Here is a 288,358-nt window from a genome sequence, read left to right as displayed (position 1 = left end):
CAGCGTGTGTATGTCAGTGTATAAATAGGTGTCAGTGTGTGTATGCCGGTGTATGTATAGGTGTCAGTGTGCGTATGCTGGTGTATGTGTAGGTGTCAGTGTGTGTATGTCGGTGTATAAATAGGTGTCAGTGTGTGTATGTCGGTGTGTCAGTGTGTGTATGTGGTGTTGTATATGTGTGTGTATGAGCTATACGGTAAAGTAACACAGGTGTGTTATATACAATAACAGATCCCACAGTACATTATTACATATGACATGAGTAGCCCTCTCACAGAGAGCCTTAGAGATCCCTACAGTGAACAGTACATGACACACACACAAACATGATACATACATCACACACACAGTACATGAATCATATACATCACACATACAGTACATGATACATACAACATACATGACACACACATTACATACAACATACATGATACAAACATTACATACATGAGGCACACTCATGTGACAGACCTGGCTGGTGATACGGCCACTGGTTTCCAGGCAGTGCCTCAGGGGCCCTCTCCAGATGTTGGCGCTGAGGTCGGCAGCAACCATCCCCAGCTTGGCCACCCTGAATCAGACATTTCCCAGCAGCAGGGCCACCATGTCCTCACTGTGGTGAGGGGAGCCTACCCCCTTAATTGACTAATTGCAGAGTTTAGCAGCGGAAGGGTTGCAGCGATTTCTCACCCCAAGCTGCGGCGCTTCTGCCACCTCCGACACTCCACGTCTTCGGCGCAACCCGGGATGCAGAGCACTGCACCAGGGATGCACCCTTTTCAGTGTGGTCTGCTGCGCCCCGAAGGGGATCTTCTCACCTGCTGCAGGATCTCAATCTGCGCCGTCCTCCCCGCTGTTCTGCGCCGTCTTCTTTAAGCCAGCCGGGGTCTTCTGCTGGTGCTCCCGTCACTGGTCAGTCTCCTCCCTTGCTGCAGGATCCCGGTCCACTGAAGGTTGGATGTCCTTCCCCAATCCTGTGGCTGGCTGGACTCCTCTTCTGCGGCGTCTTCTCCACTCAGCGCGGATGGCTCTGGTCGCTCCGGTGACAGGTGCAGGCGTGAGTCCTCCAGGGCCTCCTTCCTACGTGCTGATGCTGTCTGCTAATTAAAAAAAAAATAAGATTTTACTTACCGGTAAATCTATTTCTCGTAGTCCGTAGTGGATGCTGGGGACTCCGTAAAGACCATGGGGAATAGACGGGCTCCGCAGGAGACATGGGCACTTTAAGAAAGAATTTAGATTTTGGTGTGCTCTGGCTCCTCCCTCTATGTCCCTCCTCCAGACCTCAGTTAGAGAAACTGTGCCCGGAAGAGCTGACAGTACAAGGAAAGGATTTTGGTAATCCAGGGCAAGATTCATACCAGCCACACCAATCACACCGTATAACTTGAGATAAACATACCCAGTCAACAGTATGAACAACAACAGAGCAACAGGTCAACCCTGATGCAACCATAACATAACCCTTATTTAAGCAATAACTATATACAAGCATTGCAGAAGAAGTCCGCACTTGGGACGGGCGCCCAGCATCCACTTCGGACTACGAGAAATAGATTTACCGGTAAGTAAAATCTTATTTTCTCTAACGTCCTAGTGGATGCTGGGGACTCCGTAAGGACCATGGGGATTATACCAAAAGTTATATAGCAAAGTTGTAATGCCGAGACCCCTCGGGCAGCCGCCCACGAAGAGCCCACCTTCCTAGTGGAATGGGCCTTAACTTATCTTGGCAGCGGCAATCCAGCCGCCGAATGAGCCTGCTGAATCGTGTTACAGATCCAGCGAGCAATAGTCTGCTTTGTCTGCTTTGAAGCAGGAGCACCAAGCTTGTTGGAAGCATACAGGATAAACAAAGACTCTGTTTTCCTGACCCTAGCCGTTCTGGCTACATAAACCTTTAAGCCCTGACTACATCAAGCAACTCGGAATCCTCCAAGTCCGTAGTAGCCACAGGCACCACAATAGGTTGGTTTATATGAAAGGATGAAACCACTTTCGGCAGAAATTGGGGACGGGTCCGCAATTCTGCTCTATCCGCATGGAAAACCAGATAGGGGCTTTTATGTGACAAAGCCGCCAACTCTGACACACGCCTAACCGAAGCCAAGGCTAATAGCATGACCACCTTCCACGTGAGATATTTCAACTCCACTGTTTTGAGTGGTTCAAACCAGTGGGATTTCAGGAAACTCAACACCGCGTTAAGATCCCAAGGTGCCACTGGAGACACAAAAGGGGGCTGAATATGCAGCACTCCCTTTACAAACGTCTGAACTTCAGGTAGAGAAGTCAACTCCTTTTGAAAGAAAATGGATAGGGACGAAATCTGGACCTTAATGGACCCCAATTTTAGGCCCAAATTCACTCCTGACCGTAGGAAGTGAAGGAAACGGCCCAGCTGGAATTCCTCCGTAGGGGCATTCCTGGCCTCACACCAAGCAACATATTTTCGCCATATACGGTGATAATGTTGAGCTGTCACGTCCTTCCTAGCATTTATCAGCGTAGGAATGACCTCATCCGGAATGCCTTTCTCTGCTAGGATCCGGCGTTCAACCGCCATGCCGTCAAACGCATCCGCGGTAAGTCTTGGAACAGACAGGGCCCCTGTTGCAACCAGTCCTGTCTTAGAGGAAGAGGCCACGGCCCTCGTGACCAATCTGGAACAATGAGTATCGTTCTCATTCCTCTTTTTCTTATTATTCTCAGCACCTTGGGTATGAGAGGAAGAGGAGGAAATACATAGACCGACTGGAACACCCACTGTGTCACCAGGGCGTCTACAGCTATCGCCTGAGGGTCTCTTGACCTGACGCAATACCTCTGTAGTGTTTGTTGAGGCGTGATGCCCTCATCTGTGCGAAGACTTCCTGATGAAGTCCCCACTCTCCCGGATGGAGGTCGTGTCTGCTGAGGAAGTCTGCTTCCCAGTTGTCCACTCCCGGGATGAACACTGCTGACAGTGCGCTTACGTGATTTTCCGCCCTGCGAAGAATTCTGGTGGCTTCCGCCATCGCTACCCTGCTCCTTGTGCCGCCTTGTCGGTTTACATGAGCCACTGCGGTGATGGTGTCTGACTGAATCAGAACCGGTTGGTCGCGAAGCAGGGTCTCCGCTTGACGTAGGGCGTTGTATACGGCCCTTAGTTCCAGGATGTTGATGTGAAGGCAAGTCTCCTGACTTGACCACAGACCTTGGAAATTTCTTCCCTGTGTGACTGCTCCCCACCCTCGGAGGCTTGCATCCGTGGTCACCAGGACCCAGTCCTGAATGCCGAATCTGCGGCCCTCGAGAAGGTGAGCATTCTGCAGCCACCACAGGAGAGACACCCTGGCACTGGGGGATAGGGTGATTAACCGATGCATCTGAAGATGTGATCCGGACCACTTATCCAGTAAGTCCCATTGAAAGGTCCTCGCATGGAACCTGCCGAAGGGAATGGCCTCGTATGATGCCACCATCCTTCCCAGGACTCGAGTGCAGTGATGCACTGACACCTATTTTGGTTTTAATAGGTTCCTGACCAGTGTCATGAGCTCCTGAGCTCTCTCTATCAGGAGATAAACCCTTTTCTGGTCTGTGTCTAGAATCATGCCTAGGAAAGGCAGACGAGCCGTAGGAACCAACTGCGACTTTGGAATATTTAGAATCCAGCCGTGTTGCCGTTACACTTCCAGAGAAAGTGCTACGCTGATCAGCAACTGCTCTCTTGATCCCGTTTTTATGAGGAGATCGTCCAATTATGGGAAAATTGCGACCCCTTGCTTCCGCAGGAGTACCATCATTTTCGCCATTACCTTGGTAAATATTCTCGGTGCCGTGGAGAGACCAAACTGCAACGTCTGAAATTGGTAATTACAATCCTGTACCACAAATCTGAGGTACGCCTGATGAGGTGGATAAATGGGGACATGAAGGTATGCATCCTTTATGTCCAGAGACACCATAAAATCCCCCCCTTCCAGGGTTGCGACGACCGCTCTCAGCGATTCCATCCTGAACTTGAACCTTTTCAAGTATATGTTCAGGGATTTTAAATTCAATATGGGTCTAACCGAACCGTCCGGTTTCGGGACTACAACATGGTCGAATAATAACCCCCTCTTGTTGAAGGAGGGGAACCTTGACCACCACCTGTGGAAGATACAATTTGTGAATTGCAGTTAACACTATTTCCCTCTCGTGGGGGGAAGCCGGCAGGGCCGTCGGTGAGGGGGCATCTCCTCGAAGTCCAGCTTGTATCCCTGAGGCACAATTTCTATTGCCCAGGGATCCAACTGGGAGTGAACCCACTTGTGGCTGAAATTTCGAAGACGTGCCCCCACCGGGCCTAGCTCCGCCTGTGGAGCCCCAGCGACATGCGGTGGATTTTGTAGAGGCCGGGGAGGACTTCTGTTCCTGGGAACTAGCTGTGTTGTGCAGCTTCTTTCCTCTGCCCCTGCCTCTGGCAAGAAAGGACGCACCTCGGACTTTCTTGTTTCTTTGTGATCGAAAGGACTGCATTTGATAATGTCATGCTTTCCTAGGCTGTGCTGGAATATAAGGCAAAATATCAGAATTACCAGCTATAGCTGTGGAGACCAGGTCCGAGATCCCTTCTCCACACAATCCTCAGCCTTGTAAGGTAAACCTTCCATATGCCTCTTAAGTCGGCATCACCTGTCCATTGCATGTTCCACAGGACACGTCAAGCAGAAATCGACATAGCGTTGACTCTAGAACCCAGTAGACTAATGTCTCTTTGGGCATGTTTTATATATATATATCTAAGACAGCATCTTTTATATATATATATATATATATATATATATATCTATATATATTCAATTTATACATATATATATATACATACTAGGGTCTCAATCTCTGCTGATAAGGTATCTGTCCACACTGCTACAGCGCTATAAAGCCATGCCGACACAATCGCCGGTCTGAGTAGTGTACCAGAAAGTGTGTAAATGGACTACAAAGTACTTTTACTGCATGCTATCTGCAGGATCCCTGAGGATAGCTGTTAAGTCAGCGCTACCTTTTGGGCAAACGTGACACTCTAGGGGAAGATTCCCATCGTATCCTGGCCCTAATAGGGAAAGGATACTCCCTGAGAATTCTTTGTGGGAAACTGCAGTCTCTTGTCTGGAGATTCCCGCTCTCTTTCTTCATGAGAGGAGGGAAATTTACCTCAGCTTTCTTCCCCTTAAACATGTGTACCCTTGTGTCAGGGACAGATGAGTCATCAGTGATATGCAAAACATTTTTTTATTACAATATCATATATTGAATACTTTCCTGCCATTTTGGCTGTAACTTTGCATTATCGTAGTCGACACTGGAGTCAGACTCCGTGTCGATATCAGTGTCTATTATTTTGAATAGTGAGCATTGAGAGACTCTGAAGGTCTCTGCGACATAGGGACAGACATGGGTAGATTCCCTGTCTGTTCTCTAATCTTTTGTGCAATAAATTTTCCTTAGCACTTAATTTCACATATCCAAACAGGTGTCGGCGTTGTTGACAGAGACACCACTCACACACACATTTGCTCCATTACCTCCTTAGGGGAGCCTTTTACCTCAGACATGTCGACACACACGTACCGACACACCACACACTCAGGGAATGCTCATCTGAAGACAATTCCCCCACAAGGCCCTTTGGAGAGACAGAGAGAGTATGCCAGCACACACCCCAGCGCTATAAACCCAGGAATAACACAGTAACTTAATGTTAACCCAGTAGCTGCTGTTTATATTGATTTTTGCGCCTAATTATGTGCCCCCCTCTCTTTTTACCCTTTTCTACCGTGTATCTGCAGGGGAGAGCCTGGGGAGCTTCCTCTCAGCGGAGCTGTGGAGAAAAAATGGCGCAGGTGAGTGCTGAGGAAGAAGCCCCGCCCCCTCAACGGCGGGCTTCTGTCCCGCTTAAATATACATTTTCTTGGCGGGGGCTCATACATATATACAGTGCCCAACTGTATATATGTGTACTTTTGCCAAAAGAGGTCCATATGCTGCCCAGGGCGCCCCCCCCTGCGCCCTGCACCCTTACAGTGACCGGAGTATGTGAGGTGTGTGGGAGCAATGGCGCACAGCTACAGTGCTGTGCGTTACCTCAGTGAAGAACGGAGTCTTCTGCCGCCGATTTCGAAGTCTTCTTGCTTCTCATACTCACCCGGCTTCTGTCTTCCGGCTCTGCGAGGGGGACGGCGGCGCGGCTCTGGGATCGGACGACGAGGGTGAGATCCTGTGTACGATCCCTCTGGAGCTAATGGTGTCCAGTAGCCTAAGAAGCAGGACCTAGCTTCAGAGAGTAGGGCTGCTTCTCTCCCCTCAGTCCCACGATGCAGGGAGTCTGTTGCCAGCAGAGCTCCTTGAAAATAAAAAACCTAACAAAATACTTTCTCACAGCAAGCTCAGGAGAGCTCACTGAACAGCACCCAGCTCGTCCGGGCACAGATTCAAACTGAGGTCTGGAGGAGGGACATAGAGGGAGGAGCCAGAGCACACCAGAATCTAAATTCTTTCTTAAAGTGCCCATGTCTCCTGCGGAGCCCGTCTATTCCCCATGGTCCTTACGGAGTCCCCAGCATCCACTAGGACGTTAGAGAAATATATATACTTTCGGGTCTGTGGAGAAGTGCCGCCACTTTGAACAATATGTTGGTCGAAGTAGTGGCACTTCTCCACACACACACACACACACACACACACACACACACACACTTACTTATACGCACACATAGAACACATACATGGAACACATACACACACGTACAGGAAATACACAATTATACACAAACACAGTGTGTGTATGTGGTGTTGTGTTACGTGTGTGTATGAGCTATACGGTAAAGTAACACAGGTGTGTTATATACAATAACAGATCCCACAGTACATTATTACATATGACATGAGTTGCCCCCTCACAGGGAGCCTTAGAGATCCCTACAGTGAACAGTACATGACACACACACAAACATGATACAATCATACATCACACACACAGTACATGAATCATATACATCACACATACAGTACATGATACATGACACATACATTACATACAACATACATGATACAAACATTACATACATGAGGCACACTCATGTGACAAACCTGGCTGGTGATACGGCCACTGGTCTCCAGGCAGTGCCTCAGGGGCCCTCTCCAGACGTCGGTGCTGAGGTCGGCAGCAACCATCCCCAGCTTGGCCACCCTGAATCATACATTTCCCAGCAGCAGGGCCACCATGTCCCCGGGGCAGATGCTGGCTGTGGAGAGCACCGCCGCAGCCCGGGAGCTCATCACCTCCAGCATCCTGAAAGTGCAGGAGGCTGCGGAGCTGCAGCTGTGTAAGCTGTATCCCCGGGGCAGAGGCCGGCTGGGGAGAGCACCGCCGCAGCCAACTCACCGCGTCCGGCATCCTGAAAGTCCGTGAGGCTGCGGAGATGCAGCTGTAAGTGAGCTGGGAGGGAGCACGCACCATGCCCTATCCAGCGCTGGCACTGCACACTCCATTCAGCGGGGACTCGGCCGGCCCGCACATCATCCAGCAGCAGCCACAGGGGCGCCCGCGGCCTCAGCAGTAAAATGAGGGATCCCAGCAATGCAGATCAATGGCTCCACAACATCATCTCTGTGCCGGCAAGTATGTTTGGTGAAGGAATCCTCCAGCGGCGAGGATAAAATAAAAAAAACACTTCAGTGGATATGCTGTTAGGGCGCCCCCCTCTGCAGGGTCTGTGATGGCGCCCAGGGCACGTGCCCTGCTCGCTCCCCCCTAGTTATGCCTCTGTAAATCTGGTAACTGATATAACAGTAATACTGCTCTTGGGGGGTAATTCCAAGTTGATCGCAGCAGGAATATTTTTAGCAGTTGGGCAAAACCATGTGCACTGCAGGGGAGGCAGATATAACATGTGCAGAGAGAGTTAGATTTGGGTGTGGTGAGTTCAATTTGCAATCTAAATTGCAGTGTAAAAATAAAGCAGCCAGTATTTACCCTGCACAGAAACAAAATAACCCACCCAAATCTAACTCTCTCTGCAAATGTTATATCTGCACCCCCTGCAGTGCACATGGTTTTGCCCAACTGCTAAAAAAATTCCTGCTGCGATCAACTTGGAATTACCCCCTTAGTGTTTTACTATTATATTTTGTTGTCAGGATACATATGTAATTGACAGTGATACAAACCTACTACTCTGGGCTATCTCACCTCACCTTAGGGCACTCTACAGTTTATATTAACCAGCTATGGACCCATTCTGCAACTTTAGTCCTTTTTATATCATGTATCTATGACTGAAAATGCCATTTTGCAGTTTTAGCCTTTCTAGCACCTGACTGTCCTTGAGCTCTATGTATTTCTTTTGCTGCAGCGTTATGCTGTATTGAAATGTAGCTCTTTTGATCTTTGATATATCGATTGCAAATCGGCGTATTAGATAACAATATATTTTATTGTTAATTTTTGATTATTGGATAATCGTTGCTCTGGTATTCAATTATGTTTAGTTAATTCCATTTTTTGATTTTTTATTGTCATTATCTCTTTGGTAATGGGCTCACACAGGAAGCCATGCCCACTGGAAACTGTTGTAATGCCAGCGCTGTGGTGCATTCCGTGACATCACTGAGGCTCCATCCGGACTTACTGGCTGGGGGAGCTCTGGGTGAAGCCATATGGGTATGTTTTGTATGTATTATCTTTTATGACTTGGTTAAAGGTTTAGATGTCTATTCATGAAGCAGTGAAAAGAGTGGAGAAGTGAGCCAGTAGAGAAGTTGCCCATGTCAACCAATCAGCTGCTCTGTATAATTTTATGGTATGCAAATTATAAATGTTATTTCAATGCTGATTGGTTGCCATGGACAACTTCTCCACTGGCTCACTTCTCCACCCTTTTCACGGCTTCATGAATAGACCCTTTAGGCTCTAAAATGTTGGCAGTAGACCATAGTGTCTGTGTATTTTTGTAGAAGTAGACTTGGTGGGGAATGTAATGAAATAGGGTCTGAGCACTGGCGTCAGAGGGGGTCGGGACGGCTAGCCACGCCCTGTCCCGTGAAGCCACACCCCCAACCTGGGAAGCCACACCTCTTTTTAACGGGTGTAAAGAGGCAGAGCGACGCCTCTGGTTCTGAGAGAAAGTGAGAGATTTTGGATGATTTTTCCTATCTTTTTAAAGTCTCAATCATTTACATGGCAAAACCAGGTTGATTTTGCCATGTAAATAATTGCCCAAAATCTCTCACTTTCTGATTCTCACACCCTATTACATTCCCCCCTAGGAGTGCTGTCCGTTTAGCTGTCTATGTGGTTTGTTATAGGAAGCACCCAAGCATGCTGTGCATACTATTAGTAGAGTGCCAGAAATTTGGTGTGTGTGTGTGTGTGTGTGTGTGTGTGTGTGTGTGTGTGTGTGTGTGTGTGTGTGTGTGTGTGTGAAACCACTGACTGGTGAAGTGAATAACACTGATTATCTTGTTACAATGGCACCTCTGAAGGAGTGGCATAAGTGAACACTCAGTTTTTAAAGTTGAGATCCTGGAGTAGTAAAAAATGGGCAAGTGTAAAGATTTCAGCAACTTTGACAAGGACCAAATTGTGTTGCCTACATGACTGGGTTTCCAAAAGTGCAGGTCTTGTGTGGTGTTCTCCCTATGCAGCGGTAAGTACCTACCAAAAGTGGTCCAAGGAAGGACAAGTGGTGACAGGGTCATAGGCACCCAAGGCTCATTGGTGTGTGTGGTGAGTGAAGGCTAGCCCATCTGGTCCAATCCCACAGAATAGCTAGTGTAGCACAGGTCAAAATATAGACAGTGAAAATCTAAAGGTTGACACTAAAATGTCACCTGACATAACTTGAAATGTTCAAAATCTAGACAACTAAAAGATACAGTACTGTAGACATGGACAGGACGTCAACACGGTCATATGTTAAACAGTTAAAATGTAGAACAATCAAAATGTTGACAATAAAAAAATATTTGTCGACAGTCAGAAAGTCAACAAGCAAATTGTAGCCAGTCATAATAGGGGTCATTCCGAGTTGTTCGCACGCAAGCTGCTTTTAGCAGCTTTGCACACGCTAAGCCGCAGCCTACTGGGAGTGAATCTTAGCTTATCAAAATTGCGAACGAAAGATTAGCAGAATTGCGAATAGACACTTCTTAGCAGTTTCTGAGTAGCTCCAGACTTATTTGGCAACTGCGATCAGTTCAGTCAGTGTCGTTCCTGGTTTGACGTCACAAACACACCCAGCGTTCGCCCAGACACTCCTCCGTTTCTCCAGCCACTCCCGCGTTTTCCCCAGAAACGGTAGCGTTTTTTCACACACTCCCATAAAACTGCCTGTTTCCGCCCAGAAACACCCACTTCCTGTCAATCACACTCCGATCACCAGAACGAAGAAAAAACCTCGTAATGCCGTGAGTAAAATACCTAACTGCATAGCAAATTTACTTGGCGCAGTAGCACTGCGGACATTGCGCATGCGCATTAGCGACTAATCGCTCCGTTGCGAGAAAAAAAATAAGAATTTACTCACCGGTAATTCTATTTCTCATAGTCCGTAGTGGATGCTGGGACTCCGTAAGGACCATGGGGAATAGCGGCTCCGCAGGAGACTGGGCACAACTATAAAGAAAGCTTTAGACTACTGGTGTGCACTGGCTCCTCCCACCATGACCCTCCTCCAGACTTCAGTTAGGATACTGTGCCCGGAAGAGCTGACACAAGAAGGAAGGATTTTGAATCCCGGGTAAGACTCATACCAGCCACACCAATCACACCGTATAACTCGTGATACAATACCCAGTTAACAGTATGATAACAACTGAGCCTCTCAACAGATGGCTCAACAATAACCCTTTAGTTAGGCAATAACTATATACAAGTATTGCAGACAATCCGCACTTGGGATGGGCGCCCAGCATCCACTATGGACTATGAGAAATAGAATTACCGGTGAGTAAATTCTTATTTTCTCTAACGTCCTAAGTGGATGCTGGGACTCCGTAAGGACCATGGGGATTATACCAAAGCTCCCAAACGGGCGGGAGAGCGCGGATGACTCTGCAGCACCAAATGGGCAAACTCTAGGTCCTCCTCAGCCAGGGTGTCAAACTTGTAGAATTTAGCAAACGTGTTTGACCCCGACCAAGTAGCTGCTTGGCAAAGTTGTAGAGCCGAGACCCCTCGGGCAGCCGCCCAAGAAGAGCCCACCTTCCTCGTGGAATGGGCTTTCACTGATTTAGGATGCGGCAGTCCAGCCGCAGAATGTGCAAGCTGAATCGTACTACAGATCCAGCGAGCAATAGTCTGCTTTGAAGCAGGTGCACCCAACTTGTTGGGCGCATACAGGATAAACAGCGAGTCAGTCTTTCTGACTCCCGCCGTCCTGGAAACATAAATTTTCAGGGCCCTGACTACGTCCAACAACTTGGAAGCCTCCAAGTCATTTGTAGCCGCAGGCACCACGATAGGTTGGTTCAGATGAAAGGCTGATACCACCTTAGGGAGAAATTGGGGACGAGTCCTCAATTCTGCCCTATCCATATGGAAAATCAGATAAGGGCTTTTACATGACAAAGCCGCCAACTCTGATACACGCCTGGCCGAAGCCAAGGCCAACAACATGACCACTTTCCACGTGAGATATTTCAATTCCACAGTTTTCAGTGGCTCAAACTAATGTGATTTTAGGAAATCCAACACCACGTTGAGATCCCAAGGTGCCACTGGAGGCACAAAAGGGGGCTGAATATGCAGCACTCCCTTAACAAAAGTTTGAACTTCAGGTAGAGAAGCCAGTTCTCTCTGGAAGAAAATCGATAGAGCCAAAATCTGGACCTTAATGGAACCCAATTTTAGGCCCATAGTCACCCCTGACTGTAGGAAGTGCAGGAAACGGCCCAGCTGAAATTCCTCCGTTGGGGCCTTCCTGGCCTCACACCACGCAACATATTTTCGCCATATGCGGTGATAATGGTTTGCGGTTACTTCTTTCCTAGCTTTAATCAGCGTAGGAATGGCTTCCTCCGGAATGCCCTTTTCCTTCAGGATCCGGTGTTCAACCGCCATGCCGTCAAACGCAGCCGCGGTAAGTCTTGGAACAGACAGGGCCCCTGCTGCAGCAGGTCCTGTCTGAGCGGCAGAGGCCATGGGTCCTCTGAGATCATTTCTTGAAGTTCCGGGTACCAAGCTCTTCTTGGCCAATCCGGAACAATGAGTATAGTCCTTACTCCTCTTCTCCTTATTATCCTCAGTACCTTTGGTATGAGAGGAAGAGGAGGGAACACATAAACCGACTGGTACACCCACGGTGTCACTAGAGCGTCCACAGCTATCGCCTGCGGGTCTCTTGACCTGGCGCAATACCTTTCTAGCTTTGTGTTTAGGCGGGACGCCATCATGTCCACCTGTGGCCTTTCCCAACGGTTTACAATCAGTTGGAAGACTTCTGGATGAAGTCCCCACTTTCCCGGGTGGAGGTCGTGCCTGCTGAGGAAGTCTGCTTCCCAGTTGTCCACTCCCGGAATGAACACTGCTGACAGTGCTAACACGTGATTTTCCGCCCATCGGAGAATCCTTGTGGCTTCTGCCATCGCCGTCCTGCTTCTCGTGCCGCCCTGTCGGTTTACATGGGCGACCGCCGTGATGTTGTCTGACTGGATCAGTACCGGCTGGTTTTGAAGCAGGGGTTTTGCCTTACTTAGGGCATTGTAAATGGCCCTCAGCTCCAGAATATTTATGTGCAGGGAAGTCTCCTGACTTGACCATAGTCCTTGGAAGTTTCTTCCCTGTGTGACTGCCCCCCAGCCTCGAAGGCTGGCATCCGTTGTCACCAGGACCCAGTCCTGTATGCCGAATCTGCGGCCCTCTTGAAGATGAGCACTCTGCAGCCACCACAGCAGAGACACCCTGGTCCTTGGAGACAGGGTTATCAGCCGATGCATCTGAAGATGCGATCCGGACCACTTGTCCAACAGGTCCCACTGAAAGGTTCTTGCATGGAACCTGCCGAATGGAATTGCTTCGTAGGAAGCTACCATCTTTCCCAGGATCCGCGTGCAGTGATGCACCGACACCTGTTTTGGTTTTAGGAGGCCTCTGACTAGAGATGACAACTCCTTGGCCTTCTCCTCCGGGAGAAACACTTTTTTCTGTTCTGTGTCCAGAACCATCCCCAGGAACAGTAGACGTGTCGTAGGGACCAGCTGTGACTTTGGAATATTTAGAATCCAGCCGTGCTGTTGTAGCACCTCCCGAGATAGTGCTACCCCGACCAACAACTGCTCCCTGGACCTCGCCTTTATCAGGAGATCGTCCAAGTACGGGATAATTAAAACTCCCTTCTTTCGAAGGAGTATCATCATTTCGGCCATTACCTTGGTAAAGACCCTCGGAGCCGTGGATAGACCGAACGGCAACGTCTGGAATTGGTAATGACAATCCTGTACCACAAATCTGAGGTACCATGTAATCCCCCTCGTCCAGGCTTGCAATAACCGCCCTGAGCGATTCCATCTTGAACTTGAATTTTTTTATATATGTGTTCAAGGATTTCAAATTTAAAATGGGTCTCACCGAACCGTCCGGTTTCGGTACCACAAACATTGCGGAATAGTAACCCCGTCCTTGTTGAAGTAGGGGCACCTTTACTATCACCTGTTGTGAATACAGCTTGTGAATTGCCTGTAACACTGCCTCCCTGCCTGAGGGAGTGGTTGGTAAGGCAGATTTGAGGAAACGGCGGGGGGTACGCGTCTCGAATTCCAGCTTGTATCCCTGAGATACCACTTGAAGGATCCAGGGATCCACCCGTGAGCAAGCCCACTGATTGCTGAAATATTTGAGACGGGCCCCCACCGTACCTGGCTCCGCCTGTGGAGCCCCAGCGTCATGCTGTGGACTTAGAGGAAGCGGGGGAGGACTTTTGCTCCTGGGAACTGGCGGTATGCTGCAGCTTTTTCCCTCTACCTCTGCCTCTGGGCAGAAAGGACGCGCCCCTAACCCGCTTGCCCCTATTGGGCCGAAAGGACTGTACCTGATAATACGGTGCTTTCTTTGGCTGTGAGGGAACATGGGGTAAAAATGTAGACTTCCCAGCTGTTGCTGTGGAAACGAGGTCCGAGAGACCATCCCCGAACAACTCCTCACCCTTATAATGCAGGTAAGCATCCTTGATGTCCAGTGATACCATGTAATCCCCCTCGTCCAGGCTTGCAATACACATGATATGCCCCGCAGCAGTGCCAGATACACAAGATATGCCCCGCAACAGTGCCAGATACACATGATATGCCCCCTAGCAGTGCCAGATACATATTATATGCCCCCCAGCAGTGCCAGATACACGATATGCCCCCCTGCAGTGCCAGATACAAATGATATGCCCCCTAGCAGTTCCAGATACACGATATGCCCCCAGATACATATGTCCCCACAGTGCCAGATACATGTATGCCCCACAGTGCCAGATACATGTATGCCCCCAGTGCCAGATACACGTCCCCACAGTGCCAGATATGCCCCCAATGCCAGATACACATGTCCCCACACAGTGCCAGATATGCCCCCAGTGTCAGATACATATGTCCCCACAGTGCCAGATATGCCTCCAATGCCAGATACACATGTCCCCACAGTGCCAGATATGCATGTCCCCACACAGTGCCAGATATGCCTCCAATGCCAGATACACATGAAATCCCCCCCCCCCCCCCCTTCCCCAATTGCTGCCCACCGCCCTGCTCTTGTTCTTAAGGGTCCGGCTTCTGTCTGTCTTCCCTCCAGCCAGACTGCGGCGATCAGGATCCACCACTGAGAAGGAGGAGGGACTGTAGTGGAGAGCTGCGCTTCCCAGCTCACGCTGCCAGCACCGGTGCCTCTCAGAGTTTAACAGGTGCATCGGCGGCCGTAACACTGCATGTCATGGCAGAGTCGCAGACGGCAGCAGAGCACGGAGAGCGCCTCTTCAGGCCGGTGCTTCCCTGCTATGCATACCCTTGCTGAGCGGATAGCGCAGGGCCCAGGGGCAAATGCAGGTTATTCGTGGGGGGGGGGGGGGGGGGGGGTTCCATGCATGTGTGTGATATGTAGCAGCTAATGAAAATGGCGGCACTCCGGGCTATTCAAACCAACTCATAACACAATGGCACGTGGAGGCCACACACACTACTGAGCCTCATTTTGACTTGTTTTAAGGACATTACATCAAAGTTGGATCAGCCTGTAGTGTGTTTTTCCACTTTAATTTTGAGGGTGACTCCAAATCCAGACCTCCATGGGTTAATAAATTTGATTTCCATTGATAATTTTTGTGTGATTTTGTTGTCAGCACAGTCAACTATGTAAAGAACAAAGTATTTAATAAGAATATTTCATTCATTCAGATCTAGGATGTGTTATTTTAGTGTTCCCTTTATTTTTGTTGAGCAGTGTGTGTATATATATATATATATATATATATATATATATATATATATACACACACACATCTGTACATATACATACATACAAACACCATGTATATCCACCCATCCCCATTACACACTTTGTATACCCACCTTATCACCCCCTCATGCCCCCCCGCATTCTACACTGTACTTTATTAGTGGTTACTTACTTTTTCACTGTGCAGACTATAGACTCCCTGTCTGAGTTGCAACAATACAGGCTGCCAAGGCAAACTGGCTGGCCACAGACAGGAACAGCTGAGGAGATCAGTGCCTCGGTAATCACTGGAGCTGCGCTGTTGACAAGACCATGAAGATGGTCTGCGGTGCAGTGATATCATCAGCAGTGGTGGTGGTGCAGGGTTGCTCCTCCCTTCACTCGTGGCCGGACCCTCGTGATCGGGTCCCCCTTCCCCACTCACAGGTGCTCCCGCCTCATACATGCCACGCTCTCAGCTGGAACGCCCACCCCTGCTCGCGGGTGTCTCCTTCCCCAGCTCTCACTACTGGCCTCTGGGTATTTTCTGCACCGGCCCACCCTGCTCTCTGTGCCGGACAGTTCATCCGATATTGCTGAAAATGGTCTGTGGGGTACTAGAGGATAACTCATTTCTGGTCTAGGCAGCAGTGGGCCCCTTAGTCCTCAGGGTTCCCGGTGCAATGCATCTGCTGCACCAATGGTAGTGCAAAGAGATTTAAATTTGAATGGGTTATATTGTTTTTGTACAGGGTAAATACTGACTGCTTTATTTTTATACTGCAATTTAGATTTCAGTTTGAACACATCCCACCCCAATCTAACTCTCTCTGCACATGTTATATCAGCCCCCCTGCAGTGCACATGGTTTTGCCCAATTGCTAACTTCCTTGGTTTGCTAACAAACCTGAATAAGGCCCAGTATCCGTTCATGCAACTTGGTGATACTTTAAGCATAAACAGTTCCCACTGCTCTCTATTAGTTAGTTAGGGCCTAATTCAGACCTGATCGCTAGCAGGCAATTTTTGCACTGCTGCGATCAGATAGTCGCTGCCTACAGGCGGAGGGTATTTTAGCTGTGCAAGTGTGCAAACGCATATGTTGTAGAGCTGTACAAAAAGATTTTGTGCAGTCTTTGCGCAGCCCAGGACTTACTCAGCCGCTGCGATCACATCAGCCTGTCCAGGACCGGAATTGACGTCAGGAACCCTCCCTGCTAACGCATGGACACGCCTGCGTTTTTCGAGACACTCCCTGAAAACGGTCAGTTGATACCCACAAACGCCTTCTTTCTGTCAGTCTCCTTGCGATCGCCCATGCGAACGGATCCGTCGCACAAACCCATCACTGAGCAGCGATCCGCTTTGTACCAGTGTGATGTGCCTGCGCATTGCGGTGCATACACATGCGCATTTTGTGCATGATCGCCCGCTGTGCGAAAACGCACAGCAGCGATCAGGTCTGAATTACCCCCTTAGTCTCCATTCATGCAGTTTTAGGATACTTTAAGCATGCATAGTTCTCACAATAGATTAATGGTAGAGCACTTTTCTACACAAAGCCTTAGGTGTGTTAGCAACAGAAATTAATCAACATCCTAGTACACAGTTTAAAAAGATATATCCAGAAAATTCTGTTATAAGCCATCTCCGAGGGCTTTTTTATATATTGTGAGCCCAGTTTAGGTTGACATATTGATTACGGCACTGTAGCTATCCGATTTGCAGGCGATGGTAAGTTTGCTTGATCAACCCGCGTTGTGTGTTTACTGTTTACCCGCGTTGCTGTTTTCTTCCAGGCTTGTGCCATGCTCTGCCATCTCTATTATCCTTCAGAGCTGTGATGGAATTGCGGCAGCTTAGCGGTCCCGATGGTGTAGGGACCGTGTGTGTCAACGCTTGTCCACATCTTTCATACTACATCAACTGGGGACGTGGACTGACGCATTTCTCAGCCAATCACAGTAAAACGGCTGTTTCCTCAGAAGTTTTTGTTCAAGGAATGATTACTACAGTGAAAGCTCCTGAGATACTTTCGCTAATGACATCCTTTTTGCCATATTAAAGAACAGTTACATTTTTGCTAAATAAAACCCAGGATTAATATTGCGTCACAAGTGCCATTACCGCCCCCCTTCCCTCATTGCAATACTGTGACACTGTAGGATCTCCATCCCTTGTCCAACAATAACAGTTAAACCACAGCCCCATTGCAACACTGTGGCGCTGTTGGATCAAAGAGCTCCAACATAACATTGCTTGTGAAGAGTAAGACATTCATATCAGGGATAGTTCGAAAAGTAGTAATTGCTATTGAAAAAGTATTAATCATTTTCTTCATTGTCTTCTTTCTCTTGGAATATGCATTTATCTGTGATTAGATTGAACCATTTAATTACTGAATGTTCCAGTGTATTGTGAGCTGTAGTCAAATGTGATTTTCTTGTCTTCATTAATTCACCATTATTGTTGTGCTTGTCCAATTTTGCCCAATAACCACCATCTTTAATCCAGAGTTCTTTGGGGCTTAATAAAAAACAACAACATCCTGTTGGAATTGCTGTCAGTATATTAATGTTGCATATCAATCTATCCTACCTCTCTGAGCAAGGTACAATGAACAAGGTACAGGGGAAAACATCTTAGGAAAAGGGTCTGTCACATAGTCACCAAACATCTGTGATACCTTTTCCAACCACTTAAACACACCTGCCAACCCCAGGGTTTTATAATTGCACAACCTACATTTGGTGGTATCACCTTTACATAGGAAGATTTACCAGTAGCAATTTAATGAATACTATTTCATTTTAAAATAATCACTTTGCTAAGCATTGAGTTGTGCACAGAAGACAGGATGTGTATGTGTATCACCTGTGTGATACTGTATATATGTTATCAGTGGCATAACTATAAATTTTGCACCCCCCCTGCCAAAATGGTTTCTGGTCCCCACCCCCATATATTTTTTATAACTTTTACCTACATGCTCATTGCCAGGGTTTTCATGCTCACTGTCAGGTGTTTCATGCTCCTTGCCAGTTGGTTTCATACTCATTGTCAGGGGTTTCATGCTCATTGCCAGGGGTGTCCAGCTCGCCATTGGCACCAGCTTTCCCAGAATCCCAGCACTTCCGGGTAATGCTACATGTACTGTGCTTCCCTGACAGATACTAGAGGTCAAATAGAACTTCTAGCATCTGTCTCCTCCTATGTGTTGGTAATTTTTGGAAGGACATTTTGGGGGTCATTCCGAGTTGTTCGCTCGTTGCCGATTTTTGCAACGGAGCAATTAAGGTAAAAATGCGCATGCGCATGGTACGCAGTGCGCATGCGCTAAGCATTTTAGCACAAAACTTAGTAGATTTACTCACGTCCGAACTAAGAATTTCCATCGTTGAAATGATCGGAGTGTGATTGACAGGAAGTGGGTGTTTCTGGGCGGAAACTGACTGTTTTCTGGGAGTGTGCGGAAAAACGCAGGCGTGCCAGGCTAAAACGCGGGAGTGTCTGGAGAAACGGGGGAGTGGCTGGCCGAACGCAGGGCGTGTTTGTGACGTCAAACCAGGAACGAAACGGGCTGAGCTGATCGCAGTGTAGGAGTAAGTCTCGAGCTACTCCGAAAATGCTAAGAATTTTCTATTCGCAATTCTGCTAATCTTTCGTTCGCAATTCTGCTAAGCTAAGATACACTCCCAGAGGGCGGCGGCCTAGCGTGTGCAATGCTGCTAAAATCTGCTAGCGAGCGAACAACTTGGAATGACCCCTTTTATGCAGATTTCCATGCGGATGGCCAGATTGCATGGAATCTGCATAATACAGGCAAAGGCGCCCCCATGCCACCTCGTGGTCTGTGGGGGGTGTTGCTACGCCACTGTAAGTAATTAATATACTGTAGTGGTGGCTATAAATAAGATTTTACTTACCGATAAATCTATTTCTCGTAGTCCGTAGTGGATGCTGGGGACTCCGTCAGGACCATGGGGATTAGCGGCTCCGCAGGAGACAGGGCACAAAAATAAAGCTTTAGGATCAGGTGGTGTGCACTGGCTCCTCCCCCTATGACCCTCCTCCAAGCCTCAGTTAGGATACTGTGCCCGGACGAGCGTACACAATAAGGAAGGATTTTGAATCCCGGGTAAGACTCATACCAGCCACACCAATCACACCGTACAACTTGTGATCTGAACCCAGTTAACAGTATGACAAACGTAGGAGCCTCTGAACAGACGGCTCACAACAATAACAACCCGATTTTTTTGTAACAATAACTATGTACAAGTATTGCAGACAATCCGCACTTGGGATGGGCGCCCAGCATCCACTACGGACTACGAGAAATAGATTTATCGGTAAGTAAAATCTTATTTTCTCTGACGTCCTAGTGGATGCTGGGGACTCCGTCAGGACCATGGGGATTATACCAAAGCTCCCAAACGGGCGGGAGAGTGCGGATGACTCTGCAGCACCGAATGAGAGAACTCCAGGTCCTCTTTAGCCAGGGTATCAAATTTGTAGAATTTTACAAACGTGTTCTCCCCCGACCACGTAGCTGCTCGGCAGAGTTGTAATGCCGAGACCCCTCGGGCAGCCGCCCAGGATGAGCCCACCTTCCTTGTGGAATGGGCCTTGACAGATTTAGGCTGTGGCAGGCCTGCCACAGAATGTGCAAGTTGAATTGTGCTACAAATCCAACGAGCAATCGTCTGCTTAGAAGCAGGAGCACCCAGCTTGTTGGGTGCATACAGTATAAACAGCGAGTCAGATTTTCTGACTCCAGCCGTCCTTGAAATATATATTTTCAATGCCCTGACAACGTCCAGCAACTTGGAATCCTCCAAATCGCTAGCAGCCGCAGGCACCACAATAGGCTGGTTCAGGTGAAACGCTGACACCACCTTAGGCAGAAACTGAGGACGCTTCCGCAGTTCTGCCCTGTCCGAATGGAAAATCAGATATGGGCTGATAAAGCTAAATATTTATCGTATATATAACCCAATATGAGGTCTTAGAACACTGTACGCTATCTAAGTAAGAAGTACCGTAAGGGTACGCAAGTTGCGTATCGATCGCTTAGCCGTGATCGAGACGCTCAGGCGTCACGTTCACTCACGGCCAAGTGATCACAGGCAGGCACGCTATTGGCTGTTGACTATCGTAATGATTCGCTATAGCGTAGCGGCGCTCGGGACCACAAGGAGATCACCAGCGATGCAGACGCTCACAACGTTAAACCTTTATATCTATACCTTTAGCAATGAAATACACAGCAAACCTTAGTGTAGAGACAAAGTGTAAGTGCAACCTTGTGTAACCTGATTAACTACAAAGCTGCTTGAGCGTCACCGATGCTCAGGGAATATTTAACACTAAAAAGAATACACAGATACCTGGGCTTAGGGTCCGAAACCTATTATGTGTATTATGACTATTATACTTGCAAAAAGAATCACAGTACAAAGCATACACTACAATATAACATAAACCAACTAACCAGATAACTACACAGGAAATACAATATAATACAATTAAGTCTAATCAAGGGAAAATACGAGAGAAAGAAGAGAGGGAGAGAGAGAAATGGCTCACAGTAAGACAATATGATTACGGAGAGAACTTACGCACAAGGGGAACGATCGCATGCGCCTCGATATCCAGCTCCCGATTATCAGCAATGAGAACCGTTGAAGAGAGTGAAGTTGGATATGGTCGGCCTGCTATTTATGCCCCACACACAATACAATTCAATGGTCCCTACAATCTCATTGTTCATTGGACACAGGAATTCGGCTTCGTTGTGTAACAAAAGGTTATAGGTTGATTCATACAGGTGGGCTGTGACTATTTCCAACTGCTCAGGTGGGAGGGAAACTGGGTTTCCCGCCGCATGGGTAATAAAGTGCAAATAAAGTAAATGTTCATAAACTTCTTATGTCCATAACTATTCGCACGAGCGATTGATCTGCTTCAAACCAACACCGGAATATTTCTAATTAAATATTCTTCCGATGGATACTAAACACCACTGTATTACTCCTATCTGACCCTTCGTATCAAACAAAGAGGGATTCCTCTGTTCATAAACATTCTATATTAACCAAACTTTCAGAATCTATCAAAGGGACCATGATCTACAAAATACATTATTTGTGAAAATATGTAACGATTGAGTCGCACGCTACGACTACACAAACCTTACCGTAAATACGCATACCGTGCACCAGCGGGTGCACGCAACAGCGGGTATGCGCCTTCACGGGAGAGCGCACGCAGTGTGAGGTGCAAATATGGCAGTGTGTATAGAGATATTTTTCTGACTTTGACAGTCCACCCTTTGGCAGTCAATAATAACTGCCACCTTCTAAAACATTTCAAAAGGAGAAAAATATATGTCAGGGGTTAATTCATTTCCATGGTTGGGTGAGGGAGAAGAGAGGAGTAGGTGTGAAGAAGGTATGACCTAGTGTGATAGCAGAAGCATGTGTGTATGAGTCCATGTTTGGGGGGGTCATGTGTCATCGTGCCGTACGTGTTGTAAATCAAGCTTCGAGGTATTGCGAAGTATACATTTGAATTCCTTCTTATCCCGTGGTACGGGTCTGTGGATGGGCTGTCAAACTTTACCGAGCTCTTTTCGGATTTTGAACAAAATGGGGAGCACATTTTAGTTGATGATACATGAATGGGGGAATATGTGATTGCTGATATCTGTGCCTGTATTCCCTATACTATGTGTGTCATTACCTGAGGGTTGTAGAAATGAAGAAAAGACATAATTACGGTAAATGCGGTGGTATTCTATGTCAGGTTAATGTACATCTGTCGGTTGAAGTTTTGTTCGGTATCAGTTGAAAGTCGTCTTCTTTGCGCTGTTTTGCTCATTAGGCATGAGCAATAAGCTTTGTCAATGCCATTAGATTTACAAAAAATTTTGGGCTAGCGTAATTTTAAGAATTCTAGGGAAACTGGGGATCCATGGCAAAGTTCATCAAATGTCCATATCTCAAGTGGTCAAAACTCCTTCTTTGGTCCATCCGTTGTCTGTATAGCGTCTCATCAACTTCCTCGTCCAAGGGGGTCTTGTTATCTTGGAGAAAAACCACAAAAACAGGTGAAAGAAACGGACCGTAGAAATCGCATTTTCATCACATTATTGTTTCTATCATTGGGTCATAAATCAAATCCAGGTTAATTACAGTTTCCTCACTCCTCAAACTCATCACTCTGGTACTTTGTTTGCACCTCATTAAAGCCTGCCCGCATCTAAATATCAATCCAATCGATATAACGACACCTAAGATACATAGTAGAAACTTCCCAACATCCATTATGACTCCTTGAGCCCAGTCTCCCAAACCGGAGAACCAATTTCGCGGGTTCAACCATGACACCCAACCAGTCAGCTCATTACCTACAGCAGCAAGAGTGAGATTGTGTTTTCGACGAAATTCCCACTTTAATTGGAGAATATCGTCCATCTTTTGGTCTATGACCTCTACCGGATCCTCGGTGCTATTCGTGATATACGTGCAACACTTCACGCCGTACTGTGTTGCCAATGTAACACAATATCCGCCTGTCACTGCTGTGAGGTAATTAAGAACCATTCTATGCTGTACCAGTTCTGTTTTATAAGCCTGAAGTTCTCTTCCAGTATATCTAAACGTGTCATCATACATTTCAGTGATATTATCTAACAAATTGGCGAGTGCGGAAATGTATCTATAATTCATCACTCCTCGAGCGGTGCGAGTGAAATCTAACGCCACCAGAACCTGAATCCCGGTGGATTCATGGATCAGATCAGAGGCCGGATGCTCTAACCTTTCTGACAGTTGTCTTTTAACAAGGTGCTCGTAATGAGTGTGAGTATAAGGAGCTTGGGCACCACGGTGTATGTCTTTCATTTTATCATGTGTTACAGTCATTACTTCAGGCAATACTCTTCCAATATAACACAATCCTTCAGAGTTTGGGGCAAGCCACTTGTACGCCTTTCTCCCGCATATGAAATATGCATCATCGGGGAGAACATATGGGACGAAGAAAGACATTACCATATTACACACCTTCCAGGTGAAATCTCCTAGCCCTAATTCTTCCATCTGCTTAATGCACGTATCAGGTTGTACGATATGTGCACAGTATCCTGGTGATACTTCTCCAACTCTAGTAATCCTATTTCCTAAGGTGTATCTATACCGGAAAGATTTTCCTCTGCTGGCTATGTGGCGTACAAGCTCTGTATCTGTAGGCATTCTATCTGCTCTATGTGAAAAGGTCATGGTGTGGTTACTCCATGATACTTCCCAATTTCCCGGCTTTCTGGGATTGGAGATGTTAAAACATAATAGGGACCTATCCACGTGGTATTGGTGGAGCTTCAAACTAGGAGGGCTGGAGATATTAAACCTCCTGTCCACCGGTCTCCCACCATTTAACTCAAGTACCTCCCCTATCGTTAAAGGAAATGGCACTAGCCCTGATTTGCTATGACCTTGAGGTACTTGAGAGCATACCCAACAATCTGTTTTGTTTAATACATTACCCACTAAGGAGTGATAATCACTCAATGGATGCCGGTCCATATGGATATTAAAACTGGATTGGCATTTCTTAATGCACCCATCTTCAATGACATTGTTACAGAGCCTACAGATACAATTTTCTTCAGCTAACAATCCGTCACAATTTCTTCTATGGTCAATGCTATCGGATCGTTTTCTGATACTCGCCTTTGCTTGTTGGTTAGGTTGATCTTGGAAAACTACGCCTCCATCTTTATCATCAGAACTCATTCCAGAACCTCTATCGACCTCCATGGTACTCTCGCCGGAACAGACTGCTCTGGTCAACATCATGGTCAACAGGAAAATCCGGATCACAGTCTCTTGGGGCAAGTCCATCTTATAGGAGGAAACGGAGAAAAATGAGAAAGGGGAAAAAGAATTTTCAAGGGAGAGGGGATGGGAAGTGGAGAAAAACAATAAAAGGGAGTGGGGAGTCGACAACTGCTTTCGGTCTTCAAGGCTCAGGTGCCGCCTCAGTCCTCCTGGAACAGACACTCCAGTGATACAACCTCTACCGTCTGTTCCTTATCACGGGACTCCTCTGGATCAGCAACCTTCTTGCAGTGGGATGAATGGACCCAAGTCTCTCTCTCAGCAACTTTCAATGCTGTAGTGCTAGTCAGTAAGACCTGGTATGGTCCTTCCCATCTGTCAATAAGGCAACCTGAGCGTAGAAAATTTTGTATCATTACATAATCCCCAGGTTCAATGTCATGACAATTACTATCAGGTAGATCAGGAATCACCAACTTTAGATTATCATTTTGATTCCTTAACTGTTTACTCATGTTAATCAAGTACTTTACAGTTACTTAATTGTTACATTTCAAATCATCCTGAGGGTTAATCATGACATGCGGTTGTCGACCAAATAAGATTTCAAAGGGGGACAGATTAAGAGGGGACCTGGGAGTGGTTCTGATACTGTACAATACAATGGGTAAAGCTTCTGGCCATGTCAATCCTGTCTCTGCCATCACTTTACTCAATTTATTTTTAATAGTGCTGTTCACTCTTTCGACCTTCGCACTCGCCTGTGGACGGTACGGAGTGTGCAGCTTGCTATCAATTCCCATCAACTTACACATTCCTTGAAAGACATCACCTGTAAAATGGGTACCCCTATCACTTTCGATTATTCTAGGGATACCATATCTACATACAAATTCCTGCACAATTTTCTTAGCTGTAAACATAGCGGTATTTGTAGCTGCAGGAAATGCTTCGACCCAATTCGAGAAAACATCTATACAAACAAGTACATATTTCAAATTCCGACAAGGGGGTAATTGAATGAAGTCAATTTGTATTACCTGGAAAGGGCCGCCGGCAGGTGGGATATGGGATGGTTCTGTAGGTATTGCCTTTCCAATATTCTCTCTCAGACAGGTAAGGCATGACATTGCTCTTTTACTCGCATGAGAGGAGAATCCTGGGGCGCACCAATATGCTCTTACCAATTTGCACATTCCCTCCTTGCCTAGATGAGTCAGCCCGTGAGCTGCTTCAGCCAGACATGGAAGATATGCTCTGGGGGCCACTGGTTTACCATGTCCATCCGTCCAGAGTCCTGAGGACTCTTGGCCACATCCCTTTGCCTTCCAGACTGCCTTTTCCTGTGTGGAACACAAATTTTGCATTTTACACAACTTCTGTGTGTTGATGGTATTGAATACCATCAGTTGTGTGGTGTCTGTCTGTATGGGGGTAGCAGCTGCTAACTTAGCAGCTTCGTCTGCTCGGCTGTTACCAAGTGATACCGGGTCTTGGCTATATGTGTGTGCTTTACATTTGATAACAGCCACTCTGTCGGGTTCCTGTATCGCTGTTAGAAGCCTTTTTATGTGAGCTGCATGCGCTACCGGTGTACCAGCTGCCGTCATGAAATTTCTGAGGCGCCATAGGGCTCCGAAATCATGGACTACCCCGAATGCGTATCTAGAATCGGTGTAGATATTGGCTGACTTACCCTTAGCCAATTCACATGCTCTGGTTAGGGCGACCAGTTCAGCAACCTGGGCTGAGTGAGGTGGGCCTAGCGGTTCCGCTTCTATGGTGTCTTGGTCATCTACGACTGCGTATCCAGTACACAAGTCTCCCGAGTCTGACTGTCTGTGACAACTACCGTCCGTGTAGAACGTGAGTTCTGCATCTTTCAGTGGGTTGTCACTGATGTCAGGCCTTGCGGTAAAATTTTGGGTCAAATATTCCATACAATCATGTGTATCTTCCTTTGTATTAAATCCTCCTTCCCCATCACTCTCACCTTCCACCCTTTGTGCCTGACCAGGCACACCTGGGAGATATGTTGCAGGATTTAATGCACTGCATCTCCTTATGGTGATGTTTACGGGGGCCATTAGTGCCAATTCCCATCTTGTAAATCTCGCTGATGAGACGTGTCTGGTTTGGGCAGAATTCAATAAGGCTGACACTGCATGTGGCGTATGGATTGTGAGGTTGTGGCCTAGCACGACATCTTCGCTTTTTGTCACTAGCAATGCTATTGCAGCCACGCTTCGCAAGCAAGTGGGGAGGGATCGCGCTACCGTGTCTAGCTGAGCGCTGTAGTATGCAACTGGCCTGCTGCCATCACCGTGTTTTTGGGTTAGTACGCCTGCCGCGCAACCAGCACTTTCTGTTCCGTATAGTTCAAAGGGTTTCCCATAGTCTGGCATACCTAGTGCTGGTGCCTGCGTTAGGCACTGTTTGAGTCTCTCAAATGCTGTTTCGGACTCGTCTGTATGCGAGATCCTATCAGGTTTGTTTGAGGAGACCATTTCCTGCAAAGGTAACGCTAAAATGGAAAACCCTGGGATCCAATTGCGGCAATACCCACACATTCCTAAAAACGTTCTGATCGGTTGCTGGGTTTGTGGCAGGGTCATGTCTCTAATTGCTTGGATTCTATCAGCGGTCAGGTGTCTCAGTCCTTGTGTTAGACAGTGTCCCAAATATTTTACCTTAGTTTGGCATAATTGCAACTTGTCTTTGGACACCTTGTGTCCGGTGTCTGAAAGATGAAACAGGAGCTGTTTCGTATCCTTCAGAGATGCTTCCAGTGAATCTGAACACAGTAATAAATCGTCCACATACTGTATCAATACTGATCCACTGTCTGGTTGGAAAGACTGTAAACAATCATGCAAAGCCTGGGAAAATATACTTGGACTATCTATGAAACCTTGGGGTAATCGAGTCCACGTGTATTGGACTCCTCTGTATGTGAATGCAAACAAATATTGGCTGTCAGGGTGCAGAGGTACCGAAAAGAAAGCGGAGCAGAGGTCAATAACAGTGAAAAATTTGGCAGTGGGAGGGATTTGCATTAGGATGACAGCTGGATTTGGCACTACGGGGAACTGACTCTCAACTATTTTGTTAATCCCCCTTAGATCCTGCACTAGTCTGTAACCCCTCCCCCCACTCTTTTTAACAGGGAAGATGGGACTATTGGCAGTGCTGGACGTTCTTACCAGAATGCCCTGTTGTAGCAAGCGCTCTATTACTGGGTAAACTCCTAACTCCACCTCTGGCTTCAGAGGATACTGTGGGATTTTTGGAGCTATCCTACCATCTTTTACTTGCACAACTACTGGAGCTACGTTTGCCATTAATCCAGTGTCCTGTCCGTCTTTTGTCCAAAGTGACTCTGGTATCTGAGATGTCATTTCTTCTACTTGGGATGGATTCCTATTTGTCATAATGGTATGTGACATTAATTTTGATGGGGAGTCTAACATGTCTCGCACTTCCTGAGCGTGATTCTCAGGTATGTCCAAGAATACACCTTCAGGAGTACAATAAATGACGCACCCCATTTTACACAGTAAGTCTCTTCCCAGGAGATTGGTTGGTGCCGATGCAGCCAGCAAAAAGGAATGCTTGGTATGCAAAGGCCCTATTGTAATCTCGGCTGGTTTGCTAACAGGGTAGTGCTGGACTACTCCTGTTACTCCCATGGCTGGAATTGTCCTACCAGTGGTTCTCATGCCCACTGTCGAATTTATCACTGACTTGGCCGCCCCTGTGTCTACAAGAAAGTTTAAAGTTTTACCAGCTACATTAATTGCGACCTCGGGTTCACTTTCAAGGTTGGCAATCAATTTCACTGGCTGCAGATTACAGGTATGGCCACACCCCTATTGGGTATGGTGACCTCCCTGAATCCCGCTGGCAGCAACTATTTGTGAGGGAGATAGTTGGGAACTACCAGAGGCATGCCAGTCTCTGTTTGGGGGATATCTTTTTGTTTCCCCTGTATGTGGCTCATAACTCCGTTTCTGCGGACCTTGCTCCCAATGTCGTGTGTCGTGTCGTTGTCTAGGGGGTTGGTATGATCTTTGCGAATTTTTCGCTCTACAGTCTCGTGCATAGTGTCCCTGTCTTTGACAAGAATAACATGTTATCATAGTTGACTTACCCACAGGGTTGGATGGTACATACGCAGGCTGCTTTGTGGTCAGGGCCTGTATACTTACCGACATTAGCTTATCACTCTGCGACTCCCTGTGTCTGGTGATGTTTCGGTCGTGATCAATAGCAGCCTCTCTCAAAGTGGACACTGACAGACCTCGCCAACATGGTTGCGTGGTCTGTACCCTTGCCTTTAATGTTTCCTTCAAACCATCCATTAGTACGGATACTGCTACTTCTCGATGGTTTGGATTTGTCCTAATGTCCTCTATACCAGTGTACTTTGCCATTTCTAATAGTGCCCGGTGAAAATATTCTGCAGCTGTTTCTGACTCTTTTTGTTTAATGGAAAATATTTTGTTCCATTTAACAACTGCTGGGAAATGCTCCTTTAACTGTAAGTTTATCCTTCTTACGTTATCTTTGTTGTACACATCTGTAAGAGGTACATCCAGATCTAGTCCACAATCAGCTAAAAATTGGGCTGAGTCGACATTGGAGGGTAAACAAGCTTTTAGCAATATCTGCCAATCTTTATTATTGGGCTCTAAAGTGTTTCCTAAGTCTGTGATGTATTTTTGGCTGGCAACTAAATCTTTTCTAGGGTCAGGGAATTCAGACACTATGGTCCTTAATTCCATTCGGGAAAATGGGCTGTACATGGCAATGTTCCTTATGGGAGTGGCTCCTGATGCGTCTGTTTTCCCATTTGGCACTGCTATTACTCTAACAGGTGTGATTCTAACAACCTCATTCTGTGTAGATTCTACAGGCTGTGGTGAAATAGTTTCAGCATAATGCATGGTGCCGTACTTACCAGTTGATACGACCTCACCTATCCCTCCGCTAGGGGCCTTTACTAATCTCGTGGGTGGAGCTGTGCCTACTGTGGTCTCTGCTATGGTGGCTGCTAGAGAGAGCGCTGAAATCGTTGTCGCTTCGTCCTCTTGATCACACTCCTGAGGAAAGTTCAAAACAGGGTACAACTTGCACGGGTTAATACTTGCATGGGTTAATGGGTTAACATTATCATTAACATTTACACAGTTACTAAGTGATTTTGTGTTACACCTTAGTGCGTCTTTCTCCGTAATCAACTTCTCTCCCGATATATATGGTGGCGGCGGGGCCGTGGCAATCAGTTTTCTGTTAGAGCCAGATCCTGCCGCCTGAGCCAAACCTCTCTGTATCTCACCTTCCTGTTGCCACAACTGTAAATAATCATAATGCTGAACTCGTCTCTTTGTTGATTTTATGAGACATATCCTCCTCCTTAAATTTTGTAACACCTCTGGGCTGAAGCTACCTATTCTTGGGAATTTCTCCCGGTCTTGTACCGTCATTCTCTCCCATTCATCACATAAAACCTCTGTGTGACTTCCATATTTCTCACACATGATATACCTGGCCGACCCAATTGGTCGGACCACTGAATCAACCCGAACCGAGGTTGATCGCCCCCTACCTGAACAACTGGCCCCCATAACTCTGCAGGCGTTGCTTGCTCTACCTCTGATCTCTATATCAAGGTCTTCAGCGAACCCTTACAGAAAACCAGATTGTTCACAATAGGCTGACGGTGGCGGTTTACAGAGTACCCCACTCACTCGCCCACGCCGACCAATGCGACCTGATCACACCGATATGGTGCTGGCGCACTCGACCCAGGGCACCTATAAAAACCGTTGTTTACTGGAACATGCGAGGGTTATCCGCAGAACACTTACTCTTTCCAGTAAAGGTGAGGTTTGTCAGATAGTTCCTGAGTGACCAGCGAACTTCCCTTCTTGAAAAAATAAAAAATTACACAAATCACGTCAGAATGTACAAATAGCGTTTGTGACCCCTTTACTCTAATGGTACTAGGTCAGATTACTAACTACTGTACACAATTACGTGCGGTCCAGTCGTTCAGTACACAAACAACTAAGCTTGTGTACGGAAAGACCAATGGAATCGAAACTCACGACTGCGAATTCCTTCAGCCAGAGCTTGTACGGCCTATATGGGTCTTGCACCAACCCTTCTTTTGGTGTTGTGCCTCTGAACTGTATAGCGGACTTCCCTGTTTACTGTACCTGGACCTGCTGGTCTACTATGACCTCCTGGTCTTGTTCTGTACGACCTCCTGGTCTTGTTCTATACTGGTCCGCTATACTCTAATGCTCAAATATTATGTTTAACCAAGGATGCCTCCCTAGCCACCGTGCACGTCACTTACACGCGTGTACCTCACGAGTACTCGACTTTTCTTGTGGTTCAACCTTTAAGTTATATAAACTTATGTAATACAAAAACACTCACTCATCACATGTACACTTTTGCTTCTATTTCTATTTCTGCGCAGAAATTTTTCTTTAGCCCAGCTGTGTTACCAATTAGAAGCAGGATCTGTTAATTTAAATTTCAGATTTCCAAAAATAGACTTGCGTTATTTATCGCCTGTGGCGCTATTTACCGCTTTGCGTTACTTATCGCGTTGCGTTAAAAATCAACTTATCGTGACTTGAGCTACGTGGGCGTAACCGGACGCTCCGTTGCGTAATGTACGCTGCGTGCGTCTGCCTTTGGATTGCGTACACAAGTCTTTTGTTAGGGACACGTGTACGCAAAGCAAAGATCCACCGTAACACAATTTATACTTTTATCAATGTAGATGATCCTTGATCATCTACCACACAACACACTGACTTCGCCTTATCTCCCAGGCAAAACTGTGTGTTTGTCTATCTTTTAACTATATTACCTTTACTCTTAAACTATGAAATAACGGCAAATCTTTTTTTTAGCACTTTTTTCAACTATAAAACTGGCAGACAGGAGAGTGATATACGAAAATGAAAAAGAAAAAGAAATGCAGATATATATATATGTGTGCGTGCGTGTGTACGCAGGATGTGTACGCAGGACAGAAAAATAAACAGTTTTAAAAGACACTAGCATTTTGTTCTTACCTCCGGTTCCCGGATTCCTTCAGCACTCTTATCTAAGCGAAGCAGACGCTTATCCCGTCAGCACTACGAGACAACCTCCCGCCCTTTGCTGAGGGATAATGTCTGCTGATCTACCTAGTGCAGATATGTGAAGGACAGGACGAGCCGCCAATTGATAAAGCTAAATATTTATCGTATATATAGTCCAATATGAGGTCTTAGAACACTGTACGCTATCTAAGTAAGAAGTACCGTAAGGGTACGCAAGTTGCGTATCGATCGCTTAGCCGTGATCGAGACGCTCAGGCGTCACGTTCACTCACGGCCAAGTGATCACAGGCAGGCACGCTATTGGCTGTTGACTATCGTAATGATTCGCTATAGCGTAGCGGCGCTCGGGACCACGAGGAGATCACCAGCGATGCAGACGCTCACAACGTTAAACCTTTATATCTATACCTTTAGCAATGAAATACACAGCAAACCTTAGTGTAGAGACAAAGTGTAAGTGCAACCTTGTGTAACCTGATTAACTACAAAGCTGCTTGAGCGTCACCGATGCTCAGGGAATATTTAACACTAAAAAGAATACACAGATACCTGGGCTTAGGGTCCGAAACCTATTATGTGTATTATGACTATTATACTTGCAAAAAGAATCACAGTACAAAGCATACACTACAATATAACATAAACCAACTAACCAGATAACTACACAGGAAATACAATATAATACAATTAAGTCTAATCAAGGGAAAATACGAGAGAAAGAGAAGAGAGGGAGAGAGAGAGAGAGAAATGGCTCACAGTAAGACAATATGATTACGGAGAAAACTTACGCACAAGGGGAACGATCGCATGCGCCTCGATATCCAGCTCCCGATTATCAGCAATGAGAACCGTTGAAGAGAGTGAAGTTGGATATGGTCGGCCTGCTATTTATGCCCCACACACAATACAATTCAATGGTCCCTACAATCTCATTGTTCATTGGACACAGGAATTCGGCTTCGTATTGTAACAAAAGGTCATAGGTTGATTCATACAGGTGGGCTGTGACTATTTCCAACTGCTCAGGTGGGAGGGAAACTGGGTTTCCCGCCGCATGGGTAATAAAGTGCAAATAAAGTAAATGTTCATAAACTTATGTCCATAACTATTCGCACGAGCGATTGATCTGCTTCAAACCAACACCGGAATATTTCTAATTAAATATTCTTCCGATGGATACTAAACACCACTGTATTACTCCTATCTGACCCTTCGTATCAAACAAAGAGGGATTCCTCTGTTCATAAACATTCTATATTAACCAAACTTTCAGAATCTATCAAAGGGACCATGATCTACAAAATACATTATTTGTGAAAATATGTAACGATTGAGTCGCACGCTACGACTACACAAACCTTACCGTAAATACGCATACCGTGCACCAGCGGGTGCACGCAACAGCGGGTATGCGCCTTCACGGGAGAGCGCACGCATGCGCAGCGCGGACCAGTGTGAGGTGCAAATATGGCAGTGTGTATAGAGATATTTTTCTGACTTTGACAGGGCTTTTATACGATAAAGCCGCCAATTCTGACACTCTCCTGGCTGAAGCCAGGGCCAGTAGCATGGTTACTTTCCATGTAAGATATTTCAAATCCACCGATTTGAGTGGCTCAAACCAATGGGATTTGAGAAAATCCAAAACTACATTAAGGTCCCACGGAGCCACTGGGGGCACAACCGGGGCTGTATATGTAGTACTCCTTTTACAAAAGTCTGGACTTCAGGAACTGAAGCCAATTCTTTCTGGAAGAAAATCGACAGGGCCGAAATTTGAACCTTAATGGACCCCAATTTGAGGCCCATAGACAATCCTGTTTGCAGGAAATGTAGGAATCGACCCAATTGAAATTCCTCCGTGGGGGCCTTCCTGGCCTCACACCACGCAACATATTTTCTCCAAATGCGGTGATAATGTTGTGCAGTCACCTCCTTCCTGGCTTTTACCAGTGTAGGAATGACCTCTTCCGGAATGCCTTTTTCCCTTAGAATTCGGCGTTCAACCGCCATGCCGTCAAACGCAGCCGCGGTAAGTCTTGGAATAGACACGGTCCCTGCTGAAGCAGGTCCCGTCTTAGAGGTAGAGGCCACGGATCTTCCGTGAGCATCTCCTGAAGTTCCGGGTACCAAGTTCTTCTTGGCCAATCCGGAGCCACGAGTATCGTTCTTACTCCCCTTTGCCGTATAATTCTCAGTACTTTTGGTATGAGAGGCAGAGGAGGAAACACATACACTGACTGGAACACCCACGGTGTTACCAGAGCGTCCACAGCTATTGCCTGAGGGTCTCTTGACCTGGCGCAATACCTGTCCAGTTTTTTGTTGAGGCGAGACGCCATCATATCCACCTTTGGTTTTTCCCAACGGTTCACAATCATGTGGAAGACTTCTGGATGAAGTCCCCACTCTCCCGGGTGTAGATCGTGTCTGCTGAGGAAGTCTGCTTCCCAGTTGTCCACTCCCGGAATGAACACTGCTGACAGTGCTATCACATGATCTTCTGCCCAGCGAAGAATCCTTGCAGCTTCTGCCATTGCTCTCCTGCTTCTTGTGCCGCCCTGTCTGTTTACGTGGGCGACTGCCGTGATGTTGTCCGACTGGATCAACACCTGCTGACCCTGAAGCAGGGGTTTTGCCAGGCTTAGAGCATTGTAAATCGCTCTTAGCTCCAGTATATTTATGTGAAGAGACATCTCCAGGCTTGACCATACTCCCTGGAAGTTTCTTCCCTGTGTGACCGCTCCCCAGCCTCTCAGACTGGCATCCGTGGTCACCAGGACCCAGTCCTGTATGCCGAATCTGCGGCCCTCTAACAGATGAGCACTCTGCAACCACCACAGAAGAGACACCCTTGTCCGTGGCGATAAGGTTATCCGCTGATGCATCTGCAGATGCGATCCGGACCATTTGTCCAGCAGATCCCACTGAAAAGTTCTTGCGTGAAATCTGCCGAATGGAATCGCTTCGTAAGAAGCCACCATTTTTCCCAGGACCCTTGTGCAATGATGCACTGACACTTTTCCTGGTTTTAGGAGGTTCCTGACTAGCTCGGATAACTCCCTGGCTTTCTTCTCCGGGAGAAACACCTTTTTCTGGACTGTGTCCAGAATCATCCCTAGGAACAGCAGACGTGTCGTCGGAAACAGCTGCGGTTTTGGAATATTTAGAATCCACCCGTGCTGTCGTAGAACTACTTGAGATAGTGCTACTCCGACCTCCAACTGTTCTCTGGACCTTGCCCTTATCAGGAGATCGTCCATTTTCTTTGAAGAAGAATCATCATTTCGGCCATTACCTTGGTAAGGACCCGGGGTGCCGTGGACAATCCAACCGGCAGCGTCTGAAACTGATAGTGACAGTTCTGTACCACGAACCTGAGGTACCCTTGGTGAGAAGGGCAAATTGGGACATGGAGGTAAGCATCTGTCCCGGGACACCATATAGTCCCCTTTTTCCTGGTTCGCTATCACTGCTCTGAGTGACTCCATCTTGATTTGAACCTTTTTATGTAAGTGTTCAAATATTTCAGATTTAGAATAGGTCTCACCGAGCCGTCTGGCTTCAGTACCACAATATAGTGTGGAATAATACCCCTTTCCTTGTTGTAGGAGGGGTACTTTGATTATCACCTGCTGGGAATACAGCTTGTGAATTGTTTCCACTACTGCCTCCCTGTCGGAGGGAGACGTTGGTAAAGCAGACTTCAGGAACCTGCGAGGGGGAGACGTCTCGAACTTCCAATCTGTACCCCTGGGATACTACTTGTAGGATCCAGGGGTCCACTTGCGAGTGAGCCCACTGCGTGCTGAAACTCTTGAGAGGACCCCCCACCGCACTTGTACGGCCCCAGCGTCATGCTGAGGACTTGGCAGAAGCGATGGAGGGCTTCTGTTCCTGGGAATGGGCTGCTTGCTGCAGTCTTCTTCCCTTTCCTCTATCCCATGGCAGATATGACTGGCCTTTTGACCGCTTGCCCTTATGGGGACGAAAGGACTGAGGCTGAAAAGACGTTGTCTTTTTCTCCTTTATACGGCAATACTTCCATGTGCCGTTTGGAATCTGCATCACCTGACCACTGTCGTGTCCATAAACAACTTCTGGCAGATATGGACATCGCACTTACTCTTGATGCCAGAGTGCAAATATCCCTCTGTGCATCTCGCATATATAGAAATGCATCCTTTAAATGCTCTATAGTCAGTAAAATACTGTCCCTGTCAAGGGTATCAATATTTTCAGTCAGGGAATCCGACCAAGCCACCCCAGCGCTGCACATCCAGGCTGAGGCGATCGCTGGTCGCAGTATAACACCAGTATGTGTGTATATACTTTTTAGGATATTTTCCAGCCTCCTATCAGCTGGCTCCTTGAGGGCGGCCCTATCTGGAGACGGTACCGCCACTTGTTTTGATAAGCGTGTGAGCGCCTTATCCACCCTAAGGGGTGTTTCCCAACGCGCCCTAACTTCTGGCGGGAAAGGGTATACCGCCAATAATTTTCTATCGGGGGAAACCCACGCATCATCACACACTTCATTTAATTTATCTGATTCAGGAAAAACTACAGGTAGTTTTTTCACACTCCACAAAATACCCTTTTTTGTGGTACTTGTAGTATCAGAAATATGTAACACCTCCTTCATTGCCCTTAACAAGTAACGTGTGGCCCTAAAAGAAAAATACGTTTGTTTCTTCACCGTCGACACTGGAGTCAGTGTCCGTGTCTGTGTCGACCGACTGAGGTAAAAAGACGTTTTAACGCCCCTGACGGTGTTTGAGACGCCTGGACAGGTACTAATTGGTTTGCCGGCCGTCTCATGACGTCAACCGACCTTGCAGCGTGTTGACATTATCACGTAATTTCTTAAATAAGCCATCCATTCCGGTGTAGACTCCCTAGAGAGTGACATCACCATTACAGGCAATTGCTCCGCCTCCTCACCAACATCGTCCTCATACATGTCGACACACACGTACCGACACACAGCACACACACAGGGAATGCTCTGATAGAGGACAGGACCCCACTAGCCCTTTGGAGAGACAGAGGGAGAGTTTGCCAGCACACACCAAAACGCTATAATTATACAGGGACAACCTTTATATAAGTGTTTTTCCCTTATAGCATCTTAATATATATAATCATATCGCCAAATAAGTGCCCCCCCCTCTCTGTTTTAACCCTGTTTCTGTAGTGCAGTGCAGGGGAGAGCCTGGGAGCCTTCCCACCAGCATTTCTGTGAGGGAAAATGGCGCTGTGTGCTGAGGAGAATAGGCCCCGCCCCCTTTTCGGCGGGCTTCTTCTCCCGTTTTTCTGAGACCTGGCAGGGGTTAAATACATCCATATAGCCCCAGGGGCTATATGTGATGTATCTTTTAGCCAGTATAGGTATTTCATTGCTGCCCAGGGCGCCCCCCACAGCGCCCTGCACCCTCAGTGACCGCTGGTGTGAAGTGTGTGACAACAATGGCGCACAGCTGCAGTGCTGTGCGCTACCTCATGAAGACTGAAAAGTCTTCTGCCGCCGGTTTCTGGACCTCTTCACTTTTCGGCATCTGCAAGGGGGTCGGCGGCGCGGCTCCGGGACCGGACTCCATGGCTGGGCCTGTGTTCGATCCCTCTGGAGCTAATGGTGTCCAGTAGCCTAAGAAGCCAATCCATCCTGCACGCAGGTGAGTTCACTTCTTCTCCCCTAAGTCCCTCGTTGCAGTGAGCCTGTTGCCAGCAGGACTCACTGTAAAATAAAAAACCTAAAAACTTTTTCTAAGCAGCTCTTTAGGAGAGCCACCTAGATTGCACCCTGCTCGGACGGGCACAAAAACCTAACTGAGGCTTGGAGGAGGGTCATAGGGGGAGGAGCCAGTGCACACCACCTGATCCTAAAGCTTTATTTTTGTGCCCTGTCTCCTGCGGAGCCGCTAATCCCCATGGTCCTGACGGAGTCCCCAGCATCCACTAGGACGTCAGAGAAATTGTAATATTGAGCAATTCTCAGTGAGGCAGAACATACTGTTTATTACTGAGGATTGTTAGAGTTTGGCTTGTTATAGCAGAGGCTCAGAGGTGGAACTCTGAACTACCATTGGTGCAGCAGGTGCATTGCACCAGGGCCCCTGGTGACTAAGGGTTCCACTGCTACCAAGACCAGCAATGAGTTTTCCCCTGGGCCACTGCACAACCATTTTGAGCAAAGTCAGACAACTGGCTCAGCAAAGGGATCAGGGTGGGCGCCACTGCCTGTGGAACCTGCCCCTTACCTCAGGGAGGCAGGGTTGGCCTTGTGTGTGCAGCCACAACAGTTTACCATCTGAGCCGGACTGATAGGAGAGTCCTGCTACCTGTCTGCACTGATGATCATAGGCACGTACTGCCTCTAATACATTGGTGAATTCTTCCTGAATCACAGCTATCTGTGAACTAAAGGCAGCTCACAGTCAGGTAATTGGCCCTGTTAGAGCCTGCTGAGGAAAGTGCCAGACTGAAGAAAGCACAGGGTGTGAGGCCTCCCCTCACACACAGGGCAGTGGCCACTGTGTTCCTACTGTTGTTGGAAATTATGTGTGCAGGTGTTGATATTGTAGAGTTACATAGACTACACCACTGGAAGTCTCAAACTATGATCAGCCCAGTTTCTTAATCAGTGGTGTTGGTTTATTGATAGCAATTACAGCCATACCCACTGTTACATATACACTGGTGATGGAGTGGAGCTGGATCAGGGGTTCATACAGCTCACTAGACAGTGAGCGTATACTGCAAACAGTTAGCTGTACAGGGATGCTGGAACAGCTTTATGGCAGGTGTTAACCAATAAAATGTCTATCATAGACTGTTCTTCATTCATGCGCATACACCAACATCCATAAAAGAAATAACTGACACCAGAATAATGTTTGCCAATAAAATTGTCAGCTTTTATTAAACAAATGGTATGGTGGCAAGGAGGGACGGCCTATTTAAATAACGTCCCTATTTATTCTAGCCTTTTAACTGTGGCTGACCAAAACACAAGAGGAGGCAAGGGCCCAACTTCAGCCCGGCCTCCATCGCATAACAAGGGGGCTTTAAGGGCCCAATTTCAGCCCAGCCCCCATCACATCACAAGGGGAGGCTTTAGAGGGCCCAATTTCAGCCCAGCCCCCCACACATCACAAGGGGCCATAATGGGCCATTTGCCACCCCTTGTGTTACTTGCTCTTTAATCGGGAATACCGTGGCCAACTCTCCACTCAAGGTATTCCCCAGCTCCCAACCAAAAGGTGCTCAGGTGTGTACCAACTCCACCGGAGACCGAAGCCCACCTGGTCCGATGGAACTCCGGCCCCGTAATGTATCACACTCCACCACCTTCACATCTCCTGAGCACCTATAAAACTCTTTAAATTACAGCCACAATTTCAGGTCGTCCCAACCCGCCACAGTTTCAACGAAACCCCCGCCACCATACCTCTACCTTAAAACTCTTCTTCCTACTCCTAAACTCCTCCTACCTATCAATAAAATTCCTGATTAAAAACAGCGAACAACAGATCCTCCATAAAAATTTCCATACCCCTCAAATTCAGATGGACACCATCGGCCATGTAAAGATTAGGGGCAGAAACTAAAATTGAGGGATGTGGGACCACAAACCCCCAATTTTCACTAACAGCCCTGCCCACCGCAGAATTGATCCGGCGCCTGACCAACTCTATGGCAGCCGGTCTGTCCGCATCTCTCCAAACCAAACGTGGGATAATGTCCGACTATCCCACACTCAGAAAACACAACCTGTTCTGCAAGCTAAGTCCCTAACTATAGTTTTGCGAAGATCCAGACCAGTCCTTCTGGTCAAATCATTTCCAGCAGCATGGAACACCACCCTCAGCGGGTATCCCGACCTCTCCTACTGTTGCCAAAATAGGGGCATGACTTGCTCCCAGCGAAGTCCCCTCACACCGATCCATCTGACAAGATTAGCTTCAGGGGACTGAAGGCACTCCACACCAGATCTTTCACCATAGTAAACGTATGAGTGCCCAATAATCCATATCGGACACTCGTCCAAGCGCAAATCTGAAAGTACAAAAACCATTCACAGAACCTTATCATACAAAACACCCCTAACACAAAAATTCTTGAAACAACATTACCCAAAAACATCCCATTATAAACTTACTAAAATAGGGGTTTTTTTTTGTTTGTTTTTTAAATAGTTTAATTTGACCTCTAAGGTGAGAATTTTTGAAGTGGGGTTGAAAAGGGGAATGGGTATGAGGGATCAGACTTGACGAGAGGCGAAAAACACACCTGCCAAGCGGGTATGAACCCCAAGGCTTAAGGCACTTGACAGGATAAAAAATTCCTCAAGACCCCCAAATATGGCGAGTGGCTGAAACCTCAAGTCTGATTTTTAATTCAACAGGTCAAAACCTGATATATTTCCAAAATACATCAGACTTCCACCTCCCCAGAGCTCTAATTTGCCTGCTCGAACAGCCTTCGGCGGCTGCTGTTGTCGCCGCACCTATCCAAAACGAATGGGTACCGTATCTCGATACCGGCAAACCCATTGTGCAAATACAACGTTCCATCACCCATCTAAATTGAAATTGAGTCACCGGCATACAATCCATATGCTGCAACCATGGACCTGGCATATCAGTCCTTGTTCTCAAATAAACCCTCGCCAAGGACACTGGACAAATCTCCTTATCGTCCACACATCTCAAAACAACCCAACAACCTTTGCCTAATTGGTCCGTTTTGGAACGTTGTACTTTGCACCATAAGCCTCCATCTTCCAGTGACACATGTTCACGAAGCATAGGTGACATCGCTGTTTTCGAAGCGGACACCAGTTCACTGACTCTAAAGGCTCCGAAAAAGGCCATGGCGAAACACAATTTAAATAAGAGTGCTTCTTAATCAGATGCACAGACCTCATGCAACACGACCGCCATGCGCCGCAATATTGAGATGGTTATTGGCCTTCGTGCATCTTGAACAGGGGGCATCACTCGAGCCCACCCTTTAAGAATCTTTGCTAAAAAGAAAGATTTAGTAAAATCATGCCGGCCTTCAAGTCTCAAGAAATAAGAAAGAGCAGACAGTAAACGTGTTACAGACCCTCTTGACCTGCCTGCTCTAAAACATTCCCAAACGTAATTCAATAACATTGCATAATCAGTCTTACCTTGGTCCTGATGCAAACGGACATATCTTTCCCACTCTCCCATAGCATTTCTGTACCCTCGGAGGGTGGAAGGAGCCAAGGATCGTAGAGCTAAGCCCTCCAATCCGGGCGTATCACCTGCCAGGCATAAGACGGGCAAGGGTCACCAGATACATTCGCATCCGGAGCTAGCACCCTAAACCTGCGCCACTCGAAACGCGAAAAGCGCATCTGCCACACCGTTTTCAATGCCTGGAACATGCCTAGCGCAAAAAGTTACCGTATATACTCGAGTATAAGCCGACTTTTTCAGCACCTTTTTTTGTTCTGAAAAAGCCTCTTCGGCTTATACACGAGTGAGTATTTAGGAGGGACATGGGAGGGCACAGCGCGCTGCTCTCCTATGTCCCTCCGGCGGCAGCGGCGTGTGTGTGTTAAAGGAGGGACACGGAGGGCACAGCGTGCGGCTCTCCTGTGTCCCTCCTGTGTCTCCGGCGGCAGTGGCGTGTGTGTTAAAAGAAGTGCCGGTTTCCGGCACTTCCTTTAACACACACACGCCGCTGCCGCCGAAGACGCAGGAGGGACACAGGAGAGCCGCGGCTGTGCTCTCCGTGTCCCTCCTTCAGAAGACAGCGCGGGAGCGACGGAGGGTAAGTAACAAACTTGCACTGTGGGGCATATCTGGCACTGTGGGGCATATCTGGCACTGTGGGGCATATCTGGCAGCATGAGGGCATATTTGGCACTGTGGGGCATATCTGGCACATCTGGCACTGTGGGGCATATCTGGCACATCTGGCACTGTGCGGCATATCTGGCACTGTGGGGCATATCTGGCAGCATGAGGGCATATCTGGCACTGTGGGGCATATCTGGCAGCATGAGGGCATATCTGGCACTGTGGGGCATATCTGGCACATCTGGCATTGTGGGGCATATCTGTCAGCATGAGGGCATATCTGGCACTGTGGGGCATATCTGGCAGCATGAGGGCATATCTGGCACATCTGGCATTGTGGGGCATATCTGGCAGCATGAGGGCATATCTGGCACTGTGGGGCATATCTGGCAGCATGAAGGCATATCTGGCACTGTGGGGCATATCTGGCAGCATGAGGGCATATCTGGCACTGTGGGGGCATATCTGGCACTATGAGGGCTGTGTACGGCTAGAGCTGCATTTCCCACCCTAGGCTTATACTCGAGTCAATAAGTTTTCTCAGGTTTTTGTGGTAAAATTAGGTACCTCGGCTTATATTCGGGTCGACTTATACTCGAGTATATACGGTATATTTGATTGAAGGCAGCGCAAAACAATCTGACCCAACAATCGCAGCACAGGCAGGCCGGAAGCTCTCCAACTATTAATCGCATGAACCACACCCAAATTGTCACACCAAAAAACTACTGACAGATTGGTTAAGACCTCATGCCATAACTCCAGAGCAACCATGATAGGGAATAATTCTAATAACATATTACTAGTGAGTCCCTCATCAAACCAGGTTTTAGGCCATGGGGAAGCACACCACCTACCCTCCAGGTATGCTCCAAAACCCGTACAACCTGCCGCATCGGTGAATAATTGCAACTCTACATTGGATATGGGTATGGACTGCCAAATGAGAACCCCATTAAAGGTAGCCAAAAACTCCTCCCAAATGTGTAGATCCCTACGAATTTCTTTGGATAATCTTATAAAATGACTAGGTTTTTTAACACCCGCTGTAGCTCTCTCCAACTTCCTGCTGAAGACCTTACGCATGGGTATAACTCGGCAAGCAAAATTGAGAGACCCAAATAATGATTGAGCTTGTCTCAGGATCAACTTGCCATTAGCCAATGCCACAATTAGCTCTCCTTTTAATTTATCTATTTTCTCCCTGGGTAAACGACAGCAACCTTCCATAGTATCAATTTCGATTCACAAAAAAGTCAACACCGATGTAGGACCTACAGTCTTCTCCTCAGCTACTGGGACCCCAAATTCCTTCAACAATGACAAGGCATTTGATAAACTATTGCCACACATGTCAGACCCGCCTGGACCGATGAACAAAAAATCGTCTAAATAATGAACAATTCTGGACTGACCTGAATTTTCAGAAATGCACCAATGCAAAAAACTGCTAAATTTTTCAAAATATGAAAAAGATATAGAGCAACCTATTGGGAGATATCTATCAACATAAAAAATGTCATTCAGACGGAAACCTAAATAACGAAAAAATTCCGGATCAATGGGCAAGAGCTGAAAAGCCGACTATATATCAATTTTACTCATCAACGCCCCTTTACCAAATGATCTCACCTTGGCCAACGCATCCTCAAAAGACTGATAAATTACCATGGACAAATGTTCAGGAATTGCATCATTAACTGAAGACCCTTTTGGAAATGATAAGTGTTGAATTAATCTAAATTTACCCTGAGTCTTTTTTTGGAACAACCCCCACTGGGGACAAAATTAAATTAGACACTGGGGGACAACTGAAAGGCCCTACCATTCTACCCAAAGAAACCTCCTTATCGACTTTTTCTTTCAAAATTACTGGAAACTCCTGAGCCGAGCGTAAATTGCAAACCGCACCACAATTAACTTGGCCTTTAATAGGCAACGGAAAACCCTTTGAAAAACCTAACCTTATCAACTCGGAGTCCTCTCTGTTTGGATAATAATCCAACCAATACAATTTCACTGGAGTAGGGGCCCTACTTAGCCCCAGCAGTTGCTGGGACTCGTCCAATTTCACTGGAGTAGGGGCCCTACTTAACCCCAGCAGTTGCTGGGACTCGTTGTCCAATTTCACTGGAGTAGGGGCCCTACTTAGCCCCAGAAGTTGCTGGGACTCGTTGCTGCTGCTTGTGCAAACCCCCTCTACCACTGGCAGTCTGCTGGCAGTTTTTAATGGGGTGGGATCCCTCACAGCGGATACAAACATGCCGAAAACGACACCTGAACCCTAGGGTACATTGACTATTATTGAAGGCATAACATTTGCCTGATCGATTCTTACCCACCATCCATCTGTTACTGGTATTGCCTCGCTTCTCAGCCAGACCCTATGAACCACTTTTTAGAGGTTGAGTAACATCTACAAAAATCTCAACATCTTTTTTACAAAATCTATGATTTCCTTGCTATTCTGTTTTCTACAAAACTCCTCATCATAGGACCTCCACGCTGTTCCGCGCCCAGATCTGGCCAGTTCGTGAAGCAAATACATATATTTAATTATATTCATGTGCTCCTGAGGTCTAGATTCCAAATAACAAGCCGCAAAGATAAGTATGCCCTTCTGCCAATTAGAGTAAGTCTTATAAGCCTCCTCACCTATAGCTGATTTCTTTCTGGCTGCCTCTAATGCTTTTTTCGCTTTACTAGTTAAAGCAGACATATTCACAAATTTGCCCTGTCGAATACGCTCCCTAATTCTGGGCCGTGCCCCTCTCAAAACAGCAGTATTAGCACATTGCAGAGAATCCTCGGGACCCTCCTCCGAGGACACGCTAGAGCTACTGTGTCTGCGCCTTCTTTTATGTCTTTCTTTGCAACCACTGCACCTGCTGTCAAATGAAGATGAGGACTGAGAGGAAGAAGTGGATGAACCCCTGTGACTTCTGCGCCTATCCTTACGTTTTTGTGAAGCTTTATTCTTGCATGATTTTTCCTTAACTGCGCCCATATTGCCTGAGCTAACTACTGCATCATTTTGACGTGCTGCAGGGTGCACATCCGACTCACGGTAAAGACCTCCCTCGTCCAGGGCAGACTCTACCACAGCCGCCGATGCCCCAGAATCCTCCTGTAATTCAGGGGCTGCAAAGGACTCTGCTGGAGAAATGCAAGGAGAAACATCCACCAGACACTCATTTAGGATTCATATTGCCCCTATTCCTTCCACCCGTTCTGGCCCGTGAAACAGCGGCCGCTAAATCACTTACGCCATTCCCATGCAAACCGGAGGAATTCTGCTTACCCAAAAAATTCCCTTCAGTATTATTAGCAGTCAGCACCGGGACCAGTGCTGATATAACTGAAGTGCATATAGACGCTACGTCAAACGAGTTCCATCCAGCGCCATTACGTCCAAAACGCACAGCATCAGCGTATGGCCTCCCCGACACTGTGCCCCTCATACTATGTACCTCAAGCACCCTTTTTTTACCCCTAATATTCACAGTGGCGGGCCTTCCTTGCTGCCTTACAGCATTTCTCATGCCCTTGGTGCCCGCGCGCTGGCCCGCTACAACCGTGTCAGCCCCGGTATCTATTGATCTAACCAGACCCCTGTTAATTCCTCTCTTAGGTGCTCCCTCTCCTTGCACCAACAATTGTTCCCTTGTTCCTCTTTCATTTTGCTCACCTCTAGAAAGAACAGTGCTGCGACGACCACCTCTGGAAGCCACGGTCCCCCGCGGGCCCACGGGGCGACCGCGGCGTACCTCCAGCACATGCACTCCTGAGGTAACTCCAAGATGTTACCATTCTCCTCAACACCCTGCTCCGCAACTCCACCATAGCACCAACGCTTCGCGACATTGTACTATCGGTAATTGGTTCCGTAGAAACGATTCCCACAGCACAAGTTGAACCAACAGCTCGTGACACAGACACGCTGCTGACTAGGCCTCTGCGTGACGCAGCTTCGCCCGCCAAAAGCCTCTCAGGCGGTCGAGCCCGACCCCTGGCGGCGGCATTACCCACATTATTCCTGGCTTGACCCCGTACTTGTACTGACAAATGCCGTCCCCTTCTTGACACTAAAACAGCAGCGTCCCTGTCACCGATATCAATCAAACGGATAGGGGGATGCACAGCACGACTGGGCCTCGGCATGTTAGAAGGTAGAAAAGATAGATAAAGAAAGAGTCAAAGAACAAAAGGGGGTGAAAATATTAAAGATTAGTAAAGACTGAAAAGAAAGAAGAAAAATACCACAAATTCACAAATAATACACAGTTCAGTACAAAACAAACGCAGAGCACTTCACTGTTCAATTTTCACTGAGGAAAAGAGGGAGAACCTAGTCAGTCCTCTCCTTATAAGGGCTAAGCCCCTCTCATCACCAGATTCCTCAGTCAACTCATAGGCCCACTGTTACCATGGACACTTCCACTTACCACAGCTGCTTCATTCAGCCTGCTATTCAGAATTTTAGGTCACTACAGGCATATAAAATGTCCTCCGTTCTCTGTCTATCATAGGAGCTAAGTCAGCGACTTCTGTCTCCCAGCATGTCACTATATAGTCTTATACAGTAAAGAAATAAGATGGCCGCTGCACATTCTCAATAGTGATCTTGGTGGCCATCTCGGGACAGGACATGAGGCTTCTCCTGAGGACAGGAAGACTAGAGTCTGTGCAGTAGCACACTTTTCTTTGAACACCCACCCCAACCAAGGCACTTCCCCGTTTCCACACAGTACAGTAGTGTGTGATTGTACTTCTATCAACCTCGCCCTGTCACCTATTGCCTCCCTCTGTTACCTGTTATTTTTCGCTGTCACTGTGTGCCTCTCTCTGTCACCCACTGCTTCTCACTGTCATCCACTGCCTTTCCCTGTCACCCACTGGTGTGTGGCATATTATGAACATGGCGTAGGTCAGAGGAGGGGGCGCAAAGTATATTTTTGCACCTGGGCCCACCACTCACAAGTTGTCACTGCAGAGGGTCATATTGTAATGCGGATTTTGCCATGCAGTCTGCCCCCATTCCCACTCAGCCAAATACTAGTGTCTGATACATTGCTGCCCACTTCCTGACATTCCCACAATTCAAACAGATGTAGTCAGCATCACAGCTGATGGTGTGACTAGACAGGGCATAGTCATTGTTGCTTATGATAACAGCTCCACAGATGGCTGAACATACCATTTCTCTTCTATCACTTACAAAAATATATATTTTTCAACAATGTTAGCTGAAAACCAGTAAGGATATGTGAAAGCAAACACTGAGCGGACTAATTACACAGTTTAAGTTCTGCTAGCCTAAACACCTCAGAGAATGCTTATGATGCACTATTGTTTCTGCAATGGCATGCCTATACTTGAACAAATGATTCTGCACAACTCATAAATGATTGAATAAAATCGTGTAACGTACATTATGCCGTTTTACAACCATGTTGTTATATAAATTGAACATAGGCAGCTCAGTTAAGTGGTTAAGGTGGGTTTGACGAAGGTAGGACCAAACTAATATATTCAATATACATTCACTGCTTGTCAATGTGTAACATGTTTAGTAACAAATCAAAATATTGTAATGTTCACAGGTTGCAGCATAACGAATTATATCATTAGAATGCTCACAGCAGCAGTAGGTAAGTGTGCTGTTTATGTGAAAGGCAGTGACCTGTCACTTGTGTTTCTATGTTAGTGAGAACAGGGCTGCATGTGACGGTGTAATGCTGTGATGGGGGTATATAGGTCAGCAAACAGACACAAATTGAGAGTAAGATAATGGAAGGAGCAGGTTCACCATTAGCAGTGTAGGGGCGGAATGTGAAAACTGGGAGGGGGGGGGGGGGGGGGGGGCTTGGACTGCACAACCTAATTTTTTTTTTTTTATAAAGTAATTTTTATTCAGTAGTCTGGATAATAAGGTACAGACATTGCAGAGCATCATCATATCACAAAAATGGAATAACAGGCATGTCCATGAGGGAATATACAAAAAATGTCCTATTGTTCAGACTATTTGGGTCTACAAGATCCGTAACCAACTATATAAAACTTCATTAACCTTTATATTTTCGCCCTTAATCTAACCCATACGAAAAAAGAAAAAAAAAAACAGAAGCAAAGTGAGAAGGAATCATCTGATTCAGGACCACGTTAATCATGCAAATAAGTATACGTACACGCAGGGCTCAGCCGCCAAGCATCTCAAACATACATCATTAAACAGTAAGTTTTGGTAAGTTAGCACCTCAGTGCCCTCTATAGTTGCGGGACCAGGTGAGAATGGGGGGAGTCAAGCCATGGAGACCAGACCCTTTCAAATTTGGCTGATGCGTTTTGTTTCATATATGCATATCTTTCCTTAATTATTGTATCATTAATTAAGGTCTTGAGTGCAGAAACTAAAGGGCCTCTAGCGGCCATCCATAGCCTCGCAATGCAAACCTTAGCCAAGGCACATACACTGCGAGCGTAAAGACCCATCGAAACAGAGAAGTAGAGCATCCCATCCCCAGAATACAGAATTGTGGGGTAAGCAGTCCGCCAGTCACTCCCGTACTCTCCAGAATTGACCTGACCCCCAACCAGAACACCCTCAACCTCGGGCAATCCCACACTAGATGCCAAAATGTTCCTACCTCACCCCTGCACTTAGGACAGAGGCCAGATCCGCCCGTCCCAAAAGTAGCCAGCCTAGCTGGAGTCATATATGTTCTGTGTAAGATGAAGAATTGAATTTGCTGATATCTGAGAGATTTGGTAACTTTGGCAGGGTATTCCAGAGCAAGGGCCCAGTCCTCCTCAGTTATTAGACCCATATCCTCCTCCCATTTTCCACGGAGACGCGTCAGAGGGTCCGCATGGAGCTTAGTAAGAAGATATCCATACGCAAGGGAGACCGTCTTAGCTCGACCCAAAGTAGCCACAAAGGTCTTGATGGGAAACGGGAGGATTCGTGGGGGGGGACTCAGCAAACTGGGACTGGAGGGCATGACGAAGCTGGAGGTATCTGAAAAAGTAGGAATTGGGTAAGTCAAACTCATCCTTCAGTTGTTGAAAGGATTTGAGTACATTATCTTTGCCAGGACCTTAGCATCGGTGGGTATCAGGGATATCGGCCTATAGGAATCTGGAGACCCAGGGTCCTTACCGGGCTTTGGAATCACTATTATAACTGCCTCTGACATAGAGGGGGGAAGTTCGTTATTGGTAAATATATCTAAGTATAGGGCATGGAGCCTGGGCCCAAAAAAATCGATATGATTTTTGTAAACCTCGGAGGGAATTCCGTCACACCCCGGAGCCTTGCCATTAGGGGACATACCGATGGCCGCAGTCACCTCCTCGAGCGTCAAAGGCGCCTCCAGCAGCTCACAGGCCTCAGAGGAGAGTGCGGGCAGCGGAATACCCCCCAGGTAGTATGAGAGATCTAGAGTAGAGCACGTCAATCGTGAGCTATAAACCTCAGAGTAATAAGATCTGAATAACTGCGCAATGTCCGGCGTGGTGTCAACAAAGGAGCCATCCCCATCGGACATTTGGGTGATCGTAGACCCAGGACGATCAAAATGTATCAGACGAGCCAGGAGGCCCCCCGTCCTATCAGCCTGCATATAAATATTAGTAGCCTTAAAAAGGAGGGAACGAGAGTTTTTATCAGACAGGTGGGCCAACCAAGCCGACTGAGCCACTAGCCAGCATGTCTTCGTCGCGGGGGCACCATCGAGCAAATATTGGGACTCTAGTTTCCTGGCGTCGCTTTCAAGGGCCTGTTCTCTCTCTCCCTTGAGGACATTTTATGAGCCGCTATGCGTCCAATATATGAACCTCTTAAAAACGCCTTAAATGAATCCCAAACTATCGTACCCGGGGCTGACCCTACATTGTCGTTAAAGTAACCCCCCCACTGAGTCTCCAGGTCACTGCAGTCACCCAGTTGGGTCAGCCAAGAGGGGTGCAGCTTCCAATAAGAGTGTCCCCTCTGACTTTCCACAGCAATAGTCATCAACAGATGGGAGTGGTCAGAGACCCCTCGAGCCTCGTAGTGGATGTCAATGATCCCAGGGACAAGGGCGGGGGACACCAGCATCAGGTCAATCCTGGAGAAGGAGCCATGAGTACTGGAAAAACAGGAGAACTGACGGGCCGCAGGGTGACGGAGCCTCCACGCATCTACCCACTGCAAACTATCCAAGAAATTAGCAAACTTAGTAGGACCACCACCCGCCAGCGCAACATTCGGGGAGTGCCATCGGTCCAAGGATAAATCTAGGATGTTATTAAAATCGCCCAAGCATATCACTGGGGTGGTAGGAGATGGAGCAATGAAAGAGGCAGCCTGCTGCAGCACAGCATACGAAAAAGGAGGGGGGACATACACCGCTAAAATGTAGTAGGGCTGGGAACTCAGTTTACATTCCATAAATACAAATCTTCCATACGGGTCAGTTTTGATCGATAATAATTCAAATTGCACTGATTTTTTAATCAGAACCGAGACACCCCTAGAAAAGGAAGAATGAGAGGCATGGTAAGCCCATCCCACCCAGGCCCGTCGTGAAGACAATAACCTATGTCCCTCCAAGTGGGTCTCACTGAGGCATGCAATATCCGGGTCGTATTTCTTAATCATATTCAGAACCAAAGATCGTTTGATTTTGTTATTCAGACCTCGGACATTCCATGCCAGAAATTGCAGGTTAATCATGACCCCATGTAGGCTCTATGTGCCTCCCGGATAGACATTTCCCAAAATATAACTGAGAATCAACAGTATCAATAATAGCAGCACGTGATGTACACAAGCCCTGCGTTGTAAGCCATAACATCTGAATTATCAAACATCCTTGCTTCAGAAAATATTGAGATAAGAAAAATAACAAACTAAAGAAAGAAAACCAAAAACAGCAAAAGGAGCCGCAACTAGCAGCATCCCAATTATCCCTCCCCTCCCCGTACACCACCCCGAACACCGGCATACTTATATCCCAAACAAACAACCCAAACTACCAAGTGCTAAGAAGGCCTAGATTCTCAACTAAACCTCCAACTCCCTCTAACCAACACCACTTGGACGTAAAAGTCTTGAGCCACCAATGCAAAGGAGGGGGGCTCCCCGATCTATGATCGTTCCCTCCGGTAGTCTAGGCCCCAGCTTCTTCAATGCAGGAGGTCAGTCCGGAGCCAGCTGCCGAGCACCCGGCACAAATCTGTCCAGCCATTGGGCCGCCTCCCTGGGGGAATTAAAAAACTTGGTCTCCCCATCCGCCACAACCCGGAGCCTTGAAGGAAACAGCATGGAGTATGAGATGTTGAGGTCCCGCAGACGCCGTTTAATGGGCATAAACTGGACTCGGTCCTTCTGGACGTCTGCGGCAAAGTCCGGGAAGGCCGACACCTTGACTCCATTACGGACCAACGGGCCCTTCGTACGACCTAGGCGGAGAACCGAGTCACGGTCCTTATAATGCAGGAATTTGGCGATGAAGGTGCGAGGAGGGGCAACAGGAGGTAGCGACCGAGATGGTATCCTATGTGCACGCTCCACCGTGAATTGGGACGTAAAGGACTCAGCGCCATACATCTCCTTAAGCCAAGATTCGAGGAAGTCCTCCGGCTGCAAGTCCTCTTCTCTTTCAGGCAGGCCTACAAATCTTACATTGTTTCTGCGCAGCCGACCCTCCATGTCTAACAGCTTGGTCTGGAGGGAGGAAACCTGTTGGGTCACCGTGGATACGGACTGCTTCAGGGGGCCACACATATCTTCCAGGTTGGAGACCCGTGTCTCCGCCTCACCCACTCTCTCACGGATACGCTGAACATCTTGTCGGAGTAAGGAGAGGTCGCACTGCACCTTTTCCATCTTATCGGAGAGACGCTGTTCACTGCCAGCTATAGCCTCCAGCACCTGTTGAATAGACGGCGCCTCCGCTGCCGCTGGGGAATTGGCAGCAGACGCAGATGGGGAGTTCGAGTGTGTCGGAGAGGCTCCCTGAGAAGGAGCCGAGGACACCTTGGGATTGGGTTGCCTGGCATATCTTTCTAGTTTGGCCGCAGCTGCACTCTGGCCGCCCTTAACCATATTGGACAGGAGCAGTCACACTCACCCTAGGGTAGGGTTATAGTATAGAAGTGTAATTAGAAGGCGGCAGCAGCAAGGATGAATATAATCAGTGGCGGGAAACAACCGTGCCCGGTCTTTTTAGGTCAAAATATCAATGGATAGAAAATACAGTCTTGTGTAAAAGTAACAACACGGACGGGAATATTGAGGAGGGAATATCCTGCAGCAATTCCGGGAGGTAAATGTAGGATATTGGTGTGTAGTACACTGTAGGATATTAGTGCAGTACAGCAGTGTAGTCGGTTCCAATCTATATGCAGCTCCTGTGTGGCAGAATGGGAGATCTGCGCAGTGGGAACAGCTGACTGTGCTTCCAACAATATGTTAAGGTAGTATAGATATTGAGAGATTGAGAAGGGGTGAGAGCAACATGCAGTAAGGTCTCAGAGATTAAAACAGTTCACAGGACACAGGAGAATCCTATCAGGAAGCCCCTCAGATGTCCAGGCATGGGTAGCTGCCTTTATAATTCGCTCCTAAAATGGCCGCAGTGCCCCTTCCCCTTCCCCAGGAGTACCTGCTTATCCTCCTGTTATCAGGGCCCCAGGTCACAGCCCGAGAGGTAGAGGAGAGGCTATCTCCTCCTCACAGCCTTCCCGCGGCGTCTGGCGACAGCAGCAGCCCGCCGCTCGAGCTCCGGGTGTCCCGCGGCCGAGGCCGCCAAAATCGAGGCCAGGGATCCGGAGGAGGTGTAGGCCGCAGGGCCGGAGGCCGGTGATTGCCACTTCACGGGACCCGGAGACCACGGAAAAGGATGCCCGCCGGCGCCCAGCAGTATGGGGTGGATAATTCGGCCGGGCAGAGGCACCAGAGGGAGTCAGGATGGGTGTCAGGAGTTTGGTAGCCGGGGAGCTCCCGAGACCTGCTGCCTACTCCTCAGCCGTCGTGGCCACGCCCCGCACAACCTAATTTTAAACATAATAAGAGGTGCTATAATGCTGAGACTTGAAGTACAATGCAAAAAAAGAAAAAAGCAGGTACACAATCTAAGATGTTTATCAAAATTATTGTGACAGTATTCTTAGTGCTTAGAGTGTGCGTCTGCATTTTTCATTTTCCTGCATAATTTCCAAGAGACCTGGCCATGCACTAGCTTCTCCACAGGTTGGGACCTATGCAGCCTCTCCTGAGGAGGGAAGGCTGGACAACCAGACCGAAAATACCAGACAGGTCCAGTATCCGGATGGAAGATAGACAGTGAAAAGGTAGACAGTCAGCAAGTCGACGCCAGATGGTCAACAGTGATTTAGGATGACAGATTTAAAATGTTGACTGGCTTAAATGGTGAACACAAAAAAGGTCGACACAGTTTTTTTTTATTAGGGTTAGGCACTTGGGGAAGGGTTATAACGTTATAGAGATGGATAATTCCTGCACCAAAATTGTCAAAGCTTCTGCAGCCTTGTTGTCGCTACCAGTATTCTCTTTTTAGTAGAGATGAGCGGGTTCGGTTTCTCTGAATCCGAACCCGCCAGAACTTCATGTTTTTTTTCACGGGTCCGAGCGACTCGGATCTTCCCGCCTTGCTCGGTTAACCCGAGCGCGCCCGAACGTCATCATGACGCTGTCGGATTCTCGCGAGGCTCGGATTCTATCGCGAGACTCGGATTCTATATAAGGAGCCGCGCGTCGCCGCCATTTTCACACGTGCATTGAGATTGATAGGGAGAGGACGTGGCTGGCGTCCTCTCCGTTTAGAATAGATTAGAGAGACACTTGATTTACTAATTTTGGGGAGCATTAGGAGTACTCAGTACAGTGCAGAGTTTTGCTGATAGTGACCACCAGTTTTATTTATAATCCGTTCTCTGCCTGAAAAAAGCGATACACAGCACACAGTGACTCAGTCACATACCATATCTGTGTGCACTGCTCAGGCTCAGGCCAGTGTGCTGCATCATCTATTATCTATATATAATATTATATATATCTGTCTGACTGCTCAGCTCACACAGCTTATAATTGTGGGGGAGACTGGGGAGCACTACTGCAGTGCCAGTTATAGGTTATAGCAGGAGCCAGGAGTACATAATATATTATATAGTGAGTGACCACCAGACACACAGTGCAGTTTATTTAATATATCCGTTCTCTGCCTGAAAAAAGCGATACACACAGTGACTCAGTCAGTCACATACCATATCTGTGTGCACTGCTCAGGCTCAGGCCAGTGTGCTGCATCATCTATATATATTATATATCTGTCTGACTGCTCAGCTCACACAGCTTATAATTGTGGGGGAGACTGGGGAGCACTACTGCAGTGCCAGTTATAGGTTATAGCAGGAGCCAGGAGTACATAATATTATATTAAAATTAAACAGTGCACACTTTTGCTGCAGGAGTGCCACTGCCAGTGTGACTAGTGACCAGTGACCTGACCACCAGTATATATAATATTAGTAGTATACTATCTCTTTATCAACCAGTCTATATTAGCAGCAGACACAGTACAGTGCGGTAGTTCACGGCTGTGGCTACCTCTGTGTCGGCACTCGGCAGCCCGTCCATAATTGTATATACCACCTAACCGTGGTTTTTTTTTCTTTCTTTATACATACATACTAGTTACGAGTATACTATCTCTTTATCAACCAGTCTATATATTAGCAGCAGACACAGTACAGTGCGGTAGTTCACGGCTGTGGCTACCTCTGTGTCGGCACTCGGCAGCCCGTCCATAATTGTATATACCACCTAACCGTGGTTTTTTTTTCTTTCTTTATACATACATACTAGTTACGAGTATACTATCTCTTTATCAACCAGTCTATATATTAGCAGCAGACACAGTACAGTGCGGTAGTTCACGGCTGTGGCTACCTCTGTGTCGGCACTCGGCAGCCCGTCCATAATTGTATATACCACCTAACCGTGGTTTTTTTTTCTTTCTTTATACATACATACTAGTTACGAGTATACTATCTCTTTATCAACCAGTCTATATATTAGCAGCAGACACAGTACAGTGCGGTAGTTCACGGCTGTGGCTACCTCTGTGTCGGCACTCGGCAGCCCGTCCATAATTGTATATACCACCTAACCGTGGTTTTTTTTTCTTTCTTTATACATACATACTAGTTACGAGTATACTATCTCTTTATCAACCAGTCTATATATTAGCAGCAGACACAGTACAGTGCGGTAGTTCACGGCTGTGGCTACCTCTGTGTCGGCACTCGGCAGCCCGTCCATAATTGTATATACCACCTAACCGTGGTTTTTTTTTCTTTCTTTATACATACATACATACTAGTTACGAGTATACTATCTCTTTATCAACCAGTCTATATATTAGCAGCAGACACAGTACAGTGCGGTAGTTCACGGCTGTGGCTACCTCTGTGTCGGCACTCGGCAGCCCGTCCATAATTGTATATACCACCTAACCGTGGTTTTTTTTTTCTTTCTTTATACATACATACTAGTTACGAGTATACTATCTCTTTATCAACCAGTCTATATATTAGCAGCAGACACAGTACAGTGCGGTAGTTCACGGCTGTGGCTACCTCTGTGTCGGCACTCGGCAGCCCGTCCATAATTGTATACTAGTATCCAATCCATCCATCTCCATTGTTTACCTGAGGTGCCTTTTAGTTGTGCCTATTAAAATATGGAGAACAAAAATGTTGAGGTTCCAAAATTAGGGAAAGATCAAGATCCACTTCCACCTCGTGCTGAAGCTGCTGCCACTAGCCATGGCCGAGACGATGAAATGCCAGCAACGTCGTCTGCCAAGGCCGATGCCCAATGTCATAGTACAGAGCATGTCAAATCCAAAACACCAAATATCAGTAAAAAAAGGACTCCAAAACCTAAAATAAAATTGTCGGAGGAGAAGCGTAAACTTGCCAATATGCCATTTACCACACGGAGTGGCAAGGAACGGCTGAGGCCCTGGCCTATGTTCATGGCTAGTGGTTCAGCTTCACATGAGGATGGAAGCACTCAGCCTCTCGCTAGAAAAATGAAAAGACTCAAGCTGGCAAAAGCAGCACAGCAAAGAACTGTGCATTCTTCGAAATCCCAAATCCACAAGGAGAGTCCAATTGTGTCGGTTGCGATGCCTGACCTTCCCAACACTGGACGTGAAGAGCATGCGCCTTCCACCATTTGCACGCCCCCTGCAAGTGCTGGAAGGAGCACCCGCAGTCCAGTTCCTGATAGTCAGATTGAAGATGTCAGTGTTGAAGTACACCAGGATGAGGAGGATATGGGTGTTGCTGGCGCTGGGGAGGAAATTGACCAGGAGAATTCTGATGGTGAGGTGGTTTGTTTAAGTCAGGCACCCGGGGAGACACCTGTTGTCCGTGGGAGGAATATGGCCGTTGACATGCCAGGTGAAAATACCAAAAAAATCAGCTCTTCGGTGTGGAGGTATTTCACCAGAAATGCGGACAACAGGTGTCAAGCCGTGTGTTCCCTTTGTCAAGCTGTAATAAGTAGGGGTAAGGACGTTAACCACCTCGGAACATCCTCCCTTATACGTCACCTGCAGCGCATTCATAATAAGTCAGTGACAAGTTCAAAAACTTTGGGTGACAGCGGAAGCAGTCCACTGACCAGTAAATCCCTTCCTCTTGTAACCAAGCTCACGCAAACCACCCCACCAACTCCCTCAGTGTCAATTTCCTCCTTCCCCAGGAATGCCAATAGTCCTGCAGGCCATGTCACTGGCAATTCTGACGAGTCTTCTCCTGCCTGGGATTCCTCCGATGCATCCTTGCGTGTAACGCCTACTGCTGCTGGCGCTGCTGTTGTTGCCGCTGGGAGTCGATGGTCATCCCAGAGGGGAAGTCGTAAGCCCACTTGTACTACTTCCAGTAAGCAATTGACTGTTCAACAGTCCTTTGCGAGGAAGATGAAATATCACAGCAGTCATCCTACTGCAAAGCGGATAACTGAGTCCTTGACAACTATGTTGGTGTTAGACGTGCGTCCGGTATCCGCCGTTAGTTCACAGGGAACTAGACAATTTATTGAGGCAGTGTGCCCCCGTTACCAAATACCATCTAGGTTCCACTTCTCTAGGCAGGCGATACCGAGAATGTACACGGACGTCAGAAAAAGACTCACCAGTGTCCTAAAAAATGCAGTTGTACCCAATGTCCACTTAACCACGGACATGTGGACAAGTGGAGCAGGGCAGGGTCAGGACTATATGACTGTGACAGCCCACTGGGTAGATGTATGGACTCCCGCCGCAAGAACAGCAGCGGCGGCACCAGTAGCAGCATCTCGCAAACGCCAACTCTTTCCTAGGCAGGCTACGCTTTGTATCACCGCTTTCCAGAATACGCACACAGCTGAAAACCTCTTACGGCAACTGAGGAAGATCATCGCGGAATGGCTTACCCCAATTGGACTCTCCTGTGGATTTGTGGCATCGGACAACGCCAGCAATATTGTGTGTGCATTAAATATGGGCAAATTCCAGCACGTCCCATGTTTTGCACATACCTTGAATTTGGTGGTGCAGAATTTTTTAAAAAACGACAGGGGCGTGCAAGAGATGCTGTCGGTGGCCAGAAAAATTGCGGGACACTTTCGGCGTACAGGCACCACGTACAGAAGACTGGAGCACCACCAAAAACTACTGAACCTGCCCTGCCATCATCTGAAGCAAGAAGTGGTAACGAGGTGGAATTCAACCCTCTATATGCTTCAGAGGTTGGAGGAGCAGCAAAAGGCCATTCAAGCCTATACAATTGAGCACGATATAGTAGGTGGAATGCACCTGTCTCAAGTGCAGTGGAGAATGATTTCAACGTTGTGCAAGGTTCTGATGCCCTTTGAACTTGCCACACGTGAAGTCAGTTCAGACACTGCCAGCCTGAGTCAGGTCATTCCCCTCATCAGGCTTTTGCAGAAGAAGCTGGAGGCATTGAAGAAGGAGCTAAAAGGGAGCGATTCCGCTAGGCATGTGGGACTTGTGGATGCAGCCCTTAATTCGCTTAACAAGGATTCACGGGTGGTCAATCTGTTGAAATCAGAGCACTACATTTTGGCCACCGTGCTCGATCCTAGATTTAAAGCCTACCTTGGATCTCTCTTTCCGGCAGACACAGGTCTGCTGGGGTTGAAAGACCTGCTGGTGACAAAATTGTCAAGTCAAGCGGAACGCGACCTGTCAACATCTCCTCCTTCACATTCTCCCGCAACTGGGGGTGCGAGGAAAAGGCTCAGAATTCCGAGCCCACCCGCTGGCGGTGATGCAGGGCAGTCTGGAGCGACTGCTGATGCTGACATCTGGTCCGGACTGAAGGACCTGACAACGATTACGGACATGTCGTCTGTCACTGCATATGATTCTCTCAACATTGATAGAATGGTGGAGGATTATATGAGTGACCGCATCCAAGTAGGCACGTCACACAGTCCGTACTTATACTGGCAGGAAAAAGAGGCAATTTGGAGGCCCTTGCACAAACTGGCTTTATTCTACCTAAGTTGCCCTCCCACAAGTGTGTACTCCGAAAGAGTGTTTAGTGCCGCCGCTCACCTTGTCAGCAATCGGCGTACGAGGTTACATCCAGAAAATGTGGAGAAGATGATGTTCATTAAAATGAATTATAATCAATTCCTCCGCGGAGACATTGACCAGCAGCAATTGCCTCCACAAAGTACACAGGGAGCTGAGATGGTGGATTCCAGTGGGGACGAATTGATAATCTGTGAGGAGGGGGATGTACACGGTGATATATCGGAGGGTGAAGATGAGGTGGACATCTTGCCTCTGTAGAGCCAGTTTGTGCAAGGAGAGATTAATTGCTTCTTTTTTGGGGGGGGGTCCAAACCAACCCGTCATATCAGTCACAGTCGTGTGGCAGACCCTGTCACTGAAATGATGGGTTGGTTAAAGTGTGCATGTCCTGTTTTGTTTATACAACATAAGGGTGGGTGGGAGGGCCCAAGGACAATTCCATCTTGCACCTCTTTTTTCTTTTCTTTTTCTTTGCATCATGTGCTGATTGGGGAGGGTTTTTTGGAAGGGACATCCTGCGTGACACTGCAGTGCCACTCCTAGATGGGCCCGGTGTTTGTGTCGGCCACTAGGGTCGCTAATCTTACTCACACAGTCAGCTACCTCATTGCGCCTCTTTTTTTCTTTGCGTCATGTGCTGTTTGGGGAGGGTTTTTTGGAAGGGACATCCTGCGTGACACTGCAGTGCCACTCCTAGATGGGCCCGGTGTTTGTGTCGGCCACTAGGGTCGCTTATCTTACTCACACAGCGACCTCGGTGCAAATTTTAGGACTAAAAATAATATTGTGAGGTGTGAGGTATTCAGAATAGACTGAAAAGGAGTGTAAATTATGGTTTTTGAGGTTAATAATACTTTGGGATCAAAATGACCCCCAAATTCTATGATTTAAGCTGTTTTTTAGTGTTTTTTGAAAAAAACACCCGAATCCAAAACACACCCGAATCCGACAAAAAAAATTCGGTGAGGTTTTGCCAAAACGCGTTCGAACCCAAAACACGGCCGCGGAACCGAACCCAAAACCAAAACACAAAACCCGAAAAATTTCAGGCGCTCATCTCTACTTTTTAGATGATGAGCCCTAATGCTCCCAAATTGGTTTCACATAAAAAGAAATCACAATTAACAATTTGTCCGTTACACAGGTAATTAGGTATAACTTTCTTTCTACACCTGTAGATATTGTAGAAAAAGCCAATTTTGAATCTCTAACATCCTTAGTGGAAGAGATAGATGCTCACTTTTGTGCTTACATGCAGTGAATGATGTGCTTTCCTATCAAGGTATCTTTTTCCAGATTCCCAGTAGTGGAAAATACACCCCAATGTACAGGATACTATTATTGTTTACACGTGATCTTACTTCAAACTAAAAGTCTGTACTCCCATCAAGGTATCTTTAACATCCTTATTGGCAATCATATAAAACAGAAGGAAAACTCCTCATGGCGTAGTAAAACACACATTTATTAAAACAACATAATTAAAAAGGAGAAATGCCTCCATACCAGATGACAGAAGATGTTCAATCACATAAAAAGACAGGGAATGCTGATGGAACCCGGGTATTGCCTTCCCTGCTGCTGCGTACTGTCTGGCTGGTATGTGGTGGTTCTTTCTTCCTTTCACTCATCCAACATGTTTCAACACCTCAGGGTATCTTTTTCAAGGTGGAGTGAGAAGAGCATAAAAGGGGGTATTTATACCTGGTGCACCAGGAAGTGCCCAACCGGAAGTATCCTGACCATCATAAAAATGATTATGTACTTCTAAATACCGGCCACCGCTGTTTTACCTAGCTCACAAGGGACCTTGGGGGTCATTCCGACCCATTCGCACACTGCGGTTTATTGCAGCGGTGTGAACGGGCAGAACCGCGCACGTGCAGTGGCCACATTGCGCAGGTGCGTCGTTGCCCGGGCGTGGAAATCCGAATGCAGGCGTGTCCAGGCGTTTGGAGGGCGGATGTCTGAAATCAATTCCTGGACCTTCATCGCTGGATTCAATGCACAGGGTAAGTAACTGTAGGGCTAGTCTTGTTTTACATAAAACTTTTTTAGCATAGCAGGGCTGCACAAGCTTTCGCAGCCCTGCTATGCTAAAATATACTCCCCCATAGGCGGCGTCTAGTTGATCGCACGAGCAGCAAAAAGTTGCTACGTGCGATCAACTCAGAATGACCCCCCTTGTGTAGCTATACGGCTACAGACAGCGCTACCGACATCAATCTGATGTAATTGTCCGTATTGCATAAAGTTTTGTTGACATCACGTGTCCCAAAGGACTTTCCAGCAACCTTTCTTGTTACAAATAAAGTAATACACATGAACACAAACCCTCATACAATGGAAGTTTGTTGTTGTCATGACCGGACCCTTCCAACTATATAAACAAATAATGGAGTTGTGATGAATACAGGGCATATTAAACGGTTACCATAGTAACCAGCTTCTTTAGGATTTTTTTCAGGTACATTACTTTCTAGTTCCACATAATTAAATATATTGGATGATTTAAAGAATCCCATATACTGTATATCTGAGCATATAAAAAAGGGGAAAAAAAAAAAGAAATTTACAGTATATGCATAACTGAATTCCATTCAGCATTGTACATAAATAATTTTTACACACCTTTTTTATATATACAGGTTGAGTATCCCATATCCAAATATTCCGAAATACGTAATATTCCGAAATACGGACTTTTTTGAGTGAAAGTGAGATAGTGAAACCTTTGTTTTTTGATGGCTCAATGTACACAAACTTTGTTTAATACACAAAGTTATTAAAAATATTGTATTAAATGACCTTCAGGCTGTGTGTATAAGGTGTATATGAAACATAAATTAATTGTGTGAATGTAGACACACTTTGTTTAATGCACAAAGTTATAAAAAATATTGGCTAAAATTACCTTCAGGCTGTGTGTATAAGGTGTATATGTAACATAAATGCATTCTGTGCTTAGATTTAGGTCCCATCACCATGATATCTCATTATGGTATGCAATTATTCCAAAATACGGAAAAATCCCATATCCAAAATACCTCTGGTCCCAAGCATTTTGGATAAGGGATACTCAACCTGTACTAAAAAAAACATCATAAAACACATGATAAAAGACAATTATACACCAATTATTTTATAAAACGTGAATTTTTAGATATTTAATTCAAAAATAGGATTTTGATAACCTACCAGTAAATCCTTTTCTCCTAGTCCGTAGAGGATGCTGGGGATGACATCAAGACCATGGGGTATAGACGGAATCCGCAGGAGACATGGTCACTCTAAAGACTTTTCATTGGGTGTGAACTGGCTCCTCCCTCTATGCCCCTCCTCCAGACCTCAGTTTTAGGAACTGTGCCCAGGGAGACTGACAGTTCGAGGAAAGGAATTACTTAACTAGTGGTGAGATATCTACCAACTCACACCCTCAACCATGCCGCACACATGGCATTCAACATAACACACGCCAACAGGCATGAACTTATTGCAGCAACATGCTAAAACCAAGATAACACAACTTGTGTAACTGTAATAACTAAACTGTAGGTAAAGTACGCACTGGGACGGGCGCCCAGCATCCTCTACGGACTAGGAGAAAAGGATTTACCGGTAGGTTATCAAAATCCTATTTTCTCATACGTCCTAGAGGATGCTGGGGATGACATCAAGACCATGGGGTCTATACCAAAGCTCCAGTACGGGCGGGAGAGTGCGGATGACCCTGCAGCACCGATTGACCAAACTTTAGGTCCTCATCGGCCAAGGTGTCAAACTTGTAGAACTTAGCAAATGTGTTTGACCCTGACCAAGTAGCTGCTCGGCAAAGTTGTAATGCAGAGACCCCCGGGCAGCCGCCCAGGATGAGCCCACCTTCCTAGTGGAGTGGGCCTTTACCGACGTCGGAACGGCAATCCAGCCGTAGTATGAGCTTGCTGAATCGTATTTCTAATCCAACGTGCAATAGTCTGCTTGGAAGCAGGACAGCCAATCTTGTTGTGATCATACAGGACAAACAGAGCCTCTGTTTTCCGTAAACGAGCTGTTCTAGCAACAAAGATTTTCAAAGTTCTAACCACATCTAGAGACTTTGAATCAGTGAATATGTCAGTAACTACTGGCACCACAATAGGTTGGTTTATGGGAAAAGCAGAAACCACCTTTGGAAGAAAATGTTGGCGAGTTCGCAACTCTGCCCTATCTTCATGGAAAATCAGGTAAGGGCTCTTGTGAGACAAGGCCCCCAATTCCGACACCCACCTTGCGGATGCCAATGCCAAAAGCATCACCACTTTCCAAGTGAGAAACTTCAACTCTATCTTTTGTAGAGGCTCAAACCAATCCGATTGAAGGAACTGCAATACCAGGTTAAGGTCCCATGGTGCCACTGGAGGCACGAATGGAGGCTGGATTTGCAGAACCCCTTTCACGAAGGTCTGAACCTCTGGAAGAGAGGCCAATTGTTTTTGGAAGAACACTGACAAGGCCGAAATCTGGACCTTGATTGATCCCAATCGTAGGCCAGTCTCCACACCATCCTGCAAAAAAAAATGGAGAAAACGTCCTAAGTGAAACTTTTCCGTAGGAGCTTTCTTGGATTCACACCAAGACACATATTTTCTCCAAATACGGTGGTAATGTTTTGACGTTACTCCCTTTCTGGCCTGAATAAGGGTGGGGATGACCTCCTTAGGAAAACCCTTCCTGGCTAGGATACGGCGCTCAACGGCCATGCCGTCAAACAAAGCCATGGTAAGTCTTGGTACACACAGCCCCTGCAGCAGCAGGTCCTCCCGAGGAGGAAGAGGCCGAGGATCTCCTATGAGTAACTGCTGAAGATCTGGGTACCAAGCCCTTCTTGGCCAGTCTGGGGCAATGAAGATTGCTCGAACCCTTGTCTTTCTTATGATCCTGAGTACTTTTGGGATCAGCGGAAGTGGAGGGAAAACATACACTGACGGAAACACCCACTGGGTCACCAGTGCATCCACTGCTACTGCTTGAGGGTCCCTCGACTTGGGACAGTATCTCTAAAGCTTCTTGTTGAGACGAGACGCCATCATGTCTATTTGAGGAACTCCCCAAAGACTTGTCACCTCTGCGAAGACTTCTTGGTGGAGGCCCCATTCTCCTGGATGGAGATGGTGTCTGCTGAGGAAGTCTGCTTCCCAGTTGTCTATTCCCGGAATTAATATTGCTGACAGAGCTTGTAGATGTTTTTTCTGCCCAGCGGAGGATTTTTGTCGCCTCTGCCATTGCCGCTCTGCTTTTCGTTCCGCCCTGCCTGTTTATGTATGCGACTGCTGTTACATTGTCCGCCTGGATCTGCACGGGACGGTCTTGAAGAAGATGTACCGCTTGTTGAAGGCCGTTGTAAATGGCTCTTAGCTCCAGAACGTTTATGTGAAGGAAGGCTTCCGGTTGTGACCTGCGTCCCTCTAGCAGGTGAGAGTTGTGCAACCACCACAGGAGCGAAATCCTGGTTTTTGACGACAGGATTATCTTTCTGTGCATGTGTAGGTGTGTCCCCGACCACTTGTCCAACAGGTCCCACTGGAATACTCTGGCATGGAACCTGCCAAACTGTATGGCCTCGTAGGCCGCCACCATCTTCCCCAACAACCGAATGCACTGATGGATCGACACACTTGGTTTCAATATCTGTTTTACCATTTTCTGGATTTCCAGAGCCTTTTCCAGCAGAAGAAATACTCTGAACTTCTGTGTCCAGAATCATCCTGAGGAAAGACAACCTTGTCGTCGGTTCCAACTGTGACTTTGGGTAATTTATGATCCACCCGTGTTGTTGGAGTATTGACGGGGAGAGGAATATGTTTTGTAATAACTGCTCCCTGCATCTCACCTTTATCAGGAGGTCATCCAGATAAGGGATTATATTGACTCCTTTCTGACGAAGGAGGACCATCATCTCCGCCATCACCTTGGTGAATACCCTCGGCGCCGTGGAGAGACCAAAAGGTAACGTCTGGAATTGGTAATGGCAATCCTGAATCGCGAATCTCAGATAAGCCTGGTCAGGAGGATAAATGGGAACATGCAGGTAAGCATCCTTTATGTCCACCGACACTAAGTAGTCCCCCTCCTCCAGACTGGCAATCACCGCCCGAAGTGATTCCATCTTGAACTTGAACCTTTTCAGGAAGAAATTCAGATCTTTTAGATTTAGGATCGGTCTGACCGAGCCGTCTGGCTTCGGAACAACAAAGAGGCTTGAATAAAAACCCCGCCCTTGTTGTGACAACGGTACCAGGACTATAATCTGGTCTTGACATAATTTTTGGATTGCCGCTGTTACTGCTTCTCTCTCTGGCGGAGAAGCTGGCAAGGTCGATTTGAAAAATCGGCATGGAGGAACGTCTTGAAACTCTAGTTTGTATCCCTGGGATACTATTTGCAACACCCAGGGATCCAGGCCAGACAGAATCCAATCCTGGCTGAAGAGTTTGAGACATGCCCCCACCCGAGCGGCCTCCCGCAAGGGAGTTCCAGTGTCATGCTGGGGATTTGGCAGAATTAGGGGTAGGCTTCTGCTCTTGGGAACCTGGAGCCGGTGTGGGTTTCTTTCCCCTTCCCCTACCTGCAAAGAAGGGGGAACCTCTCGCCTTTTTGTATTTATTGGGCCGAAAGGACTGCATTTGCGGGTGCTAGGTCTTTTTTGCCGGTGCAGGCGCAGAGGGCAAAAATGTCGACTTACCTGTGGTAGACGCCGAGACGAACGCATCCAGGCCATCACCAAATAAGGCCTCACCATTATATGGGAGAGCCTCCATGTTTCTTTTGGAATCTGCTTCCGCGTTCCACTGGCGAATCCATAACGCCCGCCTAGCCGATACTGCCATGGTCGCAGCTTGTGAACTCAAGAGTCCAATATCCTTCATTGCTTCCAGCATGTAGGCGGCAGTGTCCTTCATATTCCCTAACTTAAGGAGTATCTCATCTTTATCAATAGTGTCAAGTTCTGCTGACACGCTTTCTGACCATTTTTCAATAGCGCGACTCACCCATGCGCAGGCAATAGTTGGCCTGAGCAGTGTACCATTGGTAACATAAATGGATTTCAATGTCGTTTCCATTTTGCGGTCTACCGGCTCTTTAAGAGAAGCCGTGCCAGGAGCAGGGAGAATTACCTTCTTTGTCAACCTGGAAAGTGCACTGTCTAACACAGGGAGTGACTCACATTTTTTCCTGTCTTCAACCGGGAAAGTATAAGCTATGTGAATCCTTTTGGGAATATGAAATTTATCAGGATTCACCCACATCCCTTCAAACGGAGCATTTAGTTTGTGTGAAGGAGGGAACGTAACTTTGGATTTCTTTTCTTTACATAAATAAGCTTTCTCCTGAGGTACAGGAGTGCTTTCTGTAACCTCCAACACGTCCCTTATAGCCACAATCATATATTGTATACTTTTTGCCAATTTATGATCTATCTCTCTGGATTCACTATTGTCGACACAAGAATCAGAATCCGTGTCGGTATCAGTGTTTACAAAATTTGCAAATGGTCTCTTATGTGACCCAGAGGGGCCGCCCGCATAAGGAATAACAGCATCCTGAAAAATCACATCTTCCACAGATTTTCTCCAGCATGCAGCCTTATAGGCCCTACACACTGGCCGATTTTCTGAAAGATATGAACGATCTCGTTCATAAATTAACGAGAACTCGTTCATATCTTTCAGTGTGGAGACTCCAGCGATGAACGATGCACGTCCCCGCGCTCGTTCATCGCTGGTCTCCCGTCGGCTGTGCATGCAGGCCAATATGGACGATCTCGTCCATATTTGCCTGCACTTCAATGCAGCCGCGTGACGGGGGGAGTGAAGAAACTTCACTCCCCCCGTCACTGCCCCCCCCCCCGCCGCCGGGTCACTCGTCGGCCATATCGGCCGTCGGGCACCTCGGCAGCGCATCGGGAAATGTGTAGGGCCCTTTAGATTCAGACTTATCCAATCTACGGTTAATCAGATGCATACTGTCACGTAGCTTTCACCCATGCAGGCTCTTGGTGTGCCAGTAGTGCCACCACATTATAACTCTGTGTCCCTAAAATGGCTTCCGCCGGGAAGGAACTCCCTGCCTCAGACATGCCTCACACGTGTACACCACACTCACAGACACACTGGGACTTATTTTGGGGACAGACCCACAGTAAAATCTGTCAGAATGAAACACAGGATAGGAGCAGCCAGTTCACAAACCCAGCGCCAGTATTGCCTGTGAACACAGTATCAAATGCACCACAATCGCTTTGTGCCCCCCCTTTATAGCACCCTGTACTTGTCAGAAGTGGAGGAGAGGACCAGCGTGTTCTCTGCAGCCTGAGGAGAGAGAGAAAATGGTGCTGAGTAGTGTGCTGGCTGCCTGAGGAAGAAGCTCTGCCCCTCAGTATCCATGACAATATTTATACTGGCGGGGGTAGTACTGTGCCAGCGGCATCTTATGCCCCCTTTTAGCCAGTTTGAGGTATTTTTCTTGCTGCCCAGGGCGCCCCCCCCCCCCTCGCGCGCCCTGGCTCGCCCACCAGCCGCGCCACACCTCAGCCATCACTTACTTGATTGAAGATCATTCTTCTCATACTCACCTGTCTTCTGACTTCTGGTTCTGTGAGGGGGGTGACGGCGTGCTATTGGAGTGAGCATCTAGACACGGCTAGCGTTCAGTTCCCTTCAGGAGCTAATGGTGTCCTGTCAGCCAGAAACAGAGCCATGAAACTCTGAGGAAGTTGGTTCTGCTTCTGCCCCTTAGTCCCACGAAGTAGGGAGTCTGATGCCAGCAGATCTCCCTGAAAATAAAAAACCTAACATAAGTCTTTTCAGAGAAACTCAGTAGAGCTCCTCAGAGTGCATCCAGTCGACCTGGGCACATTTCTAAAACTGAGGTCTGGAGGAGGGGCATAGAGGGAGGAGCCAGTTCACACCCAATGAAAAGTCTTTGGAATGCCCATGTCTCCTGCAGATCCTGTCTATACCCCATGGTCTTGATGTCGTCCCCAGCATCCTCTAGGACGTATGAGAAAACCATTTAATTTCAAAATCATGGTTCAAGCCATGAGGTTTCAGTGTATTCAATTCATAAATACAACACATTTCATTCTGTGCCAATCTAATGTCCTTATTATTAGTTCTCCGATTACCTTTAGTAATGGATAACCCACAAAAGCTTTTTATACTTTTCAGGAATTTGTTATATTTTTCTTTAAAATGTGCAGAAAGAGGGTGGCATTCCAAACCTTTTGTTATATTTCTTGCCTGCTCAGCCCATCGTACCTTTATTTGTCTTTTAGTCTTGCCTATGTAAACTAATTTAGACGTACACTCCATTGCATAGATGGCGTATATCTTGTATTGCACGTGATAAAATCACAGATCTTAAAACTTTCCCCTTGTGTAATGAATTCAGTAACCTTCATTCCTAAGTCTGACTATTTTTACATAATTTGCATTCTCCGCACCTATAGAAACCCTTATTACGGGGTACAAAAAATATACCTTTGTCCTAAGGTAAGGCAGTTTGCATTAATGAGTCTTTTAATGTTGGCGCATGCCTGTAAATAAATTTATGTTTATTTGGTAACACCTTATTGAGTAATTCATCCTTCAATAAAATATTCCAATGTTTTCGAAAAACTGACTGACTTTCTATGTTTATTGAAACCTGTTCATCTTATAGTTGTCTCTATTTTTTACCAGTTTTTTTATTATTTTTTATTAGCGTTTGTCTATCCATTTTACTAACCTCATCTACAGCCTTTTCTAATGTTTGTTTGTAACCTTTTTGTACAAATTGATTAACCATCACCTTGGCCTGATCTACAGTATAAATATATCGATTTCACTACAATTCCTACATAACCTTTGTAATTGGCTTTTTGGAATCCCGTCCAGCCATATTGTTACTATCCTTATTAATAATATATGTATTAGAATCTGTTGGTTTTCTATAATTGTATGTAATATTTTTTAAATTTTTAATTTCTATGGTAAAATCCCAAAAATTTACCAGGGTGGAACGAATATTAAAGGTGAGTATAATTTTCATTTTATTGTTATTTAGATGACTACAAAAAAGATCCAAACCCATCGCCCTTCCATATAAAGAGCAGGGTAGGTTGCAGGACTGAACGTGCAGGACTGAACAGTGAACTGAACGTTGCAGGACTGAACAGTGTTAGGCAATAATGATAGTGTTAGGCTGTGGAAGGGGATGTTAGGGTTAGGCACAAGGGGCAGGATTAGGTTTCAGCACTAGGGGGAAGATTAGGGTTAGGGTGAGGCTAAAATAACAAAACAATCATTTATCAACCTTTTTCTATGCCGATTATTTGAATATCGACCTTTTAAACCTGTTGACCCTTTGTCCCTGACGACCATTTCACAGTCGACCATCTAACTACTGACTGTCAACCTTTTCACAGTCAGTCTATCAATCCACACCCGGCAGGTCCACCCCAGGGCTGCACACACTGGTAGAAATGAATTTAAGACTCAACAGGACAGGCAAAGTATGATATGTTAATGAGAGGTTCCAGTTGATTTTTATTTTCTAGTGATTTACTAACCAGTTCTAATGATTCTCATTTAGCAATACGCCTACAGTAGCTTCTACTTATGGCTATTTGTTTTAGAATTTGAAGATCTAAAGACTGATATTAGACATACTTAGCAATGCTGTTTGTGATAATCCTACAGTACAGTATGTGAGAAGGGTGGTGCAGTGCGATGCCTGCTGCCGTGCAGGTGTAGGCTAGCTGCTTACCTGGCCTCGTACCCTCTCACCTTCGGGCCGCGAGATCAATCCATGGTCCTGGTTCACCAAATGGACCCAGACACGATATTCTGTAAAAAAGGCGAATGGGTAAGAACTGTCCCTTCCTAAAGATGACCCCCTGCCTTAAGTGGGGGTCATCTTCGGCACTCTTGGCCTCAGAGCCCGAATTATCACCTATTAGTACTTGTGCGCCAGGTAAAAATTCAACCTTGCACCGGGATGTAAAGTCCACTGTACGTCCAGAAGAAAGGAGGATAGGTAGAGACAAACGCACACCAATAATTAGCAACACACAGACAGAGATGTTTCTCACCGTCGACAATCTTGTACTTGGCCTGCTTCTTCACTTACAGGTCCCTGTAAGGAGACAAGAACACCACCGCCGTGCAGGGCATAACTCTAGCCTGATGTAACACCACTACACTAACTACAACGACAGAGCCCTCACACTAATGCTGTGTGTGTGGTGCAACAAACTAAACACAACAGTTCTAATAATTTGGCCCTGCACGAAAACAACAACACAGTACAGTACAAGAATATATAACGGTGCTGTCCCTTTAATTACCACCTGCCTTCCGCTGTTTCGCAGACCCCTACCTATCCAGAGCAGCGAGCCCCTTTCCTATCCCTGGCTGCCTTGACTAAGTGGAGCTGGACTGCTCCTTCACACAGGGGAAGACCACTTTAGGTTCTGGGGAGTGTATACCGCACCGCATGCCCACAACCCCACCCCATCTAACTTATTAAATTATGCCCAGATCGAACTGTTGAGGCTCAGGCTCATGGGCATGACTAGTTGGGGCCAATAAGAGTAACCTGGGCCTAGCACCAAGATCGCCTAATACACTGGTGCCACGGGCACACTGCCCGCCTAACATGTGCAGCTGGAGTGACCTGGGCCTATTTCCCAGATCACTCTTATTAAATGAGCTCAGGCTTTATGCCTGCCTAACTGTGGTCACGGTAGTGATCTGGGCCTACTGCCAAGATCACTATATTCACCTGGGGATGTGCTGAAACTATTAGGGCCTAGTGCCCTCTATGGTGCCCACAGGCCTAATGCCTGACAATAGTCCCAGGACTAGTGCCCACCTACTGTGCGCCACAGGCCTGGGGCCTGATTGCCCATGGGCCTAATGCCCAATCCCTGGTGGTCAAGGGAGAAAGGGGTGACTGGAAGGCCTAACAGAGGGCCTACCTGTATTGGCGGGAGAGGCACCAAGGGGGAGCTTCGTTAGCTCTTTCCGTTTCCTCCGCTGATGGCCTTTCTGGTCCTCAACTTCACTCTTCTGCCGCTGGCCCATCCTGGCCAGCGGCGCCGCCTCGTTTTGGCATTCAGCCGCACATGCTTATCTTCTTCCTGGAGCCCGGCGTCCACCGGAGCTCTTCCCGCAACATCTTCAGTCTTCTCCTGACACCGCCCGTCTCTTGTCTCTTCTCCCCGGCGGCGTCTAAAAGGTGATTGGCCACTCACAGATTGGTGGCCAATGACAGGCGGCTGCGGCGAGCCAATAAGAGCTCGCCACGGCCGCCAATCTCCGATTGTCTCACTGAGGGCACCAATCTTCAAATACCTCTGTCGGCGCTTTGGAAAATGCTGCAGGAAGTGCCGCACTGCCCGATGCCGTATACACCGCACCAGCGCCGGCCACCACTGCACCCTGCAGGGAACGCAGATCCCCTACACTCGTAGATAAGCCCGATGAGGCGTAGACAAACCATAGATAAGCCAGATCGGAATGTGAAGGTACGCATCCTTGATATACAGAGACACTAGGAATTCCCTCTCCTCCAGACCTGAGATCACCGCTCTCAGAGACTCCATCTTGAATTTGAACACTTGTAAGTACGGCTTGAGGTTCACAATCGGTCTTACCGAACCATCCGGTTTCGGTACTACAAACAAGTTGGAATAGTACCCCTTGTTTTTCAGATGAGGTGGACCTGGAACAATGACCCGAGACTGTACCAGTTTTTGAATGGCGTCCTGTAAAGTTATACTTGCCTCAAGTGAAACTGGTAAGCCTGATTTGAAGAATCTGTGAGATGGGAGCTCCTGGAACTCTAGTCTGTAGCCCTGGGAAATAAGATCTATGACCAAGGAATCCTGACATGAACTGGTCCAGATGTGACTGAAGAATTTTAGCTAGGCTTCCAGGCATCGCGGTCCACCGTCATACTGAATGTTTTGAGCAAGCAGAGCTCGAGCCCTTTACCTGTGAACTGTCAGTTGCTGGTTTGCGTGGTTTACCTCTAGCGCATCTGGTGGCTGTAGAAAAACCTCTGGGTTTGCCACTAAACTTTGCAGTCCAAAAGGACTGTAAATTGGGACCTGAGTAGGCCTTCCTAGTAGAGATGTGTAGCGGGCACTTTTCGTGTTTTGGTTCCATCCTCGTGTTTTAGATCGGATAAGTTTTGCCAAAACCACCCTTTCGTGTTTTGGTTTTGGATTTGGATGAACATAAAAACAGCTAAAATCACAGAATTTTGGGGTAATTTTGATCCTACGGTATTATTAATCTCAATAACATTAATTTCCACTCATTTCCAGTCTATTCTGTACACTGAACACCTCACAATATTGTTTTTAGGCCAAAAGGTTGCACCGAGGTGGCAGTATGACTAAGCTAAGCGACACAAATGTGCGGCACAAACACCTAGCCCATCTATGAGTGGCACTGCAGTTGCAGACAGGATGGCACTTAAAAAAACTAGGCCCCAAACAGCACATAGAAGAAAAAAATAATGTGCAATGAGGTACAGTAGCTGTATGACTAAGCTAAGCGACACAAGTGTGCGGCACAAACAACATGGGACATGTTGGTATTTGCCCAGATGTAATACACGCACAATATTGGTGGCACAGGAGAGCGTACCCCTAAACCACACACACACACACACAGCAAAGCATGTAAAATGATTTTCGATAATAATAACCCTTTTATTTGGAGCTATTATAATATGCAGCACAGGCGAGCGTACTCCTACACCACACAGGGCAGATCCTGTAAAAATTATTTGGATAATAATATAAGTAATGTATATAAGCCTTATATTTGGAGTAAATAATATACAGCACAGGACACCATCACTGGACTGATGCAGCACAAGACAACACCACTGGACTGGATTTATACGCCAGTACGGCTGGAATAATACGGCAGTACCACTGAAATTATACGCAGGATCACTGGAATTACACGGCAGTACCACTGGACTTGATTTATATGCCAGTACCACTGGAATTATACAGCAGGATCACTGGAATTATACAGCAGGATCATTGGAATTATACGGCAGTACCACTGGATTTATACAGCATTACCACTGGACATATACGGCAGTATCAATGGACTGGATTTATAGGGCAGTACCACTGGAATTATTGGGCAGGATCACTGGAATTATACGGCAGTACCACTGGACATATACAGCAGTATCACTGGAATTATACGGCAATACCACTGGACTGGATTTATACGACAGTACCACTGGAATTATATGGCAGGATCACTGGATTTATACAGCTGTGCCGTTGGACATATACGGCAGTATCACTGGACATATACGGCAGTACAGGCACACCACCACTAGACTGATGCAGGACAACACAGCACCACTGCAATGGACTGAACTTATACAGCAGCACTGGACATATGGCAGCAGAGGACACCACCACTGTGACTGGACTGATGCAGCACAACACAGCACCACTGGACTGGACTTATACAGCAGCACTGGACATGTGGCTGCAGAGGACACAACCACTGTGACTGGACTGATGCAGGACACCGAGGACGGAGACACGTCCTCTCTCTACACTCTCCAATGCCGGAGTGAAAATGGTGGTGACGCACGGCGACTTATATGGAATTCAAACCCCGCGAAAATCCAACAGCGGGATGATGACTTTTTGTCTCGTTCTGGTTTACAAGTCTGGCAGGAAAACCCGAGCCTGACTTGGATCCGGGCTCAGGTGGTGACATTTGGGCGGGTTCGGTTCTCTGGGAACCGATCCCGCTCATCTCTACTTCCTAGCTGGGGGAGCTGCAGAAGGAAGGTATGTGGACTTACCAGCAGTAGCTTTGGAGATCCATTTGTCTAGATCATCTCCAAATAAGGCCTCGCCTGTGAAAGGTAGGCCTTACACGCCTTTCCTGGAGTCCACATCCACAGTCCACTGGCGTAGCCATAGACTCCTGCGTGCAGACACTGTCATAGCCGTAGTGTGTGCATTAAGCAAGCCTATTTCTTTTATGGCTTCCACCATAAAATTTGCAGAGTCCTGTATATGCTGTAGGAACAAGATAACCTCCTCCTGAGGCAAGGTGTCTAACCCTTCAATCAGGTTACCCGACCATTTGGCAATGGCTCTAGTAATCCACCCACATGCTATAGCGAGTCTCTGGGCCACCCCAGCAGCTGTACACAAGGATTTGAGCGTATTCTCAATTTTATGATCAACCGCGTCTTCTAGGGAGGCTGCACCCGGGACAGGAAATACAATTTTTCTTGAAAGCCTGGATACTGATGCATCCACTATCGGTGGATTTTCCCATTTTTTCTTATCCTCAGGAGGAAAAGGAACGTATGATAACAACCGTTTATGGATTTGAAATTTCCTATCAGGACTAACCCACAGTTCTTTAAACAGGGTATTAAGTTCCTTTGACACAGGAAAAGTGGCTGAGGGAGGATATCTTTTTTTATATTAAAATAAGATTCCTCACTTTCCTCTGTCACCTTATCAGGGATATTTAGAACTTTTCTGATAGCTTCTATGAGAGCTTCTATTCCCTGCGACAGAGTGCCCTCCCCCACCTCTGAGTCCACCTCACCCTCCTCCATTTCTGACCCCTCATCATCCGAGTCAGACTGCAGGATATGGGCCAAAGTACGTTTTTGCGGACAAATGGCAGGGGACTGAGACGCTGGTTTGGGTACTGAGTCTCTTTTCATAAACTCAGTCATAGATTGTCTTAAGTATTGCGTCTCTTTCTCGGTCTGAGATAACTTAGTAGAGATTGTGGAAATCATTCCCCTAATGGAGTCCAGCCATGCTGGTTCTGCCCCACTAGCCTGGGAAGGGACACTACATTGAGCACACACTAGTGAATCCCTTGGGGAAGAGGAACACTGTGCCTTACATGAACACACTCTTTGCCTGACATACTGTATAGGGACAGCACACACACACACACACACACACACACACACACACACACACACACACACACACACAGGAAAAGGTTAAATACACAATTAACCCACAAAGAGCCCTTCCATGGAAACACAGAGGGAGCATGGAACCAGCACACGGCGCCCTTAACGCTAATGCCAAGCTTAGCCGGGTCGCAGACCAAGTACATAGATTAGGGACTTAGTACACTAATCAGCGCTCCCCCCCTGCTATGACCCCCTGGTACCGCTGAGGTAATCTGGAGTCTCTCCGGAGGAGCTGCGCCTCCCTGCCAGTCAGCGTCTGTGTCAGTTGCAGAGGAAAAATGGAGCTGATGAGCTGCTGGATCCACTCATAGTGAAGCCCCATCCCTTCAATGGCACGTGGCCTTCCCTTTCTTTTTTATACTGGCTGTATGTGTCTAACTGCATAAAATGGAGACAGACTTCTTTTATGACTTTGTTGCCAGTCTGGGTACTGTGTCCGCTGTTCAGTGTCTGTGTCCTAACACAGCGGGAGACGCAGTCCGTCTCATTTAGAAGCCATCTGTCTCCGTACCATTGTGATGTGATCACATTACTTCTCAGTGATCGCTGGGATGGACTCTACCAGCATTTTATTTGCCAGTTGTGCTCCTCTACCTCATTTCACATGCCTCACTCTGTGCCCCAATTCCTCATTCCTCACTCTGTGCTCCCCTTCCCCATTCCACATGCCTCACTCTGTGCTCCAATTCTCCATTCCACATGCTTCACTCTGTGCTTCCTTTTTCCATTCCACATCAGTGGCAAACGCAGGATTTGCATGGGGAGGTTTCCAGAACTGGGCGGAGCCAATCACGGGGGTGGGGACTGAGGTGACCCAGTATATGCTGGGTCCGTAAAACTAGTGTGTCTGTGTGTGTGTGTGTGTGTGTGTGTGTGTGTGTGTATATATATATATATATATATGCTTGTGCCATTATGCCACAGTTTACACTGCACCACTGGCTGTTGGAGTGATGCAGGTCGTTGATTAAGTGGATGCATTAAAATCATTTATACTAAAGTCCTGGAGTGCCATGTCCTGTCTTGGGCATTTGTTTGCTCTGACTCTTATATATATATATATATATATATATATACACATACACACACACACATTATATATATATATATATATATATATATATATATATATATATATATATATATATACACATACATACATACATACATATACACGGGTGGTCTTCAGTATGCCGGCAGTCGGGCTCCCGGCGACCAGCATACCGGCGCCGGGAGCCTGACCGCCGGCATACTGACACTTATTCTCCCTCGTGGGGGTCCACGACCCCCCTGGAGGGAGAATAGAATAATGTGGCGCGCGTAGCGTGGCGAGCGCAGCGAGCCCGCAAGGGGCTCATTTGCGCTCGCCACGCTGTTGGTAAGTTGGCAGCCGGCCTCCCGGCGCCGGTATGCTGGTCGCCGGGAAGCCGGCCGCCGGGAGATCGTAGTGAACCCATATACACATATACATAGCATATTAAACATGTATGTATGTATATGTATATATATATATATATATATATATATATATATATATATATATATATACATACACACACACACACATACAGTACACATATATATACACATGTATATATATATATATATATATATATCATGTGTGTGTGTGTGTGTGTGTGTGTGTGTGTGTGTGTGTGTGTGTGTATATGTATGTATGTATGTATCCACCGCACGTCACTGGTATATATGTAGGCACATGGATATATATGTACTATAATTAAAATAAAGTAAACTTTTATTGCACTTGCAAGTGCCACCAGGAAGACAGCAGACTGCAGAGGATGCTAGACAGTCATTAATAATACTCATGCAGCAAAAAAAAAAAATTTTTTTTTTTTTTAAGTGGAGGGGGGTTTCTGGGTACTCGGAAACCCCCCCTGGGTGCGCCACTGCACATGCCTCACTCTGTGCTTCAATACCCCATTCCACATGCCTCACTCTGTGCCCCGACTCCTCAATCTAAAAAGCCTCACTCTGTGCTCCCCTTGCCGATTCCACATACCACACTGTGCCTCCCTTGCTCATTCCACATGCCTCACTCTGTGCTCCCTTTTGTCATTCCACATGCCTCACTCTGTGCTCCAATTCCCCATTCCACATACCTCACTCTGGGGGAGATGTACTAAGCCTGAAAAGTGATAAATTTCACAGTGATAAACTGCCAGCCAATCAGCTCCTAACTACCATGTCACTGGCTGTGTTTGAAAAATGACAGTTAGGAGCAGATTGGCTGGTACTTTATCACCGTGATATTTATCACTTTTCAAGGCTTAGTACATCTGGCCCTATGTGCTTCAATTCCTCATTCCACATACCTCACTCTGTGCTCTCCTTGCTCATTCCACATGGCCGCTCTGTGCTCCCCATGCCCATTCCACATGCCTCACTCTGTGCTCCCTTTTGTTATTCCACATGCCTCACTCTGTGCTCCCTTTTGTCATTCCACATGCCTCACTCTGTGCTCCCTTTTGTCATTCCACATGCCTCACTCTGTGCTCCAATTGCCCATTCCACATGCTTCCCTCTGTGCTCCCTTTTTACATTCCACAAGCCTCACTCTGTGCTTCAATATCCCATTCCACATGCCTCACTCTGTGCCCCAACTCCTCAATCTAAAAAGCCTCACTCTGTGCTCCCCTTGCCGATTCCACATACCTCACTGTGCCTCCCTTGCTCATTCCACATGCCTCACTGTGTGCTCCAATTCCCCATTACACATGCCTCACTTTTTGCTCCCATTGCTCATTCTCCATACCTCATTGTGCCCCCTTGCTCATACCTCACTCTGTGCTACAATTCCACATTCCACATACCTCACTCTGTGCTTTCCTTGCTCATTCCACATGGCCACTCTCAGACCCTCCAACATGACCCGCTCCACTAGGTACAAAATGCTCTGTTTCTGGACTTCCCTCTTAATTTATGATTTCCATCACCTGTGTTGAACTAGTTAAATGATAAGAAAGCGGTTTCTTCACAGGTGATGGCAATAATAAATTAAGAGGGAAGTCCAGAAACAGAGCATTTTGTACCTAGTGGGGCGGGTCATGTTGGAGGGTATGCACTCTGTGCTCCCCTTGCCCTTTCCACATGCCTCACTCTGTGCTCCACTTCCCCGTTCCACATGCCTCACTCTGTGCTCCACTTCCCCATGCCTCACTCTGTGCTTCAATTCCCCATGCCTCTCTCTGTGCTTCCCTTGCCCATTCCACATGCCTCACTCTGTGCTCCCCCAAGCACCATTATAATTTTTAACAGATCTCACCATTGGTTAATCCAGAGGTTCTCAAACTCGGTCCTCGGGGGCCCACACAGTGCATGTTTTGCAGGTCTCCTCACAGAATCGCAAGTGAAATAATTAGCTCCACCTGTGGACCTTTTAAAATGTGTCAGTGAGTAATTAATACACCTGTGCACCTGCTGGGTTACCTGCAAAACATGCACTGTGTGGGCTCCCGAGGACCGAGTTTGACTTTGAGAACCTCTGGGTTAATCCATAACTCCCAGCATGACCCTTTCCTTGAGGTACAAAATGCTCTGTTCCTGGACTTCCCTCTTGATTTATGATTGCCATCACTTGTGTTGAACTAGTTAATGGCTAAGAAAGGTGTTTCACTACAGGAACAGAGCATTTTGTCCCTCCTGGAAAGGGTCATGTTGAGAGGTATGTTATACCCCTTTCAGACCGCCTGAGGTGGGTTGCACCCGGGAGCCTCGCGCATGCGCTAAGTTATTTAACTGAAAACTTAGCAGTTTTGCTGGTGTTCGTACGACACTTTTCAGTCGCACTGCTGATCGGTAAATGATTGACAGGAAAGGGGCGTTTCTGGGAGGTAACTGAGTGTTTTCTGGGAGTGTGCTAAAAAAACGCAGGCGTGTCAGGGAAAAACGCGGGAGTGTCTGGAGAAACGGGGGAGTGGCTGGCCGAACGCAGGGCGTGTTTGTGACTTCAAACCAAGAACTAAACAGACTGAGCTGATCGCAATCTGTGAGTAGGTCTGGAGCTAATCAGAAACTGCAAAGAATTATTTAGTAGCAGTTCTGCTAATCTTTCGTTCGCAATTCTGCTAAACTAAGATACACTCCCAGAGGGCGGCGGCCTAGCATGTGCAATGCTGCTAAAAGCAGCTAGCGAGCGAACAACTCAGAATGAGGGCCTAAGTGCACTGCAGGAAGGGGGGGGGGGGCAGATATAACGTGCAGAGAGAGTTAGATTTGGGTGGGGTGTGTTCAATCTGAAATCTAAATTGCAGTGTAAAAATAAAGTAGCCAGTATTTACCCTGCACAGAAACAATATAACCCACCCAAATCTAACTCTACCTGCACATGTTATATCTGCACCACCTGCAGTGCACATGAGGGGGTCATTCGGAGTTGATCATAGCTGTGCTAAATTTAACACAGCTACGATCTTCTTCCCTGACATGCGGGGGGTATGCAGGGCTATCCCACCCCGCATGTCAGTCCGGGCCCTCTCGCAGAAGTGCAAAGGCCCGCACTTCAAGAGTAGCTCCCGGCCAGCGCAGCTTTAGCGTGCTGGCCGGGAGCTACTCATCGCCCCCCTTTCGGTCCGGCCACGCCTGCATTGGCCAGTCCAAACCCTCGAAACGGTGGCAAAATGCCGCCGTTCCACGCCCTCCCACCCAGCGATCGCCTCTGCCTTCGGCTGTCTGGCATGCGCCGGTGCACTACGACGCAAGCGCAGCAGGGACCCGTTTGGTCTGCTGCGTTAAAACGCAGCGAGCGAACAGGTCAGAATGACCCCCATGGTTTTGATCAACTACTAACAAATTTGCTGCTGCGATCAACTCTGAATTAGGCCCCATGTGCACTGCAGGGGGGCAAATATAACATGTGCAGAGAGATTTAGATTTGGGTGTAGTGTGTTCAAACTAAAATCTAAATTGCAGTGTAAAAATAAAGCAGCCAGTATTTACCCTGCATAGAAACAAAATAACCCACCCAAATACAACTCTCTCTGCACATGTTATATCTGCCCCCCACCCCTGCAGTGCACATGGTTATGCCCATTAGCTAACAAATTTGCTGCTGCGATCAGATCTGAATTAGGCCTTAGTACCACCCTACTTTTAGCACTGGCTGTACCCAGTGCCAGATTAAGGCATGCTTACCGACATTCTGGCTGCTCTCTGCGGGAGAGAGCAGCCAGGTCGGCTCAGGGGGCGGGCAGGGTAGGCTGTGACGTAGAGGAGGGGGTGGTCCGGAGGCGGGACGGGGTGGAGCAAGGACGGGGGCGGAGCAAGCACGGGGCGGGTCACAGGTGACACCTCCTTTAAGCCACGCCCCCGCTCTGTAATGCCGCGATCACCGGCATTACACTGCAGGGGGCGTGGCTATGATGATTCAGCAAGAATCGCGTCATAAACTGCCCGGACCACCCACTTTACACACTGGATGGGCAGGGGGGACCCCGCAAATCGGGAGACTTGCCTGCTCTTCCGGGGGGCCGGGAAGGTCACCCGATTTTCGGGAGCCTCCCGGCCATTCCGGGAGAGTAGGCAAGTATGGAATAAGGTCCACATGGGCTTGGAACTGAAATTGCTGAAGGGCCTACTGTGTGGCACCAGAGGGTGTTACCAGTTTTGTGGTGGTATGACTAGTGCTGAGGGGCTGTGTTCTGTGCTATGGGGTGGCATCCAGGTCTGTAAAGTAATTCAGGTGGCAAGTTAGAGTTTGGAGCTCATGTGGTCCTCTAAATCCATTATGTGCCTACAGTATGCCTATATGTGCCTTTGTCTGTATGTGCTCCTGTATGTCCGTATGTACCTACAGTATGTCTGCATGTGCTCCTCTATGTTCGTATGTGACTATACCTGTATGTGCCAATGTCTGTATATGCTCCTCTACATCGGTATGTGCTCCTGTTTTTCCGTATGTGTCTATGGGGCAAATGTTTTAAGCCTGGAGAAGTGATAAAGCAATGAAAAGCGCAAGGTGATAACACACCAGCCAATCAGCCCCAATATGTAAATTGACAGGAGCTGATTGGCTGGTGCGTTTTCACATTTGCGCTTATCAGTGCTTTATCACTTCTCCAGGCTTAATACATCTGCCCCTCTGTCTGTAAGTGCTTCTCTAAGAGGGTAATTCAGACCTAATCGCTAGGGTGCGGTTTTTGCATCATTGCGATCAGGTAGTTGCCGCCTACAGGGGGAGGGGGAATTCACTGTGCAGGTGTGCGATTGCATGTGCAGGAGGGCTGCACAAACAGCAGTTTGTGCAGTCTCCGCACAGCCCAGGACTTACTCAGCCACTGCGATGATCAGGGCTGGAGCTGACATCACGAATCCTCCCACAAAACGCCGGGTCCCTCCTGCGTTTTTCCGGACACTCCCTAGAAGTGGTCAGTTGCTTCCCACAAAGCCCTCTTCCTGTCAATCTTCTTGCGAGCGCCAGTGCGATCGGATTTTTGGCACCATCCCTTCGCTGCCCGGCGCTGCGGACCATCGCACCTGCACATTGCGGGGTGCATACGCATGCCTAGTTCAACCTGATCACCCACTGTGCGAAAACGCACAGCAGCGATCAGGTCTGAATTAGCCCCAATGTGTGTATGTGCCTATGTCTGTATGTGCTCCTGTACGCCCATATATGCTCCTATATGTCCCCCTCTATGTGCCTATGTCTGTATGTGCTCCTGTACGCCCATATATGCTCCTGTATGTCGTATGTCCTCCTCTATGTGCCTATGTCTGTATGTGCTCCTGTATGTCCGTATGTACCTATGTCTATATGTGCTCCTCTACGTACGTACGTATGTGTCTATGTCCATATGTGCTCATGTCGGTATGTGCCCATATCTGTATGTGCTCCTCTATGTCTGTATGTGTCTATGCATACATGTGCCCCTCTATGGGTTGGGTATGGGATCCTGACAGTGAGGATGCCGGTGGTCAGAATACTGACAGTGGCATCCCAACAGTCAGAATACCGACACTTCTTGGTATGTAAACTAATCCCCTCATGCAGCCTAACCCACAGCCTAACACTAACCTTCATCCTAGTGCCTAACCCTAACCTCCCCTCCTGCAGCCTAACCCTAACCCTCCCTGGCATACTTATGTTAGAGAAAGGGGAGAGAGAGGAGGGGGGAGACACAGAGAGAGAAGGGGAGACAGAGAGAAAGAGAGAAAAAGGGTGGGAAACACAGAGAGAGCGAGAAGGGGGAGACACAGAAAAAACGAGAAGGGGGAGACAGTGAGAGAGAGAAGGAGGAGACAGAAAAAGAGAGAGAAGTGGGAGACAAAGGGAGAGAGAGAGAGAGAGAGAGAGAGAGAGAAAGAGAGAGAGAGGGAGAAGGGCGGGAGACAGGGAGAAAGGTGAGACAGAAAAATAAATAAAAGGGTGGGAGAGAGAGAAAGCAAGAATGGGGAGACAGAGAGTGAGAAGGGGGAGACACAGAGAGAGAAGGAGGGAGACACAGAGAAATCAAGAAGGGGGGGCCAGAGTGAGAGAGAGAAGGGTGGACCCAGAGTGAGAGAGACAGAATAGTGGGAGACAGAGAGAGAGAGAGAGAGAGAGAGAGAGAGAGAGAGAGAGAGAAAAGGGGATGACAGAGAGAGAGAGTGAGCGAGAAGGGGAAGACAGAGAGATAGAGAGAAGGGGGAGACAGGGAGAGAAAGAAATAGAAGGTTGTGAGACACAGAGAGTGAGAAGGGGGACAGAGGAAGAGCGAGAAGGGGGGGAGAGAGAGAGAGAGGAGTGAGACACACAGAGAGAGAAGTGGAGACAGAGAAAGAGAAGAGGGAGACAGGGAGAGAGGAGGTAGGGAGAGAGAGATGGAGGCTGAGAGAGAGAAGGGGGAAACAGAGAGAGAAGGGGGAGACAGAAGGAGAGAGAAGTGGGAGACAGAGAGAGAGAGGTGGCAAGAAGGGGGACACAGAGAGAGTGAGAATGGGGAGACAGAGAGAGAGGGAGACAGAGAGAGAAAAAGAAGGGGGAGACAGAAAGTGAGAAAAAGGGAGACAACGTGAAAGAGAAGGGAGAGACAGAGAAAGAGAGAGAGGGGTGGAAGACAGAGAAAGAGAGAGAATGGTGGGAGACAGAGAGAGAGTGTAGGGGGGAGCCAGAGAGAGTGAAGGGGGAGACAGAGAGAGAAAAGAAGGGAGACAGAGAGAGAGAAGGTGGGAGACAGAGAGAGAGAAAGGGGGAGACAGAGAGAAGGAGTCAGAGAGAGAGAGAGAGAGAGAGAAGGAGGGAAAGGTGAGACACAGAGAGAAAGAAGGGGGAGACAGAGAGAGAGAAAGAGGGAAGGGGAGACAGAGTGAGAGAGAGAAGGGGGACACAGAGAAGTGGGAGACAAGAGAGAGGGGTGAGAAGTGTGTGAGAAAGGGTTGAAGAAGGAATTCCCTATCCCCCCTCTTGCCTTCAGTAAAGGCATCACTGTGTACAGTACTTCCTGCCCCCCACCCCACCCCACATATAGGCAGCACAGTGTATCTCCTTCCTCCCTCCCCCATACAGGCAGCAGTGCCTCCTTCCTCCGTCACCCCAAACAGGCGACATTAAATACCTTTGGTAGCAGCAGGTCCCCCCTGTCATTGGCAGCGGCAGCAGCAGATCCCCCTGTCATTTAGTTTTCATGCCGGGGCGGTCACTAAAGCAGCTTCAGAGAGGAGGTGGTAAAAGGACGGGGAGGAAACGTGAGTGATGGGGAGGGACTGGACCGCCTCCTCCTAATTTGTTCCGCTCACGGCCAGCTTCTTAGCACTGGTTCCGGCAAAAGCGCAGGGCGTGCATACTACTGCGATGGCTGCACATAAAACGGAGACTGTGCCGCTGTAGTATATGTGGCACTAGGTGCATCGGAGGGGGTCGGCGAGGCTTCAGATGGCCGCTGATGACAGAATTTTTTTTTTCTTGTCATCAATGTTTACCAGCACCTTCTGGGCCTATTTTCATGGGGGGCCTGGAGCTGCAGCTCCACCCGCCCCATTGTTAATCCAGCCCTGGCTGTACCCCACTATGTATCCATAGAATACAAGTACTATGACTTTGCAGGCCGTAGCCCAGTGTGAAGGTTGGTAGGATAAGTGCTGTATAACCTGTCCCCAGGGAAAGGTATACAGGGAGACTGGACCCGACCTACTGAGACCTCTGAAGCAAACACTGGGGGTAATTCAGACCTGGGGGTACATTTACTAAGATGGGAGTTCTATTTAAGATGGGATATTGCCCATAGCAACCAATCACATTCCAGGTATCAGTCTCTAGAAGGTGCTAGATAAATGAGAAGTAGAATCTGATTGGTTGCTATAGGCAACATCCAATCTTAAATAGAACTCCCATCTTAATAAATTTACTCCCTGATCGTAGCAGTTGGGCAAAACCATGGGGGTAATTCCAAGTTGCTCGCAGCAGGATTTTTGATAGCAATTGGGCAAAACCATGTGCACTGCAGGGGAGGCAGATATAACATGTGCAGAGAGAGTTAGATTTGGGTGGGGTGTGTTCAATCTGCAATCTAATTTGCAGTGTAAAAATAAAGCAGCCAGTATTTGCCCTGCACAGAAATAAAATAACCCACCCAAATCTAACTCTTTCTGCACATTTTATATCTGCCTCCCCTGCAGTGCACATGGTTTTGCCCAATTGCTATCAAAAATCCTGCTGCGATCAACTTGGAATTACCCCCCATGTGCACTGCAGGGGGGCAGATATAACATTTGCAGAGAGAGTTAGATTTGCGTGGGTTATTTTGTTTCTGTGCAGGGTAAATACTGGCTGCTTTATTTTTACACTGCAATTTAGATTTCAGTTTGAACACACTCCACCCAAATCTAACTCTCTCTGCACATGTTATATCTGTGCCCCTCCTGCAGGGCACATGGTTTTGCCCAACTGCAATCTGCTGCTATGATCAGGTCTGAATTAGCCCTATTGTCTGATACCCAGAGGCGGATTGGCCATAGGGCTTACAGGGAAGATTCCCAGTGGGCCGACGCACCCGTGGGGGCCTGTTTTGTTTGAAGACAAGTGGTCCTATTTATAGATATAATGAATAAGATGGTAAAATAATTTGCATATTTGAAAATTTCTTTGCCACTTAGCCTGTGATTGCAGATGATCTAGTGTATGCTCTGTCTGCCTGCTTGGCTGACATATAAGATTGAGTGAATAGTGATTGGGATACGGTTGGTGTAATAAGCAAGAAAATATATCTTTCTAAAGAATTATATAGTTTTCTAAATTCTAAAGGTGTATCATATAATGTGCTCATAATATTTAATTTTATTTCCTTTTAACTTCCCCCTTGATGTTGGACATGCCCACTATCTGGAAAGTATTGGGGGGAGGGTGCTGCTGCCATGGCCCATGGCTAGACCTTACACCTCTGGTGCCACCCATGTGGGGCCACTAGTACAAATTTTTTCCAGGGCCGCTTTTTGTTCCCAATCCGCCCCTGCTGATACCCCTTTTACACCACCACCATAACACAGGTTATTGCACATGAACATGCATAACCCGTGTTACTGCTCGGTGTAAAAGGGCTGAGTTGGAATAATCCGGGTCAAGTGACCCGGTATTCCAACTTGGGTAGTTTGCAGGGTTGAACACGTGTTCAACCCAGCAAACTGTGCAGTGTATATGGTAGCCGGGTCGCATCGACCTGGCTTCTGGTTTACAATGAATGTACGGGCAGCGCTTGGAGATCATGTGATCTCCAAGCGCCACCCCCGCTGTGTCGCCGGCAACGTCACCAACCCGGCAATATGCCAGGCTGGTGACTGCAGTGGGAAAGGGGGCTGATGCGGGTCGCAGCCGGGTAGCACCCATGTCAGGCTCCCGCCTGCGACTCGCGATATTGGTCTAAAAGCGGTATGAATGTCTCACTGGAGGGAAGGATGGTAGTATTTTACAGCCCAGAAAAAGGGAGAAAACCTTGAAAGAATCACGCCCTGGGCTGGGGGAGGGGCTAATGGGGAGAGCCTACCTCCCCTATGCTGATATTCCCTCCCACGGCTAACCAGCGTCCTCATGCTAGTATACTTAAAAGCTTGAGGCTGCATGAGAGTCAGCAAGGGAGGTAGACACCTTCTTCTAGCGGTCAGCGCAGCAGCACTGTGCAAGACAATATTGCAGGAATGGATATCTACGTCCCCTCCAACATTTTCATTGTTCAAATGTAAACTTTTCTAACTTTTTAGGATGGATTGAATGGAAGTTAGCCTAGAAACAGAATACAATGTATACAATACTTTGCTTAATCGGGCGCTATTCCAATAATATAGTTATTAAAATGTACCAATCAAAATTTGTTTATGGAGCAGCTCCTACGTGGCAGCTGGATGCCTTATACACTAGGGAATGAATTGAATTTCAAATAGAAACACTAAGGAGCGCTAGTGATATATTAATAGAAAATATTTTATTTAATTTTTAAAAAGAGTTTTTAAAAAAAGAAAATTAATTACCACAGAATTGCCAATTAACCTGATGATTACAAGGTAACATATACCACAATAATAAAAATAGAATGAATATATAAATCAGCTGATTAGCTCATATAAAAAATGCAGTTCTGCAGTCCAATTTTGTAGTCAGGAAGTCCTCCAATTTAATATGATTTGAGGGATAAAGAGAACGTCCCACAATTTTTGTAAATGATACTTTGTATTTGTTGTAAGGTTCCTTGTTTTACGAGGCACTGGTCTCACCCATAATAGCTGGTCTCTGCTGATTCCCGTCGATGGTTGTTTGCAGTGTAGACTGCGGGCGGCTGACGTATGCCTCTTGGAGATGTTTAGAGGAGGCGCCGCACGTTCACAACAGTCGGTCTGCTGACGGGGCTTTTCAAGCACAGCGGTGAAGTGTAGAGATGTATCGTCTCGTCAGACGCCAGCAGTGGGGAGACTTTGAGTTTAAGCAAGATGTTGTGGAGAATATGGAGGCTCCTTCACGGACAAGCAGTAACCACAGCCCTCAACGCGTTTCTCCGCCCCAAACAAACGGCGGTTTCATCAGGAGGTGTAGAGGTCTACACCTCCTGATGAAACCGCCGTTTGTTTGGGGCGGAGAAACGCGTTGAGGGCTGCGGTTACTGCTTGTCCGTGAAGGAGCCTCCATATTCTCCACAACATCTTGCTTAAACTCAAAGTCTCCCCACTGCTGGCGTCTGACGAGACGATACATCTCTACACTTCACCGCTGTGCTTGAAAAGCCCCGTCAGCAGACCGACTGTTGTGAACGTGCGGCGCCTCCTCTAAACATCTCCAAGAGGCATACGTCAGCCGCCCGCAGTCTACACTGCAAACAACCATCGACGGGAATCAGCAGAGACCAGCTATTATGGGTGAGACCAGTGCCTCGTAAAACGAGGAACCTTACAACAAATACAAAGTATCATTTACAAAAATTGTGGGACGTTCTCTTTATCCCTCAAATCATATTAAATTGGAGGACTTCCTGACTACAAAATTGGACTGCAGAACTGCATTTTTTATATGAGCTAATCAGCTGATTTATATATTCATTCTATTTTTATTATTGTGGTATATGTTACCTTGTAATCATCAGGTTAATTGGCAATTCTGTGGTAATTAATTTTCTTTTTAAAAAAACTCTTTTTAAAAATTAAATAAAATATTTTCTATTAATATATCACTAGCGCTCCTTAGTGTTTCTATTTGAAATTCAATTCATAGCCTAGAAACAGAGTCTAAAGTAGAACATGTTTTATAATGTGGGAAAGTTATATAGCCACACTCTCTGTGAGGATGAGACAACAAATCTATCACAGCTTGAAAATAGGATTTTAATACCTACCGGTAAATCCTTTTCTCTTAGTCCGTAGAGGATGCTGGGGTCTCCAAAAGGACCATGGGGTATAGACGGGATCCGCAGGAGACATGGGCACCCTATAAGACTTTGAATGGGTGTGAACTGGCTCCTCCCTCTATGCCCCTCCTCCAGACTCCAGTTAGAGAACTGTGCCCAGGGAGACAGACATTTCGAGGAAAAAATGTATTGTTTAAACACGGTGAGTGTCATACCAGCTCACACCTCGAACATGCCGCAGAACGTGGCATTCAATAGAACACCAGCCGACGGCATGAAAAATAGACAGCAATATGCTGACCGAAAGTGTAACACAACCAGCGTGTAAACACGACCAACTATAACATACCGCATGCCATGGCATGAATAATGTCAGCAACCAAGTTGACTGAAAGAAACACCACAGGAGTGTAATCACAACCAATAGCTGCAGATCCAGTACGCACTGGGACGGGCGCCCAGCATCCTCTACGGACTAAGAGAAAAGGATTTACCGGTAGGTATTAAAATCCTACTTTCTCATACGTCCTAGAGGATGCTGGGGTCTCCAAAAGGACCATGGGGTCTATACCAAAGCTCCAGACCGGGCGGGAGAGTGCGGACGACTCTGCAGCACCGATTGAGCAAACAATGAGGTCCTCATCAGCCAGGGTATCAAACCTGTAGAACTTGGCAAACGTTTTTGACCACGATCAAGTAGCTGCTCGGCAAAGTTGAACCGCCGAGACTCCTCGGGCCTCCGCCCAAGAAAAGCCCACCTGCCTAGTAGAATGGGCCTTCACCGACTTCGGCAACGGCAATCCAGCCGTAGAATGAACATGCCGAATCATATCCCAGAACCAGCGTGCAACCGTCTGCTTAGAAGACAGGACAAACAGAGCCTCTGTTTCCCCAATCTGAGTCGTTCTGGCGACATAAATATTCCAAGCTCTGACTACATCGAGAGACTTCGAAGCAGCCAAGGCTGCAGTAGGCACAGGCACCACAATAGGCTGGTTCCTGTGAAACGCAGAAACCATTTTTGGCAGAAATTGTTGCCGAATTCTCAATTCCGCTCTATCCACCTGGAAGATCAAATAGGGGCTCTTGTGAGACAAAGCCGCTAATTTTCGACCTCTGCCCTGCAGACGTCAGGGTCAATAGCATGACCACTTTCCAAGGGAGAAATCTTAACTCAACCTTTCGTAAAGGTTCCAACGAGTGTGACATAAGACACTGCAACACCACGTTAAGGACCCATGGTGCCACTGGGAGCACAAATGGAGGTTGGATGTGCAGCACTCCTTTCACGAAAGTCTGAACTTCTTGAGGGTGGCCAATTCCTTTTGAAAGAAAATTGATAAGGCCAAAATCTGCACTTTAATGGAGGCTAACTTTAGGCCTGCATCCACACCTGCTTGCAATACATGGAGATAACGACGCAGCTAAAATTCTTCCGTAGGAGCCTTCTTGGATTCACACCAAGACACATACGACCTTAAAGCTTTGCCGTTACTCCTTTCCTAGCCTGAAGCAATGTGGGAATTACTTCACCGGAATATACCCTTTTGGCTAGGAAATGGCGTTCAACCGCCATGCTGTCAACGCAGCCGCGGCAAGTCTTGATACACACCCGGTCCTTGCTGTAACAGGTCCTCTCATAAAGGAAGAGGCCAGGGATCTTCTATGAGTAAGTCTTGAAGATCTGGATACCAAGCCCTCCTTGGCTAGACCGGAACCATGAGCATCGCCTGAACCTTTGCTCTTCTTATGTTTATCTCCTTCGGAAAGAGTGAAAGTGGAGGGAACACATAGACCGACTGAAAACACCCACGGTGTTCCGAAGGCGTCCCCTGCTATTGCTTGAGTGTCCCTTGACCTGAAACAATATCCTTGAAGTTTCTTTTTTTTTTTAATATTAAATTTTTATTGAATTTTCACACAGATTACATAAATATGTATATGTGAATTGGTATAAACAATCTGTATGAGGGTAAAAAGACATACATAAAACAAAACTAATAAAGACATTAAAGACATTGGGGGGGGGGGGGGGAGTACAAATCAGGGGTATCATAATGCATCAATGAGAATACAGTAGAGTGTATAGCAAAAGGTCTACTTCACTTTAACCCGTTAATGTCTGGAATGGACTGGGGGAGCGAAGCACGGAGAGGTCTGGAGTAGAAATCGAGGCCCAAGGGGCACCTATCTGGCCCGAACCCTCCTTGTATAGGGACCATTTAATCCATTTCTTGCTAATAGAGGTATTTCCTGAGGAATACTTGGCCTGTGCTGTTTCGAAAACATAGTGTTGATGGACTTTATTTTCTATCATAGAAATAGTGGGGACAGTTGCTGATTTCCATTTGGAGGCGATGGCGGCTTTAGAGGCTATAAGGATATGGCCTAATAGGTATCTATCTCCGCTGGACATTTCCTTCCCATAGTAATGGAAAAGCGCCAAGAGAGGTTCGGGCAAAAGTACCACTCCCAGTACGTGGGAAATAAGTAGAAACACTTCCCTCCATAGCGCCCGAATTATTGGGCACAGCCAAAATATATGTAGGATATCTCCCACCATCCCGCAGTTTCTCCAGCAACTAGCGGAGACATCTGGCCAAATTTTGTGCAGGCGATCTGGCGTTAGATATACCCTATGGACCAATTTGTAATACATTTCACAATGATTCACGCATTTAGAAATTCTAAAACAAGATTTAAAGATATCTCTCCACACATCTTCAGTGAAGGTTGCGGGGAGATCCCTTTCCCATTTGGTCTGTGCAGGGAAAACTCCATGATGGGCCTCTGTCACAAGATACTGGTACCATCGTGATATGCCTCCTCTGTTGCCGCTGGGTGTAAGAAGTGACATCAGTAGTTTAGGGAAATCAGTATGTGGAACTCGATTTGGCAAGCAACTTTGAAGCCAATGTCGCAGTTGTAGATATTTATGAAAGTCCTGTTTGGGAATCTGAAACTGTTCTTGGAGCAGGGAGAAGGAAACTAAGGTGCCGTCCTGGAGGACATCCTTTAGGGTAGTGAGGCCTAAGTCCTGCCAATGGTGTAATTGCATGTCTGGTATCAGTAGGGCTATAGTGTGGAGGGACAACTGGGGGGAGGGGATAGCACCAGGAGGGAGAGATCTAATTACTTCTTTCCATGCCATCAGGGTTGTGTGTACTGCTGGACATTCAGCAACTCTGGTTGGAACTGAGTTAGTGGGCAACCACAACAAATCCGATAATGTGAAGGGGGATATCGCGTCTCGCTCCAGGGATACCCATGGTTTAGACTTGCTCTGAGTGAACCAGTCTTTAGCCTGTGTAAGTAAACAAGCGATATGGTATCTCTCTAGATCTGGATACGCAACACCCCCGTTCCCTTTAGGTGCCGTCAATGTGGATTTCGCTATTCTCGGCTTCGAGCCTCCCCATATATATTTAGTCAAAAGCCGATTGAATCTGTTACAAACATCTTTGGGGAAAGCTCTTGGGATGGTGCGAAACAGGTACATCAACTTTGGCAAAAGGACCATCTTTGCCGCCGCCACCCGTCCGACCCAGGAGACCTCCTGCATCATCCAGTCTTTAATCATCAATTCAAATGTACGATAAAGAGGGTCATAGTTGCATCCTATTAAGTCCCGCCCCCTAGATATATGAACACCCAGATATTTAAGTGACCTAAGTTGCCACGCATACTTATAATCATTCTTTAGACGACTAAGAGTGCTGTCGGATATATTCAAAGGGAGGGCCTCGGTCTTAGTAGTGTTTAGCTTGTAATAGGAAACCGCTGCATATGAGTCTAATATAGAATGTAGATGGGGTAAGGACGCCTCAGGCTCTCTAAGACACACCAGAATATCATCCGCAAAAAGACAGATTTTATGCAGCATCCCCCCCACTTCTGGGCCTATAATTGAATCTGACATCCTAATTTGTTCCGCCAGAGGCTCCACCGCTAGCACAAAAATCAGGGGTGATAGTGGGCAACCCTGCCGGGTCCCATTAGTAATATTGAATATGGAGGAGTTGTACCCATTGGTGAAAACCGAAGCCGAGGGTGAGGAGTACAATGCCAATATAGAATCAAGTATTCTACCCTCAAATCCAAAATGACCCAGGGTAACCCTTAGGTAGTCCCAATGGATCCTATCGAATGCTTTTTCTGCATCCAGAGATAGAAGCAGGAGAGGTTCGTTCCGGGCCTGGCAGCGGTCAATTAAGTTAATAACTCTACGTGTGTTATCCGACGCTTGTCTGCCCAGAACAAAACCTACCTGGTCTGAGTTAATCAAACTTGGCAGGAGAGGGGCGATCCTATTTGCCACCATCTTGGCGAACAATTTAAGGTCAGTGTTCAGCAGTGCTATAGGGCGGTAGTTCTGAACCACTGTAGGGGATTTTCCTGGTTTAGGGATGGTGACTATTCTGGCCTCCAACATCTCTCTCGGGAAGCATTTGGAACCAGAGGCTTCATTATATACTGACAATAAGAGTGGAGCAAGGGTTAGTTTGAATGTTTTGTAGAAGTTAGAGGGATACCCATCTGGGCCAGGGGCCTTATTTATTGGACAGGAATCTATGGCTGCTATGACTTCGTCAATTAACCAGGGGCGCTAAGGGATTCACGGGTCTGGGCGTCTATAGTGGGGAGCGATAGCCCGTCTAAAAAACCTTTGATGTCTGCTAACGTGGGTTGGGGGGTGTCAGGGTCATCCTTGAGGTTATACAGCTGCGAGTAGTATTCAGCAAACGCGTTCGCTATCTCGACCGGGTCAGTTACTTTGACTCCTGAAGATGTGTGGACAGCATGCGTTCCTTGGCTCTGCGTCCTCTTAATTTGCGCGCCAATAACTTTCCTGCTCTATTACCAAGCCTATAATAATTTTGATTTAGCCGCTGCAGGTTGCGATGTACTTCGGTTAAGGCAAAGGCGTTTACCTTGTCTCGAGCAGTAAGGAGTTGCTTATAAAGAGATTTATTGTCGGGGTTTATTTTATGTGCCGCTTCCAACCGCGCAGCCTCTCTGTCGGCTGATTCGTGTCTCCTCCTGTATTCGCGCTTAAGTCTAGCTGCGATTTGAATTGCAGAGCCTCTAATCACGGCCTTCAGGGAACACCAATGGGTAAAAAAAGACGTGTCTCCGGGGCAATTGGTGGTCAAATATAGGTCCAGAGATTGCTGAATGGCCTGGTGAGCCTCAGGGTGAGCCAACAGGTGCTGGCCCATTCTCCAGGGGCCGTGGGGAACCACCCTCTTACTAATATCCCAGACAACAATGATCGGAGAGTGGTCAGACCAAGACATAGGTAATATGTCTATTTTGCTAATAATCGCTAATGTCCATCTATCCGCTAATGCTAAGTCTATACGAGAGTATGAACTATGGACATGGGAATAAAAAGTGTAATCTCGTTCTCGTGGGTGTTTAGCCCTCCAGACATCGTACAGCGCGTACTCAGCCAGCAGTTGGCTAAATTTGCCTGAGGGGTCCTGAGGCGGGCTGTTACGGAGGGCCCGGGTCGGACGGGAGCGGTCAACAACGGGATCCAGTACCATATTGAAGTCCCCTAAAATCAAAAGGGCTCCCTTCATACGTTCTTTGAGAGTTCTACAGAAGGTTCTAAGGAATGGGATTTGTTTGGCGTTAGGCGCATAACAGGAGACCAAGGTAGTCTCTACATTATCCAATTTACCCACTAAGATTAAATATCTCCCGTCTGGGTCTTCATATTTATCGGACAGAACAAACGAGCAATGTTGTGCTATAAGGAGAGCCACACCAGCTTTCTTGGCGGGCCCATTTGCCATGTAACAGAGGGGGTAACGTGTGTTAGTAAATGAGGGGGGATTTTGGCTCTGGAAGTGTGTCTCCTGCACCGCCACCACATGTGCTTTAAGTTTATAAAAACAATTTAGGGCAACTCTTCGTTTGTGTGGGGAATTGAGCCCTTTGGCATTGATAGAAACTATGTTAACCATAGTCCTTTACAAAAAGAGCTAAAAGTTCCGATGACCAATTTCCGTGCTTAAGCTGATATACCTGATAGGGGAAGGGAAACATTTCCAGGGGTGGGAGGACAGACAGACAAAAAACTAAAAAAACAAAACTGAGTTGATCTCCCTTGAGATCATAACCAGTCGCCATGATAAGGCGGCTGTGTAGGCTAAGGGGGGGGTTAGTGGCGTAGCGCCTACCCGCTGCCATATTTTATACTGCATTCTATACTGAACACATAAACGAAACATAAACAGAAACATAATCATCCCTGCAATATTAAGGCATATAGGGACTTATGCATGTAAATAGAACATGAGGAACAAACATTACTTAACAAAGACTTTCCAGTCTGTACACAAGGCTCATAGACTGGCACCGTCGTCAGAAGCATCGTTAGGATCTCTCCAGCAACTCATCCTATACCTCGAACTCCAATACCCATAGCTGGAGAGTCGCTAGTGTCATTACGTTACCGAAATAGCCTCTGCGGACGGTGTCCGATTCCGAGCATGCCACCTCACTTCACCGCGGACCAGTCCTGCTGAAGTCGACGGGGTGAGGAGTCCGCTGAGGGTTCCGCAATGTTCCAGGATTTGAGCAACTTTGCTCCTTCATCCACTGTAGAAATAGAGACAGTGGAGCCATCTCGATGGATCAGTAGCTTGGTGGGGAAGCCCCAGCGGTAAGGGATATCCGCTTTCCTGAGAGCTGCCGTAATGGGGTGAAAGGAGCGCCGTTTATAAAGAGTAGCTGCTGACAAGTCCCCGAAAAGCTGAAGTCCCTTAAGGGCTGAAGAGTTGTCCGACGTCGGTCTTGATGCTTTCAGTAGTGCCTCCTTTACGTGAAAGTAGTGCATTTTCATCAGGACATCTCTAGGCGCGTCTCCTGGGGCCGCTCTCGCCTTTGGCAGTCTGTGTATTCGGTCAATAATAAAATCTGCCGAAGGGGACTGGGGTAATAGAGCTTTGAATAGGGCCACAGCGTAATCGTGTAGACTGCTATGTGACACAGATTCGGGGACTCCCCGCAATTTAAGGTTGCTGCGTCGTGATCTGTCCTCCAGCTCTGTGACTTTGTCTCGCAAAAGCTTCACCTCTGCCTCCAAGGCGTCATGGGAGTCTAGTAGGCCGTTATGGGACCCCACGACCTCTTCCATTTTATTTTCCAAATGATCAGTACGTCCCCCTAGGTCATCTATGGATTGTTGACACGCTGTTAAAGTGGTACGGAACTCCGCTGCCACTTCGTCTTTAAAGCGAGATAGAAGGAGTTTCATAGTGCCCACAGTCAGAGCATCTCCATCTTCAACTTTATCCAGGTTTGTAGCGGCTATGGAAGCAAGCGGAGGTATCTCCCGAAAGGGGGGAGTTTGCGGTACTGTTTCTGTAACAGAGGAACCAGTGGGTTTAGGGCCCGGCAACTTAGGGGATGACTTGAAAAATGAAAGCTGCTGCGTGGGCTTAGACGGCTTGCTGCGTCTGGACGGCATGCTAAGGCCAGGGTAAGAGAGCTCGGCAGTTCTGATCACGTAAGATATGGAAAGTTGAGGCTCCGCTGTCTCTGGTATTACCAGGATGTCATGTAGATATTGGCAAGGGTAGGGGGTACTGCTCCCTTTACATTGGCATGAGCAAGGCTTGCAATGCTATGTAACTAGCCATCCTCTTCTTTGTGCCTATGTGTCGTTGGGGGGGACTTCTATCCCGCACTCCAGGTCGCCCAGGTACACTAAGGGTCAGGACGCAATTTGCAGAGGATCAGGATAAAGCCCAATTCCACCCGGACAGATAATACTACCTTGCCGAGGGAAGGTTCTTGGTGGCACCAGGTGTAGGGCCAGGAGTGTGGCACTGCGCCGTGCTTCCCGAGCACTCTCTGCACAGCTCCAGGATCTAATATGAGAGACCTGTGGGTCGCATGACTCTGCTTCTCCTTCCTGCTCCCTCCAATGGGCCACCCGCAGCCGTGGGTGTATCCGCAGAGGGGTCGGGGACACACAGGCTCTCCCAGTATCCACGGGCAATTTCGGTGTGTACTGATGAGGTGAGTGAGGGGGGGACTTCGTCTATCGCTTAATGGGGACCCGCACCCCTGAGTACGTCCCAGCGTCTCCAGAGCATAGATGGCTGAGAGCGCTCCTTTTCTTTTGTTCTGGCCGCACACTTTCTGATAGGCAGGGGGGGGGAGGGGGGAGTCCCGTCCGGAGCAGTGCGCCGCTGGTAGCTGGTAAAGGGACCCGGCACCAAGGGGGGGAGACGAACAGCCACTTCTATGGAGTGGACCCTTCTATCCGCTCACCTCCAGGGCCGCCAGATGTCTCCTCCGAGCCTCCGCCGTCCTGCCTCCCGTTCTCCTGTCTCCAAGATGGCCGCCACTCGTGTCCCGTCGTGCGCTTCACGGCTTCTATCTGAGCCTGGGCCTCCTCCCGCCGGCCAGCGGGGACCTCCGGTGAGTCCTCTGAGACGCCCTTGCAAGGGGTGTGATGGTAGCCGGTCCGTCGATCGTTCCGGGCAGGCCGATCTCTCAGCTGGGGTGCAGTGTGAAAATTTAGGCCCCGGCTTCTGGGTGTTGAGTAGGCCGCAATCCGCGGGAGCCAGGAAACCGGCTCCCCGATTCCGCAGCTCGTACTCGCCACCTGTAGTAGCACTCTAGGGATATGATCCAGTGGATTTGGATCAATTAGGATAGGGTGAGGCTGTGATATTATGATTTAACTCTCAGGTCCCTGAGAGCTCACTGAAAACGCAGCCTGTTCATACATCCTCCAGGCCACGCCCCCATCCTTGAAGTTTCTTGTTGAGGCGAGACGCCATCATGTCTCATTGAGGAATTCCCCAAAGACTTGTCACTTCTGTGAAAACTTCTTGAAGAAGACCCCCCTCTCCTGGACGGAGATTGTGTCTGCTGTGGAAGTCTATTTCTCCGTTGTCTACACCCGGAACGAAGACCGCTAATAGAGCGTTTACATGCCTTTCCGCCCAGCAGAAAACTTTTTTCGGCTCCTGCCATTGCCGCTTTTCTCCTCATTCCGCCCTAGCGGCTTACTTACACCACCTCTGTTAAGTCGTCCGACAGAATTAAGACGGGCAGATCACGAAGAAGATGTTCCGTTGTAAACCGCTCTTAATTCCAGAATGCTTATTGCAGACAAGCTTGCCGGCTTGACAGTTTCCCTTGGAAATTCTTCCCCTAGAAAGACTGCTCCCCAGTCTCGGAGACTTGTATCCATGGACACCAGGATCTAATCCTGGATCCCAAACCTTTGGCCCTCTAGGAGGTGAGAACTGTGAAGCCACCACAGGAGAGATATCCTGGTCCTGGAAAATAGGATTTCCGGTGCATGTGTCCGGCATTTGACCTGCTCACTGAATGGCCTCGTAGGCCGCAACCATCTTCTTCATCAATGGAACGTATTGATGGGTTTACACTGTTGCAACCCTGATCCGACTCTGGATCCTCAAATCTCTTTCCACCAGAAAAAACAAACTCTCAACAGGTCAGTATCTAATCTTATTCCCAACTCCTACATCTGCGTCGTTGGGAGCAACTGCGATTCCCTGTGTTGAAGAACTGTCAGAGAGAAACAACGATTTGTACCCCTTGTTTCTTGACCTCGCCGTAGTCAGGAGAGCGTTCTGTACGAACAATAATGGCTCTTACTATTGAAGGAAAACCATCATACTGCCATCATTCCTGTGAAATGACAATGACAATCCTGAATAGCAAACCCAGGCAAGCTTAGTGCGTATGAAAACGCATTTAAACCATCTTTCTTCTTTTACAGGCTGGAGATCCCTGCCCTGAGAGATTCCAACTTGTAGTTCAACTTCTCAAGAATAAATCTTTTTGGGACTGTTCTGACCGAGCTGTCCGGTCTCAGAAGCCCGAAAAAGCCTGAATAACAGCTTATTCCTTTTTTTTTTTATGACAGGGACAGCAGGACAATGTCCTGATCCTGAACCAACCTTTGTATGGCGTCGCATACTACCTCCCAGTCCAGAGGAGAATCGGTAAGATCTATTTTAAAAATCAGTGAGGGGAATCATCTGGAAACTCGAGTATGTCCCTCTTTGGACTTTATTCTTAACTCACTGTGTCAAGTCCATTCCAGGACTGACTGAGGAGTATTAGACGAGTTCCCACCGGTGTGGGCTCCAGCAAGATAGACCCAGCGACCTGCGGTGGATGTGGTAGAAACAGAGGACGATATCTGCTTCTGTGAACTTGAAAAGGCCGCAGACTTCTAACCTTTTCACCTTCCTCTACCTGCAAAGAAGGGGAAAACAAAACGGTATCCAACCGGTCAAATGACTACATCCCTCAAAAAATGTGTCACCAACCGTTGTGAGGGAACATAGCTCAGGACGGTAGACTTACCAGTGGTATCTGCCGAGATCAACTTAACAAAGCCATTCCCAAACCAGGTTACACCTTCATAGGGAAGATACTCCAGTATTTCTCGGAGTCAGTGCATACCTCTTGTAGTCACACGGCAGCATGCTGCAATGTTCTAGATAAGACCCAACTGAAGGAATATTCCATCTCTCCCCAGGGTAATTATATCGGATAGCAAGGTAACCGACTATTTCTGAATACAAACACTCCCCCATGGGTATGTAATGCAAATATCATCAAAACATATAATTAAAAAATCACTTAGCTTCCTGTATACGATCCTTTGTGACAGGGCCCCGTGCAGACCAGGGGTTGATGTTCACTTTATTCTATCCACGGCGGGAAAAGAATAAACACTCGTACTCCTCGAGAAGATTTAAGACCATCTCGTCACGGCTGACCTAGAGCTTTATCAACAGATCGACCAGCACATAAAAAGGAATAACTTTACTTCAGCATTCATTAGAAATCGTAATATGAATATACATATTTAAATACACATATACAGTGGTGCAAGTAGAAAAAATGTCTTACGGGTACTGTGTGCGCAAAAAAAATGGGTGTGGCCAATGAAAATGGGGGCGTGATACACATATGGGGGGAGGGGCAGATACACGTATGACACCAATAGTGCCAGATACACGTGGCCCCACAGTACCAGATATACATTGCCCCACAGTGACAGATATACATTGCCCCACAGTGCCAGATACACATTGCCTCACTGTGCCAGATACACAAATGCCCCCAGAGTGCCAGATACACAAATGTCCCCAGAGTGCCAGATACACATTGCCTCACAGTGCCAGATACACATTGCCCCACAGTGCCAGATACACAAATGCCCCCAGAGTGCCAGACATACATTGCCTCACAGTGTTAGATACACATTGCCCCACAGTGCCAGATACACAAATGCCCCCACTGTGTCAGATATACATTGCCCCCCAGTGCCATATACAGAAATGCCCCCAGTGCCAGATATGCCCACAGTGCCAGATATGCCCCCAGTGCCAGATACAGAAATGCCCTCAGTGCCAGATACACAAGTATGCCCCCATTGCCAGATATGCCCTCAGTGTCAGATATGCCTCAGTGCCAGATACACATGTCTCCGCAGTGCCAGATTTGGCCACAGTGCCAGATACACATGTCCCCCCAGTGCCAGATACACATGTCCCCCCAGTGCCAGATATGCCCCCAGTGCCAGATACACATGTCCTTCCAGTGCCAGATATGCCCCCAGTGCCAGATATCCCCCAGTGCCAGGTACACAAGTCCCCCCCAGTGCCAGATATGCTCCCAGTGCCAGGTATACATGCCCCCCCAGTGCCAGATATCCCCCAGTGACAGGTACACAAGTCCCCCAGTGCCAGATATGCTCCCAGTGCCAGGTATACATGCCCCCCCCCCCAGTGCCAGATATGCTCCCAGTGCCAGGTATACATGCCCCCCCCAGTGCCAGATATCCCCCAGTGCCAGGTATACATGCCCCCCCCAGTGCCAGATATCCCCCAGTGCCAGGTATTCATGCCCCCCCAGTGCCAGGTACACATGCCCCCCCAGTGCCAGATATGCCCCCAGTACCAGATATCCCCCAGAGCCAGGTATACATGCCCCCCCAGTGCCAGATATCCCCCAGTGCCAGGTATACATGCCCCCCCAGTGCCAGATATCCCCAAGTGCCAGATATACATGCCCCCCCCCCAGTGCCAGATATCCCCCAGTGCCAGTTATAACATGCCCCCCCAGTGCCAGATATCCCCCAGTGCCAGGTATACATGCCCCCCCCCCCCCAGTACCAGATATCCCCCAGTGCCAGGTATAACATGCCCCCCCCCCAGTGCCAGATATCCCCCATTGCCAGGTATACATGCCCCCCCCCCCCAGTGCCAGATATCCCCCAGTGTCAGATATACATGTCCCCCCCCTCCCCCCTCCCTTGCTCACCGCTGCCGCTGCCGTCCTGTCTGTGTGAGGGGAGGAGAGTGCAGCCTGCGCCTCTCCTTCCCCTCAGTCTCCGGCGGGTGTCTCAGTTTAATTCAGCGGCGGTATGGCAGGTGCGGCGGGGAGCAGCAGAGTGAGGGAGGGAAGAGGAGCGGCGGCCCGTCGGTGTGGGTACGGCGTACCCACGGCTAAATTCTTACGGGTACGCCGTACCCACCTGTACCCACACACTTGCACCACTGATATACACACATATTCTATATATATATACACATCATACGTATATGTATTTTGTCAGGAACAGCAGGGTCCCTAGTGACATTAATGTGATCTGAATGTGTATGAACATGCACTGAATGCCATTGTTGTGGATCTAACCAGGAAACATTATGGTCGACATAAAACATAGTATTCGTCGACAACAGGGAGTAGCAACCGGACAAAATAACATTCTTGCGACTCAGAGGGGTCTGAGGGAAATATATATACATAATGTTAATATCACTCCCCCACAAATACTACCACGTCTGTGCTAAGCTACAGCTCAATGTATCCGTACCATATATATATATATATATATATACACAGGTATCATGTTAATTTACACCCAGTAATACAGTTGGTGCCGACAGGGTCACCCACATACGACTGTGTCTTCCCATATAGTGCTTACTTTAGAAAATCTTACAACTTCATCTACTGAATCAAGTACCCTCAGGAGTCGGCAACGCCGACAGAGGGATCCCATAGCTGTTTGTGGCAGAGCACTCACACATGTCGACACACGTGTCCTAAATTGCTATAATGGGTAGATTCCTGACAGGGAAAACACAGAAACTTTTCAACAACTCATTTATACATATACAGTATAGAGCTTTTATATATGAGCCCATAGTGCCCCCAGCAACTGTGCCCCCCTCCGTTTTACACTGTTAAATTTTTCACAGTGTTTTGGCGGGCCAGCGTCTCTGTGAGGAGAAAATGGCACTGTATAGAGTTGTGAGGGCTAAGCCACGCCCCCTGCTCGGCGCGCTTCAGCCCCGCTATTTTTCACAATTTTTTACTGGCGGGGGTCTGTATACAGTGCCTATGCACTGTATACTACTTTGCCAGGATATTATATGAGGTAAAATTGCTGCCCAGGACGCCCCCCCCTGCGCCCTACACCCGTGTAGTGCCGCTTGTGTGTGGGAGCAATGGTGCGCAGCGCGACCGCTTAGCGGTACCTCAGAGACTCTGAAGTCTTCTGCCGTCACTGAAGTCTTCTGTTCTTCTAATACTCACCCGGCTTCTTTCTTCTGGCTCTGAGAGGGGGGTGACGGCGCGGCTCCGGGAACGAGCAGCTAGGCGTACCTAGTGATCAAACCCTCAGGAGCTAATGGTGTCCAGTAGCCTAAGAAGCAGAGCCTTTAACTCACAGAAGTAGGTCTGACTTCTCTCCCCTCACTCCCACGATGCAGGGAGCCTGTAGCCAGCAGGTCTCCCTGAAAATAATAAACCTAACATAAAGTCTTTTCAGAGAAACTTAGGAGAGCTCCCCTAGTGTGTGTCCAGTCTCTCTGGGCACAGAGTCTAACTGGAGTCTGGAGGAGGGGCATAGAGGGAGGAGCCAGTTCACACCCATTCAGAGGGCGGGATTCAATTATTTTCACCCCTTTCCACATCCATTCTGTTTCTGCCCTCAGGGACGTTGTATCATTATTTCAGCTCGCTACCCCCGTAGTAGCGAGGCACCCAACCCTTTACACAGCTAAACCTGATTACTATTGGTGCAATAAGCGCAATAACGGAGATCATTTTAGAAAGGAAATAGGGCGTGATATATCATTTAAATCTCACCCAAAGTCTTATAGTGTGCCCATGTCTCCTGCGGATCCCGTCTATACCCCATGGTCCTTTTGGAGACCCCAGCATCCTCTAGGACGTATGAGAAAAATACATTTTGTCATTTGTTGCGTTTAGTAGATAATGACCCGCCCATAGAAGTCACTTCCGTTCATACATCACACATCTTATGAGACTGAAATCAGAGTGGGGATGTTTCTGTGGGTGGGGGGAGCATTGGTTGAGAAAATGTAAATTTAACTTACTTCAATTTTTGTTTTCTCTCTTTATACTATTGTTCTTTCACGACTTCTAATTTGCAGGTACAGTTTGAGTAATGTAAAGTACTTTGACAGGGTGGTATTCATGTGACCGGCGGTCGGGAGACCGACAGTCACATGACCTCCTCCAGCATCCCGACCCCTCACTATCCTGATGGTCGGTATGCCGACCAACAGGGACTATTTCCACTCGTGGGTGTCCACGACACCCATAGAGTGGGAATAGAACCAGTGGCGACCGTAGGTCGCCACCGAGCCCGCAAGGGGCTTGCTGCACTCGCCCCTCCCCGTCAGTATGCTGCCGGGATCCCGGCGTCGGTAAGCTGACCGGCGGTCTCCTGACCGACGGTCAACCGTACTACACCCCTTTGACATATATCCTAATCTCATCAACGATTTTGAGATATTTTCCATTCATGGTAACAAACATTGAATTAAACCAGTGATGGGGAACCTTTGGCACTCCAGCTGTTGTTTAAACTATACACATAGCATGTGTTTAGCATGGCCATATAGCAAAACTGTAGCAGGGCATGCTGGGATGTGTAGTTCAACAACAGCTGGAGTGCCAAAGGTTACCCATCACTGAATTAAACTGTTCTGGTAACCAGTTAAGTTGGATCTCTTCACTGCCAGACTCCATTTTTCCAAACTTTGCATTCTATTTTGTTACAATGAGACTGTACATTGCAAATGTTTTATTCAACATGTCTTTACTGTATGACGTGCTGTGCTTTAATAAACACTTATTTGGAAAATGATTGAGGCTGCAACAGCAGTCTCCTGTTACAAATGTGTGCATCCGGTTTCTGCCAGCACCAAAACAATACTGTATGGCCCAGGGCTGGGGGTCATATGTTATGAGGATCCAGGGCATTCTGGGACCGAAAAGCTTTAAATGTTTAGTACCGGGTTCATACCTACCAAACCACCTAAACCCATACTTGCCTACCTGACCCTCTCCATGAGGGAGAAAATGCTCTGTTCCTGGACTTTCCTGGTAATGTATGATTGCCATCACCTGTGGTGAAACACCTTTCTTATCACTTAACTAGCTCACCACAGGTGATGGCAATCATACATTACCAGGAAAGTCCAGGAACAGAGCATTTTCTCCCTCATGGAGAGGGTCAGGTAGGCAAGTATGCCTAAACCCCACGGTAATCCTGTGGAGTGTATGGACCCTGAAGAAGAAACATATAATAATACAACCTGAGGTATCCTGTAAAAAATAAGAATTTACTCACCGGTAATTCTATTTCTCGTAGTCCGTAGTGGATGCTGGGAACTCCGTAAGGACCATGGGGAATAGACGGGCTCCGCAGGAGACTGGGCACTCTAAAGAAAAGATTAGGTACTATCTGGTGTGCACTGGCTCCTCCCTCTATGCCCCTCCTCCAGACCTCAGTTAGGGAAACTGTTCCCGGAAGAGCTGACATTACAAGGAAAGGAAATTTGAATCCAGGGTAAGACTCATACCAGCCACACCAATCACACCGTACAACTTGTGATAACCTTACCCAGTTAACAGTATGAACAACAACTGAGCCTCACTCAACGGATAGCTCACAACAATAACCCTTATTTAAGCAATAAGTATATACACGTATTGCAGAAAGTCCGCACTTGGGACGGGCGCCCAGCATCCACTACGGACTACGAGAAATAGAATTACCGGTGAGTAAATTCTTATTTTCTCTGACGTCCTAGTGGATGCTGGGAACTCCGTAAGGACCATGGGGATTATACCAAAGCTCCCAAACGGGCGGGAGAGTGCGGATGACTCTGCAGCACCGTATGGGCAAACTCAAGGTCCTCCTCAGCCAGGGTATCAAACTTGTAGAACTTTGCAAATGTGTTTGAACCCGACCAAGTAGCCGCTCGGCAAAGCTGTAAGGCCGAGACCCCTCGGGCAGCCGCCCAAGAAGAGCCCACCTTCCTCGTGGAATGGGCTTTTACTGATTTTGGATGCGGCAATCCAGCCGCAGAATGAGCCAGCTGAATCGTGCAACAGATCCAGCGCGCAATAGTTTGCTTTGAAGCAGGAGCACCCAGCTTGTTGGGTGCATGCAGGATAAACAGCGAGTCAGTCTTCCTGACTCCAGCCGTTCTGGAAACATATATTTTCAAAGCCCTGACTACGTCCAGTAACTTGGAGTCCTCCAAGTCCCGAGTAGCCGCAGGCACCACAATAGGTTGGTTCAAATGAAACGATGATACCACCTTTGGGAGAAATTGGGGGCGAGTCCTCAATTCTGCCCTGTCCATATGGAAGATCAGATATGGGCTTTTACATGACAAAGCCGCCAATTCCGACACACGCCTAGCCGATGCTAAGGCCAACAGCATGACCACTTTCCACGTGAGATACTTTAGTTCCACGGTCCTAAGTGGCTCAAACCAGTGGGATTTCAGGAAATCCAACACAATGTTAAGATCCCAGGGTGCCACTGGTGGCACAAAAGGGGGCTGAATATGCAGCACTCCCTTAACAAACGTCTGAACCTCAGGCAGTGAAGCCAGTTCTTTTTGAAAGAAAATGGATAGGGCCGAAATCTGAACCTTTATGGACCCCAATTTTAGGCCCATAGTCACCCCTGACTGTAGGAAGTGCAGGAAACGACCCAGCTGGAATTCCTCTGTAGGGGCCTTCCTGGCCTCACACCAAGCAACATATTTTCGCCATATACGGTGATAATGCTTTGCTGTCACGTCTTTCCTAGCCTTTATCAGCGTAGGAATAACTTCATCCGGAATGCCTTTTTCCGCTAGGATCCGGCGTTCAACCGCCATGCCGTCAAACGCAGCCGCGGTAAGTCTTGGAACAGACAGAGCCCTTGTTGCAGCAGGTCCTGTCTGAGAGGCAGAGGCCATGGGTCCTCTGTGCGCATTTCTTGCAGTTCTGGGTACCAAGTCCTTCTTGACCAATCCGGAACAATGAGTATTGTTCTTATTCCTCTCTTTCTTACTATTCTCAGTACCTTGGGTATGAGAGGAAGAGGAGGAAACACATATACCGACTGGTACACCCACGGTGTCACTAGGGCGTCCACAGCTATCGCCTGAGGGTCCCTTGACCTGGCGCAATATCTTTTTAGCTTTTTGTTGAGGCGGGACGCCATCATGTCCACCTGTGGCAGTTCCTATCGCTTTGCAATCTGTGTGAAGACTTCTTGATGAAGTCCCCACTCTCCCGGGTGGAGGTCGTGTCTGCTGAGGAAGTCTGCTTCCCAGTTGTCCACTCCCGGAATGAACACTGCTGACAGTGCTTGCACGTGATTCTCCGCCCACCGAAGAATCTTTGTGGCTTCCGCCATTGCCATCCTGCTTCTTGTGCCGCCCTGGCGGTTTACATGGGCGACCGCCGTGATGTTGTCTGACTGAATCAGCACTGGCCGGTTTCGAAGCAGGGGCTCTGCTTGTCTCAGGGCGTTGTAAATGGCCCTTAGTTCCAGAATATTTATGTGTAGAGAAGTCTCCAGACTTGACCACAGCCCTTGGAAGTTTCTTCCCTGAGTGACTGCCCCCCATCCTCGGAGGCTTGCATCCGTGGTCACCAGGACCCAGTCTTGTATGCCGAACCTGCGGCCCTCGAGAAGGTGAGCACTCTGCAGCCACCACAGAAGAGACACCCTGGCCCTTGGGGACAGGGTGATCAGCCGATGCATCTGAAGATGCGATCCGGACCACTTGTCCAACAGATCCACTGAAAGATCCTCGCATGGAATCTGCCGAAGGGAATGGCTTCGTATGAAGCCACCATCTTTCCCAGAACTCGCGTGCAGTGATGCACCGATACCTGTTTTGGTTTCAGGAGGTCCCTGACCAGAGATGCTAATTCCTGGGCCTTCTCCACAGGGAGACACACCTTCTTCTGTTCTGTGTCCAGAATCATGCCCAGGAAAAGCAGACACGTCGTAGGAATCAGCTGCGACTTTGGAACATTCAGAATCCAGCCGTGCTGTTGCAACACTTCCTGAGAGAGTGCTACGCTGATCAACAACTGCTCCCTGGACCTCGCCTTTATGAGGAGATCGTCCAAGTATGGGATAATTATAACTCCCTTCTGCCGAAGGAGTATCATCATTTCGGCCATTACCTTGGTAAATATTCTCGGTGCCGTGGACAGGCCAAACGGCAACGTCTGGAACTGGTAATGACAGTCCTGTACCACAAACCTGAGGTACTCCTGGTGAGGTGGGTAAATGGGGACATGCAAGTAAGCATCTTTGATGTCCAGCGACACCATAAAATCCCCCTCTTCCAGGCTTGCAATAACCGCTCTGAGCGATTCCATTTTGAACTTGAATTTCTTTATATAAGTTTTCAAGGATTTTAAATTCAGAATGGGTCTCACCGAACCGTCCGGTTTCGGTACCACAAACATTGTGGAATAGTATCCCCTTCCCTGTTGAAGGAGGGGGACCCTGATAATCACTTGCTAGAGGTACAGCTTGTGAATTGCCGCCAGTACTACCTCCCTTTCCATGGGGGAAGCTGGCAAGGCTGATTTGAGGTAACGGCGGGGGGGGAGTCGCTTCGAATTCCAGCTTGTATCCCTGAGACACAATTTGTATAGCCCAGAGACCCACCTGTGAGCGAACCCACTGGTTGCTGAAGTTTCGGAGACGCGCCCCCACCGCACCTGGCTCCGCCTGTGGAGCCCCAACGTCATGCGGTGGACTTAGTGGAAGCAGGGGAGGACTTTTGTTCCTGGGAACTGGCTGCATGGTGCAGCTTCTTACCTCTACCCCTGCCTCTGGCAAGAAAGGATGCGCCCCTGACCCTCTTGCCTTTCTGGGAACGAAAGGACTGCATTTGATAATACGGTGCTTTCTTAGGCTGTGAGGAAACCTGAGGCAAGAAAGTCGACTTTCCAGCTGTCGCTGTAGACACGAGGTCCGACAGACCGTCCCCAAACAATTCCTCACCCTTATAAGGCAAAACCTCCATGTGTTTTTTAGAATCAGCATCTCCTGTCCATTGCCGAGTCCATAAGACCCTCCTGGCAGAAATGGACATAGCATTAATTCTAGAGCCCAGCAGGCAAATGTCCCTCTGAGCATCCCGCATATATAAGACGACGTCTTTGATATGGCCCAGGGTTAGCAAAACAGTATCTCTGTCGAGGGAATCTATGTCGTCTGACAGAGTATCTGTCCATGCTGCTACAGCACTACACATCCAGGCTGAAGCAACAGCAGGTCTCAGTAGAGTACCAGAGTGTGTATACACTGACTTCAGGATAGCTTCCTGCTTTCTATCCGCAGGCTCCTTTAGGGCGGCCGTATCCTGAGACGGCAGGGCCACCTTTTTAGATAAGCGTGTCAGCGCCTTGTCCACCCTAGGGGATGTTTCCCAACGTAACCTGTCCGTTGGCGGGAAAGGGTACGCCATCAGTAACCTCTTAGAAATCACTAATTTCTTATCAGGGGAACTCCACGCTTCTTCACACAATTCATTTAATTCATCAGATGGGGGAAAAGTCACTGGCTGCTTTTTCTCCCCAAACATATAAACCCTCTTGGTATTAACAGGGTTAATCTCAGAAATGTGTAATACATCTTTCATTGCAATAATCATGTATCGGATGGCCTTGGTCATTTTAGACTGTAAATGTGCCTCATCATCGTCGACGCTGGAGTCGGACTCCGTGTCGACATCTGTGTCAACCATCTGAGATAGAGGGCGTTTATGAGCCCCTGACGGTTTCTGAGTCGCATGGGCAGGCGCGGGCTGAGACCCCGGCTGTCCCAAGGCTGCAGCATCATCAAACCTTTTATGTAAGGAGTTTGCATTGTCATTTAAGACCTTCCACATATCCATCCAATCAGGTGTCGGCCCCGACGGGGGCGACACCACACTTATCTGCCCTTGCTCCGCCTCCACGTAACCTTCCTCATCAAACATGTCGACACAGCCGTACCGACACACCGCACACACACAGGGAATGCTCAGACTGAGGACAGGACCCCACAAAGTCCTTTGGGGAGACAGAGAGAGAGTATGCCAGCACACACCACAGCGCTATATAACACAGGGATTTTAACTTATAATAATAAGTGATTTACCCAATAGCTGCTTTATATGTCTTATTTGCGCCTAAATTTATGTGCCCCCCCCCCCTCTCTTTTTAACCCATCTTGTACCTGGATACTGCAGGGGAGAACCTGGGGAGCTGCTTCCAGCGGAGCTGTGAAGAGAAAATGGCGCTGGTGTGCTGAGGAAGAAGGCCCCGCCCCCTCAGTGGCGGGCTTCTGTCCCGCTTTCTGTGTCAAAAAATGGTGGGGGTTTTTACATATATACAGTGCCAGACTGTATATATGTATTTTAATGCCAAAAGGTACTTCAATTGCTGCCCAGGGCGCCCCCCCAGCGCCCTGCCCCCTACAGTGACCGGAGTGTGTAAGTGTGCTGGGAGCAATGGCGCACAGCTGCGGTGCTGTGCGCTACCTTAAATGAAGACAGGAGTCTTCAGCCGCCGATTTCGTCGTCTTCAAGCTTCTGTTCTTCTGGCTCTGCGAGGGGGACGGCGGCGCGGCTCCGGGAACGGACGATCGAAGACAGGTGCCTGTGTTCGAACCCTCTGGAGCTAATGGTGTCCAGTAGCCTAAAGGGCCCTACTCACTGGCCGACCCGCCGCCGAGCTGCCCGACGGCGGATACGGCCGACGAGCGACCCGGCGGCGGGGGGGGGCAGTGACGGGGGGAGTGAAGTTTCTTCACTCCCCCCGTCACGCGGCTGCATTGAAGTGCAGGCAAATATGGACGAGATCGTCCATATTGGCCTGCATGCACAGCCGACGGGAGACCAGCGATGAACGAGCGCGGGGCCGCGCATCGTTCATCGCTGGAGTCTCCACACTGAAAGATATGAACGAGTTCTCATTCATTTATGAACGAGATCGTTCATATCTTTCCGAAAATCGGCCAGTGTGTAGGGCTCTTAAGAAGCACAAGCTAGCTGCAAGCAGGTGGGTTTGCTTCTCTCCCCTTAGTCCCATGTAGCAGTGAGTCTGTTGCCAGCAGAAGCTCACTGAAAATAAAAAACCTAATAAATACTTTCTTTACTAGTAAGCTCAGGAGAGCCCACTAGGAGCACCCAGCTCTGGCCGGGCACAGATTCTAACTGAGGTCTGGAGGAGGGGCATGGAGGGAGGAGCCAGTGCACACCAGATAGTACCTAATATTTTCTTTAGTGCCCAGTCTCCTGCGGAGCCCGTCTATTCCCCATGGTCCTCACGGAGTTCCCAGCATCCACTAGGACGTCAGAGAAAAAAATCTTTGTTTACCAGTGTGGTCAGCGGCCTTCACACCCCTGAGCTATGCGAGACACAGGCCATGTTTGTGTTGCTGTTTTGAGTGTGAAGTAGCTTTACAATCAATGAAACATCATCAACACCAATTATCTCATTCTGATTCGTAATTTATGTGGTAAATGATAAAACTAAAGTACAGAGCGACAAAAGCAACAAGTGGATAAGTATTATTTGGGCAACACAAGTATGCAGCCCAGCTTCCAGCTATTATTATTACTACTGACTAATAGTACTATTCTGGGAAATGACATTATGCTGTTAGCACCGGGCTGGGTGATGTCATGAGCGGCTTAGTATGAGAGAGTAGACAGTGCAGGGAGCCAGACACCACAGACAGCAGTACTGTGTAGCCACACGGGGAGGCCTGCTGCTGCTGATGCTGTCTATAGTCAGTAGGGGGAGCCAGTGCTAGCTAACAGCACGCAGCCTCAGGCTCCGGAGGGAGGGGGCGCCTGGGAGCCACGCTGCTACTGCTGAGTGTTGTCAGTGTAGAGGAGGAGGAAGGAAGCCAGCCATGGATAGCGATGATGAGAACGTGGAGGAGACGGTGGAAGGTGGGTGCTCTGTGCTTGCTGCCTCCCTGCATGCTGCTGCTGTGGCTGAGATCCAGCTCTGGTTGTCTGATTGCAGCAATCGTGCTAAAAATAGCATGATCCCAAAAAGGGAAGAAGCAGTGCCATGCAGAAGGGGGAGGTCTGTGCCATGCTCTCAGCAATACATCGATCCATCCCCTACATAGACCTCAAGCCGCAGGGTCGTTTACATAGGACTGCGTTTCACTTAAAGTGGGGACCTGTCTACTGTGGGACTAGTAGTTCCGTTTGCAGTCTAGCCGTATGGGCATGTCCGTAATCCCATAGCAGGGGGAGGAGAATGTGCATGTGCTCAGAGACCCACTAGCCGGGTGACGGCACCTTTCCCTAGACTGGGATCCAGCAGCAGCTCCCTCACAGCCAGGGAATTTATAGATCCACTACATGCTGTACTATAACCTGCCAGTGCTGGAGCTGCCAGGCTGGCACCATCGGGTGGAGCACAGAGGGTTAACATTGGGGATATTAAGCCCCTTTCCCTAACTATTTAGATGCATGCATTCTGCAAGCAGTTAATACAAAACACTGGCATTCATTAATAATATTACATTTTTATCTCAATGTCTCTCAGATATTTTTAGTTGAAAGAAGTTGGTTGCAGAACGGTGACTTGATTACTGGTCTCTGTAGAAAACACTGTAACCTGTCAGACAGGATTTCACCGCATCCTGGAATAGTCCGGAGATTATTAAATCAGTTTAGAAGTCTTTCAGTCTTCATGCATAATCAGAAGGTGGTGGATCTAATGACAGGGAGGTTGTTGACTACTATCACCACATGTCTGATTTACACAGGAATTATTTTATTTATTTCTCTAACGTCCTAGTGGATGCTGGGACTCCGTCAGGACCATGGGGAATAGCGGGCTCCGCAGGAGACAGGGCACATCTAAAAAAGCTTTTAGGTCACATGGTGCGTACTGGCTCCTCCCCCTATGACCCTCCTCCAAGCCTCAGTTAGGTTTTTGTGCCCGTCCGAGAGGGTGCAATCTAGGTGGCTCTCCTAAAGAGCTGTTTAGAAAAGTTTTTTTTTAGGTTTCAATCTCAGTGATTCCTGCTGGCAACAGGATCACTGCATCGAGGGACTTAGGGGAGAGATTTCCAACTCACCTGCGTGCAGGATGGATTGGAGTCTTAGGCTACTGGACACTTAGCTCCAGAGGGAGTCGGAACACAGGTCAGCCTGGGGTTCGTCCCGGAGCCGCGCCGCCGATCCCCCTTACAGACGCTGAAGAGACGGCAGAACGGAGGTCCGGAAAGCAGGCGGCAGAAGACTCCTCAGTCTTCTTGAAGGTAGCGCACAGCACGGCAGCTGTGCGCCATTGTTGTCACACGGCTCACTGACTCAGTCACGGAGGGTGCAGGGCGCTGCTGGGGGCGCCCTGGGCAGCAATATAATTACCTTTAGTGGCAAAATAAATACATCACATATAGCCATTAAGGCTATATGTATGTATTTTAACCCAGGCCAGTTTCTTAAAAACCGGGGAAAAGCCCGCCGAAAAAGGGGCGGAGCCTATTCTCCTCAGCACTCAGCGCCATTTTCCTGCTCAGCTCCGCTGGTGAGGAAGGCTCCCAGGTCTCTCCCCTGCACTGCACTACAGAAACAGGGTAACAAAGAGAAGGGGGGCATAAATTGGCGATATTTATATATTAAGAGCGCATATATAGTAAACAACACCTTCTAGGGTTGTTTATATACATTTATAGCGCTTTTGGTGTGTGCTGGCAAACTCTCCCTCTGTCTCCCCAAAGGGCTAGGGGGTCCTGTCTTCGATTAGAGCATTCCCTGTGTGGCTGCTGTGTGTCGGTACGTGTGTGTCGACATGTATGAGGACGATGTTGGTGTGGAGGCAGAGCAATTGCCGATGATGGTAATGTCACCCCCTAGGGAGTCGACACCGGAATGGATGGCTTTAGTTATGGAATTACGTGATAATGTCAGCACATTACAAAAGTCAGTTGACGAAATAAGACGCCCGGCAAACCAGTTAGTACCGGTTCAGGCGTCTCAGACACCGTCAGGGGCTGTAAAACGTCCTTTACCTCAGTCAGTCGACACGGGTACCGACACAGATGAATCTAGTGTCGACGGTGAAGAAACAAACGTATTTTCCAATAGGGCCACACGTTATATGATCACGGCAATGAAGGAGGCTTTGCAGATCTCTGATACTGCTGGTACCTCAAAAAGGGGTATTATGTGGGGGGTGAAAAAACTACCTGTATTTTTTCCAGAATCAGAGGAATTGAATGACGTGTGTGATGAAGCGTGGGTTAACCCCGATAGAAAACTGCTAATTTCCAAGAAGTTATTGGCATTATACCCTTTCCCACCAGAGGTTAGGGCGCGCTGGGAAACACCCCCTAGGGTGGATAAGGCGCTCACACGTTTATCAAAGCAAGTGGCGTTGCCGTCTCCTGATACGGCCGCCCTCAAGGATGCAGCAGATAGGAGGCTGGAAACTACACTGAAGAGTATATACACACATACTGGTGTTATACTGCGACCGGCAATAGCCTCAGCCTGGATGTGCAGTGCTGGGGTAGTGTGGTTGGATTCTCTGACTGAAAATATTGATACCCTGGATAGGGACAGTATTTTATTGACTCTAGAGCAATTAAAGGATGCTTTCCTTTATATGCGAGATGCTCAGAGGGATGTTTGTACTCTAGCATCAAGAGTAAGCGCGATGTCCATATCTGCCAGAAGAAGTTTATGGACGCGACAGTGGTCAGGTGATGCGGATTCCAAGAGGCATATGGAAGTATTGCCATATAAAGGAGAGGAATTGTTTGGGGTCGGTCTTTCGGACCTGGTGGCCACGGCAACTGCCGGCAAATCCACTTTTTTACCTCAGACCCCCTCCCAACAGAAAAAGACACCGTCTTTTCAGCCGCAGTCCTTTCGCTCCTATAAAAAGCGACCAAAAGGACAGTCTTATCTGCCGCGAGGCAGAGGAAAGGGTAAGAAAGGGCAGCAAGCAGCCCCTGCCCAGGAACAGAAGCCCGCCCCGGCTTCTACAAAGCCATCAGCATGACGCTGGGGCTTTACAAGCGGACTCAGGAACGGTGGGGGGTCGACTCAAGATTTTCAGCAATCAATGGGTTCACTCACAAGTGGACCCGTGGGTCCTGCAGATAGTATCTCAGGGTTACATGCTGGAGTTCGAAAGGTCTCCCCCTCGCCGGTTCCTAAAGTCTGCTTTACCAACGTCTCCCTCAGAAAGGACGTCGGTTTTGGAAGCCATTCACAAGCTGTATTCTCAGCAGGTGATAGTCAAGGTACCCCTCCTACAACAGGGAAAGGGGTATTATTCCACACTATTTGTGGTACCGAAACCGGACGGTTCGGTAAGGCCTATTCTAAATCTGAAATCCTTGAACCTGTACATAAAGAAATTCAAGTTCAAGATGGAGTCACTCAGAGCAGTGATAGCGAATCTGGAAGAAGGAGACTTCATGGTGTCCTTGGACATAAAAGATGCTTATCTACATGTCCCGATTTACCCCTCACACCAAGGGTATCTCAGGTTCGTGATACAAGACTGTCATTATCAGTTTCAAACGCTGCCGTTTGGGTTGTCCACGGCCCCTCGGGTCTTTACCAAGGTAATGACCGAAATGATGGTTCTTCTACGAAGAAAAGGCGTATTAATTATCCCTTACTTGGACGATCTCCTGATAAGGGCAAAGTCCAGAGAACAGCTGGAAGTCGGTGTAGCGCTAACACAAGTAGTGCTTCAGCAACACGGGTGGATTCTAAATCTTCCAAAATCTCAATTGACCCCGACAACACATCTGCTGTTCCTGGGCATGATTCTGGACACGGTTCAGAAAAAGGTATTTCTCCCGGAAGAGAAAGCAAGGGAGTTATCCGAACTTGTCAAGAACCTCCTAAATCCAGGAACTGTGTCAGTACATCAATGCACAAGAGTCCTGGGAAAGATGGTGGCTTCGTACGAAGCGATTCCATTCGGCAGATTCCATGCACGAACATTTCAGTGGGATCTGCTGGACAAATGGTCCGGATCGCATCTGCACATGCATCAGCGGATAACACTGTCACCGAGAACAAGGTTGTCTCTCCTGTGGTGGTTGCAGACTGCCCATCTGTTAGTGGGCCGCAGATTCGGCATACAGGACTGGGTCCTGGTGACTACGGATGCCAGCCTACGAGGTTGGGGAGCAGTCACAAAGGGAAGAAACTTCCAGGGCGTGTGGTCAAACCTGGAGACGTCTCTTCACATAAATATACTGGAGCTAAGAGCGATCTACAATGCTCTAAGCCTGGCAAAATCGCTGCTTCAGGGTCAGCCGGTGTTGATCCAGTCCGACAACATCACGGCAGTCGCCCACGTAAACCGACAAGGCGGCACGAGAAGCAGGAGTGCAATGGCAGAAGCTGCAAGGATTCTGCGCTGGGCGGAGAATCATGTCGTAGCACTGTCAGCAGTGTTCATCCCGGGAGTGGACAACTGGGAAGCAGATTTCCTCAGCAGACACGACCTTCACCCGGGAGAGTGGGGACTTCATCCAGAAGTTTTCCACATGATTGTGAACCGTTGGGAAAAACCAAAGGTGGACATGATGGCGTCTCGCCTCAACAAAAAATTGGACAGGTATTGCGCCAGGTCAAGAGACCCTCAGGCAATAGCTGTGGACGCTCTGGTAACACCGTGGGTGTACCAGTCAGTGTATGTGTTCCCTCCTCTGCCTCTCATACCAAAGGTACTGAGAATTATACGGAAAAGAGGAGTAAGAACAATACTGGTAGCTCCGGACTGGCCAAGAAGAACTTGGTATCCGGAACTTCAAGAGATGCTCACGGAGGATCCGTGGCCTCTACCTCTAAGAAGGGATCTGCTTCAGCAGGGACCTTGTATGTTCCAAGACTTACCGCGGCTGCGTTTGACGGCATGGCGGTTGAACGCCGGATTCTAAAAGAGAAGGGCATTCCTGAGGAAGTTATTCCTACTTTAATTAAAGCCAGGAAAGAAGTGACCGCACAACATTATCACCGCATTTGGAGAAAATATGTTGCGTGGTGTGAGGCCAAGAAGGCTCCAACGGAAGAATTTCAATTGGGTCGATTCTTACATTTCCTGCAAGCAGGATTGTCTATGGGCCTCAAATTGGGGTCCATTAAAGTTCAAATTTCGGCCTTATCTATTTTCTTCCAGAAGGAATTGGCGTCAGTGCCTGAAGTACAAACTTTTGTCAAAGGTGTACTACATATACAACCCCCAATAGTGCCTCCAGTGGCACCGTGGGATTTGAACGTGGTTCTAAATTTTCTCAAATCTCATTGGTTTGAGCCTTTAAAATCGGTAGATTTAAAATACCTTACATGGAAGGTAACCATGCTGTTGGCCCTGGCTTCAGCCAGGAGAGTTTCGGAGTTGGCAGCTTTGTCATACAAAAGCCCATATCTGATATTCCATTCGGACAGGGCAGAATTGAGGACACGTCCTCAATTTCTCCCTAAGGTGGTTTCGGCATTTCACTTGAACCAGCCTATTGTGGTGCCTGCGGCTACTAGCGACTTGGAGGACTCCAAGTTACTGGACGTTGTCAGAGCATTAAAAATATATATTTCAAGGACAGCTGGAGTCAGAAAATCTGACTCGTTGTTTACATTGTATGCACCCAACAAGTTGGGTGCTCCTGCGTCTAAACAGACGATTGCACGTTGGATATGTAGTACAATCCAACTTGCACATTCTGTGGCAGGCCTGCCACAGCCTAAATCTGTAAAGCCCCATTCCACAAGGAAAGTGGGCTCATCCTGGGCGGCTGCCCGAGGAGTCTCGGCATTACAACTTTGCCGAGCAGCTACGTGGTCAGGGGAGAACACGTTTGTAAAATTTTACAAATTTGATACTCTGGCTAAAGAGGACCTGGAGTTCTCTCATTCGGTGCTGCAGAGTCATCCGCACTCTCCCGCCCGTTTGGGAGCTTTGGTATAATCCCCATGGTCCTGACGGAGTCCCAGCATCCACTAGGACGTTAGAGAAAATAAGAATTTACTTACCGATAATTCTATTTCTCATAGTCCGTAGTGGATGCTGGGCGCCCATCCCAAGTGCGGATTGTCTGCAATGCTTGTACATAGTTATTGTTACAAAAATCGGGTTATTACTGTTGTTGTGAGCCATCTGTTCAGAGGCTACTTCGTTTGTGTTATCATACTGTTAACTGGGTTCAGATCACAAGTTGTACGGTGTGATTGGTGTGGCTGGTATGAGTCTTACCCGGGATTCAAGATCCTTCCTTATTGTGTACGCTCGTCCGGGCACAGTACCTAACTGAGGCTTGGAGGAGGGTCATAGGGGGAGGAGCCAGTACGCACCATGTGACCTAAAAGCTTTTTTAGATGTGCCCTGTCTCCTGCGGAGCCCGCTATTCCCCATGGTCCTGACGGAGTCCCAGCATCCACTACGGACTATGAGAAATAGAATTATCGGTAAGTAAATTCTTATTTTTATATTGCTTCCTAGTTACTTAATTACCTAGTCATATTTCCGACACATATGCAGATCGTTTGTTGTGACAAAGGGAAGTAATCCGAGTATGTTTAAATTATTCTAAAAGATCATCATTATTGATTTGATAACGTGGAATATTCTAAGGAAACTAGTCCCCATTCCGTTGGTGGTTGTGACAAAGCACATGACAAAAAAACTACAGTAGTTAAATGGCTTTTGTTTGTATTTTTAATCCAGTTCATTCACATAACCTCCCATCTGTGTATATCTATATTTAAAAAATAAATCACATACTGCTTTTATTTTCTGGTGTCAATTCCTGACACACTTGTTGTGAATCACTAATAACAGAATTACATTAATATGATCCATACAGAATATGCTGTAGTGTAGGTTTATTTACATTTGGCCAACATTAGAATTTAGCATTTAATTGACTTCTATATGCGTGTTTGGTAAAAAAAAAAAGCTAATACTTCTTGGAGCTAATTCAGGCCTGTTCACTCGCTAGGTGTTTTTTGCAGTCCGGCGTTTGCATAGTCGCCGCCCATAGGGGAGTGTATTTTCGCTTTGCAAGTGTGCGAACGCATGTGTAGCAGAGCTGTACAAACAGATTTTGTGCAGTCTCTGAGTAGCCCAGTACTTACCCAGCCGCTGTGAACACTTCAGCCTGTCCGGGACCAGAATTAACATCAGGAACCCTCCCTGCAAACGCATAGACACAACTGCGTTTTTCCAAACACTCCCAGAAAATGGTCAGTTGCCACCCACAAACGGCTTCTTCCTTTCAATCTCCTTCGCACAAACTCTTCGCTGAGCGGCGATCTGCTTTGTACCCGTGCAACGTGCGTGTTCATTGCGGCGCATACGCAGATTAGACCTGATCGGCCGCTGTACGAAAACACAGCCTAGCGATCAGGTCTGAGTTAGGCCCATTGTCAACTATGACCCCACCACCATTGGTGAAAAACCAAGGCTGGTAGGAGGGTTAATCGCCCTACATCAATAAGTTTAAATTGCGATGCAGGAATATACAAATGTATTTAAGATTTTTTTGTTTTTGTTTTTTTAATTCCTTAATAATAAAAGGTGTTTTAAACTCCCTCTTCTGACACTATAAATATTGGGGACATGCAAGTCCCTGCAGAACAGCCACCTATGACATACACTGCTTTGTATGATGTAGAGAAAACTTGAGTTTAGAAGATGTATTAGGGTCCCTGTCATAAAGTTTAAAGAAGTCAGGCAGAATTGTATTTTTTGTTGTGTGGTTTTTATCTCCTTGCTGTGTTTATACAGTGTTCATTTAGTTTGTTTATGGCATATGATTTTAGCACCCTACAGTGTGAAGAAAATAATGAACAGAACCACATTTCTTGGGCTGACCTGGATACTCTAGATCACAGGTTCTCAAACTCGGTCCTCAGGACCCCACACGGTGCATGTTTTGCAGGTCTCCTCACAGAATCACAAGTGACATAATTAACTCCACCTGTGGACCTTTTAAAATGTGTCTGTGAGTAATTAATACACCTGTGCACCTGCTGGGTGACCTGCTAAACATGCACTGTGTGGGGTCCTGAGGACCGAGTTTGAGAACCACTGCTCTAGATCAGTGGTTCTCAAGTCCAGTCCTCAAGTACCCCCAACAGGTCATATTTAAGGATTTGTAACTGTGAAAACAGGTTAGATATTTACTGACACAGCAAAATAGATTAACTCACCTGTGCAAGATTACATAAATCCAGAAAACATGACCTGATGGGGGTACTTGAGGACTGGAGTTAGGAACCACTACTCTAGATGAAACAAACTAATTTGACTTCTCTACCAGGCAAGTCTAGTGTTAAATGGTCAAAAAGGTAAAGTGGGTATATTTACTAAGTGTGAGTTTTTAGAAGTGGAGATGTTGGCCATAGCAACCAATCAGATTCTAGCTATTATCTTCCAAAAGGTGCTAGATGAATGATAAGTAGAATCTGATTGGTTGCTATGGGCAGCATCTCCACTTCTAAAAACCCACACTTAGTAAATTTACCCTTTAATCTGAAAAATTATTATTATTAACATACAGTTTAGAAAAAAAAAATCCTTTGAACCTTTCCTTGCCCACTTGTGCAGGGCAGTTCTGCGAAGCCCAGCTGGAAACTCGCTTTCCAGTGTTAACAGATAATGATTATTCAGCAACTCAGAGCTGTCCAGTGGTGTGAAGTAGGACATCAGTGTTGCACGTTTGCTTTGGTAGAGGCCTATATCTGTATCACACAAGCCAAACAGTGATCGCAAGGATTTTATTATAATGCTGCATACCTACAGCAGAAGAGTTATACAGCATTGAAGTCTAGAATGAGTACTTGCATTTCTTAGTGTGGACTGAATGAGGAAGCTGATGCTTTTAAGAGAAGCAGCAGCATTTGGAAGAGGACGGTGTTCCAATAAATAGGAATACTTTTTTGAGTATAGTGGCCCTTAACTTTTCTGGAGTTTTTTTCTGATGCAAAATGAATGATGTAAATTCATACATGTAATAAAATGTAGTATTCAGAGCACTAAAGTTGCCTTGCTTTCCCTGTTCCCTACAGTAGAACTTGGCAGACTATTAACTTTGTTACTTATGTGATACAGTGTTGGCTGTATTCAGGTAAATATTTGAGCTGCAAAAACTGTTTAATGTAGTTTAAATATTGTTTCAGCCAGAACGTGATGATTATTGATTTGACTTTTGGAAAAAAGTGAATATTAAATTATTGCTGTTGTCTGGAAATAATGTTATGCATTAAAAATGACCGCTGAGTATTTGTTCTAGCTGTCACTGGGGCTGAGGCAGGGGTGGTCTTCAGTATGCTGAATGTCGGGATCCCGGCGCACAGTATACCGGCGCCGGAATCCACGACCCGCCTGGAGGGAGAATAAAATAGTGTGGCGCGCATAGCGCGCCACCGAGCCCGCAAGGGGCTCCTTTGCGCTCGCCACGGTGTCGGTATGCCGGCGGTCGGGCTCCCGGCGCCGGTATGCTGGTCGCCGCGAGCCCGAGCCCTGGCATACTGTACTACACCCCTGAGGCAGGGTGACTACGTTGCCAGTTGGTGTGGCATGTTTTGCATTTTTTTTTCTACTGTGTATTAAAATAAAGTAAATGTGCAACTGCACTGTAGGTATGCATTAATCCTGTGACTGGAGAGTTGAAGTTGGGATGGGAATGGGCCTTCTTACGCAGGCAAAGTGCAGTGTGGGTGTCTTATTCATACCAGCAATTATGTGTATATAAGTGTTAGGGGCATATATTTTGCATCTCCTATGTGGTGGGTGCAAATACAGGAGGATGATGACTTGCCACAAATTAGTTGCATTCTGTATTGTGCCCATGAAGATCTGGACGCATCGTGAGGTGTGTAGAAATACACAATTTGTATTTTATTTTTGAGTAATCTGCAATCATTTTGATTGCAGCACTGTATGAGGCCTACATCAGTGCAAGGAGAAATATAGGCTTATTTTGTTTTTTATATAATCTTTTTCAGTATTTTAAACACTACAATTATGTGGGAAACCTTTTCTGGACCATATTAAATCTCCTCCACTCCAGATGATGGCTCCTCCCCACCAGGTGATATCCCCCTTCAGATGATAGCTCCTCCTCTCTATCGTCGGTTTAAATATTATTGATATACAGACTGTTCATTCATATAATTTTGTGCAAACTGTCCCTAGGCTTGTAGGTGTAGTTAGTCAATGCATAGTGTAATATAAAAATATTGTAAATATTCTAATTCAGGAAGTGGGTAAGTGTAATAAATATATATATATATATATATATATATATATATATATATAATCTGTTAGCATTTTATTGACTGGTAAAAATGCTTTGTGTATCTGAACTAATTACTGGCTTCCTGTAGTGGCATCTTAACTGATTAAGGGCCTTATTGTTTCCGTGCAGGGTAAATACTGGCCGCTTAATTTCTACACTGCAATTTGGTTTTGAGTTTGAACACCCCCCCCAAATCTAACTCTCTTCACATGTTACATCTGACCCACCTGCAGTGAAACTTGGTTTTGCCCAATTGCTTGCTTTTTTTTTGGTTTGCTAACGACCTGAATAACCTTTTTGTACCATACCTATTACATATGCCTGTATTACAGTGGTTCTCAAACTATGTGCCGTGGCACCCTGGGGTGCCTCTGGGTACTTGCAGGAGTGCCCTGGGTTGCTGGTTCAGGACCAGTTCAAATTATTTGTGGTTAATGTAATAGACGGTTATAAAATATGTGGACAAACATAAGCAAATCCTGTCTTTACCACATAACTGAACCTAAGGATGACATATAAACATAATTGACTTTAATATTTTTTCTGAATTTCTCAGTAAGAAATATTTAGCTTAGGGGTGCCGTGAAAAAATTCCGATACTCTAGGGCGCCGTGATTCAAAAAAGTTTAGGAACCACTGCTGTATTATATATTCCTATATAATAATATATACACTCCACTGCCTGGGACTTGCCCCTCACCCGAAGAGAGTGCAGACAGACAATAATCTTCTTTTCCAGGAGACAGTAGAGATCTGTTTCTGTGCTGTGACAGCAGATAAACAAAAGCGATTAAGAAGTTGAGGGATAAAGGAGTTTAGACTGTATAATACTCCTTCGAAGCAATGGATGGAGGTTTACAGACCATATTGTGATTTCACAGTTCAATTTATGTCCACTAATTCTATCAGTGACATCAAGATGGATAAATGGATCTTGGCCTCTTCATATATTACATTATTACATGTAAATATGGACGTTCAGTTGTTTTTTGGCATTAGTGCCCCAGAATAGTATAGTAATGTGACAGCTGTGACTTGGAACAGTCAGCTGCCTGACAAAGGGGGCTATTCAGAGATGAACGCAGATGGCTGCATACACACTCACATCCCCGTGATGATGCTCCTCCGATGACCGCCGCTGTCAATCACACTGTGGTGTCGCAGTGTGTAAGGTTGTGCATGCGCACTGGGGTCAGTGTGCGTGCCCAGATTAAATGGATGCGACCGCGCGGCTGCGTCCATCTCTGAATTAGGCCCAAAGTCTATTTAATTAATCCAGAATGGAAGATGTAAAGACCGCAGTGGTATCTTCTCAAACTCTTCTAACAAAGTGACTGGCTGGATTCTGTGTATAATAAATAGAACAATGTACTGTAGATATATTGCTCTGGGGTTGGCACATTTACCATTTACCAGCTGTCCAATATTTAACATGAAACAACTCCAGGTGTTCTATCTATTTTCTGGACAGAGATACCTTCCAACTTGCACTGCCCCACAATATGTAATGGATTAATAGCACAATTGTATGACGAGGTAGTGACCCCAGCATAATGAGTTTCACTCCTATGGTTATATGTCAGATTGGTGCTGAATATTAGGTAAATGTGATTGTACAACATTCTGTATTACAATGGATGGCCATGGTTTTCTCTTTGGATGCCAAATGCTCAACATTACAAGCCAAAATAATTCTGGAGTAATAAATAGCTACTAAAATGTTATTGTCTTCCATGTGCTTCCTTTTCTATAGTTATCCTGCTCAGATTGTTGTCTGGAGACAGACATTCGTCAGAAATGTGCAGTTATTCTTTAGTGAGCAGGACTAACTGTGGCCCGGCGCATACACTGGAGGTTGGGCCCAGGCTTTTTGACGCTGACCATGACTAAGTAGTGGTGATAGGTTAGTATGTGCATGGTTCCAAGTCTAGCAAAATATATGGTATCCGGACTCCAGGTCGACAACAAAAAGGTCGACACACCTTAGGTCGACGCCAATTGGTCGACACACCTAAGGTCGACATGGAAAAAGGTCGACATGACTTTTTCACAATTTTTTTTCTTTTTTGGAACCTTTTCATACTTAATGATCCACGTGGACTACGATTGGAACGGTAATCTGTGCCGAGCGGAGCGAAGGCACCATGCTCGAAGCATGGCGAGCGAAGCGGTGCACTAATTGGGGTTCCCGGTCACTCTACGAAGAAAACGACACCAAAAAAACATAAAAAACTCATGTCGACCTTTTTCCATGTCGACCTTGTTCCTGTCGACATTTTGCCCATGTCGACCTAAGGTGTGTCGACCAATCGGCATCGACCTAAGGTGTGTCGACCTTTTTGTTGTCGACCTGGAGTCCCAGACCCAAATATATATAGCCAGAGTTTGGGTGTGAATGGAGCAAACCATAAGGAACCACTGGAATTATATAATGTCCCTGTTCTTTCTGTGCAGGTGTTCTGGATGATGATGGTTTACCACATGGTTTCTGCACAGTCAGCTACAGCTCCACAGACCGCTTTGAGGGACATTTTGTTCATGGTGAGAAGAATGGACGTGGGAAATTTCTCTTCTTTGATGGAAGGTAAATAGCAACCTGGTTATATGTATATGTTACATACGCTGCCAACACAATATTCAATCAATGGGGAAATATATACAGGGAAGGGTCTTGTTCAAAACTTCTTCTTTTTTGTAGAACTATAGAGTCTTAGCACCTTCACTAAAAAAATGGTTGCTTTGCCAAGCATTATATACTATGGAGTAGGCTTAACCCAGGTACTCAATCCTCAGCTCTCTTCATCAGGCTTTCTTGTCCTGATGAATAGGGCACCACAAACATCTAATATGACAGGATATATTTTATTTGCCAACCAGTATAAGAATCAATAAATTCAGCTATTTGATGACAATAGTGTACACCGATGTATGAGCACTGGTAAAATTATAGTAAAAACCCTTATCCAGAAGACTCTAAGCATTCCAGATCTGTGCTTTTGGACAGAAAATTACTAATTGAACTAATATTGTTATAAATCATTAGGAGATAGAAACTAGTTTTCTTTTAAGAGATTCTTTATCTCCATATATTATTCATCACCAGTTAACATATGCCATTTTAGACATAATGTACCCTATAGCTGAAGACTTAGGGGGAAATTTACTAAAGGGCAGTTTTGTCAAAACGTCATTTTTTTGGACTTCCTTCTTTTTTTGTTTTTAGCAGTTCTGTAAATGGCAGATTTCCTACACGAAAAACAGCTACAAAACCACAATTTTTCAAATACACCATACTACGTATTACTGTCCAGATAATTATTATTTTTTTTACCTGTAGAGAATAGAAAACTTTATTTTTATGTAGTGGCAGTTTTGCAAGCCATTTGAGACAAGGTGGGGATTCAATTGCCAACGATTATTTCTTCCCGCCTTATTTGCACAACAACCGCCGTACTTTACAACAGTGGGATCTTGTACAAAAGTGTTCACTACCCCATAGAGTAGTGAGCACTTTGTGCGAATAGGGGTGCGAATTGGCCAGCAAAGGGTGCAAGACGGACTGCCATTGCCAGCATTTAAACACCGCGGCAAAAGCAATTCCCGCCATTTGTTGTCAATTAAATTCTTCCCATAAGCTCCAAACAGAAGAGGTACTTCTGATAGGCTCAAATGTATGCTGTTTGAGCTATCTAGCAAAACAGTAGATGAAGAGGCTCAATATAAATTATGAGTGCAATCATTATGTATTGAAAAAGGCCCCTAATGCATTAATTAATAATACTCTCATAAGATAACCTTTTGTTTGTCCTTATTTTTTCTTTGTTTTAACTCCTAATGATAAATGTAAATAACAAAACAGATGATAAGCTCTGCACTTCAAACAAGATGCAGCAATAAACCAGGTGGTCAACCTTAAAGATACAATATACAAAGGACAATGATTTAGCGCAACCTCTAATAGGGTAAATAGGAAACTGAGCATGAACTCTTTTTTTGTAAGCTGAAAATGTCACAACAATACCATATAATTGATGCATAATCTCTGATCCGAAGACTTGATAATTGCCAGTATATATGTCCTTCTTTGTATAGTAGAACCTTATGAATAGCCCAGATATAGCCACAAAATCCTCCTCCTTAAATATTAAGGCACGGTGTACTTCTGGTTTTCTCAGTCTCCCCCCGTAGTGATTTTTCATTCACCAGACTATATGCAACGGTACACAGGAATTCTCAATTGTGAAACACAGGAAAATAATAAACTTTAAAAGAACACAAAAGCAGGGCAGTGTAACAGATAGTTGGGTGTACAGTGCACACCAATACAAGCTCAAGGCAATCAACAGGTACCTCCCAGGAATGGAAGTCCACCATAGGACCTGGTCAGTGCCATGGTTATTCTGCGGTCTGTGCCAGATAGGATGCAGTGTGAAAGGGGTGAGCCAGCACAGTTTTGCAGGGCAGGCATGGGTGCAGTGTGAAAGGAATAACCTGGGTCCAATGTGCGGTGTGAAAGGAGTCTGATCAGCTTTTACACAAGATTTTCAGTAAATGGGATATAAGATAGACCCCTGCAAAATCAGTTGTTTATTTCAGTTTGCAAGCAAATGCTGGATGATTCATAAGCCTTCTTACCCAGATGCTTATTTGCTGTGCAATCATTTACGTAATGGACACATTGTTTTCGGTGTATGATAACATGTAAAAATGACATTCATTCTTTTGCCGTCGTCTACTGAAAGACCTGCTAGAAAGAAATCCTGCTGTCTGCTTCTTGGACAGTGATCCTTTTTCATCATGTGTCCAGGCTTGGGAACTGGGCTCGAAACTCAGCTGGGCAGACAGACTGTGCTTGAAACATTGGGCCTAAGTCAGACCTGATCGCTAGGGTGCGTTTTCGTACAGCCTGCAATCAGGTCTGGACTGCGTATGCACCGCAATGCGCAGGTGCGCGGTCTGCAGCAACGGGATGGTGCGAGAAAAAAGATCGCAAGGTGACTGACAGGAAGAGGCCGTTTGTGGGTGCCAACTAACCGTTTTAGAGGAGTGTCCGGAAAAACTCGGGAGGGATCAGGCGTTTGGAGGGAGGGTTTCTGACGTCCGCTCCGGCCCCGATCATCGCACTGGAAGAGTAAGTCCTGGGCTGTGCAGAGACTGCACAAACTTCTGCTAGTGCAGCTCTCCTGCACATGTGATCGCGATTTCCCCCTCTCCCTGTAGGCGGCGACTATCTGATCGCAGGGATGCAAATCGCACCCTAGCGATCAGGTGTGAATTACGCCCATTATGCGAACAATGCTGTGTGAAATTGTATGCACTATATGGGAATATAATTACTGGGCCTGTGCTTTATATTTATATATGCATAAAGTTATCTTCTTTCCCATAGACCTGGAAATATGTTATTACTGAAGTGTAATTAGACTATACGTGTAGTAAAACTATAACAATCTATAGGTTTTCTTGTGTTTTAATGACACATGCAATACATTCTACACAATTTGCCTTTTCATACTATGAACTGATGAAAGGAAGGCATTGGCAAGTAGACAGTGACACCACTGACTGGTAAAATTGGATGTACAAGTATATTTTGTGCAGGGAACATTGATAATCATTACATTCATTGAGTGTGTTTCTCTGAGCAGTTTCTGGCACTCTGGCCTGCTGCCTGTGCAGCTTGAGCGTTGTGAAAGGCCAACTTTGTGCAGATGAAAGTCTCCAGAATGTTATCATCATGAAGAATACATTATGGTTTATTATAAACCTACACTGAGAAAGAGGATAAAATCAGAGTCCTTTATGTGGATGCCATCTGAGCGAGGGAATGTGACACTGGAACATCACTGTTCTGCTAGCTCTGCAGTGTGAACAGATGAGAGGATCCTGGTGTAGAAAAAAACTCCTGTACTTGTTAGTGCTTGGGTGACACCATTATTTTCACTAGCTGATTATTACGAGGGTGGCTCAATAAGGAAGAGTAAGTCACTTGTTTAGTGTTCTCTACTTCATTCTAATTCCCCGCTAGGCCAGAGCCATTAGACTGTGCCTCGTAATTGGTCATACTGTCCCAACATCAGTTGTAAGATGGCGGGGCTGGCGGAAACATGGTCAAACACTGAGGTGTGTAGTGTGATCAGATTTCTGCGTCTAAAGGGCACATCAGCAGCTGAGATTCGTCTCCAACTTGTTAAGGTGCACGGTGATTACAGCATGTCATGAAAACAGGTTTGGTGCACTGCCTTTGATAACAGCAGGACAGACGTTCAAGATGAGCAGCGATCCAGCCACCCAAGCATGTCCACCACAGGCAGTGCACCAAACCAAAACCTGTTTCTGTGACATGCCGTTATCACTGTACACCCCGACAAGTTGGCGATGAGTTTTAGCTGCTGATGTGTCCTTTAGAGTCAGAAATCTGATCACACTGCGCACCTCAATGTGTGACCATGTTTCCGCCAGCCCCGCCATCTTACAACTGATGTTAGGACAGTGTGACTAATATGAGGCGCAGTCTGATGGCCATGAAGGGAAGCAGTGGTCTACCTGCTGTGGCCTGGCAGGAAAATAAAATGAAATAGAGAACATTGCACATGTGTCTTGTTACCGTACTTATTGAACCACCCTTGTACATATTGCTGAGTAGACAGACCAGTATAAATTTCTTCAAAAGTTAGGAGGCAGCACAATTTGCTTGGGGCGGGCACCCTGTTTTAACCAGACTGGACAACCAAATAAGCAGCCTCGCTTGAGCTTTGTTGATTTAGAAATAGTCTTTATCTTTGCTCAGTGAAACCCACCCATTAAAAGGTTAATGCTACACTTCAGTACAATGCAAGATTAGCAGTAACAGTACATGCAGGGAGATGGGGGTAAGGGACGTCTTCTGCACTAGACAGAATTTATAGTTTTAATCAATATTAGAATCCCCAAATTGTATTAATACATGTAAAATTATGCTTTCATGCCATAGGGGGTGCTGCCATAGACAATAACAGTGAAAAACAACAAGGAACAGAAAAGGATTGTCTCTTCGTTGGCGCACTGAGAGAAAGAAAGATTTTTTTCAATATTTAAAACATAACTTTTATTGGTATTACTTTCATAAAAAATTACCTAGCAATTTGAGAAACATATTAGTGAGAAAGTATATATAAAGTGAATTGTGCACTGTGAGTGATTAAATAAAGTGCTTGAAACAATAAAAACTGATTCACTGTGCTCTGAATATTGCTTCACTCAATTTCTTATTCTAAATTCGTATCACTATTTGTTATGTATATTTGATTATTATTTTTAATTCAATATTGTTCATGGTACATGTTATGTATAAATACAGATCAAGACAACGTAACTTGCACGTGTGGTGTGGAAAGGAATAGCCCTGGTATAGAACAGACCTCAAATTTAAATATTGAAATCAAGGGGGCTAGGACAACAGTCCCTAGATAAATCACCCGATGGTATAGTGTGAGTGGTTCTTTCCTTAGAATGTAATTATTTGTAAATAATACTATGTCATAGGTTCCTCCTGAAGGAATTTCATTGGCCCGTGGCTCAAATATAAACACTGTTAGTTAATCTTCCATATCACCAGGCTTTATTAATTTATGATCACACACAGTAATGAGCTTGGCGTGTATTACTCAAAAAATTCATAGATGCTTAATGTCAGCAGTACTTAATTGGTTAGGAAGATATTAATGTTTCTCCCCTAATACTGCTAATGCATGTAATGTGGATGCCTCCCTTTAGAACGAGTATGTCTGTTCCGTGCCAGGAGGGTTCCTTTCACTTAAAGCAATACTGGGATTGCACACACATTATAAAGGTGGATGAGTGTATTCACACCGTATGTGCACCCTATAGTCTTATTGCTATCATATAACAGCTGGTATACATATATGTTATCACAATGTCCCACAGTTGAAATATTGCTGTGAGACAGTATTTAATGTATATACATGTGCAGCGTAACGGGAATGCTCTATAGGGTTGCCGGCTGTCGCTATTATGATCAGCTGCCGCGTGGGGTTAAATAACCCCTTACTGCTTGATTGAATGGGCGGATGTACTTCCACTGTGTCTCTCAGTTTAAATATTACTGCGAGGCAATTACCAAAAAATTCAATAGAGACATTCCATTACAGATTACAGTCTTACAAAAACATTCTGATCTGTTGTTATGTAAATTAGTTCTCTCCTATTATGACAAGGTTTCTATTAACATGGCTTGTCGTTTATGGCTGTCCGCAGCTGATATAGGTTGCCTGCATTACATAGTGGTATTCTATGTGCTCCCTATATGTGACAGCTGTTATCTTGTGTGCGGGTTCTGACACACCTGACAATGCTAAATTCCTTTTCCTTATAACAACCCTTTATGAAGCTAAGAACACTGTACGCTGTTTACTTAAGAAGTACCGTAATGGTACGCTAGTTGCGTAACGATCGCTCAGCCGTAGGCGAGACGCTCAAGCGTCACGTTCGCTCACGGCCCAGCGATCACAGGACACGTTATTGGTTATGTCTAGGGTAATGATTCGCTATGGCGTAGCTTACGCTCGAGACCACGAGGAGGTCACCAGCGATGCAGACGCTCACAACACTATACCTTTATGATAAAACCTTATACCAATGAAATACACTGAATACCTTAATGTGAGTACAGGGTGTAAGTGCAACCTTGTGTAACCTGACTAACTACAAAGCTGCTTGAGCGTCACCGACGCTCAAGTGAACACTTAACACTGTTGAAAATACACAGATACTGGTTTAGGTTCCAAGGCCTATTAACTGTATTATCTCTAATATACTTGTAAAAGGGGATAACAGTACAATTGATACACTACAATATAACAGAGACTTCCTAACCACAGAACTAATACAAAAAGACAATACTACTCTGACCTAAATGCAATACAATACAATGCTATAATACTATGAGAGATATAAGAGAAAAGAGGAGAGAGAGAGATAGAGAGAGAGAAATTGGCTCACAGAAAGACAATGATTACGGAGAGAAACTTACGCACAAGGGGAAACGATCGCATGCGCCTGGACATCCAGCTCCCGGCTATCAGCAGATAACCGTTGATGAGAGAGTGAGAGCTGGATGTGGTCGGCCTGCCTATTTATGCCCCACACACAATGCAATCTCCTGGTCCTACAATCCCATTGTCCATTGGCCGAAGGAATTCGGCCCTGTATCATAACAAAAGGTCATAGGGTGATTCATACAGGTGGGCTGTGACGATTTCCAACAGCTCAGGTGGGTGGGAAACTGGGTTTCCCGCCGCATACCTGAGTATGTGTAATTAATAGAAATGGACATAAACTTCTTATGTCCATAACTATTCGCACGAGCGATTAATACGCTCCAAACCAACACCGGAATATTGCTAATTAAATACTCTTCCGATGGGTACCAAACACTGCTGTAGGATTCCTGTTAGACCTTTTGTACGATATAAAGAGGGATTCCTCAGCTCTGGGACATTGTATTTTAACCAAACTTTCAGAATCTATCAAAGGGACCATGATTTATAAACTACATTAATTGTGAACATTTGTAACGAATGAGTCGCACGCTACGACTACATAAACTCTACCGTAAATACGCATACCGCGCCTGCGAGTGCACGTTATTGCGGGTATGCGAATCCACGGGAGAGCGCATGCACGCGCAGCGCGGACCAGTGTGCGGTGCAAATATGGCAACGTGCATTGAGACATTTTTCTGACTTTGACAGTCCACCCTTTGGCAGTCAATAATAACTGCCACAAAACATTTAAGGAGAAAAATGTAAGTCAGGGGTTAATTGATTTCCATGGTTGGGTAGGGGAGGAGAGAGGAGAAGGTGTGAAGAGGGTATGACCTAGTGAGAAAGCAGAAGCATGTGTGTATGAGTCCATGTTTGGAAGGTCATGTATCATCGTGCCGTACGTGTGGTAAATCAAGCTTCGAGGTATTGCGAAGTATACATTTGAATTCCTTCTTATCCTGTGGTACAGGTCTGTGGATGGGCTGTCAAACTTTACCGAGCTCATTTCGGCTGTGGTTGTAACAAAATGGGGATGCACATTTTAGTTGATGATACATGAATGGGGGAGGTATGTGGTTGCTGATATCTGTGCCTGTATTCCCTATCGTCTATGTGTGTCGTTACCTGAGGGTTGTAGAGATGAAGATAAAGAACACTTACGAAAAATGCAATGATATTCTATGTCAGGGAAATGTACATCTGTCGTCGAAGTTGTGTTCGGTATCTGTTGAGAGTCGTCTTCTTTGCGCTGTTTTGCTCCTTAGGCATGAGCAACAAGCTTTGTCAGTGCCATCAGATTTACAAAAATGTTGGGCTAGCGTGAGTTTAAAGATACTAGGGAAACTGGGGATCCATGGCAAAGTTCATCAAGTGTCCATATTTAAAGTTGTCAAATCTTCTTCTTTGGTGCTTGTCTGTTGTCTGTATACATCTCGTCTCGTCAGCTTCCTCGTCCAAGGGGGTCTTTGTATCTGGGAGAAAAGCAGAAAAACAGGTGAAAGAAACGGACCGTATAATCGCATTTTCATCACATTCTGGTTTCTATCATTGGGTCATAAATCAAATCCAGGTTAATTACAGTTTCCTCACTCCTCAAGCTCATCACTTTTGTACTTTGTTTGCACCTCATTAAAGCCTGCCCGCATCTAAATATCAATCCAATCGATATAACGACACCCAAGATACATAGTAGAAACTTTCCAACATCCATTATGACTCCTTGAGCCCAATCTCCTAAACCGGAGAACCAATTTCGCGGGTTCAACCATGACACCCAACCAGTCAGCTCATTACCTACAGCAGCAAGGGTGAGATTGTGTTTTCGACGAAATTCCCACTTCAATTGGAGAATATCGTCCATCTTTTGGTCTATGACCTCTACCGGATCCTCGGTGCTATTTGTGATATACGTGCAACACTTTATGCCGTACTGTGTTGCCAATGTAACACAATATCCGCCTGTTACTGCTGTAAGATAATTAAGAACCATCCTATGCTGAACTAGTTCTGTTTTGTAAGCTTGAAGTTCTCTTCCAGTGTATCTAAATGTGTCATCATACATTTCAGTGATTATTATCTAACAAATTGGCGAGTGCGGAAATGTATCTATAATTCATCACTCCCCGAGCGGTACGAGTGAAATCTAACGCTACCAGAACCTGAATCCCGGTGGATTCATGGATAAGATCAGAGGCCGGATGCTCTAACCTTTCTGACAGTTGTCTTTTAACCCGGTGCTCGTAGTGAGTGTGAGTATAAGGAGCTTGGGCACCACGGTGTATGTCCTTCATTTTGTCATGTGTAACAGTCATCACTTCAGGCAATACTTTTCCAATATAACACAATCCTTCAGAGTTTGGGGCAAGCCATTTGTACGCCTTTCTCCCGCATATGAAATATGCATCATCGGGGAGAACATAAGGGACGGAGAAGGACATGACCATGTTACAAACCTTCCAGGTGAAATCTCCTGACCCTAATTCTTCCAACTGCTTAATGCACGTATCAGTTTGTATGACATGTGCACAGTATCCTGGTGATACCTCTCCAACTCTAGTAATCCTATTTCCTAAGGTATATCGATACCGAAAAGATTTTCCTCTACTGGCTATGTGGCGTACCAGCTCTGTATCTGTAGGCATTCTATCTGCTCTGTGTGAAAAGGTCATGGTGTGGTTACTCCATGACACTTCCCAATTTCCCGGTTTTCTGGGATTGGAGATGTTAAAACATAAGAGGGACCTATCCACATGGTATTGGTGGAGCTTCAAACTAGGAGGGCTGGAGATATTAAACCTCCGGTCCACCGGTCTCCCACCACTTAGCTCAAGTACCTCCCCTAACGTTAAAGGAAATGGTACTAGCCCTGATTTGCTGTGACCCTGAGGTACTTGAGAGCATACCCAACAATCTGTTTGGTTTAACACGTTACCCACTAAGGAGTGATAGTCACTCAATGGATGCCGGTCTATATGGATATTAAAACTAGATTGGCATTTCTTTATGCATCCATCTTCAACCAGATTATCACAGAGCCTACAGATACAATTTTCTTCAGCTAACAATCCATCACAATTTCTTCTATCGGATCGTTTTCTGATACTCGCCTTTGCTTGTTGGTTTGGTTGATCTTGGAAAACTACGCCTCCATCATCATAATCGGAACCCATTCCAGAACCTCTTTCGACCTCTATGGTACTCTCGCCGGAACAGACTGCTCTGGTCAACATCATGGTTAACATCAAAATCCGGATCACAGTCTCTTGGGGCAAGTCCATCTTTGAGGAGGAAATGGAGAAGAATGAGAAGGGGGAAAAAGAAGTTTCAAGGAAGAGGGGATGGGAAGTGGAGAAAAACAATAAAAGGGAGAGGGGAGTCGACAACTGCTTTCGGTCTTCAAGGCTCAGGTGCCGCCTCAATCCTCCTGGAACAGACACTCCAGTGATACAACCTCTACCGTCTGTTCCTTATCGCGGGACTTCTCTGGATCAGCAACCTTTTTGCAGTGGGATGAATGGACCCAAGTCTCTCTCTCAGCAACCTTCAATGCTGTGGTGCTAGTCAATAAGACCTGGTATGGTCCTTCCCATCTATCAATAAGACAACCTGAGCGTAGAAAATTTCGTATCATTACATAATCCCCAGGTTCAATGTCATGACAATTACTATCTGGTAATTCAGGAATCACCAACTTCAGATTATCATTTTGATTCCTCAACTGTTTACTCATGTTAATCAAGTACTTTACAGTTACTTCATTGTTACATTTCAAATCATCCTGAGGGTTAATCATGACATGCGGTTGTCGACCAAACAAGATTTCAAAAGGAGACAGATTAAGAGGGGACCTGGGAGTGGTTCTGATGCTATACAAAACAATGGGTAAAGCTTCTGGCCACGTCAATCCTGTCTCTGCCATTACTTTACTCAATTTATTTTTAATAGTGCTGTTCACTCTTTCGACCTTCGCACTCGCCTGTGGACGGTACGGAGTGTGCAGCTTGCTATCAATACCCATCAATTTACACATTCCTTGAAAGACATCACCTGTAAAATGGGTACCCCTATCACTTTCAATGATTCTAGGGATACCATATCTACATACAAATTCCTGCACAATTTTCTTAGCTGTAAACATAGCGGTATTTGTAGCTGCTGGAAAAGCCTCGACCCAATTCGAGAAAACATCTATACAGACAAGTACATATTTCAAATTTCGACATGGGGGTAATTGAATGAAGTCAATTTGTATTACCTGGAAAGGGCCGCCGGCAGGTGGGATATGGGATGGTTCTGTAGGTATTGCTTTTCCAATATTCTTTCTCAGACAGGTAAGGCATGACATTGCTCTTTTACTCGCATGAGAGGAGAATCCTGGGGCGCACCAGTATGCTCTTACCAATTTGCACATCCCCTCCTTGCCTAGATGAGTCAGCCCGTGAGCTGCTTCAGACAGACATGGAAGGTATGCCCTGGGGGCCACTGGTTTACCATGTCCATCCGTCCAGAGCCCTGAGGACTCCTGGCCATATCCCTTTGCCTTCCAGACTGCTCTTTCCTGTGTGGAACACAAATTCTGCATCTCACACAACTTCTGTGTGTTGATGGTATTAAATACCATCAACTGTGTGGTGTCTGTCCGTGTGGGGGTAGCAGCTGCAAGCTTTGCAGCTTCGTCTGCTCGGCTGTTACCAAGGGATACTGGGTCTTGGCTATATGTATGTGCTTTACATTTGATAACAGCCACTCTGTCGGGTTCCTGTATCGCTGTTAGAAGCCTTTTTATGTGAGCTGCATGCGCTATCGGTGTACCAGCTGCCGTCATGAAATTTCTGAGCCGCCATAGGGCTCCGAAATCGTGGACTACCCCGAACGCGTATCTGGAATCGGTGTAGATATTGGCTGACTTACCCTTAGCCAATTCACATGCTCTGGTTAGGGCGACCAGTTCAGCAACCTGGGCTGAGTGAGGTGGGCCTAGCGGTTCCGCTTCTATGGTGTCTTGGTCATCTACGACTGCGTATCCAGTACACAAGTCTCCCGAGTCTGACTGTCTGTGACAACTACCATCCGTGTAGAACGTGAGTTCTGCATCTTCCAGTGGATTGTCACTGATGTCAGGCCTTGCGGTAAAATTTTGGGTCAAATATTCCATACAATCATGTGTATCTTCCTTTGCATTAAATCCTCCTTCCCCATCACTCTCACCTTCCACCCTTTGTGTCTGACCAGGCACACCTGGGAGAAATGTTGCAGGATTTAATGCGCTGCATCTCCTTATGGTGATGTTTACGGGGGCCATTAATGCCAATTCCCATCTTGTAAACCTTGCTGATGAGACGTGTCTGGTTTGGGCAGAATTCAATAAGGCAGATACCGCATGCGGTGTATGGATTGTGAGGTTGTGGCCTAGCACGACATCTTCGCTTTTTGTCACTAGCAATGCTATCGCCGCAACGCTACGCAAGCATGTGGGGAGGGATCGCGCTACCGTATCTAGCTGGGCGCTGTAGTATGCAATTGGCCTGCTGGCATCACCGTGTTTTTGTGTTAGTACACCTGCTGCGCACCCAGCACTTTCTGTTCCGTATAGTTCAAAGGGTTTCCCATAGTCTGGCATACCTAGTGCTGGTGCCTGCGTTAGGCACTGTTTGAGTCTCTCAAATGCTGTTTCAGATTCGTCTGTATGCGAAATCCGATCAGGTTTGTTTGAAGAGACCATTTCCTGCAAAGGTAGCGCCAATATGGAAAACCCTGGGATCCAATTACGGCAATACCCACACATTCCTAAAAACGTCCTGATCTGTTGCTGGGTTTGTGGCAGTGTCATGTCTCTAATGGCTTGGATTCTATCAGCGGTCAGGTGTCTCAGTCCTTGTGTTAGACAGTGTCCCAAATATTTTACCTTAGTTTGGCATAATTGTAACTTGTCTTTGGAAACCTTGTGACCTGTGTCTGAAAGATGAAACAGGAGCTGTTTCGTATCCTTCAGAGATGCTTCCAGTGAATCTGAACACAGTAATAAATCGTCCACATACTGTATCAATACTGATCCACTGTCTGGTTGGAAAGACTGTAAACAATCATGCAAAGCCTGAGAAAATATACTTGGACTATCTATGAAACCTTGGGGTAACCGAGTCCACGTGTATTGGACTCCTCTGTATGTGAATGCAAACAAATATTGGCTGTCAGGGTGCAGAGGTACCGAAAAGAAAGCGGAGCAGAGGTCAATAACAGTGAAAAATTTGGCAGTGGGAGGAATTTGCATTAGGATGACAGCTGGATTAGGCACTACGGGGAACTGACTCTCAACTATTTTGTTAATCCCCCTTAGATCCTGCACTAGCCTGTAACCCCTCCCCCCACTCTTTTTAACAGGGAAGATGGGACTATTTGCGGTGCTGGACGTTCTTACTAGAATGCCCTGTTGTAGCAAGCGCTCTATTACGGGAAAAACTCCTAACTCCACCTCTGGCTTCAGAGGATACTGTGGGATTTTTGGAGCTATCCTACCATCTTTTACTTGTACAACTACTGGAGCTACGTTTGCCATTAATCCAGTGTCCTGTCCATCTTTTGTCCAAAGTAACTCTGGTATCTGAGATATCATCTCTTCTACTTGGGATGGATTCCTATTTGTCATAATGGAATGTGACATTAATTTTGATGGGGAGTCTAACATGTCTCGTACTTCCTGAGCGTGATTCTCAGGGATGTCCAAGAATACACCTTCAGGAGTACAATAAATGACGCAACCCATTTTACATAGTAAGTCTCTTCCCAGGAGATTAGTTGGTGCAGATGCAGCCAGCAAAAAGGAATGCTTGGTATGCAAAGGCCCTATTGTAATCTCGGCTGGTTTGCTAACAGGGTAGTGCTGGACTACTCCTGTTACTCCCATGGCTGGAATTGTCCTACCAGTGGTTCTCATGCCCACTGTCGAATTTATCACTGACTTGGCCGCCCCTGTGTCTACAAGAAAGTTTAAAGTTTTACCAGCTACATTGATTGCAATTTCTGGTTCGTTTCCAAGACTAGCAATCAACTTAACTGGCTGCAGATTACAGGTATGGCCACACCCCTATTGGGTATGCTGACCTCCCTGAATCCCGCTGGCAGCAACTACTTGTGAGGGAGTTAGCTGGGAACTACCAGAGGCATGCCAATCTCTGTTTGGGGGATATCTTTTTGTTTCCCCTGTATGTGGCTCAAAACTCCGCCTCTGTGGACCCTGCTCCCAATGTCGTGTGTTGTGTTGTTGTCTAGGGGGTTGAAAAGATCTTTGTACATTCTTTGTTCTACATTCTCGTGCAAAGTGTCCCGGTCTGTTACAAGAAAAACATGTTATTACACTTGCCTTACCCACAGGATTCGGTGGTATATACGCAGGCTGCCTTGTGGTCAGCGCCTGTATACTTACGGACATCAACTTATCACTTTGCGATTCCCTGTGCCTAGTGATGTTTCTGTCGTGATCAATAGCAGCCTCTCTCAAGCCGGACACTGACAGACCTCGCCAGCATGGTTGCGTGGTCTGAACCCTAGTCTTTAATGTTTCCTTTAAACCATCCATCAGTACAGATACTGCTACTTCCCGATGGTTTGGGTTGGTCTTAATGTCTTCTATACCAGTGTACTTTGCCATTTCTAATAGTGCCCGGTGAAAATATTCTGTTGCCGTTTCGGACTCCTTTTGCTTAATGGAAAATATTTTATTCCATTTAACAACGGCTGGGAAATACTCTTTTAGCTGTAAATTTATCCTTTTTACATTATCCTTGTTGTACACGTCTGTAAGCGGTACATCTTTATCCAATGCACAATCAGCTAAAAACTGAGTTGCATCAACATTGGAAGGTAAACAAGCTCTTAGCAGTATCTGCCAATCCTTGTTGTTGGGTTCTACAGTGTTACCTAGATCCCTGATGTATTTTTGGCTAGCAACTAAATCCTTTCTGGGGTCAGGAAATTCGGACACTATTGTTCTTAATTCCATTCTGGAAAATGGAGTGTACATGGCAATGTTCCTTATGGGAGTGGCTCCAGACACATCTGTTTTTCCATTGGGAACTGCTATCACCCTTACAGGAGCAATTCTAACAGCCTCTTCCTGTGTAGATTCTACAGCTTGTTGTGGTACAATTGTTTCAGTGTAGTGCATGGTGCCGTACTTACCCGTTGACACGACCTCACCTATCCCTCCGCTAGGGGCTTTCACTAATCTCGTGGGTGTCGCTGTGCCTACTGTGGTCTCTGCTATGGTGGCTGCAAGAGAGAGAGCTGAAATTGTTGCTGAATCGTCTTCTTGATCACACTCCTGAGGAAGGTTCAAAACAGGGTACATCTTGCACGGGTTAATACTTGCATGAGTTATTTGGTTAACATCATTAACATTTACAGTGTTACTAAGAGTTTGTGTTTTACAACCCAGTGCGTTTCTCTCCGCAATCAACTTCTCTCCTGCAATGTATGGTGGAGGAGGAGCTGTGGCAATCAACTTCCTGACTGCCCCAGATCCTGCCGCCAGAGCCAAACCTCTCTGTATCTCACCTTCCTGGTGCCATAACTGTAAACAATCATGATGTTGAATTCGTCTCTTTGTTGATTTTACGAGACATATCCTCCTCCTTAAATTTTGTAACACTTCTGGACTAAAGCTACCTATTCTTGGGAATTTGTCCCTGTCTTGTACAGTCATTCTCTCCCATTCATCACATAAAGATTCGGTGTGAATTCCATATTTTTCACACATTACATATCGTGCCGACCCAACTGGTCGGTTCACAGAATCAACCTGAACCAGGGTTGATCGCCCCCTACCTGAACAAATGGCCCCCATAATCTGCAGGCGTTGCTTATTCCTCCTTGAATATCAAGGCTTTCAGCGAACCCTTACAAACAAACCAAGATGTCCTTGGGCAGGCCGGCGGTGGTGGTTTATCAAGTACCCCACTTACTTCTCGCCCACGTTGGCCTGTGCTGCAATCACTGTAGCCAGAGCTGCTGTACCCAACCTAGGGCCCCTGTGAACCTTTAGTTTACTGGAACATATGAGGGTTACCCGCAGGACACTTACTCTTTCCAGTAAAGTTGGGGTTGTTAGATAGTTCCTGAGTGACCAGCGAACTTCCCTTCCAAAAATAAAAAATTACACAAATCACGTCAGAATGTACAGATAGCGTTTGTGACCACTTTACTCTAATGGTATTAGGTCAGATTACTAACTACTGCACACAATTACGTGCGGTCCAATCGTTCAGTATACGAGCACTACTTGTCATGTACTGAAAGATCAATGGAATCTATGTTTCCGGCTGCGATTCCTTCAGCCAGAGCTTGTATGGCCTATATGGGTTCTGCACCAACACCCCAGGCGTTGTGCCACTGGACTTTTATAGCGGACCTTTTACCTTACGACCTCCTGGTCTTGTTACCTTATGACCTCCTGGTCTTGTTACCTTATGACCTCCGGGTCTTGTTACCTTATGACCTCCTGGTCTTGTTACCTTATGGTCCGCTATACTCTAATGCTCAAATATTATTTAACCAGAGATGCCTCCCTAGCCACCGTATATGTCACTTACACGTATGTCCCTTGACGAGTACCCGGCTTTCCTTTTGGTTCCACCTTAAAGTTATATAAACTTTTGTATACAAAACACACTCACTCAACACATGTACACTTTTGTTTCTATATCTATTTCTGCGCAGAAATTGTCTTTAGGCCAAAAGTGTTACCAATTAGGAGCAGGATCTGTTAAACTAAATTTCAGATTTCCAAAAATAGATTTGCGTTATTTACCGCTTCGCGTTATCTACCGCTGTGCGTTAATTATCGCCTTGCGCTAATTATCGCTTTGCGCTAATTCAACTTTTTCGTGACTTGAGCTACGTGAGCGTAACCGGACGCTACGTTGCGTAATGAACGCTGCGTGCGTCTGCCTTTTGGATTGCGTACGCTAGTCTTTGTTAGCGACACGTGTACGCAATGCAAAGGATCCACCGTAACACAATATATTTTTATCAATGTAAATGATCCCTGATCATCTACCGCAATCCACACTGACTGCCTTGTATCTCAGACAAACCGTGTGTTTGTTCTATACTTTAACTATCACCTCTACTATTAAATAACAGCAAATCTCTTTTTAGCACTTTCTATCAACTATAAAATTGGCAAACAGGAATAGTGATATACGAAAAATGAAACAGAAATGCAGATATATGTATGCGTGCGTGTATACGCAAGACAGAAGAGAAATAAAAGTTTTAAAAGACACAAGCGTTTTGTTCTTACTTCCGGTTCCCGGATTCCTTCAGCACTCTTTATCTAAGCGAAGCAGACGCTTATCCCGTCAGCACTGTGAGACAACCTCCCACCCTTTGCTGGAGGGATAATGTCTGCTGATCTACCTAGTGCAGATATGAGAAGGATAGGACGAGCCCGCAATTGACAATGCTAAATTCCTTTTCCTTATAACAACCCTTTATGAAGCTAAGAACACTGTACGCTGTTTACTTAAGAAGTACCGTAATGGTACGCTAGTTGCGTAACGATCGCTCAGCCGTAGGCGAGACGCTCAAGCGTCACGTTCGCTCACGGCCCAGCGATCACAGGACACGTTATTGGTTATGTCTAGGGTAATGATTCGCTATGGCGTAGCTTACGCTCGAGACCACGAGGAGGTCACCAGCGATGCAGACGCTCACAACACTATACCTTTATGATAAAACCTTATACCAATGAAATACACTGAATACCTTAATGTGAGTACAGGGTGTAAGTGCAACCTTGTGTAACCTGACTAACTACAAAGCTGCTTGAGCGTCACCGACGCTCAAGTGAACACTTAACACTGTTGAAAATACACAGATACTGGTTTAGGTTCCAAGGCCTATTAACTGTATTATCTCTAATATACTTGTAAAAGGGGATAACAGTACAATTGATACACTACAATATAACAGAGACTTCCTAACCACAGAACTAATACAAAAAGACAATACTACTCTGACCTAAATGCAATACAATACAATGCTATAATACTATGAGAGATATAAGAGAAAAGAGGAGAGAGAGAGATAGAGAGAGAGAGAGAAATTGGCTCACAGAAAGACAATGATTACGGAGAGAAACTTACGCACAAGGGGAAACGATCGCATGCGCCTGGACATCCAGCTCCCGGCTATCAGCAGATAACCGTTGATGAGAGAGTGAGAGCTGGATGTGGTCGGCCTGCCTATTTATGCCCCACACACAATGCAATCTCCTGGTCCTACAATCCCATTGTCCATTGGCCGAAGGAATTCGGCCCTGTATCATAACAAAAGGTCATAGGGTGATTCATACAGGTGGGCTGTGACGATTTCCAACAGCTCAGGTGGGTGGGAAACTGGGTTTCCCGCCGCATACCTGAGTATGTGTAATTAATAGAAATGGACATAAACTTCTTATGTCCATAACTATTCGCACGAGCGATTAATACGCTCCAAACCAACACCGGAATATTGCTAATTAAATACTCTTCCGATGGGTACCAAACACTGCTGTAGGATTCCTGTTAGACCTTTTGTACGATATAAAGAGGGATTCCTCAGCTCTGGGACATTGTATTTTAACCAAACTTTCAGAATCTATCAAAGGGACCATGATTTATAAACTACATTAATTGTGAACATTTGTAACGAATGAGTCGCACGCTACGACTACATAAACTCTACCGTAAATACGCATACCGCGCCTGCGAGTGCACGTTATTGCGGGTATGCGAATCCACGGGAGAGCGCATGCACGCGCAGCGCGGACCAGTGTGCGGTGCAAATATGGCAACGTGCATTGAGACATTTTTCTGACTTTGACACACCGGACCTTAGAATTCTCAATTCCTACATAACATTACCCTAACACTAGTGATATTTCGTTTCCTATTCTCCTATTCTATAAGCATATTGAGCACAGTGACCAGTGAGCGGGCTTAGCGGCCCCGCTCGGAAACGCCGACGTGCACGTTTCGCAAAATGCTTTAACGAGGCAAACCCGATTGCCTGATCCATAGTGATTTTAACAGGACACTCAGCCTATCACATACAAATTTGTTATCACATGATTCATGGAGCCGTTATGTAAGCTTATATGAGCCGCATGACGTATACGGACTCATCACCGTGAACCGCATGATTAATTACATTGGTCCCTTGGTAATCTTATTCCTGCTTTTAAGGAAACATAAGGAGCTAGTTATTGAGTGGACAATTAATCGTAGTCCATATTAATATGCTCAGGCAGGAGCAATTGTCCCATTCGGATACACGTAAAGGTCAAAAATGATTCATTGAAAAATAATAAATAAATAAAAAATTAAAAAATTGATCACAGTCCTTGTTGATGTTCACAGCCAGCCCCGTTACTGCTGTTATAATGTTAAATGCATGAACATTGTGATGTGCCGCTTAAAAATCCTCATGATGAATGTTATGTCGTGTGTCATAATCATGATAAGTGATGCAAGTGAATAAGTGAATAAGTGAATAGTGCACTGCTGGTGCCATACACTGCTAGACAGAAAAAAAAGGGCTAGTGTATGATATGGATTTTATTTTTATATAGAAATAATAATAATAGTGAAGGTGGGTATAAACTGAAATAGTGGTAAGTGATTGACGGAAGGGCTAATTATATAGCCGTTAGAGATGAAAAAAGTGACTGATGATAAAATACAATTGTGGTGACAAAATAATCTAAAAATCACACGTGAAAAAAGTAAGAAATAAAAATTGAGTGAGTGAGAGAAAGGTATATAGTACGGGAAATTTCCCTATAAACCTAATTCCATCCTCCAATCTTTGGGTACCCTAATACTCAATCATTAAGTGGGATATTTATTGGTTAAATTAATAATTGTAAGTCCTCATATCAATCATCAGTGTGTCGGGAACTGGAGGAAAAAAAAAAAAAAAAAAAGAGAATTTGTGATCAACAATGTCTATTAGCACTTTAAAAATTATATTGGTGGCCAGACTGTTAAAAAAAAAAAAAAAAAAAAAGACAAATTGTTCTCTGATATTAATAGGAGAAATAAGTTTACCCATAGAGATAATCCATAATATAACCTTAGTAATAACAAGTAGATTATTACAAAATGGGGAGAGATAAAAAGGAATCAAAATATGTATATGGATAACATGAATTATTAATACTAATTGATGAAACAGATTGATCCAGAAATTACAAAAAATTAAGGAATATCCCCATCTTTCATAAGGGGTGAGTCCTAGGTTGGTATCTTTATTATGTCCATATTTGACCGTAGGTCTGCTTATGAATGATTGTTGCACCTCCAAAATAATGTTGAAGGTGGGGTCATGGGTACATATTTTGAATGTACAAAAATGAATATCCCTTTAACAATAGGTATAAGGTAATTCTAAAATGACATAAAGCAAAATTGGTGAAGAAATCGTATGAAAATATTGGGGGATTATTATTTGGTCCCTCTATTATCTACAGATGGAGATGGGCAAGATTAGGTGGAGGAGGAGTTCCATATTTGTCGATCATGTTCATGATACCAACTTAAGGTCACGATTGGGGCTATCATATGGGGCACTATGTAGAGTCATAAGAAGGGTAAATAGCTATTACTCTCATTCAGGCCTTTAGGGTGCAAGCTGTCCATCAGAAATATCATTTTGCACTCGAACCTGAGTAAGTCCCCATCAACATCTCCTCCCCGAATACCCGTCTCAAAGTGTTTCATGCCGAATGCTTGAAGGCCCTTGGCAGTTCCATTATGGTGCAGTAGAAAATGATTGGCAACGGGGGTAAGGGATTTAAAGTTGGCTTTATCTTGCCTTGCATTCCTTATTGTGCCCACATGTTCAAGCAGTCTTACTTTCAGTGGCCTTATGGTTTTACCAATGTATACCTTATTGCAAGGACAGATTAGTTGGTAGACTACACCTGTTGTTGTGCAGTCAATGTAACTGTCAATATACCATTTCTTGCCATGAGCATCTTTGTAAGTGGTTTTAGAAACCATAAATTGACAGGCTTTGCACTGTCTGCAGCAAAAAGACCCTTTCTTATGGTATATTGGTTTTTTTCTAGATGTTAGGTGGCTCCTCACTAGGATGTCTTTAAGATTACGTGTCCTCCTCCAGCTACACTGAACTTTTTGTGGGAGTATGTCATTCAGATCACCATCAGTTTTCAAAACTGGCCAGTGTCGTTGCAGGATTGTGTTAATCTCTCGCCATTTATTATTAAAAGTGCCAATGAATCTCACCGGTTCTTCTTGGGTGGTTCTTATTTTTGGTACTAGTAGAGATTCTCTGGTGTATGTTTTGACATCCCGTTTTGCAGTTTTGATTACCCGGTTACTATATCCCCGTTGTTTCAACCTTTCCGTCAGTTGATGTTCTCTCAGTGAAAATTTTGAAATATCAGAGCAGTTTCTCTTAGTCCGGAGGAATTCTCCTTTTGGTATACCTCTGATGGTGGTTGGCAGATGTGAACTACTTGAGTGTAGGATGCTGTTTGTTGCAGTTTTTTTCCTGTACATATCTGTTGAAATCGAGCCATCTTCCTCAATATTGATTGTAAGATCCAGGAAATTGATTGTTCTCTGGCTCATTTCACCTGTGAGCTTCAGGTTAAGATCATTCTTATTAAGAATGTTAATAAACTCATTCAGGAGAGCCTGGTCCCTATCCCATAGGATGAGGATATCGTCAATATACCTCAAGTACAGTATGACATGGTTCGTATATTTTTCATAACTGTCTTGGAAGACCGGTTCTCGTTCCCACCATCCCAGGTAGAGGCCAGCATATGTGGGGGCACACGCCGTCCCCATAGCTGTGCCCCTAACCTGGAGGTAATACCGCTCGTTACACGTGAAATAGTTTTTGGTAAGTACAAACTCCAACAATGAGAGAAGAAATGAATTAAATTCATGCTGTATACTCATGTCTAAGAAAAACTTCACTGCTTTGATTCCATTGGTATGGCTGATGCTGGTATACAAGCTTTCAACGTCATACGTTGCCAGCCATGTTCCTAATGGGACATTAATGTTTTGTAACCTGGTTAGGACATCCATTGTGTCCCTAACATAAGCTGGTAAAGACAAAACAAAGTGTCGTAAATACTGATCCACATATATACTCGCTTTTTCCGTCAAACTACCCACACCAGACACAATTGGCCTTCCTGGAGGTGTGGTCTCATTCTTATGGATTTTGGGGAGTAAGTATAATGTGGGAATCGTTGGTTTATCCATTTTGAGGAAATCAAAATCCTTCTTGGGAATAATTCCATCTGACAATGCTTGTGAGATCAAATCCATATATTGTCTTTGAAAATCCAAAGTTGGATTGAATGTGAGGGGTTTATAGCATGTACGGTCTTTCAGTTGCTTGTCTAGCTCTTTTATATATGAGGTCCTGGGCCATAAGACCACATTACCCCCCTTGTCAGATGGCTTTACGATGGTATCCTGCCATTCCTGTATTTGTTTAAGAGCAAATCTCTCTCCTTCGGTGAGGTTATCTTGTTCAAATGGAAATGATTCTTGTTGTTTGAAAAGAGTATTGAAATCTTCAGAGACCAGATCTAAAAAAACTTTTACTGGAGGGCAAATTTTGAAATCGGGGAAAAACGTAGATTTCTTCTTGATCTTTGTCGCATCAAATGGTTGTAACTCGAATTGATCACTCTCATTGTCAGTGTCGAGTACTTCTAGTATTCTTAAAATAGGTTGATCTTCTGTTGTTAAAGAAGCAGTGGTTGCAGGATTGTTGATTGATGTTGCCTGCTCTAGGAATGCCTCCTTATTTTTAAAGAACTTCTTTAGGAGGATTTTACGCGTGAAAAGGTGTAAGTCCTTCTCACACTCGAATCGGTCAGGTCTATGAGTGGGGGAAAAAGAGAGTCCCTTAGTCAGGAGAGAGATTTGGTCAATTGTGAGGACATGATCCGTTAGATTGATTATACGTAATTGGTCCTCCATTATTTTTGATACCTTCTCTGTTCCCTCGGCTCTTCCCTCCAGTCGCGTGTAGCGCGTTTTCTTCTTTCTCCCTTTCCCCCGCCTGATCTTATACTGTCTCGTCCTATACCTTCGCGCATCTCCTTCGGGGTTCTCTCTAAAAAATTCCTGCTCCGTTCCCTATTGAACATACTCAGATTACCTTCTCCCTCAGATGAATCAACATCTGAGGTTGTATAGTGAGTAGTACTATTGGTTCTATTGCGAGGTCCAAAGGTTTTCCATCTGTATGCTTTATTTTGTGCAAAATCAGTTACATCCCTATGTAGTTTTCTACGTTTCCTTTCAATGATAATTTTTTCAATATCCTCAATTTCTTTCTTATACTTATTGTATGTTAATTGGAATTGATCCAGTGATTCAAATTGTTTGAGTTTGCCCCCTAAGACTGCAATTTCTTGCGTATACTGGTTAAGGAGGATCTCATCGTGTTTGATTAGAACTTTGATTAGTTCCATAGAGCATTGGGACAGGATGTTTTCCCATTCCTTTTGTAAGTCAGTATTAGCTAATTCAAATGCGGGGAACACTTTTGGTCTTAATCCTCTAGGGGTCACTTTATTTTTGATATAGCTATCGAAGGTGGTTTTGTTCCACCAGGTTTTGCTCTGTTTAATCAAAACCTGTTTTAAGGAATATAGATCATCCCTCCAACCACTATTTGTTGGATCATTTGATGATATATCACCATCGAACACTACATTAATACTGTTCCTCAATCTCTCCCGTGTATCGTCCAAATCCTTGGTTAAGCTGAATGTGGCCATGGTGTATGTGAATCAGCAATCGGGTTGAAAATGAACTATTTTGTAACTATTTATGAATGATTATCAGTAATTACTTAGTATATTGAATCACTATTTAACGCTGTGCTAGAAGACAAGAAGGTTGAGATGCCCAACCAATTGAACAGTACATGCAGGGAGATGGGGGTAAGGGACGTCTTCTGCACTAGACAGAATTTATAGGTTTAATCAATATTAGAATCCCCAAATTGTATTAATACATGTAAAATTATGCTTTCATGCCATAGGGGGTGCTGCCATAGACAATAACAGTGAAAAACAACAAGGAATACCAATAAAAGTTATGTTTTAAATATTGAAAAAATCTTTCTTTCTCTCAGTGCGCCAACGAAGAGACAATCCTTTTCTGTTCCTTGTTGTTTTTCACTGTTATTGTCTATGGCAGCACCCCCTATGGCATGAAAGCATAATTTTACATGTATTAATACAATTTGGGGATTCTAATATTGATTAAACCTATAAATTCTGTCTAGTGCAGAAGACGTCCGTTACCCCCATCTCCCTGCATGTACTGTTCAATTGGTTGGGCATCTCAACCTTCTTGTCTTCTAGCACAGCGTTAAATAGTGATTCAATATACTAAGTAATTACTGATAATCATTCATAAATAGTTACAAAATAGTTCATTTTCAACCCGATTGCTGATTCACATACACCATGGCCACATTCAGCTTAACCAAGGATTTGGACGATACACGGGAGAGATTGAGGAACAGTATTAATGTAGTGTTCGATGGTGATATATCATCAAATGATCCAACAAATAGTGATTGGAGGGATGATCTATATTCCTTAAAACAGGTTTTGATTAAACAGAGCAAAACCTGGTGGAACAAAACCACCTTCGATAGCTATATCAAAAATAAAGTGACCCCTAGAGGATTAAGACCAAAAGTGTTCCCCGCATTTGAATTAGCTAATACTGACTTACAAAAGGAATGGGAAAACATCCTGTCCCAATGCTCTATGGAACTAATCAAAGTTCTAATCAAACACGATGAGATCCTCCTTAACCAGTATACGCAAGAAATTGCAGTCTTAGGGGGCAAACTCAAACAATTTGAATCACTGGATCAATTCCAATTAACATACAATAAGTATAAGAAAGAAATTGAGGATATTGAAAAAATTATCATTGAAAGGAAACGTAGAAAACTACATAGGGATGTAACTGATTTTGCACAAAATAAAGCATACAGATGGAAAACCTTTGGACCTCGCAATAGAACCAATAGTACTACTCACTATACAACCTCAGATGTTGATTCATCTGAGGGAGAAGGTAATCTGAGTATGTTCAATAGGGAACGGAGCAGGAATTTTTTAGAGAGAACCCCGAAGGAGATGCGCGAAGGTATAGGACGAGACAGTATAAGATCAGGCGGGGGAAAGGGAGAAAGAAGAAAACGCGCTACACGCGACTGGAGGGAAGAGCCGAGGGAACAGAGAAGGTATCAAAAATAATGGAGGACCAATTACGTATAATCAATCTAACGGATCATGTCCTCACAATTGACCAAATCTCTCTCCTGACTAAGGGACTCTCTTTTTCCCCCACTCATAGACCTGACCGATTCGAGTGTGAGAAGGACTTACACCTTTTCACGCGTAAAATCCTCCTAAAGAAGTTCTTTAAAAATAAGGAGGCATTCCTAGAGCAGGCAACATCAATCAACAATCCTGCAACCACTGCTTCTTTAACAACAGAAGATCAACCTATTTTAAGAATACTAGAAGAACTCGACACTGACAATGAGAGTGGTCAATTCGAGTTACAACCATTTGATGCGACAAAGATCAAGAAGAAATCTACGTTTTTCCCTGATTTCAAAATTTGCCCTCCAGTAAAAGTTTTTTTAGATCTGGTCTCTAAAGATTTCAATACTCTTTTCAAACAACAAGAATCATTTCCATTTGAACAAGATAACCTCACCGAAGGAGAGAGATTTGCTCTTAAACAAATACAGGAATGGCAGGATACCATCGTAAAGCCATCTGACAAGGGGGGTAATGTGGTCTTATGGCCCAGGACCTCATATATAAAAGAGCTAGACAAGCAACTGAAAGACCGTACATGCTATAAGCCCCTCACATTCAATCCAACTTTGGATTTTCAAAGACAATATATGGATTTGATCTCACAAGCATTGTCAGATGGAATTATTCCCAAGAAGGATTTTGATTTCCTCAAAATGGATAAACCAACGATTCCCACATTATACTTACTCCCCAAAATCCATAAGAATGAGACCACACCTCCAGGAAGGCCAATTGTGTCTGGTGTGGGTAGTTTGACGGAAAAAGCGAGTATATATGTGGATCAGTATTTACGACACTTTGTTTTGTCTTTACCAGCTTATGTTAGGGACACAATGGATGTCCTAACCAGGTTACAAAACATTAATGTCCCATTAGGAACATGGCTGGCAACGTATGACGTTGAAAGCTTGTATACCAGCATCAGCCATACCAATGGAATCAAAGCAGTGAAGTTTTTCTTAGACATGAGTATACAGCATGAATTTAATTCATTTCTTCTCTCATTGTTGGAGTTTGTACTTACCAAAAACTATTTCACGTGTAACGAGCGGTATTACCTCCAGGTTAGGGGCACAGCTATGGGGACGGCGTGTGCCCCCACATATGCTGGCCTCTACCTGGGATGGTGGGAACGAGAATCGGTCTTCCAAGACAGTTATGAAAAATATACGAACCACGTCATACTGTACTTGAGGTATATTGACGATATCCTCATCCTATGGGATGGGGACCAGGCTCTCCTGAATGAGTTTATTAACATTCTTAATAAGAATGATCTTAACCTGAAGCTCACAGGTGAAATGAGCCAGAGAACAATCAATTTCCTGGATCTTACAATCAATATTGAGGAAGATGGCTCGATTTCAACAGATATGTACAGGAAAAAAACTGCAACAAACAGCATCCTACACTCAAGTAGTTCACATCTGCCAACCACCATCAGAGGAATACCAAAAGGAGAATTCCTCCGGACTAAGAGAAACTGCTCTGATATTTCAAAATTTTCACTGAGAGAACATCAACTGACGGAAAGGTTGAAACAACGGGGATATAGTAACCGGGTAATCAAAACTGCAAAACGGGATGTCAAAACATACACCAGAGAATCTCTACTAGTACCAAAAATAAGAACCACCCAAGAAGAACCGGTGAGATTCATTGGCACTTTTAATAATAAATGGCGAGAGATTAACACAATCCTGCAACGACACTGGCCAGTTTTGAAAACTGATGGTGATCTGAATGACATACTCCCACAAAAAGTTCAGTGTAGCTGGAGGAGGACACGTAATCTTAAAGACATCCTAGTGAGGAGCCACCTAACATCTAGAAAAAAACCAATATACCATAAGAAAGGGTCTTTTTGCTGCAGACAGTGCAAAGCCTGTCAATTTATGGTTTCTAAAACCACTTACAAAGATGCTCATGGCAAGAAATGGTATATTGACAGTTACATTGACTGCACAACAACAGGTGTAGTCTACCAACTAATCTGTCCTTGCAATAAGGTATACATTGGTAAAACCATAAGGCCACTGAAAGTAAGACTGCTTGAACATGTGGGCACAATAAGGAATGCAAGGCAAGATAAAGCCAACTTTAAATCCCTTACCCCCGTTGCCAATCATTTTCTACTGCACCATAATGGAACTGCCAAGGGCCTTCAAGCATTCGGCATGAAACACTTTGAGACGGGTATTCGGGGAGGAGATGTTGATGGGGACTTACTCAGGTTCGAGTGCAAAATGATATTTCTGATGGACAGCTTGCACCCTAAAGGCCTGAATGAGAGTAATAGCTATTTACCCTTCTTATGACTCTACATAGTGCCCCATATGATAGCCCCAATCGTGACCTTAAGTTGGTATCATGAACATGATCGACAAATATGGAACTCCTCCTCCACCTAATCTTGCCCATCTCCATCTGTAGATAATAGAGGGACCAAATAATAATCCCCCAATATTTTCATACGATTTCTTCACCAATTTTGCTTTGTGTCATTTTAGAATTACCTTATACCTATTGTTAAAGGGATATTCATTTTTGTACATTCAAAATATGTACCCATGACCCCACCTTCAACATTATTTTGGAGGTGCAACAATCATTCATAAGCAGACCTACGGTCAAATATGGACATAATAAAGATACCAACCTAGGACTCACCCCTTATGAAAGATGGGGATATTCCTTAATTTTTTGTAATTTCTGGATCAATCTGTTTCATCAATTAGTATTAATAATTCATGTTATCCATATACATATTTTGATTCCTTTTTATCTCTCCCCATTTTGTAATAATCTACTTGTTATTACTAAGGTTATATTATGGATTATCTCTATGGGTAAACTTATTTCTCCTATTAATATCAGAGAACAATTTGTCTTTTTTTTTTTTTTTTTTTGAACAGTCTGGCCACCAATATAATTTTTAAAGTGCTAATAGACATTGTTGATCACAAATTCTCTTTTTTTTTTTTTCCTCCAGTTCCCGACACACTGATGATTGATATGAGGACTTACAATTATTAATTTAACCAATAAATATCCCACTTAATGATTGAGTATTAGGGTACCCAAAGATTGGAGGATGGAATTAGGTTTATAGGGAAATTTCCCGTACTATATACCTTTCTCTCACTCTCACTCAATTTTTATTTCTTACTTTTTTCACGTGTGATTTTTAGATTATTTTGTCACCACAATTGTATTTTATCATCAGTCACTTTTTTCATCTCTAACGGCTATATAATTAGCCCTTCCGTCAATCACTTACCACTATTTCAGTTTATACCCACCTTCACTATTATTATTATTTCTATATAAAAATAAAATCCATATCATACACTAGCCTTTTTTTTCTGTCTAGCAGTGTATGGCACCAGCAGTGCACTATTCACTTATTCACTTGCATCACTTATCATGATTATGACACACGACATAACATTCATCATGAGGATTTTTAAGCGGCACATCACAATGTTCATGCATTTAACATTATAACAGCAGTAACGGGGCTGGCTGTGAACATCAACAAGGACTGTGATCAATTTTTTAATTTTTTATTTATTTATTATTTTTCAATGAATCATTTTTGACCTTTACGTGTATCCGAATGGGACAATTGCTCCTGCCTGAGCATATTAATATGGACTACGATTAATTGTCCACTCAATAACTAGCTCCTTATGTTTCCTTAAAAGCAGGAATAAGATTACCAAGGGACCAATGTAATTAATCATGCGGTTCACGGTGATGAGTCCGTATACGTCATGCGGCTCATATAAGCTTACATAACGGCTCCGTGAATCATGTGATAACAAATTTGTATGTGATAGGCTGAGTGTCCTGTTAAAATCACTATGGATCAGGCAATCGGGTTTGCCTCGTTAAAGCATTTTGCGAAACGTGCACGTCGGCGTTTCCGAGCGGGGCCGCTAAGCCCGCTCACTGGTCACTGTGCTCAATATGCTTATAGAATAGGAGAATAGGAAACTAAATATCACTAGTGTTAGGGTAATGTTATGTAGGAATTGAGAATTCTAAGGTCCGGTGTGTCAGAACCCGCACACAAGATAACAGCTGTCACATATAGGGAGCACATAGAATACCACTATGTAATGCAGGCAACCTATATCAGCTGCGGACAGCCATAAACGACAAGCCATGTTAATAGAAACCTTGTCATAATAGGAGAGATCTAATTTACATAACAACAGATCAGAATGTTTTTGTAAGACTGTAATCTGTAATGGAATGTCTCTATTGAATTTTTTGGTAATTGCCTCGCAGTAATATTTAAACTGAGAGACACAGTGGAAGTACATCCGCCCATTCAATCAAGCAGTAAGGGGTTATTTAACCCCACGCGGCAGCTGATCATAATAGCGACAGCCGGCAACCCTATAGAGCATTCCCGTTACGCTGCACATGTATATACATTAAATACTGTCTCACAGCAATATTTAAACTGTGGGACATTGTGATAACATATATGTATACCAGCTGTTATATGATAGCAATAAGACTATAGGGTGCACATACGGTGTGAATACACTCATCCACCTTTATAATGTGTGTGCAATCCCAGTATTGCTTTAAGTGAAAGGAACCCTCCTGGCACGGAACAGACATACTCGTTCTAAAGGGAGGCATCCACATTACATGCATTAGCAGTATTAGGGGAGAAACATTAATATCTTCCTAACCAATTAAGTACTGCTGACATTAAGCATCTATGAATTTTTTGAGTAATACACGCCAAGCTCATTACTGTGTGTGATCATAAATTAATAAAGCCTGGTGATATGGAAGATCAACTAACAGTGTTTATATTTGAGCCACGGGCCAATGAAATTCCTTCAGGAGGAACCTATGACATAGTATTATTTACAAATAATTACATTCTAAGGAAAGAACCACTCACACTATACCATCGGGTGATTTATCTAGGGACTGTTGTCCTAGCCCCCTTGATTTCAATATTTAAATTTGAGGTCTGTTCTATACCAGGGCTATTCCTTTCCACACCACGTGCAAGTTACGTTGTCTTGATCTGTATTTATACATAACATGTACCATGAACAATATTGAATTAAAAATAATAATCAAATATACATAACAAATAGTGATACGAATTTAGAATAAGAAATTGAGTGAAGCAATATTCAGAGCACAGTGAATCAGTTTTTATTGTTTCAAGCACTTTATTTAATCACTCACAGTGCACAATTCACTTTATATATACTTTCTCACTAATATGTTTCTCAAATTGCTAGGTAATTTTTTATGAAAGTAATACCAATAAAAGTTATGTTTTAAATATTGAAAAAATCTTTCTTTCTCTCAGTGCGCCAACAAAGAGACAATCCTTTTCTGTTCCTTGTTGTTTTTCAAGATTAGCAGTAACCCTGATTTATGTTTTACTCTGCAGTCACTGACAATAGAAACTGATTACAGAGATATCTGTGCATATCACGGTGCTATACATTTCAAAGTTGTTTAATTTGCAGAATATGTATTATGCTGATTAATTATGAGTATTGTATTTTAGTACATGCTTCATATGGCTCATTGTGTACTGCTCCAAATGTTATTCTGTGCTATAGAAGATAATGAGAAAAAAAAACTTATTTTGATGTATTCCGAATCTTCCCCACATTATTGTAGCAAACATTTCACATGACGACAATTCTGTGCTATTGGAGGACCCTTCTCCTGCCTTCATAGAGCTCTGTGGCTTCCTGTCGCATTCAGCCTTTACCTCACTGACGTTCTAGGTTCAGGTCACAGCCTCGCTCAAGATTAGGACACTCCTATTTTAATCTGTGCTGCTGTTGGCCAGGTATGATAACATTTAGAATAGTGTAGTGAGCAAGAAAGGGACATTAGAGGAGATGTATCAAACCTTCTAAAGAATACAAGTGGAGGTGTTGCTATGGACAACTTCTCCACATGTCCACTTTAGTTAACACATTTCCCTTTATCATAAAGAAGGGGCAAGGGATTCTGGGGGTTGTAATCTTGGCTGTCCTATCTCTTAGAATAAGTCTAGGCACCCTTTATGCCCATACATTTTTGCTTTGTTTAGAGAAGTGGCATGATTGAATCCGAGACAGGGCCTAATTCAGACCTGATCGCAGCAGCAAAATTGTTCTCTTATGGGCAAAACCATGTGCCCTGCAAGGGGGATGGGGGGGGGGGGTAGATGTGACATGTACAGAGAGATTTAGATTTGGGTGAGTTATTTTGTTTCTGTACATGTTAATTACTGGCTGCTTTATTTTTACACTGCAATTTATATTTCAGTTTGACTAACTCTAACGCTCTCTGCACATGTTATATCTGCCCCACCTGCTGTGCACATGATTTTGGCCATTAGAGAACATGCTGCTGCGATTAGGTCTGAATTAGGCCCACAAAGCCATCTTAGTGCAAATGTATATAATCAATAATTTGATAGAGAGAATGTGTAACCTTTGTTGTTAAATATACTGCTCCTAAATAAAATGCAAAAAGTGTACAGCCGTGACACAGAGAATGACACAACTATTGGTTTTAACAAAGTTTGCTGCTTCAGTGTTTTTAGAACTTTTTGTCAGATGTTACTATGGTATACTGAAGTAAAATTACAAGCATTTCGTAAATGTGTCAAAGGCTTTTATTGACAAGCATGGGTTGGGGTGGGCATGGGGGGGTGGGTATATAATATGATTACTAGCGCTGCTGCCAAATCATGCAGTTACAAAGACGGAGCAGAGCTGCTGCACATGTCCAGTGGTAGCCACTTCTGCTACCAGGTTTGCTGTGTGTAGGAATCTTAGTGCTCAGTGCACTGGACCAAAGAGTAGCTACCAGGAAGGAGAGACCTGAGCCTTACTATGAGGTTAGAGAATGTATGCTTAGAAAATGCAGTACTGAGTCTATTATGTTTGTGTATTTCTGTATGTATTTATTTATTATGGCATGTTTAACCTTTTCCTGACCACTTATATTATTTAAATGTTTGAAACGGCCTATACTATAAACCATCTATAGGGGGTATTCAGTTGTTAGGAAAAAACAGACACCCAACTGACTTTTCAAACAATTGAATTCCCCCCAGTGTGTTAAATATTAATACGGTTTGACATACAATATCTAGTGCATAAAAAAAAACCAATGTTTACATTAATATCCAGGGTCGTTACTAGATACAACACCCGCTCCCCCAGACTCCCGCACTTGCTTTGATGTTCCGCATAGTAGGAAAAATCCCGCATTTCCTACTGCCTGCCCTGCTGCTGCTGTGTCCAGTGATGTTCCTCATTTTTGTGTATAGGCTGCAAATGTGTACGCAATTGTTCCGGTGGGCGTCTCTTTTCGTTTCTGGGTAGCAGCTTCACTTGCCAACATTAGCAGTTCCGCAGCCTAGAAAATCGTGATTACATTTGTGTACAAACATGAATTTAGCCCAAAAACTCTTCTAGGAGTTTTCACCGCAGCATGTGATTACTTGTCCCTCCCCACACTCTGATAGGGTGTGATTTTGTCTTCTCCATTATGCAATTTTCAAAAATCTATTTTGCTACAATTTAAAGCCCTTATCTCCCCCATCTTGTGACACATTTTTAAAAAGGGGATCCCTCATTTAATGCGGTAGGCTGTCTGGTTTTTACAGTGGTAGTCATTGTTGGGCTGTCAGTCTTCTTACACATAGGAAGCATTTAAACCGAGGGAGCAAACATTTTAGAAAAAAAAATGCAATTGCAATTTCACTGGAGATTTATTTATTTTTTCAAAATTTGCACATATAATTCTGCTTTTTACTATTTTGGAAAGGTGCATTAATGAAGAAACTAAAACTGGTGCTTTTAAACTGGAAAAAAATAATTTATGCTTTTAGTAATTTTCTTGAAGTTTCAATGAAAACTTTTTATGGGCATGTGGGTTAAAAAAAAAACCACTTTAGAATGAGTAAAAAGACTAATAGTATTTTTCAGAAAATACAATCTTTTTGGAAAAAAACCCCAAGGTACAGTATAATGAGTGTGATATTGTGATGTTGGAATGTGCCGAGTGCTAATGCCACAAAATGACTTCAACACAAGGGTGAGAAACATCTTAGCAGTGAAGGGGTTAAACTAAACCATGTATCATTCTTCTTTGATCCTGTCCAATAATATTTGTAATAATTGGGGAGAAGACTCAGAAGTCTTGTTCTTTGATCCATTTTTAACCTGCTTCCTGATGTTCTGTGAAATGTTAGTATGCATAATACTTAATACTAGTATTGCCATTGTTATGAATTAGAAATGTTATGTGTATTAGGCTTCTTACTAAGACTTTTATCATTTATTAACCACTTAACTGGCTAATATTTTTTCCAAGTGATTGAATTAGGTTAAGAACATGTACTTTAAACTATTCAACACAATTTTTTTATAAAAAATAAATATATTCATTTGTAAAATATCTACTTTTAAAAACCGTTGGTGAACGATATATCAGACCACTGATCACCATGACATCGTAGCTTTGTTTTTCCTAGGGGCTGCCGCCTCTGGGTGTACACAGGAAAGGTGAGAGCTGTTTCATTTACGTCTCCCAAGAAAAGCCCAGTCTGGCTTGGTTGCACCGGAGTTGTTGTTTTTTTTGTGTTTTTTTTTGTAACCCCCATAATTGTTACACAAATGAAATATATGCGTTCATCTCAAGCCAAAGGTCCTCAAGGCACCCTAACGGTCCATGTTTTAAGAATAACCATGCTTGAGCACAGGTGACCTAATTAGTACCCCAGTCAATTTGATTTAACCATCTGTGCTCAGCAATGGATATCCTTAAATCTGAACTGTTAGGGTATCTTGACTACTGAGTTTGGGAACCTCTGATTTAAAGGATTGTTCAAACTACAGTATGCTTTTACTTGAACTGTGACTTGTAGTCAAATTACACCTACCATTATACCCCATCCCTCCTGATAACTCATTGTATTAATAATTAATTCCTTATATCTCTAGATTGTAAGCCCTTTGGGGTATGTTTCCCAATTTAATGCGCTCTTTCTGTGCATTGTACTAGACAGAGCATGTTTGTATCATGTCAATAAACCATAATAAGAATAGTCAGGATGATTGGAGTTTGTTTCCCAGAGAAAAAAGTTTTTCTTATAAAATATAAAACTACTACAGTTTATTTGAAGGCTTGAGTATAGACTTGTTTTGAGATTCATTTCCTTTATGTAGTTCTCTCAGCTGGGTTAATGTCACCTTGGTAACTGAGGATTTTAAGGTGGAAATTAACATTGTGGAGGAGTGAAACTAACCTGGGTGATAATGGACACCAGCAGTGATTCAATATTCACCTAAAGCGTTTAGTTCCATCTAAATAAGACAGGTTTTACTCTTCTTTGTAGATATCCAGGAGAAGGCAACATGACTTTGCTTATTGGGTGTCCTTGTTTAACACTGTCTTCAAGTATTACAAGAAAAGGGCCACATGTGTGTTACAAGTGTGTGCTAGACAGTCAAATGCCATTGAAATAATACAATATAGTAAATAGAGGTTGTATAGTACCACGGAAGCCACCTGGGCTGCAATGCTATAATATTAGGCCTCTTATCTACCCTGGCTTTCCTGAGCCCACTTTTTTCCATCACAATACCTGTTATAGTCATTTAAGTATTTGTTCTTATAATTGTTTAATCTTACCTGGAACATTAATACAACAACGTTTTCACGCCAAGTTTCCCTTGTACAGGCACATGTTCACACACAACTGTCAGAGCAGCTTACTCCCATCACCCTCAGAGGCGTTGAATAAACTCATTTCAGTGAGCCTTTTACCACAGCAAGTATGTGTTTTAATTATGATTTTATTGGCTCAATTTGAGGAACTAGTCGTGACCATACCACCGTTAGTTATTGTTGATCAGATTGTAAGACACACACTCTCTTGAAAACTTTCAGGACCGTACGGAGGGTGTAGTGGTTAGCATTACTGCCTCACAGCACTGAGGTCATGGGGTTGATTTCCCCCAAGGTCACTCCACTGTGTGGAGTTTTGTATATACTCCCCATGCGTGGGATTCCTCTGGGTATTCCAGTTTCCTCCCACAATCCAAAAACATACTAGTAGGTTAATTTTCTCAAGACAAAAAAAAAAATTAACCCTAGCGTTTAAGTGTGTGCATATACATGTGTTCAGGACAGACTAGATGGGCCAAGTGGTTCTTATCTGCTGTGAGCGCTGCTTACAGCCATCGCAGGAAAAATAGTCACTCAGCACTGTCTTTAGAGATAGAGGAATAAGTTATACTTATTAAATACATTTTTTTTTTTTAAAAACTCTGTAAATAGTGTAAGTATTACATAAATGAATAAAATTAAAAAAATATAGTGGTTTTTAATGTAAAATGTGTTTCCAAGTAGCCTGACTTGTACTTTGTTTGTAAATGTGCACACTACAGAGGGTATATTTACTTAAGTGCAGATTTATAGAAGTGGAGACGATGCCTATAGCAACCAATCAGATTCTAGCTATTACTCCCTGTTCTAGAAGGTGCTTGATAAATGATCTAGCACCAGAATCTGATTGGTTGCTGTGGGCAAACATATCCACTTCTATATACCTGCACTTAAGGAAGTATTCCTCCAGGTCAGAAGTTTTATAACAGCCCTGTTTTCCAATTTTCATTGAGATTTATGTAGTTTAATGTCTCGGTGTACTCTGAAATTAAAGCTTAGAACAAATAAACAATTGGAGATAAAAACAGAAATCAAACAAATATTTTATTTAACAAAATTTAAACAAAATGTTCAACTACTAAAAGTAGCCACCTTTTGCAGATGTAGGGGTATATTCAATTGAAGTCGGATCCATTCCGACATTCATTTGTCGAAATGGATCCGACCTAGGCTATTCAATGACATCTCAGTTCAACTTTTAAAAAAGTCTGATTGAGATGCGGGGGGGGGGGGGGGGGGGGAGACGGGGGAGAGCAGCGCTATAGCATTGGCTGCTGCAGCGCTGCTCTCACCCATCTACCCACGGCTCTCCCCCGTCTCTCCCCCATCTACCCACGGCTCTCCCCTGTCTTTTTTTTAAAGTCGAAGTGAGATGGTGTTTTCGACACAAGCACGTTGATCGGCAGCTATTCCACCGATCCACGTGCTTTTCGACAAGTCGAATTACTCGACTTGTCGAAAAATTTGGGGTTTGATTGAATAAGTTGGAACCCCTTCCGACCTAAAAAAATCGAAAACTGCCGTCTTTTCGACAGACGGCAGCTTTTGACTTCAGTTGAATATACCCCATAATCTCTGAACAGACTTGGGGCATTCTTTCTACAATTGAAATCAATATTGCTCAGGAAACAGAAGTTCCCACTTCAAGGTGTTTTGCTTTCCCTCTTCTGTTCAGTTCATCCCAAAGTATCTCACTGGGGTCTAAGTCTTGAGACTGTGCTGGCCATTCCACGATTTAAAGTCTATTGTCTTGTTCTTTTCCACAAAGGTAGATCTGACATAGCCTGGAGGTATGCTTTGGGTCATTCTCTTGCTTTAGGATTTACCCTTGGCCAACTACAGTAGGAGTTGACCAGAGGGCATTGCATGGCGGTTCTTTTGGTTCAGGGTGCTACTCTGTGCAACTCACCTACTCTGGATCCAGCAAAAGCGCTCCAGACCGTATGTCGTTCTCCGTGTTTAAACAAGCTGCCTCTTCGTAAATAAACCTCCTTTTGCCTACTCGAAAGCATGTAATAACTCTCCATGATGAACCACAGATTTCACATTTTGATTCATCAGTCATAAGACCTTTTTCTAGTCTTCAGTAATCCACTGATGGTGCTTCATGACCCAGACAAGCCTCTTTTCATTGCTGCCCAACAGCTGTAAGTTCTTAACCCATTACTTGTTCCTTGCCCTCCCTCCCCCATAACGCTCTGATATTTACTTTGTTTTTCCATTTTTGCTAACTTAAACCTTTGTTTTAACCTTTAGCAATTTACCACTTACCAGTAAAAAGTGCAAAAATGTTCTAAGACTTTTGACCATGGTCAAAGAACACAAAGAACATTATTAATTTTTATTGCATGAAGTCTTCCTTTTACTGTTTCTGTGCTTAACTGATAACCTTAACTAGTTGCCTGGCATAGTCACATGAGATGCAACCTTGCCAAGCTAGACTTTCCCAGACACCGTTGCATCTGGTGCATCCGTGTCAGAAACACCCACTGGTAGCTGTGGGATGGCAATCTTCTAGCAGCCACCAAGCTTGAGAGGCCGCAACAGCCCCTCTGCTCTTATGGACCCCCCCTCCCAAGTCACCTCCACACTCCCTGGCCACAGTAAAAGGTGATAAGTGCAGAAAGACCATCTTCCAGCAGCCCAATCTCACAGGGCTCAGGGCAGCTGTGACCATGCCCACACCCCTCTCCATGGCCACTCAGACTGTGATTGGAGATTCTAACAGGTTGCCCTGCCCCCCCCCCTCCTTACCTGTCACTCATCCTCTCTGTCAGCACAGCACCAATGATACAATGATAGGCAATCCTCGGGAGCTTCTCTTCATTTATCTAACTAAATTAACTCAAAATTATTACGTTTTTATCTACTTAAAACTATTTTAGTTTACATACTACTGATTAAAAAAAAGGACAATTTTGGGGTTATTTTTGGCAAAAGTATTACCCAGTTAAGTGATTAAGCTCTTCCTATATGCTTCATTAAGCCATTAGGGTTATGCTTTGGAAAAATATAACAAATGCTTGTGGTTTGCCATCTGGGACTACATATGCTGGCAGATAAACAAGTTTACAGTAACATGCGGCAGATGTAACTGAGCAAGACTTGAATTCAGATTGTTACATTTAGCGACTGGCAAGTGTTTGTTAAAAATCTACAGGGGAGTATGATAACAACACATCACTGTTACGTATTAATTACTATGGACTCATTTTCAAACTGTTTCCAATCCAGTACAGGCAATTCTCTAGCGATGCATTTGGCAAAACCACATATGAATGTGTACAAATATAGAAATAAGTAATGCATGGAATTGCAGTGTCTAATTTATGACAGTCAGTATTTACCATATTGCCAGCATAGTGAACACATAAGAAAGTTTAGTGTTCTAAAATATGCAAATCTCTGTGTTCACCTCCACCGCACTCGCCAATAATAGATAAATGTTCAAAAAGTAAGTGTCCCACAGTGGCGCACTCACAGGTTCCAATCAAAACACCTTACATATTTCAAAAACGCCAATCAACTGTCAGTGTCTTAGTCTTGGATCAATTTCTATAAATAAAGTTAGAGCATTTCTCCTTCATTCTGGTGATGTTGGCTGGATTCACTTTATAACATGAAGTCCCCACAATAACTCTGATATGTTATATTATTTTTACATTTTTTGCTAACCTACATTTTTGTTGTAACCTCTAGCAATTTTCCTCAAAATGCAATTTAATCTTCTGGTTTCAACTCTCAAAAGTAAATGGAGTAGTGCAATATTGTCAAACTAGTTATAAAAATGTGTTTATACATCGATTTACCTGAAATATAATGTTAAAAGCATATATAACAACATAAATGGTAGCAGATCCCCTGGGGCCAATTGGAGTCAGGTACACAACAGATTACCCTTTATAGATGAATTTACAAAATTGGAGCCATTAAGTCCCGTAATCTCACTTCTGGTTACGCAATCATACGTCCCACAGGCGGTCTCCGCAAAGTGCCCGTATCACCTGCTTAACGCATTTCGGACTTGCCCAGTCCTTCCTCCGAAGCATATTATTGCCGCTAATGGTCACTTTATAAATACCCCTCCCAATATCCCTTACAATCCGCAGGTGTGTCTGGTAATGCCGCTGTTCTGGCTTGGTCCATAACCGGAAGTACATAAACGGAACTGATGCTTGTGTTTCACTATGCTTTCCATCCATTGAGACCGGAAGAAGATGGCCAGTCATCACAGTGTGGGGGTGTTGTGATTGGAACCTGTGAGTGCGCCATTGTGGGATATTACTTTTTGAGCATATTGAACATGTAAAATGCAGCGTACAGTACTGCAGACATTCTGTTTTATTTTTTTCAGTTCTTTGGAAGGCTTTTATGTAGATGATGCCTTACAGGGGCAAGGTGTGTACACCTATGAAGATGGGGGTGCCCTGCATGGAACATATGTGGATGGAGAGCTGAACGGACCAGCGCAGGAGTTTGACACGGATGGACGGTTGATATTTAAAGGTCAATATAAAGACAACATTCGACATGGAGTCTCCTGGATTTACTATCCAGTAAGTGTAGCAGTCTTTTAGAATGTTTAATCACGTTGTTTTCTTTTTTCTATATATTTTTGTGTCTGTGCGTGTATTTAAATGTAAAATCTCCGTATCTAAAAAATATGAAATCAGTTTATCTAATATAAGAACCACAAAGTGTGCTTGTAAAGTAGTTCCAATAGCAGCAGTGTCTAGCAAAATGAAGTATGCAATTGATAATTTGATCAAGACATTTAGGTTTGCAGCTAGCAGTCTACATCAGTGTTCTTGGTTGTTTAGAAATCCTACAGACATTTCTGCTTTATATAAAGCGAGGTACACACTAGGAATATCCAATGCAGTTTTAGTTTAGATTTTACTTATGCTCAGAAGTCCCAATCAAAGTGCTGATTTGTGCAAACACACTTTTACAATCTCTAATTTGCAATCCCCGAAACTCATCTGTCTAAAATAGTGGAAGAAAAGATTGTTAAGGGGGGTAAACATGTAGCGATGTGTGCTTAAATTCTAAACAATCTGACTAGATAGCTTAGAAATGAAGCACACATCGCTCCTCCGTGTGTATGCCCCATAGCGATAGCCCCGCGCGTCGCTATTGACTGTTCTAGATTGGCCTGCATGCAGGCACAATCTAGTTAGATTGCTCACTTCACTGCTTGGTGAAGTGAGCAGCCCTTCGCTCAGCACACATTGCGCTGTGTGCTGAGCGGGGGGAGAGATGTGTACTGAGCGTTCTGTGCTAGATCACTCAGCACACATCGGTACGTGTGTATTCCCCTTTACCCTGTACAGCTTTCAGGCTAGTCTGATGCCAGATGGAACCACAATCAGCATAATGGGCTGGATAAGTAGAACATAAACACAGGAAGAGAACTAGAAATACTGAGTGTAGAATTTGTTCTCTTAACTCATGAAAACTATTGATATTTTCTTGAAAAAAAACTATTTTTACATGTATTGCACAGTGTCACAAGCTACATACACATGTAAACTGATAAAACTATGATTCTTTAAAAACACACGGCTGTATTTCATGTGCTGAAATTAGAACATTTTAACAGGAGTACACAGCAAGCCACAAGACATTTCTAATTATGCACGCCCACAAAGGCAGTGTTGCTAGGGGAGGAGCATCGGCAGAAGCATCAGTCAAAAGAGCATACACACTTCACTCATTGGCCCAAATGTATTAAGCCTTAACAAGAGACAAAGTATATCACAGGCTGGCAGTTAGGAGCTGATTGTCTGGTACTTTATCACTCTTTATCCGTCTACACTTTATCACTTGTTAAGGCTTAATACATTTGGGCCATGGTCTGATATTGTACGATCGAATCTGCTGAAAATTAAACTGCACATAAAACCTGATCTTCAAGTGCGAACTGTTTTTTTTTGTTTTTTGTTTTTTTTTTCCAATTAAATATAATTGAAGGTGAATACATTCTCATAAGATACAGTATCACAGGAACGGGTGTAGGATGCGAAAAACAATGGTCTTACAATTGTATAGGTGTGTACCTAGCTTAACACTGAAATGCAGATAAAACCAAATGCGCTGGACTCTCATGTAAGCAGGCCGAGTTGTAACAAAGGGCTGGTCTATAAAACACATCCAGTTTGATCATTTTAATAGGCTGTGAGGACTGCAGCTAGCACATTACACTATATTCTGAATGAAATCACAACTGGTCTATACATTCCAGGGTATAGGCAGCTTACTTGTATAATTGCCCTCTTTGTGTACAAACTAAACTCTCGTCTGCTCGTACTTTGCTTTCCATTGTGCACATACAGTATGCTAGCCAGTCACATTTTGTATGCACTACCTTTCCTTTGCTGCACGGAAGAGATGTAAAGGTAACACACAATCTGAAGTTCAGTTTATGCACATTTGGCTGTCAAAGGTGATGCCCATCGTCCGGGCAAACCAAGTATGTCTTTTTACAAATTCACTTGGTCAGAGAGGGCGCTGTTACATTGGAATGATTCCTCATTGTACCTCTGACAGCGTAATGCTAGCAATTATTTCGGGAAATAAGTTTTGCTGGACAGAATGACCCTGCATATCACAGTTTCCTGGTGTAGGTTTAGTTTATGCCTCTGGTTGGATATCTTGTCATGGTTATTGTACTAGAATGTAGAAACTACTGCAGTTTGGTTTCTAAATTAGAATCTGTTACTAAAATACAGTATTTCTGAGTGTGTTTGGCACTGGAAAGGAAACGGCGGATGATAATATATTTTCCATCTTGGAAAAATGAAGCAGATAACGCTATGTAATGGTTACTTTGACACAAGCAGGTGTTGGTTGTATTCTCTTGCAGGATGGAGGCAGCCTTGTGGGAGGAGTGAATGAAGATGGGGAAATGACTGGGGATAAGATTGCTTATGTGTACCCAGATGGAACCACGGCACTTTATGGGAAGTTTATTGATGGAGAAATGCTGGAAGGAAAACTGGCCACACTCACATCTGTGGAGGAAGGAAAGCCATACTTTGAGATGGTCCCTGGCAGTAAGTGTAGAAGCGCCTGCTGGAATCACCCACACACATCAAGCTGACCCTGTGTTTTTGTTGTTGATGTTTATTGCAGGGTGGTTCTTTATGCAAAACGATCACAGAGCAACTTGTGTCTTAGTACAACTTGTGAATAGAGTTCATTATTGTGTCAGATACTGCTGATATTACGGTTACAGTCTGTTTTTTTTGTCACACCAGCACTGTACTTAAGTTGTGAATGTTCATGACAATATGGATGATGATAAACACTGGGAAGTATTAACATAATAATATTAACTGGCTCATTTCTTTGAGTTGCACTATATACATAGGTACATGCCCGCCCTGCTTCTCAGTACCTGCCTGTAAACTCATTCTGCTCCCAAGTTTTGTGGGATTGCGGATACTTCTGGCAATGCACTTTGTGGAAAGAGTGTTTAATACCACTTAGGAGCATTCCTATCATAGACTTCATTGCTCATCACAACCTGCAGTCACTCACTCACTCCTGAATCTTATTTAAATTTATTTTATCAAAAAGAAACGTGCACACAATTGTTACCGTAGAGTATTGAGTAGTGAATCACTAGCAACTAGTTAAACATGCAGCATATAACACATTTTATTTTTTTGCTTGAAGTGTTATTTACTAATTGCCTATGCCACAAGAGTATAGAAAATGCCAATTATTCCCCACAAACTATGCTTTTGTGATCTGGACAGAGAGATATTTTGAAACTTTCTTTTTTAACAGGACATTTCTGATACTTCAGTGTAGATGCAACGTGGGGGCTGCAGAGCAGTTCAACTCTGCCAGAGGGAAGCTCAGTAACACTGATTGTACCTCCAAATGCTGCTTCATATTGCCGGGGATACGGCTGGGAGGTCACCGGAGACTTCAAAATGGTGGGATTCCTAATGTGTCTCTAAGGCAGTTTTACCTACTTTCTTTGTATTTGGGACTGCAGGGACACCAACGTGCATTACAACAGACGACACTGGCCGCAGTGGGCAGAGTTCTGTTTGGGATAAATAGCGTCAAGTGGGAGCCACTAGTGCACTCCACGACGGTGCTGATGCCTCCACTACACATCAAGTCGGGCCTTATGAAACTATTTTTTAGAGCTCTAGATAAGGATTCAGCAACCTTCAAGTGCCTTCATGACTTCTTGCCTAAGCTGTCTGAGGCAAAGGTCAAAGCTGGTGTTTCTGCTGCGGGGTACACTGGGCTCCACAAGTCTGGACAATGGGTGTAGAGTGGGATCTTGATCCAAGGCACCAACAGGCTCAAAGCTTTGACCTTCTTCCCAAGATGCATAGCGCCGCCTCATATCACCCCGCCTCCTAGCACAGCAGTTGGTGCTGCAGTAAGCAGGCACTGAACAGAGGGGCTGCTCCAAGCAGCCCTGAGAAAAGCTTTTTATGAGGTAAAAAGTGAAGACTTCAAGGGCAGCAGTGGTGGTAAATGTCTTGTGACATTCACTGCTGCAGCTCCAGCTCTCCCCAGCGGCGCTGTACACTCCCGAGCCCTGGTTGCCGGGTACCTACAGCGGAGGCTCCGGTTTTCTTCATGTTAGACACACACGGCTGGGCTCTCCAGGATCGCGTGGCCGCGCTTCGGGAGGTGGTAAGTGGGTCCCGCTCGCGGGACCCAGTCTTTATTGCGATCCGGCACGGTCAGTGGGAGGCGGGCCGCGCGTGGTGCCGGTGGACACTGTGGATACAGGCGATCCCACTAGATCACCAGGGCATGGGCGCAGGTCAGGTTTTCTCTTAAAACCGATTTTAATATCGCCCACAGTACCCGGTGGTTTTGCCAGCAAGGGGGATAAGGCTTAGACCTGAAGCCCCTCCCCCAGCCCCAGGGCGCCATTTCCAGCAAGTGTTCCCGTCCTGGAGCTGCATCTCTGTCTTTTCCTCACTCCCTGTCAGTTTCTGCGGCGCCATTACTCAGCTCACTGTTCCTGGGACTGCTTGGGCATATCCTCCTATGTAAAGCCGCCTGGTTGTCAGCACTGTGCCTTTACATGACACTTAAGTATTCTACCTGCCTTTTTAGTCCGTGTTAGTAAGAAAGAGTGCATTTAGTCAGGGTTTATAGTACAATTACCCTGTGATATACATCCAGTTTCTTACTGTGTAGTGTTATATTTATTGAGTATATAGCTGTGTAAGCTAGTCCAGTGCAGTATTATTGTCTGTAATAACCTCTGCATTGTACAAACTGTGACTATTTGTGTGTGCATTGATAGCTGAGTGGTGTCCATCTCGTGTCTTTCACTTAACTTGCTATCCCTATATTCTATAACCTGAGGGGGTTTGGTGTGTCAGGTTTTATCTATTATAGGATTTTCACAAAGATATACTGTATTACGTATTTTTCTCTGTGATTTAGTCACCATATCTCTCCTTTATCTCTGCTAGTGCTGACTACACTGCGCAGGGGTTTGGGCTAGAGGTATTGTGCTGCTAATAATTGTACTGTGTTACCTCATACTGCAAGTTATATCATGACTGCTTCTGAGGGTAACGGTTCTGGGGCGGAACACACTGCTGGTGTTGCTGAAGCCACAGGCACATATGGGGAGAATATAGCAGCTGTGGGCTCTGGTTCTGGGGGCTCCTTGCCTCCCAGTGGGACTGTGGCAACGGAGGCACATACTGACCCTCCGTGGGCCGCTTTTTCCACACTTCTGCATACGCTAGTTCATAAACTAACACCCCCTATGGGACCCCCAATGCCGGTACAACCGTATGTGGTCCCTGCAGCTAACCCGCCGTGGGCGGACGATTTATCTGCTCAATTAAAGAAGTTGAACCAGTACCTGACTACTAAAAAGTCTGACCAACGCTCACCTAAGTCCAAGAGGTCCTCTAAGCGGGCGCTCGTCTCCTCACAATCCACTGCTGTCACTGACATCTCGTCCGATGAAGACAGCACATACACTGACCCCACAGGTTCTGACTCAGATATGGCTGATGGGGAGGGTAGTTCACATGTGGATGTTCCTGATCTTTTGGAGGCTATTGAGTTAATTCTGCAGATTACGGATGATCCCGAGCCATCCGTTCCTCCTAAGAAACCAGATAGGTTCAAGAGTCAGAAGGTGATTAAACAAGTTTAACCTCACTATGACCACCTAGTGGATATACGTCAGGAACCCTGGCAAAGCCCGGGTACGAAGTTCGTGCCTCAAAAGAAGATGCTGGCTCGCTATCCCCACGCGCAAGAGCTGTCTAAGAATTGGGAAATGCCTCCTCCAGTAGACTCACATGTGGCTAGGATGGTGGTTTCCTCAGCTCTACCTGTCACTACCGTCACGTCTCTAAAATAGCCTACGGATAAACGTGTCGAGGGTTGTCTAAAAGCGATTTACACCCTCACGGGTGCTGCACAAAGGGCCACTATTGCAGCTACATGGGCGCCAGAGGCTATTGAAGCATGGGCCTTGGAGTTAGAAGCTGAAATCTCTGACCATGCTAGACAATGCTTGTCATATATTGTCACAGCTTCTCGCTATATTAAAGAGGCGGCTTCTGATGCCGGTATCCTAGCAGCCAAGGCCTCTACTACGTCAGTCCTGGCTCGCAGGATATTGTGGCTGAGATCCTGGTCTGTAGATCTGGACTCTAGAAAAACCCTGGAGGTACTCCCTTTCAAGGGGGGATATTCTGTTTGGGGAGGACTTAAATAAGATAGTGGCTGACTTGGCTACTGCCAAAACTGCCTGTCTGCCTAATACAGCTCCTTCTGTTTTGAAGGCCAAAGGCACGTCCTTTCGCCCCTTTCGTCTCTCAGGTAAAGCAAAAGGTCAGGCGTACCATAAGCAGGCCCGCACTTCCAAACCTGGTAAGCCGAAGCCCAAAAGAGCCTGGGTTGCCCGTCAGCCAGCAGCCAAGACCGATAAGCCTGGCGCATGACGGGGCGGGCCTCCCCCTGGGGGACCCCAGGGTGGGGGGCCGGCTTCTAGGGTATACCCAGGAATGGTTGAAGACCACTTCAGATGCCTGGGTACGGGAAGTCGTCACTCGAGGTTACGCCATAGCCTTCAAAAACCGACCCCCTCATCGATTTTGCCAGACAGATGTCCCGTCGGACCAGACAAAGCCAAACACTCTGCATTCGGTGGTACAGACCCTCCTGGATACAGGAGTCGTAGTACAGGTGCCTCTTGCTCAGAGGGGCGGGGGAACTATTCTCCGCTGTATCTAGTCCCGAAACAGAATGGGTCCTGCCGGCCCATTCTCAACCTCAAGGCACTGAACAAGTTTGTGAAGGTTTCCAAGTTCCGTATGGAAACCCTTCGCTCTATAGTTCTGGCCTTGGAACCTGGGGACTACATGGTCTCCCTGGACATACAGGATGCTTACCTGCATATTCCTATAGCAATGTCACATCGACAATACCTGAGGTTCGCTATTGGCAACCTCCATTACCAGTTTCAGGCGTTACCTTTTGTTTTAACAACGGCTCCGCGAGTCTTCACCAAAGTTATGACGGTGGTACTCCGCCGTCAAGGGATCAGGATACTGCCGTATCTGGACGACTTGTTAATCCTGGCAAATTCCCCAGATCTTCTCCTGCGTCATCTGGATATGACGGTCCGGTTTCTACAAGCCCACGAGTGGCTCATCAACTGGAAGAAATCCTCCCTGATCCCTGCTCAGAGCATGGTGCATCTGGGAGCGCTGTTGGACACTCACAACCAGAGGTTGTTCTTGTCTCAGGAGAAAGTCCTGAAACTTCAGGACAGGATTCGTTGCTTCCTTTCTCGTCCGCAAGTGTCGATACATTCGGCAATGCAGGTGCTGGGCCTCATGGTATCAGCATTCGACATGGTGGAGTATGCTCAATTCCATTCTCGCCCCCTCCAGAAGTTGATTCTAGCCAAGTGGGACGGCCTGCCTCACCGGATCAGGTCTCAAATGATCTCTTTGACACTGGAGGTCCGTCTGTCGCTGCTCTGGTGGCTCCAGGGCTGACAGTTGTGCAGAGGCTGTCCCTTCTGGATATCCAACTGGGTCCTGTTGACGACAGATGCCAGTCTAAGAGGTTGGGGTGCGGTGCTGGAGCAGCACTCCTTGCAGGGTCGGTGGACCAAGGAGGAATCTCTCCTCTCGATCAACATTCTGGAACTGCGGGCGGTCTTCAATGCGTTGAACCTAGCCCAGCATTTGATTCAGAACCGTCCTGTTCAAGTACAGTCGGACAACGCCACCACAGTGGCTTACATAAATCATCAAGGCGGCACTCAAAGCCGTTTGGCAATGAAGGAAGCCTCACGGATTCTACATTGGGCAGAACGCCATCTACCGGCAATATCGGCAATATTCATTCCGGGAGTCCTGAATTGGGAAGCAGACTTTCTCAGTGGTCAGGACGTGCATGCCGGCGAGTGGGGCCTCCATCCAGAAGTGTTTCAACTCCTCGTGGAAAGGTGGGGTCTTCCAGATGTGGATCTGATGGCGTCTCGACACAATAACAAGGTTCCGGTCTTCGGAGCAAGGACAAGGGATCCTCAAGCAGCATTCGTGGATGCGCTGGCAGTGCCGTGGAGGTTTCGGCTGCCGTACGTGTTCCCTCCGGTATCACTCCTGCCCAGGGTAATTCGGAAGTTCAAGCAAGAAAAAGGAAATCTGCTTCTCATAGCTCCGGCGTGGCCCAGACGGCACTGGTTCTCAGACCTGCAAGGCCTATCGTCAGAGCGTCCAATTCTACTTCCACCACGCCCAGACCTCCTCATTCAGGGCCCCTGTGTCTACAGGACCTAGCCCGGCTGTCTTTGACAGCATGGCTCTTGAAGCTTCCATCTTAAGAGCTAAGGGTTTTTCTGAAGAGGTCATTAAAACTATGTTGCGGGCCCAGAAACCGGCCTTTGCTCGGATTTACCATCGGGTCTGGCATTCCTACTTTGTTTGGTGCGCATCTAACCATTATGACGCTTCCAAGTTTAGTACAGCCAAACTTTTGGCTTTTCTACAGCAGGGCCTAGATTTAGGCCTGCGTCTGGCCTCCCTCAAGGTTCATATTTCTGCCTTGTCTGTGTGGTTTCAGAGAAAAATTGCGACTTTACCTGATGTTCATACTTTCACTCAGGGTGTGTTGCGTATCCAACCTCCCTATGTCCCGCCTGTGGCTCCTTGGGACTTGTCGGTGGTTTTGGAGGCGTTACAAGAGTCTCCATTTGAACCTCCTGGTTCTGCTGACCTTAAGTGGCTTTCCCTTTAAGGTGGTGTTTCTGTTGGTTATTGCCTCTGGTAGAAGAGCGACGGATTTGGGTGCCTTGTCTTGTAGTTCCCCATATCTGATTTTTCACCATGACCGGGCGGTTCTTAGGACTCGTCCCGGATATTTGCCTAAGGTGGTTTCTTCGTTCCACCTTAATCAGGAGATTGTGGTTCCAGCTTTTGTCTCTCCTGATTTGTCTCCCAAAGAGCGGTCTTTGGATGTGGTACGGGCTCTCCGTATCTATGTGAAGAGAACTGCTTCCATTCGAAAGTCTGATTCTCTTTGTTTCTTTTTCATCCACTAGGGGTCACTGGAGTACTCTTGGGATATGGACGGCTTCCGCAGGAACAGGGCACTGAATATTCAAATTCAGTAACACTCCTCTATACGGTTCTATACCTCGCCGATTTAAGTCCAGTTACCCGTTTCCAGAGTCATTAACATGGGTGAATCCGCAATTGGAGGATTCGTCTGTGTCAAAACTTATAAAGACCCTTCAGGCCGTAATATAGGATGCTAAAGTCCATGTATTTAGCAGCAGGAGCCTTGCTTAGACCTGGTTTGGTTGGCATTTGGGTAACTAACGCGCTACATGACGATCACCTTATACTTCTCGCTGATCACATCTGTGAAGCCGCTGAGTATCTATGTACAGCTTCTACTGACGTCTGCCAGCTCACTTCTCTCTTTTCATCGTCGCTAATTACAGCACGACGAGCACTCTGGCTGCGTTCTTGGCAAGCGGAGTAAGAAGTCAAGAGAGTTTCCCTTACGGTGGCGAAAAGTTGTTTGGTCCTGATTTGGAAGAATGTATTTCTACGGCCACGGGAGGAAAGTCTGTTTTCCTACCATTGCCACCAACGGTACCTAGAAGGAATTACTCGACCCCGGCGTTCAAATCCTTTAGACCTCAGCCCTTTCGAAGCCGTGGTAGAGGAACAGCCATGCCTGGTAGACGAGGTCGAGGACGTGGTGTCCTACAAACCAACACCAGTTGTCAGGACGCTGAGGTCACCGACAAACCAGTGGCATGACGACTCCCAGCCGTCTCGGATCTCCATTGGTGGGAGCACGCCTTCAGATCCACAGATGGGTGGATCCACAATTTAGTGTTAAAAGGTTACAAAATAGAGTTCGACTGTCTCCCGCCACTGCGGTTTTTCAAGACAGGACTGCCTCTGTCGGACAACAAGAGGGAGGTTCGGCAAATTGCCATTCAGTCCCTGCTGGATTCAGCAGTTTGCTACCGGTCCCTGTACACCAACAAGGTCAGGGTTATTATTCCAGTCTGGTTGTGGTACCAAAGCCGGATGGCTCCGTCAGGCACATATTGAACTTAAAGGATCTCAATCAGTACGGCAGAACTATTACCAGTTTCAGCCTCTACCGTTTGCCCTCTCGTCAGCGCCTCGGGTATTCACCAAAGTGTGGTCTGTGTTGAAAGCTCATCTCAGATCTCTGGGAGTGATACTAGTTCTTTACTTGGACGATCTGCTCATCAAAGCTCCGTCTCAACAGATGCTTCTCCAACATGCGTTGCTAACGTACAATGTACTAGTTCAGCACGGTTGGATTGTCGACTTCAAGAAATCACATCTAATTCCGTCTCAACGACTTCAATTCCTAGGTATGATTCTCAAGGCGGTAAATCAAAGAATTTACCTATCAGAACAGAAAGTACCACGCACAGTCTCTGTACATTTGTGCATTCGCCTCTTAGCCACAATGGTGACGGCTTTCGAAGCGCTTCAGTTCGGAAGATTTCACTCACGTCCTTTTCAACTGGATGTGCTCGCACAGTGGTCGAGCCAAGTACACAATTGAGCCGCAGGGAAACGGTTCGGCGCCTGGAATTGGATAATTCTAACGACAGACGCGAGTCTCAGAGGTTGGGGAGCTGTAGTTCAAAATTGTCCGCTCCAGGGTCTCTGGGCGGATCACGAAGGATTGCTGTCTATAAATGTTCTGGAACTCCGGCCAATTTACAATGCGCTACGACAAGCAGTGCACATGCTTCGGTCTCAGACTGTCCAGGTGCAGTCAGACAACGCGACGGCGGTCGCATGCATCAACACAAGGAGGAGCGAGAAGCCGCATGGCAATGCGGGCAGTAGCTCGAATCCTCAATTGGGCCGACCATCACCAAGTGATATTGTCGGCAGTGTTCATTCCGGGAGTGGACACTTGGGAGGCGGATTATCTCAGCCGTCGGGATTTTCATCCAGGAGAATGGGCATTAAATCCAGAAGTGTTTCACATGTTGGTCCGGAGGTGGGGTTATCCTCCAGTGGACCTGATGGCATCTCGCCACAATCATCAAACGCCCCAGTATGTGTCCAGAACGCGACATCCAAAGGCAATGGTGGTGGATGCTCTCACAATCGCGTGACCGTACAGCCTCGTGTATCTGTTTCCACCGTTTCCACTGCTCCCTCTGTTGCTAAAACTGATCAAAAGAGAGTCCACCACAGTCATACTAGTGGCGCCTCATGGGCCTCGGAGAGCTTGGTTCTCGGATCTCCGCGGACTACTCGCAGACGATTCTTGGCCGATCCCACTACGTCCGGACCTGTTACAACAGTTCCTGTTCCTTTACCCCGTTTTAGCGCGGCTGCGGTTGACGGGGTGGCTGTTGAGACCGCCCTCTTAAGGAAAGAGGGCATTCCAGAATCGGTTATACCAACCATGTTACGAGCTAGGAAGCCGGTTACGGCCACTCATTATTACAGAATTTGGCGTGCCTATGTAGGTTGGTGTGAAGCTCGGAAGTTTCCGACATCATCTTTCAAGTTATCCCGTCTTTTGTTATTTCTACAGACGGGGTTAGATGGCGGACTGCGTTTATCTCCACTAAAGGTGCAGGTATCTGCTTTGTCTATTTACTTTCAAAGACGATTGGCTCTATTGCCGTTGGTACACACTTTTCTGCAAGGTGTACTCAGAGTACAGCCTCCATTCATTCCACCTACAGCGCCATGGGACTTGAATCTGGTTTTAGACTTCTTACAGTCTTCATATTTTGAACACTTAACACAAGTGGATATTAAGTTTCTCACTTGGAAAACCATTTTTCTACTGGCCTTAGCTTCGGCAAGGCGTGTTTCAGATTTGGGTGCCTTGTCATGCAAGCCGCCGTATTTGGTGTTTCATGATGACAGAGCGGAACTTCGGACGAATCCCGATTTCTTACCAAAGGTAGTGTCATCTTTTCACATCAATCAACCAATAGTAGTTCCTGTGTTACCGGGACATTGGAACTCTGGATGCAGTACGCGCATTACGCGTTTATGTATCCCGAACGTCTACAGTTTGTAAGACGGACACGTTGTTTGTTCTCTATGATGCTGCAAAGATGGGTTGGCCAGCTTCTAAGCAGACCTTATCCAGATGGATAAAACTGACCATACGTCAGGCTTACCTTCAGGCTAGGATACAGCCGCCTACATCAGTAACAGCTCATTCCACACGTTCTGTGGGAACTTCATGGGCAGCTGGTCGTGGAGCTTCTACGACGCAGCTTTGCCGGGCGGCTACATGGTCTTAAGTGCACACGTTTGTGCGCTTTTACAAGTTTGATACGTTTGCGGCATCAGCATCTAGCTTTGGCCGCCTAGTGTTACAGGTGCCAAACAGCTCTCCCGCCCACGGGGGAAGCTTTGGTACGTCCCAAGAGTACTCCAGTGACCCCTAGTGGATGAAAAAGAAAATAGGATTTTGGTACTTATCAGGTAAATCCTTTTCTTTGAATCCATAGGGGGCACTGGACGCCCACCCAGAGCAGTTTTACCTGGTTGTGGTAAGTTCAGTGGATCTTATGGTAACACATTCTCACTGACTGGTTCAAATTTTCTAGTTCTATCGGTTATGGTGTCAACTGTTTCGTTGTCCGTTACGTTATGTGTCAACTTTATGGTTGTCCGTTATGTTATAGGTAATTCTCCATTGTCAACCTCTCTATCGCTCCTGTTCGGCTCAGTAAAACAAACTGAGGTACTCTGGGAGTATGGAGGGGAGGAGTGTTACTGAATTTGAATATTCAGTGCCCTGTTCCTGCGGAAGCCGTCCATATCCCAAGAGTACTCCAGTGCCCCCTATGGATTCAAAGAAAAGGATTTACCTGGTAAGTACCAAAATCCTATTTTTGTTTGGATTTCACAAACGTGACTGGCCTGCTCACAAGCAGACCCTGGCCAGGTGGATCAGAATGGTGATTGTGCATGCTTATGTGAAGGCTGGCCTGTCAGCTCCTGTTCACATTACGGCCCATTCTACTCGGTCTGTTGGACCTTTTTGGGCGGCCCAACGTGGTGCGACCCTTGATCAATTGTGCAAGGCGGCTACGTGGTCCTCCTGGAACACGTTCATAAGGTTCTATGCCTTCGATACTGCCGCTTCCCAGGATGCTTCCTTTGGACGCTGGGTTCTTGTGCCCGTTACAGTGCGTCCCCTCCCATAAGGAACTGCTTTAGGATATCCCCATTGTCCAGACTTGTGGAGCCCAGTGTACCCCGCAGCAGAAAACGAGTTTTATGGTAAGAACTTACCCTTGTTAAAACGCTTTCTGCGAGGTACACTGGGCTCCACAAGGCGCCCACCCTGACGCACTTAGCTTCTTTGGGTTGATATGGCATTAGCCGCTGACACTTCTCTTGTCGTGAGAGGTTGGTGTATGTGGCTACTAACTGTTGTCGTCTCTTTTCCTGCTACTGCATTGGGCTGGTTAACTAAACTGAGCTCCTGTGCTGGGAGGCGAGGTGATATAGGAGGCGGCGCTATGCATCTTGGGAAGAAGGTCAAAACTTTGAGCCTGTTGGTGCCTCGGATCAAGATCCTACTGTAAACCCATTGTCCAGACTTTTGGAGCCCAGTGTACCTCGCAGAAAGAGTTTTAACAAGGGTAAGTTCTTACCATAAAACTCGTTTTTTGTGGGACCACAGATGATGAAGATCGGCAGTGCAAGGAATTTCCAAAGATGCTCGCTCAGAAGGTGAAAGCTGCTTGGACCAGCTTTATCGCAGTACTTCATGCTTCCTAGGCAATCACAAGGATGAAAATTACGTGTAGTTGGTCGATATTTTGGTGAAGAACTTCGGCACAATGGGGTGGTCCACATTCTTGATGCTCATATTGAGAAATTCAAGGAGAACATGGGAGCGTTCTCATAGGAGTAAGGCGAGCGCTTCCACCGGGATATACTGAAGTAGGAATGCCGCTACCAAAGACAGTATAACGGGAACATGATGGAAGACTACATCTAGGGGCTGCTTCATTAAAGTGATGTACTGTAGAATTGTAAATCTTGTAAAGCTACTCACTTCTTTTGTGGTCATGTTTGTACAACTTTATGTTAATTTTCATACATATGTTTATTTTTTTCTCACATTGTATAAAAGAAAATGCTAATTTACCCTTTTATCATCTGCAATACAGATGTAGCTACACTCATCGTTTCTACATCTAGCCGGCACATGCACTCCCAGCACGGCTAGGCGCACCTGCTCCTAGCTGCGCCGAGCTGTGTCTTTTGCCGCCCCATATACTTTGTACGGGACACGGGTGCGACAAAGACACATGCGCATCGGGGCGTGCAAATGAGTCACAGTAAACGAGCTGCAATTGTGCCTAGAATGGATGTAGCCTCAATGAGCATGGCTACATCTGTAGGTCAGTTTCAAAGTATAAAATGTCCTGGCCACAAAAGCAAAGTTTGAGTGGAATAAATGCCATTTTCCGTACTTTTGAAACATACGCAATTAAGAAACAGCAAATAGTACCCATGGACGAAAATTTGGTTATATAGTAGTGTCTGAAACCTCGAACATGTTATGTAGCGAAGTTTAGCATTGTATGCTGTACATATTTTTCTTTATTACACAGAGCATGTTATAAGTAAGATTACGAGTTATTCAGGTTTGTTAGCAAACCAAAAAAGTTAGCAATCGGGCAAAACCATGTTGCACTGCAGGTGGGACTGATGTAACATGTGCAGAGAGAGTTAGATTTGGGTGGGGTGTGTTCAAACTGAAATCTAAATTGCAGTTTAGAAATTAAGCATCCAGTATTTACCTTGCACAGAAACAATATAACCCATCCAAATCTAAATCTCTCTGCACATGTTACATCTGTTCTACCTTCAGTGCAACATGGTTTTGCCCAGTTGCTAACTTTTTTAGGTTTGCTAACAAACCTGAATAACCCCCCATGTCTGCTACCTTTCTGCCTTGTCGCTTTCATGTTTTCCGTCCATCACACATTTACCCCAATTGTGAAGTATGCATAAAAACAGAATATGCTGGCAGTATATAAAAAAATGTTAATAACTAAGTAATGTTACTAAAGCTCACTCTGATACTCCATGACTGCAAGCTATTCTTTTGAGAGAGGATTAGATTAAAGCCACTCTGTAAAAGTGACAGGAAAACTCCATGAAGAGATAAAGGGATTATGGGGAAGAACAGACAATTACTTACTACTGTACTGAATGGTGAGCTCTGTGAGCTGATTTACTGCTATCAACATAGATATTGAACGAGACAAAGAAAAGTAAAATTAAGGGTTGTATTTTCTTTAACATACTGGCTTTTGTTTGCAGCATTTAATGAACACATTTACAACCATGTATACCAATGTTCCTGTTTCCTTTTGTAGGTAAAGTTTATACATGTGATAGATCAACTTCATTCTGTATTTCTACAAGTCCGCTGCTTCCTGACCCCTATGAGGCAGAAAAGTAAGTTTATTACTTTTTTACTCTGTAAAAAATAAGTACTTATGGTGTAATGCCTAGTTTAAACTTGCTCTTTTCTTTAATTGATTTTTCTTTTTATTTATTGGAAGTTTAATTATACCAGTCAAAATGCTCTTATAATATGGATTTAATTCTCTGTTCTAATATCTGTCTTTGTAAAAATAGTTCAGTGTTCTTTGCAGGCAGGCATTTTTCCTGAACCCCTAAAGGAAGCAATTGTTAGACCTCTTCTTAAAAATCCTAATTTCTCTAACGTCCTTGAGGATGCTGGGACTCCGTAAGGACCATGGGGAATAGACGGGCTCCGCAGGAGATAGGGCACTTTAAGAAAGCTTTGGATTCTGGGTGTGCACTGGCTCCTCCCTCTATGACCCTCCTTAAGACCACAGTTTTACACTGTGCCCAGAGCAAGATGGGTGCACTGCAGAGAGCTCTCCAGAGTTCTCTGCCTGAAAGCATTTTTGTTTGGATTTTTCTTTCTACTTTTTACTACTTTTTCACAGGGAGCACTGCTGGCAACAGGCTCCCTGCATCGAGGGACGGAGGAGAGAGGAGCAGACCTTCTTGTCAAAGATAGGCTCTGCTTCCTCGGCTACTGGACACCACTAGCTCCAGAGGGGGTGAACGCAGGTTCTTACTGGGCGTCTACCCCCGGAGCCGCGCCGCCGTTCTCCTCACAGAGCCAGAAGTACAGAAGTCAGAAGACGTCTCAGGCGGCAGAAGCCTTCAGCTTCACTGAGGTAACGCACAGCACTGCAGCTGTGCATCATTGCTCCCATACACCTCACACACTCCGGTCACTGTAAGGGTGCAGGGCGCAGGGGGGAGGGGGGCGCCCTGGGCAGCAATATAAACCTCTGCATGGCAAAAAGACTATATACATGTACAGGTGGGCTCTGTACATGTATATAAAGGAGCCCCCGCCATATTTTCCTAAGTTTGAGCGGGACAGAAGCCCGCCGCCGAGGGGGCGGGGCTTCTCCCTCAGCACTCACCAGCGCCATTTTCTCTCCACAGTACTGCTGAGAGGAAGCTCCCCGGACTCTCCCCTGCTTACACACGGTGAAAGGGTGCTTAAAAGAGAGAGGGGCACACATAATTGGCGGTTTACATATTACACAGCGCTGCTGGGGAAAAACATTTTGTGTTGGTCTCCAGGGTTGTCGGCCTCTCGGACCTTGTCGCTACGGCTGGTAAGTCGAATTTCTTACCTTATGTCCCCCCGCAGCATACTAAGAAGGCACCTCATTATTAAATGCAGTCCTTTCGTTCCAATAAAAACAAGAAGGTGCGGGGATCGTCCTTTGTTACCAGAGGAAAAGGCAGGGGAAAGAAGCTGCACATAGCTAGCTCCCAAGAGCAGAAGTCCTCCCCTGCGTCTGCAAAGTCCACCGCTTTCTGGGGGGAGGCAGATCTGGTGGGGGCGCGTCTTCGGTGTTTCAGCCACGTCTGGGTTTAATCGCAGGTGGATCCCTGGGCAATAGAGATTGTTGCGCAGGGATACAGGCTGGAATTCGAAGACTTGCCTCCTCGCCGGTTTTTCAAATCGGCTCTGCCGACTTCCCCGTCAGAGAGGGAGTCAGTGTTGACAGCAATCCAAAAATTGTATGTTCAACAGGTGATTGTTACAGTTCCTCATCTCCAGCAGGGAGAGGGATATTATTCCTCCCTGTTTGTGGTCCCGAAACCGGACGGTTCGGTCAGGCCCATTTTAAACCTGAAATCTCTGAACCTGTACTTGAAAAGGTTCAAGTTCAAAATGGAATCACTCCGGATGGTGTCCCTGGACATAAAGGATGCATACCTTCATGTTCCAATATTCCCCCCCCATCAGGCTTTCCTGAGATTTGCAGTGCAGGACTGTCTACCAATTTCAGACGTTGCCGTTCGGGCTTTCCACAGCCCTGAGGATTTTTACCAAGGTAATGGCGGAAATGATGGTGGTCCTGCGCAGGCAGGGGGTCACAATTATCCCATACTTGGACGATGATCTAATAAAGGCGAGATCTTGTGAGAAATTGCTGGACAGCGTGTCTCTGTCCATGAAGACGTTGCAGCTACACGGCTGGATTCTCAATATACCGAAGTCCCAGCTAGTTCCTACAACGCGACTGACCTTTCTGGGCCTGATCCTAGACACAGACCAGAAAAAGGTTTTTCTTCCGATCGAAAAGGTTCAGGAACTCATGACCATGGTCAGGAACCTATTGAAACCAAAGAAGGTTTCAGTGCATCAGTGCACGCGGGTCCTGGGGAAGATGGTGGCTTCATACGAGGCCATCCCTTTCGGCAGATTCCATGCGAGGACTTTTCAATGGGACCTCTTGGACAAGTGGTCCGGGTCCCATTTACAAATGCATCAAAGGATCACCCTGTCTCCCAGGACCAGGGTATCTCTCCTGTGGTGGCTGAACAGTGCTCACCTTCTAGAGGGTCGCAGGTTCGGCATTCAGGACTGGGTCCTGGTAACCACGGACGCAAGCCTCCGAGGCTGGGGAGCAGTGGCACTGGGAAGAAATTTCCAAGGTCTCTGGTCAAGCCTGGAGACTTGTCTCCACATCAACGTCCTGGAGTTGAGGGCCATATACAACAAGCGGAGAACTTACTTCGGAGAAGACCGGTTCTGATTCAGTCAGACAATGTCACGGCAGTGGCTCATATAAACCGCCAAGGCGGAACAAGGAGCAGAGTGGCCATGGCAGAAGCGACCAGGATTCAACGCTGGGCGGAAGGCCATGTAACCTCGCTGTCAGCGGTGTTCATCCCGGGGGTGGACAACTGGGAGGCGGACTTCCTCAGCAGGCACGACCTGCATCCGGGGGAGTGGGGACTTCATCAAGAAGTCTTTGCACAGATCGCGGATCGGTGGGGCCTGCCTCAAATAGACATGATGGCGTCCTGTCTCAACAAAAAGCTAAAGCGGTATTGCGCCAGGTCAAGGGACCCTCAGGCGGTAGCGGTAGACGCTCTGGTGACACCTTGGGTGTTCAGATCGGTCTATGTGTTTCCTCCTCTTCCTCTCATACCCAAGGTGTTGAGAATTGTAAGAATAAGCAGGGTCAGAACAATCCTCATTGTTCCAGATTGGCCACGGAGGACTTGGTATCCGGAACTACAAGAGTTGCTCATAGAAGATCCGTGGCCTCTTCCTCTAAGGCAGGACCTGCTGCAGCAGGGGCCCTGTCTGTTCCAAGACTTACCGCGGCTGCATTTGACTGCATGGCGGTTGAACGCCGGATCCTAGCGGAAAAAGGAATTCCGGAGGAAGTCATTCCTACCCTGATCAATGCTAGGAAAGATGTGACGTTGAAACATTATCACCGTATATGGCGGAAATATGTTTCTTGGTGGGAGGCCAGAGCTGCTCCTACGGAGGAGTTCCATTTGGGCCGTCTACTTCACTTCCTTCAAACAGGAGTGACCTTGGGCCTAAAATTAGAGTCCATAAAGGTCCAGATTTTGGCCTTATCCATTTTCTTTCAAAGAGAATTAGCCTCTCTTCCTGAGGTACAGACTATTGTGAAGGGGGTGCTGCATATTCAGCCTCCCTTTGTGCCTCCGGTGCCGCCTTGGGATCTTAACGTGGTGTTACGTTTCCTCAAGTCACCTTGGTTTGAACCACTTAAAACTGTGGAGTTGAAATACCTCACGTGGAAAGTGGTCATGTTGTTGGCGTTACTTCGGCGAGACGTGTTTCAGAATTGGCGGCTTTATCGCATAAAAGCCCATACTTGGTTTTTCACGTGGATAGGGCAGAGTTGAGGACTCGTCCTCACTTTCTGCCAAAAGTGGTCTCATCTTTTCATGTGAACCAACCTATTGTCGTGCCTGTGGCTACAAGGGACTTGGAGGATTTTGAGTCCCTGGATGTAGTCAGGGCTTTGAAGATTTATGTGACCAGAACGGCTCGGATCAGGAAGACTGAAGCTTTGTTTGTTCTGTATGCGGCCAACAAGGTTGGCGCCCCTGCTTCAAAGCAGACTATTGCTCGCTGGATCTGTAACACGATTCAGCAGGCGCATTCTACGGCAGGATTGCCGTTACCGAAATCGGTTAAGGCCCACTCCACTAGGAAGGTGGGCTCTTCTTGGGCGGCTGCCCGAGGGGTCTCGGCATTACAGTTGTGCCGAGCAGCTACTTGGTCGGGGACAAACACCTTTGCAAAGTTCTATAAGTTTGATACCCTGGCTGAGGAGGACCTCCTGTTTGCTCAATCGGTGCTGCAGAGTCATCCGCACTCTCCCGCCCGTTTGGGAGCTTTGGTATAATCCCCATGGTCCTTACGGAGTCCCAGCATCCTCAAGGACGTTAGAGAAAATAAGATTTTACTTACCGGTAAATCTATTTTTCGTAGTCCTGTTGAGGATGCTGGGCGCCCGTCCCAAGTGCGGACTTCTACTGCAAGACTTGTATATAGTTATTGCTTACATAAGGGTTATGTTATAGTTTTCGATGATGCCGTGGCTATGTTGTTGTTCATACTGTTAACTGGGTAAGTTTATCACAAGTTATACGGTGTGATTGGTGTGGCTGGTATGAATCTCGCCCTTAGATTTACAAAAATCCTTCCTCGTACTGTCTATTTCCTCTGGGCACAGTTTCCCTAACTGAGGTCTGGAAGAGGGTCATAGAGGGAGGAGCCAGTGCACACCCAGAATCCAAAGCTTTCTTAAAGTGCCCTATCTCCTGCGGAGCCTGTCTATTCCCCATAGTCCTTATGGAGTCCCAGCATCCTCTACGGACTACGAGAAATAGATTTACCGGTAAGTAAAATCTTATTTTAGATCCCAACTGCATGACTAACTACCGACCGGTATCAAACATTCCTTTCTATGAAAGGTTATTGAGAAAGTGGTTGCAAATCAACTGAAAACCCGCCTGACAATCCATGATATTTATGCTCCATTCCAATCAGGATTCAGGAGAAGACATAGCATTGAAACAGCCCGTGTGTGTGTGTGTGTGTGTGTGTGTGTGTGTGTGTGTGTGTTAAATGATCTTCTGATGGCAAGAGACATAGGTGACTGTTAAATCTGAATTCTTCTGGATCTTTTTTCAAGATTTTGATACCGTGGACCATGGGCTTCTGATTGAGCGCCTGAAAAATTTATGTGGACTGGATGGCACAGTCCTAAGCTGGTTCATATTATTTCTCACCTGGGGGTCACAGAGAGTTTTATTTGGAGTATACTCATCATCATGAGTGCCTCTGCCATGTGGCGCCCCCACAAGGTTCTATACTATCCCCCCTGCATTTTGCAGTATACATGTTACCATTGGATGAAGTAATCAGGCATTGTGGTGTGGTCTACCACTACTATGCAGATGATACACACATGTACCTGTCTATTACTCTGGCATTGAGAACCCAATAACAACCCTAAATGGCTGACTAGCTGATCTCCAGGAGTGGATGAGTGCTAGTTGGCTGAGACTGAATCCTGATAAAACCGAGGTCCTTATGATAGGACCGCAACATCAAAGGACAAGACTGCAGCATAGCCAACCAACTGGACTGACAGTTGGGGGTGCAGAATTCCAAAACACTGTTCATGTGCAGAATCTGAGCGTTGTCCTGGGTGGTGGCCACAATCAAATCCTTATTCTTTCATCTGAGGAATGTAGCCAGAATCAAACACTTAATTCCCACTGAAGATCTGCCAAATGTCATACATGCATTTGTATAATTTCGTATTAGACTACTGCAATGCCCTCTACCTTGGTCTCCCAGCAAAAGAATTGCACCGCTTACAGCTGGTACAAAACAAAGCTTCCAGGCTGTTAACCAACCAGCCCCATTCTAGCCATATAATACCCATTCTCTACTCCCACCACTGTTTGCCTAAAGATGGCTAATCATCTTCAAGATTGGCTTACTGACTTTGTAAGCGCTACAGGACCAGAGCCCAAGATACCTGAAGCAGCTTCTGATGCCATAGTTCCCACTACTGCGATCTGTAGATGAAGATCTTTTAGCAGTACCTAGAATCTCTTATAATTCATCTGGGGGTTGAGCTTTTAGCCATGTGGCTCCGACTCTATGGAATTTACTTCCCAGCACAGTTAGAGAGGCCCCACTCTACAGTCTTTTCAAAACAGACCCAAGGCTTTCCTGTTTACGCAAGCATTACCATAATGTCCCTTTAGTACAGGCCTGGCCAACCTGTGGCTCTCCAGCTGTTGTAAAACTACAAGTCCCATCATGCCTTGCCACAATTTTTCTATTAGGGGATGCTAAAACTGTGGCAGGGCATGCTGGGATGTGTAGTTTCACAACATCTGTAGAGCCACAGGTTGGCCAGGCCTGCTTTAGTATATCCATGCTCTCTGTATTTTAGGAAAAGCTTTCCTGTACTTCATTGTTTCTGTACTGTATAATGTTCATTATTTCTGTTAAGTGCCTTGAATCCTATTGCAGAAAGAGCGCTACATAAATAAAAAAATTTGTTGATAATAATATTATTATTTATTATTATCATCCTCTTGAGGTGTATAGTCGGCAAACAAATAAGGCAATAACATCTTCAGTAATGATCCACAAGGTTCTTGGCCATAAATGTGTGGGAAGGTATTAAAGATTGTAGGGTACAGGGGGTTTACAGATTCTAGTGTACAGGAGGATTACAGATTGTAGGGTACAGGGGGGAATACAGATTCTAGTGTACAGGAGGATTACAGATTGTAGGGTACAGGGGGGAATACAGATTCTAGTGTACAGGGGGATTACAGATTGTAGGGTACAGGAGTAGTACAGATTCTAGTGTACAGGGGGATTACAGATTGTAGGGTACAGGGGGGAATACAGATTCTAGTGTACAGGGGGATTACAGATTGTAGGGTACAGGGGGGAATACAGATTCTAGTGTACAGGGGGATTACAGATTGTAGGGTACAGGGGGGAATACAGATTCTAGTGTACAGGGGGATTACAGATTGTAGGGTACAGGGGGGAATATAGATTCTAGTGTACAAATACAAGGGGGTTCACTGATTCTAGTGTACAGTGAAATACAGGGCGGATTACAGATTCTAGTAGATGGGGATTACAGATTGTAGGGTACAAGGGAATACATTGGGGAATTACAGTTTGTAGTATACAGGGAATTACAGTTTAAGGATATAGTGAAATATAGGGGGGGGGGGGGGTTACAGATTGTATGGTACAGGGGAATACGGGGGTTACAGATTCTAGTGTACAGGGAAATACAAATTCTAGGGTACAAGGAAATACAGGGGGAATTACAGATTCTAGTGTAGCGGGGACTACAGAGGGGATTACAGATTCTAGTATACAGGGATTTACAGATTCTGGGTACAGAGAAAAATAGGGGAGATTACTGATTCTAGTATACAGGGATTTACAGATTCTGGGTACAGAGAAAAATAGGGGAGATTACAGATTCTAGTATACAGGGATTTACAGATTATGGGTACAGAGAAATATAGGGAGGATTACAGTTTGTAGGGTACTGGGGTGGTTACAGATTCTAATGTACAGGGGAAATACAGATCCTAGGGTACAAGGAAATACAGGGGAGGTTACAGATTCTCGTGTACAGGGGCAATACAGATTCTAGAGTACAATGAAATACGGGGGGATTACAGAGTCTACGGTCCAGGTGAATGCAGGAAGAGGATACAATTTAGAGTCCAGGTGAGTGCAGGGGCACTATGGCTGCTTGTGACATTTGTTGAATGGAAATGATAGAGGGCACCTCTACAGGGCCATTCAATTTGCAGTCTTCAATGGTACTATATTGTTTGTGTTTGCTCTGTGAAGGCACCCCTCGCACACCCCTAGTTATGGCCCTGCACACCTCCTTCAATAGACCTTGTTGTTTATTGAAAAATGCATGCTTTCTTCAGATCACTAGCTAGACCAAATATTTTCTGAAAGTAACTTCTGCTTTTAGTGGTCATTTAGACTACTGAAGTATGGGGCCGATTCAGTATGGAACGTAGAAGTGTGGAAATGGCTATTAGGCAATTTCTGCGCATGCGAGTATGCTGCCAGTGCATGCGCGAGGACTTAGATTGCGATCGCGTAAGTCTCGGAGGGGGTCAGCATCGCAGCGTTTTGGGGGTGGCGTTGCGCCGTTGGGGGGTCGCAGTCCGCACAACGGAGGCGTGCCCGGACTGTTTGTGGGGTGGGCCGTGGCAGCTGCGTGATGTCACATGCAGCTGCTGCAACCCAAAACATTGTGGCCCGGCTACTGCCTTCCTAGTCTGGGGGAGAGGGGACCGGCATGCTAGAGAACGGAGTTGTAGTTGTGCAATTTCTTGCAACTACAACACAAGCTGAATTAGGCCCTATATCAGGGGTGGCCAACCAGTCAGTGACAAAGAGCCAAAAAACCTTGTTAGGTACGTCAAAGAGCCGACATCGAGCTGATGGCGCACATGCAAAAATGGAATGTGGCCTTGTGCCTGCTAGACCACACCCCTGGTATAAAATACATTGAAAAAGCCAGAACGACATAAAATAAAAAAAATTTAAGCCAGATCCATTGAAAAAGCCACTTTTACATAAAATAATTGAAAAAGCCAAATTCACATAATAAACTTCAGCTCCCCCGTGTCACTCAAGTCAACACCCTCCTGTCACTCCAGCTAGCTGCCCCATGTGTCACTCCTGCTAGCACCCTCCTATGTCACTCCAGCTAGCTCCCCCGTGTCACTCCAGCCAGCTCTCCCATGTGTCTCTACTGCCAAGACCCTGCTGTGTCACTCCAGCCAGCTCTTCCATGTGTCACTCCAGCCAACACCCTCCTGCGTCACTCCTGCCAGGACCCTCCTGTGTCTCTCCAGCCAGTTCTCCCATGCGTCACTGCTGCCAAGACCCTGTTGTGTCACTCCAGCCAGGTCTCCCATGTGTCACTACTGCCAACACCCTCCTGTCACTCCAGCCAGCTCTTCCATGTGTCACTCCTGCTAGCACCCTCCTATGTCACTCCAGCCAGCTCCCCCGTGTCACTCCAGCCAGCTCTCCCATGTCACTCCAGCCAGCTCCCCCATGTGTCTCTACTGCCAAGACCCTGCTGTGTCACTCCAGCCAGCTCTTCCATGTGTCACTCCAGCCAACACCCTCCTGCGTCACTCCTGCCAGGACCCTCCTGTGTCTCTCCAGCCAGTTCTCCCATGCGTCACTGCTGCCAAGACCCTGTTGTGTCACTCCAGCCAGGTCTCCCATGTGTCACTACTGCCAACACCCTCCTGTCACTCCAGCCAGCTCTTCCATGTGTCACTCCTGCTAGCACCCTCCTATGTCACTCCAGCCAGCTCCCCCGTGTCACTCCAGCCAGCTCTCCCATGTCACTCCAGCCAGCTCTCCCATGTGTAACTACTGCTAAGACCCTGCTGTGTCACTCCAGCCAGGTCTCCCATGTGTCACTCTAGCACATCCTCATGTATCGCTACAGCCCCCCCATCAACTCGTGCCTTTGCAGCAGTCCCTAATGTGTCCTCTGTTTGCTGGTGGGTGTCTCACCTCTAGTATCTGACTCCTTCAGTTTTCAGTCCCTGTAGTGCTGCTGCGTGTCTGGCTGGAGTGCAGCGGTTTTCTGTATCTGTTGTGGTCACATGATGTAGAGTGTTGGGAGCCACATTTGAATAAGGAAAGAGCCACATGCGGCTCAAGAGCCACAGGTTGGCCACCACTGCCCTATATTAAAAGTTCATTGATTTTAGGATTTTTCATTCATGTCTGTATGTTGAGATATATACAGTTGTCTGTTTACTAGGCAATGTAGAGTAATGGTTTTCATCTTTCACACCTAATCTCCCTTCACTCCTGAAGGCTTTCTGTGGGCTTTACTTAATCCACAATAAATAGATAAACTTTCTTGTCAACACTACAGCAAAAATAAAAAGTTAAATCCTGCATTTTTCAGTGTCCAGTGCTAAATGTATTTAATCACTTTTGCAGTAATGATAGTTTCCTAATACCTGGTACCATCTTGTAGCTTTTTTTTATTGCCATTTTAAAAAATAAATAAATAAACTGCCACCAGTTAGTGTTATTTACTGATCTATGTTGCTTATCAGTTTATATCTCCACCTAGGCTCAGTTACAACTCGCCCATTAACCTAGTCTAACATAAAATGAAGACTTGGAGACTAAGATTGGCTAATATTAAGGCACTGCTTTATTTGGGATGCGGTTAATACACCACCTGTCAGGATACAGGCATTCAGTATTTTGACGCCGGAATCCCGACGGCCAGGGAAATGCCGGTGGTCAGAATCCCGACCGCAGCCCAGTATTCCCTCTCGGGTAGTGGGTCCATGCCACCACCCGAGTTAGAATATAACCTGTGGTGATTGAAGCTCACTGCCGGGATTCTAGCTGCCGGCATCCCATCTGCCAGTCTCTCTTGTGTATTCCCTTTTATTTCATTCAAATTAAACTAAAAAAGGGGAACATCCATTAGAGCAGTGCACCTACTTGGCAACAGCTAATTATTTACCAATTAAATAAATAAAGAGGGTGGATATCTGCCCCTGATGTAACCAGTGCAACACTGGTTACATCAGGGGCAGATATCCACCCTCTTTATTTAGAGGAACCACTCCCTCCTACTTGGCAGTACCTATCTTAGCGATCACTGAATATAATTGGGTATTCCCCTCACTGAATATGACTGTGTATTGCCCTCCCATGGTATTGAAATCTGACCCTATTCAAACTAGCTTATCTGAGATAGAGCCGCCATTATAAACAAATGTTCTAAACCCCTCCCCTGATGACCCATATGCCGTCACATTATCCCCCTACCTGACATATCCATTGAGATCCAAAACGACCATTTTGTGCTTGTGCAACCGGATTTGTCATGATTGCGTTGTTATGTTACGAATGGTTGATTATGGGTTTTTTTTTCTAGAGTTTATGTAGCAGTTTCTTTGATTTCCAATGCTGGAGAAGGTCTCTATGCTAAAACAGTTGCTGGCCCTCATACCGTGATGTCCTTTTATAATGGAGTTCGGATTACACATCAAGAGGTATGAGGTCTATAACACATATTACCAATGCTGGTCAAATGTCAGAAATGTTTGTGCTACCCCTATAAGAACATGCATAGTCCCAACTATCTCCTCAGTAGCACCCCACAAATGGGATAATGTCACCAAAATCTGGGAAGGACCCAGTCTTGGTTAGGTCTGCAAAAACCACATTACTCCAGCAGAGTAAATTAATTATCACAACCGCTAAACTAGACATAATATTCCTGGTATTTACATGATACCATAACGAAGGTGGCCGGGTGATGGTGACTGCAGAGGCGTCACTCACTCACAATACACTCGCTGCGGCTTCAAAAGTGGTGTGGCTTTGTGAGATGTGGCGTGGCTAAGCATCCGACCCCCTTTTTTGTCACTCCGGGGATCAGGGAGATGTGGGCTGCCCCCGGAGACTGGCAAGTCTGCAGTGCTGGCTTCTACAGGGTGACAGGAGCCAATTTGCTGCACGTAATGTTAGTGTAGCACCTGGCTCCTGTCACTAAACAGGAGCAAGCCCTCAGCGGGTGACACCCAGGGTGCGTGCCGCATCCCTCTTGTGACACCATTGTGTGACTGTTTATTCTGCTAATGCCTTTGACTCTCACAGAGGTTCACAACGTCCATCCTTTTTTACCCGCTTGCCATCTGCTAATAGTTTATTACTGAAGAGTTATATTTATATAGCACATACAAACTCAGTGGAGCATGCAAGGCAGATGTATTAAACCTGGAGAAGTGATAAAGCAGTGATAAATGCATGGTGATAATGCATCAGCCAATCACCTCCAATATGTAAATTGACAGTTAGGATCTGACTGGCTGGTGCATTATCACCTTCCACTTATCACTACTTTATCACGTTTCCAGGTTTAATACATATTCCCTACTACACTGCCACAGACACATGGACACACACAGACTTGGATTAATGATTTTTTTTTAATCAGTTACGCTACCAATATGTTTTTTGATTGTGGGAGGAAACTCGCAGAAACAAGGGGATAACATACAAGCAAGAAGTTAAGGAACATGTACAGAGGCAGTGCGTTTTCTGTGCTTGGAACAGGGTGCCATATATGGGATCGGTATACGTGACTGGCGGACGGCATGCCGGCGGTCACAATACCGACGCTGGCATCCCGATGGTCGCAATCCCTACAGGGGCGAAGTAAGTATTCCAACTCACCATATCCCCTAACCCTCCCTTACCGCAGCCTACCAAACCCCCGTGCCTAAACCTACCCCCCCCCCCCCTTCCGCAGCCTATCCTTTCTCCTTTAGTGCCTAACCCTAATTTTTCTCTCAATTGCCCACTGATTGGGACCTGCCATGTCTTTTGATATTGTACAAATATGTTCTGTGTCAAAACAATTTACTTTCATTCATTTTGCATTTTCTGAATCTGACTATAGAAATCTGTCCATCCTTTAAATGTTTACTCTAGTGTATCTTCGGTATGTGCTGTCTTACTAAAGTTTATGGTTAGAAGAAAAGAATGTATCTGTTACATCTTGATAAGCAGTGGCAGATGGATGGAGCTACAGCTTAAGTCCTCCACATAAAAATAGGCCCATTATCATGCCAGTATGATGGTGACCAGCGGCCTAGCTGGCCACACAGGCAGCCATAAACCATAAGTATAAAAATTGTATTTTTATAAACAAAATTCCTGCACTTTTTTTTTTTTTTTTTTTTCTATGTATTTAGAGAGACATTGGGGCTGATAGTGTAGGGAGACAGTGGGTGTACACACCCACACACATTGGCCACACCTACACTGCAGTGGTCATAGCTCCTCCCCTTCTCAGCATAAGCCAGTGAACATTTTCAGCACCAAGCCCATGTGGCCTTAATCTCTAGCCCTGTTGATAAATGGTAGAATATTTGTACCATGTTGCTGTGATAGCTGAGGTGCTTAGCTCATTCAGATGTAGTGTTATCTGATTAAAATTCTTATCATGTAAACTCGCTGCTAGAGGGAGAGAGTTTTACTGGACTGGGTGTGTTCCCTCCCATTTATCCTCAGATTGGGTGATGTGTGTTAGCAGTATTTGTACATTTCTCATAGGCGTGCGCACGGGGGGTGCCTTGTACGAACAGGATCCCCCACAAGCCACGCCTGAGCTTGCTGCTAATTTCTGACACCCCCCATCCCGTTGCGCCCACCACCCGGTCAGTATGGACTGATATGTCATGTGTATTATATACTTTACTGGACGGAGGCTGCACTAGGCGCACTGAAGTTGAAATCTCCCACCGGCTCTGCCTCGCGATGTTGCGTGATGATGACACGCCGTATGCTCTCCCTCCCTGCCCACGCTCTCTCTCTCCCGCGCTACCATGCCATCACTACAGCGTTCCTCTCAGCTAAGCCTGCTCCTGCAGGGGAAATAAAGGGGACCAGCCAGGTGGAATATGCGGCCTGAATGTATATATACATGAAGTAAAAAAATAAAATAAAAAAAAAGTAATGAAATCTGTAGGTGGACTGAAAAAAAAGAAGGGTTACATAAATATGTTAACTGAGCCAAGCATTCAGTAGTTTCCTGAGTGGGGGTTTTATGTGTATCTGGCACTGCTGGCTTCCTGAACTGGGGGTGTTCCGTGTATCTGGCACTGCTGGGGACATTGTGCGTGTATCTGGCACTGCTGGGGACATTGTGCGTGTATCTGGTACTGCTGGGGACATTGTGCGTGTATCTGGTACTGCTAGGGACATTGTACGTGTGTATCTGGCACTGCTGGGGACATTGTGCGTGTATCTGGTACTGCTGGGGACATTGTGCGTGTGTATCTGGCACTGCTGGGGACATTGTGCGTGTATCTGGTACTGCTAGGGACATTGTGCGTGTATCTGGCACTGCTGGGGACATTGTGCGTGTGTATCTGGTACTGCTGGGGACATTGTGCGTGTGTATCTGGTACTGCTGGGGACATTGTGCGTGTATCTGGCACTGCTGGGGACATTGTGCGTGTGTATCTGGTACTGCTGGGGACATTGTGCGTGTGTATCTGGCACTGCTGGGGACATTGTGCGTGTATCTGGTACTGCTGGGGACATTGTGCGTGTGTATCTGGCACTGCTGGGGACATTGTGCGTGTATCTGGCACTGCTGGGGACATTGTGCGTGTATCTGGTACTGCTGGGGACATTGTGCGTGTGTATCTGGTACTGCTGGGGACATTGTGCGTGTATCTGGCACTGCTGGGGACATTGTGCGTGTGTATCTGGTACTGCTGGGGACATTGTGCGTGTGTATCTGGTACTGCTGGGGACATTGTGCGTGTGTATCTGGTACTGCTGGGGACATTGTGCGTGTGTATCTGGTACTGCTGGGGACATTGTGCGTGTATCTGGCACTGCTGGGGACATTGTGCGTGTATCTGGTACTGCTGGGGACATTGCGCGTGTATCTGGCACTGCTGGGGACATTGTGCGTGTATCTGGTACTGCTAGGGACATTGTGCGTGTATCTGGCACTGCTGGGGACATTGTGCGTGTGTATCTGGTACTGCTGGGGACATTGTGCGTGTGTATCTGGTACTGCTGGGGACATTGTGCGTGTGTATCTGGTACTGCTGGGGACATTGTGCGTGTGTATCTGGCACTGCTGGGGACATTGCGCGTGTATCTGGCACTGCTGGGGACATTGTGCGTGTATCTGGTACTGCTGGGGACATTGTGCGTGTATCTGGCACTGCTGGGGACATTGTGCGTGTGTATCTGGTACTGCTGGGGACATTGTGCGTGTGTATCTGGTACTGCTGGGGACATTGTGCGTGTGTATCTGGTACTGCTGGGGACATTGTGCGTGTGTATCTGGTACTGCTGGGGACATTGTGTGTGTATCTGGCACTGCTGGGGACATTGCGCGTGTATCTGGCACTGCTGGGGACATTGTGCGTGTATCTGGTACTGCTGGGGACATTGTGCGTGTATCTGGTACTGCTGGGGACATTGTGCGTGTATCTGGCACTGCTGGGGACATTGCGCGTGTATCTGGCACTGCTGGGGACATTGCGCGTGTATCTGGCACTGCTGGGGACATTGTGCGTGTATCTGGTACTGCTGGGGACTTTGTGCGTGTGTATCTGGCACTGCTGGGGACATTGCGCGTGTATCTGGCACTGCTGGGGACATTGCGCGTGTATCTGGTACTGCTGGGGACATTGTGCGTGTATCTGGCACTGCTGGGGACATTGTGCGTGTATCTGGTACTGCTAGGGACATTGTGCGTGTATCTGGCACTGCTAGGGACATTGTGCGTGTATCTGGCACTGCTAGGGACATTGTGCGTGTATCTGGCACTGCTGGGGACATTGTGCGTGTGTATCTGGCACTGCTGGGGACATTGTGCGTGTGTATCTGGTACTGCTGGGGACATTGTGCGTGTGTATCTGGTACTGCTGGGGACATTGTGCGTGTGTATCTGGTACTGCTGGGGACATTGTGCGTGTATCTGGCACTGCTGGGGACATTGTGCGTGTGTATCTGGCACTGCTGGGGACATTGTGCGTGTGTATCTGGTACTGCTGGGGACATTGTGCGTGTGTATCTGGTACTGCTGGGGACATTGTGCGTGTGTATCTGGTACTGCTGGGGACATTGTGCGTGTATCTGGCACTGCTGGGGACATTGTGCGTGTGTATCTGGCACTGCTGGGGACATTGTGCGTGTATCTGGTACTGCTGGGGACATTGTGCGTGTGTATCTGGCACTGCTGGGGACATTGTGCGTGTATCTGGCACTGCTGGGGACATTGTGCGTGTATCTGGTACTGCTGGGGACATTGTGCGTGTGTATCTGGTACTGCTGGGGACATTGTGCGTGTATCTGGCACTGCTGGGGACATTGTGCGTGTGTATCTGGTACTGCTGGGGACATTGTGCGTGTGTATCTGGTACTGCTGGTGACATTGTGCGTGTATCTGGCACTGCTGGGGACATTGTGCGTGTATCTGGTACTGCTGGGGACATTGTGCGTGTGTATCTGGTACTGCTGGGGACATTGTGCGTGTATCTGGCACTGCTGGGGACATTGTGCGTGTGTATCTGGTACTGCTGGGGACATTGTGCGTGTGTATCTGGTACTGCTGGTGACATTGTGCGTGTGTATCTGGTACTGCTGGGGACATTGTGCGTGTGTATCTGGTACTGCTGGGGACATTGTGCGTGTATCTGGCACTGCTGGGGACATTGCGCGTGTATCTGGTACTGCTGGGGACATTGTGCGTGTATCTGGCACTGCTGGGGACATTGTGCGTGTATCTGGTACTGCTAGGGACATTGTGCGTGTATCTGGCACTGCTGGGGACATTGTGCGTGTGTATCTGGTACTGCTGGGGACATTGTGCGTGTGTATCTGGTACTGCTGGGGACATTGTGCGTGTGTATCTGGTACTGCTGGGGACATTGTGCGTGTATCTGGCACTGCTGGGGACATTGCGCGTGTATCTGGCACTGCTGGGGACATTGTGCGTGTATCTGGTACTGCTGGGGACATTGTGCGTGTATCTGGCACTGCTGGGGACATTGTGCGTGTGTATCTGGTACTGCTGGGGACATTGTGCGTGTGTATCTGGTACTGCTGGGGACATTGTGCGTGTGTATCTGGTACTGCTGGGGACATTGTGCGTGTGTATCTGGTACTGCTGGGGACATTGTGTGTGTATCTGGCACTGCTGGGGACATTGCGCGTGTATCTGGCACTGCTGGGGACATTGCGCGTGTATCTGGTACTGCTGGGGACATTGTGCGTGTATCTGGTACTGCTGGGGACATTGTGCGTGTATCTGGCACTGCTGGGGACATTGCGCGTGTATCTGGCACTGCTGGGGACATTGCGCGTGTATCTGGCACTGCTGGGGACATTGCGCGTGTATCTGGTACTGCTGGGGACTTTGTGCGTGTGTATCTGGCACTGCTGGGGACATTGCGCGTGTATCTGGCACTGCTGGGGACATTGCGCGTGTATCTGGTACTGCTGGGGACATTGTGCGTGTATCTGGCACTGCTGGGGACATTGTGCGTGTATCTGGTACTGCTAGGGACATTGTGCGTGTATCTGGCACTGCTAGGGACATTGTGCGTGTATCTGGCACTGCTAGGGACATTGTGCGTGTATCTGGCACTGCTGGGGACATTGTGCGTGTGTATCTGGCACTGCTGGGGACATTGTGCGTGTGTATCTGGTACTGCTGGGGACATTGTGCGTGTGTATCTGGTACTGCTGGGGACATTGTGCGTGTGTATCTGGTACTGCTGGGGACATTGTGCGTGTATCTGGCACTGCTGGGGACATTGTGCGTGTGTATCTGGCACTGCTGGGGACATTGTGCGTGTGTATCTGGTACTGCTGGGGACATTGTGCGTGTGTATCTGGTACTGCTGGGGACATTGTGCGTGTATCTGGCACTGCTGGGGACATTGTGCGTGTGTATCTGGCACTGCTGGGGACATTGTGCGTGTGTATCTGGTACTGCTGGGGACATTGTGCGTGTGTATCTGGCACTGCTGGGTACATTGTGCGTGTATCTGGCACTGCTGGGGACATTGTGCGTGTATCGCACTGCAGGGGACATTGCGCCTGTATCTGGCACTGCAGGGGACATTGCGCGTGTATCTGGCACTGCAGGGGACATTGCGCGTGTATCGCACTGCAGGGGACATTGTGCGTGTATCTGGCACTGCAGGGGACATTGCGCGTGTATCTGGCACTGCTGGGGACATTGCGCGTGTATCTGGCACTGCTGGGGACATTGCGCGTGTATCTGGCACTGCTGGGTACATTGCGCGTGTATCTGGCACTGCTGGCTATATACTGTGTGGCATAATGTGAATTTTGGCTCGTGCTGTATGGCATAATGTGAATAAGGGGACAACTATCAGTTGCTGGTGAGCATGAGGACATGTGAGACAAGTGCTGGTGTCCTGCAGAGGAGGGATCTGATGGCATAGAAAGAGGCAAAATGTGGCTCTGATGGCAAATGTATAAATGTAAAACTTTACTTGTGTTATATTAAAACGCATATGTTCGGCAACCTAAATCTCCCATACTTTTCAGAGCGGCCCACTCAAAATCAGGGTATAGGTGCTGGGGGGTGCAAGGGGTGGGTGTGTGTGGGGAGGGGGGGAGAATGCATATGCACCTAGGCCCACCACTTTCTAGTTCCGCGACTGGGTCAGGGATAGATTGGGGAAGTTTAAGCAGCTATAGGGTGCAGCAGCAGCTAGGACTCAGGGTTATGCTGTAGCAGACAGTCAGTACCTCCTATGGTCGCACCATTATGTTTCATTTTATTTCTCTGGGGTGTTTTATGTCTACTTTATTATTAGGAACTAGGGAAAAATTAGATCAAGCCATGTGATTTTACTGAAAGAATGTAAAATAGTGCTAGACATGTCCGTGGGCAGTGCTAGACACGCCCCTCCGGTGGTGCACCCCCTAATAAAATTAGCTGCGCATGCCTGTGACATTTCTGCACGCATTCTTCAAAAAGAATTATGAAAGGCCAGTTGCTACCATTGTGTTATGTTCCTTTCAGACCTCTCCTAGAGATTTTACTTTCCATGAAACGATTAAATTGTCAGTGCTGCAACACTGTGTAATAGCTGTCTGAGCAGTTGCCTGCCCCCTTGCTTTCCTGTAAGCAATCTTCCCTTCAAAGAGAGCAAAATCTTGGAGCATTTTGTGATTATTACAAAGCCTTTTGTAATGTGTTCTGAGTTCTCAGGAAATTCAGTAAGTCAGAGCAGCAAAATCAGGAATGGCTAGATATGAGCACTGAGCACAATAATCAGACACTGGTGTTGCCGATTTCCATCCTTAACCCTTTCATGCATAGAGGCCACTACAGTGGACAGCTTTTTTTATTTCCTATAGAAACTCTTTTGACATCTCTAGTGCATTATGGGTGTAATTCAGCATGTATCGCTGTTTTGCTTTTTATCAATTTGTCCGATTATCGAAATCTACGTACACATTGCACATGCGTCAGAGCCGCATTGCGATTGCAATGCGTTCACAATTTGAAAGAGATGTGATTGCACATGGAAGTGAGCATTTAGGGGTGGTAACATGGCATTTTGAGTGGTGGTTAGAAACGCAGGCGTGTCATGGCCGTTTGGCTGGCGGGTCTCTGATGTCATCTGCGATCACTTGCATGTAACAGCATGTGCAGATTTGTGGATGCTCTGGCTTGGCACAGATTGAATTTACCCCTTTGATGCTCCCGACATTGCGTATAGATTGCGATGCGTACGCATCGCAGACACTGCCGTGGGCATATTTTTACGTTTCTGGCGGCAGCTATTGGTGCGATTCTTTGCTATTACAGGTTGAGTATCCCATATCCAAATATTCCGAAATACGGAATATTCCGAAATACGGACCTTTTTGAGTGAGAGTGAGATAGTGAAACCTTTGTTTTTTGATGGCTCAATGTACACAAACTTTGTTTAATACACAAAGTTATTAAACATATTGTATTGAATGACCCTCAGGCTGTGTGTATAAGGTGTATATGAAACATAAATGAATTGTGTGAATGTAGACACACTTTGTTTAATGCACAAAGTTATTAAACATATTGTATTGAATGACCCTCAGGCTGTGTGTATAAGGTGTATATGAAACATAAATGAATTATGTGAATGTAGACACACTTTGTTTAATGCACAAAGTTATAAAAAATATTGGCTAAAATTACCTTCAGGCTGTGTGTATAAGGTGTATATGTAACATAAATGCATTCTGTGCTTAGATTTAGGTCCCATCACCATGATATCTCATTATGTTAGGCAATTATTCTAAAATACGGAAAAATCCCATATCCAAAATACCTCTGGTCCCAAGCATTTTGGATAAGGGAGGCTCAACCTGTATTATTATTATTATTATTATTATTATTATTATTATTATTATTATTATTATTATTATTATTATTATTATTATTATTATTCTTTATTTATATGGTGCCACATGGGATCTGCAGCGCCCAATTACAGAGTAAACAATTAAGCAAAACATGAAGACAGTGAATTACAATTCAATACAATATAGGACAAGTACAGGGTATATAAACATAGCTGCTTAGGATGAGAGACGGCTGGGTTTGGCGAAGAAGTGTGTTTTGAGCCCATTTGAAGTTTTGTAGAGAAGTGGGGAGCCTGAGGGAGAGAGGTAGAGCATTCTAGAGAAAGGGAGCAGCACGTGCAAAATCTTGGAGGTAGGAGTGGGAGGAGGTAATCAGTAGGTAGGAGAGGCGGCAAGCATTAGCGGAGCATAGAGGATGAGCGGGAGTGTAAAGGGAAATAAGGTCAGAGATGTAACTGGGAGCGGAGTGGGTGAGGGCTTTGTAAGTGAGTGTGAGAAGTGAAGTGCTTGTAAGAGGCGGGAGGTGGATGTAGTGCGTTTGGTGAGGAAGATGAGCTGGGCACCAGCACTGAGGATAGATTGCAGTGGAGAGAGGTACGTGTCATGGAGTCCAGTCAGCAGGATTTTACACTAGTCCAATCTGGAGATGACCAGTGAGTGGATAAGGGTCTTAGAGGCATCCTGGGTGAGAAAGGGTCTGTTTCTGGAAATATTTTTGAGATGAATATGACAGGTTTTTGAGAGGTGCAGAATGTGTGGTTTGAAGGGGAGGGAAGAGTCAAGGATTACTCCAATACAGCGCACTTGGGAGCTAGAAGAGATAGTAGTGCCATCAATAGATAATTAAATTGTGGGAAGTGAGGTTGTGCGGGAGGGTGGGAAGATGATCAGCACAGTCTTAGAAATGTTAAGTTTAAGAAAGCGCTGGGACATCCAAGACAGTTGGATACATAAGTGAGGAGAGCAAGTGAGAGGTCAGGGGAGGAAAGTTAGATTTGAGTATCATCAGCATAGAGATGATATTGTAAGTCAAAAGAGCTAATGAGTTAACCTAAAGAGGATGTATAGAGCGAGAAAAGGAGAGGACCAAGAACAGAACCTTGGGTACACCAACAGTTAGTGGAAATGGGGGGGGGGGGGGGGGGGTGTAGGTGGAGCCATGAGAGGAGACAGAGAAGGAACGGTCAGAGAGATAGGAGTATAGCCAGGAGAGGCTAGTATCACGGAGACCAAGGAAGTAAAGGATTTGCACAAGGAGAAGGTGGTCCACAGTGTCAAAAGCATCAGAGAGGTCAAGGAGAATAAGCAAAGAGTAGTGACCCTTGGATTTAGCAGAAAGGAGGTCATTGCAGACTTTTGTGAGGGCAATTTCAGTGGAGTGGAGAGGACGGAATCCAGACTGGAATGGGTCAAGCAGTGATTGGGAGGAAAGAAAGGCAGTAAGGTGGTTGTAGACAATACGCTCAAGGAGTTTGGAGGCAAAAGGAGAGAGATGGGTTGATAGTTAGTGTGTGGATCAAGGGTAGGTTTTTTTTAAGAATAGGGGAGACAAGTGTATGCTTGAAGGCAGAAGGGACAGTGCCTGATGAGAGGGAGAGATTGAGGAGGTGGGCAAGATGGGAGCAGGCAGAGAGAGAGGTAATGGAGGAGGCGGGAGGGGATAGGATCAAGGGGGAAGGTGTAGGGGGGTGAGGAACAGATGAAGGCCATGACTTCCTCACCAGATACATGGGAGAAAGATGTCAGAGTTGGTAAGAGGGGAGGAGTGGTAAGAGAAAGGAGGTGGCTTGTTGCTGATTCTTTGGTGGGATGTGATGTCCTGATGTATGGAGTCAATTTTGGATGTGACGTCAAGAGCAGGACGGAAACGAGGTGGGGGTGGGCAGAGGAGGGAGTTGAGAGTGGAAAAGAGGCACCGGGGGATTGAAGACTGGGAGGAGATGAGGTTCTTGAAGTATGACTGTTTATCGAGGGAAAGGGCAGCACTGATTGATGAGAGCATAAGTTTGAAACGGAGGAAGTCTGCCTTAGAGAATGATGTCGCTCAACAGTACGTGAGTATTTTTGCAAATATCTGGTGCATTTGGTGTATCAGGGTTGACTTGTTAATCTGCTAGGGTGAATAGTGGTTGGTAGAACTACAGAGTTGAGCAGAAGTAAGGGAAGCATTGTATAGAGATGTGGCTTGTTCAGGGCATGAGAGAGACCGTATAGGAGAGAGAAGTAAGTTGAGCAGGGAGGATAGGGAAATGGTGTCGATAGCCTCAAGGTTGCGTTTATTGATGGTAGCCTTAGGAGGTAGAGATGGAGTAGCAGAGAGAGATAAGTTAAAGGAGAGCAGGTCTGAGAGGGGAAATCAGAAATATCACAACGGTGAGTGAAGACCAGATCCAGAGAGCATCCATCCACCTGGAAGGGGGAGGTGATCCACTGGGAGAGACCAAGGGGGTCATTCCGAGTTGATCACTAGCTGCCGTTGTTCGCAGTGCAGCGATCAGGCTAAAAATCTGCATTTCTGCACATGCGTATGCACCGCAATGCGCAGGCGCGTCGTACAGGTACAGTGAGCATCGTGGGTTTGCACAGAGTCTTACGAACATTTCTATCGCACGACCGAACACCGGAAGATTGACATGAAGTGGGCGTTTCTGGCTGTCAATTGACAGTTTTCAGGGAGTGCTTAAAAAAACGTAGACGTGGCAGAAAAAATGCAGGCATGGCTGGGCGTTCGCTGGGTGTGTGACATCAAAAGCCGTCCCTCCGTCGTTAGAATCAACGCACACGAAGTGTAACTACAGGGCTGGTCTTGTTTTGCACAAAAAAAATTTGCAGGCGCTCTGCTGCACAAGCGTTCGCACTTCTGCAAAGCGAAAATACACTCCCCAGTGGGCGGCGACTGCGTTTGCACGGCTGCTAAAAACTGCTAGCGAGCGATCAACTCAGAATGACCCCCCAAGCGAATATGTATGGGTAAGGAGTTTAGAGGCAGGGGCATTTTGTGGGAATATCAATTGGGATGTTGAAGTCTCCTAAGAAAATGGAGGGAAAGTCAGAAGAGAGGAAGTGAGGAAGCCAGGAAGCAAATTTATCAAGGAATTTGAAGGGCATGCCAGGGGGGCAGTAAATGACAGCTACTCATAGATAGTAAAAGAGGCATATAGCATGGACCTCAAATGTAGAGACTATAAGGGTCTGTTCTGGGGGTATGAGTTGGTAGGAGTAGCTAGAGGGTTAAAGAATCCCAACACCTTGGCGACCTATGGGTTGTGGTGTATGTGAGGTCCCCAGTAGAGAGAGCTGCAGGAGAATTAGTGTCATAGTGACTAATCAGTGGTGCAGGTAGAAAAAATGTCTTAGTGGTTCTGTATGCGCACGGCGAATGAAAATGGGGCGTGATACACATATGGGGGGCCAGATACACATATGACCCCAATAGTGCAGTGCCAGATACACATATGCCCTCAAAAGTGCAGTGCCAGATGCCCCCAGTAGTGCTAGATACACACATTCCTCCAGTAGTGCAGTGCCAGATACACCTATGCCCCCACGGTGCCAGATACACCTATGCCCCCACGGTGCCAGATACACCTATGCCCCCACTGTGCCAGATACACCTATGCCCCCACGGTGCCAGATACACCTATGCCCCCACCGTGCCGATATGCCCATATAGTGTCAGATATACATATGCCCCCACAGTGCCAGATACACATATGTCCCCAGCAGTGCAACTCACCGCTGCTGCTGCCTGGGGCCATCTCTGCTATCACTGTGTCCGAAGAGAGGAGAGCGCAGCGCCAGCCTCTCCTGCCCTCAGTCCGGTCTCTGGCAGCGCGTGTATCTCAAACGCCGCTGCTGATGGAGGGAGAACAGATTGAGGGCAGGAGAGGCGCATGCTGCGCTCTCCTACCCTCGGACACATCGGCTGCAAGGTGGTCGACCCGGCGGTACTGCGTACCGGCTGCCAATTTTTTACCGGTACACAGTACCGCCCCATACGGCCGTACTTGCAGCACTGGAAGTAATCCAGGTTTCTGTAATAGCCAGGAGATGCAGGGAGTTGGAGATGAAACAAACAGATGTTACAAACAGATCTGGCATTGGAGATGTTACAAACAGATCTGGCATTCTATAGGGCACAGGATAGGGGGGGTGAGTTTGAGGGAGAGATGCAAATGAGATCATCAGTGTTGCTGTAGCGTTGAGGTGATATTAATTTGGATGGAAGTGATAAAGCGGGCATAGTGTTGGTGCGGGCTTCTGAGCTAGGAGGGGAAACTGCAGGAAGAGAGCAATGAGGGAGTGCAGTGTGATGCAGATGGAGATGAGGTGAGGTGACAGAGAATGGAGGGAGGGAACTGGACTGAGTGGTGGGGTAGTAGCACTATGGTGGGGTTGAAGTGACTGAAAGTGGGGAGAGAGTAGGAGACTATGGGGGAGGAATAGAGGCGGAAGGAAGGTGCAAAATAAAGAATTAGGTAGACAAGGGGTGATGGGGAGGGTTGATGAAAACCTGCACATAGTATGGGTTAGGTAAATGGGTGTAACAATAAAAATGTAAATATATCATTATATATTGGAAAAAGTAGTGGAGACTGTATAATACCCCTTTCACACTGACAAATAAATCCCGGGTTATTGCACATGAACGCGCATCAACCCGGGAATTTGCTCCGTGTCAAAGGGTCCTGAAAGAATATCCCGGGTCGAACGTCCTGGCATTTCATCCCAGGTCTCGACCTGGGTTGAATCCGGAATCGACCTGGGATGCGGTGCAGTGTGAACGGGTAAGCCGGGTCAAGGCGACCCGGCACCTGTTCTCTGCATAGGAGGGGGCGGTGCTTGGAGATGATTATCTCCTCTGGTAGCATCAGCGGTGACGTCACCAACCCAGCAATATGCCGGGTGGAGCCGCAAGTCTGAAGGAGTCTCAAGCCGGGTCGTACCTGGGAAGCACCCGTGTACACATTCCCGGGTGCGACCTGGCTCTTGTCAGTCTGAAAGGGGTATAATAGAGAGAGAGCAGTAGAATTGCCGGAGGTCAGGTAAAAGTACGTTGTTGGACGATGAATATGTTAGTCGAAAGTATTTGAGTTCCAAGTGAAACTTAAAGTGAAGATTATAAGATTGCATAAATTGAGTTTTAAAGTAGACTGCTAGATTTGAGAGTGGTTGTGAAAAAGCAATGGTAATTCAGACATGACTTACAAATATGTTAAAGCGAAATTACATTGGTACAAGTGAGAAATCAGATGTTTTTGGTAAGCTAAAAACATAAATTTGAGTAGTTACAGATAAAGTGTAACGGTCTTGCAGCGTTCCTAACACAGATTTAAGTTATAAATGTCCAGGTTACTCAGACTGGAGTAGTTTGATGTCTAGAGTAAATGGACTTATATTTGTTTGAAAGCAGTCCTTCACTGTTCCAGATTGTGGGTAAATTGCTTTCCTTTGTTTGAATGTTAGTGTAACATGGTAATTATGTTTAAAATTTTAGCTATCCTTTGAATTAAGGTCCTTAAAATTAATTGACACCACAAGCCTCTCTAATGCTCTTTAAATAATGAGCCAAACAAGTGAATGCAATGATTACACCCAAACTCCAATGACCCCTTTGCCAGCAATGGCTAGCAATAAAACAGTTTAAAAAAAAACAAGCTAACATACCAACCAACTATGGTTTAGCAGAGTCCGGCGCCGGTATGCTGGTCGCCGGGAGCCCGATCGCCGGCAAAGTGAAGACCACCCGGCACAAGGTATCTGCTTTTGTAATATATTGCTTATGCACATGATGTGTTGCTATTGATAAATTGGAATGTTATCTCATGCCTATACTCAGGAGTTAACATTCCAATTTATCAATAGCAACACATCATGGGGGTCATTCCGAGTTCGCTCGTTATTTTTTTCACGCAACGGAGCGATTAGACGCTAATGCGCAAGTGCAATGTCCGCAGTGCGACTGCGCCAAGTAAATTTGCTATGCAGTTAGGTATTTTACTCACGGCATTACGAGGTTTTTTCTTCGATCTGGTGATCGTAATGTGATTGACAGGAAGTGGGTGTTCCTGGGCGGAAACAGGCCGTTTTATGGGTGTGTGCGAAAAAACGCTACCGTTTCTGGGAAAAATGCGGTAGTGGCTGGAGAAACGGGGGAGTGTCTTGGAGAACGCTGGGAGTGTTTGTGACGTCAAACCAGGAACGACACTGACTGAACTGATCGCAGATGCCGAGTAAGTGTGGAGCTACTCAGAAACTGCTAAGAAGTGTCTATTCGCAAATCTGCTAATCTTTCATTCGCAAATCTACTATGCTAAGATTCACTCCCAGTAGGCGGCGGCTTAGCGTGTGCAAAGCTGCTAAAAGCAGCTTGCGAGCGAACAACTCGGAATGACCCCCCATGTGCATAAGCAATATATTACAAAAGCAGATGCCTTGTGTCGGGTGCCTGCAGCAGCTCTCCTGGATCGCGTGGCTACCACAGGGAGCAGGTAAGAGGGTCCCCCAGGCGGGACCTGCCATTCAATCGCGTTACGTCCGCGACCTAGGGAGACGGGTCGCGGCGCTCGCATGGACACTGTCGCTGGACAGGAACCCCACTACACCACCGGGGCGTCTGAATACAGGTCAGGTGTACTAACACCCCATTTAATAAGACTCTCAGTACCCTGGATGGAAGTTCAGCATAGGGGAGGCGGCGATTGACCTGTAGCCCCTCCCCCGGCCCAGAGCGCCATCTCCTTGCAGGCACCAACTGGAAACTGAGCTCCCAGTGCCTGGAGGCGGGATTATAGAGGAGGCCCCAATGCATCCTGGGACAGCCTAAAGCTTTAGCCTGTTGGTGCCTCTGGATCAAGATCCACTCTACACCCCGATGTTTTCCCTGTGGAAACCAATGTAACCTGCTGCAGAAATATATTTAGGTAAATTCCTTGCAGATTTCCCGCACTTGAGCTGCCTCACACTTTCTCTCACTCCCTGACTGAGACGCTGGGCGCCATCTTCTGAGCATAGCTGCTGCTGGTCTCTGGGATTACAGAGCAAGGTCTCACTTGTAAAGCCGACTGTACACAGCGCTGAGACTTTACAAACACTTAAGTATCCTACATATCTTGTCACAGACAGCGTTAGTTGAGAAAGAGTGTACCTGTTACAGAATATATTGTTCAAATATTCTGATATATCCTCCGGTCACTGACCGCTCTGTGTATATATACTAGAGATGTGCACCGGAAATTTTTCGGGTTTTGGATTCGGTTCCGCGGCCGTGTTTTGGATTCGGACGCGTTTTGGCAAAACCTCCCTGAAAATTTTTTGTCGGATTCGGGTGTGTTTTGGATTCGGGTGTTTTTTTTCAAAAACCCCTCAAAAACAGCTTAAATCATAGAATTTGGGGGTAATTTGGATCCTATAGTATTATTAACCTCAATAACCACAATTTCCACTCATTTCCAGTCTTTTCTGAACACCTCACAATACTATTTTTAGTCCTAAAATTTGCACCGAGGTCGGTGGATGACTAAGCAAAGCGACCCAAGAGGGTGGCACAAACACCTGGCCCATCTAGGAGTGGCACTTAAAAAAAAATTGGCCCCAAACAGCACATGATACAAAGAAAAGAGAAAAAGAGGTGCACTGTGGTCGCTGGACGGCTAAGCTAAGCGACACAAACACCTCAATATCACTGGAATTATTTGTTCTAATCAATGGTATTATTGGTCCAAATCACTGGAAGAAAATGACAAAATCACTGGAATTATTTGTAAACATTTGTAGAAAGTCGCTGCTTTCTGATTACAGAAATGCTCAGATATCGAATCTACAATCCCTTCCCAGAGGAAAAAGAAATTGAGAAACCGTTGTTTGAGAACGTTTGTTCTCTTTCCCTTACAAAGGAACAAACCACTTTCCAAGAAGACTGACGTTTTTGGGATTATGGAGACATAATGTTTTTGAATATAAATCCTAAAGCAGGTGGTGTATTAGAGCAAAAGAGTACAAGAGACCAGCCATGCAGTTTCTGAAATATTATGACAAAATTTTACTGTATTTCATAAGCACTCATTCCTAACTCTGCTAAGTACTGTTTGGTATACTGTATCTGGCTTCCATGAGGTAGTTCCATTATTTCAGCTTCCATTTACGTTTTTGAAAGCAGTAGAAGTTATCGATTCTTTATTTTTATTTTCCTATATTTTTAATTTTCTCCTGCATAGCCCAGTAAAATGTTGCAATGTTAAGTATTGACTTGTGCCTTCTGGGGGTCCACTTCTTCACCAAACCCAGCCAAATCTCATCCTAACCCTCTGTTCCACGTTCTCTATGTACCCCATCTATGTCATCCATGTCTGTCTACCCCTCCCCTTTAGATTGTAAGCTCTCACGAGCAGGGCCCTCTTCCCTCATGTGCTTATCCTTTTGTCTTACTTTAATAATCCTCAACTGTACCACATCCAGCAGCCTTCTGCCACCTGATACTTATTACAGTGTCATCTGCTGATGTAACTATGTTTATTTACCCTGTACTTGTCCTATACTGTCATCAACTGTAAATTGCTGTTTTCCTCTTTGATTATTTATGTACTCTGTAATTGGGTGCTGCGGAACCCTTGTGGCGCCATATAAATAAAGGATAATAATAATAATAATATAGGGTGTATAATCCCCAAGTGTATCTCACACATCGCTCAGTACAGTATACAGGGTGTATAATTCCCAGGTGTATCTCACACATCGCTCAGTACAGATTACAGGATGTATAATCACCAGGAGTATAACACATATCGCACAGTACAGTATATATTGTGTATAATCACCAGGTGTATCTCACACATCGCTCAGTACAGTATACAGGGTGTATAATCCCCAGGTGTATCAAACACATCGCTCAGTACAGATTACAGGGTGTATAAAATCACCAGGTGTATAACACACGTCGCACAGTACAGTATACATACTGGTCACAACAATGCAGCAGATATTGAGCACTGATCAGGATACTAGAAGTGACACAGAGCTGCAAGATACAGCAATGGCCTACTGTACTGTACTATATATGTATACTGCTGGTCACCAAAATGCTGCACTGTCCTACTATATACTGCTCACAATAATGCAGCACAGATATGGAATGGATACTTGCAGTGACACAGAGCTGCAAGATACAGCAATGGCCTACTGTACTGTACAACTATATACTGTTGGTCACCAAAATGCTGCACTGTACTACTATATATACTGCTCACAAAAATGCAGCACAGATATGGAATGGATACTTGCAGTGACACAGAGCTGCAAGATACAGCAATGGCCTACTGTACAACTATATACTGTTTGGTCACCAAAATCCTGCACTGTAATACTATATATACCTGCTCACAAAAATGCAGCACAGATATGGAATGGATACTTGCAGTGACACAGAGCTGCAAGATACAGCAATGGCCTACTGTACTGTACTACTATAATTATATACTGGTGGTCCCCAGTCCCCACAATAAAGCACACTGAGCACAGATATGGAGCGTTTTCAGGCAGAGAACGTAGATATTTTCAGCACACTGAGCACAGATATTTGCACTACACTGAGCACAGATTACGGAGCTTTTCAGTGAGAGAACGCAGCCACGTCCTCTCCGTTCAATCTCCAATGCACGAGTGAAAATGGCGGCGACGCGCGGCTCTTTATATAAAATACGAATCTCGCGAGAATCCGACAGTGGGATGATGACATTCGGGCGCGTTCGGGTTAACCGAGCAAGGTGGGAAGATCCGAAGCTTCCTCGGAACCGTGTAAAATAGGTGAAGTTCGGGGGGGGGGTTCGGATCACGGAGAACCGAACCCGCTCATCTCTAATATATACATATACAATAGATGGTATCCAGCACTCCAATGATGATAGAATATTCTATGTGCTGTGGTGCCCTCCTGGTAAACTCACGTGAATTTACTCAACAGATCAAGATTTTGCAGCGGCACTCAAACAGATTGCTTCAGTGGCTTAAGGAAATGTACATTTATTTAGCCAACATGTTTTGGGGATACACCCCATCCTCAGGGCCAGACAAAGTGAGTACAACAACAAGAACAACATTTATAGTTCTTAAACAAAGACATTAGTGTATTAACTGTACTCAACTGCTCCAACGGCGCGACCGCTCGCCAACGTGCACTGCCCGCTTACGCTTCACGGTGTGCCATGCAGCAGGGGAGTTATCATAGAGACCACCATAGCAACAAGCCACAGGTATTGTCCACCATAGCAACATCACACAGGTATTGTCCACTGACAATACCTGTGTGATACATAATAATACATAGATAGAGAGAGAAAAAAAATCTATAACATGAGACTAGCTGGTAGGCAAGGGTTGCTCTAATAAGTAAACACCTTAAATAATAATAAACTGTTACGACCACAATGAATCCAATATAGGGTATATTTAGGATCTAAGAGCTGCCATAAATTGTACTACTTTAAAATAAACCAACACAATATCCCTAATTTAGAATCTAAAAGATATCATAATTTACAGGAAACATTGTAACCCCAAATTTTCATTTAAGCCCCTGGGTGACAATGTGCCCAGCATATATATCCAGCGGGACTCTTTCTGTAGGGCCAATCTGTCTCTATTCCCAGCCCTCAATGAGGGTGGAACATGATCTATGAGTATAGCTCTAATACTCGCCACTCCATGTTTAGCAACTAGGCAGTGGCGAGCAAAGGGCTGGTCACTGCATCCTTTCTCATGTGCTTTCTTGATAGCACTTCTATGTAGAGCCATCCTTTCACGAAATTGCCGTATGGTCTTGGGTCTTGCCCACATAGGCAAGACCACACGGACATGTGAGCAGATCTATCACATGTGTTGTGGTGCAAGTGAGACAGTGTTTAATGGGTAATTTTCTACCTATATGGGTGTGATTAAACGTAACCCCAGCGATAAGTATTACAAGTTGCACAACCCAGGCATTTAAAACAGCTTGCCTTGAGTCTAAAAAAGTGTGATTGGTTATGTTTCATCATATTAGTGACATCCAGCTTTACTATGTGGTCACCTATATTGCTACCTCGTGTGTAGCTAGGCATCAGGCTGGTATCCGATACGCAAGATAATGCTGTATCTGTTTGGATAATCGGCCATAGTTGTTTGGCCCTCTTCACTGAGCGTGCTGTAATAGTGGAGTATTTGCTAACCCATGGTAGTTTATTCTTAACCCTCTAATTGCTGTTAATTCTAGGTCTCAAAATCTGCTCTCTAGATAATTTCATTACTGCAGTTTTGGATCCCTAATAGGGTAACCTCTCTCTGCAAAATTTCTAAGCATGTTATCCAAAGTTATAATAGTCTCCTCCGGGTCCGAAGTAATGCGCCGTCATAAATTGCGAGTACGCTAAACCCTTACGTGATGATAAAGAATGGAAACTCTGGTAATTCAAGAGCGTATTCCTATTGGTCGGCTTGACAAATAAAGATTTAGTTAATTGTCTATCCTTACATGTAATGGTGACATCCAGATAGTTAATTTGACATTCATCTATAACGTTATGTAATCTTCACTACATGCTGTGTATGATTATGCTTGTCCCATAATTTAACGAGATCATCCTTGGGTCCCTTCCAAAATACCAAAAGGTCATCAATATAGCATTTGTAGTATATCACATGAGTGGATACTATGGGATCTAAAAAGAACATGGTCTTTTCCAGCTGGTACATAAAGGCGTTGGCGTACGATGGGGCCACTGCTGAGCCCATCGCACACCCCGCCACTTGCAGGAAGAAACCACCATTAAACATAAAGTAGTTTCTTTTAAGCACCAGATCCAACAATTGTAGGAAAAAAACTATTTTAGGACCCTGGTAGACCTCATTGCCTTCAATAAGTGCTCTCACCGCCTCCACACCTGCATCATGTGGAATGCAGGTGTAGAGGCTGGTGACATCAGCACTGCATAAAAATAATTAGTCAGGCAATGTACCCAGTGATTGTAACTGTAGCAAGAGGGATGTAGTGTCCTTCAAGAAAGACGGCAGAGCCTTAAAACGGGTTAAGGTAAGCATCCAAATATACAGAAATATGGTGAAATAAAGAACCTCTGGCCGACACAATGGGACGGCCAGGGGGATCTTTCAAGGTTTTATGCACCTTCGGCACTGTATAAAATAAAGGGGCTCTGGGGAATTCAACCATTAAATAATACCTTGGTCCCTGTAATACAACAATAAGCGATCAAGTTCGCTCTTATATTCCTTGATAGGGTCTTTACTGAGGTGCACAGAGACTGTGCTTTCATCCAATTGATGTTCGCATTCGGCTGTGTATACCTCAGTGTCCTGTATTACTATAGATCCTCTCTTATCCGCCTTGCGGATAACTATATCTGTCCTACTCGACAGATTCCTCAAGGTAGACCTTTCTTGTTTGGTCAAGTTAAAATGTATAGGATCATTAACCGCCTGATTACCCTCCCAGTCCAACAACCGGATGAATATTCTAATGGAGGGGTTCTGGCTAGGGGGATCAAATTGTGATTGCGGAGCTATTCTCCATAATTGAGATGGAATAGTAGGTATGGTGGTCGACGACGATTTATTATTAAAGTATTCTTTTTGTTTCAATGTCCTATTCAAACAATATACTTCCGCTTTCCATTCAAATGGATCAGGGATAGTGGTAGGGACAAAAGTAAGTCCAAAGAAAAGACAATATTCCTGGTCCGTGAGGGGTGTAGATGACAGGTAAAGACCAGTTCTTTTAAGGTCAAGGAGGTTTTGGAGCTTAAGATCCTCTGGTTCTGCCCTGACTTCAGAGTCCTGGTGTCAGTGTACAGTTGGAACGAGTCTGTACTCCTTGTGGGAGTTGGCCTAAAGGGGCTACCCCTTCTGTTGATGTAGATGGTATAGAGGCTGTATCAGAGTCACTAGCCGATGTGCTCATACCCAGCTGTTCCCTACGTCGCCATGATTGTTGACGGCGTCTGTGGATTCTCTGAGCTTGGGCCGATTTAGTGCTGCCCAACCAAGGATAGACTTGTCTTTGCTCATAGTCTTTCTGGACTTTGTTTAATTTATACTTCTTGAACTGTATCAAATTTTGTTGGTACTACTCCATTTGGACACTCATCTTATTAATCCAATCCGTCTGCTTATCCACTCTGAGGGTCGGTTTGTGTTGTTGTCAAAGGCCTGTAGTTGTTCCTTCACCAAATTAAGTTCTCTTCTCTAGAGGACTCCTCTACTACCAGTAGTTGTGCCGGTACCCCAGTCCCAGAAAGGCAGAGGTTATTACTCGACCCGGTTTCTGGTCCCGAAACACAATGGGTCCTTCTGGCCTATACTAAATCTCAAATCACTAAACAAGTTTGTTAGAGTGCCCAGGTTTCGTATGCATATTCCTATTGCCATATTGCATCACCAGTTCCAGCGGTTTGCTATTGGCAACCGTCACTACCAATTCCAGGCTCTGCTATTTGGACTGGCTACAGCTCCTCAAATCTTTACCGAGATCATGGCCGTCGCCAGACTAAATGAGGGCATATATCCTCATCTTAGGAGCTCTGCTAAAATGATAAGGTATGCCATCTAGTGGCAGTTTTCAATTCCTACTAAATAATAAGGCTAAAATGAAATGGCTGAGAAAAATTCACCAGGACTGAGCACTTCATGAATTTCTGTAAAATATTTTTACTCAAAGATAGCAGAATAGGTACAAAAAATATATTCAAGGAAAGTACTGTTTAGGGCATAATACAGTAGATGTTTTGATCAAATAATCAATTTAATGTTTTCACAGCTGATGTAAAATCATATGTCCATTTCAGTGGATGCCATGCAGAATAAAGATCCATACTGCTAGGTTTATCTGCATAAAGGCCTAACCTTTTTTTTTTTTTTTACATAATAGCCATATATGCCAGTTTGAGAGCTAATGGCATTATATTCATCATCATACATATGTTATCTGAACTTATTTATATAGTCAAAATCGCAAGGTTATATCACACCGTGTGTATGCACCTTCACCGATACACCTGCTCTTGCCACATGTCTGTAACCCAATATAACTTTACATCCTTGGAAAACGTTAAAAAAAACACACATAGGGTCAGATTTTCTAAACGTTGGCTTTGCAATGACGCAGATGATTGGGCAGTAAATAAATCGGTGTACTGTTCAAAAAAATCATAGTCCAAAGCAGCCGATCAACGCCTGCTTTGTGAACCTGATGTTTAGCAAATATGCAGCATTATGTCTTATTACTGAGAAACAGAATTTATGTTGCATGCAGTCACAGCATAATCCAGAAGAAATCGTAAGTAATGTAATGCTTGGATAAATACAGCACCATGTTTTTTGTTTCATATGATTAAGAGGAATGTCCTGGGTTTTTTTCTGTTTTCATCAATAGGTTGACAGTAGAGACTGGTCTTTGAATGGCAACACTATTTCTTTAGATGATGAAACTGTAATCGATGTACCAGAGCCTTACAATATGACTAACAAATATTGTGCATCACTGGGACACAAGGCCAACCACGCTTTCACCCCGAATTGCATCTATGACACGTAAGTGATTCTTCCTTTTATCACCTGACAGTTCTGAAAAGAAAGGATGTTTTAGCCCCCATACTTTTTAAAGACTATAGAAGTGAAATTACAAGTTAAGGTGTATTATTATTATTATTATTATTATTATTATTATCCTTTATTTCTCATATGTCCTAGGGGATACTGGGAAACCATTTAGTATCATGGGGGTCATTCCGAGTTGTGCGCTCGTTGCCGATTTTCACAACGGAGAGCGATTAAGGCAAAAATGCGCATGGCCTAAGTATTTTAGCACAAAACTTAGTAGATTTACTCACGTCCGAACGAAGAATTTTCATCGTTGAAGTGATCGGAGTGTGATTGACAGGAAGTGGGTGTTTCTGGGCGGAAACTGACAGTTTTCCGGGAGTGTGCGGAAAAACGCAGGAGTGCCAGGATAAAACGCAGGGGTGTCTGGAGAAATGGGGGAGTGGCTGGCCGAACGCAGGGCGTGTTTGTGACGTCAAACCAGGAACGAAACGGGCTGAGCTGATCGCAGTGTAGGAGTAAGTCTCGAGCTACTCAGAGACTGCTAAGAATTATTTAATCGCGATTCTGCTAATCTTTCGTTCGCAATTCTGCTATGCTAAGATACACTCCCAGAGGGTGGCTGCCTAGCGTGTGCAATGCTGCTAAAAGCAGCTAACGAGCGAACAACTTGGAATGAGGGCCCATGTGGTATAGACGGGTCCACTAGGAGAAATGGGCACATTAAGAAATTGATACTGTGCGCTGGCTCCTCTATGGCCCTCCTACCAGATTCAGTTTAAAAAATGTGCCCGGAGGAGCCGGTCATGTCTAATGGAAGCTCCTGAAGAGTTTTCTGCATTTAATTTCTAAATTTGTTATTTTCAGGCAGGGCTGCATGGCACCAGCCTGCCTGCTTCGTGGGACTAAAGGGGGGAACGGCCCAACCTCCCAAAGGGTTAAAGGTCCCGTTCCCTGCTGACAGGACACTAGCTCCTGAGAGAACTATTCGCAAGCCCCACCACGGCGAGCGTACATTCCCGCAGCATGCCGCCACCCCTAACAGAGCCAGAAGTAAGAAGAGTGGTGAGTACTAAGCTGGCGTCCCAGTTAGCGGGTCGCCGGCTCTTATGGCGGCATGAGGGTATGGAGATGCACGGCTTCTAACCGGGGCGGACTGCGTCTCCCGCCTGTGTACAGACACAGATGCTGAACAGCAGACACAGTACCCAGACTGGCAACAAAGCCATAAAAGTAGTCTGTCTCCATTTTATGCATTCAGACACATACAGAAGGGGCGGGGCTTCACTATGAGCGGATCCAGCAGCTCACCAGCACCATTTTCCTTCTGCAGCTGACACAGACGCTGACTGACGGGGACGCGCTGCTCCTCCGGAGAGACTCCAGATTGCCTCAGCGGTACCAGGGGGTCATAGCAGGGGGGAATCGTTTATTAGTGTGCCAAGTCCCTAATCTAGGTACTTAGTCTGCGACCTGACTAAGCTTGGCATTAGCGATAAGGGCGCCGTGTGCTGGCTCCAGACTCTGTTTCTCTCGGGAAGGGCTCTTTGTGGGTTATTTGTGCATTTAACCTTTTTCTGTGTGTGTGGGCTGTCACTATACAGTATCTCAGACAAAGAGTGTGTTTCATGTAAGGCACAGTGTTCCTCTTCTCCAGGGGTTTCACTAGTGTGTACTCAGTGTAGTGTCCCATCCCAGGCTAGCGGGGCAGAACCAGCATGGTTGGACTCCATTAGGGGAATGATTTCCTCCATTTCTACTAAGTTATCTCGAAATGAGAAAGAGACGCAGTACTTAAGGCAGTCTGTGGGTAAGTTGATGAAAAAGGACTCGGTACCCAGCATCTCAGTCCCTTGCCATCTGTCCACAAAAATGTACTCTGGCCCATATCCTTTAGTCTGACTCGGATGATGAGGGGTCTGAGATGGAGGAGGGTGAGGTGGACTCAGAGGTGCGTGATTGTACTCTGTCACAGGGAATAGAGGTTCTCATAGAGGCTATCAGAGAGGTTCTGTATCTCCCTGATACAGTGACAGAGGAAAGTGAGCAATCTTGTTTTAATATAAAGAAGAAATCCTCAGCCAACTTTCATGCGTCAAAGGAACTAAATACCCTGTTTGAAGAACCGTGGGTTAATCCTGAGAAAAAGTTTAAAATCCCTAAACGGTAGTTATCATCCTTCCCTTTCCCTCTTGACGATAGGAAGAAATGGGAAAATCCACCAATAGTGGTTGCATCGGTATCCAGGCTCTCACGAAAAATTGTATTGCCTGTCCTGGGTGCAGCCTCCCTAAAAGATGTGGCTGACTGCAAATTTGAGACTACACTCAAATCTTTGTATACAGCTGTTGGGGTGGCCCAAACACCTACTAAAGCGTGTGGGTGGATTACAAAAGCCATTGCTAAATGGTCAGGTAATCTGATTGAGGGGTTAAACACTTTACCTCAAGAGGAGGTTGTTTTGTTCCTACAACATATACAGGACTCTGCGAACTTTATGGTGGAAGCCATAAAAGAAATAGGCTTACTTAATGCAAGTACTATGGCTATGGCAGTGTCTGCACGCAGGGGTCTATGGCTACGCCAGTGGACTGCGGATACTGACTCCAGGAAAACTGTGGAGGGCCTACCTTTCACAGGGGAGGCTTTATTTGGAGATGAACTTGACAAATGGATCTCCAAAGCTACGGCGGGTAAATCTACATATCTTCCTTCTGCAGGTCCCCCAGCTAGGAAGGCCTACTCAGGACTCAATTTGCAATCCTTTCGGACTGCCAAATTTAGGGGCAAGGCAGAGGTTCTTCTACTGCCGCCAGAGGCGCTAGAGGTAAACCTCGCAAACCAGCACCTGCCGGTTCAAAGGAACAGAGCTCCAGATCTGCTTCCTCCAAGCCTTCTGCATGACTGTGGACAGCGACGCCTGGAAGATCATCAGGTGGGAGCCCGGTTAAAATTCTTCAGTCACATCTGGACAGGATCGTGCCAGGATCCCTGGGTCATAGCTCTTATATCCCATGGCTACAGACTGGAGTTCCAGGAGCTTCCACCTCACAGATTCTTCAAATCAGGCTTACCAGTTTCTCAAGAGGCAAGTATAACTTTACAGAATGCCATTCAAAAACTGGTACAGACCCAGGTCATTGTTCCAGTTCCACCTCAACTGCGAAACAAGGGGTACTATTCCAGCTAGTTTGTAGTACCGAAACCGGACGGTTCGGTAAGACGGATTCTGAACCTCAAGTTGTTGAACCCATACTTACGAGTGTTCAAATTCAAGATGGAGTCTCTGAGAGCGGTGATCTCTGGTCTGGAGGAGGGGAAATTCTTAGGGTCTCTGGACATCAAGGATGCGTACCTTCACAGTCCAATCTGGCCACCTCCATCAGGCTTATCTATGGTTTGCACTACAGGACTGTCACTACCAGTACCAGGCCCTGCCATTTGGTCTCTCCATGGCACGAGAGTGTTCACCTAGCTGATGGCAGAGATGTTTCTACTCCGCAAACAGGAAGTGGACATAATACCTGGATGATCTTCTGATAAAGGCGCTGTCCAGGGAGCGGTTATTGGGCAGCATTACCCTCTCAACCAGACTACTCCTGGATCACGGGTGGATTTTGAACCTTCCGAAATCTCACCTAGAACCAACACGGAGGCGTCCTTTCCTGGCAATGATTCTGGACACAGAGTCTCAGAAAGTGTTCCTTCCATTGGAAAAGGCATTGGTAATCCAGTCGATGGTTCGTGCTGTCCTGAAGCCAACCCGGATATCGGTGCATCTGTGCATTCGCCTTATGGGGAAAATGGTGGCTTCTTACGAGGCGCTTCAGTACGGAAGGTTTCATACAAGACCCTTCCAGCTCGATCTGTTGGACAAATGGTCCGGATCGCATCTTCACATGCACCAGAGGATCCGTCTGTCACCAAAAGCCAGGATCTCTCTTCTGTGATGGCTTTAGACTTCTCACCTAATCGAGGGTTGGCGGTTCGGGATTCAGAATTGGATTCTGCAAGCCTCAGAGGTTGGGGAGCAGTCACCCAGAGGGTGCAGTTTCGAGGAAGATGTTCAAGTCAACAATTCGTCCTTCCAATCAACATCCTGGAACTCAGGGCTATATACAACGCCCTTCTGCTGGTCTCATCTCCTTCAGGATTGGGCCATTCAGGTCCAGTCGGACAATGTGACTGCAGTGATGTACATAAACCGACAGGGCGGAACAAAAAGCAGCCGCAATGTCAGATGTGTCAAGAATTCTCCTATGGGCAGAAATACACGGTGTGGCATTGTCGGTGATCTTCATTCTGGGAGTAGACAACTGGGAAGCAGATTTCCTTAGCAGACATGAACTGCACCCGGGGGAATGGGGCATCCGAGTATTTCCAACTATGATCGAGGCCAGGATGGGGGTAACATCAAAGCATTACCATTGTATCTGGAAAAAAATATATCTCTTGGTGTGAGAGTAGACATTATTTCATGGTGGAATTTCATCTGGGACGTTTCCTGCTTTTTCTGCAGTCGGGAGTTTACGTGGCCCTACGCCTAGGCTCCATATAGTTCCAGATTTCAGCCTTGTCTATTTTCTGTCAGAAACAATTGGCTTCTCTCCCTGATGTCCAGACGTTCTTGAAAGGTGTTCTTCACATCCAACCTCCCTTTGTGCCTCCCACGGCACCTTGGGATCTCAATTTGGTTCTGGCATTCTTCCAATCGGACTGGTTTGAACCGTTACAGGAGGTAGACGTAAAGTATCTTACATGGAAGACCACCACGCTGTTGGCCTTGGCTTCGGCAAGGGCATGTCGGAGCTGGGGGCGTTGTCTCTCAAGAGTCCCTTGATTTTCCATGAGGACAGAGCCGAACTCAGGACTCGTCAACAATTCCTTCCTAAGGTGGTGTCGGTGTTTCACATCAACCAGCCAATTGTGGTCCCGGTTTTTACTGACACACCTGCTACTTCAGAGTCCTTGGATGTTGTAAGGGCTTTGAAGGTATATGTAAAGCGAACTGCTCATCACAGGAAATCGCTGTTCGTTTTATATGATGCCAACAAGATTGGGTGTCCTGCTTCAAAGCTAAATTCCTCGCTGGATCAGGCTCACTATCCAGCATGTTTATTCCACGGCAGGCTTGCTGGTTCCAAAATCTGTACAAGCCCACTCTACTAGGTCGGTGGGTTCCTCTTGGGCGGCTGCCCGGGGTGTCTCTGCATTACAGCTCTGCCGAGCAGCTACTTGGTCGGATTCGAACACGTTTGTTAAGTTTTACAAGTTCGATACCTTGGCCTCTGAGGACCTTCAGTTTGGTCAGTCAGTACTGCAGGAACATCAGCACTCTTCCACCCGATTTGGGAGCTTTGTTACTTCCCCATGGTACTAAATGGATTCCCAGTATCCCCTAGGACGTAAGAGAAAATAGAATCTTAATTACCTACCGGTAAATCCTTTTCTCGTAGTCCGTAGGGGATACTGGGCGTCCGCCCGGTGCTTTGTTCTTCCTGCACGGTTACTTGTTTAACTACTGTTGTTGGGTTCAGCTGTTGCTGATCTGGTTTTCAAGTTTGGTTAGCATGGCTTTCCTCTTGTTATGCATGTGCTGGTTCAAAAGCTCACCACTTTCCCTATCTATATCCTTCTCTCAAAGTATGTCCGTCTCCTCAGGCACAGTTTCCTAGACTGAGTCTGGTAGGAGGGGCATAGTGGGAGGAGCCAGCACACGTTATCAAACTGCTGTAGTGCCCATGGCTCCAAGTGGATTCCCAGTATCCCCTACGGACTATGAGAAAAGAATTTACCGGTAGGTAATTAAAATCCTATTTTTTCACACCTGCTATTCTCTTCTGTGAGTAAAAGAAAATCCATCTTGCTTCCTACACCGCCTGGTGGACACATGTAAAAGTTCTCTTATTGAGTCTAGACATGATTAGTACAGAGAAAGAAGTGTAATACAAGTGTTTTGGTTTTTCATTATCTTTAGGTTTGTCCATCCGCGGTTTGGCCCTATCAAATGCATCCGAACCATTGCAGCTGTGGAGCAGGATGAGGAACTTACTGTGGCCTACGGTTACGACCACAATTCTACAGGAAAAAATAGCCCAGAAGCACCAGGGTGGTACCTGAAGCAGCTGAAGGCATTTCAGCTGTCACAGCAGAAGTGAACGCTCTCGCCTTTCTCCTGTGCTTTGGGTAACTGGATCTATGCATTGCTTTTCTGCTGAAGATTTTTAGAGACTACTTAAAATTACAGCAGATCTAACTCCATATTCACATATATTTAGCTGTTAGTTTGCACTTGTACTCATGTTAAACATTAGTGGTGTGGCATTATCTTGCCTTTAAAAAAAAAAAAAAAAAAAAAAGATAAAGCTTTTTAACCACTAGGAAAGTATCACGGTCATGAGTTTACGTTTTCTGGGGGATTTTTGCAAGAAAAAAGTCACAGTGGAATTTCTCCTTTTGAGCGGTATACATATTAGAACTGGAATATACAAACCTTTTTGTGTATTTGACTTTCTGATGGTTACAAGGTAACTGCATTTTATTATTGCTCAATATAGTATACCTTTTTCTGCCATTGACGTTACAGTTGTGACTACCTAATTCAGACTATTTTTCTTCCCTATATATTTCAGTACAGTCTATTCAAGACAGTAGTATGGAGAGGATTTTTTTTATCCAACACTGGGAAATTATTTGAAAACAATAAAAATAATATTTGAACGCTATTTTCCTGACACATTTTATATCTTCTGCAGTTGAAGGAAGTGTTATGCGTGCCTGATCCTTACAGGATGAACCACTGTGCTCATCTTCTGTTACTACTACATGTGATGATATGAGAGGCGGGGATGGATAACATGTACTGTATGTGTCTGATTCACTTTAAGATAGACCATTTGTGATTTATTGTAACATATATAATGCATATTGAGAATACACAATATCCAGTGTCCTCCTTATAAGCAAGATTCACAACATGTGTTGCCATTAGCTTAGTGTGTGTGTGTGTGTGTGTGTGTGTGTGTGTGTGTGTATGTGTGTGTGTGTGTGTATTTATGTATGTGTGTGTATATATATGTGTATATACTGTACAATGGTGAAAACCAAACCATTGGTTAAGATTACATAGAATTGGAGACTGGCAAATACAGTAAGCTATTGGTGCACACTGTGCAGTGCACAGTCAATGTGGCAACCATCTAATTGCAGTGCGCTTATCGCTGACACACGTCATGGAGAACATGCAGCGTTCTCTGTATGCAGTTCAGCCTTTCATGCTTGGCAAACCATTCATTTTTATTACTCCGTTGTTAAATGGGAACTAACAGTAGTGGCATAATAGTGATTCTTGCTTTTTGTTCAGTGGAGCTGCATTTATTGCTAACTTACAGTAATGGACTACAATTGTCTGGTAATATACAGATGTGTTCTCATACACCTATCTTTTTTGCGCCATATGGCATGAGATACCTGGTGCAACCCACAGGTAGCAATTCTCTTGTGGTATACCTTTCCTTAATTTTACTACTTTTCCAACACTTTTGGAAAAGTCTAGGAGCTAATTCAGATGATGTCAGCGATAGCTCTAATGTGGTAATGCAGCAGGAGGCGTTACGCCTCCTGCATGCATTACTGATCCGAACGGCGTCCTAGGACGCAGTATCGGATCTTCACTGGCACCATCAGTCGACTTCATAACTCATGGTGTCGAGCACGCTGGCTGCCGCAAGTCCTACCTACATCCTCTAACAGATCCTGTCCTCGTCCCTCCCCTGTAACTGCGGCAGCAGTCCTCTATCTGGAGAAAGGGAGGCCGTAGCTGACAGTCTGATGCCATAGTGCGACCGATGTTACAGACCCATACTGCACATGCACAAAGGAATTATTAGAAAGATGCAGATAAGGCATAATGATGCAAGGTGCAGGTGACTCATTATGTCCCTGTCTTTTACCCTTTTATCCTACTGTAGATTGTGTACTTTTTCTTTTGTTTTGCGTCTTAGTTTATTTATAGTGTACTAGGTACTTAGGTTTAGTGTTTTGGCGTGGCTAAGTCGTAAAGTCCGTGGAACACTCATTGGCGCAATGTGAGGATAGGTGTTTGTGTGGACAAATCTGTAGCTTAATGAGACATAAGTTATTCGCAAGTGCATCAAGGAAGCGAGTTCACAAGCCAAAGGGCTACATAACAAGCTCAAAGACTTACCTTAACAGGATAACCGGATAAATCATTATGTATGACAACATGTACAACTTTAGGATTTTAGATAGAAACAGGATTGATATTTACTGATCCTCTGATGTCACATTGGGGCAGATGTATCATTAGTTGCTTAAAGTTCATTATTGCCGTTTTGGCACGTCACTGTTTTTTTGCGGTGAAGTGCCTCCCCACATCACTCGTATGTATGATCCCAGGGCCTGGCGTCATAGCGATGCGCTGTGTCTGCCCTCCGGTGATGTGCAGTCCTGCTTCCTAATGCTGTTCATTCAGGCCCTGCGCATGCGCACTAATAATCTTGCTAACTGTCCCCGCGCCTGTCACCCTGCGCATGCGCGATTCACCTATAAGGACTCTGGTCCAGAGGTGAGCGTGGTAGAATGCATGCGCCATCTTCCCAGCTCCCAGCGAACTGTGCAATGTGTCCCGGCGCATGCGCGGAGAAGCCCTAAGGACACTGTGGGCCGTCAATAAAGTTTTTTATAATTTTTTTTTTTAAAACACAACAAAGGACTACAGTGTTGTACAGGCCCGGGCAGGCGAAGTGACAGGAGGGGAGGATCGTGAGGTTAATACATTAGGTATGGTTCGCCTTCCAATACACACAGCGCGCATACGTTATTGCTCTATTTGCTGTGTGCATTTGTAAAATCCCCGCTGAGAGCCGCTTCATACACTGCTGTGAAGCGGGGAATGCAGGACTTAGCATACGCTATGTGCTCAAAGTCACATAGTGACGCTTCATACATCTGCCACATTGTGATATAAATGAAATATGCTTATTTCTGGTGTGAGCCAGATTGTTTTGTTTGTTGTAGCAGTGCATCTTCTCTCTGCAGGAAGAGAACTGTTTTCATTTCTTAGAATTATTTAAGTTTTTCTCTAACGTCCTAGTGGATGCTGGGGACTCCGTAAGGACCATGGGGATAGACGGGCTCCGCAGGAGACATGGGCACTTTAAGAAAGAATTTAGATTCTGGTGTGCTCTGGCTCCTCCCTCTATGTCCCTCCTCCAGACCTCAGTTTGAGACTGTGCCCGGACAAGCTGGGTGCTGTTCAGTGAGCTCTCCTGAGCTTGCTGTGAGAAAGTATTTTGTTAGGTTTTTTATTTTCAGGGAGCTCTGCTGGCAACAGACTCCCTGCATCGTGGGACAGAGGGGAGAGAAGCAGCCCTACTCTCTGAAGCTAGGTCCTGCTTCTTAGGCTACTGGACACCATTAGCTCCAGAGGGATCGTACACAGGATCTCACCCTCGTCGTCCGATCCCAGAGCCGCACCGCCGTCCCCCTCGCAGAGCCGGAAGACAGAAGCCGGGTGAGTATGAGAAGCAAGAAGACTTCGAAATTGGCGGCAGAAGATTCCGTTCTTCACTGAGGTAACGCACAGCACTGCAGCTGTGCGCCATTGCTCCCACACACCTCACATACTCCGGTCACTGTAAGGGTGCAGGGCGCAGGGGGGGGGCGCCCTGGGCAGCATATGGACCTCTTTTGGCAAAAGTACACATATATACAGTTGGGCACTGTATATATGTATGAGCCCCCGCCAAGAAAATGTATATTTAAGCGGGACAGAAGCCCGCCGTCGAGGGGGCGGGGCTTCTTCCTCAGCACTCACCTGCGCCATTTTTCTCCACAGCTCCGCTGAGAGGAAGCTCCCCATGCTCTCCCCTGCTGATACACGGTAGAAGAGGGTAAAAAGAGAGGGGGGGGGGGCACATAATTAGGCGCAAAAATCAATATAAACAGCAGCTACTGGGTTAACATTAAGTTACTGTGTTATTCCTGGGTTTATAGCGCTGGGGTGTGTGCTGGCATACTCTCTCTCTGTCTCTCCAAAGGGCCTTGTGGGGGAATTGTCTTCACATGAGCATTCCCTGATTGTGTGGTGTGTCGGTACGTGTGTGTCGACATGTCTGAGGTAAAAGGCTCCCCTAAGGAGGAGATGGAGCAAATGTGTGTGTGAGTGGTGTCTCTGTCGACAACGCCGACACCTGTTTGGATATGTGAAATTAAGTGCTAAGGTAAATTTATTGCACAAAAGATTAGAGAACAGACAGGGAATCTACCCATGTCTGTCCCTATGTCGCAGAGACCTTCAGAGTCTCTCAATGCTCACTATCCAAAATAATAGACACTGATATCGACACGGAGTCTGACTCCAGTGTCGACTACGATAATGCAAAGTTACAGCCAAAATGGCAGGAAAGTATTCAATATATGATTATTGTAATAAAAAATGTTTTGCATATCACTGATGACTCATCTGTCCCTGACACAAGGGTACACATGTTTTAAGGGGAAGAAAGCTGAGGTAAATTTCCCTCCTCTCATGAAGAAAAAGAGCGGGAATCTCCAGACAAGAGACTGCAGTTTCCCACAAAGAATTCTCAGGGAGTATCCTTTCCCTACTAGGGCCAGGATACGATGGGAATCTCCCCCTAGGGTGTCACGTTTGCCCAAAAGGTAGCGCTGACTTAACAGCTATCCTCAGGGATCCTGCAGATAGCATGCACTAAAAGTACTTTGAAGTCCATTTACATGCTGTAGCAGCGTGGACAGATACCTTATCAGCAGAGATTGAGACCATAGTGTGTGTGTGTGTGTGTGTGTGTATATATATATATATATATATATATATATATATATATATATATATGAGAGAGAGAGATATATATATATATATAGAGAGAGATATATATATATATAGAGATATATATATAGAGATATATATAGAGATATATATATATAGATATATATATATATATATAGAGATATATATATATATAGAGATATATATATAAAAGATGCTGTCTTAGATATATATATAAAACATGCCCAAAGAGACATTAGTCTACTGGGTTCTAGAGTCAACGCTATGTCGATTTCTGCTTGACGTGTCCTGTGGAACATGCAATGGACAGGTGATGCCGACTTAAGAGGCATATGGAAGGTTTACCTTACAAGGCTGAGGATTATGTGGAGAAGGGATCTCGGACCTGGTCTCCACAGCTATGGCTGGTAATTCTGATCTTTTGCCTTATATTCCCGCACAGCCTAGGAAAGCACGACATTATCAAATGCAGTCCTTTCGATCACAAAGAAACAAGAAAGTCCGAGGTGCGTCCTTTCTTGCCAGAGGCAGGGGCAGAGGAAAGAAGCTGCACAACACAGCTAGTTCCCAGGAAAAGAAGTCCTCCCCGGCCTCTACAAAATCCACCGCATATCGTTGGGGCTGCACAGGTGGAGCTAGGCCCGTTGGGGGCACGCCTTCTAAATTTCAGCCACAAGTGGGTTCACTCCCTGTTAGATCCCTGGGCAATAGATATTGTGTCTCAGGGATACAAGCTGGACTTCGAGGAGTAGCCCCCTCACCGACGGCCCTGCCGGCTTCCCCCCACGAGAGGGAAATAGTGTTAACTGCAATTCACAAATTGTATCTTCAACAGGTGGTGGTCAAGGTTCCCCTCCTTCAACAAGGAGGGGGTTATTATTCGACCATGTTGTAGTCCTGAAACCGGACGGTTCGGTCAGACCCATATTGAATTTAAAATCCCTGAACATATACCTGAAAAGGTTCAAGTTCAAGATGGAATCGCTGAGAGCGGTCGTCGCAAGCCTGGAAGGGGGGATTTTATGGTGTCTCTGGACATAAAGGATACATACCTTCATGTCTCCATTTATCCACCTCATCAGGCGTACCTCAGATTTGTGGTACAGGATTGTCATTACCAATTTCAGACGTTGCCGTTTGGTATCTCCACGGCACCGAGAATATTTACCACGGTAATGGCGGAAATGATGGTACTCCTGCGGAAGCAAGGGGTCGCAATTATCCCATACTTGGACGATCTCCTCATAAAAGCGGGATCAAGAGAGCAGTTGCTGATCAGCGTAGCACTTTCTCTGGAAGTGTAACGGCAACACGGCTGGATTCTAAATATTCCAAAGTCGCAGTTGGTTCCTACGGCTCGTCTGCCTTTCCTAGGCATGATTCTAGACACAGACCAGAAAAGGGTTTATATCCCAATAGAGAGAGCTCAGGAGCTCATGACACTGGTCAGAAACCTATTAAAACCAAAACAGGTGTCCGTGCATCACTGCACTCGAGTCCTGGGAAGGATGGTAGCATCATACGAGGCCATTCCCTTCGGCAGGTTCCATGCGAGGACCTTTCAATGGGACTTACTGGACAAGTGGTCCGGATCACATCTTCAGATGCATCGGTTAATCACCTTATCCCCCAGGGCCAGAGTGTCTCTCCTGTGGTGGCTGCAGAGTGCTCACCTTCTCGAGGGCCGCAGATTCGGCATTCAGGACTGGGTCCTGGTGACCACGGATGCAAGCCTCCGAGGGTGGGGAGCAGTCGCACAGGGAAGAAATTTCCAAGGTCTATGGTCAAGTCAGGAGACTTGCCTTCACATCAACATCCTGGAACTAAGGGCCGTATACAACGCCCTACGTCAAGCGGAGACCCTGCTTCGCGACCAACCGGTTCTGATTCAGTCAGACACCATCACCGCAGTGGCTCATGTAAACCGACAAGGCAGCACAAGGAGCAGGGAAGCGATGGCGGAAGCCGCCAGAATTCTTCGCTAGGCGGAAAATCACGTAAGCGCACTGTCAGCAGTGTTCATCCCAGGACACGACCTCCACCCAGGAGAGTGGGGACTTCATCAGGAAGTCTTCGCACAGACTGCATGTCGGTGGGAACTGCCACGGGTGGACATGATGTTATCCCGCCTCAACAAAAAACTACAGAGGTATTGCGCCAGGTCAAGAGACCCTCAGGCGATAGCTGTAGACGCCCTGGTGACACCGTGGGTGTTCCAGTCGGTCTATGTATTTCCTCCTCTTCCTCTCATACCCAAGGTGCTGAAAATAATAAGAAAAAGAGGAGTGAGAACGATACTCATTGTTCCAGATTGGCCACGAGGGACTTGGTATCCACATCTGCAAGAAATGCTCACAGAGGAACTGTGGCCTCTTCCTCTAAGACAGGACTGGTTGCAACAGGGGCCCTGTCTGTTCCAAGACTTACCGCGGCTGCGTTTGACGGCATGGCGGTTGAACGCCGGATCCTAGCGGAGAAAGGCATTCCGGAGGAGGTCATTCCTACGCTGATAAAGGCTAGGAAGGACGTGACAGCTCAACATTGTCACCGTATATGGCGAAAATATGTTGCTTGGTGTGAGGCCAGGAATGCCCCTACGGAGGAATTCCAGCTGGGCCGTTTCCTTCACTTCCTACAGTCAGGAGTGAATTTGGGCCTAAAATTGGGTTCCATTAAGGTCCAGATTTCGGCACTATCCGTTTTCTTTCAAAAGGAGTTGACTTCTCTACCTGACGTTCAGACGTTTGTAAAGGGAGTGCTGCATATTCAGCCCCCTTTTGTGCCTCCAGTGGCACCTTGGGATCTTAACGTGGTGTTGAGTTTCCTGAAATCCCACTGATTTGAACCACTCAAAACGGTGGAGTTGAAATATCTCACGTGGAAGGTGGTCATGCTATTAGCCTTGGCTTCGGCTAGGCGTGTGTCAGAGTTGGCGACTTTGTCACATAAAAGCCCCTATCTGGTTTTCCATGCGGATAGAGCAGAATTGCGGACCCGTCCACAAGTTCTGCTGAAAGTGGTTTCATCCTTTCATATAAACCAACCTATTGTGGTGCTTGTGGCTACTACTGACTTGGAGGATTCCGAGTTGCTTGATGTAGTCAGGGCTTTGAAGGTTTATGTAGCCAGAACGGCTAGGGTCAGGAAAACAGAGTCTTTGTTTATCCTGTATGCTTCCAACAAGCTTGGTGCTCCTGCTTCAAAGCAAACTATTGCTCGCTGGATCTGTAACACGATTCAGCAGGCTCATTCGGCGGCTGGATTGCCGCTGCCAAAATCAGTTAAGGCCCATTCCACTAGGAAGGTGGGGTCTTCTTGGGGCGGCTGCCCGAGGGGTCTCGGCATTACAGCTTTGCCGAGCGGCTAATTGGTCAGGTTCAAACACTTTTGCAAAGTTCTACAAGTTTGATTCCCTGGCTGAGGAGGACCTTGTGTTTGCTCAATCGGTGCTGCAGAGTCATCCGCACTCTCCCGCCCGTTTGGGACCTTTGGTATAATCCCCATGGTCCTTACGGAGTCCCCAGCATCCACTAGGACGTTAGAGAAAATAAGATTTTACTTACCGGTAAATCTATTTCTCGTAGTCCGTAGTGGATGCTGGGCGCCCGTCCCAAGTGCGGACTTCTTCTGCAATGCTTGTATATAGTTATTGCTTCAATAAGGGTTATGTTATGGTTGCATCAGGACTACGAGAAATAGATTTACCGGTAAGTAAAATCTTATTTTTTTTTCTACCAATTCACTTTGGGCTAAATAGTTTGTTTTTTTTAAATTGTTTCATGCAGTTTGGCATCTCTCCTTTTTATATACATTTATGTTTAGCACTGGAAAGGGGAGAGATGTTTTTTTTCCCATGAATGTACTGTTACATATACAGCCTCACAATATTTCCTGCTGCTATGATTTTCATGTCTGGTTCACACATTCAGGTTAGAACATACCAACAGTGGTCTTTTACAAAAGCATTGTATTTTCCTGTACCACAAGCCAGCCTGTCACAAAGTTGTAGATGTACACAGAGACTGTCATTTAAAAAAAAATAGTGATTCTTGTATCCTGTATATTTACTGTTTATTTTTTTAATTTATTTGTATTTTTATATTTTTTACCAGGGCTGTAGCTTCTCTTTCATATTGTGTAACCCTAACGTAAGAAACATTCAATGTTTTATTATTGGTCTAACTGGAACCATTCTGGATTCTGATTTGGGCACAAACTGTAAGGTGAAGGGTGTGTTCCAGGACAGGTATAAAACTGCATTTCTCTGATTTGTGCTTCTCAAATGTCTCAGTGTAAAAGACATGTCTTTATATTTTCATCTGTGAAAGCACAGGAGTGCGGTATTTATATAGGTCTTACCAAATCTAACTCTCTCTGCACATCTTATATCTGCCCCCACCCCTGCAGTGCACATGGTTTTGCCCATTAGCTAACAAATTTTGCTGCTGCAATCAGATCTGAATTAGGCCCATAGACATCACCTACCACCTGCTTTTTGAATCTCCCTGACTGTTTCAGTCCTCTAACCCAGTGGTTCCCAAACTTTTTAGAATCACGGCACCCTAGAGCACCAGACTCTCTTTTTTTTTCACTGCACCCCTAGGACAAAAGTTTCTTATTGAGAAATTTAGACATACATATTACATTACGTAAATTGTGTTTATATGTCATCTTTAGGTTCAATTGTGTGGTGAGGGACAAGAATTTGTTTCTGTTTGTCCACATGTTTTATGATCGACAGCCACCAGCACTGGTTTTGCCTTTTACATTGACCATATTTCATTTGAATTGGTCCTGGACCACCAACCCAAGGCACCCCTGCAAGTGCCCTGAGGCACCCCAGGGAGCCACGGCACACAGTTTGAGAACCACTGCTCTGACCATTGAAATTTGACATTTTTTGCACTTGACATCCAGTATGGATAGACAGTGATTCACCATTTTACTGATACGCATGTTATTGTCTTATGGTATTGTTGTGAATTGTACAGGATAGATAATGCACTGTTGGACAAGGCTACTGCAGTGCTATTTTTAAATGTGTATTTAATGCCAGTTAATGTGTGAATTTATACAAATTATTGTAGATTTGTATTCATTTTACAGCTAATTGTAATTTATATATTTTGCTTATATTTGTATAGGCCTTGCAGGTCTTCTTGTCAATCTTTACTAACACAGCTAACACTAATGTATAATTTGCTGCTCTAATAACACATTACAGCAACAAATTTATTGAGGTTGCAGTTTTACGTTATGGAAGAATAATAAAAATGTATAATAGCTGCCTTAATTTATAATTGAAATACTGAGGTCATAACATTTTAGAACCTCAGTTGTGACATGGCTTTAACGGGTATACAGGTTGAGTATCCCTTATCCAAAATGCTTGGGACCAGAGGTATTTTGGATATGGGATTTTTCCGTATTTTGGAATAATTGCATACCATAATGAGATATCATGGTGATGGGACCTAAATCTAAGCACAGAATGCATTTATGTTTCATATACACCTTATACACACAGCCAGAAGGTCATTTTAGCCAATATTTTTTAAACCTTTGTACATTAAACAAAGTGTGTGTACATTCACACAATTCATTTATTTTTCATATATACCTTATACACACAGCCTGAAGGTCATTTAATACAATATGTGTAATAACTTTGTGTATTAAACAAAGTTTGTGTACATTGAGTCATCAAAAAACAAAGGTTTCACTATCTCACTCTCACTCAAAAAAGTCCGTATTTCGGAATATTCCGTATTTCGGAATATTTGGATATGGGATACTCAACCTGTACTAATTAAGGCTATGTACACCCTTACATTCAAATTATGTGTTTAATTAATTTTGCTTACACAAGCATTGGACGTATTTAACATCAAATTATCAAATGTCTCAAGTGTATTTTCCCAAAAAGTGTCCGAACGTAACTCTTAGTTGCAATGCTATGCAGCAAAAACACTTCACAAGACGGCATTGTTTCATTTACTATGCACAACTTGTACATCTGTTTACCACGGAGTGTGAATCCGTATACAAAGTGCTACAGTTTCCATTGTGCTCCGTATACAGATGCAGTGAAAGATACAACTTCACACAAAAGACGCGTGGCACGGCTCACTTGTGCCGCATGGAGTATTGTGGCTATTTGTATGAGGACACATCTGTATAATCTTGGTGTTCCCCAGGGACTTGTGAATGACATATAAAGCACCATAGGGGTATACTGTCCCATGTACTTATCACATGGTTGTAAATATGAGCTCTGTTGAATAGAACAGATCATGTGAACTATTGGTACTTATTATATCCATACATTGTAGAAATAAAATAATAGTGTCAAGCAGAATCGTTCTGTAAGATAACTTGTGAAGTGTTACTGATACGATATACATGGCATGTACAGTACTATGAGAAAGCAGTAATCGGGTTTGCCTAAGATGCCCCATGTTAAGAGCTTAAGTATGTGTTGGAGAAGACATGAGCTCATTTTAGACGCACATTGTACAACTCGCTGGTAATATATTGTTGTTTTCTGCACCTGAACACTGGAGATGGTTTTACATTACTGAAAAGAAAGCTGAGCAACATAAAGGAAAGATATTATGAGATGCTCTGTCTTGATAAATATTGCAATAGATCACACACTTGGAGGCTATGGGGTAAATTCAATAAGGGGCGAGTAAATAAAGCTATATGCAGCACTAATGGTACCACCAAACTAGCTGATTGTTGTTTGTAGCCCTATAGCACGTTCAGTGCGAGCTCGGGTACCAAACTGAACCCACTATGGCCTCCTGAGATTACGGATTTGTGAGATTGATAGATTGTCCTCTCTTCAGAGAAGCAATTTCATGTCAGTATCTGCTGCAGAAAATTTGTTTTATGATAAATGTTAAAAAGTTAAAAGCATTTCTTACCCATAGGTTATGATAGATGTGCCTTAAAAATGACAGAAATTTTCCACATTTTGGGGGTTGTTTAGCATTGTATTTTGTATACGTATGTTTCACATTTTGTATAAATTGTATTGTTCTTTATTACTGTGCACCAGTGACCCCCAGTCATCATATCACCTTAATAACATCACTCTGAAGTAGCTTTACTGTGTGTGTGTGTGTGTGTGTGTGTGTGTGTGTGTGTGTGTGTGTGTGTGTGTGTGTGTGAACTGTTAGTATTGCTGTGTATGGACACCAGTGCACACCTATAAACGCCAATAAGAGAACAATGGGGTTGCAACCTTGCCGTTTTCTTACCTGACTGGTAAAAAAGCGACTCTAGACAACTCTTATTAATAGGAAAAAAAAGCCTATTTGAGTATATTGTCTCAGCAGAATAGGACCTTTCACCTTGGAGAACCTTGTGCCATACGCCACATTTATGCGTGGTATTACTGTAATTTCAGCTTCTATGTACCTGACTGATAAGATAGTACAGCAATACATGGAATTCAGAATAATACTTGGACTCCCTATTTGTCTGGGGTGGGAGCTTATACGACGCTTCTGGAAAAAGTTACTCTAGAAAATATTTAATTCAGAAAGATCTAGGAAAGCAATTGTTGAGCAGCTAATATTGATGTCTGTTTGTAGTGTATATACAATATTTTACAGTTAAGTATATATTCTAAGCTTAGATCTACTGTATGTCATATTAAACAATGCTTTAAAGTATGCTTGTCTCCTGTGTTCATTTTATTTATAGTTTTGCTTGAGGAGCTCTGCCACACTGATATTCTGGACTCTTATTAGGGGCGGGGGGAGGGGGGGAGATTAAATTTTGTCTGAAAAAAACATGGGCTTAACCGCAATGTTTCACATTTTTTTTTGTTTTTTTTTGGCAATTCAATTGCAGCCCGATTTTTATTTCTTTCTTTTTTTCAGCTGTAAAAATCAAGTTTTTGTGTGAAAACACATAGGATCCGGGACAAGTTCCCGGATCAATGTTTTTTCACTGTCGTAAAAATGGGTCATTTATTGGGGATTTTTTTTAGCTTGCAACCGGGCATGTGGGAAAAAAATCCCTGATAGTTCCGGCTTTCGAGACTAATTGTATAGCCCCCAGGGGATCTATTAGCCACAACAAATTACTGTGGCTAATTGAATTCCACCCTATAACTTTTCATGAATAGGATACATGTACTAGTGCTGAAAACTAATGAACAGGTAGCTGTGCTAAAGGATGATGTTAACAGCAATCAGTCAGTACTAGAGGGGGTATTTATCAAAGCTCAGAGAGAGAGAAAATTGTGAAAGATAAAGTATTAGCTAATCAGCCTTTACTTTACATGTTTTTACACTAATGCCCTTATTTATCAATGAGTGATAAATTTCACTGTGAGTGATAAATTGCACCAGCCAATCCGCTCCTGTCATTTTTCAAACCCAGCCTCTGACATGGAAGTAAGGAGTGGATTGGCTGGTGCAATTTATCATTCACAGTGAAATTTATCACTCATTGGTAAATAAGGGCATATGTTTGAAAAGTTACATTTAGAAACTGATTGGCTGGTAATTTCTCTCATAATCTTCTTTCTCTCCAAGCCTTGATAAATACCCCCTAGAAATTAAAGCAGCAAACTAAGGGGCTTATTTATCAATGAGTGATAAAACTCGTTGTGCTTGATTGGCTGGAGCACCATTTATCCTACACAACGAGTTTTATCATTCATAACGAGTTTTATCACTTGTTGATAAATGAACCTCTCAACATGCTATAGTAATCTCAAAATCAAGGAAACTGATACGGATGCGACCACACCAGACAAGTGGTTAAAAGAGAACTTAAAGGTACGCTATTATAGGCGATTTAACTGACCGATATGAATGTTCTTGTTCATTAATGAACGAGAACTCGTCCATATCGTTCAGTGTGTAGGCACCAACGATGCGCAGCCCCGCGCTCCTTCATCGTTGGTGCCGGGTCGCCTATACATGCAGACCAATATGGACAATATCGTCCATGCATTGCTATGGAGCCGGGTGACGGGGGGAGTGAAGAAACTTCATTCCCCCCTTCACGCCACCGGGTCGGCCGTATCTGCCGTTGGGCAGCTCGGCGGCATATCGCCTTATGTGTAGGGCCCATTACTACATTTCACAATAGGGCATGACTTTTCGCTAATGCTATTGGCAGCTAAAGTTTGTCTTGTGTGTAATTCAAAGACCCAGAGACAGAAAATGGCATTACAAAGGTAAGATCAACATGTAAGACTGCAGGGTGGCAAGAAAGGATGGCCAATAACAAGCTCAGCCCAGCAATGCACCAACACAAACACACAACGTGCATTGCGGGTGGAGTCCGCCCTATGGGTACTTACAACACAAAACCGAAAAGGTTATCCAAATCAACCTGCTAAGGTGTAGTGCTGCCTGAGGTGGGGAGGTTCAGACTTCAAGGTGAGTGCACCCAAAAAAAAACAGATCAACTGCGCCCGAGCTGACTTTTCTGCCAACAACCAAACTTTAAATGAAATGGTGGGAAGGAGGTCAAATTCTTCACATAGTGGCTTACACCATGTGACCCCAAACCTTGAATACACAAAACTAGCCCCACCCCCTAAAAATAATTGGCTAAAACTATACAATGTGATCCCGCACAATCCAACCCCTTAGCCTTGGTTTAACACAGGCCAGGCATACACCGCCACCTTTTCTTTCATAAAAATGCAGTAGATTATTTATTTCTCTTGAATTTCTGAAGCCTTGTGTGCCAGCCCGCTGTGTTTCTGCAAGAGCAGCTGTCTCCTATCTATCACTCATGTTACCAAGTTCCTTGCTATTTTGTATGGAATACTTTTTATATGAAGCCTTTGTTTTTTTCTGTTCTGTTGTTGCAGCTGTTTTTGCTATTGCTTATTTCTCTTAGTCCTAGAGGATGCTGGGGACTCCGTAAGGACCATGGGGTATAGACTGGCTCCGCAGGAGACATGGGCACTCTAAAGACTTTAGATGGGTGTGCACTGGCTCCTCCCTCTATGCCCCTCCTCCAGACCTCAGTTAGATCCTGTGCCCAGAGGAGACTGGGTGCACTGCAGGGGAGCTCTACTGTGTTTCTCTGTAAAAGACTTTTGTTAGGTTTTTTTTATTTTCAGGGAGCACTGCTGGCAACAGGCTCTCTGCATCGTGGGACTGAGGGGAGAGAAGCAGACCTACTTAAATGATAGGCTCTGCTTCTTAGGCTACTGGACACCATTAGCTCCAGAGAGTTGGAACGCAGGTCTCACCCTCGCCGTTGCGTCGGAGCCGCGCCGCCATCCTCACAGAGCCGGGAGATAGAAGCCGGGTGAGTATGAGAAGAAAGAAGACTTCAAAGGCGGCAGAAGACTTTGGATCTTCTATGAGGTAACGCGCAGCGGTAACGCTGCGCGCCATTGCTCCCAACACACACACACACACGCGGCACTGTATGGGTGCAGGGCGCCCTGGGCAGCAATTATTAACCTTCTGTGGACACTGGCAGAGATATATACTGCGGAGGCAGTATATGACAAAAACCCCCGCCAGTATAAAGATTTGAGCGGGATCGAAGCCCGCCGGTGAGGGGGCGGAGCTTGATCCCTCAGCACTAACCAGCGCCATTTTCTCCACAGCACGCTGCAGAGAAGCTGGCTCCCCGGACTCTCTCCTGCTGAACACATACAGAGGGCAAAAAAGAGGGGGGGGGCACATTTATTTGGCGCAGTGAGTATATTTATAAAAGCGCTGTACTGACTGGGATTTTATTCCAGTATCCGGGGGCGCTGGGTGTGTGCTGGCATACTCTCTCTGTGTCTCTCCAAAGGGCCTTATTGGGGGACTGTCTCTATATATATATATATATATATATATATATATATATATATATATATACAGGTAAGAAGAAGGCGGCACTCAGTCAGACTATCTTCAGAAAATATAGGTCATTTATTTAGACCAAAAGGCCGACATGTTTCGCGGTGAACCCCCGTCCTCAGGGCCAAATATAGCAAAAGAACAGAACACGTGAAATGACATACATAAATACCGACACCCATCAAACCTAAACATACTCACCTGTTCGTCGGCGGCGCCGCCAGCCTCCTCGCCACGCTGGCTTCCGCATCATGGAATGACGTCGTACAGCGTCGCGGAGCGATGACGCGACGGGGGAGCCAACCGAACAGGAGAGTAACCATGGCAACAGCCCAGCGCGTCCCGAAGGCGCCGCTGCAGCAATCATCCTGTGGTAATAATACACCATTATGTGAAAGACATACGTTTAAAAAACACATACAAGGTATGTTACATACAAGTGATGTTAGACACTTCTGGTATAGATGCTTAAACATATAAGTACAGAGCAATATGTTATCACTCGAAGAAGCCCAGATGGGGCAACCTATTTAAAGAAAGCATTGGAGGCTCATGTTTTCATTTAACCCCCTGGGTGCTAGTGTACCCAGAGAGAAAATCCAACGTGTCTCCTTTTGCAGTAAACGTCTGCCTCTATCGCCACCTCTAATAGTGATGGGAACATGATCAATCAAGGTGGCACGTATGCTGGCTACCCCATGCTTGGCCTGTAGACAGTGCCGAGCAAATGGCTGCTCACTGCAACCTTTTTCAAAAGCTTTTTTGATGGCACTTCGATGTAGTGCCATCCTTTCTCTAAATTGCCGTATGGTCTTGCCGACATAGGCAAGACCACACGGACAAGTTAAAATATAAACAACATGTGTAGAGGTGCAAGTGAGCCTGTGTCGTATCTTCAATTTTTTGCCTGAATGCGGATGATTAAAGGTCATGCCTGAAACTAAGGTGTTACATGTTGCACAACCCAGGCACCTGTAACAACCGTTCTTAGCTCGCAAAAAGTGTTTAGTCTGCTTTTTAGTGTTGTCAGAAATGTCTAGCTTCATTACCCTATCGCCAATATTGCTACTACGGGTGAAGCTCGGCAGAAGGCGTGTATCAGCTAGATCAGATAAAGCTTTATCTGTTTGAATGATGGGCCAAAGCTGTTTAGCCTTTTTAATAACCCTAGTAGAGGCTGTAGTATACTTGCTTACCCATGGTAAGCAATTGTCATCTCGTGTCTTGACCCTGGGGGCAAGTGTCTGTGCCCTGGTTAATTTAAGAACCTTGTTCCTGGCTAACTCCAATTGTCCCAAAGGGTACCCTCGCTGGATGAATTTCTCCATCATGTTATTCAGTGCGAGTATGGTCTCTCCCGGGTCAGAAGTAATCCGCCTGACCCTTAAGAATTGTGAGTATGGGAGGCCCCTACGGAGTGAAGGGGGGTGAAAGCTGTGATAATTGAGTAAGCTATTTCTATCGGTCGGCTTAACAAAGATTGAAGTAGATAGCTTGCCCCCCGTATGTTTAATGGTTACATCTAAGAAGTTAATGTAATCTAAATTAATCTCAAATGTAAACTTGACAGGATGATTACTAGAATTAAATTGCTCAAGGAGTACCACTAACTGTTCACGGGACCCCTGCCACAAGATCAGGAGATCATCTATATAGCGCCTGTAGTACCACAATTTTGTGGTCACCACAGGATCCACATAGAACATAGATTTCTCCACTACATACATGAACGCATTGGCGTACGATGGGGCCACTGCCGACCCCATCGCACAGCCAGCCACTTGCAGGTAAAAAATACCATTAAACAGGAAGTAATTCCTATGTAAGACTCTACTCAGTAATTGCAAGAAGAAACTGAGGTCTGGGCCTGTATATCGGTCATTATTTTCCAACAAGAGTCGTACAGCCTCCACACCTGCATCATGTGGGATGCAGGTGTAGAGGCTGGTGACATCCGCTCCACAGAGCAACAAATCTTCGGGTACTGGGTTTAATTGCTCCAACTGTATGAGTAATGTGTTCGTATCCTTTAGATAGGAGGGTAACGCTTGAATACAGGGATTAAGGAATGAGTCCAGGTAAACCGATATGGGGTGGAAGAGGGACCCCCGGGCAGAAACTATGGGGCGCCCCGGGGGGGTCAACCAAGGTTTTATGTACCTTGGGCACCACATAAAACAATGGGGCCCTAGGGAATTCTACTATGAGAGCATCCCGCATAGCAGTTTGGATAGTCTTTGCCTCACAAGCCTCAACTAATAGGCGGTCAAGATCCTCCTTGTACTCTCGTGTGGGGTCCTTGGATAATTGTTTGTAGGTAGTAGTGTCCCTCAGTTGACGATTACATTCATCCATATATTTATTCAAGTCCTGAACCACTACCGCACCTATATGAGGTGGAGCAGATGATTGTGGTGTCTCCGTCGGCGACGCTGACACATGATTGGCTGGATATGTGGAATGTTTTAAATGCAAATGTGTCTTTATTACATAAGAGAATGGACAAAGCAGAGTCCAGAGAAAAGACAAGGAGTCAAGCCATGGCTTTGGCTGTATCACAGGGCCCTCCAGGGTCTCAGAAACGTCCCCTGTCCCAAGTAGCAGACACTGATACCGACACGGATTCTGACTCCAGTGTCGACTACGATGATGCGAGGTTATACCCAAGGGTGGCCAAAAGTATTCATTATATGATTATTGCAAAAAAAGATGTTTTACATATCACAGATGACCCCTCTGTCCCTGACACGAGTGTATGCATGTTTAAGGAAAAGAAACCTGAGGTAACCTTTCCCCCATCTCATGAGCTGAACGCGTTAATTGAAAAGGCTTCAGAAACTCCAGACAAGAAACTGCAGATTCCCAAGAGAATTCTTATGGCGTATCCTTTCCGTGCACAGGACAGGTTACGGTGGGAATCCTCGCCCAAGGTGGACAAGGCTTTAACGCGCTTGTCCAAAAAGGTGGCGCTACCGTCTCCAGACAAGGCAGCCCTCAAGGATTCTGCTGATCGCAGACAGGAAACTACCTTAAAATCAATTTATGCACATTCGGGTGCCTTGCTCAGACCGGCAATAGCGTCGGCTTGGGTTTGTAGCGCTGTAGCAGATTGGGCAGATACCTTGTCATCTGACATTGATACCCTAGATAGGGATAGCATTTTATTGACCTTAGGTCATATTAAAGATGCAGTCTTATATATGAGAGACGCTTCCAGAGACGTTGGGCTGTTAGGTTCAAGAGCCAACGCCATGGCGATTTCTACTACGCGAGCCCTGTGGACCCGTCAATGGACGGGTGATGCCGACTCAAAGAGACATATGGAAGTTTTGCCTTACAAGGGTGAGGTTTTATTTGGGGAAGGTCTCGCGGACCTGGTTTCCACAGCTACTGCGGGTAAATCTACTTTTTTACCTTATGTTCCCCCACAGCAAAAGAAAACACTGCAGTATCAGATGCAGTCCTTTCGGTCGCATAAGTCCAGAAGAGGTCGGGGCTCTTCCTTCCTCGCCAGAGGTGAGGGTAGAGGGAAAAGAATGCCTGCTACGGCTAGTTCCCAGGAGCAGAAGTCCTCCCCGGCTTCTACTAAATCCACCGCATGACGCTGGGGCTCCACTGAGCGTCTTCGACTCTTCAGCCACGCCTGGGTTCAATCAGACGTGGATCCTTGGGCTATGGAAATTGTATCCCAAGGCTACAAGCTGGAATTCGAAGACGTGCCTCCTCGACGATTTTTCAAATTGGCTTTACCAGCTTCTCCCCCAGAAAGGGAGATAGTTTTAGCTGCAATTCAAAAACTTTGTCAACAACAAGTGATTGTCAAGGTTCCCCTAGTTCAACAGGGGAAGGGGTACTATTCAACCCTGTTTGTGGTCCCGAAACCGGATGGCTCGGTCAGACCCATTCTAAATCTAAAATCCATAAACCTGTACTTGAAAAAGTTCAAATTCAAGATGGAATCGCTCCGGGCAGTTATCTCCAGCCTGGAGGTGGGGGGGGGGGGGTTTATGGTGTCACTAGACATAAAGGATGCATACCTTCATGTCCCCATATATCCCCCTCATCAGGCATACCTGAGATTCGCTGTACAGGACTGTCATTACCAGTTTAAGACATTGCCGTTTGGGCTTTCCACGGCCCCGAGGATTTTCACCACGGTAATGGCGGAAATGATGGTGCTCCTGCGCAGGCAGGGAGTCACAATTATGCCGTACTTGGACGATCTCCTGATAAAAGCGAGATCGAGAGATCAATTGCTGAAAAGCGTGTCGCTCGCCCTGAGAGTGCTGCAGCAGCATGGCTGGATTCTAAATCTACCAAAGTCACAGTTGATTCCAACGACTCTGCTATCTTTCTTAGGCATGATTCTGGACACGGAACAAAAGAGGGTTTTTCTCCCGATGGAAAAAGCCCAGGAACTCCAAAACATGGTCAGAGACCTGTTAAAACCTAAAAAAGTGTCGGTCCATCAATGCACTCGAGTACTGGGAAAAAGGGTGGCGACCTACGAGGCCAGCCCCTTCGGCAGGTTTCATGCGAGGATGTTTGAGTGGGACCTTCTGGACAAGTGGTCGGGGTCCCATCTACAGATACATCAGAGAATAAGCCTGTCTCCCAGAGCCAGGGTGTCTCTCCTGTGGTGGCTGCAGAGTGCTCACCTTCTCGAACGTCGCAGGTTCGGCATTCAAGACTGGGTTCTGGTAACCACGGACGCGAGCCTCCGAGGATGGGGAGCAGTCACACAAGGAAGAAATTTTCAGGGACTGTGGTCAAGCCAGGAGGCTTGTCTACACATCAATGTACTGGAATTGAGGGCCATATACAACGGCCTACGACAAGCGGAGACTCTTCTTCGCGACCTACCGGTTCTGATTTAATCAGACAACGTCGCAGCTGTGGCTCATGTAAACCGCCAAGGCGGGACAAGGAGCAGAGTGGCAATGGCGGAAGCCACAAGGATTCTTCGCTGGGCGGAAATTCACGCAAGCGCTCTGTCAGCAGTCTTCATTCCGGGAGTGGACAACTGGGAAGCAGACTTCCTCAGCAGACACGATCTCCATCCAGGAGAGTGGGGACTTCATCAAGAAGTTTTTGCAGAGATAACAAGTCAGTGGGGACTTCCACAAATAGACATGATGGCGTCATGCCTCAACAAGAAGCTTCAAAGGTATTGTGCCAGGTCAAGGGACCCTCAGGCAGTAGCGGTGGACGCCCTGGTGACACCATGGGTTTTTCAGTCGGTCTATGTGTTCCCTCCTCTTCCGCTCATCTCAAAAATACTGAGATTCATAAGACGAAATGGAGTGCAGACAATACTCATTGTTCCGGATTGGCCTCAAAGGGCCTGGTATTCAGATCTTCAGGAAATGCTTACAGAAGATCTGTGGCGTCTTCCTCTCAGGGAAGACCTACTGCAGCAGGGGCCCTGCGTGTTCCAAGACTTACCGCGGTAACGTTTGACGGCATGGCGGTTGAACACCAAATCCTAGCGGGGAAAGTTATTCCAGAGGAAGTCATCCCTACTCTGATTAAGGTTAGGAAGGAGGTGACGGCGAAACATTATCACCACATCTGGAGGAAGTATGTATCTTGGTGTGAAGCCAAGAATGCTCCTACTGAGGATTTCCATCTGGGCCGTTTTCTCCACTTTCTACAGACAGGAGTGGATATGGGCCTAAAGTTAGGCTCCATTAAGGTACAGATTTCGGCCCTATCCATTTTCTTTCAGAAGGAATTGGCTTCTCTCCCAGAAGTCCAGACTTTTGTAAAGGGAGTGCTGCACATCCAGCCTCCTTTTGTGCCCCCAGTGGCACCGTAGGACCTTTAACGTGGTGTTACAGTTCCTAAAATCTCACTGGTTTGAGCCTCTTCAAACGGTGGATTTAAAATTTCTCACTTGGAAGGTGGCCATGTTGTTGGCCTTGGCATCTGCACGGCGGGTGTCCGAATTGGCGGCTTTGTCTCACAAGAGCCCCTATCTGATTTTCCATGTGGATAGAGCAGAATTGAGGACTCGTCCTCAATTTTTGCCTAAGGCGGTTTCATCTTTTCATATGAACCAACCTATCGTGGTGCCTGTGGCTCCGGGTGACTTGGAGGATTCCAAGTCCCTTGATGTAGTCAGGGCCTTAAAAATTTATGTAGCCAGGACGGCTCACGTTAGGAAAACAGAGGCGCTGTTTGTCCTGTATGCAGCCAACAAGCTTGGCGCTCCTGCTTCTAAGCAGACTATTGCTCGCTGGATCTGTAACACGATTCAGCTGGCTCATTCGGTAAAGGCCCATTCCACTAGGAAGGTGGGCTCTTCTTGGGCGGCTGCCCGAGGCGTCTCTGCATTACAGCTTTGCTGAGCGGCGACTTGGTCGGGTTCAAACACTTTTGCTAAATTCTACAAGTTTGATACCTTGGCTGAGGAGGAACTCATGTTTGCTCAATCGGTGCTGCAGAGTCATCCGCACTCTCCCGCCCGGTCTGGAGCTTTGGTATAATCCCCATGGTCCTTACGGAGTTCCCAGCATCCTCTAGGACGTAAGAGAAAATAAGATTTTAAACCTACCAGTAAATCTTTTTCTCCTAGTCCGTAGAGTATGCTGGGCGCCCGTCCCAGTGCGGACTAAATTCTGCAAGACTTGTATATAGTTATTGTTTACATAAGGATTATGTTACAGTTTTGATCAGTCTCGGGCTGCTGCTGTTTTGTTTCATAATGTTCACTGGTTCGTATGTTCCAAGTTGTACGGTGTGGATGGTGTGGGCTGGTATGTATCTTGCCCTTAGATTAACAAAAATCCTTTCCTCGTACTGTCCGTCTCCTCTGGGCACAGTTCTCTAACTGAGGGGCATGGAGGGAGGAGCCAGTGCACACCCATCTAAAGTCTTTAGAGTGCCCATGTCTCCTGTGGAGCCTGTCTATACCCCATGGTCCTTACGGAGTCCCCAGCATCCTCTACGGACTAGGAGAAAAAGATTTACCGGTAGGTTTAAAATCTTATTTTTTTCTCCATCTCTGCAACTTGTCAGTTTTAATTTTGCTGCACATAATTGTCCTAATTTGAATAAATGATGGGATAGTAGTAAAAAATGAGATCTGGCTGCTGTCAAGAAAAAGTAGTGTGTATTTTAAAAACAAATGTTATTAACGGTGATGATGTGTGATGTGTGATGTATGGAGCATGTCCCGGAAGGTGGTGGCCGTACCTTGGAGGGATGTTACTGTATGTGGCTCTTGGGCAGTGCTACTCTTAGAAAAATTTGAATAAGTACCAGTTATACTACAGTATTATTGTATTTATCTGACACTGGCCAGCATACAAGGTAGGGAATCACATGCAGTTAAGAACTGAAAGGAAAAGGTGGAGAGTCATTGAGCTCTGATCAAGAAGAAGATGGATCAGTCATCCCTGTTTAATTATGTGCACAATCAGCATTGGTAAATGAGAAAAAATAAACACCAGCCAAGGGGGGCAGGGAAAGCAACATTTGCTGCCCATGGGATAATGTATGAGGGTAAAACTCAAGAGGAAGGGGACGTGGGTCTACATTCCACAAACAACCCAGATTTTGATTTTGGTAAAAACATGTCCTCGATCATGAATGAAATAAGTTATTTCTTCTATGGCTGCAACATCTGTTTTAAGGGGCAAATTGAGGTTCGATCGTAAAGAGCGATCCAACCGGAATTTTTACGATTGCCCTGCGGGCGCATGAGCCGCGCCCGTCGTGAACATGCGCCAGCATTTACTACAGGCACCCTGCAGAAAATTTGAACGCCTCTGCCTGTCAATCAGGCAGAGATGTTCGCGGGGTGGATATGCTCCAGTTCCAAGGTGGAAGCATTGCGGGGGCGTGCGTGAATGGGGGGCATGGCACGATCTGGGTGGCTGCATGACGTCACACGCAGCCGCTGCGATTGCTAAAATGGCTGTGGGCCTCCTGCAGGCGCAGTCAGGAGGCGCAACCCTATTTTTAGCGGTCATGCTGAAATTGCAGTGCGACTGCAATTTCAACGTGGTCAGGGGGTGGGGGGGTGCCAGTTAGCATGCTGGGCGGCCCCCAGCATGCGATACTCACTGAATCAGATCCCAAGTGCAGAGAGAGGAGGGGAAGAGGTCTGTTTCCAATTTAGAGCAGTCAAGAATTTTGCTGGTGCCAAAAGGTGCGCGGACAGTTTTCTAGAAAATTTACCATGGCTCTGGATGGGGCAACACAACAAAAACATCCAGGAATCTTTTGGTACTTGAGTTTCTCAAAGAATGCAGGAGACCATGTACAAAGTCCCTCCCAGAAGAGGGCAATAATCGGGCAGATTCACCATATATGTATCATAGTACCGCTGGAGCCGCAACTCTGCCAGCGTTCAGAGGAGGAAGATGTGAACATTTTACCAAGTCTCTCGAGTATAAAGCCAGCGATAATAGATTTGATATGACATCTTTTATTGTGGTTGCAATAAAGCTTTCGGCTGTCCTCAGTCTCCTGTCGTCCCAGGCTTCATCAGCAGGCAATTAAACTGTGGTCGTAACCGCAGGGCAAGCCATTCTGCATGCTGGGCCGCCTTGCCCTGTGATGGGCGGCCCCCAGCATGCCAAAGAAAGTATTGCAGGTTCAGCAATCCTTACTGAATAACCCCTTTTGTGTGTAAATCTGGCTGTTGTGCTAGCCAGTGTCATACCTGAGGGAGAGTGATGTACATCAGTACTGTGATTACCTGTCTCCTGAGCTGTGTAACAAAATGAGTCAGTTCTTTTAAGACTACTTGGACCAATGATATGGCTCTATTGCAACAAAGTACCCATTCACTATTTATTATGTAACTATGACCTAGTGTAATTGTTGAATGACATTATTTTAGTTATTTAACACATACTTATTATGGTCAAATAAATGGCATATTTTTAAATTTAACAGATGTACTTAAGTGGTCGCTGAGTTCTTATATAGATGTATGACATACCTGATGCATGTGCTTAGAAAACTCCTTACTGTATCTACCTCGAAGACATAACTGCCTTTCATACTAGGAGGCCGGAGGCGAGATCGTTGTTGGTGCGACACCACACACACACACACACACACACACACACACACACACACACACACTCTCTCTCTCTCTCTCTCTCTCTCTCTCTCTCTCTCTCTCTCTCTCTCCACTACCAGCAGCACCCAACCACACTCTACTGGGGTGCCGAGATGGGGAGTGGGTGGATATTCTCTGTTTCCTGGCTTGTTAGAGGGCCCTGAGCCAGGTCATCTGCTAAGGGGCACATGATGGTGTATACTTAGTATTTGTGTGCTGCCAACAACTCCCTGAGTCCCAGCCTAAAGAGTGCTGAAATAGACTCGGAAATTAAGTTGTTAATAAACACAAAGATCTCTGTACACAATGTATACACAGTGTAATGTGATGAAGTATCATACACACAAGGGATACTAATTATAAATGCAAATAGCACATTACCCTATTTGTACAGAAAATAATGCAGCCAGTCATTGGGACAGATGTACTAAGCCTTGGAGGGTGATAAAGTGGAGAGAGATGAATTACCAACCAATCAGCTCCTGTCATTTTTAAAACAAAGTTCAGGATGTACCAACCTCTTCCGGCAGGGCCGTAACCAGGTCTGTGCAGAATGCGCACTGCACACAGTGCATTTGTGATGGAAGCGCATTGTGAGCCGTGTCCCTATTGGCTGCCCTGGTTGTGTGAGTCATCCGCTCCTGTGGAGAAGTGTACCGCTGCAGGCAGGGACGCACACGTCTGTGGGGTCAGCGGGTATCCGGGACACTGGGGGGAGAGGCAACTGGCAGCAGCTCTGAAGCGGTAGCGGGTGAGCATTGATGGCGCTGACAGCTTGGGGGGTGCTCACACAACACCTTGCTCAGACACACACACACGCTCCCTCTCATTGTATAAGGGGCTCTGTCTGGCATAATGTACAGATGGAGCCTCCGTTATCTTTGCTGGCTGAGGCATTAAGCGCGATCAGGCGTACGCAACGTTCCTGGGTGAAAGGAGGTTTGCCTAGTCGTAGGGAGGCGCACAGAGCGTTTGGCGTTACCTTTGAGTGTAATACCTGTGATCATCCATCAGATGGCGCTTTTTAAAATCACCATTGCGCATGTGTGTGGTCTCCATTAAAATACAATACTGAACTACAGCGGAAGAACTACTTTACTGGAGCGTCTCATTACGCTACAGTATGTCAAATACAGTATATAGTACAGTATTTAGTATAGTATATACAGATGCAAACGAACATGATAAAGCCACAGTATAGTCCATTGATGTTAGGAATATGTGAGCATCCAAGTCCCGTAGACAAATCTTACAAATAAAAAATAGTAATACAGACGCAAACTAACGTATTACAGGTATGGTCTATTGATGTTAGGGATACTGTATGTGAGTATCCAAATCCTATAGCCATTACCGCATAATCAAAACCAATGGGCTTATGTATCTGTCATGTGGCGATGTGTCTGAGTGGTGAAGTGTGCTGCTTCCCATGCTTAGAGTCCCAGGTTTGATTCCCAAAGTGCGAATGCATGTTAATTTTTTCCTGACACTTTTATAAATTTTTTATTTTTTTATCTATTGTAATATACCTTCACATTCAATAGAAGTGTGCACACAAGTTTTACATAAAGCAGGGCAAAGATGCAGGAGCGTATCTAAAATACACAGCGGCTATGGGGATAAGCGAGCTCAATGCACCGTATGATACACATACAATACAGTAGCAGGACAGACTTGATTGACGTGGCCGTGACCCTGCGCCTCTTGGAAGCCCTCAGCTATGGAGCGAGCGACGGCATCGGTTTTTGCAAGAACCAGGGCAATGCTGAAGGAGCTTCTCAATACCCTAGTTATATTACACAGGAGCAATAGGGATAAGCGAGCTCTATGCACATTATGATACACAAGACTCAATCTCATAGCAAGATGACAAAATGGCTGCCGCCCGTGACCCTGCGCCTCTTGGAAGCCCTCAGCTATGGAGCCAGCGACGGCATTAGTTTTGCAAGAGTCAGGGCAATGCTGAAGGAGCAACTCAATACTCTAGCTAAAATACACAGCGGCAATGAGGTCCCGTAGAATAAGCATTTAAGAAATATAGTGTATACAGATGCAAAACAAAGTGTTTAAGCTACAGTATGGTCCATTGAAGTTAGGGATACAGTACAGTATGTGAGCGGCCAGCTCCCGTAGCCATTAGGGCATTATCAAAAACCAATAAGCAGTGATCCCTTCCCATTGGTTTTGGTGAATGCTGTCACGGGACTTGGACACTCAGTGAACTACAGTATTGCTTTAACACATTACTTGCAACGGTATACTCTTTATTGATTTGTCAACGTCAGTGGACTACAGTATTGCTCTAACACATTAGTTGCGTCTGTATACACTGTTTATTTTATATAGATATATACACTGCTCAAAAAAATAAAGGGAACACTAAAATAACACATCCTAAATCTGAATGAATGAAATATTCTTATTAAATACTTTGTTCTTTCCATAGTTGAATGTGCTGACAACAAAATCACACAAACATTATCAATGGAAATCAAATTTATTAACCCATGGAGGTCTGGATTTGGAGTCACACTCAAAATTAAAGTGGAAAAACACACTACAGGCTGATCCAACTTTGATGTAATGTCCTTAAAACAAGTCAAAATGAGGCTCAGTAGTGTGTGTGGCCTCCACGTGCCTGTATGACCTCCCTACAATGCCTGGGCATGCTCCTGATGAGGTGGCGGATGGTCTCCTGAGGGATCTCCTCCCAGACCTGGACTAAAGCATCCGCCAACTCCTGAACAGTCTGTGGTGGATGGAGCGAGACATGATGTCCCAGATGTGCTCAATTGGATTCAGGTCTGGGGAACGGGTGGGCCAGTCCATAGCATCAATGCCTTGGTCTTGCAGGAACTGCTTACACACTCCAGCCACATGAGGTCTAGCATTGTCTTGCATTAGGAGGAACCCAGGGCCAACCGCACCAGCATATGGTCTCACAAGGGGTCTGAGGATCTCATCTCGGTACCTAATGGCAGTCAGGCTACCTCTGGCGAGCACATGGAGGGCTGTGCGGCCCCCCAAAGAAATGCCACCCCACACCATTACATGACCGGTCATGCTGGAGGATGTTGCAGGCAGCAGAACGTTCTCCTTGGCGTCTCCAGACTCTGTCACGTCTGTCACATGTGCTCAGTGAGAACCTGCTTTCATCTGTGAAGAGCACAGGGCGCCAGTGGCGAATTTGCCAATCTTGGTGTTCTCTGGCAAATGCCAAATGTCCTGCACGGTGTTGGGCTGTAAGCACAACCCCCACCTGTGGTCGTCGGGCCCTCATACCAACCTCATGGAGTCTGTTTCTGATCGTTTGAGTAGACACATGCACATTTGTGGCGTGCTGGAGGTCATTTTGCAGGGCTCTGGCAGTGCTCCTGTTCCTCCTTGCACAAAGGCGGAGGTAGCGGTCCTGCTGCTGGGTTGTTGCCCTCCTACGGCCTCCTCCACGTCTCCTGATGTACTGACCTGTCTCCTAGTAGCGCCTCCATGCTCTGGACACTACGCTGACAGACACAGCAAACCTTCTTGCCACAGCTCGCATTGATGTGCCATCCTGGATGAGCTGCACTACCTGAGCCACTTGTGTGGGTTGTAGGGAGGTCATACAGGCACGTGGAGGCCACACACACTACTGAGCCTCATTTTGTCTTGTTTTAAGGACATTACATCACAGTTGGATCAGCCTGTAGTGTGTTTTTCCACTTTAATTTTGAGTGTGACTCCAAATCCAGACCTCCATGGGTTAATAAATTTGATTTCCATTGATAATTTTTGTGTGATTTTGTTGTCAGCACATTCAACTATGTAAAGAACAAAGTATTTAATAAGAATATTTCATTAATTCAGATCTAGGATGTGTTATTTTAGTGTTCACTTTATTTTTTTGAGCAGTATATATATATATATATATATACACATATATACACTGCTCAAAAAAATAAAGGGAACACTTAAACAACACAATGTAACTCCAAGTCAATCACACTTCTGTGAAATCAAACTGTCCACTTAGGAAGCAACACTGATTGACAATCAATTTCACATGCTGTTGTGCAAACAGGTGGTAATTATAGGCAATTAGCAAGACACCCCCAATAAAGGAGTTGTTCTGCAGGTGGTGACCACAGACCACTTCTCAGCTCCTATGCTTTCTGGCTGATGTTTTGGTCACTTTTGAAAGCTAGCGGTGCTTTCACTCTAGTGGTAGCATGAGACGGAGTCTACAACCTACACAAGTGGCTCAGGTAGTGCAGCTCATCCAGGATGGCACATCAATGCGAGCTGTGGCAAGAAGGTTTGCTGTGTCTGTCAGCGTAGTGTCCAGAGCATGGAGGCGCTACCAGGAGACAGGCCAGTACATTAGGAGACGTGGAGGAGGCCGTAGGAGGGCAACAACCCAGCAGCAGGACTGCTACCTCCTCCTTTGTGCAAGGAGGAACAGGAGGAGCACTGCCAGAGTCCTGCAAAATGACCTCCAGCAAGCCACAAATGTGCATGTGTCTACTCAAACGATCAGAAACAGACTCCATGAGGGTGGTATGAGGGCCCGACGTCCACAGGTGGGGGTTGTGCTTACAGCCCAACACCGTGCAAGACATTTGGCACAGAACACCAAGATTGGCAAATTCGCCACTGGCGCCCTGTGCTCTTCACAGATGAAAGCAGGTTCTCACTGAGCACATGTGACAGAGTCTGGAGATGCGAAGGAGAACGTTCTGCTGCCTGCAACATCCTCCAGCATGACCGGTTTGGCAGTGGGTCAGTAATGGTGTGGGGTGGCATTTCTTTGGGGGGCCGCACAGCCCTCCATGTGCTCGCCAGAGGTAGCCTGACTGCCATTAGGTACCGAGATGAGATCCTCAGACCCCTTGTGAGACCATATGCTGGTGTGGTTGGCCCTGGGTTCCTCCTAATGCAAGACAATGCTAGACCTCATGTGGCTGGAGTGTGTCAGCAGTTCCTGCAAGATGAAGGCATTGATGCTATGGACTGGCCCGCCCGTTCCCCAGACCTGAATCCAATTGAGCACATCTGGGACATGTCTCGCTCCATCCACCAATGCCACGCTGCACCACACACTGTCCAGGAGTTGGCGGATGCTTTAGTCCAGGTCTGGGAGGAGATCCCTCAGGAGACCATCCGCCACCTCATCAGGAGCATGCCCAGGCGTTGTAGGGAGGTCATACAGGCACGTGGAGGCCACACACACTACTGAGCCTCATTTTGACTTGTTTTAAGGACATTACATCAAAGTTGGATCAGCCTGTAGTGTGTTTTTCCACTTTAATTTTGAGTGTGACTGCAAATCCAGACCTCCATGAGTTAATAAATTTGATTTCCATTGATAATTTTTGTGTGATTTTGCTGTCAGCACATTTAACTATGTAAAGAACAAAGTATTTAATAAGAATATTTAATTCATTCAGATCTAGGATGTGTTATTTTAGTGTTCCCTTTATTTTTTTGAGCAGTATATATATATATATATATATATATATATATATATACACACACACACACAGTGGGGCAAAAAAGTATTTGGACAGCCACCGATTGTGCAAGTTGACCCACTTAAAAAGATGAGAGAGGTCTGTAATTTCCATCATAGGTACACTTCAACTGTGAGAGACAGAATCTGAAAGAAAAAAAACAGGAAATCACATTGTATGATTTTTAAACAATTTACTTGTATATTCTTGTGGAAAATAAATATTTGGACACCTACCAAGCAGCAAGATTTCTGTCTCTCACAGACCTGTTACTTCTTTAAGAAGCTCTTCTATCCTCCACTCGTTACCTGTATTAATGGCACCTGTTTGAACTGGTTATCTGTATAAAAGACACCTGTCCACACCCTCAAACAGTCAGACTGCTACCTCTCCACCATGACCAAGACCAGAGAGCTGTCTAAGGACACCAGGGACAAAATTGTAGAGCTGCACAAGGCTGGGATGAGCTACTCGACAATTGGCAAGCAGCTTGGTGAGAAGAGATCAACTGTTGGCGTAATTATTAAAAAATGGAAGAAATACAAGATCACTGTCAATCTCCCTCGATCTGGGGCTCCATGCAAGATATCACCTTGTGGGATATCAATGATCTTGAGAACGGTGAGGAATCAGCCCAGAACTACACGGGGGGGACCTGGTCAATGACCTCAAGAGAGCTGGTACCACAGTCACTAAGGTTACCATTAGTAACACACTACGTCGTCATGGATTGAAATCCTGCAGCGCCCGAAAGGACCCCTGCTTAAACCAGCACATGTCCAGGCCCGTCTAAAGTTTGCCAGTGACCATCTGGATGATCCAGAGGAGGATTGGGAGAATGTAATGTGGTCAGATGAGAGCAAAATTAAACTTTTTGGTATAAACTCCACTCGCCGTGTTTGGAGGGAGAAGAATGATAAATGGCATCCCAAGAACACCATATACACTGTGAAGCATGGGGGTGGAAACATCATGCTTTGGGGCTGCTTTTCTGCAAAGGGGACAGGACGACTGATCCGTATTAAAGAGAGGTTGAATGGGGCCATGTATTGTGAGATTTTGGGCAAAAACCTCCTTCCCTCAGTAAGAGCATTGAAGATGGAACGTGGCTGGTTCTTCCAGCATGCCAATGACCCCAAACACACCGCCCGGGCAACTAAGAAGTGGCTCTATAAGAAGCATTTCAAGGTCCTGGAGTGGCCTAGCCAGTCTCCAGACCTCAACCAAATAGAAAATCTGTGGAGGGAGTTGAAAGTCTGTGTTGCCCGGCGACAACCCCAAAACATGATAGATCTAGAGAAGAAAAACTACAATCCTCAGGCGCTGACAATACACGCTCCCGCAGTTGTATAGAGTCAGGGCTGCTGCTTCACTCACAGAGGTCACTGCACCTCTTTATGTATACCAAGAAAAAAGAAGATAAATGATGCGCTGCCCGACTCAACTATTTATATTTAAAACATTTATTACATGTAATGTATGTAATAAATGTTTTAAATCTAGAGAAGATCTGCATGGAAGAGTGGGTCAAAATACCTGCTACAGTGTGTGCACACCTGGTCAAGAACTACAGGAAACGTTTGACCTCTGTAATTGCTATCTGAGGTTATATTACAAAGTATTGAGTTAAACTTTTTGATTGTCCAAATATTTATTTTCCGCAAAAATATACAAATGAATTGTGTAAAAATCATACAATGTGATTTACTAGGTTTTTTTTTCCAGATTCGGTCACTCACAGTTGAAGTGTACCTATGATGGAAATTACAGACCTCTCTCATCTTTTTAAGTGGGTCAACTTGCACAATCGGTGGCTGTCCAAATACTTTTTTGCCCCACTGTGTGCATTACATACAGGCCCTCATTCCGAGTCGTTCGCTCGGTATTTTTCTTCGCATCGCAGTGAAATTCCGCTTAGTACGCATGCGCAATATTCGCACTGCGACTGCGCCAAGTAATTTTACAATGGAGATAGTATTTTTACTCACGGCTTTTTCATCGCTCCGGCGAACGTAGTGTGATTGACAGGAAATGGGTGTTACTGGGCGGAAACAGGCCGTTTTATGGGCGTGCGGGAAAAAACGCTACCGTTTCCGGAAAAAACGCAGGAGTGGCCGGGGAAACGGGGGAGTGTCTGGGCGAACGCTGGGTGTGTTTGTGACGTCAAACCAGGAACGACAAGCACTGAACTGATCGCAGATGCCGAGTAAGTGTGGAGCTACTCTGAAACTGCTAAGTAGTTTGTAATCGCAATATTGCGAATACATCGTTCGCAATTTTAAGATGCTAAGATACACTCCCAGTAGGCGGCGGCTTAGCGTGAGCAACTCTGCTAAAATCGCCTTGCGAGCGATCAACTCGGAATGAGGGCCACAATGCAGGTGCCAATGTTTCGTCGCCCGTAGCCCCTTTGTCAAGGTGAATCAAAGAAACTGAACTGTGTCTTACCTTAAGTAGCTGTAGAAGCCCGCCAGTGTGAGACAGAAGGACACCTCCGGCCGCTCCGGCCCCGCCACATCTCCGTGACTTCCGGGTACTGCTGCGTGTGATGTCATGCGTCCTCGCGTCAGGTTGCTATGGAAGCAGCCGGCACTACGGATTGCGCTGGCCGGGGCTGTCAAGTAAATGTGCAGTGATTATAAATGTGACAGAGCCCAATATCCAAATATACATGTATATTATAGTGAATAATATAACATAATTCAATATTGAAGTGCACATGGAGCATGACAAGAGGTTGTAAGGATGCCAAAATACCAGGGGGACTATTAACTGCATAATAAGGGCACCAGGAATGTGAATTCTGGGAGAATAATTGCACCCCTATACGGTACATTAATGTAATGAAATGAGAAAGACACCTCTATTCCTGTGCACTGCATGGAGGTGTCCTTCTTTCTCACACTGGTGGGCTTCTACAGATACTTAAGGTAAGACACAGTTCACTTTTTTTTCTTCATCTTGACAAAGGGGCTACGGGCCCCGAAACATTGGCACCTGCATTGTTTGTAATGCTTTAATACACAAGTTTTTGATCTTAAAAGTCCTGGAGTGCCGCTATTTTCTTGTGTTCCTGTACCCATACCATGTGACGGAAGGCACCTCGGCACCATTGCTGATTGTTTAAGGAGTGCCGGACTAACTACAACTGTGTGTATATATATATATATACTAGGTGCTTCATCGCGCCCTACGGGCGCTCTTCACACCGTCGCAAGGGGCTACGCCCCCTTAACCCTTGCATGCCTTTCTGGGGTTCAATATTTGTATTATATGGAGTATTACCTGCATTCCTTTGTTAGTGGTTAAATATTGCACAATGAAAGGGCGTGCGATGGTGAAGGAGGCGCAGCCCCTTGCGACGGCGTGAACAGCACCTGCAGGGCACAATGTACAGAATGTAGCGGGTGCGGGGGGGACTGCGGATGGGGGAGGGTGTCTGTAGATGCAGCGGGGGGTGGAAGTGGGGGGGGCCCGGATGGGGAAGGGTCGGGAAGTGCTGCGGGTGGGGGAGGGGCAGATGAGTGGGGGCTGCAGATGGGGGAGGGGTCCGGAGGCACTGCAGGTGTGGGAGGGGCAGGGGTGCCACGGGTGGGAGCGGGGCAGGTGTGGGGATGTTGCGGATGGGTGAAGGGTTCCGGAGGTGCTGTGGGATGGGAAGGGGCGGGGGGGGGGGGGGGGGGTAGGGGTCCGCAGGCGTCGTGGGTAGGGGAGGGGCAGGTACGGGTGGTGCGGCGGATGGGGAAGGAGGTCTGGAGGTGCTGCAGGTGGTGGAGGGGCAGGTGCGGGGGTGCCATGGGGGGGGAGGGGGGGGAGGGGGGGGACCGCGGATGGAGGAGGGTGTCTGCAGATGCTGCGGGTGGAGGGGGGCAGGTGTGAGGGGAGACATATATGGGGGGTGGATGGTGGAGGGGGTCTGGAGGTGCTGTGGGTGGTGAAGGGGCGGAGGAGTGGGAGCCGCGGGTGGTGTAGGGAATCTGGAGGCACAGTGTGTGGGGGAGGGGTGGAGTGCCGCATGTGGTGGAGGGGAAGGTGCGGAGGTGTGGTGCATTGGGGAGGGATCTGGAGGCGCTGCGGGTACTGTACCTGCCAAAAAGGTAGTTGGAGGGTATGCAGTGACAGGGCCAGGACAGGGGTGACAGGGTCAGAACAGGGGTAACGGGGCCAGGACAGGGGTGACAGGGTCGGAACAGGGGTGACGGGCCAGGACAGGGGTGATGGGGCCAGGACAGGAGCGACGGGGCCAGGACAGAAATGACAGGGACAGGATAGGGGTGACAGGGCCAGGGTAGGGGCGGCAGGACCAGGACAGGGGTGACAGGGCCAGTATAGGGTTGACAGGGCAAGCACAGGGGCGACAGGGCCAGGATAGGGGTAACAGGGCCAGCATAAGGGTGACAGGGGCAGGATAAGGGTGAAAGGGCCAGGATAAGGATGACAGGGCAAGGCCAGGGTTGACAGGGACATGACAGAACACAGGGCATGGGAGAGATTGGTAATAGGGACAAAACAGTGGTGACAGACAGATGTGTCTTACCGGAGTCACTGCTGCTGGCTGCTGCTGTTCCACTCCAACCTGTTGGGATCTGCTGCTGGTGGAGACTTGGCATGGCTGACTCTCTTAGGCTGGAGTCCTGCTTCCTCTGCCCGTCCACATCCCTCCCCCCCTCCTCAGTCACACACCGCAGACCTCGCGCAGCTGCCGGGCACTGTGGTAAGGGGAGACTGGGAGTGGCTGGTTAGCCCCCAGGAGACGCTGCGGCTGGAGGGAGGAGAGGGTCATAGCATGCACGCGGCGCGGACCTCGCGGCTGCTGGGCACTGTGATAAGGGGAGACTGGGAGTGACTGGTTAGCTCCCAGGAAACGCTGCGGCTGGAGGGAGGAGGGGGTTGGAGCCTGCAAGCAGCTCGGACTTCTGCAGCGCTACCCGCCGGCTAAAGTGTGTGAAGAAGCTGGGCGCACCTCACTGCGGGTGGCAGCGCTGCAGCTAGTGGTGGGGTTGCCGGGGCTGGAGATAACAGAGGCAGTTCGGAACCTGCACAGCGGCAGGTGCCCCACAAAACTGCAGCTAAGAAGCGTGGAGTGTGCCAGAAAGTGACGCTCCTCCGCGCCAGAGAGACCCTGCTGAGTATGCTGATGTGGGGGGTCAAGCACACAGTGAGCCGGTGCCCATCTGTCTGTACGGCATACCCCCTCACACACCCCCATACCTCCCAACTGTCCCGATTTTCGCGGGACAGTCCCATTTTTGGGGGTCTGTCCCGCTGTCCCACCCTCGGGTCGCAGTGTCCCGCGGTGGGGGGGGCAGTTGGAAAGCTCCTGTACTCGCTGTTCTGCTTAGCAGTGCAGCGGTGAATAGTGGAGACAGAGGGAGAGTGGGTATCAGGGGGTACGGATTAAGGGGGGGTTCCAGCAGCAGAGCCGGATTAAGGGGGGGCGCAGGGGGTACGTACCGTTGGCCCCACAGTTTTAGGGGACCCCCCAGCTCGAGTAGCTCTGTCCCAGCTCAGAAGCTCCCCCGTCCTGCCAGCAACAGCGGCAGCATTGTGCTACAGTCAGCACACGCTGCTGCGTATTGGCAGGTCTGTGGTGTTGCAGGGAGGCAGCAGTCTCCCTGCTTTCTTCTGCCTGTGCGGGTGTGTAGGGGGGAGTGACCACCTCCTCTGGATTTAGCCCAAGCTGAGGGGCCAAAATACCATAAAAAAAAAAAATCCCGGAATTTGCATGAGGGGGCGTGGCCTCACGGCCCACGATTAGGCCACGCCCCCAACCCACAGCAGGCACAGCAATGAGATAGGGCTCCCCTGTCTCAAGTGCCCTGGACCCCCCGGACTCATAATCAGCCCCTGGGGGCATGCCAGCAGCTCACAGAGCGCTTGGCATGCCCCCTCACTGACGAAAACGGGGGCCCTCCCATGAAGCCACGCCCCCTTTTTGACGCATGTGTGTCCCTCCTTCTGCCTGAAGAAAGCTCCTGAAGAAAGCTTGGAGGTATGCACCCCTGCCTGTGCCATGCCCATACTATCTGCTTCTGCTCCTAGTCTCCTATAGATTTGGCCAGATCTGTGACTTATTTGACTAACTCCGCCCAGTGTTGTGACTCTGCCCAGCGTTAGCAAATGAGTCACAAAGTCACAGATCTGGGCTATTATATAGGAGATATATATATATATATATATATATATATATATATATATATATTCGCTTACGTCCTAGAGGATGCTGGGGTCCATATTAGTACCATGGGGGTATAGACGGGTCCACCAGGAGCCATTGGCACTGTAAGAGTTTAATAGTGTGGGCTAGCTCCTCCCTCTATGCCCCTCCTACCAGACTCAGTTTCGAAAATGTGCCCGGAGGAGCCGGTCACAGCTAGGCGAGCTCTACAGAGCTTTCTTAGAAAAAGATTATCTTAGAGTTTTTATTTTACAGGGTGGCTGCTGGCAACAGCCTACCTGAATCGAGGGACTGAGGGGGGAGCAGTGTTCGCCCTGCGGGGTCTGAGCCACTGTCTCCGCTGACTGGACACTGAGCTCCAGAGGGTATAGATCGCTCCCCGCCGCAGGGGAATGCTCACCCCAGCAGCATGCCGCCACCCCCTAGCAGAGCTGAAGTGTGACGACTGAGTCACCGGGGGACCCCTAACAAGCGGGGGGTCGGTGTGTAGATGGCGGCATAAGGGTAGGAGTGCAGTACTAACTGTGCTCCCGGACGGCTCAGCGGTACCTGGGTGCGGTTCTGTGAGGGGCGCCCTGAGCCAGCGCCTGACCCTACACTGACCAAAAAAGCCTGTCGGGGTCTGTGGATCTCAGCTAGCACAAACACCTCAGCCAGTATAATCTAAGATGAGCGGGAAGACAGTGCCATTAAGGGGACAGAGCTTTCTCCTCAGAGTGGACCCAGCAGCGTTTCAGCGTCATTTTCCTGCCTGCAGTCGGATGCAAGTGGAAGAACAGTCCCTCCAATGCAACTCCAGCTATCTGTACGGTACCAGGGGGTTGTAGAAGGGAGGGGAGGCTGTGTGTAAAGACTGTGTCACCTATTAAGGGACACAGTGCTGGGTTAGGGTCTCCCTATACCTGTAAAAGCGCTGTGTGTGGGTTAGCTCCAATCTCTGTGTCTCTCTGCCATTCTTGGGGGGAAGAACTTTGCCCTGTACCCTGTGTGTATGTGGGGTGTGTGGAGTGTATTAGCAAACATGTCTAGAGACTCTGTTTTATATGCTGCAGAGGATTTATCTTCTCAGGAAGATCCCATCCCATGTAATCAGGATTGCACTGTTGTAGCGCAGATCGCAGCTAGAGAACCGGAGTGGTTAGCCTCTCTTAGGGGGACTATTTATCAGATTTCTGAGAGGGTTACAAGAACTGAGTATGCAACTCAGGTATTGCAATCCTCTATGGCTGTATTGTCTGATACTGCTCCCTCGGGGTACCCTGCGGTACATTCTCACAAACGTGCACTTGCCAAGATTATGCAGGATGACACGGACACTGATTCTGACACTGCAGACGGTGACGGGGATGTGTCGAGGGGGACGGCATCACTTGCTAAGGGGGTGCAATTGATGATTCAGGCCGTACGGGATGTGTTGCATATTTCTGAGCCTCCTGAGCGGGTTGAGGAGGCCTTTTTCACGGACAGTAAGAAGGCCCCTCTCACCTTCCCAGCATCTAAATAATTAAATGCTATATTTGAAAAAGCCTGGGAAAATCCGGAGAAAAAATTCCAGATCCCTAAAAGGGTCCTGGTTGCTTTTCCCTTCCCAGAAGACGATAGAAAAAAATGGGAGTCTCCACCTATAGTTGACGCCTCTGTCTCCAGGCTGTCAAAACAGGTGGTTTTACCAGTTTCGTGATCTACCACGTTGAAGGACCCAACAGATCATAAGGTGGAAGCTACGCTCAAATCCATATACACGGCTTCAGGGGCTATACTACGGCCTACTATTGCCTGTGCATAGATTTCTAAAGCTATAGCCAGGTGGTCAATCACTCTGTAGGAGGACTTGACTACGATGGATAGAGGTGACGTTGATTTATTTTTACGTAACATTCAGGATTCTGCAGGTTTCCTGGTAGATTGCATGAAGGACCTGGGTTCCATGTCCGTCTCGTCACGCAGGGGTCTCTGGCTGCGCCAATGGTCTGCGGACGCGGAATCCAGGAAGAGTGTGGAGGGCCTACCCTATACAGGTCAGGCTCTGTTTGGGGAGGCACTGGATGCGTGGATTGCCACGGCTACCGTGGGTAAGTCTCCTTTTCTCCCCTCAGCTGCACCGGCTACGAAGAAGCCTTTTACACCTGCCACGTCACAGTCCTTTCGGCCCGCGAGGCCTTGAAAGAACAAGCCTTCTCACACCTTCTTCAGAGGTGGTTGTGCTAAAGGGAAAAAGCCTGCTCCCGCAGGTTCCCAAGACCAGAAGCCTGCTTCTGGTACCTCAAAGTCCTCTGCATGACGGTGGACTGCACAGCCTGGAGGAAGGTCAGGTGGGAGCAAGACTCCGGCATTTCAGCCATGTCTGGGTGTCATCTGGCCTGGACCCTTGGATACAAGATATAGTGTCCAGGGGGTACAGGCTGGAGTTTCAAGCTCTCCCACCTCACCGTTTCTTCAAGTCAGGCTTGCCAGCTTTGCCGGCAGACAGAGCAATTCTTCTGGAAGCTATCCGAAAATTGGTAGTGTCCGAGGTCATTGTTCCAGTTCCGCCTCATCAGTAGAACAAAGGTTACTATTCAAACCTTTTTGTAGTACCGAAGCCGGATGGTTCGGTACGGCCGATTCTGAACTTAAAATCTTTGAACCCTTATCTCAGGGAGTTCAAATTCAAGATGGAGTCTCTGAGAGCTGTCATCTCAGAACTGACGGAGGGGGAGTTCCTGGTGTCTTTGGACATCAAGGATGCATACCTCCACATTCCCATTTGGTCGCCGCATCAGGCATATCTCAGCTTTGCATTCTAGACAATCACTATCAGTTTCAGGCACTGCCGTTCGGTCTCTCCAAGGCACCGAGGGTCTTCACCAAGGTGATGGCAGAGATGATGGTTCTCCGCAAGCAAGGGGTGAACATATTTCCGTATCTGGACGATCTTCTGATCAAGGCGTCGCCCAGGGAGATGTTGTTAAGATCCATTGCTCTCACGACAAATCTGCTCAAGGAGAACGGTTGGATCCTGAACCTTCCAAAGTCTCATCTGGAGCCGACAAGGAGGCTGTCTTTCCTGGGAATGATCCTCGACACGGAGGTGCAGAGGGTGTTTCTACCGGTGGAGAAAGCGTTGGTGATTCAAACAATGGCCTGGGATGTCTTGAAGCCTACCCGGGTATCGGTTCATCAGTGCATCCGCCTTCTGGGGAAGATGGTTGCCTCCTACGAGGCTCTGCAGTACAGAAGGTTTCATGCTCGATCCTTTCAGCTGGATCTCTTGGACCAGTGGTTGGGATCTCATCTACATATGCACCAGAGGATACGTCTGTCAACGAAAGCCAGGATTTCGCTCCTCTGGTAGCTACAACTACCACACCTTCTAGAAGGCCGAAGGTTCGGGGTTCAGCACTGGATCCTTCTAACCATGGATGCAAGTCTGAGAGGTTGGGGAGCAGTCACTCAGAGGGAAACCTTCAAAGGAAGGTGGTCAAATCAAGAATCCCTTCTCCCAATAAACATTCTGGAGCTAAGGGCCGTATACAACGGCCTTCTTCAAGCAGCACACCTTCTACAGTATCGGGCTCTTCAGGTGCAGTCAGACAACGTGACCACAGTGACCTACATAAACCGACAAGGCAGAACGAAGAGCAGGGCTGCAATGTCAGAGGTGTCAAGAATCCTCCTCTGGGCAGAAAGACACGCAGTAGCGATGTCAGCAATCTTCATTCTGGGAGTAGACAACTGGGAAGCAGACTTCCTCAGCAGACACGATCTCCATCCAGGAGAGTGGGGTCTCCATCCGGAGGTGTTCGAGGAGGTAACCGGTTGGTGGGGGGTTCCTCACATAGACATGATGGCCTCCCGCCTCTACAAGAAGCTGCGGGGGTACTGTTCCAGGTCGAGAGACCCGCAGGCAGTGGTGGTGGACGCACTGGTAACACCGTGGGTGTTCGCATCGGTGTATGTGTTCCCTCCACTTCCTCTGATTCCAAAAGTTCTTCAACTTGTAAAAAGAACAAAGGTTCTGGCAATCCTCATTGCTTCGGACTGGCCAAGGAGGACTTGGTACGCGGATCTGCTGGATCTTCTGCTGGAAGATCCAAGGCCCTTACCTCTTCGGTAGGATCTGCTGCTACAGGGGCCGTTCGCTTATCATGACTTACCACAGCTATGTTTGACGGCATGGCGGTTGACCGGCAGATCTTAGCTCGAAAGGGTATTCCGAGCGAGTTTATTCCTACCCTGATACAGGCTAAAAAGGGGATAACGTCTAAACATTACCATCACATTTGTAAAAAATATGTGTCTTGGTGTGAATCCAAGAAATTTCCTGCGGTGGAGTTTCATCTTGGACATTTTCTTCTTATCCTGCAAGCAGGTGTGGATATGGGCTTGAGATTGGGCTCCATCAAGGTCCAGATATCAGCTTTGTCCATTTTCTTCCAAAAACAATTGGCTGTCCTCCCTGAGGTTCAGACCTTTTTGAAAGGGGTTCTGCACATCCAGCCTCCCTTTGTGGTGCCAACGGCACCCTGGGATCTGGATGTGGTATTGCAGTTCCTACAATCGGATTGGTTTGAGCCTCTACAGGAGGCTGAAATCAAATTTCTCACGTGGAAGGCGGTCACTGTGTTGGCCTTAGCTTCTGCTCGACGCATTTCGGAATTGGGGGCTTTGTTCTGTAAAAGTCCCTATCTGGTCTTCCATGAAGATAGGACGGAACTCAGGACTCGTCCGCAGTTTCTGCCTAAGGTTGTACCAGCTTTTCATATCAACCAATCTATTGTGGTGCCAGTGGCTACTGACTCCTCAATTGCTTCAAAGGCCTTGGATGTTGTGAGGGCTTTGAAGATTTATGTGAAGAGGACGGCTCGTCATAGAAAAACTGACTCTCTGTTTGTCCTCTAGGATCCCAAGAATATTGGGTGTCCTGCTTCTAAGCAGTCGATTTCACGCTGGATCAGGTTCACCATCCAGCATGCTTATTCTACGGCAGGATTGCCATGTCCAAAATCTGTAAAGGGCCACTCTACTCGTAAGGTGGACTCTTCCTGGGCGGCTGCCCGGGGTGTCTCGGCTATACAGCTTTGCCGAGCAGCTACTTGGTCTGGGTCGAACACGTTTGCTAAGTTTTAGAAGTTCGATACTTTGGCCTCTGAGGACCTCAAGTTTGGTCAAGCAGTTTTGTAGGAGCCTCCGCGCTCTCCCTCCCGTTCTGGGAGCTTTGGTACATCCCCATGGTACTAATATGGACCCCAGCATCCTCTAGGACGTAATAGTAAATAGGATTTTAATTACCTACCGGTAAATCATTTTCTCGTAGTCCGTAGAGGATGCTGGGCGCCCGCCCAGCGCTTTGTTTTCCTGCATTGGTTATATTATTCAGTACTGCCTGGTTCCTAGGTAAGTTCTGCGTTTTTTGCTGTTTCAGTACTGTTTCAGCTGTTGCTGAGTTTTCCGGCATGTTGGCCGGATTTGCCTGTTGTGTGAGCTGGTATGAATCTCGCCACTATCTGTGTATTTCCTTCTCTCGAAGTATGTCATCTCCTCGGGCACAGTTTCTAGAATGAGTCTGGTAGGAGGGGCATAGAGGGAGGAGCCAGCCCACACTATTAAACTCTTAAAGTGCCAATGGCTCCTGGTGGACCCGTCTATACCCCCATGTTACTAATATGGACCCCAGCATCCTCTACGGACTACGAGAAAAGGATTTACCGGTAAGTAATTAAAATCCTATTATTGCCTATGGGACTTGGCCGCTTACATACAGTAACACGGCGATGGACAAGTGCTTTAACACGTTCCTTCGCGTCTGTTTAAACTATTTTTTTTTATTGACTTTCTCCGTCTGACCATTGGTCTGTGTACAGTATACAGTAATATCACCGTCGTCACTGACCGTTTGCCAGAGCTTGTAGATAAATCCGTCGCTATTTGCTCTAAAGTACTGGTTTAGTGGAGCATTAGCCACCCAGTGGTGGAGATATGTATTGCATTCTGAGTATGTAGTCGTGCCTCAACGCGCCTGTCTGTGCTTACACTCAACAACCTAAGCTATCGCCTAGGTGTGACTAAACCTCCATTTAGGCGGAGAAATGGCAAAGATGAGGGAGGCTCCATCTGTATAAGTGGCTCTCCCTGTGTGGTGTAATGTGTATAAGGGCTCTTCCTGTGCAGTGCAACGCGTTTAAGGGGCTCTTACTGTGGTTTAACATGTATAAGGGGCTCTTACTGTGTGCTGTAGCGTGTATAAGGGGCTCTCACTGTGTGGAGTAATGTGTATACGGGGATCTTACTGTGCAGTGTAACATGTATAAAGGGCTCTTACTGTAGTGTAATGTGTATAAGGGGTACTACTGTGTGGTGAAATTTGAATAATAGACACTAGTGTGCTTGGTGCTATTAAGTGGCCACGCTTCTTACCAGTGAAGCCACGCCCTTATATTTTTGGCGCACTGTCCCTAATTTAACTACTATGAAAGGGGGAGGGTAACAATGCTTTTTCTGGCACAGGGCACCAAAATGTCTGTTTTGCGGCACATCCTGCCATACATCACACCGACACTAATTGTATATGCTACCCTTTGAGATGGCTGCCGGTCCCTGGACTTCTGGGATTCCACCTGCGCAAGCGCAGTGATGTGGCAGCTACGGGGTGTGCTGGGAGGTAACCGATCGACAGCTGCCCCACCAGTTGTGACAGTACTGATGAATATGGAAGCCCATTAGGCAGCTGGCGTTACATTGGAAACCCAGAGGCTGTGCTTTGGTACATATGAAAAATGCGGTAAAACTCCAAAAATCGTGTTTTTACCTTATTTTGCCACCAATCGCCTGTAACATGGCAGGAGCTGAGTAGCTGGTACTTTATCACTTTCCTCGACTTAATACATCTCCAATGACTCTTCTCTCACTAACTATAAATAATAACATTGGAATCCATACATTGGAATACATGTATTTTACATGCTCATTCTAGCTTAAGTTCAAACAAAATTTATAAAGAAAATCATTGAAAACACTTATATAATGAAATGCAGCCCTATGATAGAACCCACCTGTGTAACATTACCACGGCCACAACTGGTGGGGGAAAGCCGCCGTCCCTGCTCTGCTGCACTGGTGAGCTCCGGAGATCTGGTGAACAAACCAGCATACCCATATGTAGAGGCGCCGCTTCACACACATGCTATCCACTGCCGGCGCCGTTTCAGAAACTGAGAGGAGGGGAGCCCTAACTGACCAAGCAGATCAGCACTGCAAGTCCAAAAATGTAGGAACAGGCGCACAGCTATACACGTACAGTATGCGTGTGTGTGTGTGTGTGCTGGAGCATTGCAGTGTACTGTAACCCGATGGGTGGGTGGGTTGGTAGCTAGAGCAGTTCAGTGTTATCTGGTGCATTTGTATTTACTGGAGCATTGCAGTGTAACCCAGTGTTTGTCTGTTGCAGCAGTGCACTGCCTCCTTACTGATGGTGCAGTGCAGCACTGTATGTCCTGCCTGTTGCTGCCAGCGCCTGTCACACTTAACACAGGCAGAGCCGGAAGACACAGTGCAGCAACAGCGGAACCGCCGATCTGTCTACTGTGATCAGCATCAGCATGAAGAGCAGCTCCCCCCTCCCTGCCTCCATACTGATGGTGCAGTGCAGCACTGTATGTCCTGCCTGTTGCTGCCAGCGCCTGTCACCATAGGTGTGCGCAGGGGGGGTGCCTGGTGCACACAGGCACCCCCTAATGTCCAGCACCCCGATCTCACATGCCTGATGCAGCGATGGCAAAACAGGCTGATTACTGTCCCCTCTGCGCTGCACCCTGTCTGGACTGCATTACTGACCGGACGCCGGGGTTAATCAAGGGTGCCACTGCCACTGGCTTTCAAACTCCTGGCTCCATCTCCATGTACAAAAACTGCGTGATGTGACGTGATGACGTCATGCTGCTCGCACGCCCACCCGTCACACCCGCCACACGCCCACCTCTCTCCTTCTATTCTATGCCAACGCCAGCCACTGATGAGGATCACCATGCAGCCAGCGTTCCTCTTAGGAAGACAAATTCAATACTGGCGGGCGGTCGGCAGCAACACTGACACGTCACTCGTTTTTCCAGCAGCAGCAATACTAGTCTGCGACTGTCAGTGTCAGTGAGTGACTGACTTGTAAGTAAGCTGCTGCAGCTTGCAGGGGAAAGAGAGGGGAAGCCAGACCAGGCTGAGGAGGAGCAGTGTAATTGCAGTGAGTGCCATCAGGGGTGTTTGTTTGGCGCACACCACAACATCTGACAATGCATCTTCATTACTAGGATTGGTACAAGGGTGGATATTTTATATTGCGTTGACCATCAATAGATGGTGCTAGACACGCCCAAAAGGCGGTGCTAGACACACCCCTCCGACGGTGCACCCCCTAATAAAATGTGCTGCGCACGCCTATGCCTGTCACACTTAACACAGGCAGAGCCGGAAGACACAGTGCAGCAACAGCGGAACCGCCGATCTGTCTACTGTGATCAGCATCAGCGTACATGGAGGAGGGGGAGAGCGGAAGACAGTGCAGCAGCAGCGGAACAGCAGATCTGTCTACTGTGATCTAGGTACAGGGAGGAGTGTGTGCCATGTCCCCCCCTCCCCTTCTAGCTTAAGTGTGTGCCATGTCCCCCCCATCCAAGCTGAAGTGTGTGCCATGTCTCCTCCCCTCACCTCATAGCTTAAGTGTGTGTGTGTGTGTGCCATGTCACCCCCCTCCCCTCCAAGCTAAAGTGTGTGCCGTGACACCTCCCTCGGGATCAGTATTAAATGCCGCCGGCCGGAATACCGGCGGTCGAAGTACCGACGCCAGAATCCCGACCACACAATCCCGACGGGTGGCGAGCGGAACGCAGCCCCTTGCGGGCTCGCTTCACTCGCCACGCTGCGGGCACGGTGCCTCGCTACGCTCGGCACACTATTATATTCTCCCTCTATGGGTGTCGTGGACACCCACGGAGGGAGAATATGTCGGGATTGTGGCGGTCGGGATTCCGGCGTCGGTATTTCGACCGCCGGGATTCCGGCCGGCGGCATCTTGACCACATCCCCCTCCCTCCCCTCCAAGCTAAAGTGTGTGCCATGTCACGCCCCTGCCCTCCTAGCTAAAGTGTGTGCCATGTCACGCCCCTCCCCTCCTAGCTAAAGTGTGTGCCATGTTACCACCCTCTGCTCCAAGCTAAAGTGTGTGCCATGACACCCCCCCTCCCCTCCAAGCTAAAGTGTGTGCCATGACACCCCCCTCCCCTCCTAGCTCAAGTGTGTGCCATGTCACCCCTCTCCTCTCCTAGCTAAAGTGTGTGCCATGTAACCCCTCTCCGCTCCAAGCTAAAGTATGTGCCATGACACCCCCCTCCCCTCCTAGCTCAAGTGTGTGCCATGTCACCCCTCTCCTCTCCTAGCTAAAGTGTGTGCCATGTAACCCCTCTCCGCTCCAAGCTAAAGTGTGTGCCTTGTCACCCCTCTCCGCTCCAAGCTAAAGTGTGTGCCATGTCACCCCTCTCCGCCCCAAGCTAAAGTGTGTGCCATGTCACCCCTCTCCGCCCCAAGCTAAAGAGTGTGCCATGACACCCCCCTCCTCTCCTAGCTAAAGTGTGTGCCATGTAACCCCTCTCCGCTCCAAGCTAAAGTGTGTGCCTTGTCACCCCTCTCCGCTCCAAGCTAAAGTGTGTGCCTTGTCACCCCTCTCCGCTCCAAGCTAAAGTGTGTGCCATGTCACCCCTCTCCGCTCCAAGCTAAAGAGTGTACCATGACACCCCCCTCCTCTCCTAGCTAAAGTGTGTGCCATGTCCCCCCCTCCCCTCCAAGCTAAAGTGTGTGCCATGTCACCCCTCTCCGCCAAGCTAAAGTGTGTGCCATGTCACCCCTCTCCGCCCCAAGCTAAAGAGTGTGCCATGACACCCCCCTCCTCTCCTAGCTAAAGTGTGTGCCATGTCACCCCTCTCCGCTCCAAGCTAAAGTGTGTGCCATGTCACCCCTCTCCGCCCCAAGCTAAAGTGTGTGCCATGTCACCCCTCTCCGCCCCAAGCTAAAGAGTGTGCCATGACACCCCCCTCCTCTCCTAGCTAAAGTGTGTGCCATGTAACCCCTCTCCGCTCCAAGCTAAAGTGTGTGCCTTGTCACCCCTCTCCGCTCCAAGCTAAAGTGTGTGCCTTGTCACCCCTCTCCGCTCCATGCTAAAGTGTGTGCCATGTCACCCCTCTCCGCTCCAAGCTAAAGAGTGTACCATGACACCCCCCTCCTCTCCTAGCTAAAGTGTGTGCCATGTCACCCCTCTCCGCTCCAAGCTAAAGAGTGTACCATGACACCCCCCTCCTCTCCTAGCTAAAGTGTGTGCCTTGTCACCCCTCTCCGCTCCAAGCTAAAGTGTGTGCCATGTCACCCCTCTCCGCTCCAAGCTAAAGTGTGTGCCATGACACCCCCCCTCCTCTCCTAGCTAAAGTGTGTGCCATGTCCCCCCCTCCCCTCCAAGCTAAAGTGTGTACCATGTCACCACCTTCCCCTCCTAGCTAAAGTGTGTGCCATGTCACCCCTCTCCTGTCCTAGCTAAAGTGTGTACCATGTCACCACCTTCCCCTCCTAGCTAAAGTGTGTGCCATGTCACCCCCCTCCTGTCCTAGCTAAAGTGTGTGCCATGTCACCCCTCTCCGCTCCAATCTAAAGTGTGTGCCATGTCACCCCCTCCCCTCCAAGCTAAAGTGTGTACCATGTCCCCCCTCCTCTCCTAGCTAAAGTGTGTGCCATGTCACCACCCCCTCCAAACTAAAGTGTGTGCCATGCCCCCCCTCAAAGCTGAAGTGTGTGTATGCCATGTCCCACCCCTCCAAGCTGAAGTGTGTGTGTGTGCGTGTGTGCGCGCCATGTCTCCCCCCCACCCCCCACCCCCCCACCACCCTCCAAGCTAAAGTGTGTGTGTCTCCTCTTGTCACCATGTTCCCCTGGTCCCAGTTGTATATCACCATGGGGCCGATGTATTAAGCCTACAGAAGGCATAAAGAAGTAATAAAACGGTGATAAGTGCAAGGTGATAATGCACCAGCCAATCAGCTCCAATATGTAAATTGACAGTTATGAGCTGATTGGCTGGTGCATCGCATTTATCACCGCTTCATCACTTGTTTATGCCTTCTCCAGGCTTAATACATCTGCCCCCATGTCCCCCCTAAACAGTGACAGCTCAACGCCCATTTGAGTGGAGTGGCGGGACACAGGACTGATCTGGAAGGAGACCCCCAGGCATATAAAGATGGAATCCAGACCCAGCCCACAGACAAGAGCTTTGCCGGTGGTGAGCGGAGGTTAACAATCAGTGCATGTGCTCACTCACATCTATCCCTCTGGAGCTTTTACCGAGAAGGCACGTTCCCTGGACTAGGGGGCACCTGCCAAAATCTTGCCTAGGGCACCAAATTGGTTAGGGCACAGGCAGCAGCGCGCCGGCAACATGAATAGCGGTGCCCCCAGAAATGTGATTAACATGCGCTGCCTGCCCAATGAAACCAGAAACCACACTATCAGCTCCGAGTCCTGTTCCGCACTATCACTGATAGAGACCCACGTGTGACAGACTGCTGCCTCTTCCTGAAGAAGTGAGGAGGCGCTGCACATATCTGGTAAGGGACCGTTTGGGAGGGGGGTTGGGGGGATTTAGAGCATTTGTATATTCTAATAAAGCTATTTTTTTAGGCCCCTGTCCTCACCCTCTCTGTAACTCCCCCCTCAGTACCACTGCCCTTAGGGTGTGTACACAGGAAGAGGCGGTCGCTGGGTGGGAGGGGGCGGAACGGTGGCATTTGGCCATTTCGTGGGCGCGGTCTGGCCAATGCAGGCGTGGCCGGACCATGCGGGGAGCGGCCCGCAGCGGCTGCGTGACGTCATACGCAGCCACTGTGAGCCGGGGAGCGACGAGTAGCTCCTGGCCAGCACGCTAAAGCTGCGCTGGTCGGGAGCTACTCTTCAAGTGCAAAGGCATCGCCGCTGTGCGATGCCTTTACACTACTGCGGGGGTAGGGGGCGGCACTGACATGCGGGGCGGAGTAGCCCTGTGCTGGGCTTCCCCCCGCATGTCAGCGTGAATGATCGTAGCTGTGCTAAATTTAGCACAGCTATGATCATCTCGGAATGAGGGGCTATGGGGGTCATTCCGAGTTGATCGTTCGCTAGCAGTTTTTAGCAGCCGTGCAAATGCTATGCCGCCGTCCACTGGGAGTGTATTTTAGCTTAGCAGAAGTGCGAACGGTTGTATCGCAGAGCAGCTACAAAGTTTTTTTGTGCAGTTTCAGAGTAGCTCAAAACCTACTCAGCGCTTGCGATCACTTCAGACTGTTCAGGTCCTGTTTTGACGTCACACGTTCGCCCAGCTACGCCTGCGTTTTTCCGAACACTCCCTGAAAACTGTCAGTTGACAATCAGAAACGCCCACTTCATGTCAATCACTCTGCAGCCACCAGTGCGACTGAAATGCTTCGCTAGACCCTGTGCAAAACTACATCGTTCGTTGTGCCCGTACGACGCGCGTGCGCATTGCACCGCATACTCATGCGCAGAACTGCCGTTTTTAAGCCTGATCACTGCGCTGCAAACAAATGCAGCTAGTGATGAACTCGGAATGACCCCCTATGTACAGTGTAATGTGAATAAGATTGTGCTACAGTGTGGCTTAATTTAATTTGGAGGTACTGTAGTACAGTGCTATTGTGTGTCCATACCCCCTCCTTGTGAGACCACACCCCTCTTTTGTGACTCATGCTGTCCCTTTATGAGCTAAGGGAGGGAGGGCGCAATTTTATAGTTTGCAGGAGGGCACCGAACATCCTTGCGTCGGCCCTGGTCCTTCCCCCCCCCCACCCCCCGCATGTTTAGGTTTGCCCTAAGCTGCTAAGGCAGATGGCTACCCACCATCTTTTAACTCACAGCGGCTGCGTGTGACGTTAGGCAGCCACTGCAGCCCGCCCTGGAAATGGTCTGGGCACGCCTGCGTTGTCTGGACTGCACTCCTCCAATGCCCCCTCCCACCCAGCAAAAGCCTCTGCCTTTCAATTAGGCAGAAGCGTTCGCAAATGTGAGATGCCGTTTCATCTTACAGTTTGTGCATGCGCACACTGCACTGGGCATCAGCATGCAAACGCTGCTGCAGCAGAAGCTGGGAGGAGGGACACTTATGCGTGCCGAAGGGCCCATTTTCACTTCTGTGACTGCTGGCATGCCCCCTGTCCCTCTCTCCAGGTGAATATATTCACCGCTGCTCTACCCGCTGTAGTGAGAGGGTCTCCCAACTGCCCACCGTGGGATACTGCGACCTGCGGGTGGGACAGCGGGACTGTCCCGCGTAAATCGGGACAGTTGGGAGGCATGTGATGTTTATGCACGTTACTTTGGACTGTGGGAGGAGAAGGAGTGGATCACCCTGACAGCTTACTGGTTAGTGACACTCATCCGTCACATGGCAGATACCAGAGCGGCCACACCATAGGTAATGTGGATCAGCTTACTGGCCCGTTCCACCATCCGTAAACTACTGACAGTCTGTGGACTTATATTAAATTGTGTGTGTGTAAAACTGTAAGCCTCCAACAAGATAAACATAATAGAAGGATGAATTATAATTTCAACGTTTATTAATGTATTATATGCTTAGGTAGCCAGTTTATAAATAAAAAAAATAGAAACAGTGGTTAACATCGGTCTCACAGTACCAATGTTTAGGTCTAAACAATGTTTTGTAACCAATGTTGACAAACATCATTTAACCAATGTTTTCTTTCGATGTCCCATCTCTACCCCTTGGTAATCCATTGAATAGTTTGCAGCCATTGATGGTCACTGGCCAGCTTACCATCGGTGGCAACCATCTATGGTAAACATATTGATGGCCATCCCTAGTGTGTGCAACTGGTCCATGCTGCTTCCGGGTATCAGGGAGGGTGGGCGTGTCCAGTGCTTGCGCTGGAGCCGCCACCTGGTAGTATTCAGCAAACCCTGCCAGGAGTATGCAGCAAGCCCAACTCTCACCCATTTGGGTGCTCGCTGTCTGCCGGAAATTACCTCCATACAGCCTTGTTGGCGGGACCCCTGGTATATGTTGCTTAGTGCAGTGGTTCTCAACCTCGGTCCTCAAGTACCCCCAACAGTTCATGTTTTCCAGGTCACCCAGCAGTTGAACAGGTGTATTCATTACTCACTGACACATTATAAAAGACCCACAGGCAATCCTGTGAGGAGACCTGGAAAACATGAACTGTTGGGGGTACTTGAGGACCGAGGTTGAGAACCACTGGCTTAGTGGTAAATCCGCTATTGCATCATACACTCACAATAACACATCATATCACAAATACCACACTCGGAGTCCAAGATTATATTTCCCAGGTACCTCAGCACCCCCTCAAATCCTGAAGCCGGGGCACATGACAGCCCCCTTAGTTACAACCCTGCCCATAAGAGAATTGTGTCATGACAATGTTATCCTACGAAATCACAAACAAGAAAGCAGAATAGATGCCCATTACTTGGTATAACAGCAGTGATAAGTACAGGCTGACAGGGACAGTGGGGGTAATTCCAAGTTGATCGCAGCAGGATTTTTGTTTGCAATTGAGCAAAACCATGTGCACTGCAGGGGAGGCAGATATAACATGTGCAGAAAGAGTTAGATTTGGGTGGGTTATTTTATTTCTGTGCAGGGTAAATACTGGCTGCTTTATTTTTACACTGCAAATTAGATTGCAGATTGAACGGGTTCAGTATGGTATGCCGGCGGTCGGGCTCCCGGCGACCAGCATACCGGCGCCGGGAGCCCGACCGCCGGCTTACCGACAGTGTGGCGAGCGCAAATGAGCCCCTTGCAGGCTCGCTGCGCTCGCCACGCTACGGGCACGGTGGCGCGCTACGCTACGCGCGCCACGTTATTTTATTCTCCCTCCAGGGGGGTCGTGGACCCCCACGAGGGAGAATAAGTGTCGGTATGCCGGCTGTCGGGATTCCGGCGCCGGTATACTGTGCGCCGGGATCCCGTCAGTCGGCATACTGAAGACCACCCGATTGAACACACCCCACCCAAATCTAACTCTCTCTGCACATGTTACATCTGCCTCCCCTGCAGTGCACATGGTTTTGCCCAATTGCTTACAAAAATCCTGCTGCGATCAACTTGGAATTACCCCCAGTGTGCAAACAGTCAATCAGAAGTGGCTAGATAGTGCTTCTAGTTTTCCTATAGTCACCCTCATCAGGTCATATATCTGTCAGCTGTTACACTGGTCTTGGCAAACAGTGCCGTAACTAGACATTTTAGCGCTGTGTGCAAGAAACAGCATCAGCGCCCCCCCCCCCCTATTTAAAATAGAGCCAGTGCACGCCTACGGCGTGCGCCAAAAATATAGGGGTGTGGCTTCATGAGGAAGGGGTGTGGCCACAAAGTAATACAAATTCATATTACACTGCACAGTAGTGCCACTACACCAGATAGAGCCCCTTTTACACATTAAGGCAGACAGTCACACAGCGCACACAGTCTCAGTCACACAGTGCATGTTCCAGTCATACAGTGCATGTTCCAGTAACACAGCGGACGCTTCCCAGTCACACAACGCACGTGTCTCAGTCACACAGCACACGCGTCCCAATCGCACTGTGCATGCTTCCCAGTCACACAACTAACATATCCCAGTCACACAGCGCACATGTCCCAGTCACGCAGAGCAATTATCCCAGTCACACAGCGCACTTATCCCAGTCACACAGCGCATGTCTCACTCACACAGCGCACATGTCCCAGTCACACAGCGCATGTCTCACTCACACAGCGCACATGTCCCAGTCACACAGCGCATGTCTCACTCACACAGCGCACATGTCCCAGTCACACAGCGCATGTCTCACTCACACAGCGCACATGTCCCAGTCACACAGCGCATGTCTCACTCACACAGCGCACATGTCCCAGTCACACAGCGCATGTCTCACTCACACAGCGCACATGTCCCAGTCACACAGCGCATGTCTCACTCACACAGCGCACATGTCCCAGTCACACAGCGCATGTCTCACTCACACAGCGCATATGTCCCAGTTACACAGCGCACGTGTCCCCAGTCACACAGCGCACATGTCCCCAGCCACACAGCGCACGGATCCCAATCGCACAGTGCATGCGTCCCAGTCACACAGCTCACGCGTCTCCAGTCACACAGCACACGCGTCCCCAGTCACACAGTGCATGCGTCCCCGTCACACAGCGCACGTATCCCAGTCACACAGCGCACGTATCCCAGTCACACAGCACACGCGTCCCAATCGCACAGTGCATGCTTCCCAGTCACACAACTCACATATCCCAGTCACACAGCGCACATGTCCCAGTCACACAGAGCAATTATCCCAGTCACACAGCGCATGTCTCACTCACACAGCGCACGCGTCTCCAGTCACACAGCGCACACGTCCCCAGTCACACAGAGCAATTATCCCAGTCACACAGCGCACATGTCCCAGTCACACAGAGCAATTATCCCAGTCACACAGCGCATGTCTCACTCACACAGCGCACGCGTCTCCAGTCACACAGCGCACACGTCCCCAGTCACACAGAGCAATTATCCCAGTCACACAGCGCACATGTCCCAGTCACACAGAGCAATTATCCCAGTCACACAGCGCACTTATCCCAGTCACACAGCGCATGTCTCACTCACACAGCGCACGCGTCTCCAGTCACACAGCGCACACGCCAGTCACACAGCGCACACGTTCCAGTTGCACCTGTCCAAGTTGGACAGCACAAGCGTCGTGATTCTTAGCGTTCAGAGGTGCAGAACAGGGTTGGAGTAGTAGAACAGCATACAGCTGAGTGTACCTTGCAGTGCCCGGTATATCAGGATGCTCACTGTAGCCCCTTTGATGTGGGTGTGCACGGTGCTGCCGGCTACAGACAGCCAGGAGGAAGCAAGATCACGTGACCGCCTGGGTCCGGGTGCACTGTGCGAGGCTTGGAACGCACAGCCAGGATGTCAGTTGGGATGCACAGGCTGCAAGCGCCGCTGTGTTTCCCATCACGGTGTGCACGGTGCTGCCGGCGACAGACAGCCAGGAGCAAGCAAGATCACGTGAGCGCCTGGGTCCGGATGCGCAGTGCGAGGCTTGGAACGCACATCCAGGAAGTCAGTTGGAACGCACAGGCTGCGAACGCCACTGTGTTTCCCATCACACTGGCGGCTTACGGGTGCCGGCGGCGTTGAGCGCATCCCCATTGTAGTCACAATGGGGATGCGATCAGTTGCGCCTTCAGGGCGACTGCGCTGTTTGCCAAGCACCGCTGGCACACACGTAGTTACGGCCCTGTTGACAAAGGTCCTGTGGGGGACCGAAACGTTGACCCTGAACATGCTGTCATCACTGACATGAGGTTGGATTAAAATTACTTTCATTATTAAGAAGTTTGGTGAGTGCATCCTTTTCTACATGCATATATATATATATATATATATATGTGCAGTGGTCGAAGTGGGGCGGTATACGGCGGTATGGTATAACGCCACTTCTTCCACTGACCTGGAAATGAGCCCATGAAAGTGCAGCAGGAGGCGAGGGAAGTGGCCATCCTGCTGTACATGGTGCTCCCCGTCCCTGCGCGGCGGCCGGCGGCTGTGTAGAGCGCTGTATTAGCTCACAGCCACTCACCGCCGCCAGCCGCCCGCGCATGCCACTCACCAGCCGCCCCCCGCCGCTCCCGCTCACAAGCTGCCCGCCGCCAGCCTCCCGGCGCCAGCCACTAGCCGCCCGACGTTGCCAGCAGCCAAACCGCTCACTGCTGCCAGCAACAAATAAGGTAATGTCCCCTGCTGTCACTGTCGTCACTGTCCCTGTCATCACTGTCCCTGTCGTCACTCTCCCTGTCGTCACCCTCCCTGTCGTCACTCTCCCTGTCGTCACTCTTCCTGTCGTCACTGACGTCACTCTCCCTGTCGTCACTCTCCCTGTCGTCACTGTCGTCACTCTCCCTGTCGTCACTGTCGTCACTCTCCCTGTCGTCACTGTCGTCACTCTCCCTGTCGTCACTCGCTCCCTGTCGTTACTCTCTCCCTGTCATCGCTCTCTCTCCCCCTGTATATATATTAGAGATGAGCGCCGGAAATTTTTCGGGTTTTGTGTTTTGGTTTTGGGTTCGGTTCCGCGGCCGTGTTTTGGGTTCGACCGCGTTTTGGCAAAACCTCACCGAATTTTTTTTGTCGGATTCGGGTGTGTTTTGGATTCGGGTGTTTTTTTCCAAAAAACCTAAAAAACAGCTTAAATCATAGAATTTGGCGGTCATTTTGATCCCAAAGTATTATTAACCTCAAAAACCATAATTTCCACTCATTTTCAGTCTATTCTGAATACCTCACACCTCACAATATTATTTTTAGTCCTAAAATTTGCACCGAGGTCGCTGTGTGAGTAAGATAAGCGACCCTAGTGGCCGACACAAACACCGGGCCCATCTAGGAGTGGCACTGCAGTGTCACGCAGGATGGCCCTTCCAAAAAACCCTCCCCAAACAGCACATGACGCAAAGAAAAAAAGAGGCGCAATGAGGTAGCTGTGTGAGTAAGATTAGCGACCCTAGTGGCCGACACAAACACCGGGCCCATCTAGGAGTGGCACTGCAGTGTCACGCAGGATGTCCCTTCCAAAAAACCCTCCCCAAACAGCACATGACGCAAAGAAAAAAAGAGGCGCAATGAGGTAGCTGTGTGAGTAAGATAAGCGACCCTAGTGGCCGACACAAACACCGGGCCCATCTAGGAGTGTCACTGCAGTGTCACGCAGGATGTCCCTTCCAAAAAACCCTCCCCAAACAGCACATGACGCAAAGAAAAAAAGAGGCGCAATGAGGTAGCTGTGTGAGTAAGATAAGCGACCCTAGTGGCCGACACAAACACCGGGCCCATCTAGGAGTGGCACTGCAGTGTCACGCAGGATGTCCCTTCCAAAAAACCCTCCCCAAACAGCACATGACGCAAAGAAAAAGAAAAGAAAAAAGAGGTGCAAGATGGAATTGTCCTTGGGCCCTCCCACCCACCCTTATGTTGTATAAACAAAACAGGACATGCACACTTTAACCAACCCATCATTTCAGTGACAGGGTCTGCCACACGACTGTGACTGATATGACGGGTTGGTTTGGACCCCCCCCAAAAAAGAAGCAATTAATCTCTCCTTGCACAAACTGGCTCTACAGAGGCAAGATGTCCACCTCATCATCACCCTCCGATATATCACCGTGTACATCCCCCTCCTCACAGATTATCAATTCGTCCCCACTGGAATCCACCATCTCAGCTCCCTGTGTACTTTGTGGAGGCAATTGCTGCTGGTCAATGTCTCCGCGGAGGAATTGATTATAATTCATTTTAATGAACATCATCTTCTCCACATTTTCTGGATGTAACCTCGTACGCCGATTGCTGACAAGGTGAGCGGCGGCACTAAACACTCTTTCGGAGTACACACTTGTGGGAGGGCAACTTAGGTAGAATAAAGCCAGTTTGTGCAAGGGCCTCCAAATTGCCTCTTTTTCCTGCCAGTATAAGTACGGACTGTGTGACGTGCCTACTTGGATGCGGTCACTCATATAATCCTCCACCATTCTATCAATGTTGAGAGAATCATATGCAGTGACAGTAGACGACATGTCCGTAATCGTTGTCAGGTCCTTCAGTCCGGACCAGATGTCAGCATCAGCAGTCGCTCCAGACTGCCCTGCATCACCGCCAGCGGGTGGGCTCGGAATTCTGAGCCTTTTCCTCGCACCCCCAGTTGCGGGAGAATGTGAAGGAGGAGATGTTGACAGGTCGCGTTCCGCTTGACTTGACAATTTTGTCACCAGCAGGTCTTTCAACCCCAGCAGACTTGTGTCTGCCGGAAAGAGAGATCCAAGGTAGGCTTTAAATCTAGGATCGAGCGCGGTGGCCAAAATGTAGTGCTCTGATTTCAACAGATTGACCACCCGTGAATCCTTGTTAAGCGAATTAAGGGCTCCATCCACAAGTCCCACATGCCTAGCGGAATCGCTCCGTGTTAGCTCCTCCTTCAATGTCTCCAGCTTCTTCTGCAAAAGCCTGATGAGGGGAATGACCTGACTCAGGCTGGCAGTGTCTGAACTGACTTCACGTGTGGCAAGTTCAAAGGGCATCAGAACCTTGCACAACGTTGAAATCATTCTCCACTGCGCTTGAGACAGGTGCATTCCACCTACTATATCGTGCTCAATTGTATAGGCTTGAATGGCCTTTTGCTGCTCCTCCAACCTCTGAAGCATATAGAGGGTTGAATTCCACCTCGTTACCACTTCTTGCTTCAGATGATGGCAGGGCAGGTTCAGTAGTTTTTGGTGGTGCTCCAGTCTTCTGTACGTGGTGCCTGTACGCCGAAAGTGTCCCGCAATTCTTCTGGCCACCGACAGCATCTCTTGCACGCCCCTGTCGTTTTTAAAAAAATTCTGCACCACCAAATTCAAGGTATGTGCAAAACATGGGACGTGCTGGAATTTGCCCATATTTAATGCACACACAATATTGCTGGCGTTGTCCGATGCCACAAATCCACAGGAGAGTCCAATTGGGGTAAGCCATTCCGCGATGATCTTCCTCAGTTGCCGTAAGAGGTTTTCAGCTGTGTGCGTATTCTGGAAAGCGGTGATACAAAGCGTAGCCTGCCTAGGAAAGAGTTGGCGTTTGCGAGATGCTGCTACTGGTGCCGCCGCTGCTGTTCTTGCGGCGGGAGTCCATACATCTACCCAGTGGGCTGTCACAGTCATATAGTCCTGACCCTGCCCTGCTCCACTTGTCCACATGTCCGTGGTTAAGTGGACATTGGGTACAACTGCATTTTTTAGGACACTGGTGAGTCTTTTTCTGACGTCCGTGTACATTCTCGGTATCGCCTGCCTAGAGAAGTGGAACCTAGATGGTATTTGGTAACGGGGGCACACTGCCTCAATAAATTGTCTAGTTCCCTGTGAACTAACGGCGGATACCGGACGCACGTCTAACACCAACATAGTTGTCAAGGCCTCAGTTATCCGCTTTGCAGCAGGATGACTGCTGTGATATTTCATCTTCCTCGCAAAGGACTGTTGAACAGTCAATTGCTTACTGGAAGTAGTACAAGTGGGCTTACGACTTCCCCTCTGGGATCACCATCGACTCCCAGCAGCAACAACAGCAGCGCCAGCAGCAGTAGGCGTTACACGCAAGGATGCATCGGAGGAATCCCAGGCAGGAGAGGACTCGTCAGAATTGCCAGTGACATTGCCTGCAGGACTATTGGCATTCCTGGGGAAGGAGGAAATTGACACTGAGGGAGTTGGTGGGGTGGTTTGCGTGAGCTTGGTTACAAGAGGAAGGGATTTACTGGTCAGTGGACTGCTTCCGCTGTCACCCAAAGTTTTTGAACTTGTCACTGACTTATTATGAATGCGCTGCAGGTGACGTATAAGGGAGGATGTTCCGAGGTGGTTAACGTCCTTACCCCTACTTATTACAGCTTGACAAAGGGAACACACGGCTTGACACCTGTTGTCCGCATTTCTGGTGAAATACTTCCACACCGAAGAGCTGATTTTTTTGGTATTTTCACCAGGCATGTCAACGGCCATATTCCTACCACGGACAACAGGTGTCTCCCCGGGTGCCTGACTTAAACAAACCACCTCACCATCAGAATCCTCCTGGTCAATTTCCTCCCCAGCGCCAGCAACACCCATATCCTCCTCATCCTGGTGTACTTCAACACTGACATCTTCAATCTGACTATCAGGAACTGGACTGCGGGTGCTCCTTCCATCACTTGCAGGGGGCGTGCAAATGGTGGAAGGCGCATGCTCTTCACGTCCAGTGTTGGGAAGGTCAGGCATCGCAACCGACACAATTGGAGTCGGACTCTCCTTGTGGATTTGGATTTCGAAGAACGCACAGTTCTTTGCGGTGCTACTGCTTTTGCCAGCTTTAGTCTTTTCATTTTTCTAGCGAGAGGCTGAGTGCTTCCATCCTCATGTGAAGCTGAACCACTAGCCATGAACATAGGCCAGGGCCTCAGCCGTTCCTTGCCACTCCGTGTGGTAAATGGCATATTGGCAAGTTTACGCTTCTCCTCCGACAATTTTATTTTAGTTTTGGAGTCCTTTTTTACTGATATTTGGTGTTTTGGATTTGACATGCTCTGTACTATGACATTGGGCATCGGCCTTGGCAGACGACGTTGCTGGCATTTCATCGTCTCGGCCATGACTAGTGGCAGCAGCTTCAGCACGAGGTGGAAGTGGATCTTGATCTTTCCCTAATTTTGGAACCTCAACATTTTTGTTCTCCATATTTTAATAGGCACAACTAAAAGGCACCTCAGGTAAACAATGGAGATGGATGGATTGGATACTAGTATACAATTATGGACGGGCTGCCGAGTGCCGACACAGAGGTAGCCACAGCCGTGAACTACCGCACTGTACTGTGTCTGCTGCTAATATATAGACTGGTTGATAAAGAGATAGTATACTCGTAACTAGTATGTATGTATAAAGAAAGAAAAAAAAACCACGGTTAGGTGGTATATACAATTATGGACGGGCTGCCGAGTGCCGACACAGAGGTAGCCACTAGAGATGAGCGGGTTCGGTTTCTCTGAATCCGAACCCGCACGAACTTCATGTTTTTTTTCACGGGTCCGAGCGACTCGGATCTTCCCGCCTTGCTCGGTTAACCCGAGCGCGCCCGAACGTCATCATGACGCTGTCGGATTCTCGCGAGGCTCGGATTCTATCGCGAGACTCGGATTCTATATAAGGAGCCGCGCGTCGCCGCCATTTTCACACGTGCATTGAGATTGATAGGGAGAGGACGTGGCTGGCGTCCTCTCCGTTTAGAATTAGAATAGATTAGAGAGACACTTGATTTACTAATTTTGGGGAGCATTAGGAGTACTCAGTAGTGTACAGTGCAGAGTTTTGCTGATAGTGACCAGTGACCACCACTTTTATTTATAATCCGTTCTCTGCCTGAAAAAAGCGATACACAGCACACAGTGACTCAGTCACATACCATATCTGTGTGCACTGCTCAGGCTCAGGCCAGTGTGCTGCATCATCTATATATATTATATATCTGTCTGACTGCTCAGCTCACACAGCTTATAATTGTGGGGGAGACTGGGGAGCACTACTGCAGTGCCAGTTATAGGTTATAGCAGGAGCCAGGAGTACATAATATTATATTAAAATTAAACAGTGCACACTTTTGCTGCAGGAGTGCCACTGCCAGTGTGACTAGTGACCAGTGACCTGACCACCAGTATATAATATTAGTAGTATACTATCTCTTTATCAACCAGTCTATATTAGCAGCAGACACAGTACAGTGCGGTAGTTCACGGCTGTGGCTACCTCTGTGTCGGCACTCGGCAGCCCGTCCATAATTGTATATACCAGTGACCTAACCGTGGTTTTTTTTTTCTTTCTTTATACATACATACTAGTTACGAGTATACTATCTCTTTATCAACCAGTCTATATATTAGCAGCAGACACAGTACAGTGCGGTAGTTCACGGCTGTGGCTACCTCTGTGTCGGCACTCGGCAGCCCGTCCATAATTGTATATACCACCTAACCGTGGTTTTTTTTTCTTTCTTTATACATACATACTAGTTACGAGTATACTATCTCTTTATCAACCAGTCTATATATTAGCAGCAGACACAGTACAGTGCGGTAGTTCACGGCTGTGGCTACCTCTGTGTCGGCACTCGGCAGCCCGTCCATAATTGTATATACCACCTAACCGTGGTTTTTTTTTCTTTCTTTATACATACATACTAGTTACGAGTATACTATCTCTTTATCAACCAGTCTATATATTAGCAGCAGACACAGTACAGTGCGGTAGTTCACGGCTGTGGCTACCTCTGTGTCGGCACTCGGCAGCCTGTCCATAATTGTATATACCACCTAACCGTGGTTTTTTTTTCTTTCTTTATACATACATACTAGTTACGAGTATACTATCTCTTTATCAACCAGTCTATATATTAGCAGCAGACACAGTACAGTGCGGTAGTTCACGGCTGTGGCTACCTCTGTGTCGGCACTCGGCAGCCCGTCCATAATTGTATATACCACCTAACCGTGGTTTTTTTTTCTTTCTTTATACATACATACTAGTTACGAGTATACTATCTCTTTATCAACCAGTCTATATATTAGCAGCAGACACAGTACAGTGCGGTAGTTCACGGCTGTGGCTACCTCTGTGTCGGCACTCGGCAGCCCGTCCATAATTGTATATACCACCTAACCGTGGTTTTTTTTTCTTTCTTTATACATACATACTAGTTACGAGTATACTATCTCTTTATCAACCAGTCTATATATTAGCAGCAGACACAGTACAGTGCGGTAGTTCACGGCTGTGGCTACCTCTGTGTCGGCACTCGGCAGCCCGTCCATAATTGTATATACCACCTAACCGTGGTTTTTTTTTCTTTCTTTATACATACATACTAGTTACGAGTATACTATCTCTTTATCAACCAGTCTATATATTAGCAGCAGACACAGTACAGTGCGGTAGTTCACGGCTGTGGCTACCTCTGTGTCGGCACTCGGCAGCCCGTCCATAATTGTATATACCACCTAACCGTGGTTTTTTTTCTTTCTTTATACATACATACTAGTTACGAGTATACTATCTCTTTATCAACCAGTCTATATATTAGCAGCAGACACAGTACAGTGCGGTAGTTCACGGCTGTGGCTACCTCTGTGTCGGCACTCGGCAGCCCGTCCATAATTGTATATACCACCTAACCGTGGTTTTTTTTCTTTCTTTATACATACATACTAGTTACGAGTATACTATCTCTTTATCAACCAGTCTATATATTAGCAGCAGACACAGTACAGTGCGGTAGTTCACGGCTGTGGCTACCTCTGTGTCGGCACTCGGCAGCCCGTCCATAATTGTATATACCACCTAACCGTGGTTTTTTTTTCTTTCTTTATACATACATACTAGTTACAAGTATACTATCTCTTTATCAACCAGTCTATATATTAGCAGCAGACACAGTACAGTGCGGTAGTTCACGGCTGTGGCTACCTCTGTGTCGGCACTCGGCAGCCCGTCCATAATTGTATACTAGTATCCAATCCATCCATTTCCATTGTTTACCTGAGGTGCCTTTTAGTTGTGCCTATTAAAATATGGAGAACAAAAATGTTGAGGTTCCAAAATTAGGGAAAGATCAAGATCCACTTCCACCTCGTGCTGAAGCTGCTGCCACTAGTCATGGCCGAGACGATGAAATGCCAGCAACGTCGTCTGCCAAGGCCGATGCCCAATGGCATAGTACAGAGCATGTCAAAACCAAAACACCAAATATCAGTAAAAAAAGGACTCCAAAACCTAAAATAAAATTGTCGGAGGAGAAGCGTAAACTTGCCAATATGCCATTTACCACACGGAGTGGCAAGGAACGGCTGAGGCCCTGGCCTATGTTCATGGCTAGTGGTTCAGCTTCACATGAGGATGGAAGCACTCAGCCTCTCGCTAGAAAACTGAAAAGACTCAAGCTGGCAAAAGCACCGCAAAGAACTGTGCGTTCTTTGAAATCCCAAATCCACAAGGAGAGTCCAATTGTGTCGGTTGCGATGCCTGACCTTCCCAACACTGGACGTGAAGAGCATGCGCCTTCCACCATTTGCACGCCCCCTGCAAGTGCTGAAGGAGCACCCGCAGTCCAGTTCCTGATAGTCAGATTGAAGATGTCAGTGTTGAAGTACACCAGGATGAGGAGGATATGGGTGTTGCTGGCGCTGGGGAGGAAATTGACCAGGAGGATTCTGATGGTGAGGTGGTTTGTTTAAGTCAGGCACCCGGGGAGACACCTGTTGTCCGTGGGAGGAATATGGCCGTTGACATGCCAGGTGAAAATACCAAAAAAATCAGCTCTTCGGTGTGGAGGTATTTCACCAGAAATGCGGACAACAGGTGTCAAGCCGTGTGTTCCCTTTGTCAAGCTGTAATAAGTAGGGGTAAGGACGTTAACCACCTCGAACATCCCCCTTATACGTCACCTGCAGCGCATTCATAATAAGTCAGTGACAAGTTCAAAAACTTTGGGTGACAGCGAAGCAGTCCACGACCAGTAAATCCCTTCTCTTGTAACCAAGCTCACGCAAACCACCCCACCAACTCCCTCAGTGTCAATTTCCCTCCTTCCCCAGGAATGCCAATAGTCCTGCAGGCCATGTCACTGGCAAGTCTGACGAGTCCTCTCCTGCCTGGGATTCCTCCGATGCATCCTTGCGTGTAACGCCTACTGCTGCTGGCGCTGCTGTTGTTGCCGCTGGGAGTCGATGGTCATCCAGAGGGGAAGTCGAAGCCCACTTGTACTACTTCCAGTAAGCAATTGACTGTTCAACAGTCCTTTGCGAGGAAGATGAAATATCACAGCAGTCATCCTACTGCAAAGCGGATAACTGAGTCCTTGACAACTATGTTGGTGTTAGACGTGCGTCCGGTATCCGCCCCGTTAGTTCACAGGGAACTAGACAATTTATTGAGGCAGTGTGCCCCCGTTACCAAATACCATCTAGGTTCCACTTCTCTAGGCAGGCGATACCGAGAATGTACACGGACGTCAGAAAAGACTCACCAGTCTCCTAAAAAATGCAGTTGTACCCAATGTCCACTTAACCACGGACATGTGGACAAGTGGAGCAGGGCAGGGTCAGGACTATATGACTGTGACAGCCCACTGGGTAGATGTAGTGACTCCCGCCGCAAGAACAGCAGCGGCGGCACCAGTAGCAGCATCTCGCAAACGCCAACTCTTTCCTAGGCAGGCTACGCTTTGTAATCACCGCTTTCCAGAATACGCACACAGCTGAAAACCTCTTACGGCAACTGAGGAAGATCATCGCGGAATGGCTTACCCCAATTGGACTCTCCTGTGGATTTGTGGCATCGGACAACGCCAGCAATATTGTGTGTGCATTAAATATGGGCAAATTCCAGCACGTCCCATGTTTTGCACATACCTTGAATTTGGTGGTGCAGAATTTTTTAAAAACGACAGGGGCGTGCAAGAGATGCTGTCGGTGGCCAGAAAAATTGCGGGACACTTTCGGCGTACAGGCACCACGTACAGAAGACTGGAGCACCACCAAAAACTACTGAACCTGCCCTGCCATCATCTGAAGCAAGAAGTGGTAACGAGGTGGAATTCAACCCTCTATATGCTTCAGAGGTTGGAGGAGCAGCAAAAGGCCATTCAAGCCTATACAATTGAGCACGATATAGGAGATGGAATGCACCTGTCTCAAGTGCAGTGGAGAATGATTTCAACGTTGTGCAAGGTTCTGATGCCCTTTGACTTGCCACACGTGAAGTCAGTTCAGACACTGCCAGCCTGAGTCAGGTCATTCCCCTCATCAGGCTTTTGCAGAAGAAGCTGGAGGCATTGAAGAAGGAGCTAAAAGGGAGCGATTCCGCTAGGCATGTGGGACTTGTGGATGCAGCCCTTAATTCGCTTAACAAGGATTCACGGGTGGTCAATCTGTTGAAATCAGAGCACTACATTTTGGCCACCGTGCTCGATCCTAGATTTAAAGCCTACCTTGGATCTCTCTTTCCGGCAGACACAGGTCTGCTGGGGTTTTGAAAGACCTGCTGGTGACAAAATTGTCAAGTCAAGCGGAACGCGACCTGTCAACATCTCCTCCTTCACATTCTCCCGCAACTGGGGGTGCGAGGAAAAGGCTCAGAATTCCGAGCCCACCCGCTGGCGGTGATGCAGGGCAGTCTGGAGCGACTGCTGATGCTGACATCTGGTCCGGACTGAAGGACCTGACAACGATTACGGACATGTCGTCTACTGTCACTGCATATGATTCTCTCAACATTGATAGAATGGTGGAGGATTATATGAGTGACCGCATCCAAGTAGGCACGTCACACAGTCCGTACTTATACTGGCAGGAAAAAGAGGCAATTTGGAGGCCCTTGCACAAACTGGCTTTATTCTACCTAAGTTGCCCTCCCACAAGTGTGTACTCCGAAAGAGTGTTTAGTGCCGCCGCTCACCTTGTCAGCAATCGGCGTACGAGGTTACATCCAGAAAATGTGGAGAAGATGATGTTCATTAAAATGAATTATAATCAATTCCTCCGCGGAGACATTGACCAGCAGCAATTGCCTCCACAAAGTACACAGGGAGCTGAGATGGTGGATTCCAGTGGGGACGAATTGATAATCTGTGAGGAGGGGGATGTACACGGTGATATATCGGAGGGTGAAGATGAGGTGGACATCTTGCCTCTGTAGAGCCAGTTTGTGCAAGGAGAGATTAATTGCTTCTTTTTTGGGGGGGGTCCAAACCAACCCGTCATATCAGTCACAGTCGTGTGGCAGACCCTGTCACTGAAATGATGGGTTGGTTAAAGTGTGCATGTCCTGTTTTGTTTATACAACATAAGGGTGGGTGGGAGGGCCCAAGGACAATTCCATCTTGCACCTCTTTTTTCTTTTCTTTTTCTTTGCATCATGTGCTGATTGGGGAGGGTTTTTTGGAAGGGACATCCTGCGTGACACTGCAGTGCCACTCCTAGATGGGCCCGGTGTTTGTGTCGGCCACTAGGGTCGCTAATCTTACTCACACAGTCAGCTACCTCATTGCGCCTCTTTTTTTCTTTGCGTCATGTGCTGTTTGGGGAGGGTTTTTTGGAAGGGACATCCTGCGTGACACTGCAGTGCCACTCCTAGATGGGCCCGGTGTTTGTGTCGGCCACTAGGGTCGCTAATCTTACTCACACAGTCAGCTACCTCATTGCGCCTCTTTTTTTCTTTGCGTCATGTGCTGTTTGGGGAGGGTTTTTTGGAAGGGACATCCTGCGTGACACTGCAGTGCCACTCCTAGATGGGCCCGGTGTTTGTGTCGGCCACTAGGGTCGCTAATCTTACTCACACAGTCAGCTACCTCATTGCGCCTCTTTTTTTCTTTGCGTCATGTGCTGTTTGGGGAGGGTTTTTTGGAAGGGCCATCCTGCGTGACACTGCAGTGCCACTCCTAGATGTGCCCGGTGTTTGTGTCGGCCACTAGGGTCGCTAATCTTACTCACACAGCTACCTCATTGCGCCTCTTTTTTTCTTTGCGTCATGTGCTGTTTGGGGAGGGTTTTTTGGAAGGGCCATCCTGCGTGACACTGCAGTGCCACTCCTAGATGGGCCCGGTGTTTGTGTCGGCCACTAGGGTCGCTAATCTTACTCACACAGCTACCTCATTGCGCCTCTTTTTTTCTTTGCGTCATGTGCTGTTTGGGGAGGGTTTTTTGGAAGGGACATCCTGCGTGACACTGCAGTGCCACTCCTAGATGGGCCCGGTGTTTGTGTCGGCCACTAGGGTCGCTAATCTTACTCACACAGTCAGCTACCTCATTGCGCCTCTTTTTTTCTTTGCGTCATGTGCTGTTTGGGGAGGGTTTTTTGGAAGGGCCATCCTGCGTGACACTGCAGTGCCACTCCTAGATGGGCCCGGTGTTTGTGTCGGCCACTAGGGTCGCTAATCTTACTCACACAGCTACCTCATTGCGCCTCTTTTTTTCTTTGCGTCATGTGCTGTTTGGGGAGGGTTTTTTGGAAGGGCCATCCTGCGTGACACTGCAGTGCCACTCCTAGATGGGCCCGGTGTTTGTGTCGGCCACTAGGGTCGCTAATCTTACTCACACAGCTACCTCATTGCGCCTCTTTTTTTCTTTGCGTCATGTGCTGTTTGGGGAGGGTTTTTTGGAAGGGACATCCTGCGTGACACTGCAGTGCCACTCCTAGATGGGCCCGGTGTTTGTGTCGGCCACTAGGGTCGCTTATCTTACTCACACAGCGACCTCGGTGCAAATTTTAGGACTAAAAATAATATTGTGAGGTGTGAGGTATTCAGAATAGACTGAAAATGAGTGTAAATTATGGTTTTTGAGGTTAATAATACTTTGGGATCAAAATGACCCCCAAATTCTATGATTTAAGCTGTTTTTTAGTGTTTTTGGAAAAAAACACCCGAATCCAAAACACACCCGAATCCGACAAAAAAAATTCGGTGAGGTTTTGCCAAAACGCGTTCGAACCCAAAACACGGCCGCGGAACCGAACCCAAAACCAAAACACAAAACCCGAAAAATTTCAGGCGCTCATCTCTAGTAGCCACAGCCGTGAACTACCGCACTGTACTGTGTCTGCTGCTAATATATAGACTGGTTGATAAAGAGATAGTATACTCGTAACTAGTATGTATGTATAAAGAAAGAAAAAAAACCACGGTTAGGTGGTATATACAATTATGGACGGGCTGCCGAGTGCACTGCCGACACAGAGGTAGCCACAGCCGTGAACTACCGCACTGTACTGTGTCTGCTGCTAATATAGACTGGTTGATAAAGAGATAGTATACTCGTAACTAGTATGTATGTATAAAGAAAAAAAAAAACCACGGTTAGGTGGTATATACAATTATGGACGGGCTGCCGAGTGCCGACACAGAGGTAGCCACAGCCGTGAACTACCGCACTGTACTGTGTCTGCTGCTAATATAGACTGGTTGATAAAGAGATAGTATACTCGTAACTAGTATGACTATAAAGAAAGAAAAAAAAACCACGGTTAGGTGGTATATACAATTATGGACGGGCTGCCGAGTGCCGACACAGAGGTAGCCACAGCCGTGAACTACCGCACTGTACTGTGTCTGCTGCTAATATATAGACTGGTTGATAAAGAGATAGTATACTCGTAACTAGTATGTATGTATAAAGAAAGAAAAAAAAAACACGGTTAGGTGGTATATACAATTATGGACGGGCTGCCGAGTGCCGACACAGAGGTAGCCACAGCCGTGAACTACCGCACTGTACTGTGTCTGCTGCTAATATAGACTGGTTGATAAAGAGATAGTATACTCGTAACTAGTATGACTATAAAGAAAGAAAAAAAAAACACGGTTAGGTGGTATATACAATTATGGACGGGCTGCCGAGTGCCGACACAGAGGTAGCCACAGCCGTGAACTACCGCACTGTACTGTGTCTGCTGCTAATATATAGACTGGTTGATAAAGAGATAGTATACTCGTAACTAGTATGTATGTATAAAGAAAGAAAGAAAAACCACGGTTAGGTGGTATATACAATTATGGACGGGCTGCCGAGTGCCGACACAGAGGTAGCCACAGCCGTGAACTACCGCACTGTACTGTGTCTGCTGCTAATATAGACTGGTTGATAAAGAGATAGTATACTCGTAACTAGTGTGTATGTATAAAGAAAGGAAAAAAAACCACGGTTAGGTGGTATATACAATTATGGACGGGCTGCCGAGTGCCGACACAGAGGTAGCCACAGCCGTGAACTACCGCACTGTACTGTGTCTGCTGCTAATATATAGACTGGTTGATAAAGAGATAGTATACTCGTAACTAGTATGTATGTATAAAGAAAGAAAAAAAAACCATGGTTAGGTGGTATATACAATTATGGACGGGCTGCCGAGTGCCGACACAGAGGTAGCCACAGCCGTGAACTACCGCACTGTACTGTGTCTGCTGCTAATATATAGACTGGTTGATAAAGAGATAGTATACTCGTAACTAGTATGTATGTATAAAGAAAGAAAAAAAAACCACGGTTAGGTGGTATATACAATTATGGACGGGCTGCCGAGTGCCGACACAGAGGTAGCCACAGCCGTGAACTACCGCACTGTACTGTGTCTGCTGCTAATATAGACTGGTTGATAAAGAGATAGTATACTCGTAACTAGTATGTATGTATAAAGAAAGAAAAAAAAAACCACGGTTAGGTGGTATATACAATTATGGACGGGCTGCCGAGTGCCGACACAGAGGTAGCCACAGCCGTGAACTACCGCACTGTACTGTGTCTGCTGCTAATATAGACTGGTTGATAAAGAGATAGTATACTCGTAACTAGTATGTATGTATAAAGAAAGAAAAAAAAACCACGGTTAGGTGGTATATACAATTATGGACGGGCTGCCGAGTGCCGACACAGAGGTAGCCACAGCCGTGAACTACCGCACTGTACTGTGTCTGCTGCTAATATATAGACTGGTTGATAAAGATATAGTATACTCGTAACTAGTATGTATGTATAAAGAAAGAAAAAAAAACCACGGTTAGGTGGTATATACAATTATGGACGGGCTGCCGAGTGCCGACACAGAGGTAGCCACAGCCGTGAACTACCGCACTGTACTGTGTCTGCTGCTAATATATAGACTGGTTGATAAAGAGATAGTATACTCGTAACTAGTATGTATGTATAAAGAAAGAAAAAAAAACCACGGTTAGGTGGTATATACAATTATGGACGGGCTGCCGAGTGCCGACACAGAGGTAGCCACAGCCGTGAACTACCGCACTGTACTGTGTCTGCTGCTAATATAGACTGGTTGATAAAGAGATAGTATACTCGTAACTAGTATGTATGTATAAAGAAAGAAAAAAAAACCACGGTTAGGTGGTATATACAATTATGGACGGGCTGCCGAGTGCCGACACAGAGGTAGCCACAGCCGTGAACTACCGCACTGTACTGTGTCTGCTGCTAATATAGACTGGTTGATAAAGAGATAGTATACTCGTAACTAGTATGACTATAAAGAAAGAAAAAAAAACCACGGTTAGGTGGTATATACAATTATGGACGGGCTGCCGAGTGCCGACACAGAGGTAGCCACAGCCGTGAACTACCGCACTGTACTGTGTCTGCTGCTAATATAGACTGGTTGATAAAGAGATAGTATACTACTAATATTATATATACTGGTGGTCAGGTCACTGGTCACTAGTCACACTGGCAGTGGCACTCCTGCAGCAAAAGTGTGCACTGTTTAATTTTAATATAATATTATGTACTCCTGGCTCCTGCTATAACCTATAACTGGCACTGCAGTGCTCCCCAGTCTCCCCCACAATTATAAGCTGTGTGAGCTGAGCACAGTCAGATATATATATACATTGATGCAGCACACTGGGCAGAGCAGTGCACACAGATATGGTATGTGACTGTGTCACTGTGTGTATCGTTTTTTTCAGGCAGAGAACGGATATATTAAATAAAACAAACAACTGCACTGTCTGGTGGTCACTGTGGTCGTCAGTCACTAAACTCTGCACTCTCTTCTACAGTATCACAGCCTCAGGTCAATCTCTCTCTCTCTCTCTCAACCCTAATCTAAATGGAGAGGACGCCAGCCACGTCCTCTCCCTATCAATCTCAATGCACGTGTGAAAATGGCGGCGACGCGCGGCTCCTTATATAGAATCCGAGTCTCGCGAGAATCCGACAGCGTCATGATAACGTTCGGGCGCGCTCGGGTTAACCGAGCAAGGCGGGAGGATCCGAGTCTGCTCGGACCCGTGAAAAAAACATGAAGTTCGTGCGGGTTCGGATTCAGAGAAACCGAACCCGCTCATCTCTAATATATATATATATATATATATATATAGTTGTATTTTATATATGTACAGTTTTCGCCCACTCTGATACTTATCTCAGTGTCATCCGCTACTGTAGTTATGTTTACTTACCCTGTACTTGTCCTATATTGTCTTCAACTGTAAGTCACTGGTTTCCTGTTTTGATTATTTGCTTATGTACTCTGTATTTGGGCGCTGCGGAACCCTTGTGGTACCATATAAATAAAGGATAATAATAATAAAATAATTATATAAATTATATATATTACATATTTTATATATATATATATATATATACACTATTTTTTTAAAAACGCCCCTCTGCCAAGTTGAGGGGAGTTGTGGGGGCCTCAGAGATATCAGTGTACCGGGTCCCAAGTTTTCTGTTGCTGGCCCTGACCCTAATTCAGACCCATAAACTAACTCTAATGACTTAACCCTAAAGGGCAGAGTGGGTGGGCCGTGTGGTTCTTATCTGCAGTAAAATTCGATGATTCTATGTATGTGAAGGCTGATTCAGGTTGGATAGCAAAACGCCATCCAACTGCAAAAATTACAAAAAGGATGCGGGCATTTGTGGGGCGACAACGCTCCATTTCCTAGGCGGAGATGGAGCATTGCAGGAGCATGGCTACAAAATGCGGGGGGGGGGGGCAGTGCAAAAGGGGGCCTGATCGGGGGGGGGGGGGGGGCTGGGTGATGTCACATGCAGCCGCCGCATTCGAAAAAATGGTGACGGGCTTCCTGCAGGCGCAGCCAAACTGCACCGGCAATAAACTACACCATTTTTTACGATCAAGCAGAAATTGTGGTGCAATCACAATTTCTGCCTGATTAAGGGGGGTACCAGCAGTCAGCATGCGCTGCCACCTTGCCCTGTGATGGGCAGCCCCCAGCATGTGGTCACAAGGATTGCAAATTATGCTACTTAGCAGAATTTGCAATCCTTACTGAATTAGGCTCATGGTATATTGCAAGAAAATATCTGTGAATCCAACGGTATCATAAGTGTGGTATATATACTTGCACTTACTCGCAGGGTGAGAACTTCTCCCCTAATGGAATTCAGCCCTATGACTAGAGGTGTGTGATCCCTGTGCAACAGTCACAGAAAGGGTTAATCCGTGCAGCTTGTCACTCAAATTATATTGTTGCATTTTTCTGTAGAAAGTTACCCACAGACCAGCTGCAATAATTATGCTGGGTAGACCAGTGGCTCTCCAACTGTGTGCCATGACACCCTGGGGTGCCTTAGGACACTTGCAAGTGTGCCTTGTGTGCCTTGGATTGGTGGTCCAAGACCAATTCAAAATATTTAAAGTCAATGTTATAGGCAAAACCAGTGCTGGTGGCTGCGAATCATAAATATGTGCACAAACAGAAGCAAATCATGTCCCTCACCATA

At 46.5% G+C, this 288,358-nt stretch overlaps 1 protein-coding gene across 1 annotated transcript; it reads left to right on the top strand.

Moving 5' to 3' along the window:
• The first annotated feature begins 108,774 nt into the window (after positions 1–108,774).
• On the top strand, positions 108,775–229,533 carry SETD7 (SET domain containing 7, histone lysine methyltransferase). The gene is made up of 8 exons (XM_063920373.1): positions 108,775–109,030; positions 121,825–121,954; positions 160,895–161,096; positions 163,406–163,595; positions 176,459–176,540; positions 187,442–187,559; positions 210,851–211,008; positions 216,995–229,533. The coding sequence occupies exons 1-8, from the start codon at positions 108,991–108,993 to the stop codon at positions 217,173–217,175; spliced, it is 1,101 nt and encodes a 366-aa protein (XP_063776443.1). The 5' UTR covers positions 108,775–108,990; the 3' UTR covers positions 217,176–229,533.
• Positions 229,534–288,358: the final 58,825 nt, after the last annotated feature.

Source organism: Pseudophryne corroboree, chromosome 1 (genome assembly GCF_028390025.1).
Source record: "Pseudophryne corroboree isolate aPseCor3 chromosome 1, aPseCor3.hap2, whole genome shotgun sequence".
Classification (NCBI taxonomy): domain Eukaryota; kingdom Metazoa; phylum Chordata; class Amphibia; order Anura; family Myobatrachidae; genus Pseudophryne; species Pseudophryne corroboree.
Note: the sequence above shows the minus strand (reverse complement) of the source record. Positions and strands in the feature narration are given on the sequence as shown.

Excerpts from the sequence above, each read along its gene's own strand:
- SETD7 (XM_063920373.1), top strand. The coding sequence starts at position 108,991 with ATGGATAGCGATGATGAGAACGTGGAGGAGACGGTGGAAG. Across the intron at positions 121,955-160,894 it reads TTTCTCTTCTTTGATGGAAG|TTCTTTGGAAGGCTTTTATG; the intron begins GTAAATAGCAAC and ends TATTTTTTTCAG. Across the intron at positions 176,541-187,441 it reads GACCCCTATGAGGCAGAAAA|AGTTTATGTAGCAGTTTCTT; the intron begins GTAAGTTTATTA and ends TTTTTTTTCTAG.